Source organism: Falco rusticolus, chromosome 4, assembly GCF_015220075.1.
Source record: "Falco rusticolus isolate bFalRus1 chromosome 4, bFalRus1.pri, whole genome shotgun sequence".
NCBI classification, from domain to species: Eukaryota; Metazoa; Chordata; class Aves; order Falconiformes; family Falconidae; genus Falco; species Falco rusticolus.
The window spans coordinates 42,802,301-43,090,658 of record NC_051190.1 but is presented as its reverse complement, the minus strand read 5'-3'; the positions used below and the strand labels follow the sequence as shown (position 1 = coordinate 43,090,658).

The window sequence follows — 288,358 nt, the reverse complement described above, 5'->3', positions numbered from 1 at the left end:
TAGTGTCTTTCATCCTACTTAAAAGCGTTTTAAAAAAAGATCTCTGTCCCAGTCCATTGGTTAATGTGTACAGAAAAGGTTCTTCAATTTTATTTCTCAGTTTCTTTTTCCTCATACTGAGAAGTCACTAACTACACTTCAAAAAAAGTTTTAATTCTTTTTTTTAGATTTGGAATCCAAGCAATTACAATTATTTTTTTTAAATTATTTTTGCTATTGTCTGAATACTTGCTTTGGAAACAGGCCCCCCCTGGAAGCTCCACAGATGAATGGAAGAAAAGTCATGAAGCATGGAGCTGATGGTAACATCTGAATGGCCCACCAATGTCCATAAAACAAATAGTACAGAAAAACTTGTTCGCGACAGCCCAGCAGCTCAGGGGATTCAAGTGTGATGCAGACAGGACAACAGCAGCTCCCCACCCGCTCTGTTCTGCAACGTGCTGGCGGGTGTTGCCCTGTGTTAGCGTCTCTTGCAAACACCATCTGCCCACAATCACAGAGTAAACTGCAAGGTGATAGGATCGTGTCTCTCATATCCTCCTTCAGTAAAAGGAAGGAGCATACAGAAGGTAGCATGACAGAATCAAGATAAGAAAACAAGGCTTTGTAAAAATGCATTACTCCGTAAATGAGAAGAAGGATCTGAGACAAACTCTTCCTCTTCCTGGTATTGATATGAAACACCACTGAAGGACAGCTTTTAACACAGACAAGAACTACCAAGTTTCACCTTTAAGAGGTCGACCCTAATTTATGCTTGTTTTCTTATACTGCACACACAGAACTATATGAAACAATCACAAGAATATAAAATTCAATTGTTTCCTGGTGTTTGTTTTGTACCATATAAAAGATGCAATTTGGACATGCTGTCATGCTGGATGGAGTCTGGAAAACCATCCTCATCCTTCAGGGATTTTTTTTTTTAGGCTTTTCACCATCACTGAATTTAATTAATGATTTGAAATTAATGGGTCAGTGGGTTGGAATTAATGCGTCAGAAGTCAGTCATATTTGCATCCCTAACCTGAACTTCAGCTGCTTGTAATTTATGCTTTGGGACTTACCAGTCTGGCATACGGATGCTAAATTATGTTTGACCAGCGATTTCAAAAGACCTGGAGCCAGGCAAGTCATCTGCTGAAACAGGAAAACTCTAGAAGCAACCTGTCAAAGCTTTAGTCAGCAGGTAGCTCTCAATAAGTGACCTTTTAGAAGTGACTTGGACAAGGCAGGTTAATGTAAGTGACAAACATCATAACACAGCTAACAACAAGAAGAAAAGCCTGGCCTCTCCCGTAGTGTTGTCCTGCCAAAACTGTATGGGAGTCACTCTTAAGACAAACTAACTTTTGTGGCAAATGCTATCAAGTCAAGCGTTGGCAAGGCACCCGCTCATGCTCTTTTTTTTTTTTTTTTTTTCCTTGAGAACCTAATACAGATGCTATACATGGTGTGTTAGCGTTTGCTTAGTGGAATCAATAAGAGGATTATGGCAAGAGTCTTCCTGCAGCTGCCAGCAGCTGCCAACTGCACGCAGTGTGTGGCAGAGGAAAACCAGCATCTGGCTCAGGCATCTCCTCAGAGAGGGTGGAAGCCTTAGCTCATACAGCCAGCCTTAACATGAGAAATTATTCCATTGCTGGCACCATCCCGCAAACTTAACCAGTTCCAGTCACTCACCACACATCCCTACTGATGGTAGCTTACAGGCTGCGAAAACAGTGTGATGCCCTCCAGCTTAGCTGACTCATTTCATTTACAAAGAATACTTAAGAGGAAATGCTTAGAGAGCTCCAGTCCCATTCTGCAGAAGTGAGTGTCACCTGTTTATTTCTGTCTGTGCTATAAATACGCTATATGTATGTAACTGAAAGAAATCAGCATTCTATGGAATAGGACTATGACATGATGAAAGTGGAAAAAATAAAGGAATTAATCATAGTCTTTACTTTACCAGTAGTGCTTGCTGTGCTGGAAACAGTCTCTAAAGCTGGCTTCCAGATGAGCTTATTCAAACTCCTGAACCGAGAAAAAAACCCAACTCTTTTTAATATGAATGGCATCCAAAGTGTTAGATCTTTGTCCTGTCTGAAGTTAAGCCTGTAGCTAGGAGACCTCAGTCATTCAGCCCTTCTGACTTCATTTCACTACATAAAAGAACTGGATGTTTAGGAGAAGCTTAACAGGACTGGGGAGCCCCTGTAACCGGTGTAGGGGAATACAGACCGTAGTGTGCTCCCTTGACAGTCGCTGGCTTTGCATGAATAAACTCTGATTAGCATTGTCAGCATCCAGTTCATCCAATGGAGTGAAAGCAGAATAATTTTCCTAACGAAAAGTAACAAGAAGTGTGGCACGTTATTTTTGAAAACTCAAAAATCTGAGATGTCAATTATTAGAGATATACATAGAGGTCAGTAAGGCTGAGAAGTTACAGCCATTCCAGAGCATACATTGGCAGGGTCCTGCACCACTCAAGGCCTGTTCAAAGATTCATGAAATAAATTTCTGGTGCTTAGCAGAGAGAGGCTTTTACTAATTTTCAAATTTTCCAGCAAGCAAGATCTTTCTCAGGTCTAATCAAAGAGCTCATCTCTCCCTACAAGCCTTATCTTGTTTAAACCAAAAACATTACAGCTATACCACCAACAATCAAGGTAATTTGAAATTAATAAAACATTAGAACTGGATAAAAAGGACCCAGAGTTTGAATATAATGACTCAGGAATTTTATACCGATCTCACACTTGGCACATACCTACATTCATTCAGGAAAAAACTTTTGGAAGTTTAAAATTAACATCAAGCTACTTGAAGAGGCAGGTTTGAGGCGAGCCTCCAGGAGCTCCCAGGGAGCCAGAGAGGAGGAAGCCCACATTTCTGTTGCTGTGAGAGGGAGTATTTTGTGGAGTCTTCGACAGACACTTGATAGCAGGTTTGGTGGCAGCTGCAGGTCACACAGCCACGCAGACCAGTCGGCTGTTTCTTAGTGACTAAAAACCTGTGTGAAAAGTGAATACTTCTCACTGTTCCATATCCTTTAGCCGAATATCACCTAAGGCACAGATGTGGTGACTGTCCATAACTAAACAAATATTGCTCTTGAGATCAGCGAATCTCCATGGAAAATGGCTGCATTTATTTTCCATGAAGCTGTGACTAAAGCTTTGCCCATGTGACTGCCTGGGGACGCTAGATGAAAGGGATCCTGCACTGGGCACTAGTAGCACTGACAACCTCTTTGGAAACTGCTTGTGGGCAACTGGTCTCCTGACTCACCTGGTGCTGGCTGCAATACTGGGATGAAGAGCAGAAATGGCCTTAAATTGGAAGAATGCTGCTAAGTGCTGAGTGGTACTGGTACTTCAGAAAGCAAAAGCTAAAATCATAGTTGAAGGAACAGGTGGCCTTGTGCTTCTCTGCACCAGGGAAGCAAAGCATGAAATCAGAACTGCTGAACGACTGAAAAAGCAAAAATAATATAAAGAGGAAATCAACAGCAGTGAAACTTGTTTAAAGCCGCTCAATAATAGATAGCACTTTTCTGTTTTTATGTACTTAGATGGACTAAAAAAGCTTGATTTATCAATTACCGACATTATGGGGTGCATTTTGTAAAGCAAGGTTCAAAAATGGAAGTAGTCACAAGCCTGGACTTAAAACGCATGTATTGCCACACCACCTACAAGGAGCAGCTTGCTCCCCCACCTACTAGCATGGATGAATGAATGTTGCCATGTACAACAGCGTTAATTTTGGATGAAAGTCACATTACTGTATGGGCTATACAAGGCCTATTTATCTCTTAATAGGTCTAAGAGAAGATCTAAAATGATAAGTACAATCACAGAATTCTTCCTGAATCAGGACATTCAATGTATAATTGCTTAATTATGTTTTCACATTCTTAGGCTTCTTTAATTGATTAAAAAATCAAGACACAAGATTGCATGAGGCAACCGGGGAGACATCTCGTCAGTTCAGCTTACAAAGAACTCTACAACTCATAAAGAAATGTCACATTTTAAAATTAAAGTGTCACAAACTGCCCCCACCTCTTGATTTAAGTGCTTTTAATCACAGGTTCTAGTTTGTAGTCTGTACAGCGCCTTATATTAAACACTATTGAAAATCTCTAATTAAGACCCAACTCTTGCCCCTAAGCCCAAATATGCAGGGTCAGGTACAGATTTGCTGGAGTGAAGGTCAGAATTCCATTGCTGGCATTCCAAGTCTTGAACAACCGCCACTGACAAGTGATCCACGAGTACCTCATGGTATTCAGTTTCTGTCAAGGTAAATACATCGATTGGTACTAGAAGATTTTCATCAGCTCTTTCCAGTGAGACTCTAGACCTCAAGCTATGAACTAAGCAGGAAAAAAAATGAGCCAGAGGAACATTCAAAGAAGTTGTGGAAAGGACCCACTTTAAGGGAAAATATTAAAATCACTTCTTACGTACAGTTACCTGACCTTTCTACTGAACTAATAGTTGTGACAAAGACCGCGGTGAGACAACTGTACAAACATTTATTTATCTGAATAAATTTAAATAATTATTAATGAATTATATTGAAAACATGTTTGTCTTTTTGTAGCTGGCTAAAATGTAGATAGTTGTGCAACACCATGGTTGTTTCTAAATATAGCTCTATATAGGGCAGCCCTTCAAACTGAACAACAAAATGTGGACTTGAAATTCAAATACAGACAAAAAGTGGCTCTTCAGAGATACAAAAATATTGATGCCAAAAACTTGCAAGCTTTTAGCTTGTCATGAAAAGCAGCAATAAATGATAAATGCAAACCCAGTACTCCTTATTTTCAAAACCTGACGAGCCTACAAAACCAGACTTGCAGTAGTGCACTCTACTGCAAAAGCCAACAGTGCTTGTTTATTCAAAATAGAAACAGTCAATACTTTAAGAGCCAACTACGAGACACCAGTTCAGTGTAGATGGTGTCTAAGGTTCATGCAAATGTCACATCGCATGAAGTGGCTGTGCAGAGTAGGCATGGTAATGTGTGCACATTTTTGCTTGCACCTTTGGAGTTATGACATTCTAAACATCAAGCACTTACATTCAAATAATTTCAAATTTTGTACAGGAGCAGTTGAAGATTTGTAGGTCTGCTACAATTTGAACAGATATAAATGTCAGGCAATAGACACTTTAGAATGGAAAAGGATGGCACATGACCTCAGATTTGCAAGGCAAAGCTCGTTAAGAGTATTCCGGCTCAGTTGCCGGTTACAGCTTCATTTATGAGAAACTGTGCAGGGTGAAAGTGAAAGGAACAAAGCAGTTTCTTTTTCTTGTCTACCTATCTCTGTAGTCTGACTAGACTAGATGTTATCTAGGCTTTTTTAAGATAATACGGTGATTACTACAGTCCTAACAGATGTGGGTTTGGTATTTTCCTTTTCATTCTTTTCGTAGATTTTAAGGCAGGGGGAGAATTTTGAATAGATGAACCTACTGTTCGACAGTGACCACTGACTTATTTGTATTCTGGTACCTCTGGCTCTTTATTTGCTGGGAACTCAGTGGTGTTTCAGTCCACTCCAGACCACAAGAGCCTCCAGCACTCCCCAGTAGAACTAAGGAGGCTGAAGCACAGTCAGTACTGCATGCACACTGTCATTTGACGCAATTCCTTTTGCATTCATTTCTGCCAAATCAAATACTTGGGTGAACATCTGGGTGATGGCAAAAATATTCTCCAGGACCTTTTTTTTTCCTCCACCCAGGCTGGTTAACAATGATTAATTGTATTGATGAAGGAATCAATAGCTTACGGCAGACATTTTTCAAATGCAGCTGTGCTGGCCCAAATCACTCCCCAGTTCCACTAGTCTGCCCTGCCTGGAAAAATTAAGCATTCAGGTAGATCAGTTAGATTCAGCATATGTAATGTGGATAGAGTTCATAAAATACTCTTGCTGGCCCAGTTAAATTAAGTATATGCTATGTACAAAACCAGCACTGCTCAGCATCAGTCTACTGATTCTTCTGACTTGGGCCCTATTCTGAAAGGTACACAGTGCTTTCTGAGACATGCTACATACTTCAAGCCTTCTTCGGTATCAGCCCAAGTAATGGTCATAAGCAACCTGAAAAATCAAGGCTGGGAGGAACAGTCCTTATTAAGACAGTCTCTAAAGTTCACAGTCACAGGAGTGTTCGTTTAAATAGTGCCACATTTTACTCAAAGCTGGCCGTATTCAGTGAACGTCCCTTTTGCTTGTGGCTTCTTTCTCTTCTGTTTCTTATAAATGGCATTGCACTACCCTGGATTCTGACTGGACACATGATTGGCTTGGGAAAACATAAATACCAGCCAAAGGAAACAGAACTGAAAGTAAATAAGAGTCTCCTTTTCATGCGTCCTCTGATCTGTAAAATAGATAGATGTGTTTCCTTCTAAAGGCTGCATTTCCCAGCTGTAAAACAATAGAGCTCCCTCCACCAGCACTTCTGCAATCTTTGTCACACAGCTGTGGAGTGTTGCAAACTGGTAACATTTGTCAAGAGTACTCGTAAACGCATGAGGGAAGCAGTGCCATGAAATTCTTGCTCCTAAACTGTGGGGAAAGTTTAAGTTTCTGTTCTTGAGTTCAAAGTAGTTTGCATGTTTTGCAATGATCTCAAACTATAGTTTCTGGTCTGTAATCTTGCATTAAGCCCTGTTAATTTTCTGGTACACGAGTAGGAAAGGGTGTACTGTTGCTTTGTTGTTTCCTTAGTAAAGCTACAGACAGATGTTTCAGGAGCAATGCATTTATCTTTCCTGGTAGCTTTTTCTTGTGCAGGCATATACTGAAGAACAAGTTTCCATCACGGCTTTCATTTCACTGGTTTTCATTCACACTTCTATGTTACCCATAAATGCCTGAATATACAGCACCCCAACTGAATAGCCCTGAGGTTGTATCTTCGTGTTGCAGCTCTGCACAAATGGGCAGACTGTGCATTTCAGAAGGTAAGAAACTAACAGGCTCTGCGTGAAAAAAACGCGGCAAGTCGTATCCTGGGTCAGCCCTGGTCCTATATCCCAGTCAGGTAGGAAGGAGCTTCTGCCTCCTTTTCCCAGCTTTTACCAAGGGCTACAGCTTGGCTGGCCACAGTTTGGCCTCCGTGGAAGCAGGTTAGCTCTGACCACAGAAGCACAAACTTCCCGTGAGCGTGGAATGAAACATCTAGATACTGAGGTTTATCTGAGCTTGGCCAAATGTCTCAGGAGGAAGGAGCGCTCCCCTGGCTTCGGAGCTGTCTGATCACCCAGTGCTTGGGACTGAAGTACTTCCTGCTTAAACCACACACCCCGCACCCCCCACCCCCCCCCAATAAAACCTCATGCACAAGGAAAGGGAACTCCTTAACTGTGCTGCAATTATAAAGCAACAGATGACTTAAACCTGGGAGGCAACGCAGCTGCATTTCAGCAGACAGGAAATGTTGCATAGTCACAAAATGTTGCATACACAATACTAGAGACTGACTGTATTTAACCCTCTGCCTTGTGAGTGGAGAGGTCGGGTGTGGATTCCACACATGGGCTGTCTTCTAACTTCCCTAGAACTCAGGGCTATTTAGACTTCTTTCTGGTTCACACCTGTTGTTAATTTTAGCATTTATGGACTGCTACAGCTAAGACTGAGTTCTCATTTAACTTCAACAGGATACATGCAGTGCTTACAGTATATTCTAAGAAACTTTAATTAGTTCACATTTTCATGTGAAATAAAATTACATCAAAAAGTATTCTTTTAACATAAAACACCAATTCAGTATGTTTTTCCTTCCCTCAGTTTTGCTACAGTGATTTTTACAGTGCGATTATAACTAGTTTTTCAAACTAAATGAATAATAGAGCTTTGAAATAGTTCTTGTCCCTTCAGACACTTCATTGGAGATAGTTTCTTTATAGGGGTACCATCATCTTTTCAGCCTCAACAGTTCTACCCACTAGTTTACCAGTGAGATCATTTGTGGGACTGCGGGCGTTCATAAATGTGGGGGATTCAGGCTCAAATCCCTTCCTGGCACTGAGGGACTCAAGGACATGCTTGTCAAGCTCATTTTGAAATCAAGACCTCCCCACAGGCCTGTAGAAGGAAACATTCTCTGGTCTTCCCACAAACTTGTTTTAGTTCACAGAAAGGCACCCAGGAGCCGCTGACCTACAGGCAGAATGGGACTTGCTGCAGGTTGGGGCGCTGAACTGGGAGGTGAGCCACTGCACGGGCTCAGCTTCACACACCGCTTATGCAGCTTATCTGATAACCGCTTAACGTACAATATGTAACAGCGCTCCGAGCAGGTGCCAGAATCCAGCTTCCCACTCCTAGGTGAGTGCTCTAGCTGTTAAGCACCAAGTGTCTTAGCTAACAAACATTCCTCCCGCCCCTCCAATGAGAAGAGTACTTAGGACACCTTCCAGAAAAGGGAGGAACCAAAGTCTGACTGCCCCGCTGCTCAGCAGGGACACAAACCTTACTTTGCCACATACTGAAGAGGTCTTCTAAGTACTAATCAGCAGCACCAAGCAACTCTCTCTTGGCTTGCTTCGTTTTTAAAAGACTGCCATTCTTCAAAGATGAATTTTTGAAGAAGCCCAAAAGGGGGAAAAGCTTCAGACGGACAATGGGTCCTTACTGCTGCTTGCATGGCACACCGACTGCTCTGGGTCTCCTTGCAAAGAAACTCAGCTCTCAACGTGCACTACAGAGGACCGTAAACGGGTCCAACACTTTATCTTAGAAACTTCAAAAATTTTTTGGGCAGTGCTCACTGTTGTGGCACACTTATTTTTTGGCTTTTAGCCTAATTAATTAGTGCAAGGTCACCAGGCCGTCTGTTTCAGAGCAGGGCTTAAATCCATGTCCTAATTTATTGCTCAAGCTAATGGACCGTCTTTCCTTGCTGGGCCTGTTTCCCAATCTGTAAGTATGAAGCTGGTCACTGCAAAAGGCTCTGTCGAACACAAATGACAGGCATGGCTGAAACAGCACGTAGTATTAGCTTTTACCTAGCGAACCTCGTCACACTTTCAAGGCAAGCAAAGCAGCTCTTTGCAGTTTGGACTGCCCTGGAAATGTGTGTGTGCACATCTTTGATTCAGATTTTTATTATTTCCTGCACAGACGTATTATGCAAGCACACTAACTGCGTACAATGAGATCACTGACAAAGGATGTAAATAATACATACGAGATATAGCGGGGGGTGAAGAGGGTGGACACTGCTGAAAATAACTTGGATGATAAAATAATCAGATGATGGTATGAATTTTCAACAGACTGACTGAATACTCATTTAGATGGAGGAATGTGAACACATTTGCAGTGATCATCCTGACTCTGCCCTAAAGCGCAACTCATGACAGAGAACAATAGATAATAATAGAAAGGTATCAATGATCTTGTGAACTCTGAGCCTATATTTACTGGAACAGTAATAAGCTGGAATGCTTTGACTGGATGTCTGCAGCATGCAGGGATGAAAACGTGGGTTTTCCGTCCAGCAGAGGGGGCTTGGCAGTAAGTTTGCTAAACGCAAAACCAAATGATTTCTTTCAAAATTGAATTAAACTGACTTTTATAGGAACTTGCAGAGTATTAAAGATAAAACCAGAACTTCCTATGAACGAGATACAAATATAAACAGACACAATTCAAACTGAGTTTTGTTCAGGCTATCTTTGTTTTCCTTACTTCTCAGTGTGGCTTTTCTATTTCAGCAGAAATACCTGACAGGCACAGTGTGCAAGTAAGGAAGTTCTTGCTAATCCCCTTGAAAAGCTGAGTCCAAGTTCCTGTTAAACCTGTCACTGTAAACTACTTCAATACATGTACAAGAAAAAAACAAGGAAGACACTGAGGTAAACTTCTGGTGGAAAGTTCTCCAAGCCACCAGAAAACTGTGTATTTGAAGGCAGGACATGTCATCTGAGTGGTCCAGGAGTTTACAGAATAGTTATCTGATCATTTGAGGCCAGTTTGTAGTTTTAAACAGTAGACATAAATCTGGATAGCCACAAGAGCCACTGGCAGCCTCACAGTATGGGTGAGACCAAACCCACGGATGTAATCCAAGGTGGTGGTGTACAGAGTATATTCTGTAGAACATTTAAAGCTAGTGCTTAGTGTTAAGTTGCATACAGTGTTACGTCAAGACAAAAGAATGACACAGATTTATTATGAATTTAAAACAGGCTGGCCAGTCTTCTGGCAAATTCTCTTTTTCACGGTTAATTGGATTTGTTCCCCACATACTGTTTCCTTGCTCAATTTCCACTTGCACAGAAGAAAAATGCAGGCAGGTGCAGTTGAATACCTGAGAATTATATTCACTTTATTACTTCTGAATAGAGTTTAACTCCATATGCGAGTCCTTGAATGGCACCGTTCAGTGCTGTTCCAAATCTGATTTTTTTCTTTCTAGTGAGAACTAGCTGCCAATTTTAATGACAGATTCTGGTAAGTGTAGTTATGTTCACCTCTGTGGCTCCAGCTTCTGGTGAAGGAAATACTGAAAATAATGATGAACTAGAGTAACTTAAAATTAAATTCATGCCAGATGTAGCAGAAGGTGCAAATGACTCACCATGACCAAGAAGGGTGCAACACTTTCCCTCGCCGCTGTGAGGATGTGTGCAGCAGCAGTCCCCCCGCAGTGATGCTGGTGGGTGCAGCCCCTGCAGCAGCCTGGGCTCTGCCCACTCACCGGCCTCCCCGGTCATTCCGGTGAGCTCTTCTCAGAAGGCAGGACCTCAGCAGCCACTCTGTGTCTGTGGGGTACAAGAACAGACACGCATGTAGCCCAGTAATTTTCCTTAAGTACTAATATACTTCAAAAAAAAGAGTACGTGGGGGAGGAGGAGAATTCTGGTCATCTGGTGAAATAAAATTATCATTTAGTGTAGGTATCAGATTGTCTGTTAAGCCTTGTAAGGTATGGAAGTGCATGTACTATGTACTGACGTACTATATACCACTGTATTTCTGACAGAAGGAAAAGGTGGGCTGTGAGGGTTACAGCAATCCATTGGGAGGAAGGGGAGGAAGGCAGGTCATCGTGTCCTCCGTCCCTAAACCAGGATCCCAGTTAATGGCACCAGTTCTGCTAGATGGTGATCCCCAGGCCCTTCTGCCTTTAAGAACCCTCATCCATACCACATCTGCAACACTTCCACCCATTGCTCTCAGTTCCCCCAGTCTTTGGGCCCAGTGTCCTCCACATCCTTTACCCCACTTCTCCAAACCCATTTCAAAACCTCTCCCTTCTCTACAGACCTGCCTTTCTTCTCATAAAATAAGAACACCCAGCCTTCCACACCTGACCCAGTAACCCTGGGCTACACATCCTTCCTGGACCTTCCCTTTCTGCCTGCCTGGCATCGCCCCAGCGCTGCTTTCTCATAACCCTCAGGCACTGCCAGCACTGCCCCTGCCTTCTGGCCCACTCCCCGGTGCCAGGTCCCCCAGTGCCAGGACCCCTCAGTTCCCTTTGGCCACTGCAATAATCTGAGCTCCTTCCTGGCACCAGCTCCTAGGGTATCCCCTCCTCGGGCGCACTTTGTGAGAACGGTGACTCTGCTTTTCAGATGGGAGGATTTCAAAACATACTGAATTCACAGCTGTAAGAGCAGCCAGAGAGGACTTGGCTGAGGGACAGCAACTGGGTGCCAGTTTTGTAAAGCAATGCACTGCACAGCACTGCTGTGCGTGGTACTGGAGAGGACTGAGGAAGAGAAAAGAGAAGAAAGGTGGCCAGTTATGGGAATTTGCAGGAAAAAAAATAATCTGCTTTGATGTTAATGACCTGAGTCAAAATACAAGGAGGCTGAACTTCCCAGAAAGGAAGTTCAGTAACAAGGAACCACAGATAACCTTCAGATGCTCAACTGAAAACTCTGGAGGAGAAGGTAGACTTAATTCTCAGAAAAAAACCCCATGTACAAAGTATACTTAATATCAAACAGAGAAAGAAAGCAAAAGACAGACAGCGTCTTGAAACTAAAAGATGTATTAAAAAGAAATTACTGGAAGCAATTAGAACACATCGGGCTGGAAAGCTGAAGAAGCAAAGAATGGAGTAAATTTTAAACTCAGGACATTGGAATCTGTTCACACAGAGGAAGGTCAGATGGGGACAAACTTCCAGCAGTATTATGGAAGAAGCCAATAAGAAGTTAGCTGGGATTAGCACATAGGGAGTACAATGTTTTAAACATTAATAAAAGAAAAATTTAAAAAAAAAAAAAAAGGAAAAGGACTGTGAACTGGAGGAGAGGAGACAGGCTAGAAATGAAAAAAAGAAAGAAAGAAACAACAGAATAAATATTGGATGGGATAGAGAGGGGAAAAGCACAGAACAGCCCATTCTAGCTCAGCTCATGGGAACCTGCAAATGACCTAAATCTGCTTTATTAATAGCCAATGTCAAGTTTAAAGTCGTGTGGGTACAGAACTTTTCACACGGAGAGGCAACTATCTGTGCAGGTTCAAAATGGACAGGGAAAGCATTGTCTTAACAACAAAGGATGTACCAAAACTAGGAGCCCAGAAAAGTAAGATGACATCTGACAGCTCCAAGCATGAAATATTCTAGGGCAAGTGAGACTCTAGATGCTGCTGACCTAAAAGTTAATAGACACTGCTGCTGCTGCTGCTATTATTTTAACAAGGGCACAGCTTCTTCCAGCTCAGTTCATCTTTCCAAAGGCACTAATTATTTGAAGGAACAGTAGGTACATCAGAAAATGTATTATAAGCAAATACCTACTTGCCTTCCTTCTGTTCAGCGTATTTACACACATACTTTTTAAAATAAAAAAAAATACAGCCACTCCTGCGCCTTCTTGCACATGAAATGAAAGCAACAAAACCCTGGTTTTTAGGGCATCAAAAGATGCAAATAAGAGCCCAGTTCAAGTATGTTAATATAAGTCCCAAGAACTTTCACGTGAAGGTATTACAGAGATCCAAGCAGACAGACCGCTTTGCAGGCACGCGTCTGAGTGATAATCAGACAGCTTAACAAGAAGTCCAAACAGTCTCACTGGTGTACCGTATGATCATTCTCTTAAGACCACAAAAAATACTGGGTCATATTGTCAATCCGGTTCCTCCAGGGATGAATGGAGCCCCCCTTGATATGGTGCAAAAGAGAAGTAAAAATACCCAACTAGAGAAGGGTGTCTGTGCTGAGTTCCCAGTGACTGCAATGGCTGAGTCACAGCGGGTTCTTGGACATGCAGGGGAGTTTTTGCAGGAAGCCGCCTACCACTTTATTTACGGCTCCACTTGAACTATGCCATTCGACTCAGCTCAGTAGATGATTTTTATCACTCTAGATGTTGTGGATGCATTTGCAGAGAGACACTTTCCAAAAGGCCACGTATGTTTAGTGTCAGTTTTTCATGAGCTTTCTATATATTCACTTCAGATGGAAGAAATACTGCCCTTTCTCCCTCCAGTACAAAAGTACCGTTTCTCCATCTACTCCCATTTGTTTGAGTCATACCTGACCTGCATGCACGCTTCGTGTTGCTGAACTTTATCGGTTTAGAGACTAGCATGCTGTCATTTTAATCCTTATGAGCACAGGCAGCTACAGCAGCACAAAAGCACTTACCTTCAGCATCTGGACAATTCTGGTGTCTCATCATTACACTTAAGTAAGGCAGGAGCTCAAAGATCCAGAAAAGGTGGGGGGAAACAGTTCTGCCAGCCTGTCCTGTCTCAACTCAATGATCTTACGTTCAGCACCTGGAGACAAGAGTCCTGCTCTCCCCCATGCAGCACGTTATCCTTCTAGCAAATAACATAATTAACAGGTTTGCATCAAAAAACCATTCTGGAATGCTAGCAAAGTTTATTTTTATACCTTTCTTCTTTGTAAAGTACAGAATTATCTTTAGAAAACTACGTTAACAAAATTTAATTGTTTGCAAATTCCAGCCCTTAAAATTTAGACAGGGCCTTCCTTGTCTCTTCCTGCAAATTCTGCTCTAGTTTTGTGACAGAGTTAAGATCACACAATTCACCAGCACCCCTATGTCACTCAGTGCACAAATGTGTGAGTGGGCAGATTTCAGCTTGCATGTGCAAATGTAAATCTGATCTTGCCCAATTTTCAGTTCTTGGCTTTGTAAACCACATAACAGTGCAGTGTGCATGTCAGCGTGCAAGACGGGAGGAAGGCTGTGGTATGTGCTGTACTGAAGTGCAAACTGCTAATTAAGAGAAGAGAAGAGGAAATGGGGTAATGATTCTCTGGAACAGCTATGGGGTTTCTGCACAGTCTCATGACTGCAACAAAATCCTATTTTCAGGGAGAAATGGCTGCTGGATCCCCAGCGATGGGGACTTTTCTCCATTCATGGAATGCTCCTTGATGTAGTAAATGCAGCAGAGTACAACGCCATGACACAGACCCTCCCAAACCTGCCTCTTCCTGTGCAAGCAAGCCGTCATACTGCCCCAGCCCTGAAAAGGGAGCTGGGAGGAGATAAAGGAAGAGACATAAAGAGAAGAAAATACCTCAGTGTCTCTCTGCATATACTAGTATATAGAAAAGTTTATGCAAATTAGACTCAGCCCCAGGACTTCTGGGAAGTTGCCAGTGACGCTCTCAGTGTCTCAAAGTTAAGGTACGAGTGAAGTTAAAAGAGAGAAGTCTCTTAAAGCTGCTTCTAAATAGCCAGCAAAACCATCCAGTTCCGTCCAGCAGCAATTACTTTGGCAATCTACGTTGGCAGCTTTGGACACTCAAGGATCACTTTTTCTTCTTTATGCTGCACAGAACTTTGCTTGCAGCTCATTTTTTAAAACCAGATTCAGCTTTAGCCCTGCCTTTCAAGTACACATTTGAGAGATCATCATAAGCAGAGCAGAGAAAGGATGCTGAATGAATCACAAGACATGATGTATTTGCTAAGATTTGCAGGCTGTACCATTCTTGGTATTTTATGCAGTGGGTCTGTCACATGAAGGGGATTCATATGTGATCTGAAACAACTCAATGAATGCAACACCATGAAAACCAGCTCACCTCCCCAGCCTCAAGTCTAGTGTTTCCCTCTCCCCCCCAAATCACACCCTTCCTACCCTTCTACCACCACCACAACCACATGTTGGCACAAAATGCACAGAAAATAACCACATTCAGATCTGCCTGCTACCTGCTAGTGGAAACTGGGAATTCACTGGAATTCAGGGAACTGGAGGCAGGTCACATGTATTACACCCTTTATACCGCAGTTTATCTTCACAGTTGACATTTTAGTTTCATGTATGTTGTTCCGTTTCCATGAAATTAACCTTTTTTAAAAAAAAAAACCAACACCCCCAAAAAAACCAACCCACAGTCTTTCAGGGGGATCAGAAACCAATTTCAGGAAACACTACCAACTTTGATGGTAAATGCAGCCACTGAGAGTAAATGTATTCTTGTGTGTTTGTGTGTATCAGACTAAGTTTTTTATTCAGTTTCATATAGAAACAGAGGAGGAAAAGTGTAGTCTGCTACGCATCTTACTGCTGGAATACCATACTGCTATATATTGCAGACTTACCAGTGGTGAGCTATTTTTAGTATGGCCTGTGACCAAGCAAGAAGTGAGGATGTTTTTTTTTCCCAGTGCTTGAACCAGGTAAGCTGCTTTTTCCAGCCCTGATACCTGGAACACTCCAGTGCAGGTATCTCAGCATCGCTGCCTGGCACACCTTTGCCCTGGACTTCCCCGGTCTGTAGCCAAATGGCCAGTGACTGTGCAGGGGAAAACTGGATACTAAGAAAGTAAGGGTAAAATATGCAAGCAATATAGAGCAAGAATGCACTAGCAGCATTTTGGATGCTGAATTCAAGTTTAATGTGAAGTCATGTTTGTGTCCTTCCATAGCCAAAAGCATATCCATCACATTCCTATTACAGAACCAGCACATACTACAGAACAAAACGTTCACCTTGCTCAAAAAAGAAAAAAAATCCTGAGGAACATCTGAAGGTCACAGGACATTGTACTATTGTTACTGTGTTTATGTACTACTGTAATGGGAAATCTTCTGAAGGGCTCTGATGAAGCTCCTGCCAAGCCTTTGGCAAAGAAATCTGAACTCACAAAAGACCTCCTCCTGACCAAAACATATACTGTAAGTACAGACTTGGGAAGATACTGGAGCATTTTTAATGTGCCCAGAAATTCTGGTTCTCTAGCGGGCCTCTGGAGCTAGGCAAACCTCTCGGGATGTGCAGCACATTGTCTGTAAGTGCGTGCTCCACCTTCGCCACGGGAAGGCATGGCACTGTATAAGCATTAGAAAGGGCCTGACAACTGGAAAATCCATACTGCCTGTCAGTATTTTAACCTTCCCTGACAGACCCTGAGAGGAAGTAAACCTATTTATATGGGAGATCATGAGAGAGGACACAGCATTTAAATTCACAGGTTACTGTATTTCTTGGTAGTATTGTAGTAGGTGCTTGATTGCATCTGTTTGCCTACAAAAGCTGAGGGGGAAAAGCCCCAACACTTGACATTTGAAGTATTCTATCTGCTTTTTCTTGACAAGTTATCACCCAGCTAATCTGAGCTTTTAAATTGGTGATTTGAGAAATCTAATTACAGAAATTCAGCTTAGATATATACTAAACCAGCAATCACCTGAAGGCTGCATTAACCTATGTTGGATGGGGCTGTACTGTTAGGAATATACAGATCATTCTGTTTAGAAGAAAACCCAGGAAGTCATGGACATAGATTTGGTACTGCTGCAGAAACTGAGAGGTTACTCAGGCCATACTCCAAGTCATGGTATAAGACAGAGCCACAACCGGACAGCTGGAGCAAAGAGCTAGAGAGAAGTACAAATTTAAACTGTTTGCATGTAAGAATAGCTCCAGCCACTTTACCAAATGGCTTTCCTGTGAGCAAAGTTGTTAGAATGACCTGTGGTTTGAGTTCATCACACGTCACTACTCATACATTCAATAAGTTTTTGAAGGTCACCTTGGCAAGCTCAATTCAATTTGTGTGACTAAGTCTAATGCTTCCTTCTAGACTCATTATCAGATGTTTTGCCAGTATTTTGACGTTATTATGAACTGAAATAGATCTGCAATTGAAATACAGCCTAGCACTTCTTTCCAGTTTAAGATAACAGAATAGGACTTCTCACAGTGCCAGAAGATGAAACTGCGTTTAAAAAGTGAGTCACCAGACGTCAAACCTCCCAGCAAGAGCAATTCAGTGAGACATCTCCAGAACTCCAGGAGGAAATCCTCCAGGCTGGGCACTCTTCCCACTTTCATAGCCTCAATTACCTAATTCACTGATAGGGGACAGACACCAAGGTCTGCATGCTAAGCTACGCTGATTTTACATAATGTAGTATTTCTTCTTAATTAATCCAAAAGTACATGCAGGGAGGTCTGTATTTAACTAATATAGATCTTTCTAAAATTAGAGAATGCTTCATTAATGTCATGGGATGATGTTTCTAATTTACCACTTTAATGACAGATGCCAAATATTCTGCATTTAAAGGACTTTTATCTTGTGTCAGAAATTGCCAGCTTATCCTTCTGATTCCTAGAAATTCTGCTGGAGTTGGAATATGGTATAATCTATTCTGAACACAGCTTGTTGAGTTCACATGTAAAATTGGCTGAAGTTTGCAATAAATCTGAAGAGGAAGGATGTCAAAAGAAAAAAAATCCAATTCTTTTTCCACAAGAGCAATTATGGTGGGGATTTTTCCTTTCCTTTTCTTGGCAAATGAGGAATTAATATTTGTATTCTGGAGTAGACTGTTGAGCCCCCTATCAGGACCTATCTTTTCTCCAAGTGGATAGGGGAGGAACAGAAAACTGGCTAATTTCTCAATAATTTGGAAACTGAGCAATTAAAATTCCTATTAGCTATTTCTTGCCTCAATTTTGCAGACATATGTTACATAACTAGCCAAGACCATAAGCCAATAATAAAATCTATACAGAATCTAGCCATACAGTAGAATAAAAGATGCAGATTCACTAGTTTCTATTTGATGGGTGTAAGAGTTATTAGATATTGCAGGACCCTAATATATTCCATCATCATAGGAGTTTGGATGGTTTATGATTTTGAGATTAGACTGCAAAAAAGATCTGTTAATTAAGATAGATTACAATCACAGTAGAAATGTAGAGGTCAGCATATCATGCAGTAGGAAAGCCCATAAAAGATGTCTTCTCAAGACTGAGTAGTGATAGTGTTTTATTCAGATCCAGGCTTGATAACTTCAAGTATTAAATATCCAACCAAGTAATCTGAAAGTGTCTCAGTGAATTGTGAAAGAAATACAATTGTCCACCTGGATCTGGACTAGAAGTTGCAAGATACTGCTATGCCATCACCTGATTTCTCAGCTTCCTATGTGCTGCTTGTGTCTCCTATAACAGCACTGTACTGGTCTTTGTTCACTTTAAGAACAAGACCACTTTTTTCCTTTTAATTTGGACTACTGAGTCTCTCTGCATTCAAGGAAATCAAACTAAGATTTGGGTCCATTTGACCGTATTAAGAATTAATTTTAATCAGTTTTGGTTAACTGAAAACCAAAGGTGAGGGAACATTGAGTCATTTGCTCCACCTCACCTCAACCGTAAAAATCCTCACACGTTGATTATGCCCGTGAATGAAATGCATCAGAAACTGATTCCACAACCTTCGAATTATTTCAGCTCAGCATTTGTATGTGGTTTGAATAGATGGAATCACGGCAGCACTAGAAAGGGCATCTACACTGTTCACCTGCAGCAGCAAGCACAAATTTGTAGTCACATAAACCATGCAGGACACAATCTAAACAGGCACCGAAAACAAAGAGAAGTGGTAGAAAATGCCTGTAAGAATATGAAACTGTAGGAGCAGAAGGTACACTGGAGGCCTTTTTAGATTATTAATTGATGTTTTCCTTGGTTTCCTCAAGGTTCCCACTCAAAAATAAATTTTCCCCAAAGCTTATGACCTCTCCTTGCTCTCTTTACAGTGCGCATCCCCTTCCCATACTACATGGAGATAGGTCCAGCTGCCTGAGGACTCTTACTGCAGGTACAAACAGTAACCTCTGCCCCAGAACCCACAGTTCAGTGCCATGGCTGATTTTCCTGTGCCATGTTACCACTCTCATGGGCTTGGGATCTGAAAAATCATGAGAACAGGGAAGTGGAGAAACAGAGAATGTGGCTTCAACAGCAAGGCAGAAAGCTGCTGGGGCAGCAAGGGAGGCAATGGAAAGGGAGCAGAAATCTGACTGGCTTAGCCTGGAAAAGATCTTTTATTATTATTATTATTATTTTTTTTTATTTGTATTGTGGTTGCCAGACTGAAGCAGAACTAGAACTGGCTCTGAAATTCAAGGTCTATGCTCCTCCAGCAAGCACTGAAACTTCTGTAGTCCTGTAAGTGTATCTGGAAGCCAAACTACCTTCATAGGGTTCTGCTTTAAAATATCCAATTCAGTATCTATAGCAGCAGTTCTCCTGTGTGAGCAGCAGCCTGCTACCTCTGCAATTAGCACCAACATTATTTTTAGGGATCCAAAGTTCCTCCGTTAGTTGTGGAGTACACATGTGCATGCACACACACACAAAGCCAAGCAACACCAATCTCTCATTTGTACAAAAAGACCACCAGAAAGCAGGCAGCTCTTCCACAACACTTCTACCAACAATTTGAGGCTTTCCTTTCTTTTTTTGTGTTTTTTTTTTTTTTAATCTCACTCAACTAATTACCAAGAAGGATGTCTGGAGTATTGAAATGTAGAACACCCAAACCACATTTTTGTATGGTTAACTGTTCAGCATTTGAATCCATGAGGCTAATGTGAAACTTGATTTGACTTAGTAATATCAACAAAAGAACTTCCACTGAACCTCAGGCAGGGTCCATTTAGTCTGGGCTCAAGGAAACCAGCATTAACTGTCCCAGAAGAAGGAAGTAATACAATTTAAAGTAAACAATTACGGAATAGCCAGCTTTGAAAGAAACTTCCCTCATCGCCTCAGAAAATGTATTACTTATTTGAAGCATAACAGTTTATATCTCTCACAGAGATATACTTCAGACAATTTGGCCTATTCAGAGGAACTTATGGGAGGGAGAGGCTCAACTCAGTAGCAGTTTTAGTACATCGTTAAGCTTGCTTAACTTCCAAAGAATAAACTTTTCATCCTAGCCAGTAGGCATGTGCACAGCCTTCCTTTTCAGAAGACAAACTCACTAATTTCTGTCATTCATCCTAGCGGGACGGGATCTGACTTGTATGTTATCTGCAGATAATGAACGCAGCACAAACTCCAGTTCAGACAGAAACTATTAATCCTCTACGAACTGGCTAGCCCTTGTCTATAGGTGTGAAGCATATCAAGGCTTGGGAGCAGATCGGTTACATCTCAAAGTCTATTTTGTTCTTGACATAATGACTTGCGTTTGCTGCAAAAATGGTGCCATACAGTCATTGGTCTTCAGTGACATCATGGAATCATAGAATTATTTAGGTTGGAAAAGACTTTTAAGGTCATCAAGTCTTACTGTTAACATTTTTATAGCCATTTTGCCTGGAATTAAATGACTTAAAGGATAAGAGGATGACTTGTATTCATCAGGCCCACTCTATTATCTCTTAACTTAGAAAACAATAGTATGGATAGTATGGAAACGGAGGTGTATAAGGAAATATCTAGTCATAACAGTTACAACTTTTGGGCATGTCCCATTTGAATACGTCAAGCTCTGACCTTAATACCTAGTTAAAATGGGTGACGGAGGTTCACATTTCTCTCAGTGCTGGTAGTTTCAGTGCATCTGAAAGCAGACTCAGAAACAGTGTGGTGTCTAATTTACTTGCAAAATCAAAGAATTCCGATTTCAGGGGTTTCGTTTAAATGAAAATTCAGATTCTGGAGAAGAAAACAAAACCCACTAAAACAGGAAGGATGGTATTGTGGTTAAGTTTCTAGTATGGGGCTCTGAAGACCTGAATTATGTTCCATTCCTAGCCCTTCTGCAGATTATCTCACTCTGTGACTTTAAGCAAATCACTGAATCTCTTGGTGCTTCAGTTCCCCTTTTCTAAAGATGATGTTGTGGATTTGGTCAGTTTAGATAATGAGTGCTTGCATGTAAGAGCTACCATTTACAGTATCAGCACAAGAAAGGCTCTAACCTCAAAACACTAACAGTAAAAGACGTGACCCTATTTGCTTGACCTGTTCTTACAAGAAAAGAGCAATTTATTAGACTTGAAAAAAATATTTTGGTTACTCATTGACAAGTGGCTTCGTAACAGTAACACAATTGAGCTGATATAACATTCCCATGTTAATTCCCACACTAATCACTCACTATACCAAATTCTAAACAGCATGGTATTCCACGGACATATTGGCCTGCTGATTAATACAGCTTCTTAAGAGAATCAGTGTCTGCTTCTATTCTCAAAAATTAGGAACAAAGCTGAAATGGGGAGTGCCTGCTGATTTTCTAAGCCTCTAAAGTTTTCTGATTTTTTTTTTTTTCCCCAGAGGACTGTCCCTGCAGAGAGGATGAATTCAGTGAGGTGTGGAGTGCCCCATAAGGGAATTTATACTGGGGAATACCATACATGGTATCACAACGTCCTCCTTCTTGGTAGTTTCACAGGGCGAGGAAAGGCTTGAAGCATAAATAAAGGAAGATCTGCCTGCATTACACTGCCCCTAGTATGGATAAGAGTGTGGTTTTTGAAAAAGCAAAGAGGCAAATATCTCATGTAACCCCAACAGATACATTACCCTCCTACCTTCAAACCCATCCTCAGAACCACGCTTTCCCTCTTGCAGCCTCCTGGCAGACCTTCCCTGGTGTCTGTGTTCCCAGCACTCTCCAAACAGATTCCCTCTAGCCTTTGCCCTGTTTCTAGCCAGTAAGCTGTGCTCCTGCTGCACAAACGCCTAGCAAATCCTCTGAATTTCCTGTCATTTTCCAAGCCAGTGTTTACAAAATAGGGGTAAGGACTTTTATTTTTAACAAAAGCTGACTCTGTTCTTTATCCTAGCCTTGGGAGATTTACTGATATGACCCTTCAGATCGAAAGTGTTTACTTTCCTGCCCCAAGAAGCAAGAGAAAGGAGGAGATGGCATAACATCTCCGTCATTTTCTTTCTCCCCAGACTTTGCCTTTCTCTTCTGAGACCATCAGCAGGGAAGAAAGGAAACACAATTTCTTTCTCCACATGGAATGGTACTTTGTGAAGAGGAGAAAAAAAGGCATTTCACAGGGAAGGCTTTACTTACCAAACAGACTCTAAATCTAATTCACGTTGCAGTAAGTGCCTGTTAAGCTGAGTGACAGCGCAGATCAGAACCACCTGAAGTGGCAGCAGAGCTTTCCTGAGACCTCCTCCCTGTGTGGGCTCTGCCCAGCAGCTCTGCACCGGCCTCGGATTTGTGCGCTGCCCTCTGCCGGGTGCAGGAACCTCGCTTTACCCAGCCCTGCTGGCATGGAGCTCTTTCCAAGGCCCAGATTATGGGGATTTTAAGTAGAGGGAGAGGAGGTAAGAAAGGGAACAGAAGGATGGGGATGTGGGGGTTGCAAAAGGAAACACGGGTGTGTAAAACTGAATCTATCCCAAGAAAGCTCAGCTTGTAGGACCCGCAAGTCTAAAACCCCAGCTCTTCCTATCAAAAAATCTTCACTTGCTGTACAAGTCTCCTTGACACGTTGTGATTGATCCCCACTTCTCCTGGGAAAGCCGTTTTAGAGACACCTTATGGAGCATCTCAGACCACTCTCGTTATGATTCACGTAGAGATGGTATCAAACTCCATAAGCAGCAGTCTGACACACTTGGCTTTTGGTGTCCGAGCTGGCAGGCATGCTCCATCGCTCTCCTCAGCGACTGTGAGCTCACCTACCCATTCGAGCCCTGCCAAGCTCTGAAGCTCTGCAGCTAAGTATTATTACCACATTCCTGCTCAATGAAGAAGATTTTTTGGACAGACAGTTTGTCAGCTGCGCTACTCAGTACATGGCAGACAGACTGCACGTGCACCTGGAGGATCTTTCTTTCCCTTGTGATCTTACAAAATGAAAAATTACATGGGAGTGGAGCTTTCCTGGCATGCCTGCAACAACCTGCAGCCAACCTCCATCTCATCAGGAAACACTCAAAACACTGCGCCGCATTACAGCCATGCCGTGCTCCACTCCTTAAAGGCACAGTGATGGCAGGAGCCAAGGGTGCTGTAGCAGGGAGGTAGCTGGGCTGGGCGCCTCGGGGTCTAGGTGAGGAGTTAGAGGGTCTGCGCTGTGCTTTTGGCTCTGATTTACCTCTGTGACGCAGTTAAGCACTTCAAATATCTTTTCTTTGGAGCGGTGGCAGGGAGGAAGGGGACTCTGTTTTGCCTAAGTAGGCTTTAAGTTGTTAAGGGCAAGGCCTGGTTGCGCTGCCTGTCTGAACATGAACAGTGCCTTATACAAAAGAGCCGCTGACTCTGCTTGCTGCATGGAGCAGACTACATCAAAGCAAACAGTGACAAAACATTTCTCACTACTGCATGTTCAAATTCTACAGTAAGTTTCAGTTCCACCATTCCTTCATGCTTTCGTTTTACACAGAAAAGCAGCTGAGCTTCCCTCCCCCAGCTGCTTATGCCAAACCTTAGCTTAAGCTTGGTTGCTCAAAACTTGTTTGAAAGAGGATTCTGAGCGCAAAGCGCATCTCTATGCCAGGCTTCAAAATTAAGATCGAGCTCTGTTTCTCCAAATTTATTACAACTGTACATGTACAACAACATGACAGAACATAAGTAGTAAATTTTGGTGGCTAAAGTATCATCAGAAATTTCCAGGTTCATGGGCTGCACGTCACTGTAAGGTGCTGTACTGCCACCAGGTTAATTCAGTCTGTGACCACACTGGAGTTTGAAATGAATTCCGTCTCAAAGCAGAAAATACATTCTCTCAACTTCATCCCAAAGGACAACTCACAAATCCTTGCCAGCCCTTGTCCCCTTAATCTTTTGACAGAAGCATTTCCTTTTCATTGTCACAAAACATTGTGTTGACTACAAGGGCAAAAACATCCTCTGCCTGCTCCTAACATAAAGAAGCATTCTGGCTGCCAAGCCTGCATGTCGCACTGCATGGAAGCAATACATTCAAGTATTGATTTCAGATTCAAGAGTCAGTGGAACTCTTCACAAAGTTTCTGTATTTTTGCACATGCCTACACCAATGAATTACTGCGCAAGGTATGTATTATGCTTCTAAAAAGACAAGGAATAATCAGAAGAAAGACTTCTTGGCCCATGAAGCAGGTGTTGGTTACTACTTTAAGAAAGATCCTCTTTGGAAGAAAGCAGACTTTTCTGGAGCTGCCTGAGGGACCCCATAAGACACTAGTTTGGAACCTGTGGTTTCCTATCTCCCTTCAGGTGAGCAGAAGAGCATCCCAAGCCTACTGCGCTGGCTGCTGGGAAGGTTACAAATAGCACTGGGGATTTGAACAGTTACTTCTAAATCTGATTACTCTGTAGAAAACCCCAGGGAAATTCTGTTCTGAGAACTCAAAACCCAGTGTAGCATCTGCACAGCCTCTCAGTAGAAGGATCATAGATTTCTCTGAATGTTTCTCTCACATTAAAATTATCGGTCTAAATTTGCTTGCCTTCTTGGACATTTAAGTTCTACAATAAGCCCTCTCACCTCTTCTGCCCATGCTGACCTATCAGGTTTGAGGAGAGCAGCTATCTTTGTGTTAAAGCTTCCTACATCGGTTGCTGGCTTGCTTTTCTTGCCTTTATTCCTCGCCACGTTCTGAGCAGGCTGCCGGGTTATCACCTACCTCTAGTGCCCCCCTTCGCCTCCCTCTGCCCTCGGGGCGCTCCTCTGCTCGGCCTCCCCAGGCAGCACCTCCTGCCGGGCCCGCCCCACCTGCTGCCCCGGACACCCGCTTCGCTGGGGCTATCACAGAAACCCCAAACCAAAAACGAAAAGCAAAACAAAAGCAAACAAAATAAAGGGGGGGGTGGGGGGGAGAAGGGAAACTAGATTTGGTGGGACAGATGAGACGGGGTCAGCCGAGGCCGGAGCGCCAGCCCGGGCGGCCGGGCGCGGGAGGGGGAGCGGCGCGCTGGGGGCTGGCCACGGCGCCCCGGCAGCTCCGGCTCCGGGCGCTGCTCCGCGGGCTCGGCGCGGCTCCGGCCGGTTCGCGGCCGCATTCGGAAAGTGAAAGTGAAGCGGCGGCCACGTGTTTTCGGAGAAGGCAGGGGAGGAGCCGCCGGCTGAAAAGCGCCGCCGCCGCGTTAAATAGAAAGCAGCGGCGATGCGCGGGCCCAGAGCGCTGGAGGTGCCGCCCGCCCGCCCCGCGGGAGCCCCGGCTCGCTGCGGCGCCAGGCAGGGCCCCCGCGGAGGATGCCCAGCCGCCCGCCGCGGCCAGCACTAGCCACCGCCAGCCAGCACCAGCCGCCGCGCCGCCGGCCCCGGCGCGCCCCTGTGCGCAGCTCGCGCGTATGCTGCGCGCCCCGGGGACGGCCCCCGCCCGCGGCGCGCCGGGCGAAGGTAAGGGGTCTGCGCGGCGGGAGGGCAGGCTGCGCGGGGGGCTGCCTCGCGTGGGCTTGTTCGTTATGTTTTGGCTCTGGCGCGGCGGCCGTGCCCGGGACGGGGCGGCGGGACAGCCCAGCACGCCACCCGCCGCGGCCGTTACGCGGCGCCGCTCCCCCCGCTGCGCGGCAGCCGCCGGAGCCGCCGGGACCCCCCGGGCTCTGCAGGAGCCGCGCACCGCGTGGCGGCCGCCGGCGGCTCTGGGGCTCGGGGGCTGCCGTGCCCCCTGCGTGCTCGCCGCCCTCCGGCGCGGCGCCGCAGGCTCCCCCCGGCTGTGTTCGGCTTCTGCCCCGTGCCTGTCGGTTCTTGGGCTCGGTGGTTACTTCTCACCGGCGTGCCCTGAAACTTAATTTTTATGAACTTTAAATACCGAGCGATAATCCTGGCCCAGTAATTGGAAAAACTGACATCAGTTTCCTTCTGCTGTGTAAAGAAAGCCCATCGCTACTTTCAGCCTCTTATTTGCCAGCATACGGATTTTACAACCCCCTGTGCTGTTTCAGGCGGCGATGTGACCTAAATGAAACCAAACATCAAGTTGTTAAATTAGCACAGACAGGAATCCAGCTGCGTACTTTCTTTGAAGTCCTCATTAGCATGTTACCCTGAACCGTAAGATGGCCGAGGGATTCATTTCTGAGAATACTTCAAGGTTTCTCAACAAGCTGCTTCTGCAGATCTATATCTGACTATAGGGATAAATCCTAAAATCTATGCTTGCCAGTAAGGTCAAGGCAGCCAGCGGAGATGTATTGAACCACACTGTCAGAGGCAGACATTTCAGGCCAAACTCATTCCTGGTGCAGCACTGCTAATTCCTTTGAAGTAACACGAGGGATGAATTTAGTCCCTCATGCTGAAAGATATATCAATAGGAAGCAATTTAGATTGGGCCACTTAAAGTGCATGTAATACAAAAAAGAGAGAGAGAGAGAGACTGAGGAGTAATGCTTCGAGGGTTCATAGAGGTTGATTTGTGTAAGCTAGTGAGGTTGTAGCATTGCTGTCCCGAGGGAAAGTTGGGGGAATGGGAAATTTGCTTTTATGGCTGAGCCTCAGGTTAACGGGAGAGAGGAAAGTAGTTTTAGGATCGCTGTGTAAATTGGCAGCGATACAGGCTACCCTTCCACCTTAGCTTCGGTCACGCTACGGCACCTATTCACCTCGCCCCCTTCCCGAGTTATCCCAGGACATACCCAGCTGCAGAGTTTACATCTACTTCACCTACTTTCTCACGCGATGCACCAAATGATGATGATGCCTTGAGATCTGGTGTTGCAGCTGGGATTGGGGAAGGGAAGGAGGGAGGTACAGAGAAATCTGTAACTTGGTTGTAAAACCACCTCGCTTTGTTCCCTAAAAACTTGAGAATCTGACGGAGCATACACAAGATAACTTCTCGTTGAGACAGCCCTGTCATTTGACTTGGCTCTAGGCTCTGATATGCTGCTGTGGGCTCACAGCAGGGAAACAGTGTTGTCCTCTGTAGCTGTTAGTGATCGCTGCTAAATATTTTTGGGGCTTTGGACTTTGCTGTAGTGATAGGCTGCTAATCTTGTCAGAAGGCAGCAGTTGTTTGCCCAGTGTAAATTGGCAAATGAATATTTTATTATTTTATAATGGGTGGGAGGCATATGAATGGAAGACTTGGTCATTCAGAGATTGCAGCAGCTTTTCTCTGAGGATTTCACATTGTGTCTCTCTTTGGCATTTCAGAATAGCTGCTGGAAAGCTGCCCTGCCGTAGCCACTGACGCTATGGAAGACCGCATCCGCTGGTCTAGGCTGTAGGATGGTAGCGCACAGCAAGGTGTCAGCAGATAATGCAGTTGCAGCAGACCCGAGACGTCTACTTGACCCTCCAGCACGGGAGCGTTCGCAGGCTCGAGGCCGGCCCAGCGCTGTGCAGGCACAGAGCAACACGCACTTCAGAACCTTTCGCTCGCAAGCGGATTTTAGTAGCATCACTCGAGCAAGCAGCCTGCTGGATGCCTGTGGATTCTACTGGGGACCTCTGACTGTCAGTGCTGCCCACGAGAAGCTGAAGCCTGAGCCCGAGGGCACCTTCCTCATCAGGGACAGCACCCAAAAGAATTGCTTCTTTGCCATCAGTGTTAAGACTGCGTCTGGGCCCACCAGCATCCGGATAAACTTTCAGACTGGGCGTTTCAGCCTGGATGGCAGCAAAGAGACTTTTGACTGTCTCTTTAAGCTGCTGGAACATTACCTAAGCTCACCGAGGAAGGTACTGGTTACCCCCCTGCGCAAAGTCCGCGTGCAGCCCTTGCAGGAGCTCTGCCGGAAAAGCATTGTGAAGACTTTTGGAAGAGAGAACTTAAATCATATCCCTCTCAATCCTGTTCTAAAGGACTATCTGAAATCCTTCCCATTTCAGATATAAGTACAGCATTAACTGTATAGGGACATGTGAGAGATGTGTAAAGAAATCCAGCTTCCTGGGTTTTTCAACATGTTTGACAGTGAGCAAACTTATTTTTGTAGCAATTTACTGTATTTTGGAATGGAACTTGAACACTTGACTTCTTATGTTTACAAAAACTGTTTGCACAAACCTGGGGTTTTAAAACCCTGGCATAATTTTTCTGCCAAGCAGAATATTTTATTATTTTATAATATTTTTAATGACATTAACATAATAAACTTTATTGTGGAAGTTTTTAAAAGAAGTATCTTTTTTTTTTTTTTTTTTTTAGTTTTAAAGGTTTAGGTACCTCTGCTGCTGACAAACTGTTAACTGCTAATTGGGTGCATAAGTGCAGACAGGTCTCCATGTGGTCCTGCTCTTTGCCTTACAAGAACTAGCTTGTTTTAGTGATAGTCCAGCAGACAGTGGATTCCCGCCCCAAAAAGTCTTAACACAGATGCAAATGAATAGAAAATGTACTCAGGATGAATCTGCCCAGGAATGTAGCTCTCCCCTAAATTCACGAGAGCAGGAACGGTGTGTTAAGACTACAGTGGTGCAGTTGTCAATTTGAAGAGTGAATTGAACCCTTGGCTGAGCTCATTGCACCAACTCTGGCTTGCCTTATTTCTGTTAAAAGCTACAAGGCTCTGAGCAAGAAGAGGTTGCTGTCTGACATAACCAAACCAGGTGAACATAGGTGGGCGAAAAACAAAACTGTCCAGAAACACACGCTTCAAAAGTTCACACTGTAGCATTATGATGCATTGGGGGAAGGATAGCTTAGTTCTCCCTTCAAATGGGCATACACAAAATGGCAAAGGTTGCAGACACCTTCAGACTTCAAAAAAGTGTTTGTCTTCAATTCCTGGTGATCTACAGAGCACAGACCTGATGTTTTAAAAGAATCTATGACAGGATCCAGAGAGGATAAGCCTATAGATTTGCAGCTGTAATTTCTAGTGGCTAACCCACATTCAGAGAAAGTTGAAATACATTAGACTGTTTTGTAATACTATTGGTAGGTTATTGGTGAAGGCAGCACTGGGTTTCTATCTGCTCATAAAATGTGAAATCAGTGCCCCATAAAGATGTAACTGTGAATGACCGGAGATGCCCAATTTGGCAAAATATCACCTGCATTATGTTAAAGTGATTCTCCCCTCCCCCAAGCATTTCCTGAAATCCATGAAAAGCTGACTTAGAAAACCAGCTGAACTGAATCACTTCAAAGAAGGCAGAGAGTCTTTCACAGAAATGTACTCTATCAGCACAGATCTATGGTGCTTACAGTAACTGCAAGCAGTAAATGAAGTCATCTGTAGAGTTTGGAAGATAAAAGGTCTCTCCCTCTATTGTAATTCACATTCCTTTTAAAGCTAAAGCCACTTCTAGGAAACACTGAGTACTTGCTTTATAGTGTTCCTTACTGAATAATTTTTTTAATACCATTTGCTTTACAAAATCAGCTCTCACATCATTGATGTTTCTTTGGAATAAATAGGTTTTCTCCTCAAACATGACTAAGGATCACTCACAGCGCATTGGACATTGTGAAAAGGGAAAGAGAATATACAGGCAGTATCATGTAACTGTGCTGCTTCCCTAAAAGTATTTTTGGATTGGTTCTGCCTATCAGTCTCCCATTCCCTTGTCAGCCATCCCTGGCTAAGATTAGCAGACAGCATTTCTGCTTAATTCTAAAGCTGGAGTTAGTTGCTGAATTATGTATTTTCCCACAGCAGCTGCAAGGATATAAATTGAGTAAGTGAATGCTGAGGTGCTATGCAGCAGTAGGAGAGCAGAGCAAAACGACTGCCTGAATGTGAATAGCTTTAAGAAGTTAACTTGGAAGTGGAGCAGGGGGGCAGTCTTTGTAGGGTGAAGGCTGCCAGACTGGTTTGCTGTCAGCAGAGATTGTTATCCCTTTCTTTGCCTTTTTTCCCAGTCCCACACTGTAGTATTTTTTAACCCTTCAGGCCCCAAGCTAATGACTCTTGCCTTGCTATATAAATGAGTGTCCCCATGACAGCATGAGTGTTAGGACAAGCACAATGTAGCTTAGAAGGTTCTATGCTGCCCCTGATAAAACCAAACAGAACTACACCTAGATACACAGTAAGGGGCTTCCCACTGAGAGGCATGGAATGAAAAGCATAAGGATTGAGCCCATTTCATTTTCTTCCTAGCAGACACAAACCTGCTTTCTTTGTCTCTCCCTTTTACTGCTTTAGAGTAAGTTTAGCAGAAATGATCCATATCCTCCAACGCAAAGTGCCCAAGTCCCTTCATTTCGTCTTTAATATGAAATGCAAATGTGGGATAGCTCAGAAAAAAAATCAAAACTATAAATAAGGACAAGAAGGTCAGATTTGTCTCTTGAGGAAAGAGGAGACAAAGCTGGCTTGTATTTTTAAACTACGTATCTTTTCACTTGCCTTGTTCTTCTTCCCCTCTCTCTTTCTCTCCCTTTCCCCAGCATACAATACAGTGGCCAGGCAGATGCTTTTCCTGGCAGGTATGTGCAGGTTGCTCCAAAGCAACTAAGAAATCCTAACAGTGTGTGTGTTCATGTCACTCTGACTTGTGCTCTGTACAAGCTAATGAAGGGCTCTCTGAAATGCCTGCTGAGCTGCGTGGACTGCTTTAAGGACTGTCACATCTAAAGGGCATAGCAAGAGTCTCCTGAAGATTTCTGTAGTAATTCCAGCTGTCAAATCTCTCATCCTCTGTGTAATAAAGTACCAGCAAGGTCAAATAAGGAATTTGCTGTATTCTGCACCTAAAGCAATGGAAACACATAACAGTGCAGTGATTTTAATTCTTCCTACTAAATACATGAAGGGTGGTGTTTCCAGTCCCTCCCCCTCTTGCCCAGATCTTTCCTCTGACCTTTTCACTCCTGGCTGTGGCTGGAAAGTGAAGTAAACAGTCAATCTGGTAAAGGACTGTGGAGAATTTGAGCCATGCTCAAGAGCAGAGCAAAACCACATTTTCTGAAGAGACTGCAGTATTTAGCTGGGGTAGTGGTGGTGGTGCAGCTGGGGCCAACAGCACACAGCATGGCTGTGTCACCCACAGGCCTCGGGTGTCTCTGTCTCACAGAGAGCAGCAGGGTGGGAACTGTGCAGTAAGGTTTTGCTGGGACACGGGCCACCCAGCCCAGCTCCAGTGCAATGATCCTGTGACGGTACAGGCAGCAAAACAGAGGCTTCTTTACTTTGCTTTCAGAGTAGGTTAATTTACATACCATGCTGCAGCTGTAAAACACTTGCTAACAAACAGAGCTAATCAATAGAACCGCAGGTGTTCAGAGAACCTGGTTAATTTAGCCATGAAGAGTTATTGAATGTTCAGTAGGAGCCTCATGAATGACAAGTATAACCTTACCCACTGTGAAGCTGTGGTCACACTAATTCTGTTATGATTGAAATCATTTACAAGAAGTGAGGCTTCAGCTACAGTCAGCACTGATGCTATTTTCAACAGTCAAGAAAAAAGTGTCCCCTAGCGGAACACATTGACCATATCTAGCCATCAATACTCTTCACCCAGCTTGTACTTAATCCTGTATTGACCATTGTATCCACCTCCTGAACCTTCTCCTTCAGATCCAGTGTCAGCCCTCTCTGTTGTGCTGGGATGTCATTAAGTCCCTGGCTCTCCTTGCATCCCTCCATTCATGGTGCTGACAGCTGTGAGCAATACATTTATTCATTAAATCCAGCTTTGAGACAAAGACCATGTAGCAGTGACTTAATTCAGACTCTAGATTGCTTTCTGTGCAAAGTGTAAGCTAACTGCATGTGCAGTAGGTTTCCGGGATGTTTCTCCCTATTGCCAAGAAGTGCCATTCAAGACTTCATTGCTACTGACTTGTCTTGTGCATAGTACTCGGATCCTGTCACTGTATCTGACGTTTTCCTCCTCAGCTGTTTCCCAACATAGCAGCCACATTTGCTACACCTGGGTCAAATCTGCTTGTTGGGTTACCATGGAATAACAGAAACACAGGCCAGCAGAGAGTGTAAAGAAAAGCCCAACTTCTCCCACCCATCCTAACTTGTACCCACTTCTCAGGTACAGCAGAGCAGCAAAGATCAAAGAGTCAGAATATAAACTGACTGACAGGTGAGTTAGCCACGTGCAAAAAGTATTTTTCCCCTGTCTAGACCTCAGTGACATGCTTTGGATGTGGTTACTGGGGGCAAGAATGACAGAAATTATGCTCGTGCATAGCAAAGGAATTACCCTGTAGTCTTAAGCTATTGAGCAGCACAGATATTGTGAGGATAAATAGCATCCAAACAGAATAAAGCAAGTAACTAACTGTGCCATAAGCCACATTTGGTCAGCTTCCCTCATTGTGCTCCTCTTCATAATATTAGCAAGGCAAAGTAGGATCACCTTTCTGTTGTCATTTTACTCTCAGTTATAGGTATATTTTTTTTGTAACTCCCAGCCATGTAGAAGAATGATAAATCCAGCCATCAGTCTTGAAGAGTTCTGTTTCCTCTCTCAATCACTACCGCCTGGCCTGCTTCTGCCCGTGAGCACAAAGGTTCATCTCTGGTAAAAGAGTTTGGGTTTTTTCTTCTGTTATCTGAAATGCTAACTTAAATAAAGCAACTGTGAAGATCTGCTCGTTTTTTTGCTGAATAAGATCCACTGGCCACTGTGCTGTGCTTGTAAGTGTGCATAATCCCTCCAGACACGGCTGTGGAAGTAAAGTTCTGATTGAGTGGTGAAAAAGGGGATCTTCCTTTACATGATTAGTATGTTATTAATCAAAGGCTTCTTACACACTTATCTATTGCCAAACACTTATCACTTCTTCTGTAAAAATATTCATTATATGCTTCTTTCTTCCCAACATAATTAGTTCCTTTTTAGTTCTATTTGTGTTACAGGAAAGGCTTATTTGGTTTAATCTTAACAGTATCCTCGTTTACACATGGTTCTGAATTCTACAGCCTGTAGTTGTCTATACTGAATGTGATGGGCCAAAACATGCTCAGGTTTACATTGAGATATTCCACGGGCAGATCCCAAACGGCACCAGGATGCCTGAGAGGGCACTCTGACCCAGACAGCTGTGCACTTACAGTCCTGCATGGGCTCGGTGTTAGCTTAATGCAACTTGTAGATCAGATCTAGTGATCATCGGTGGGACATTAGTTCCACAAAGCCCCTTATATTTTACAGCATCTTTGCGTGCTGTAAAAAAAAAAAATTTTTTTTTAAAAATTATATATATATAAAGAAGGTGAGAGGATACCAGTACATTCATCTGGTTTGACTTTCTGTATATAAAAAAAGGCCTCAGAAGTTTCACCAGGCATTTTCAGCAGTGCAGAAGTTATTCCTGCAAAGCGCATAGTTATGCCTGCTGCATAAGTGAACATTATCAAAGCCAGTTATGTGCAATTAAACTTAGTGGAGTTTTTAGGCAGACGTCCAAACTGAAGGATGTCAAGCACTAAAGAATTTACTGTGTTCCTCCATGTGCTCTCCCACCATTCAAGACACTGGCTGCATCGCAATGCAACTTACCTTTTTCCATCATCAATGTGTCCTCCAGGTCACAGTTCTCTTTCCTTTTGGGATTACAATAGCAGCATGGCATGACTGCAGGTGGAGAGGAAATAAAGTCCTAAAGTAGATGATGGGACATTTTTTCTCCTTACCTGACAGAACAGGACCGGTACAAGGTTAGCTTCTTTTATGTAAGGTAAGCTAGTCTGGACTAGCTGGAGTTAGGACCTACTGAGCTTGGTAACAAGATTGGAAAGAGGAAAGCCTCGATCATCAGTCTTAGTCGAGCACATTGGGAAAGGAGAGGAATTTGAAGCTGTTAACAAATCAAGTTTCTTCCTATCTCAGGCAGCTGGAATGCAGGTAGTGAAGAAACTGTAACTACCATACTAAAATAAGATGTGCAGGCCACACAGACAAAATACCTGGGAAGATGCACCCAGCTGGACAGGTAAGTAGGATAAGGCTTTTATTTAGATGCCATCAAATTGCTTGGAGTTTCTGTGCTGTTTTAGTTGCTTTTCATAGTATAAATGGACATCTTGGCTCTGTTAAAAAAACAATCAATTTGGCCCTTCCTTATTCCACTGCTAAGTGGCCTTCTGATACTCTTGCAGACTTTAAGTAGCAGAAAAGAGATCAATGACTTCGATAGTCAAGACACCTAATGTACGTAGGTGAACAGGTTAATAATGAGAAAGGAGAAGAATGAACTTAGCAGCAACCAAGAAAAAGTCAGAAAAATAATCGGCAAATTTTCAGAGGAGATAGTAGTAAAGAGTGGCTTTACTGTGGTGAACGCTGGGACATTTAGTGGTGGTGTCAGCAAAAACAGAGAACGGGGGATAGGGAGATAGCTTGAGAAGGAAGGCACAAGTGGGATCAAATCTCAAACTCTGTACATTCTACGTAGCTATAAAGTCATCCTCTAATTTTGTTCCAGTGCTCCCAGGTTAAGTCAAGATAAGAGTGAAAAGTTACCAGGGTACTGGCAGATGAATACATTGTCACTGTAAAGGAAGCCTCTGAATACAGTTACCTTTGTCTTAGATAATTTCACCACTCCCATCTTTCACAAAGTTTAAACTGAAAATAAGGTGCTTTCACTGTAGTGGTCTAACAGGCACTAACAGGAGGTAGCACTAGCACGGGACTGCCATGAAGTCACGGGCGTGCGGAGGAGTTCCCAGCACTGGTACCATTCTATGGATCCTGAACTGTAGGACACTTTGCAAGACACAGTGTGAATGCAAACAGATATGGAAGATGCTGTGGACCCATTATTTATCTTGGTATATCTACTCTAGTCGCAACATTTACAAATGTTGTGGGAAAAATAAAAATATTAATCATATTCAATCACAGGTTTATCATATCAGAACATACAAACATCTGGAGTGGAATCTTAGCTCCAGTGAAATCAATTTCCAAGAAAGATCAACTTTTCTATCGATAATATTATTAAATAACAGTAAGTATCTTTTTAAAATTAAATCTAAGAGCTATGGTTGCTTCACAAAGATTTCTTACTTGATAGAGCCCCAGCTAACTCACATGTTGAGGGTGACGTGAGACTATATCTATGCTGTTCAGTTTTGATACTGAAAGTGTGTATAAGACTGCGTGCAATTTCCTGCGCCCATTCCTTCCAGCTCTGCACACTCTTGCAAGTCTCCCCTGTACCCTTCAAACTGAAACTGATAACCATGTTACATTTTCACCCTAACCAAACTTTCCCCAAATCAACTTCCCTACAGCAGAAGCTACTTATTACTGGAATTTGAGTCAAATTGAACTTTCAGGCTGAGATTTTAGGTATTCTCTCTGGGATCTGAACAACTTCTGGCTTCCAGACAGAGCACTGAAAACAGAAATGAACATAAAATACTCTTCCAAAAACGCTACAACACGGACTTGACTAAGGCTTACAGATTTCGTAACACTTGCTGAAATAGTCTCATTTGGTTATTTCTCGACCTGCCCATATACCATCACTGTTCAAGCAATCTAGAGAAATGTGGAGATGGAATCGGTATCTCCTATAGACTCATGGGATTGAAGTAGGGTAGGTATGACCTGTAACAATATCACTAGGATGAATTTAGGAAATATACATGCTACACAAGGAGTAAGGCTACTAGCTACTTTCTTAGCTCTCCACAGATAAAACCTAGTACATATTCTACATACACAACCTGTTCAGAAATAGTTTTGACAAATGCTTCAGAGATTACTTTAGGGTTTCTGCCCCCCTTACACTCCCCTTTGCTCTCACCAGGTAAGTTGTTCACACCGGCTACTTTAAACAGCTGACTTAGGTGCAAATCAAAAGCTTTCAGAGACAGATGCCTAACTGCCAGGTGGCAATTAGATCTGTAAATTAGGTGCCTAGAAGACACTGTGTGAACCCTTTGCCAGGTTTCTCCCTGGTTCCCATCAAGGCCAGCTACACAAAGTAAAATGAAGTGAGCCATAAAAGCTTTACAAGTATTACATAGCAGCTGCTTTCTGTTGAAGACAAACTGAAACTTCAGTTCAGTACTTCAAGCCTTTTCCAGCCATGAGATAGCAATTTCCCTTTCAAGTAAAGGGGTCATCTTTACCTAATCTAGCAGTTAGTCAATAATTTTGTAATTAATGATAAATCTACCACTGTCCTGTGACTAAATGTACCACGTGTGAGTTTTTGTTTTGGAAAACCAGCAAAAATGGAAAAGCAGGAAGAATTATGGTTTTGTAGGAAGAGGAGAAAACACTTGTCAGGTGTCTTCGTAAAACTGGCAGCCAACAGAAGCTTTTCTCAGACAAGACAGTATAACAGCACAGCAGCTGAGAACACAAGCTACACTCTTGTAGTCCACACCTCTGCAACATATCATGTACCTATCATCTATAGGCATTTGGCATGTACTGTATTTGTGTAATTGTATGCAAAGCAGATGATGCCTTTCTTAAAGGTAATAATTCCAGTTCCAGTGTTCTCAGCCCTGCATATTTGGTAATGTAATTTCCATACAAGAGTTTCTGGCTGCTGTAGGTTTTCTCATTACTGTTGCTGCACAGAAAAAGCTAGTGACTAGCTGAACTGTGTTCAAAAAGCATATGACCAGCCTGCAGTTCAGTGTGAGTTTGCTGTAGTTTTATGCTCTGTGGACATTAATGACAAAGGTCTAGGTGCACAATGGCATTTACAACCAATATTGTTCTTATAATTTTTCAGTTATGCCAAATGATTCCTTTACATTTCCATTCAGTAAATGAAAAAGAAGGCTGCAATGAGAAAAATCTTAGACCTTACAGGGGATTCATTACTGGCCCAGAGGGCAGTGCTGTCTAAAGCATCTCAAGCCTTATGCACAAACTGTTTTACGGCTTTCAGTGTGCTGTTGTACACTGGGTTTGTATACAATTCCAACAACCCATATGTGTACATCTGCTCCTATCATTCATCAACTCACCGTCAAAAGCATGGAGCGAATAGCTGAAGCAGCAGGAGTCTAGAGGGTGGCTCACAGATGATACGAGTATTTACACACAGGGACTGTGATTCTTGGGTTTCTACGTCTTACTCTAAAGCCTGAGAAGCCAGACTCTCTCATGGGGTGGTGCGGATGACCTTCTCAGCTAGCCTGTTTGTCTTTAGGGCCAGACTGACATGATGGGAGTCCAGGTCTGATTGGCAATTAAGGGATGTTATTAAGGGATGTCTTTTTCAACAGGCTGCAGTGTCATTTGTCCTTAGGAATTAAATAAGACTATTTCACCTAATTGGTGTGTTGCAGTTGGAAAGGTCTCAAGCACTGGGGAGACTTCAAATGTCTTCAGCTTTCTGCCAGGGACACACAGTTCTGAGGACTTTAAGCTTAGCACAGAATACACTGGGAGCACTTGATATCTTCTAATACACAAAGTCAAATGAGTGGCCCACTTGCCACTCTGGCCTTAAATTTTATGAATAGAAGCCATGTACATACTGGTCAGAGGGATTTTCTCTGGAGTCTAAATGAAAATAAAGGAGAACAGAGAGTTTTGTTTTAAAAGCAGAGAGTGAGGAGTGTGAAATACCAGGGCCTACTGAAGCTTTAAGGCACAAAGGATGCTCCAGTCAGCCACAGAAGTACTTGGGACAGGAAAAGAAAATAGGAAAGAACAGAAATTCAGCCTTTGGGTGAACTGCTGCTGAAATGAGGCTTAGGACTCTGAACTCCAAACAAGGAAGCCATCTCCTGCCCTATGATTCTGGAACTTTGTGTTATATAGTTTGTACAAAATATCTATTCATAAATAGTTTGAGTGAAGCATTACACCTCAGACTCAGGGACAGAGCCCTTTCCAAGGCATCAGGAACCCTTAGTTTCATTCTGGATTCTGCCAACAAATTATTCTATACATCACACTACTTTACCTTGTAATCTCCCCCTAGCTTTTAATTGCATGGATAATTTAGACTGATTTTTTACAGCACACAACGGGAAGTGTATCATCTTGTTTTGGACCATTAGGCAACACTGCAAGTGTTTCAGTAATGGTACTTAGTAAAGAGATTTTTTAATTTTTTTTTTTTTTTAAATCAATAAATTTAGTTCATTATGGCCTATTCTCTTTCTAGTCCTTTTACAGCTGTCCTGCTGAAACCACAACAAATTCTGCATCTTTCTGATAGTAGGATAAAAGTCTGTTGATACAAACTCTGAGTCCATAAGCCTCCCGATGCCTTCATTCCCTTACCTGTACAACAGGTATCATGCTCTAGTCCTGGAAGATTTATTGGAATACACACGTATTTAGGAAGACCCTTTAACTCTGGGGAGTAAAAGTACAAGACCTAGGTATCAAGAAGTATTTGCTGATTATTTTCTCAAATATCTGAGTATTTTATATGTACTTCTAAAACAAATATGCCTAATGAGGAAGAAGCCGTCCATCTGAACTGCACAACCTGTACCGTGTATCTTTTTATTATGCTTTGGAACTAATAAAACCTATGTAATCTTTCCTCCTGCTATGTGTAATTTATGCACTGCATGTAAAACCATACACAAGCTCATTGCCAAGGTCAATGCAATAACAGCTTCAATCACAGATACTGAAATAGTTAAAAGACACCAGTGAAGAGTACAGGTAAGGCTGTGTCTGTGTACTAAATGTAAAGTGAGGACTACACTGTCCAGGGCTGCCTTTCTCAGCCATCCATATTATTTTTTCCTTGCTCTACTACGTATCTTACTGCCTTTGTAATTTCAATACAGTTGTAAGAAGACGATGATTTTAAAATGCAGCACATTTCACATCAGTACAAAATATTTTTTGGGAGTGGAAGCCCAGATAGATAGGTTTTAGCAGTGACATTTCTACTGGGGAAGAATAATCTCTTCCAACTGTTTGAAATTTAAAATACCATTGTTCATCTGCCAGACCTGAGCTTTTGATCCAGGTGAAAGGCAAAGCTGACTGCTGTATACAGTCTGCTGTAGGTACTCTGTATACAAACTGTTTTCTGTTAATATTGTATACAAGCCCAGCTGAAGCCTAAAGGCAATTGCATATAAATGCCAAACACAACCCATAGGCACACTCCAAGCTGGTATAAAAAGGCTTTGAGTGAATTTATGAGTGCATGTGTAACTCTATTAGCTAGAATGCTGGCCATCGGTGGAACAAAAAAAATCACTGCAGGGCCAGCTTGAAGCAAATGCCAGTTTTAAGTAATGGCCAGTGGTCTTCAGGGTTTCTTACAGGGCCTAAATCAATCTCTGGTGAAGTTAGCAGAACTGAGCTCAAAACTAACCTGGAGAGAAAATGTTTTCTCTCTAATGGAAAATTCTGTGTGACATCTGGGAAGACCATGGCATGTCAGAGGAAAGCATCCTGGAAGACTGTGGAATTTTGGAAGGAGGTAATGCATTCAAAAGAGCCAGAGAAAATACAAGCTGAGTTTTGAAAGAATTGCACAGAGATAATAACAGCTGAAAGGGCATACGGGTGGTTCTCACAAGTTCTCTTGCCAGCTGTAATCTCTGTTACAAAAAAAAGGAGTCCCAAGTGCAGAACAATTATACAAATAGTTTACAGGTTTTTACTCCAAGATTCAGATATTACATAATCCAGCATAGTCCTAAAACTGTTGATTTCACTGACAGTGGTGAAAGCCTGAGCCCTTATTGAGAACTTGGAGAAGCCACTTAATTAATCGCTTTTACAAATTACACTACTGTTGGTCCAAAACTTTAAGGTTTGAACTTATTGCAGGTCAGTTTTAACAGCCCCTAGTACTTGAGCCAAAATGAATGCATTCTCTTTCATTCAAGCTTAATCCACATTAACTGCACAATTAAGATAATGTGCTGATCGTAGAGAAAAAAAGGAGGGGGGGAGTCACACCTATTAAACACCTTCATAAGACTGTCTTTTTAAATAACCATGAGCAAAGTATTTATGAAACTCCTCCAGTCTGAGTCATAAAGTCTTTATGTAGCAGGCAGATTATGAAAGTAGCTTGGCCTCACTAGTTATAAAACATACAGAAGTGGCTGAAATTAAATACTGTCCATTGGGTTAGGTGGCCACTTATACATTTAGATTAGGACAGCTTTGGCCAACTGCAGCTCACAAAGTTTTGTAAAACAGCACCTTGCAAGACTGTTTCAGAATCTAGAGGTTTGACCTGTGGAGACCACCTGTCACCATGCCAAAACAAATTAAGGGAAAAGAAACTAAACTCAAAATAAGAGTAACTACAGTCTGCTTGCTTTTACTTTAATCTCTTGCAGGTCTTCCTTGTGCTTAGTTGCACAATAAGAAGCACAGATTGTACAGTATGTCACTCTAGCTCAACAGGCACTGGCATCCAAACACAAGAAAAACAAACCCCTTCCTTTTAATTCAAGTCCATCCTGCTTCCCATGACATCCTGTCTTCCAGCGCAGTGCAGTTCCTAGGAAAAGTTGCACAATACAAATATACTGTTGCCTGTGCTAACAAAATAATTGACCTGCCATGAAAAAGCTGGCATAAACATTATCTCCTCTTGGTGACTACTAAAGCAGCTAAATTACAACTGGTAATGCTGTTTGCTGTTGATATAATTTTAAAGAGAAATTATGCTGACAAATGTAAACAGAACAGCCAGTGGCCTGTTTTGTTCACGGTGTACAACAAACGACACATTTTACTATAAAACAACGACACCAGAACCACTGCAGTTACAGAATATACCTCACAGTCACAGTCCTCTACATCTGCTGGTCAGATGTGATCCTCCAGGAAATTAAAGGCTGAGAAGGTGAGAAGAGCATCATCAAACAACAATTACTGTTATTGATGATGGAGGAGGGGAACACCATCTATCCACTTAATGGTGGAGGAGGGGAACAATCATCACTGAACTCAGTTTCTGCTTTACAAAACAATTCAGGGTTTCTGCTCTGTATAGTCCAGTATTCAGAAGTTTGAGGAGGATGAGTCAGTCAATATTCCAGATCTGGTCCAGTTTTATTAATTTTACTGTAAGCTTAAATAAAGAAATATCCTCGCATGATCAAGTTGGAGCCTAGACTTGCAAGCAGTAGTCCTGCTTTGGAAATACTCCAGGCTGTGACCTCTGCTTCAGCCACTTTAGGAAATGAAGCTGATCAAGCAGGAGCAAGTCTAGGAAAAGGAATTAAGCACCTGGAGATCTAAGTGTGCATAGGAGAAGGAATAAGGATTTAACAGTGAATAACTAAAATCCAGAAATAATTCTGGAGCAATGACTAAATCAGAGGATTTCTCAGGTGCAGGGAACAATTGAAGCAGCAGGTTGCGGACCTCGCCTACTCTTCTGCTCAGCCCAGAGAGATGTTTGTATAGCCGTCCCACAGACCAAGGTGCCTTTCCCTCCTCCACAAAAGCCTGCGTAGTGCAGGACCTTCGCCTCTGAGGGAGGCAACAAGGACTTAAACCAAATCCTCTCCCAGCACTGAATCTGTTTGAAAGCAAGTGCTCTGGCTACTAGACTATTGGGGTGGGTGGGTGTGGTTTGTTTTTTTTTTTTTCTCTTGGTAAATATAACCACCACCTCAGGACTCTCATGTTTGTTTGTGAAATGCAGTGAAAGGGCAAGACCATCCATATACCTAAGGCAACCATCTTCCATGAGTATGAAAAGTATGAAAAGGAAAACTTTTCAAGAACTGAATACTTCCACGAATCTCTACTGAAGCTGGGAGTTTTGCTATTGATTGTAGCGGCAACAAAAGCAGGACTAGAATGTGCATGTATCAGGCTGGCACAACGGGTATTCTCCCTCCTAGGACTAGTCAAGAGCCTTGATTTCTGTAGAAAGGCTTACTCACTGTATACTGGCTCATCAAATAATGCCATCTGGCCTGTGCTAATCAGATCTGACTGTAACAGAAACAGGATGCTGGTAGCTGACGGGAAGTTCAGGTGTTGAGAGCACAAGGATGTCAGAAGTGCTTCCCTGCCAGCTCTGGGGTTCGCACACAGACAGAAAGTGTATGACCTTATTTAGGAGAATCAGACTGCAGATCAGGATGTTAGCCTTCTATTTGTCACCCCATCCACAACAAACTTGAATTTGGTTGCTCTTGCACTTCAGCAGCTTCCCAGTGCTCAGATGTTTAGAGACTGCTCTGCTTTTGGGCACGTGATATGAGTAACACTGAGGTTTCATTTCAGGATTTTGCTCTTTGTTTTATTTTGAAAATCCCAAAGGACATGGCTACAAGCCATAGTCGTATCTCATTCAGGATTTTCACATCTGATTATTCATTCTCTTGGAAAGCTGATTTGTCTGGGAATAGTGGTGTTTGAATGTGCTTTTGTTAGTGTTACTGAGGGTTTTTTCTTCCCTTCTTCTGTTCCTGTATTTCACAGAAGGTGCTTACTCACATAACTGTAATCCTTTAATTCTTCAGTTCATGTACACCTTCCCTAATGCATAAGGAACTTTGAGCTTAGATACGGTCATTTGGATGGCTGCTTTGCTGTATGACTTAAGACAGACGTATTAAGCCTCCCATTCTGAGGATAAGGCCCCTTCTTTTCAGTTCTCCGTAGTTGGTGTCCCCCCCCCCCCCGAAATACATCATGCATTTACGCTGTTCCATGTAGACTTATTTCTGCTCTGTGGCCTCATACATTGCTCCTGATACTGCACAGCCAAATGACCTGATCTGCTGTGGATCACACAGACATGCTCCCAACACGTCTCTTCAGCTAGCACAGAGCAGCCCTCTGGCAAGGCCCTTCCTCAATGTCAATTTGATGTACGGGGAGGACACCTTATCCCATTAAGGCTATTGTTCTGTCTTGTCAATGGAGGAAGAGGAAATCTGAGAAATTTGTGTGTTATATTCCACTAATGGCCTATAATTCTAATAGGATTTTTGACCAATACCTAGCTACCAGCTCCTATGGAAAGGGCTCAGTTGCTCTACACTAACAAGCAGGGCTTTGCAGAGAACTTTTTACAGAGACAACACAGGGAAATCGTGTCACAAACCATTCCCTCTCCTTCTCCATCCTTCATCTTCTCCCTACCCCAATGACACTTAAGGAGTTCACCTGTACTCACACTCTGTGGCATGGGAAACCCCTTTAAAAAAACCCTCTGCTGGCTTCAGAAGTCTTGTAAAACAGTTGCATTGCAAACAGGCTGCAAGTAAGCAAGACAGAGGAAGGACAGAGTGACAAGTGTGGCCATCCTGGTTCCCTCACCCTCAAAAAGCTGGAAAATGTGGAGGTGAAGGGGGCTATGCTCTCACCTGTAAGTAAGGAGTGGGGGATTTCCTGAGGAGAAATCTACAAGGAAACTATTGTGGCATTTTCCTATCTGTGCATTTCCTCCTGTGGAATTTCCAAAATTGTAGTTACAAAATTGTTTCAGAAGAGGAGAGGGCAAGTACAGACCTGCTAGAGGTACACGACAGAGGTAGGTAGACTTCCTCCCCCTGTCTCTATACTGGCACCTGTAAGAAGTTATGTGGTACAGGAGCAGCTGTCTCTGAGCCAACCTACTCTGGCTCTCAGCAAGCAAGTACTTTTGGCTTGGTAATGGTCTAAATACAGCCACGCAGCTACTGGTTGGCAAGCTTCGATCTACCTGCCACGGACATAACTTCTGCTAGCAGGAGTCCCAGGCACCCGTATCAGCTGAAACACATGCTGCCAGTGACTGGGAGAAAGCCAAAGAGAGGAGGTGGGTGTGGTGTAGGTAGGCACACACAGACGTGTGATGGGCTGATGACTCTTCCCATATCTGGTGAGGCAATGGGAATATACTCAGGTAAATGAGAACCAAAGCAGAGATTGCTGGAGCTGTCTGAAAGTAATGATGGAAACATTTAGCACTGGGAAAGTGGTACCCATTCACCCATTACGATGTTGCTATGTGAAATTTCCATGATTTTCCTTAAAACAGTGATTTGTTATACTGTGAAGTCCTTACGTGGTAGGGCAAATGCATTTTACTCATGGACGGTGAAAAGGGTCTCATTTCATCCAAGGAGCTATAAGATAATTCCTTTAACCATTAATACACTGCAGATTTTGCTCCTCTTTCTACCTGTAGCAGATAATTCTTTCCACTTCCCTCCTAGAGTTATGTAAACACTACAGCACCTTCAGTACATTCCTGTAATGCATATATTGTGCTGAGTGGTTGATCCTCCAAACTGAAACTGATAAGCAGGTAAAAGACACTCTGAAAAGACAAGTTCATCCATACTGTTTACATAGCCCCCACAGGGAAGTGTTAAAGGACTAAGTCCTTCAGGTACCATCTAGCTTGACCCTCAGCAGTGTGGCCAGGATAACCTTTCTTTGAGTTGCTCTAGATCAAAATGTGTCCTCTCATAGCGCATTGGGAAAAAAAATATCCTGTCATGTAATTAAGGAGCTAAAATGGCTAAAAAAAATCCAAGAAATGTCAGAACCAGTGTAAAACAGCAGCAGGACTACGTGGCTGGGACAGATTAGAATTTTTCAGATTTTAGGATTACCAGTTGTTCTGTTATTTGTGTTAACCTTCACACTGTTGTAACTAAGAAACACCCTTATGTATTAGAGAAAAAGGACAGCTTCTAGGATGTACCAGTTCCTGTTTGCTTACCAGGTCTGGCGTATCAGTCATGCAGAACATCAATAAAAGATAAACTTCTCAATCTAGACCAGAGGCACCGAACAGCTATTGCAGGAGTCTGCTGTTGAGTTTGGCAGAATCATAGTGGAAATAAAATGCTGAACTGAAAGCATGTACCCAATAGCTGAGAGAAATCAGACTCTGTTAACAATGTGGCAGGGAGGATTGAAACAAACATGTACCATGACTGACTTTGCTGCTTCTGTCACAAAAAGAGAATAGCCTTACCGATTTGAAAAGCCTGCTGAAGAAAGAGTTGAGTGCAAAACTTTCTCTCCATTAATTCTCTAGGAAGGATAAGTTAAACATTTAAATGCTAAATTTAGATTTCACTGGAAAAAAACCAACCCAAAACCAAACCAAGAGAGTTGTAATTAAGGCTGAATATTTAAGGAGTAAAATAGAAGACTGACCAAGAGAAAAAACATGCCACTAACTAATCCAAAAGCATTTCAGAATTTCAGATTTGCAGTGAACTGCATCAGCAAGCAAGATAGAATCAAGGTCTCTGTTTTCCTCAGATGTTTTTAGCCAAAATTCCTAATTAAGCTGCTGCAGAAAGTCATGACAAAACTGATTTCAAAAGAGATCTCAAAAGGATTTGATTTCTTGATAAAACATAAGAAACCTCTTTTGAACAGAAAAAAAATTGAGTGGTTAGAGAAAATCAGCCTATTTTATTTGCCTCGTTAGATTTGCATCAGGTCAGATTTAATTTGTGAGTTCATGGGTAGGGCCATCAGATGTTAGCTTTCCAGAAAAGTTCTCTTCAGGGGAAAGGCTTCAGCTGAGTAAAAGCTTGAGCACCTGATCCAAAGGCCACTGGCAATGGACAGAAAGTTTCCAATGATCTGTGGCGATTTAGACCTCAGAATAGAAGAAACAGTAGAGTCTTCTGAGTGCATGAAGAACTGAAGCCTTTTGGCCAACAGCAAGTGCATGCAGGGAGTACCACAAGGCTTCACTGGGATGACTTGTACACGGTCACTGGTTCAAAGCAAGCATACAAGACAATAGTGAGTTCTTAGAAAAATGGGAAGGAAGAAGAAAAAAGGAGGGAGGGAAAAAACACTAACTTTTTTTATTTATTGGAATCCAAGACCATCTTCACAGAAAATGCAGTTGGTTACTATAATTTGGAAAACGATTGTTGTAATCTGCCTGTTGGTAACTCCCTGAGAAGAGCAGGCTTTAGGCCAGTATGGTCTTACTTTCTTGCACAGGAGCTGTCAAGTCCTTTTGTCTTGCTGCAGGATACTTTAAAAAAAAAACAAAACCAAAAAACTTCAGCTTTCTCAGCGTTTGGAATGAACCCGAGGTAAGAGAGTAGCACCTGTGAGAGGAACCTCTCGGGGCAGTGGTTAGCATCTGACCCAGGACATTCTTCCCCAGGGAGGGCAGCAGTGGGGAGCTGTGGGCTGAGGCTGGGTGCCCAAATCTGCTGTGCTTCTGTTACTCCAGGTTGGAGAATACAGCATAAATTTGATGAGGGCCAGAGGGGGAACAAAAGGGACTGTAACTGGTTCCTCGTTAGCTCTAATTTAGCAAAGCAACTGCTCTGTCACAGTACGGTCTTGCCTCACCTCAGTGCAACATAACAGCCCTTGTAGGGCTGGGGCAGGGCAAGTGAACTTTTTCACCGTTCTGCTGAGCAGCAATGTATTTCTGTGACACAAAGGTCCCTGCTAGGTTCATAGATGGTCTCTGTGTTTCTGCTTATAGCAGAACTTGGTATATCTGGACTTTCCAAAGGTGCTCCAGATGCAGTGCACACAGCACTAAACAACTCGGCCCTCCCAGGAAACACCGAAGGGGTGTAAGATAAGGATTTATTTGTGCCCATACATTTGCAAAAAATGACAGCTCAGTTTGTACTAGAAGCAAGAAGTCATCTACAAATCTGAAATGAAATAGGATACTATGGTATGGCAGCAAAATGTTCTCAGGCACAGTTCTGGAGAAGTGACTAAACTACTAATAAAAATATTTTCACTGGATTTGCACACCTATTGCCAAATACTCTCAAAAATGTTTGAAGAGAAACATGCGGCGTGGCACATGCACATCGATGTCAGTTCGAGCACTGCACAGTTTAATTGTCTTGACAAAACTGTAACAGCAAAGGCTGCTAAACCAGTTGTTTTTAAAAGAGATACAGGAGGTCAGCTCAACATGAGAGGTGTCTGCAACTTTCAGTAAAGCACCAGTTTAGTGAACTGGGCCTGGGATGCATTGTGCTTTTGTAGTTCAAAGGGAGCGTCTCTCTGTGTGCATTTGGCTTTTAACACCATCCTTCCATGTGATTAAAGAAAGCCACAAGAAAGAGGTTTCTACATTATTATCTCTTCCTGGAAAACAAACCTGACTGTTTCCCCGAAGTTTGCTGGTACAGAATTATGCAGCTTTAAAGGCAGCCAGACATTTTGGCTGCTCATCCACTTGCCTTCTTTGCAGTTGTCATTATCTCTGTTTTACTTTACCTGGAACTTAACAATCCCTCAACTCCCTTTCCTCCTAGGTTTCAGTAACTCTTTAAAATGAAAATCAATAGCTTTCCTTTTACTCCAAGGTACAGCCTTTCAGATAATCACGTCATACTGTGCAGCAGCTGCTTGGAGCCTATGCAGCAGAAATAGCCCTTGGATAAAGAGTTTCCAGTAAAGTACCTGCATTTTTCTGGCATTTCTCTTTACTTGTAACATTGGTTTAGATCAACATGGGGGTTAGATCAACATATCATGTATGGCTAAGAAAACTCAGTAGGTTTTGTTTTTTCTTAAAATTACCTCACCTTAGAAATCTAAATAAACCAAGATCTGACAAGTCAGTGGATTTCATTCCTGTCAAATGGCCACTGAATTAAAACAATAACCTCAAACCCCTCTTTAGCAGAACAGCATGTGTAATTTCAGTTTCTGTTTTGCTATTAACAAGCTTGTAAATGGGTTATAGTAATTCTACTTCTCTTTTACGAAACTTGTCATCATGACAGATACATGAGAGGCCTCAGGAAACCACCCTGCCTCCCCCCCAAGAAGTGTTAGGTTTGTGAGGAAGAGTTGGCATTGCAAAATTCTGGATATAATTTACTAAATTTTCTCAGTAGATAGGGCCAGAACCTCACCCACTGAAGATTCAGGGCAGTCTCTGTGATGCAACCGGAGCTGTGCAGATGGGTGGCCTGATCCTTCCCTGGAAATAGACAGCATGAACTCAAAGAACTGAGCACTGAAAGTGAATGTGCTACAGCTGATAGTTCTCATAATTCAAATTATCTGAAATATCAAATGATCTCAGAGACAAGTCAGGTTTCTGTTAGTATTGCAGAGAAGCTGATTTATGTATAAAACTTCTAAGGAGTTCACAGTATAAGTGACACATGGAAAAGCTGAAAGTGGCATGTTCTTAGAACTACAGTGACAGGGATGGGGGGAGGGGGTTTTGGGCAAAGGACTGCAGCAAAGGCAATTGTTGCATTTGGTTTGTCTTGGGCCTTTTTCTAAAAAAGAAAATTTAGCTCATCTGCTTTTTGAAATGTTACATATATATTTTATGCTACAAATAGGCTGATGGCTTTGCAGTGTATTGTGGTACCACAATATAAATGCAACTAGTTGCCCCTCTGCTCTGTCCACAGGAGACATACATGCACATTACTGCACCCCTGTCCATATGACAAAAGTCACCCCACTAAATATTTTTTTTCACCATTATCAACATATGTGGACTGTTTCCTTAGGTTTCACTTGCCTTATCTGTTATAATCACAAAATGAACTATCAAGAGCAGGAACAGTAGCTGAAGATGGGAGTTTTAATCTGTAGAAGATCCAAAGCTTTCCTTTAAACGACTCACCTCTTTTAGGATGAATAACTGATTTTTAACACTGCCACAACACAGTTTATAATTAAGCTATTTTGGTTAATCTTGAAAGATTTCTAATAGGAAACTGTTGTAACTTTCCCTTTTTTACCCTCAGAGGCTTCTGCTGTTGTGTAGAGGAAATCTGAGTTTATAAGCAGAGAGCTAAAATACAAAGAGCAATACCAGTCAAAATTTACAAGTGTGAAGTTTGGCCAAGAGGCTGCCTTCCATGATGACAGACATCCCCAAATCTTCACTATCATTCCCAAGCTAAAGAATGCTCTTGTTCAAGAACCCCTACTGTAAAGAGTCCTAAAGAAAACTTAGTGTACAAGGAGGGTCCCCCAGTGAAACTTGTCCCTAATTGGGATATTTCAGGACTGCACGGAAGGATTCACTTGTCAACAAACGCACGGCCTGATGAGAGCTTGGCTGCAGACTGTAGACACAGTTGTGTCTCTTGTCACAGCCCCTCAGTCTGTAGGGCTGATAAGTAAGGGAAAAATACATACTGCTCTTGTAAGAGAAGCGGTGCACGGGCTTTCTTTTCCCTATACAGCACAGTCATGTTCTGTGGGAATGGTCCAACTGAGGGTGCATGAAAGCTGTGCTGCAGCTGCTTAGTGATGTCTTTATAACCCTCTTTGTTGCCTACATGAAGGATCAGTGAGCAGCTGTGTCAGCCAGCCTGGATTTTAAGATTTCTTCCTCCACACATCCCCAGCCTGGTCTCCCTCCATTCCAGAGAACTACAGCTGGCTTTGTCCCAACTCCTTGCTGCTCACAGCTCCTTTCTGTGCAAGCAGATACCCTCATCACGTTGGCACTGCTGCTGGGAGATACCAGCTCTCAAAGAGCAGCAGCTATGACCACACTAGCTGGCCTACATTTCCTTCCTTCCTTCCCTCCCCCTCTCCTTCCCTTTGGCAGCCACAAGACCCTGGATCTCAGTTTATCTCCTGTTACGGGGTTGCTGGGCTGCCCAGGTAATATCTGCTCTTTTACTGGGCTTTCAATGTCTTCTATGGGAAAAAATGACAGATCAGAAGCAAGTGTCCTGCAGGCTAAATCTGACTCACAAGTGTCTTTACTACTGTAGCAAGGTTTCTGTAAGTCTAGAGAAACAAGGCTGTATTCCAGGTATATCCAGGGAGAGTATAGCCACTTCAACTCACCTTTGCCAAGGAGGTGGGAGAGGGTTCAGGCAATAGGCTTGAGAACAAGAGTAAAAAAGAGCAAACTTCTTTTTAGCCTATGTGTAGACTGATTGTATGATCTGATATCAGAAATACTCATAAAGCTAGAGATATATGAAGCAGTAAGTCACTTAGTTGGGTGTCTTTTCATTCAAACCAGGATTATTCTACAATGCCCACAATCCATTAGAGACAGCATAGCTTAATTGAAAAAAAATCTAGTGAAAGAATCATTTAGCCCAGAAATACGTGGCTGATGAGCAGGAGTTCCAGGTCCCAAAATAGCTCCATTAAAACTCAGTAAACTAAGCAAGCATCTCTGTGTCATTTTCTCCAAAACACAGGACTCTAAAGTCACCTCAGCTGGCAGCTTTCTAGAACTGTGATGATCATTGCAAGCACTGACTAATAGAAATATTGGTTTTCCTCAAAATCCGTGGGGAGTATGAAGCACATCCAGACACATGGAACTCTCCTTTAAGCAATAATCTCATTGCAAAATACTGATATGATGAGAATTTGTACGCCCTGTTCAGGAGGTAAGCACAACATAGAAAGTAACAGAACGTATCCCAGTATTCTGCAGCCTAGTCTGACTGGGGCAGAGCTGAAATTCTTTTTGATGGAAGCTTCTAAGCTACAGATTCTATGCTGAAGTCTGTAACTAGAACTCAAACCTTGCTTTCTCCAGACTCAGCTATTTTCAGCCCATATCCAAGATTCATACCTCATTGAATGATTCTATCCAGTGTGCTTCAAAGTCCAAGCATTTTGAATAAATGCCACCTTCACTAATTTCAAAAGTAGTTTACATTTGACTTACATTTCACTTCCTTCCTATTAAAATTCCCTGTTCCATTTACCATTTCCAGTTAACCCTTACGTATTTCTGGAGATCTATATGTTCATTAGCTGGAGAGAGGAAAATCTGGACCTAAGCACCAGAACTCATCAGTAATGGAACAAGGGTTTGTTTTCTGACCAAAGAAAGCTAGACTGGAAAAAAACATATCCTCTGTGGTACTGACTCAGTGTGATGAAAAGTGGCAGAAGATAGTATTGTCCTTCTTGCGTCATTCCCTGACAGGCTACTTCAATGCTGCAATAGAAATTACAGGAACTGGCAACAGCTAGAGATACAGTCTGCATTTAGCAACAAATATCAAGGTTCAAAGGTGGATCACGCACTTATATGTTAAGTGTAGGAAGAAGGAAATTTATTCACTGTTACAGGACAGAGCATTTCATTCAAGCTCTATTACCAAGATTATTCATAAATATATTGCTGCAATGCTTTAGTGCTGAGCCCATCACAACTCATGCCACTCACCTATTTTGCAACAGGAAGTAATTTAGATTCCATTATGCCTCATGCACACAGATCCTGTGTCCCATGCAAGGTCTTCAGCCAGGTGGCTACCTGAACAACCCTGCAGCCATTCAGCCAAAACGGCTTGTCAGTGAGACATGGAGGGTATGCTACGTGGTGCTAATTCTGGGTGGCCACTCTTTCAGGTGTGCATTTATAAGTTGTGGGTTGAAACTCCTCTTGACTACAGAGGCCCTTCCTCTCCTGAACAAATCCTGCTGATAATCAGGACGAATGACACACATAAAAGATTAAAGAGCAATAGAAGAGTAATCAAAGAAGAATTCCGCATCATTAAAGAAAAACATAACTCATCAGCACTGAGCTTGATTAGTTTGGGAAAATGTCCCAGAGGAACAACCCTTATCCAGTAGTTAAAATTATTGGAAAAAGCAGCGGGAAACATGCTGTAGAGAAGGGGAAATCCTGCTGCTATGTCATAGATAAGTTAAACATCATTTCTATTTTCACTCTACGTTGTACTCTGTGCCGCTCACTCCTGACAAAGAACACACACACCTTCAGTATCAAGATCATATTCAGAAGAAAACCTTCACAGAGAATAGCTCTAGTAAATCACAAACTGAAATGACTCACACAGTAAATACTCCTATTCACAACTTCCTGAGTATGTTTAATATAGGTGGATATTTATTCTTATATTTGACAGATCTGAATTTCTTATCTTGCTTATACTTCCTTTGGAAAAAGCTATATTTATTACAGCTTTTTATAGAATGCAGTCAATGAAACTAATATACAGTACTTTTAGCTAACTTATATCTAAAAGGACAATACTTTAATATTTTAAGAGCAGGGGAAATGCATATTAGTCCAAAACAGGAAAAAAAAAAAAAAAAGGAATATTTGAAGAGACCAGTAATATGAAAAAGGGAAGATAGGAGTTTGGAGTGTCTGCAGTGAACCCCAGCGCAAACAGCTAGAGAGGACTGAAAGAAAATGTCATCCAGAGATGGTCAAAATGGTGGGGGGTGGGGAGGCAGCGGTGGGGATAAGAAAGAAGGTGCAGAAAGAAAAAATTGAAGTACACAGGTAAGGAAGAAGCAGCTTCCAGGAACATAGCCATTGTAAAGCTATTATCCCTAGTTTGGCATTTTTACTAGATACAGTTCTGTCTGAGATGAGAAGGAATCTGATATTAATTTTTAAATACTCAATAAGATGTCCTATCTATGAACCTATAAGGATTCCCACTCTTCTGCATTTATTTTTGTATAAACATTTTCTTATTATTCTAAAAATGTTCTTTATTTGTTTTGGTATAAAAGAAGAATGTATGCTGCAGAGTCCTGGAAGAAGGTTAAAATTTTTGGTCACTAAGACCCACACCTAAAAGGGCAAGTACTCAAACAGCAGTAAACTTGGGCTGGGTATTAGGTAAGTGACATTTAAAAAATTCTGGTGGAGAAAATACTATTGAATATCAGAGTGCAATTAAATGGATTTCTGGACTGCCATGTTGGGTTGCTCTGAACTATATCGGAAGACAATGCATCTAGCAGAACTTTAAAGCACAATTTCAAACAGTGGCCTGCTGAGGTTAACTCACTGACATCTGCTGAACATGCTCTGCAATGAAAGCAAGAAGTTGCCAAGAGCCATACAGGTAACAAAACATTTTCTTCTCCTTTTAGACATTTTTTTCAAAAACCAGCCTTCAAAATTGGGTGTGAAGAGGGGGCTCTGAACTCCAGCTCTAAGCATAAGAAAGATTTTGGCATAATTCTGGTCATATGCTAGAAAAAACCATGTGGCTCCGAATCCAGTTCCTAGATCGCTGCTAGGGAGTGCGGCATGCTACAGAGCGAGCTTGTGTGCAAGCTGGGAAGGGCTCCCACCGCGGCTGCAGAGCAGCACTCCTGGCTTGACCCTGAATCCACAACCTAGGGTAGTCACCTGGTGCATCTGCATTTGACTGGAACAGATTGGGTACAGACCTATTAGCTGACATCAGACACGGTACCAATTAGCACACACAGAACAGGGACACACAGCTTTGTGTCTCAATAAAGAGAATCACTCTAAGCATGACAGCAGCAGCAGATCTTCACAAGTGATGTACCAAGGATATTGTTTTAGGCTAAAACTAATAATACTAGCAAACAATCCACTGTTTAGAAAGCTTACACTTTTTTTCGATATTATGTGTGGAGAGCAGTCATTAGCCCTCCCACGGTGAGATCAGACCTGTTATGAAAGGCTTCCTCTACCCTAGGATCTTAAGTCTTATCCTCAAGCCAAACTGCTCCTTTAATTACAAGACTCCTAACTAGCAAAGGGCAAGTCAGAGGTTTGGTAAGAGAGAAAGACTTCAGCACAAATTTATAGTTCAGCTGAGACATTCCTTTTTCTTCAGCTTACTGGCCTCGGTCTGGTCTCTTAACAGCTTTGTATCTCGTTGTTTTCCCATAGCTTTACACTGGGCCTAACACAGCAACAAACCAAAACCCACCCTTTGCCTCGAGGTGAAAAATAACAAGCAAACATTTAAATGATTTTAGTTGTCTCAAATATAAGAGTGTATCAAGAGTCTGTCTACATTAAAAACACATAAAGTTCTTCCTGCCTTCCAAGTCTGACTTTCAGCCTTATGAAGCTTACGAGGTAACAATTCAGAAAGACAACCATGCTGGATCTGGGAGGTGAAGCACAGTTTGTTCTGTGAGGTCAGCTGCCACTAATGAATTTCCACACTAACTTTTGGCCTAATCAAGTCTGGTTTCATACTACTACAATTACTTGGTCAAAATAGTTACACCCTTATATGCCCCGATACGGAGTCCACTCTCCACACCAGTTGGAATTAAATGTTCTAACCCAAGGCACCTCCAGCTCAGTACATTTCTAATCATCTGGTACTGCTGGACTCCATTATAACCCTATAATCATGAACAAAGACTTCTGCCTTTAGATGGATACCAGTCTTTGTTATAGAAGATGTAGGAACTAAAAGGGGTAACAGCTTCATACTTCTTATAAATACCTCCACTTATGCAAGTATGCTTCTTCTTGAGAACAGCTTTTTCCTTTTAACTTTTGGTACTAAATTGTTTACATTACAAAGCAAAGGCTTTATACATGCAGAATTAAAGATCAGCTATGATCTTCAGAACCCCCTTCCCCTCCCCATTTATTTTCCCACATCCTGGGCAGCTGCAAGGTCCTTTTCATGTTATTGATGACCTTTTTAGGTACTTTCAGACTCAACCGTTCTAGGAGAATACCTTGTTTTAATTGGTTAGTGTTAGCCTGAACCCCAAAATCTTCTCAGTGCTTCTCACTAATGTGTCCCACTCCTAACTGTGGCAGAGATTGCCATTCAAAGAACATTTCCTTAACTGCCTCAGGGCTGCATATCTGCATCAGCGTGGAATTGATCTTTCTCTTACAGTCTCATGCTACCAATTCAAAGCATCTGTTTACAACAGCATTCCACATGTTCTCTTTCAAGGTGATCCAGAAAATCCTAGAAACCACTGGACAGCCACCAGCTGTCCTAGTGGAATAGATGTTCCAGTGTGTAAGTGCCTTTGTGGCACACACAGCAGAGTATGACCTACAAGAAATACAGATTGTTCCCAAGTTACATAGCTGGTACTAACAAGAACTTCACCCAGAAGAGTACACTCTGTGCAGGCAACAGCAGCTTACTAGATGCTACAGCACTCTTAAGAGATAAGGTTAAAGATATATGTGCTGTGTGCTAAATGATTTAGTCAAATGTTTTGCAGGAAATTGTTGATGTATTTTCTTCCAGGAATGTCTCCTAGGAAAAACAACTAGTGATTCAGAGCAGACCACTTCAAGGCTGCCTCCATATGCCAGCTGCAGCTTTGCTAGTAGCATTGAGAGTAGGAGTTAACTTATATTAATATTTAGAGCGTGTTTCCACATAATTAAAGAACTCTATAGAGGAAAGGCATCTGTAAGTAAGAGCAGAGTAAATTCTACAACCAGGGATAAATATTAAGAGTTAAAACTGAACCCACAAGCTCAAATATAACTGGAGAAAGCACCCTTAACACATACCCTGTCCTGGTGCCCACTCCCAAATGATACAAGGAAAACTCAGTCACTTTGCAACCTCAAATTTAGGCAGTCCTTGCCGGTTTCACACTACGCCCTCTTCTCTCATATGTATTTTTAGTGCATGCAACTGCCCAAAATCTAGAGATAAGGAAAACATATCTTCTACATCAGCTTCTCCTTTAGGGTGCATGCACCGGTAGGAAGAACTGAACTAGTCAGCTGAGCTAGAACTTGCGCTGGTTTAGGCTGGGATAGAGTTAATTTTCTTCATAGTAGCTAGTATGGGGCTTCCCTTTGGATTTGTGTTGGAAAAAGTGTTGATGTTGATAATGCAGAGATGATTTTGTTATCGCTGAGCAGTGCTTACACTGAGTCAAGTCTTTTTCTGCTCCTCTCCTCACCTCACCCCACCAGCAAGGAGGCTGGGTGTGCACAAGAAGCCGGGAGGGGACACAGCCGGGACAGCTGACCCCAGCTGACCAAAGGGATATCCCATACTGTACGATGTCGTGCCTGGCATATAAAGCTGGGGGAAGGAGAAGGGAAAGGGGGGACATTTGGAGTGATGGCATTTGTCCCCAAGTAACTGTCACATGCGATGGAGCCCCGATTTCCTGGAGCTGGCTGAACACCTGCCAGCGGATGGGAAGTGGTGAATGAATTCCTTGCTTTGCTTTGCTTGCGTGCACAGCTTTTGTTCTGCCTATTAAACTGCCTTTACCTCAACCCACATGTTTTTTCACTTTTACTCTTCCAATTCTCTCCCCATCCCACAGTGAGGGGAGCAAGTGAATGGCTATGTGGTGCTTAGTTGCCAGCTGGGGTTAAACCACAACAGAACTATAAGCAGCTTCTCTGCACTACAATTGTTTTTGTGGTCCTTGCTGTTCTGTGTTTGCATTTGCCCAGATGATGGGAAGGAAGTTAAAAGAGAGGAGACTTAACCAAAGAGGTTCGAATTGAGAAGCTGTTTTCTCATGCATTTTTTTTTTTTCCACACCATCACAGCATGAGATTTTTCCAGCAGTGCCATCTGAAAGTTTTAAATCTTGGGCTAACAAGGATCAAAGTTCCTGCAGACCTAACTGACAAGCTTAGAAATGCTATCTCACAGTACACTGCACAACATCAGAACCATCACATTTTACTTAAATGCTGATGCTCTGACACATGCAGGCCATTTCATGCCTGTGGTCTAACACAGGTGAGCTAGGTTACACATTGCTCAAACAGCACAGCACCTGCTAACTGTGGGCATTTCAAACTGTGCAGCTCTCTTGCCTGTCAGGAAGAGGTGAAAGAGCAGAGAGTCCCTGCAAATGCCTCCACAGTGAGGAGATGTAGGAAGCTGTCATCATAAAGATGACTGAGCAGGATCTTTGCCTTGGGTATATCCTGTACCAAAAGCCAGAAGTGTATAAGAAAAGTAATAAGCAGATCTCTCATTATTTCATCTGCCATCCATGTGGTTTGTTTTTTTCAAGGAGATTACTAGCATCTCAACTTACACAGGCTGTAAACCCAACCGATCATTGAAACAGAGGATGAAAAGTCCTTCCCTTTATAAGTCAGGATGTTCCCATGGGTAAATCATACATGGTAGAATCCAGCCTAGAGAGAGCTGCATGACAAAATAAGAATTTGGTAAAGCTCTTTTTTTTTTTTTTTTTTGGGGGGGGGGGGTGTAGAGGCAGGGAGAAAAAGTAAATGTCAGTATGGATGAAAATAGCAGAATGCTTTCAATTGTGCTAATCTGCAGTTCATTAATTGTGCAAAAGCAAGCACAGCTGCATCTGGTGACCTCAGATTTGAGATGCAATTTAAAAAATGGGATAAAGCAAGGAGTGAGAGAGAAAATATCATTGGGTGACCTTAATGTGTCTTAACACTCAACAAAACAGAGGAGGATCAGGAATGCTCAAAATCTATCAATTTCTAGGGTCCAATTCAGAGGCTTGAGTAAAATTGTGAAACTTTACAGTTAACTTTGGATCCTGCTGGCAAACATTTCTTTCAGTCTGGAGTCTCAGACTTAATGGTTTGTATTTGCCAGCTTCTTCTCCTTGACAAAAAACTTGGTTTTGTTTGGGGAATCTGACTGTTTGTGAGAAGAGACTGAGAATCTTATATCACTAAACATTATGAATCCATAATAAAATTGAGAGACCTGGTAACATTGTCAAAGCAACGGCATCAGGCAAGTTTTCTGCTGAGCTTTCTGCTCAGCCCTTGGCCCATGCCTTGTGCTTTGTCTGGTTTGAGTACTTCTGCCCAGCTGCAGTGTCATGGGCACTATGACCTGTTGATGCTTCCAGCTGACTCACCCTCACTTTCCCTCAAGGAGACAAGGGCTGAGGGGCAAACCCTGGCCAGTTTGCTGCCTACCACCTCTCCTACCTGCCACACGTTTCTAGCGTCCTCCTGCAGTGTGGACAGGAAACTGCTGCTAAGCAAAGATGAAAGCACTCTACATCCTCCATTGCTCTCTTCCCCAAAACAGCAGCAGCCCTCTGGGAAGAGTGGGGTTGGCTGCTCTCTGGACAAAGCAAGCTGTGGCCTGTGAAGAGAGGGGTCTTAAACTGCAGCTCTGATCTCTGTGGCTGCAGTTTTTGGATTGGCCCTTGCCAATTAAAGAAATGACACAACTTCCTATTGCAAAAGAGTCTAAAGGTTAAAAAAGAAGGCAAAAGTAACACAGGATAACAGCACTGCAGAAAACAAATCCTGCTGTAGCCAAAGTAAAACTTAACCAAGTTACAGTCTTCCGTAAAATCACATTATTCCAGTTTACAGATTGGTGACTTGCCCATGTCATCCACTAGGTCAGACTAGTAGACTCAGAGTGAGGTATTGATTAAATTCAGTCACAACCCTGACTGATCTGGACACTAAAGAGTCTAGGTGTGTTTCATGTTAACCTAAAGCATAATCTAGAATAGGTTAACACACTTCAGGGCATTTGTACCCTCAAAATGCTTATTCCTCTCCTCTGACTATAAAGAGAGCTTAAGGTACACACATCCATGCTGTAAGTAGCTAATGGCCAGGGAAGGGAATCCCACTTCTGCTCTCCTGCATCCCAGTGTCCAGTGGTCTCTCCTACCCCAGAAGCAGGCACTGTATGGTGGTGTCAGAGCTTTCAGCTGCACTTTTTGAGCTGGAATGGAGAAAGGGTGTAAATTAAAAAAAAAAGGGGGGGGGTGTAGAAAGAGGGAGGCCATTTTCAAGAAGAAAAAGAACTAATTCAACTGAAGGAAAAAGCAAAGAAAAAGTAGCCCGAGGAAAACTTGGCCTCTGAAAAACAATGGACCAAGTTGAAGAAAGAAAACACGGGTAGGAGAGGCATATGGTTTACTTCATTTTTTTGTGTTAGAACATGTGGTTTATAAGAACTTGAATTTCTGATTTCAAGGGAAACTGCTATTCCTAACACCACCCTCTCTTCTGAGAAGTTTTCCGTGCTCATGGCAAAGATGTGCCAGCACCCTGCTCCTTAGGTGGCCCCTCCAGATACCGATGATCCCTTGTTTTCCTTGGGAAGCCATTAACAGTACACACAGAGCTGCCTGCTCTCTGCTGCAGCTGGTAAACACGAACATCCCTTCAGGTGATCTGATCAGCTCCCAGTTTGACATATTCCCTGGTGGATCCTCAGCAGATAGTCTTTGTATTTTGAGGGGGAGGGAAGAATATTTTGTTTCTACAGGGATTAAAACTGAAGTCTGGAATGAGAGATTCAGTTCCCTTTTTTTAAAACCTTAAGGTCTTAGTCACGCGTCAGTTACAACGACACTGGGCACCAAGAGGAGGCCTATAAATAAGCTACTAATGAGCGGGGAGCAGCACAGCCAATATACCAGGACAGCTGTTAATACTTGGCAAGGAAATCTTCCCTGAACACTGCTAGAACACAGCAAGGCATGGCACGAGTGACTTGGGAGCCTCCCGCTACTGGCACTCTGTCAGCAAAGGACACCATTTTGACAATTAGCAGAAAGCAATTTTATTAGCGCCCTGTAGCATACTGCTGTGGGTGTCTGCTTAGTCCCAAGTTACCTTCACTCATCATGTGCACAGGCAGGCTTAAGCAAGACAGAGAGGATGTTGTAAACCTCCTGTTCCTTGATGCCTTTTCAAGCTTGTTTGCTCTGTTGTATCCTGCCCTCGGCTCCACATCCCCAGCACTCCTGCTTTCACCATTATCACTAACTTAGTGTTTGCAGTGTCAGTTATCTCATAATTTCTATTTTTTTTATTTAATTGTAAAAGGAAAAAAGTAAAAAAAAGTGCTGCACAGTCAGCCCATGAAACTGCTGTGCATGAACTCAGTTCACGGAGCTTTGTAACTGTTCCAGCTCAGGTGACTGGGATGCAAAAATTGTACTGCAAATCAACACCCTTATGCATCACACCTCCCTGGTGTGACACCACATGCACACTCAAACCCTGTCTCAGCCTCTGAAGAGAAGGGTAATGCCTTAGCAACCTCCAGCACAGTCATATGACACATGTGAATGATTTTATGAATGTTACTTACAAAAGGCTCATTAGAGTCTCTGTGTCCTTAAACTATGATTTAAGGGTGGGGATGTTATTTCATTAGAAGATAAATCACATGTTATAACTTGACGGCAGTTTTTTTCAAAAACACTACCCTACAGCAGTTGGACCAGCTGATTAGATATTTTCCTCCTGAGCTGACAGGCTGGCCCCCAGAAATGAAGCTGCTGAGCAGAACTGAGCCCATGCCAAGTCATTGTTATGCCAGGACGAACATTAAATTCTTCACCCTGCTCTTGACATAATACCTCCCTGCACAAACATGACTGCTTTGCAAGTCCCTTTCCACCCAAGAGAAAACCCTGAAACAGCTGGGATCTCTATCACCAGGCCATCAAGCCTATTCCATTCATGTGACAGGAGATCTGTGCCTGTGCTGGGGGGGGAAGGGAGTGTTGAAGCCCCCCTTTCTTCTGCAAGAAAGGTTTACTTAGCTGACTGGTAAAGCATACTTAGAAAACTAAGCAAATTTTGGTTTTTTTCAGACAAAGTCATTCATGCTCACACCACCTGAATTTAAGATGATGCTGGTTTCATTCCTGTGGATGAGGTTTGGAGCACATAAATATGCTTGTTAAAAATAAGCAAGAGGCCAGTCTTTTGGGACTGAGCATCACAGAGGACAACTAGTGCATTGTTCCTACTGTTATTTGTGGTCAGTGGGTAAAATAATTCTTGGCCAGAGTTCTTCATTTGCTGAGCTTGGATTCAGAAAAAAAAACAACGGAGCTGGGTTTGTAATTTTAAATAAGAGGAGGGAGGTTTTGGTCTTTTCTGCAACTGCCACAAAGGAACCATTCCCTGCAGATTGGAGCCAACACACAGTGAAACCAGGACCATCCTCAGTGCCCTGCTCCAGACACTACACTTTGGCAGGAGTTGTGACTGCCGTGTGCCTGGCAGTCAAAGCCAGCACTTTCCTTGCTCATAAGGGGTACCAATAGGGGTAAAAGCTTTGAAACAGTGAGAAGAATACAGAGTACATTATTTGTATAATAGATTCTTAAGTACCTAATAGTTACTAAGACAAGAAAAATGAGTCATAGTGTTAAGTGTACGCCCATCAAAATGAAACCTTTACCTTGTGAAGTGTTGAGGAAGAGAAGCCTTGTTAATCATAGCAGCCCTTGATCCACTGTGTGTGGGGAAGGGGACACTATCTGCCTGATAACAGGGAAGAAAGCAGCTCTTTCCCAACCTTCCCTCCTTTTTCCCACACCCACCTGCCCTGCTCCCCCATCCTCAGACCGTTCAGCTCTGCCAGGTATACTGCTGTCACACTTGTCCTTGAATAACTCCAGTAAATTCAAACAGATCAGAGCAGGCAGAAATCTATCTCGCTGGCCTGGAAGACCAATATAGCTCCAACATTAGTGCTTAGATGAGGTTCCCAGATGGGAGCAGCCAAGCTAGGCGCTGGCTTGACACATCTTTCACAAACAATCCCAGCTCCCAGGAGAGGGACTGAGTCATGCAATGGGAGGGGGCCACAGCCTTTGCAACAGCTGGTTTCTTTAGGAGCAAGTTGTCTTTTGCTCTGATCTCCAATTGCAGCTAAATTTTGAGAGAAGCAGCACAAAAATCAAAGGACCCACCGTATAATCATTTTTAACCTGTCACTCATGCTCTGCAGCTTCCGTTAACAAAACTGACAAGGCTGGCTTTTTTCTGCTGAGGGAAGGGTGGTAGGGAGGAGATTAATGCGCTGTTTCTCCCTGCATCTCAAGTTACTATTATGTTTCAAGCCAAAGGCACTCCAGGCCAGTCAGTAATTTGATGAATCACTTTTATTCCTCAAGACCCTTCACTCTACCAATCACAGAGGGAACTCACAATTAAAGCCCCAGATTTGTCCTTGGTTCAGCCTTTTTATTCTTAGCCTCTGTTTACCATTCCCAGGATCTCATCTCTACCACCGTGTTTCTCAATTAAGCTGCCACATATCCCTTGTTTCTGGGGGTGAAAGGCTCAGTCATAGGCTGTCAGTAACTTCTGACACCAACACACATATATCATTCATGGCTCATCCTACACATCACAATAAACCACTGGTCACTGCAGATACATCTAAATGTCTTGGAAAAGTAAATATCAATAAAATCCAAATGAGTATTTTATGTTTTGATCTAATATAGCTCTTTTCAGCATTGGAGCTAAACTCCTTAGCAACTGCTAATGAAATCCTCTAATAATCCCATGAAGTACCACACCTGACCACAGGCAGGGATCTGGCAGCACTTCAGAAAAAACTCTCAGAGGCTCAGCCTTCCTCAGAAACAGAGGGCACCGTCACAGGGCCAGTTTCCCACCCCTTGAAAGGCCTCCCCTGCCTGTGTGCCCAGACTTGCCTGCTTCTGCCCTTCCCCTTCCCAGTATCAACCATGGGCTTAACATAGCATCATCAGACAGCTTGAGAGAAAGTGAGGCAAATGCCCTTCCTCTGACTCTCACCATCCTCCTCACTGCTGGATCTGCTCACTGCCATCATTGTTTCTCCCTCCAGAAGCCAGGAAAGCCCCCACCCGCCCCGCCCCACCCCCCATCCTCCCCTTGCACATATAGACACACTCTTACACAGGCCAAAGCATAATTTTGCTGTCCCATCAGCCCATTGCTTCAGATAACTGTTGGCTTGTGCCTGAAGAGCCCCCTGCGAAGGTCAACACTTCTAGCCACTGAGGTCAGAGAGTAAGAAACAAAGCGATCCTTCCAAAAGCCAGTGTCAGTGGTTAGGGCGGTAACAGAAATCTAAGGGCCCTTATGTTCAGTTGTCTTTAACACTACCCTTCTTCTGTTATTGTTCGCATTTGCCTGGTCCCCTGACTTCTGTTATGATGACCTTCCTCCAGTTATCTTCTGCTGCAGCTTTGAGACCATGCCGCTTTAATTTTCTAGGTGCAAGGCAAGTTCTTTTCAGGTGAAGCCCTTGCACAGAAGCATGGCATTGTAGAGCAGTTTTCATCACATAGTTCTACCACTATGCTGAAAAACTTGCTTCTGAGGTTGCTCTCAAGCAAAATTATTTAGCTTGGGAGAGCACTGTGTCACCATGCCTCATGTTTCTCTGTACATCTCTACACCTTGCTATATAACCTATGTTTAGATGCAGTGAACTTACTAGCTTTGGGAGTAGGATGTTAAAGAAGTTCTCCAGTGAATTCTCATCCTTTCCTTCAGAAAGATAAAATTTATAAAATAAATGTTTCAGGTTACACATTTGAGCTGCTGTAAAGTAAACCATAGCAGGGAGCCTTGTAAAATGCAACTGTTTGTTTTGTGTAGTGCAACTTGACACAATGTGGTGTTCCCACAGCCCTTATGTCCCCTGTGTGGCCATGGCTGCACTGATGCTGCAGCACACCAGTAAACGATTCCACTGAAGGCTTTTCTGCAATTCAGTCTCATTTCCAAGAAGTGATCAGAATTTTCTATGGTTCCTTCAAGCACTTCTTAAAAAAGCAACAATGGTTTTAATAGAAGTGTGGCATTCTTATTAATACTTGTCTGAGGCAGAAGCTCTCTGATGTGATAAGCAAGCAGGGGGAAAAGGGAAGTGGACGATGAAGACACCAGGGTGAAGGAGTGCACTGTGGCCGTGCAGGTGGCACCATGGCAGGCATGGAAGGGCAACAGCGATTGCTAATGCAGAAAAGCTCTCTGCATTAGCAACACCTCTCCTGTTGTGCTAGGAGAAGAAAAATACTGCTTCCTACAGGAAAGCCAGTTAAGAGCTCTCTGGTTCCCATAGGTTTCTAAACCATTTAGTCTTTGTTTCCTCATTTCAAGGGTACAGCCATAAAATCCCTTTTCTCTTTAAAGACCACAATCCTTTTTGGCACCCACGATATCAGTATGGAAAGTTGCAGAAGTCATGGTTTCAGACACTGGCTTATATTTAGGATAGAAAATAGTGGCAAAGGCATGGCATAAACTGGAAGTATAATCTATTTCACTGATGTATATAGTTCATACCTCCCACAGACACCTGAACTATCTCCTTTTGAAAAGCCCAGCCTACCAGAAATGTCTGGTTCCTGCATGGTAATGTCAGTCAGGATCAGACTACAGATTCTCAGGCAGAAAGTGATCTCTGTTCCTGCTCTCCTCCCAACAGTGATATCACAATATATCTTATTAAGTCTTAACACTTGTTCAAGGAACTGCGTTGTGCAAGAATCCCCCCTAAGATCCATCAAGGGGAAGTTACACCTGGCCCACTTGATAATCACCTATGATGAAATGACTGCCTTAGCAGATGAGCTGAGAGCAGCTGATATTGTCTACCCAGACTTTGGCAAGGCTTTTGACACCGTCTCCCTTAAGATCCTCATAGAGAAGCTGTTGATGTACAGCCTGGGTGAGCAGACCCTGAGGTGGATTGAAAACTGGCACGAAGCCTAGCTGGAGGCCAGCAACTGGTGATATACCCCAGGCATCAATACTGGGCCCAGTCCTGTTTAACAACTTCATTAATGATCTGGACCATGGGTCAGTGTACCCTCAGCCAGTGTACAGATGACGCAAACTGGGAAGAGTGGCTGATATGCCAGAGGGTTATGCTGCTAATCAGAGGGACCTCGACAGGTCTGGGCTGACAGGAACCTCATGCAGTTCAACAAGAAGAGAAGCGTGAAGTCCTGCACCTGGGGAGGAACAACTCCATGCACCAGTATGTGCTGGGGCCACCCAGCTGAAAGCAGCTTTGCAAAAAAGGACCTGGGGGTCCTGATGGACATCAAGTTGAACACGAGCCAGCAATGTGCCCTTGTGGCAAAGGTGTCAAACGTTCTCCCAGGCTGCAATACAGGAAGCATTGCCAGATGGTCAAGGGAGGTGATCCTTCTCCTCTGCCCAGCACTGGTGAGGCCACACCTGGAGTACTGTATCCATGTCTGACCTCCCCAGTACAAGAAAGACACGGACATACTGGAGAGAGCCCAACAAAAGGCCACAAAAATGATTAAGGAACTGGAACATCTCTGCTGTGAGGAAAGGCTGAGAGGGCTGAGACTGTTCAGCCCAGAGAAGAGAAGGCTCAGGGGGATCTCATCAGTGTATATAAGTATCTGAAGGGAGGGTGCGAAAATGACACAGCCAGGCTCTTTTCAGTGGTGCCCAGTGACAGAAGCACAGGCAAGGGGCACAAACTGAAATACAGGAGGTTCCCTCTGAACATCAGGAAACACTTTTTTCACCAGAAGGGTGACCAAGCACTGGCACAGGTTTCCCAGAGAGGTTGTGGAGTCTCCATCCTTGGAGATAATCAAAAGCTGCCTGGACATGGTCTTGGGCAACTGGCTCTAAGTGGCCCCCTTTGAGCAGGTGGCTTGGACCAGATGACCTCCAAAGGTCCCTTCCAACCTCAACAGTCTGATTCTTTAGTAACCATACCATCCAGTGAGTAACAGTAGCACAAACATTGCTATGCCTGCTCTGCTTATCAGCAGTTCTAAGCGTAACTAACAGCCACATTTAAGCATATTCTAAGCAAAGAATTCTTTCATTCAAACTCCATCAAGTCTGAACAGATTTCTGTCTTAGCTGGAACCAAGTAGTGGAACGATATTTCCATGAACTTAAAAAGCTAATTTTCATGTACAAGTAGGAGTCCATAAACTAAAGAATAGCAATTTGAGCTCTTTTCAAGTCAATATTTAACCACTTGATCCTGGCAAGGGTGGAATCCAAAAGCACAAAGTAAGAGAAACTGAAACTTATTTCCAATTTATCTGTAAACATCTTATTTATATATGTGTTTACTCTGTCAACCATAACAATAAACTTAGCACAGCATCAAACCATCCTGAAAACAAAGAACAGAAAATCTGCATGTGAATGCCATGGCTGGGACTAGTGGATTTTTTAATTCTCATTGCATCAGACTGTTTTGCAACCACAAACTCCTATGTGGTGTGAATTCCATTAGAAGTGGATGAAGGCAGAATTCAGAAAGGCAACTGATTTAACAAGATGGCAGCATCCCACAGGCACTCAAGAGGCAAAAAAATTAGTGAGTCACAGTGCAACATGTAACAAGAAACACACTTACTGGTTGAAGTCTCTTGGGTTGGTAGAATGTAGCACCTCTGGATCTGCTATACACTACTATATTATGAAGATGTCTGAACTGCAGTGAAATTCCTTCTTCCCAGGGATGAGAACTCCTTTCAGTGATATGACAAACTGTAGAGAAGTAAGAAGGATGTTAAGAATGAAAAAAACTTGCCTGAGACAAAGTTACTTTCAGAAAGTCAGTAAAGGGTGGATACAATGGAAAATACTGAGAGTATTATATACCTCCAGACTTGCTATAGGTAGAGGTCTCTCTCGTCAGAAACAGACAGAAACACTGTGAGGAACCAAATCTGGACTACTTTAATTTCCCAGGTAACTGCTACATAATAAATGTTCTCAGCAATGATAGCGTCCAAATATTTTTCTATGGTACAGTTAATATTTCTTTCAATGACTAGTCAATGAAGTTTTGGACTTGTTTTGGTAACTGTGAATCTTCTGCCACGTACTTTCAATCATCTGATATTGCTGGGTATCCTGTGGGTGGTTCCACACAGTCGGTTTTTTCAGCAACAGCTTATTGTCTGTCTTACAATGATTCTTGGGGTTTTTTTTTCCTTTCTTACTTTTAAACCCCCCAGCTTTCACATGCCTTTTTCTCTCCCTGATCTTGCTTGGTGCAGAATTTTAGCTTTCTATCTTAAGAGCTGCGTCACACCCAACCTGCTTCTCTGTGCTGTTCTATAGTATTCATGGCGGGCTGCCTAGCAGCATGCTGTTGCAGCACAAACAAACTAGCTGGCTGCAACAAGGCTTTTTTTACCATCCCATACCAGGTTAACTTCAATAAGTAGTTAGCACAGCCACCAGTCCCCCACAAGGTTTCTAAAGGTTCTTCTACTGTCCATGCTGTTTCTCCTTCTTCCAGAAGTCAGACCACACCACTCATCCAACACCACCACCCCCCCTCCCCAGGCTATTTAACTGCTTAGCTGAATGAGCTACAGCTGCACATCGTCCATGTCCGTCAACCCACTGCCTTCGTAGCAAGGCCACAGCTGCATGTTATCAATGCTGATCAGCCCTCTGCCTTCACTCCTCTACAGCATACCCTGCTCTGCAATGTACCAGGATAAATATGACAATGCTGCTGATTCCAAGAAAAAGCACCTGTAAATAGCCTGATCTGGGCCATATTTAAACAGGATGGTAATGCCTACACAACACAATCCCAGCAGAGTAGATGTGTGCGTGTTGACATATACCATAATTAGACACACATGAAGTGGTTTATATCCTGATTGTATGTACAGCAGTGCAAACTTTCTATCAAGATTCTCAGAAAACTGTTCTACTCCCAATTAAAAGCTTAGAGGGCCAAAAAATGTAATCACCTTTATAATGAACTTAATTTAAAACACATTTGGTTGTTGCCCAGGCTGAGAAGCCAGAAATATGTAGAGATATTGGAAAGATATCTAGCAACATTTGGATAACAATAGCCATACCAGTTTCCAGGGGAATTTCATCCAGCTGCTAATCTCTTTAACATGGAAACAACTCTACAACAAAAATAGGTCCTTGGGAATGGAGAGATCCCTTACAGCATGCTGTGCAGCAGGAGGAAGACATGAGGCAGAAGCTGGCTAAGGATGCAACATCTACCTGTCTCCTTGGGACACTTTCCGATCAAAGTGCTGCATGATCAGCGCTTTATTAACAAAGGCTTTCTGCAATTGTCTGAACAGTCTCCTGGCTTTGTAATCAATGACTTAATAAAGGACTAAATGCAGAAGGATGACCACAGACTGGTTTTGAGGCAAGTTAATGAACTAGCCATAGTATAAAAGATAGCAGTCAGAGGGTCGTCAAGCTACTGTGTGGCAAAGAGCCTCCTGAGCCTTAGCCTGCACTAATGTACTGTGCAGTGCACTGAATCGAAACATCAGCACAGGCTCTACAGCATTCAGCTGTGTGGTGACACACTACGGTCAGCACAGATAATTTCAAACCACATAAACCTTAGCTTAACACGAACTAGATAGTTTGTACTGATTTCTTAAGAAGATACCATAGCTCCCACTAAGTCAGGAGGAAGTAACTCCTGTTGATTTCACAGGCACTTCCCTCAGATACCATAACAGTGTTTAGCTTAATCAAAATAAATGCTAGATGGGAAATTTTCTGTGGACTTCAACAGAAGCAGCTAGACCTTTGCTGCCAAGCTGAAAGGCTCCTTCCTGATAAACAAGTCAATGCAACAGAGAATATGAAGTTTACAACAAGATACAGTCCTGCAACAAGCTGCCCACTGATTTTGCTTAGTAGTTTATATCGGCCAGTTTCTACTCAAGAGATTATTAGAAGTAGGCTTCCCCCCGCCCCCAGCAAATCTACTAAGGAGAGAAGGTTAAGGAGAGTAAAACTGTCCTAGATGGCAGTCAACTAATTTTTTAACAGTTTTGACTGATAACTTTCTATTCTTTGCTTGCCTGAATCAAAACTATTCAGCTCTTAGGAAACTATATAAAGCTTACATGTTATATGATGGAGAAAAATAAGCTTACATTACTGCACACACATACAAAGAGTTTTGTAAGATCTTCTCTAGGGGATGTTGTCATACCTCTCACACACTCTAGTCTTAGTCATCATTTATCCCCAAAATACCAGTCTGGGGATGTACTTAAAAATTAAATTAATTGTGATAGTATTTGGTTACTGTTTCCTCATTGGTATTTCACTGCACAGCACGGAGCTCAGCTAGACTGTGGTATGTTGGATAAGGCAGGTAAGTCGTCTTTGAGAAGCTACATGAAATCCTCAAAGCCTTTCTCAGTAGCTTTCTGAGCTTCTTGGTTTCCTGATCATTCTGCCCCATCCTACTGCCCTCTGACTTCTTGTTGCTGCCTTCTGTCTTCTTGCAGAAGTTTCCTTCTAGTCAGCTTTTACTAAAATGCTTTGTTGAAAAGAGAGATGTGCACATATACATATCTCATATTTATATAGGCTGAACGGGCTCATGTGCTCTGCTCTCCAGCAGTTCTGGCACAGTTTCTCTCTCTCCTAAAAAGCAATTTGAGAAACATTCTTTGCGCTACTCTCTGTGATTTCTGTTGGCTTACTTCCAATATCCAAGATAAACAGAAAAAAATAGTAGAAAATCAGCCCCTGACTCAGAATTCATCCCCCACTTCTCTCCACCTCCCAATTTCATCTGGAAGTGCAATTACAGCTTGTGAGCATCTGCGTGGCCTTTAAAGGGCAGTGGGAGCCCAGGGAATGCTCACACACACTGGGAGAAAGATTCACTCCCCAACAGACACAGAAGTTTGTCAAGAGCCAGGAGGATCCTGTGGGAGACTGCAACACACAGAGAACACTTTATTTTGTGAAGAACAGGAACCTTTCTCCTCCCCCAGTCGTTATGAGCTCAGCCTCAGAAGTGAACAGGTAAAGTCTGTCTGCCTGCCTCTCCCTGGACAAGGATTGCAGTAGCATTGAAGGGAATGCTCTTATCTTGGCATTGCTTCACACAAAGGAAAATATCTCTGTTATGGGCTTCAGTCTACTGACTTGCTGGGAATTTACAGAAAATATGGCTTATTTTTGATCCTTTCCTTACAATCGACTCTTGGTCCTCACCATTTCCATTTAACAGCCAGGGCTTTGTATTCCTAAAATGTAATTGCATGTCTCAGTATTGTCCTTGCAGCATCATGCACCGTTATAAAACCCTGAGCTGTACTAGCTTTAACAAAGAAATCTATTTCCTTATCATTACAGGAAAAAAATGTCTGAAACTCCGACTATTCCCCTCACCTTGCCATGTTTGCTTATCACAGACGGGGGGTTTGGTTACCAAGCCTTTACACTCATATTTTATTACCTAACAACAATTAAGAAAAACCAATTTCACCTTCTGATGAATCAGTTACTACTTCAATGTTTCTAAATGCTTCAGCTGAGCAAGTAATTATCTACTTATTTCATAGAATGAGATCAATTAGCAGAAACAGAAAGCAAGTAGTCCCTCTTCAGGAAACATTTCCTAGGGAATTTGGGAGATACTAACCAGAAAGGAGGAAGCAGCAACAATAATTTAATTTTGAAATAATTAAATACTTGGTATTCTTACCTTAAAGTCTCTGCTGGATCTATTCCTCACTGTTAAGGCCAATCCACACACATTCATCCACATCAGACATCCATCAACACTGTAAGTCTCCTTCAGTTACACTAATACTAATACTATCAGTGGCAGCCCAAGCCATCCCCTCACAATTGTTTACCTTCTGGATATGAGGCTGAACCTACCTTTCTCCAAACACTTCTCATGTCATTTTTTCCTTCTTCCAGCTCACCTAAGTTCTGATCCTCCTCCCCCCATCCTGATGCAAACCAGAAGGCACCTTGGGAAAATATAGTACAAGAGAGCCTGGGGTACATCTTACTGCTGTGTTCAAGATGTAGACCATCAGCGTATGAATGACTTTGGTACAATCAAAAGATGATATAGATGGGAGAAGAGAGGTGGCAGCTCGTATAGCTCTGGCCAGCCAGGATCATCCTCTAGTCAACTCTAAACATAACCCCTCATATCGGCCCTTTCGTTATATGTGTTATACAGCCTCAAGTAGCAGCTTGTGTGTGTTGATTCCAGTCAGATGTAATCAGAAAACCTCCACAGCACTCAGGTCCTTGACTACGTGGAAGCATCTGCAGCTGGTATAAGGCTGTCTTCATATTGAGGCCAAGATGTAAGGGAGGTGGAATTGGAGACAAGCTTTACAGAACTCATAAAGTATTTGAAGGTAGTAGGCTATAAATCATCAAATGGATATGCTGATTTGATTTTAATGAAAATATTTAATGTTACCTTATATATGCTTTAGCGTTCTGAATTTTAATATGAGGCAGTGAACGAGAAGTTCAAGTTCAAACAAGGATTACTATTTGGCTATGCCCAAATCTGATTATAGCTTAACAATCAACTTAATGTTTAGCGTTTGATTCCAAGTTTGTTTCTTTTTTCAATTCTCTTTTCTTTCCTGGAGCACAGAAACAATTATCTAAGCTTACAATGAGCTCTTGGCTACAACTGAACTACAAAAACAAAGTTATTTTCAGGCTTGGATCCTGTCTAAAATGGAGAGTAGGTTTGTGCTATTTGTTCCCTCCATATTCTGCAAAATAATAATTAAAAAACCCATAACACATCTATAGTAATATCTAATTGAAAATCCAAGGTAAGCTTCTGTGTAATAAAAGAGAGGCCAGAGAAGGTGTCAAACTCATTAACTCATATAAACTATGGCTGTTTGAGTGCTAATACTATTGCATTATGTCTAGGCAGAAAGAAAAAAAAAGGAAAATCCAGCTGACTAAGAAATAATTAACTTTGGTACTTCATCTTTTAACATTTTAAGGTGGAATGAAGCCATTTGCACAAAGTCATTGTGACCATTTCACTCCAATTAGGAGTTTCTGAATTCAAGAATCTTTAAAACCGCTATTGTTATGATCCTAATATCACATTCTAATATGTGATGAAGGAATACTAACCAGATCAGGCCGTTTTAGAAAAATAGCAACTAATAAAACAATGGGACAAGAGATGGGAAAAGCAGTTAGTGTTTTTTTGGTGCCTAGCCGGCCAGAACAAATTATTGTGCGACTTCAATTCCTAGGCACGGGCAATTAAAAACACCTCTGGCAGTAACGTGACCTGCTATATTTTCAGCCATTAAATTGACACTCATTTATATTCTGTGGACTACACACAGGCATACAAGTTTTCTGCTATATTATTTTTGAGCAGAGGCAGTTACAATAGCATGAAAGGCGTATCCTATAGCTACAGGTAAACATCACAAAACTTTTTGGCCTGCTGGGTTTCTCAGCTGCAGCATTGCAGCTGAAGCACAGTCAGGGGAGATGCAGGCTTAGGCTCAAGCAGATGCACGAAGTACTGGGAAGTTTCTACTCCCAGCACATGGAACTCACTGCACAGGCAGAAGCCTAGAACCGCTCTTTGTGCTTCGGCTGCCAGCTTGCTTGGCTCTCATCTATCTGCCATGAAGCACCATCCACAGCCCTACAAAATCTCCAGTGATAAAAAGGATTGGAAAGTGCTTTCAGCTGCAGCATTAAAAACTGTCCATGCCTGCTTATACAGGAAAATAAAACATCCCCTGTTTCTTTCCTTTTAAATGGCAAACACAAGACAGTGAGGTTTTGGGTTTTAGGGTTTTTTTGTTGTTGGTTGGTTGGGTTTTTTAAACTACCATTAGACTTGCTTTTTCTGGGTGAAGCTCAGCACTGACTTAGAGCCAATAGGGCCTTACTGGGTAGCTGCCAGACAATATTTCCTCTCAGAAAAGGTTTCCCTTTCTAGCTATCTCTGTGTTATTTATAGGCCAAAAGCAATGGATACAAAAAAACTCAGGGGAAAAGGGAGGGACAGCATCAAGCAACTTGGGACTTTATTCAATTACTGCCTGACAGAGAAGTACTTGCCAAGGTTTCTTTGAATAGCTTTAAAAAAAAAAAAAAGTCCATTATTCACAGATCTGGCAGCCTGGAGATAAGGAAGAGGCTTTAATTTCTAAACAAAAGGACACTTGGTATTAAAACCACCTGCAATACCCTCAATTCTAGAAAAATGATGGAGAGTTTTTTGCCTTCCCCCCTCCCCCCATTTTTTTGGAAGTGTTAGCTTACTTTAGAAAAAGGATAGAAAAACAGCTGGCAAAGAAATACAGTGTAGGCAGAATCGTAGTTCCATGGGACAGCAGAACTTCTTCCTTGCTTTAAATTAGGCAGCTGCTTACACACATAGCAGAATGTTGCCAAAGTGCATTGGGTTTTTTGTCTTGATTTTCTGAGAAAATGAAGTTCATGTTATTGTGCTGCCTCTTCTACCTCCTATTCCTGACATGAAAGCTTCAATGAGTTGGTCAATTCCAATCCAGTTTGCTACAAATCTTGAAATACTGGCTGCCTCCAGCCCTTTGAAGACCTGCAGCTGTGGAGAGGGGGAAACCATTCTTCCCTACCCACATAATCTCAGAGGAAAAAGTACAAACAGCTCAGCTTAGATTTGTTTGGAGTGGCCCACCTCATATTTGGGAGGCAAGAGCCAGCATCTACTTAGCTCTTAACCAGACACAGGACATGCTGCAACTCCCTGCCCTGTACGCAAGCTAAATAAAGGTGGGTGAAGACAGTGAAGAGTGATGAAGTTGTGTGTTTGGGTGGCCTTTTGGGTGCGTGTATGCACATATGTGCATGACAACAGTAGGACACTATATACTGAGACAGGGAGGGAGCTGAAAATACACCTATGTAGGAGTTCACACAAGACTTGAGGTGGAGCTTAGAAAGGCAGAAAAAATTCATAGGAAGAAGCAGATCTGAAAGGTCTGCTGTTAATAGCCTAGCTACTCTCCCACTGCACTCATGACCCAAGAGTCAGAAAGCCCTGTCTGTTTCTTAATTAGCCCTGGAAAATTACTGATCAATCACTTTAACATGCTGTATTACAACTTCTGTTAATAAACAATAGATTAACCACTAGGGAGCTGCACCAACAGCAACAGACTCACTTCAGAAATCATCAAAAAACCCACCCAAACCCAACAAGCTAGCACTCCAACGAGGTTCAGTGACGAACACCTGAAAGTGCATATCTATTTAAGAAGCCCATGTGTTCCTAGTTTGCCATCACAGGCAATTAACCTCAGAATCAGTAGAAACATTAAACTATCTACACTTGGTGGAAAGCCTAAAATCTACTGACCTTACTTATACCACTAGATTTAAATTCCTGTGCTTTTGCAATGTTGCAAAACAGAAATTAAAAGTAAACATCAGAAACAATGCTATGGAGCAACCACTGAATTTTCTGATAAAGATACTGAAGTCCAAGAGAAGCAAAATTTCAAAACATTTTGCAATTTGAATTTCAAATCTTCATTTAGCCAGGTACCCAGAAAACGATTAAATATATTGTCATTGCATATGGCCTTTTCATAACAACATATGTCATTGCATATGGCCTTTTCAGTTATTGTGCTCTGCAAGTACAGAGGAAAAGTGGCAAGGCAGCTGTAAAATGTGGTAATTAACATTGGGTTTGCAGGTTAAAAGCTCCCAATCCCAGTAAACAATTCCTGCTATCATTTTTAATTTGAACACTAAAGCTCTCAGCCCATTAAACTTCTTTTTGTATTAATTAAACCACTACAACATCAACTCTTGAATTAAACTAGGCAATTCCTGTGTTTATCAAGTCTAGCATTCTTTCAGTTGAAGGCAGAAAACCTACCACTAGAGTCCATTCACCCAGCTCTTGAGCTTGATATCCTAGACTAAGCAAGCAGGAGCAACCTTCTGCCCTCCCCAAATGTCTTAACTGCAGGGACTGACTGTTCAGTCACCCAGAAAGATAAACTGTCCCCTCTCCAGAGGCTGTGATGGACAGTAAGGGTGATTTGGTCCACCCAGATTTTGCCAGCAATCGAACCAAATAAAGCTTTTCCCCAACCAGCTCTTTGGCCAGTCAGACCTAGATCCCTGGTGACATCTTAAGTGTATTGAATTTAGATCTTGCTGAGAATTTTGTATATTATTTATGAGAATGGATTGATTTTTCTTTTCTGTGAGGGAATAATATAGCATGTATTCCTCCCTCCTCCATCTGTACTTCTGGTAAAATAATTCCTACATAAATACAGATGCATCACTGCCAAAAGCATCGTACAGTTTTAAAAGACTCCCCCATTTTGTAGTTCCTTGCTTTACCAGGGATTCACAAGGAATTTATGGAAAGGGAAAAACCTGAATACAAAGGAAATTCACGATTAACCTTTCCTGCTCGCTACCGATGGTGCATTACAGTATAAGGTTAAGCTCTCTAGCTACCTGTATGGTATCCTTCAGTCACAACTACATGTTATACAGGTATTTATTTCATCTCGTTCCAAAGCACATTAAAATTGAGAAGAACTGAAGCATGGAGATGGGTAGTAATAATATCTTTCTTCCTCTCACCTTATATTATGCATGTTTGCTCTTTCCTAGCTTACGCTTGATAAATCAGAAAGACACAACTTATGTTCATGTTTTTCTTTCACAGGATGAGGTTTTCAATTTTCATAACACTTTTTAAAAACACAGCATGTAGGGCAAAAAATACATGTTTATGAAGTGAGATTATGGCAGAATTTGGGTTCCTGAATTCAAGGCTGTGATCATGAACATGCAATTCTGCGGAACAACTGTTGGGTCCTGGAGATTCTCTTAACTCCAGATATCACTTTGGCTTTACTTCTACAGAGTTAAATACTGTGTGTTGAGTTGAGCAGCTCTCCAGACAGCATGCTGGGTTTGGATCGGATACTAAGGGTGGGATTATAACAGAGTTATGAATAATGGTTAATGCTATTAGTGTAGCAGAAGTAGAATGTTTATAGTTAGGTACCAGTGGATTTATTTCTCTGGAACGTGAGTGCTCCTGTGATCCATTCTTCATCAGCCATTTTCTAGAACAAGGTTGTCCCTAAAATAAGCCTTTGCCCCTTGTCCTACTTGATCATTTTTGCTTCCTTATTTATCCCAAAACTTATCTACTCCTTTCTCTTTACAAGAAAGTTGTCTCTGCTTCAGCCCCGTTTTCTCCCCCTGCTTTCTCTCACAACTATGAAGACATTAGTATTCCCACCCACTCCCTGAAGGAGAAGAAATCAGGCTGTACATATAAGCAGCAAGAAGGAAGACAAGGAAATGGGCCTGGCACAAAGCGAGGCTTGCCCAGAAATTTTCTATTGGGAAATAAAAGGCTATAAGAGTTAGCTTAAATTGTGAGCCAACTGCAAAATGTCACAGCAGTAGATCTTTCTAAACATCTTTTTCTTAGAAAAAGAGGTGTGCATGTTGAAATCAGAAGAGGTCCATCTTTTTATTTAATGAAAGTAAGTTTTTATTTAAACTAAATAGAAAGTTAGGATTACTACTTCTGTTTCAAAACTCAAGAAGAAAAGTTGCAATTAAAGGTAGGGCACTTGTTTAAATGTATCAGAGAAATACAGTACATTCCAGAACCTGAAAGCAAAACTTATTCTAGTAAAAAATTAACTGACACCAGTGAGCTGCAGCATCTTAAGAATTGATAAACAGAAACCAGGCATTTACTAGAACACTGTCACACTGGTTTACAACAGCCAAACATATACAAAATAGCTTTAAAACCTCACATGGCTTCCCACCCCCAAAGCTGCTATAAGGCAGCCCAGTGATGGCAGAATGGAACACCTTAACTCAATCAGCAGGTAAGCAAGAAAACACTTCGTGGAAAAAACAACTCTCCTCTCAGTTTCAGAAAAAGCTTCTATATAGAAGCAGCCTCGCTTGGTGCTGAGGGAGAAGGGGAAAAAAGTTTGGATGAACAAGTCTCAACACTGAGAACAGCACAGCTGTACAAAAGTCACAGTCTGGCAAGTATACCATGATACGGTTAATACCCTGACTGCAGAAAAGGAGGTTTACCACTAGAGCTGCAGTGCCACCCCCCTGACATGGCTGTTGGTTATATCAAGGTTAAAGCAGTATAGCTACAAGATTGGCACGGAAAACGAATAAGCCTTGTTTTCTGCTGGCTTAGTCAGACCCAGGCTACAGCACTGGCCAGTACTGAAACTACCCTGCTAAAATAACCTGCAATTCTTTCTTGTCCAATGCTGCCTTCCCATTGAGTGGACAAATGCCAGTCTCCCATAAGTCCTGAAAATAAAACAGAGCTACAAATCACAACTGGCCTTGCTTTGTAGGAAGCTACTCTAACATCTAGGACTGAGCCAAATACTCATCAGGGAGAAGAGCTTCACACCAGTTGTAGAAAAAAAAAAAAAAGCACTAAAGTGCAGTTTATGGGCATAATGGTAAAAGTCTAGCCTGTAACCATAGCGTCTGCATCACTTTGATAGAGTTGTACTCAGACCATGCAGCTACTCCTGCATTTAAAGTTTTGCAAAATATTGCCTGCCAGGCATCTCCAGTGCTCACTCCAGCTTATTTGTTGCTGCTGTGGCAGCATAGCAGAGGGTGCTCTGTACCCTCAGCATGCTTCAAATGCACTGGTCCTAGATTCTGTGGGCAACACACATATGGAGGCACTGTCCAGACTTCAGTGGGAAAAGCCTAAATGTAACTGCACAGTCCAGTCATGTCTGTTGTGTTAGTGCAGAAATGAGCATTTGAGAAATGATAATTTTTGCACTTGGAACTGAGCCCCTGGACCACATACCCTGCATCTGTCAAGCTAATGTCTTCCCTCTCTAGACTGTCCCTCCTGCTCCAAAACACAAACTGAACCAAAACAAAAAGCAGAAGAGGATAAGCTCTGCTGTCTCTGATGCCAGATACAGTGACTCAGAAACAAGGCATTCTGCTCTTCTCCTTTCCCCCCCCCTCCCCTCCCTTTCCCCCCTTCTATGCATTTAGAAGAAATCTGTTTCATATGATCTGACTCCTAGTTTTAAATGGGAAGGATACTGTCATCGTGCCTTCAAGGACTGCTTGTGAGTTTTGATCCCTAGCCAGTGCAAATCCCACAGACGTGCTTGGCACCTTTCACTCAATACTTCAGACTAAGAACAGCAGCAATGCTGTCCCTTTGTATGCAGATATTTGTATGACAGATAAAACCAAAAGGAGGCTAAAGCCCACAGTACTTGTGCACACGTGAAGTCCTGACAGGGACTAAATCATTGCTCTGAAAGTCTTCCTTTAAACTGGAGACTGATGTAGTAGTTGCAAAATGAACGATAGGTATCATTATAGAGATAAGGTGGCAGTGAAAAGCAGCAGCAGCAGCAGTAAAGACTGTAGGCTCAGAGAAAGCACATGCCTGGCACCCGGGGCCTGGGACATGCTGAGAGTGTTGAGTAAGATTTCACAGAAGTGTAAGTGAATCTCAGCCAAGATGCTGTGGTCCTGTGCCTGTCCCTCCCTCCCCATCTCTCTCTTGTGCCAGCAGTAACGTTTATGCACCTCTACAGCAATAAGATCTGGCAAAGTAAGAAGAAATACATTATTTTCGAATTTTTTTCTTCTGGTTAAGAGTTCAGGAAGATTAGCTCCCTCACCACAGTCACAGGGACAATATTATAAATGCAAAGGAGAGGAAAGGCTGTGCTGTACAGCAGATGCCAGGGAAAAGGGGTTACCAGGACCCACAACAGACCAGCTGAAGCTGACATGGAATCATGCTGAAGTCACTTGATTCTTTATTCACAGAGTGGAGGTACCAAACCTCTCTGCTAGTAAACAAGTTCAGAGGCATAAAGTCCTTTCCTCAGTTCTTTGCACCCTTCTAGAAAAAGTATAAAATAAACTAAATCTCAAACACTGACAACCCACTTGGCTCAACAGAGGTAGCATTGCCTTGATGGACTGAACCACTGCAGCACTCTGTCTCCGGAGTCTCCAAGTTGATTGCCAAAAAGCTTTTCATCTGAGCCATGTAGGCTAGCTCTCAGTACCAAATGGACAGTGACATGAGGGGAAAAGAATTTCTGCTATGGGAAGATGACATCTAGCCAGAGAATGTCAAAAACTTGGAAGCCAGTTCTTAGGAAACAGGCTGTCAAACAGCTAAGATGCCAAAGCATGCTTGTAAAATGCATGCCAAGAGAGTGAAAAACAAAAATACGTTGACAAAGTGGCCATGTCTTGATCCATGCCTGAAGGTGGAATGTGGAAAAGGAGATTCCCACTTCATAAATGGTGAGACTGAGTAGAAAACTGCACAGCTACACCTAGAGAGAAAGCATACAAAGCCTCTGTCTGCCTCTCCTCCTGACAATATGACTATGTTCTCAATATCAAACCATTTCAAGATTACAAAAATGTGTTCCCTAAGTGCACCTCTTGTCAAAACACAAAAAGTGTGTGAACAGGACGGGAACAAATGGTACAGGCAAGATGACACAGTAAGGCCTGCAAAATGCAGGCAAGGTAGAGGGAGAAAATACCTGTTTCTTCAGGCACTGGGTATCAAACTCTAGGAGGAGTCTGGATTGCTGCAAGATACTCTGCAGCAAATCTAAACACTACATACCACCTCCTTCAATTTGGTATTCTTCACTTTCCATTTGTTGTCTCCATGGGATTATCAGCTGGAAACGGACACACTTGATGGTTTCTGAGACCTCAGATTCCATTATTCTGCCACAACACTTACTAATTATAAATGCTTTGCCAAATATCTGATGTTTTCACTGGCTGAAAGCCCATGCTTAATGGGCTGATAAAGAACAAGTGCTGTCAGAGAATGGCATGTGATTGGTTACATAGGTCAGCTGAAACTGTGCCCTCAGGAGGTGCCTGCCTGAGCAAACAGCATAAATGAACATTTCCTGGGTAAGAAGCTGAATGAATTCTACTCCCAGAAGAGGATTTCCTATGTTTAACTATTCCCAGTAATACTAAGGTTTTCCCCTTCCATGCTGAAAGTTGAACATCCAATGCACATTACTCTCCCAAGAATGCCATAACCTATCCTTAGTGACCAGAAGATAAGATAACAAACAATCTAAGCTGGGCTCAAAGATGAGTTAGTGTCTGGAAAAAAAACCCCAACCATTTCTCCCTTTTCTGGGGACAGAACATAGAGGAGGATGCTTCCAACACTAATCTGCATGTTCTGGCTGCTGTATCTGAAAAAGACATTGTCTTTAATTTGACTTACCAGCTGAGTAGATGATCATTCAGTAATCTGATGCCAGGCATTTACAGGAAAATTTCCGGAAAAAAACCCCAAATAATAATTTTCCTTTAAATCAAGGTCTAGTTCCTAAAAAAAAAAAATTATATATAAAAATCACTCATTTCTTAAACAATACTTCCACGAAGTCTTTGCTTCTATCGCACCAAATTCAGGAAGTTATCACTATGGAGACAGGGTCAGGCCCAGCCTCTTACTCAAACTTGTCAGAGGCTTTGAAGAACCGAGTGAGGGAACAGCAGGGAAGTACAGGAGAAGCAATTGTACAGGTGTGCTAAACGCTGTGGAAATGAATAAACCCTAGGGTTGGCTTTCTAGACACAGTAAATTCCTTACTTTTGCTGTTACTGATTATGCCCCTTACACCTTTCCAGTTATTTATAATTGGTTTTACTTGCCACATCACTCATTCTTTTGGCAGTGCTATCTTCTTAGAAATATATTCAGTGGTTTATTCAGTTCTGCCAGAGGAGGGGAACAGAAGCCACCACCACTTGGAGACTAATTTATATTATTAATTATTAATTTGTAAGATTACAGAAATGGGTTTTACAGACAACTTTGTAGGGCTACCTCTCTACTAGATGAAAGGTTATCACCTCAGTTCTATGATACTTATGCTTAATTCTAGAACCTGTGTTGAGTGAACATTTTGGTATCACCACATCAGCATGTACTGTCATATAAAGGTAAAAGTAACTCCTGTGAAGGCTGCAAGGCAGGGGAAATTAGGCCATTCAGTAGCATCAGCATAACCCATCCATGGCCACAGCTAGCTAATATAAAAGGTTTTATCTAGTTTGTTGGGAATTCAAACACCGCATCAAAAAGGAATAAATGTATGTTTTGATACATTTTCACAGGTGGTTTAATAGAACTTTGAAATAACATACCTATTTCAGTGGTGGGCATGTGACAGCACAGCCTGCAGACAGGCTTTTCAGCACCTGTGACTCCTCTGTTTTGAGTGATTAGCTGCTGTAGCTGCATCAGAAGAAAGCTAGAGGGGGGATGAGCAGAATAACAATTTGTTGGAACTGAGCCTGCTCTGAGATTGAACTCAGGCAAAACTTCAAATTGCTGCTTATCACCGACTGCTGAAATCCCTAAACTGACAATGATAGCTTCACTTTTTATTCCCCTGGTTCAGCTGTTGTGCCCATCACCAAGGGAGTTGCTGTTTCTGTTTCTCAGCAATGACCTCTTCATCCTTAGGTTTCCTGTGCTCCAATGAGGAATGTTTCCAAACTGAAGGATTCTTAAACACTTCCACAAATATTCCCAGGCCCCTCAAAGCAAGCATTGACCACCCACATCTATTCCTACTTGCAATGGACCAGCAAGTGCACGGCCATTCCTTCACAGCAATTGTTCAGTGCAGTGGTCAGTTTTAAATGTCTTTATACACATTCTGCACTTTGCTGAAACAGCCCAAAACATGTATTTTGTGATGGGAACCAGCAAACTTCCATGACATAAACACTGTGTCCAAAAGTCACTGGCAGGGAATGCATAAGACAGACTTACCCCTCTGCCAGATACTTCAAAATACAAGTTCTGGTATTTTAGTTCTGGACACAGTTCCATTTATTTAAGCTAAAATAGTGCCTGCTATGCCATTTGTTCTCACTGCTGGAGCAAGCATGAAAAAAATACTCCTACCAACAATTTCACATGAATTACTTCCACTTCCCCCCCACCCCCAGTATATTTTATTTTTTTACTTTCAAATTTTTTACATATTTTATTTTGTACTTTCAAATCCAACTCATTTAATCAAAACTGGTTGCAACACACACAACCTAAAACGAGTTGAATCGATATATATAAGGACACAGAAACTTGCAAGGTAAAGGCAGGAGCAAACAACTTCTTAAACTATTTTCTACGAGGAAAAACATACTGAAATGACACAGTCCTGAATGTGATTTTAATTTAAGCTTCTGCATGACTAACCTGACATTAAAAGTCCATCTTTGGAACACAAATAGTTAAATAGTCAACCACAGAATGAACTTGCAGGCATAGTTTGTTTCACTGATGGACAAAAAAGGATGATTAGATACTATTTCCATTCAAAAAATGGTTTGGGGTTTCTTAACGTATTTTGGCAGGACAAGAAGTCTGTAGTGGGTATTACTGTTCTGATGCTTTGAAGAACACTTTTCTTCTTCTCCGTATTCCCACAGAAAATAATTTGCGTTTTTATGTAACAAATGGCTATGGCTTAAACCAGTAAAGAGAGCTTAAAATTAGTGCATTTAATGTGACCACAGAGACATTTCAGACTTAATTACATTTGAAGCAGACTTAACCACCCATTTCTCTCCAGTTTCACACAAACAGTAATTGCCACTGTAGCCGCACTGCGACATTGTAGAATTAACCACATCCTAGAGGAGCTGGAGAAGAAAAAAGGGAAATAAAACAGGCTCCAGAGTATCTGCCCAGGCAGAACAGGCTCACTGATCAGTCTGGCAGGTGTCCCTGCTGCAGTAAGAATCTGAATCATTTCACTGAATTCAGCATTGTTCTGTACTGAGCACTAAAAACAGGTAATGCTCCGCTTCCCCACTTGGCTTCCAATTCAGCTGTTGTTGAATTATGTCTACATGGAGTCAGAGATATAAAGAAAACGCTCCTGAGTCTGTATGTACTTATCATCCTTATTAATCTACTACTTACCACCCCACCCCCCAGTATTTTTACTGTAAGCTGCACTGATTTTACTGCAGACTGTAATCTTGTGCATCAAATGATATCCTACCCCAAGGCAAGAAGAAGTTATTAAAGTTAGTGCACTTATATAAACACAAGTAAATAGACACTATTAATAAAAATGTTAAAATTATAAAGTTCCCACATAAATCTTACACCTCGATCTCATTATTAGTCCAGCAACCATACCATGGAAGCTGAAATATGGTTCTGCAGTTTCAGTATGGCTGGACCAGTCCAAACATGTTCCTCTGTGATAAGCAGAAAATCCTTTGTGAATCAAAAGAGAAAAAAGTACTTTTTTTTTTTTCCTCTCCACACTTAGGTCCTGTGCATGAAAGGCAGTAAAATACTTACACACTTAAGGTCCTGTAATCAGCAGGGCTATACACAAGTCTATCTGTTAGCCACCGAGTTAGGATACTCTGCAGATTCAAAACCCAAGAGGTAGCAGAAAAGTCCAGGAGATTCCTGGCATAGTAAATAGTACAATTCAGGATGTCTCTGCTTTGCTGCAGTGCTGCTCACCACATGCATGGGGTGATAATCCCCTCTCATTTTACCAACATCTTCACTGCATACTGTTCAGAATGTGTAAGCTCCCAACCACCTTCCTGCTACTGCATGGTCCAGACTGACTCCGGAAGCAGCATGGAGCAACAAGCTTTGTTTGCTCCAAGACTGCAAAGTTAATTGAGGGCCGTGTACTTATGTCTTGTACATATAGGTTTTGGTTTTCTTATTTTGGCTCAAGCAGGCTGAATTACAGATTCCCACTTTTTTTTGTTTCTTCACTGCCTACTTTAATATAAAGAACCGGATTTCACATTGCACATTAAGCTGAGGATCCATCCTCCCGAGTCTCCTGGAATGGAGGAGGAAAGCTAATAGAACAAGGTACAGCTGCTCCTTCTTGTCTCCCAGATTAGATTTGCTAGACATCCTCTTGGTTCACAACACAGAAGTGATTATTTGGTCTACCACCCAAAAATAAAACATCTTACAGGAACATGTCACTGTGCAGATAGATTCAGAATTGCTCCAAAATGAACCCTCCACACTGTGAGCCGAACGTACCTGAAAGGTTGGCTCGCTCTTGCAGTCAAAGGAGTGTCTGAGTGAAGAGGTACAAGTCTACTTTTCTGGGTGGACTGTAGCAGGATACGGCTGCAGATCTAAATCCTAGTGCAAGTACACAAGTGTTCTTTACAAAGGCCCAGCTCAGAGCCTGTGGAAGTATGTCCCAGCTTTCTGGTTTCAGGATTATGTTTTTCATTTTTCTTTCTTACACTGAAACAAAAAAACCCAAACCAACCAAACAAAAAAAATTAAATCACAACAGAGAACTAATAACTGACCTAGAACTCAAGACTAAGCTGCATCTCAAACACTGACAAAGGCAGCATATGCTGTTGTTCGTACTGCAGTGTATGAAAATTACTCATTTGCGGAACTAACCATACTTTAATTCTCAGAGCTGAGAAATACTGTGGTTTCCTTTCCTATGGTTTCCCTAATCTAGAAGCAATTCAGAGACATGACAGCTCCATGTGTAAAATGGAGTAATGAGTTAAGACTAACTAGTCCCTAGCCAGGCCTAGATCTGTATGTATGTCTGCCTGCCTTCACCCCAACATGGCTCTCTTAAGAGGAAAAGTGTGTCCTACTGAACTGTGAAAGACACCTTGTGCCTCTGGTCTGGTTGAATGGAAGAGCTAACTTTTTGCAAGATTTCTAGTGGAGTAGTTTTGGCTAAGGAAGGCTTGCATGAAAGTTGCTTAATACACTTGGAATGAAATACCGTCTCATTAAAAAAACTGGAATATACGTTTCTCCATTGAAAAGCTTGAAATCATAGATTTTGTTCATTTAGTGTCCCCCTAAATTTGTTGGTTTAGATACTTTACATATAACCAAACCATGAGTCATGTTTGAAACTTACCTATAGCCCCCTTTAGGCACAGCGCTGTTCCCTGAGCGTAACACACTGCATGGCATTAAATACATAGTCCGCACAGGAAAGAAAACACATAACCAATCATAAATGTACAGACTTCTCCGCTACTATTCCCATGGGGCCTCACAGAAGTGTAGCTGGACTGATTAGGGATCCTCACTTTGTGTCAACATTACTAGTTTTCTGAACTTTTCAGTTTACAGAGGAGATGGGAAACTGCTCTTCATTCAACTCTTGTTGGCAGCTGAAGCAGTATTCCAGATGATCCTCATCCAGACTGGCTGAAAATCATTCCAGGTTTGTCCTATAATTTTTCTTAAAAGATCTATCTACTCATCATAACATGCTATTCTAAGGAATAGCATTACATGGAAAAGTTTCCTCATAAATACTAGAAAAAAAATCTTGACTAAATGATGTATTTTAACATCAGTTATTACATATAATCTCTCTTAACACTGGAAATACAAAGCAGTCATCAGTAAAGGTAGCTGCTTTGGGTTCAGTTCTTGAGTCATCCACAGACTTTATGTATAATTTTGAGTAATCAGCCTGTGATACGCTTTCCTCATCTTTACTACAGAAACAATGCCACTAACTTACACTCAAGTCACACACCCTACCCTACACACAAGTCGTCACTGCAGACTGTAAACTCTGTAAGAGTTTGACTCTTAATTCATGTCTGTACAGCACCTAGTGCAACACTCAGTGTCACCAGGGACATCTGTGCAATACAGCAGTGAAGAATGAGAAGTTCTTGAATCACCTTTTGGTCATCCAGCTCAGAGTCAGTGAGGAATTAGGAAAGAATACAGCATTAAGTATTTCACATTAATAAGATTAGTCATGGGACTATCCAGAAATTTCAGTTTCCAGAATTAATGGTACATTAGCAACCAGGGAGCTGAGGAAATCCTGCCAACAGACACTGATGCATTCTAACACCAGGCTATGGTGACTTCTGCATTTGTTTTCCTGAAAATCAAGACTAGTTTCCCTTGGATACATTCACTTAATTCACTCAGAGTAACATTACAATTATTGTGCTAAAAAATACATATTGAGTGAATCTTGGTTAAGTCTCATTGCTAGTAGTGCCTTAATAGGACTTGGACTGCCGTTCACTTCTGGTTCTTCATTTTGGAATTCTAAGTATACTTAAAAGAAATTATCTATTTCTTTCTGTATACAGACTCTGTTCCCATTCTAGTTCTCAGCTGCTTCCCGAGAAATCTTTTTCTGAAAGACAAGGCTCCACATGAAAAATAGTACAGAAACCAAGCTTTCCATGGTCTTTGACAGACACTCTGTGCGACAGACTGATGAAGTGGGATTGTTCAGTTATTCTGATGAACAGTTACATATCGTATTTGACCTTTGCTGTGGCTTATGTTCATGGATGTCATATTTTCAGTACTGTTACTAATCAAGCTCAAGCAGTTAAAGATTTCTTCATGCTCACCAACATGTAACACACTCCTTTGCCCTGTTAGAGGGAATTTTGTCAGTCCCAACTCAGAGACAGCAAAAGGGAATGTCTGAGAGCTGCTCACCTACACCAACCCTTCCACATTATTTCAAAATACATTTCCCATCAATTTTAGCTGACTTGCCACTGAATCAGATGAAAAGTGTTCACATGTTCTTTTGTAGTGACTGTGGTTTTGTACTTTAATGTCTTAAGTGTGCCATTTTTGCAATTTTTTTTCCAAAATAATTGTGCAACTAAAACCTGAGGCTTTTGCAGAGATGGCCTGTACATCATATTCCTATGGCTGAATTTAAGGCAAATTTTTCACAGTATCTTGCTTTCCTTATGTATTTCTTTTTATTTCTTAAGTTTCATACCTCTTTTAGCCTACATACAAACAGAGTCTTAAATCAGTTTCAACATTCTAAGACTGACTCATGCATTCAGTTTTACTACTTAAAGGATAAATAATTTCCTTACTATCATTAGTAGAATCTTTTCTGTCCGTCCTGCTTCATAGAAATATTGATTAAAAAGAAACCAGGCTTCTTTTCAAACATCAAAACCCTTACCATGAACTAACCAGGCTGGACGATAGTAAACCATTGCAAATTATGACCAAAACTTAAATCAAACAATCCTAGAAGCTAGGAGGAAGATTTTTTTTTTTTTTCCTTAACATTGGCAAGTTGTTCAGATGACTCAAGAGTTACAGTGCAAACAAAAACCCCAAAAGTTTCTTTGCAGTGACTTGAAAAATTACAGGTACCCACCAGAAACTACATTACTTGGTACAAGCAGTAAGACTGGAATGATAATTTAAAAAACATTCCTTTATGGCAAGGAGTTAAAAAGACTGATGCTAAGCATCAATATCAAAATGCTTTACAAACATGAACTAAGCTTCACAAGTGCATTATTAATTTTTTTAATGTAAATATATTTGTTCACTTAATGTGAAACAATCTAAATGCAGCTACAGAAAAGTCAGATCTGATTTCCCATAAACAGGTCTGATTTTCTTTTCAGATTCAAAGAACAGAGGAAGCTTAGCTCCAGGACTGGGGTTCAAAGAGATCTGTGGTTTTAAACAAATTGACAAGTTTCCTTCCCATATTAGACGAAACATCTAATACAAAGATCTATTCAGAAACTCACAAAGAAGCTTGCAAGACCTATTTTAACCAGGATTTAGCAGAGTCAAGCAAGACTTTCCCTCCAAAGCATATTGGCAGCTATGTAAGAATTACAGATTATCTAGCAGACAGTGGTTGCAAACACCACTTTCGCAGGAAAGCCTTGAAACTGATAAACTGCGATAAGCAAATTCAAGTGAACTGCATGATGGAAAAGCAGCAAAGCAAAGCTGCTCACATCTTAATTCCAAAGTTCTTGGGAATAAGTTACACCCTTCTCACAATGGGTTTGCATACAAAAATACGCATTTGATGTAGAAAGAGTATGATTTAAGCGCAAATGTGGCTGCAGTTAAATCTGATATTCTTACAGATTAGGTATGTCCTTTATAGTATCAGTTAAGTAACTGGTATCCTGAATAGAGGTCAAGATTACATATAAAACACTATATACTGATGTTTCTTTTCTCTTGGAATGTTCTGTCAAACAAATTATTTTTATTCTTTGTACAACTTTGAAGTCTTCTCTCTAAAAGCTTCAAAACTTCTAATACCTGAAACAAGATCTAGTTACATAGAAGTTAACAAAGGGTTTCAGTTTTCTTATCAGAGAGAAGCCAAAATGGAGCAGCGAAGTCTGTGACCAGTCAGACAAAGCAAAGAGACTTTATTTTGAGCTTAAGGTATGATTACTGTGAAAAATGCATGCCTATGCATACTGGAGAAAATGTCTCTGGTTTGAGAGATGCAGGCAGTCCTAAGCGTTCAAAAGGTTGTACGCACATATGCAACATTATGTCTGTCTTGTTAAGGTTCTGGAAACTACTCTATTTTTTTTAAGACAGTTGAACTTTTATTTTCCTTTTAAATAGAAACTTTTTGAACTCTCATCCACTAGAAATGTACGTAAAAACCTCCAGAGCTGGTTATGCAGAAAATAAGACATGAAATTTTGCATCGGACTCTTCAGTTTTACCGAAATTATACAACAAGTAGCCAAGATTTTTGGTACAAATTATTGAAATCACTCTGAAACATTTAAATGGATTTTAACATGTGTCATTAATGACAATGAATCAGTGGGCACAGGGCACTGCAAGAACCATTTAGGCCTCAGGTAAAGGATCTCCACTCTGCCATCTTTAGGAAGAATGCAGAAAAGAGATGGTGAGCTACCAGAAGGCAGGAACAGAACAACCACACAGGGTGAACTTTGGAAACTTGCTCCTTTCTGTCCTTGTTTTACAAGCACTGAGAAAGACGTTCTCATTTCTCTGGTTACTATCTCTCCCATCTCACAATTCCCATTTTGCTTGTTGGAACCTTTTCAAAAAAGAGCAATAATGAATAGAAAAAGGCAGAGTTCATTCTACTGTTTGCAACTTCTCATTTACCATACAGCTCCTACAAAAAGAGGAAGAAGCAAGCCAGATGTTCTGCCTTTAGCCAACTCTTCCTTAGGAACGGTTACTGTTTCCAATGCCATTGCTTGCACTAGCTGGGGAAGGATGTGTTAGCTAACAAGCAGCAGGTTAATTGCACATTCAAAGACCACCCTTCTGGAACACACTGATTTTATTTAATTTTAGAGTATCAGACAGAAATCACAAGATAAGCATAGGAAGTATTCCCAAATCATACCATACCCCAAACTGTATTCATATAGATTAACAGATGTATCAAATAGGGTAACAAATACTGGAAATACAAGGTTAGATGATTACTGGCCAGCTAGGATTTTCTTATGGTGCTTTGCTTTCCGTTATTTTTATGTAATTTTTCCCATCTGCATATAGATATCAACTGATAAAAATAAGTTAAAACTAACATCTAATTACTGCCTTACTTGAAAATCTTCCCCTGAATAGGGCATTACATTTCATTTTAATCTATGTATGATTACTTTGATGCTTTGTGAACTTAGAAGGACAAGACAGATCAAGCTGCAGACAGCTTCAGCAGTGACCAGATGCAGCGGGCCTTACTAGACCGCTCAATCACAGCAGACCTGTGCAGTAACCTAGAACTTTTCAAATTCAGTTCAACTTGAGAACTGCTGACAAACACGTTTAGTTTCTTTTTTAGGAGAGTAACTCCACTAGCTTTCTGAAACAATTTATATCTGAAACAAAGTACTTCAAGTCTCTCCAGCACTGTTCTCTCTAAACAGCTGGGCAGGTTAGAGAGAGGATTGCTCCTTCATCTGCTCCTAAGCCTGCCCTTAGGGCTGGAAAGCAGCAGTCTCACTAAATCAGAAACAGTTGGGTAGGAGACCAGCACAATTTTGAATCTACTTTGTAGTCCTTTTATTGATGTTTTTATTCTTACTCATTGGCAACCTCCCCATACCAGATGTTCTACAACAACCACCTATGCAATTTCTCCTGTTCTATCAGATGCAGACCTAAAAGATAATTAACCCACTTCACCAAACAGCATGCCAGTTAAGGCGCACCTGCACAATACAGTTACCTACATTTGTGATGCTGTACTCTCAATCCCCAGAAAGAGGATAGATTTTCAACAGAAAACAGCAACAAAAGAAAAATGCCAAACCATATCACACACCGAATCAACAGTGAGTGACAACACTCCTAGACTCTGAGTAACGGACCAGAGAATGAAGCAACATTGCAAAGAAAAAACCACAACCCTCTATTAGCATATCTTTTATTGGCTGCATTAAATAAATAATCATGGGAACCGGGGATTTTGTGAAAAATCAACTGCATTGGTGATTTGTTAAGGTTTTTTTGGGCTGCCTTTTTTTTTATTATTCTCCAAAAACCCTCTTGTAACTCATAAAAGCAGAGGGTAAACTTACTCATCATCTGATATTTCCAAAAACTGTGGAAGTTTTCACCTTAATCATGACTTCCCAATCAGTACTTGTTAGGAAGGGGCATCTGCTATTTGGAGGGAAGCATCTCTCTTAATGAGGATACATTCCTTCCTGCCTGCAGTTTATGGCAGAACCATTAGGGTATTTGTTCACTTTTAGGCACCCAAAATTTAATTTCTACCTTCAGAATATTATCCTAAAGCAAAACTATGTAAACCCAATCCATTTACTAGGGCCCAGAATTGGTAGGAAAATTCTGCAAAGCTATTCTCAGGTATTTTAAAAAAAACCTCACTACCTCTTGCAGATGAGGTTTTTTGGTTTTTCTTTTTTATCAGATCTTGTCATATTTTCTCCTTTTTAGTACTTTCTCTGTAGTTTAAACAAGCTGAGAAAGGCCTAAAGTTTTCCTCAAAATGAACTCAGAGAATGAAGAGTTTCGGCAGAAAACGAAAAAGCAGCTCTTTGTGAATTGCATGGTTTAGAAAGATTTTAAATATCAGAGGATCAAGATTCTGCTCTACTCAGTTTTATCAGCCTACATGAAAGGATTCCCATCTTCTTGTGATTTCTTCTAAAGCCTTAAAAAACCCACAAAAAACCACCACCAACACACAAAAAAAATAAAACAAGCTTCCTTCCCACTTCCTAAAAATATATAAACAAAAGCAGAGAGGACGAGAGCAATTAGACATTTAAGTAATGCCGTTAAAGAAACTAGGTTAGATAAGAGAGGCTGACAGAGAAACTTCTATTATTTCCACTTTGACCATTCTGAAGAGACTTTCCTTCTGCCTTCTATTTACAAGAACTTTTAGGACAGATGGTTGTTGAAACTGAAACACTGAAGGCTAGCCACCAAAAAACCTCCAGTGAATATATTCACTGTCACATAGTTAAAAAGAAAGCCTTATCTCCATAATTCACCGGTCTTACTTGCTACTCAAAGAGCTTGTCCTAAGCATGTCATCTCCCTGCTGAGGGATCCACCTCTAAATTTGATTGCTTGGTGCACATTACTGAGTAGAATTTCCTGTGCATGCTATTACTCATCTCACCCTGATGTGTGACAGAAATTGCAAGAGGAACTCTGCTTTACCAAGTGCGTAAAATCCATTGCAAAGGAAAAGTAACACACAATTGCATCCTTCCTACACCTAAGACAAGATGCAAAACAGAGTCAAAGGAGCAGTAACAGGCTATGTGGTCCTGCCAACCCATTGTGATTTTATGAGTGTTTTAGTTATTTTAACTAAGGTTCTTAGAATCCTATTATTGGAACATTATTACCCGAGAACCTCATCTCTTACTAAATAGAAACTTTTCTAGCCTCTGTGAGAGGTCAGAAAAACAAGGATCCAGAAATCTATTCCAAAACAAAAACTGAAATCTCTACACAAAAGAACATCAATACAAAGGACTCTACAACCTCTGAGTGAATTCAAGCTGCAGTGAGGGATCTCCTCGCTGATCAAACACTGTAGACCAGGGGTCCTCAAACTTTTTAAACAGGGGGCCGGCGCGCAGATGAAGTGGCAGGAGATCATCTGCGGCTGCTCTGTTTCCCCCCCAACCGGGGGGTGGGGGGGGGGGGGGGGGCAGGGGGTTCTGTAAATACCGGGGGCCGGATTGAGGACCCCAGGGGGCCGTATCTGGCCCGCAGGCCATAGTTTGAGGACCCCTGCTGTAGAATCATCCATGACCTCTTGACATCTCTGTTCAGGCTGAGGGAGGTGGAGAGGCAAGAGGACTGGGGGTGAGCAGCACGGCAGCAAAATGCTGCATCTGGTGGTAAGGCACACTCACCTGCAAACAACTTCTGTCTATCAAAATCTGACTGAAGTACCTATCATCATACACTGAGATTACTTTGGCTTCTTACTTCCCCTCCTCAGCAATATGTAATTTCAAAGACCTTCTCTATTAGCCTTAACAGTATACTAACAATGTTATAGTATTTATTAGTAGTCTATCGGGATGTATCAGAGGAGTAAAGCATGTGGGATAAGTGTGAGTACAGTTACTTCAGTTCACAAGTGACAGTCAGGAGTAAGTCTGTTGTTGCATAGTCTACCGGCTTTGTCACTTTTGTTGGACAGAGGACAGATGCAAGCAATTGTCCCTCAATGTTAGAGACTGGACAGTGTTTTCGCTGTTATTCAGCAAAGGAAAACCGTGTGCACACACAGATTGTCATCACAACCAGGTTCTCTTAGGGGAGAGAAAGAGACCACTTTTATCCTTTGTAGGCCCTGCCTTCTTCTACTGACTTGAAATTCCTTTCTCCAAGACATTATCATGATTCTGCCTCTCTCCACCTTCAGAAACGTCTTTTTCTATTTCTGGTAGCTCTAGCTCTTGAGGGAGAGTAAGCTCTGACGATATCTGTAGTGGTGATATAATCTGACTAGGTGCCTCCCGGACTCACTTATCCAACAACATGCAATTTCAAACAGCAGATGGAAATAAAGAGCAAGTTAGCATAGCTGAATAAACAACTTTTCCATAATCCCCAGTTGGGTAACTACCACCAGATCAACAGGACACTTCCCAGCCCTTTAGTAATAGGACGAAGCCGACACATCATTTGAAATAATATGCAACAACTGTAGCTTTCTGAAAAGATCTTGTGGGGACTCTGATGCTGGTACATACACTGAAATAGCTCAGATTTCAGTTGACTTCTTAGTTTCGTACAGACTTTTGTTCTATTACTTCAACTTCATATAGAAGTCTCAAAGTAAGTAATGTTTATAATCCATTTGAATCTTTGAAAAAGTAATCTTGTTGAAGCAAAGACCAAATGCTTCCCAAGAACAAGGGACCCATTTTGGAAGAGCAGGAGAGGTAGGAAGCCTCAGGAAACACACTATTATTAACAACTGCACTAAAATAAACCTCCTCTCCAAATTTCTAACAATTTTTTTAGTAAGTTTTCTGGCAAGAGGCTAGAATAAATTATCATTCTTTGCTCCTGTGCCAATCACAGTAACTCCTGCAACCAGCTTAGCTCAGACAACTGGGTCACTACATCTGTTCACACTACTCCTTTTAATCTACAGAAGTTTTAAGTGTACTTTGTAGTTTTAGACATTTGTCTAAGATTCTCAGCAACCTAAATAAATGATCCAAAAATGAGGACAAATTTATACAAAGATGTCTTCATCCAATTAAAAGCAAAATTTATTTCTGCAGTAAAACAATAGTTTGTTTTCCCATCTTGTGTCACAATGTTTATTGCATACCAAAGCTGAGAAAAATTATATGTAACTAGGAAACAGAGCTTAAGTATTCATCTGTCCCTACTGGTCATCCAAACAGCGGCGCCCCCCCCCCCCCCAAAAAAAAAAAAAAAAAAAAACAACCCAAAACCAAAACACAACCACCACAAAAAAAAAAAAAAACAACAAACCCAAACCAAAAACTGTGGCCTATGTGAAATATAAACATTTATTTGGGGGCAACACAGTGAGGATGGAATGATGAGATCAGTATTTTCCATTCAACAAGCACATTTCCCAACTTTGTAGAATGAGTCTCTGAGGACAGGCAAAAGCCTTCACTGTATTTCAAAAGGACTTGTAATCTAAGCTTGAATAATAAGGCTCTTGATAATCTAAAAAAATTTCACCTCTCAAAATCCATTTAGAGAACTGGCATCCAAAAGTAATAATAATTTTAAGACCTAGACATGTTTGTAGATAAGCTGTTGGTAGAATCCTTGAGCTAAAACCACACACACAATGGAACACCATCCAACCAGACAGACCGAGTTACTCCCCATCAACTCAACTGCTTTAACTGTGTGTACACTTGCCTGAAACCTTTCTTCAAATTTTGCCAGTGAAGATTTGCAACTCCAGGTGTTGCAGCTCTCACCAACTCTCCTTACTTGAGCGATAAAAGGTATCACCTTAAAATTCAAAGGAATTTTCAGGGAATACACTCACATAAACAGTGAGTTTGCATTCCCAGCTGTACACACCACATATTCAAAAAGATCACCAGAAAGTGTCAATACAGCTTTTGTCTTTGCACAAGGTCTAACATGGCAGCATAAAAATGCACTTAGGGATGCAATTTCTTCCCCCCAATAAACAGAAGAATAAAGATACCAATCTCTAAATGCTGCATCTCTACTTAGAAAAAGAGTTACTTTGATAAAGACATATATATCAACACAGTTTCACTTCATTTATATTACTAGAATGAATTATCTTAATAAATATGTGGATTTACCTATTAAATGATGGTTCAAGTGGCTACACATATATTCACAGGGACTAAGAAAAGAGTGGACTAATACAGCACTGCATTTCTGTCAAGTTCACCTTCATCCGAGTCAGAATGGGAAGAGGGCCTAAGGCTGTGCTTTCATTCCATCTCTGACCATTAGTAATGCAGGGCAAGATGCTTAACCTGACTCAATGTCCAAGTCTAAAAAGATCTTGCACAGAAACAGAGGAAAAGTAAGACGACAAAAGGCTGCAAGTTCTCAGGCATCAGAAGGAGACATGAACCACAAAATAGTTTCAAACAGAAGGGAACTTCCTGGCCACAAATTATAGAATTGGTATCCTTAAAGCAGTATTATTGGCATAATGTTGAAAGCCCAACTGCTAGAGCAGACTCATGCTCATTTTCCCCAATACACCTTTTTTTAATATTCGTACCTTATAGTAAACCACGATGCCGTCTCCTATCTACAATACTTAGCTTGCTTATTTCATAATACAATGTAATTTAATTTCTTCTTTAAGAAAGCTTCTGGAGCATTGCCTAGTTTGAGAAAAAACATTTTGCAAGGAATGTATATTGACTGTAATTAATTCCTATAGATGGAGAAGCTAATTAACAAGAATCCAACTAATAACGTGGTTGGACTTGATCCATATACTGAACTGGCAACATGCACAAGAGAAAGACAAAAGGTGCAAGGATATATTTGGGGAAGAAATCACGTGACAGGCAAAGTGGTTCACAGACATTTTAAATATTGCCCAGCCACTCTTAACCCCTGGCCTCACCTACTTTCCATCACCTCTACAGGCTTCTCTTCTGCTCTCTCTTCTCATGCTATGTATACCCTGCATACTCAATGCAAAAAAACCCTTGGCTATTTCAGTTTTCAGCTTAAAGGCTAAAAGACCTGACATAGGAAGAACGGTGTGCATATGTCAAACAAAGGCAAACTTTTGCAAATTTTGCGTTCCACTGTTATTGAATCTCCTTGTGTATCAAATCCAGCAACACAACATGAAAGGGAAGAAAGCTTTCTTAGTAACACCATTTTTATTGCCAAGTTCCATTTACAAAGAAAGGTCTGTTGTTCATTCTTGTCCAGGTTTTCAATAGCCATGACACATGATCAATGCCAGCAAATACAGACTCAGCTATAGAAATCTGGATTTCAGAAACATACACCAACATTTTCTAATTTCACTCCCTTCCTAGACATCTAATAACATTTTTCTTTAAATTAACATAAGCTAGTCACATTTACTCCAAATGTCTAACATAAATTAAATTAAATAATTAATACTTATTGCCTGTAGAAAGACATTTCAGAATTCAATTCACCCCGTGTTTGGGCTTTTTCCCATGTAAATGCAAATGCATGTTCAGGACTTTCTTTTTCTCCATTCACCCCACCCCCAAGTGAAGTACATTTCAGACACAAGTTTATTGAAATATATTTCACAGGAGGATAGTTCTCCATATTCATTAAATGCTTTATGTAGTGTTTAAATCCCAGGTACATTCACTCTTCTAGAAAAATACATTTCCCCCTCTTCGCACTTAAAACAGCTCAAAAAGGAAGTAAAAAGTTTGCAACAAAAATATTAACACACCTATTCACAAGTGGAGATGCCTAAAGTTATCCCCTGAAGTTCAAAATGCTTCCAGCAGGTTCCCTAGAGTTGTAACAATCTATTATTGAGTGCCACTACTGGACAAAACAAAGCTCCTAGAAATTCTCAGTCTATGAATTCCCACACTTGAATCTACTCTCAGTCCTTTTCAAAATGATCTTCATGTTCATTGTTCATGTTCACAGTTAGTCCTTAAATACACACACACACAAAACCTCAGACCTTCTCATCTCCTCATACATACTTATCAGATTGCAATTACTATGTCTTAAGCTCACTTCACTACGAGTACCCATAACCAAAAGTAACAGGGAACAAAATGTAAAAAATTCTCTTGCATTTTAAGATTACGATCTTAAAAGAATCCTGGGAACACTATATACTAGTCTGAATATTACTTAACTCATAACTTTTATCACCAACAAGTATTCTTAGTCATTACCTGCTTTTAAGCCCTTTTTAGTTATTTAAAATTTATGTACTCCACACATTTATTTATGCTAACAAGACAGTCACGACTCAAGCGTTTCCTTTTCATATTAAGAACCAATGAATTCAAGTTAGCAAAACAAAACAGATACTGCCACAGCACACATTTATTAGATAAGCAAAATTTAGCTTTATATTTATAATACATTAACAATACATATTTTGCAACCCCTTGCAAAAGAAATCAAATCTGAGCAATGAGCAAATCTAAAAATTTTCGGAGATCAAAATAGGGAAAATCCTGTACAAATGTAATATAAAAATATGTTTCCATAAGAAAGAACCTTCTGTTTGAAACTCAGTCCAGAACTGCATCTCCCATGTCTTTGTTGCTGCTCAAAAAATCCCGAGCTGCAGGAAAAAAAACACCCAGCACTTCCCCCATTCCACCCCCCTAAAAAAATCCCACCCTAGCAAGCCCTGCTTGGTTCACCATCTGCTTTTCAGAATCTGATAGGAGACAGTAAGAGTTATTATTAGGAGACAGCAAGAGTTATTACATTTGTTTCTAATTCATGCTGCAAATGTTCAGAAAGGTCAGAGCAACAAAGCAGGCAAGCACAGGAGAAGCACTCCAAAGACTTCTAGGTAACAGAAGTACAGTGCCCAGGTTAGTGTCATCCCAAGGTAGGCCAGTGATGGTTAAACAGTGACATATTGAACTCTTTCAAGAAGACAGACAGTAACAGTTAGGAAGAAAATTTCCAATATGTACCTATTTAGATGCCTAACATTAGGATGCCTGAAAATAAGTAGTAGCCTCATCATCTTTGAGGCAAAATGCCTAGATCTCACCAATGCCCCTATATGATGTCTCTGCAAATCTTTGATTCAACTATAGAACTAAAAGTTTCCTAGATGACAGCTGACTGGTATAATGTTCTTTTAAAAGCAACTCCCTATTTAACTTTAGCTGGTTAGTGAAGACGACATCAGGATGTTTAGCATAGCAGGTTTCCTCCTGAAGAGTACTACATGCAGGTCAGTGAAACTACCCATTAAGCTATTCTGTAGTTATTTACCTATAACATGTGCAGCAAAAAGAGTGCCTGACTACACTAGAGCACTCCCAGCACCATGTCATTAAATTGTTTACTTTTATGGAGTGGCTCCATACTTATACATAGCTTGACCTGCTTTTGCTTAAGTAATCATCCCAGGCCATTTGCAGTAAGCGTGGAAATTGCAGTCACTCATGTCTTACTGCTTCATTAGGAGAAAAAAATCACAGTAATTTCAGTCCTGAAAATAATTTGTTTATAGCAAAATCAGCAGTTTTAACCATCAGTTTTCAAATTCTACACTCAAGAATACCTCAAAGCCACAAAGGAATGTTATTTTCCCCCTGTATTCTGTCTCTATTGGGCAAAGGGCTCATATGAAGCACTGGACGTTGACTTAAAAGGCTAAATACTGATCTAATTCTGATATGGAAGAAGAGTTTTTAAATGTCACATACCTGTCCTTTAGCAACAATACTGAAAAAGAATAAATAAATTCTGGAAGATATTCCCCATTTTTCCTCACTGAGTTACTTCAAGGAAGATTCCAACTGTGTTGTAAATGAAGAACGCTGAGGAGCTTCCTTAACAGGTGTAATTTTGTATCTTTTTTTCCTCTTTTAAGCTCATCTTAATTTAAAGGAAGAGAAGTCAGCATTTTAGTTTATCATGAATTAGCAGTGGAGAATACAAGTGAGCTCAGTCCTTATACTGTGTACAACTTGACACACAATACAGCATTTAGTATTAATATATGTGGCCACATTTCTAATGAATTTGGTTTAATCCACACAGCTTGTAAAATGAAGTGCAGGAATCTTAACCTTTGGTTCCTTTCTATATCAAAGAATTTCTTCAAAACAATTTTTGCACAAAGTTTTACATTGCAAGCATTAATTCCATGGTGAAGCAGATATTAGAATTGGCCACTAATGTTTCCTCCCTCCCCTTCTTTACCAAATTACCAAGTGTATATGCTGCCATTACTCTCTTCACAAATGAAAAAGCTCGAGCCTTGTTTGTTTTTGTACACTTGATGACAGAAACGCAAAGGGGACCAGCAAGAGGGAGTGAGACCTAACAGTGAAGGCAACACATAGTTCTCTAAACAAGTAATATCCTGGTAAAATTTGATAAAATGACACACAGACCATAAAATAGCAAAGTAACATTCAGTATGCTTTGGCTTCTTTGGCTTCTCTTCTCAAAAGGATGGGAATTACAGAACTGTTGTATGTTAACAGAATATGGCTGAAGATAGGCATAACCTCTACAAACAGTAAGAATTTAGCATCTCTCCAACATTTTGCTCTGAAACATTGCTATACTTACTTTAGAGCGATTCTACCTCCCTCTGCAGTGTTACACTCAAATAATGAGCCTTTTGAATGGTCAGTTGTTTAGCTGCTGCTCTCACTTGCAACTTGGTATCTGGATTTGGTTAGAGAGTGATGTTACACTGACTAAAATAAACTTTTTGTTTAGAAAAAAAAATTACATTTGTGACTGATGTGCTAATGCTTTCTTGGTTAAGCTTCCTTTTTACAGTGAAAGGGGGATAAGGAAGCAGCCCTTGAGTTTTTCTGGTAAGGAAGAGATAGATACAAAACTCTTCAAGGAATTGTAGATGAGTAACATCATCCTTGCAGAGATAAAAGATTGCCAATGACAGATTATTTCAGCATCTCCAGAGCTTTTACATACTGAAGTTTCTACTGCAGCATGAAGCACAGTCAAATTGTGAACACATATGCCTTAACATAAGCAGCAAACAACCCAAAAATCAATTGCTTCTGTGGCATAACCATTCAGCGATTTAGCTTGGTTTGTACCCGTTGTAGCATTTATATAACAACACAATGTCGGTAGAGCTGGTGCAGTCACAGCTTTCCTAGCACAATTCCATTGTTGCAGAGAGCTTTTGATAGAACTGCTAACAGATATCCCACTTTACCACCCCTTACACCAGCAAGGCTCTGCCAGCCGTGGATTAGACTGTAGACCTAAATACAATTATAAGGAAAATAGAAGACTATCTCAGCTACTTCCTCTGAAGGTCTCAGTAGACAACTGGTCATGAGATTTAAAAGCTACCCAAAGGCAATGAAAAGCACAAAGTCAGCTTTCTTTCCCTTTGTCCCCTTTCTTGTGCAGTATGGCTCAAGGGTGAAATTATGCATACCCACTAAAAAGACTCCTTGTGCATGGTCATTAATTTGAAATTGGATAAATAAAAATCAAGGTTTTCCTGTCTAAAATTAATTCTATTTAAAGGAACTCAGCCCACACAGTGGCATTTTGTGTCATCTAAGTCAAGACTTAAGGTTAACAACTAACACAAAATGCTTTCAAATTAAGGCATTTTTTATAACGATCTTCAGAATATTACTAGGGCTACAGTGTAATGCTGCAACATATTAGAGGAACTCTAGTCTGCAATCAGTTCAGCTAATAAAAAATTACATGGTCCTTGTGTCCAAATTGCTGCTGATGTTTAGGCTTGTTCAGGTACATGTAACATCAGCTGCAACAGTGACTGCAGTGTAAACTCACCCTAAGCGTATGGGGGGGGGGCGGGAACCAAAACAAAGGAAGGCTTTTACTCCAGCAATGCCAAATTCTCATCCCATATCCGTGGTAGTGCTGAGGACACCTAACTGTCAGAATTAATTTAGAGTTTGGGCCACTCTGGAATGATCAGAATATTGGTTGATTCGATTTGAGACAAAGTAGAGGTTACAGAAAAATAGAAATCAGTAAAACTGCATGCAAAAGCTAATAAAGGAAGAAAAAAAAATGCTGGCATTCAACAGCAGACACTTTGTATATGTGCTTTACAAAGATTAAGTTGTTCTGTGAAAGGAAAGATGGAAAAAGCAAGTTATACTTGTGGAATAGTCAATCTCATATATAAATATAACATTCAAAATTACTTCAAGTATTCTATATAACAGCCAGGAAAAGGTACAATAAGAGACTGGGAAGTAGATAAAAACTTATCAGATTCACCTACTTTATATGAAATCAGTGTTAGTAGAGACAGAATGAAGAAACAGATTGCACAGATGACTGGAATCACAATACCAAGTAAAGTAAATAATAGTAGTCTTCAATCTTTGAGAGCCAGAAAGCACTCAATGTTATGAGCAGACCAGTAACGACTATCTGCCCATTTTACTATTAACACATGTGGAAACTGATGAAAAAATCTTAAGTTCAATTCATGTTAAATTATGTATTAAATCAGCAAAGAACATTCCAAACTTTAATCAACACTCCTCCACTACTTTGTCAACTTGGTATCAAGATGTAGGAAGCAAAGGCAAGCAAACTCAGAATCACTTTTATGTAGCAGTGTTGTTCAACTGTGATACTATCCCAGACAGGAAAAAACCTACACAATACCTTTCCTTTTGACTTTCAGACTTGCAAAGGAATTAAGTTAGATATGGTGACCTTCCTCCTACATGAAGATGAAAAACTTAGAAAACCTCTTTAGAGCAAAACTGCTTCCATCTGTTTCTAGCAGCTGTCATTCAGTAGAAAGGGCATCATCACTCTTCTGAGGTGTAGCAATTTGACTGTCAGAAGCAAACAAACAAGCTATAGCAAGGTCTTAAAATATTTTAAATTCCTCTGTAGCTAGTTAAAGCAAAGGCTAAAACAGTCTCAAAAATCCCTTAGGTTAATTTGAATAAGCAATTGTCATTAAATTTCAGGCTCTTATAATTTAAAAAATTGTCTGATATATATTTTGCTTTGAATCAAACCTTGAAATAAATATTACACATGGAAAACGCATTGCTGAAGTATGGTATCCTAAGACAACAACACTCAAAGCAGCCAAGCCTGCTGGTATCATGCAGGGCTCCAAAAGATGAATGAGATGAGGGTTTTACAAAAATCCAAGCCAAAACACCCCCCCTACCCCAACAAACACACAAACAAAAAAACCCCAACAATCAAAATTAAAAACACACCATGTCTCAAATGGAAATGTTATCTCTGTACTACAATATATAATTTTTTCTGATCAATAGTATTTCTCCAGTTTCAGAGAAGTAATGATACAATATCCCGGTATTATGATACAATGGCCAGGTATTCCAAAATGTCTTCAGTCTGCTGTAATACCGTAGACCTTTTACAATTAACTTAGCTCCTGCAGCTGGAACTCCACAGTAGAAAGAAGGTAAGTGCTCTGAAATACTTTCATGTTCTTGTATAACAGGAATTGGTAGGAAACAGCCAGTCCAGATTCAAAAGTTGGGGTTTTTTTTGGTTTTTTTTTTTTTTCCATTTTAAAAATGCTGAGCATCTGATGTTTGCTCTAAAAGCTGCCCACATTCTTTCATCAGTGGGCCTTCTCTTGTGGACCAGACGGCCCCTCAGGCTTCAAAGGGTATCTGCACTCCCAAAGAAAAAAACAACAAAGAATTTGGTTGCATTTGCTTCACCATTTATCACAGTATGCAGGTTGGCTTTAGTCAGAACATTCTTCCTCTACCTCTTTTACCTTGCAGACTTCAACTTCAGATTGCAAAGATGACTGAGGAATGCAGCTGAATGTTCGAATGCTGTGTGGATCAACTGGCGGCACCAGTGTAAGTGACTCTACGCTCAGTGCATCCGTATTGTCATCTGTTATTAATGATATTGTGGGCTGCTGTGCAGGAATCAGGCTTGGAGACAGGTTTGCTATTTCTATGTCACTGTTTTTTACAGCGTTCTTGCTAGACTTTGAGACAGCTGAAAGGGTTTCGTCAGTCAACATCGTCTGACCAGATATGGTCATCTGAGACTGCTCTGGAGCTGAAGCATCATCTAATAAAAGAAAACACCAATAAACAATCAATATTCAACTCAGCATGTACATTAGGCCTAACAGTATACTATTATTTATGGATATTTAAGAATAACTGGGTAGAAAATGCAGTTCTGTGAAGCACTATGCTTACACATTCACTTTTTAGTGGTTAGAAATAAAACGAAATATTATGAAGGCATAACACGCCAGCAGGCAATGTTCAAATAAGGAAATTTTACACATTTAGTATTAGAATATGCAGCAGTATCAGAAATATTCCTAGAGAGAGGAAGAATAAGAAAGCCTCTCCAGTATTTAGTATAGACTGAAATGGTTAGCCATCCCATACCAGGAAGCTCTTTAGTAATAAAAAAAAGAAAAGAACCCCTGTATAACTAGTTTTCCCAAGAGGTGGCTTGTTTCTTACAATAATTTGGAAGTTGTTCTCTCAAATGTGAATCTGGAGAACGAAATAAGTGACACCTCAACCACAGAAAGCAGAACTATGGAAGAACAGGAATGAAAATAATGCGCTTATTGTAACTGAGAAGTGCTGTGAAACAGGCCTGCTTTTATACAAGCTTGCGTGATTATTTTTTTGTGCTCCTAGGTATGGTGCATGTAGCAAACTTGGGAATAAGCACTATTACCACGGAAAACTGATATGCTACTACACCTTCCCAGACAATGGAAAAAAAACCCCAAACCAAAAGCCATTAACAGCTATTTGTACTGTCATTAAAACCTTAGCTAACTATCAAGTAAACTGCTCATTTGGCTCAGATGGATAGTGAATGGAGGAGATGAGGCAATACAGCCTTACACATGAGCAAGTATGCCCAGAAAAGTGTTGTTTTTTTTTTTTTCTTTTCAGACTAGAGTAATAGATCCCATTAAAGTAACCAGGTATCCAGCTTCAAAACAGACCATTTTTAGAGCTCTTGAAAGAAACAGTATGTGTTCAAGTGTACAGACATCTGCAGAAAAGTCTACAAGGCAATGTAGTGAATACAGAAGCTAAGATTTAGGTTCTGTTTTTAATACAGTGACCTTAAAAATATTTCAGTTGCAATATGATTCCAATTAATCTCGTGAAAGAACAGACAGTATGAACATAAGGCAAAAAAACCAACCAAACAACCAACAAAAAAACCAAAAAGAAAAACAAAGCTGAGAATGGAATGGATATCAGTATGGTATCAGTGGGATAACAGTAAGATTATTGGGGTTTTAAGCTTTCTGGTAAGATAACCCCACTTCCTCACTTCAGAAAACCACTCAATTTTACTTTTTGCTGAATCTGTGGCTAAAGCTTCTTGCTTTAATAAAACCACCATTTATAGACTGTAGAAAAGTCTCTTTTTAATTAAAAAGGACATCACTGGTTATTTTTGAAAAATAATGACAGATTCAAAGTAACTCTTCAGATTGTTTTTAGCTGTCAAGAAGCTTTAGTGAGAATGTAGCAATTGATAACAGAGGAAGTGATGCAAGATCTGCATGGAAAATGAACTTCTAAAACCATTGAAATAAAGCCTCATTTCTCTGAATTTCAAGATAAATGCTAACCTTTAAGTATCCACAAAACAGTGACTCTCTTTGCAGTGATTTTACTTTCTGAGTTTATAAAATCTTAAAAGAATATCAAATGTTCTTTGCCAAGATTATTTTTTACCTTAATTACAGTATGAGTATTCACCAACATTCAGTATTCAGAAACATGAGATATTCTGGTAAATAAAGTATTATCAACCAATGGCATACTACTCCGGAACGTTATATATAGCACATTTCTATTGCAGTGCTACTATTTCACTTCTGATTCTGTAGTTCATTTCTTAAATTTTTCCTTCCCCAACAAATATTTTCTCAATAGTTTCATTTACTGAAATAATTACAGACATACATATTCTTTTGTTATGCTGTATTGTCCCCAAATCCTTCCATGTAGGATCTAAATTAATGCTGAAGTGATTCTCTTCTTAATGCCACAGAGAAAAAAGTATTTGAAAAAAGTCTCCATTAAAAAAGAAAAAAGTATCTGGAGTCAATGAGTCCAACTTTCCTATCCAAAAGTCTGAAAAAACATTCAGAAAAAAGATAAAAATACCAAAAAATGTAAGCAGCACATTATCCCAGTATTTTAGCTGCAGTACTTGTAGGGAATGCAAAATTAGAGCTCTGGTATACTTCCCTTCAGCTTTTATTTACTATTGATAGAAGTCTCTCTCCTTTACTTCCAACATTTCATTAGCTGCTGTCAGAGCTCCACTTCTGTTACTGTATTTAAGGGTAGCAATGACAGATTTCTGTATCCCAGCATGGCTTTACTGCCAAAATGATGAAGTATTCACAAACTGCCACTAGTTCCTGCAGGGGCAGAAAGCTAATACCAGTACACAAAGCGGCAAGGGAGGGAGAATTTTTAACACTGTCTAGAAAAGGTCAAAAGCTCTCACTATTATTTTGCTATATGTTATCCATTCTGGACTAATAATTAACTAGAAATCTTACTCCCCAGTCACAGCTATAAACTACAGCTCTGAGAGTGGTACTTAGATCTTTGTGACAACACTCTCAAATCCATAAGCTACTTGAGGCGTATACTTAGCTTCAAACTGCAACTATAAATTTGTCCTAGGTAATGATCGTCTCCTGTATCTTTTAGATAGAGGAAAACAATCCTAGACTACAGATGAAAAAACCTAATCAGAAAACAGAATACAGAGATCCAGCATCTTGGAATCAAAATTTAGTATATTAGAGACATTACAATTAAAAAAAAAAAAATCAAACCACTCCCTTGATGTAAGAAGTTTTCACATATAACACCTCCTAGTTAAATGAATACATGGCTTCAGGACAATAATTACTAATCAGAAAATCTGTGAGGCTCAAAATTTCAAAGCCTTTTGAAGTCATACTCAGTTCAGAGAAGGATCCAAGTAGATAAATACAAATTTATGTATGATCTGAATTCTTAAAGTCTTTCAAACTGGAATAAACAATTGGCAAAAAGATGGACCCAAGCTGGAAAAAAAAAAAAGCTCAAGAAGGGATTACTACAGGAATGTCTGTCTCTAAAATTCAGATAGGTACCAAGCTCTTGAATCAAGAGTTTCAAGGCACCCAGTATGTTTAGAGATTAAGGTCTCTATCCATTATTGGAACTTCCGTCTATAACGCACATAAAAATCGTAACTGGCTTTCAAAAAATCCAAACTCCTAACATTTGGTTCCAGTTTGACTTTTGGATAGAAAAAAAAAAAGGGTCATTTTTACCTGAATAAAATCACAAGTCACTAAGATCTACTCTTAAATACCAAAAAGTTATGCTTCTACTGTGGGAAATCAGCACTTCAACTTTATCCCTCTTTACCCCTCCCCAACCCCCATGCATTTAAGCAAAAGTGATCTGGCAAAAAATACAAGCAAGATCTGCAACAAAACCAGGGAGAATGAAGTCACTTCTTAAAACAGTTGTGATGTTACCATTTAATTCTAATAAACACCCCCACACCACCCCAAATTTAAGTACCAAATAAGGTTTGAAAAGAGTGTGTAATTTTGCCAGGTTCTGGGTATTATTAGTTCTCTCTGGTTGCAGTGGTTACAGCAACCTTACATGTTTTTCAGCACCTCTATAATGCTACCCGGATTATCATTACTGCAAAAGAATCCAAATCAAATCACTCAGCTTCTGTTATATTAACTCATGCTACAGATGATTATTAGTGTAAGATAGAAAACAACAGGAAAAGGAAAACATGAATATAATCTACAGAGAAGTGTCCTAAGTTGTACACCAACATACTATGAAAGGATAACAAAAACCTAAGTAACAGGACATTAAGTGAAAAGATGAAAAGTAAACCTATAAAGATGAAAATGGGTGTTTTTATAGTATTAACAGAGTAAAATATCTTCATACAATGACAGTAAAAAAAAAGTAATTAGATACAAGTTAAAACAGGTTATATAAATAAGAAGGTACTCTGAAACATATTTACATCTTTTTTGCATGATTACCCTCCTGACCTCCTCAGGCAATTAAACAGTCCACAAAGCCATCTGCCTGAATTTGATGATTATAGAAATATTAAGCTCTAACCATCACAGTCCAAGGACAGTCTTATGCTGAACGCTTGTCCATTTCACCTGAGTTACAGATTTCTTGCTGCTAGCCAAGTACCTGCATTACTGTCCATACAGGAGCCTGTGCTCCCTAAATTCCACTACAGCCATGGCTGCCTCTGTGCAAATGAAGACATAGCTGCTTTGAAGCTGGAGGCTTGATAGCAGTATTTCCATCTTTGGCAAGAGAGCCAAGAAACATGGTAGAAACTGCAGATAAGGCTTTCAGAAACAGCTAATTCTTGCTTTACAACCCAGCCCCCCGCCCACAAAAAAAAAAAATATTATGATGCTTTCTTCATTTTCCTACCTCACTGTCATTGCTGTCAGCATGGAAACCAAATACATTCTATTAACTGTTGTGGGCTTTTGAAATCTTATGGAGGAACCTGCCTGAATTGATATTGCGCGAGTTTCTGTTGCAGCTGCTGCTTGAAGACCTAAACCCAGTGTCCACCGTGACTGTCAGCCTCCGACAGACTAAACACCCGCCGACGTCCTTTCCTGCCAGACCTTACTAGAGGAAAACACAGCGATATATCATACGAAGGCTTTAACAATGAAACAAGGAAGGGAAACTGGAATGAAGACAAAGGATAAATGTTAGAGCAGCAACAAGAATAAGTGACAAGGACACATCCGTAACTGCTGGTATCTTGAATACAAACCGACACCACACCAAGAGTCTTACAAGTCTGGGAAATACTTCTGAAGCTGGAAGTATTCATCCTTTAGAGACAGCAAGTTTAACTGAATCTGATTTTTTGCTTACCTACCTGGAAATGTTCAAAATACAGTTTGGGTCATGTCTGGCAATACCAACAGCACTTACACTGACAAGGGACTGGCAGGCTCTAATTTGAATTACAATCTACTCACATGCTTTAGAAATCTTGAGAGAAGCTGTTTATCACAAATTCTGGTGAGACAGAATTATTCTGATTTCCACTGGCCAAAATTATAAGAGGTGCACTACAGTGCAGGTGATAATTCAGCCCTACTAGTCTGTAACATGAAACTGAAGTGTTAGATTTGGTTCATAATAAAGCCAAACAGTGTTTTAAAAGATAGCAGCAGTTCAGACAATGATGCTTGGTGCATAGAAAGTTTCTAGAAAAGAAACTTTCTAGAAACAAAAGTACTTCCTCACCTAGTTAAAAAATTACTGGCATCATAGAACAGAGGAGATCAAACCACATTTACATTACTGATTATAGAGGGAAGAGATAGGGACGGTCTCAACAAGATAGGCACTGCTCTTACAAGCTCTCCATCCTTGATTAATCATAGCCTCCTTGGAATATATAAATGTTATTTTACAGACTGGAATCCAATATATTCTCTGCAAAAAAAGATAGCTCTTATTTTAGACCTTTTACCAGCAATATCTGACAGAAATGTGAAATACAGCGTTGAGTGGCACAGAAGATCAATGCCTCCTGAAGTCCTCAGTATCCATTGCTCCAATGTAAACATTTTCTTAAGTACTGAAGCCAATCGCATGTTAAAGCTCAAGATAACTTAAAAAGTGATAAAATACAATGTAGATGACATTACACATACATAATTCCGGAACACTGCTAACTTACAGTAAGAGAGCTTCTTTATCTTAATCCTTAGCATATATAAAAATAAGCACTTTAAAGTGCATAGTTCCAACAAATGTAGCCAAGAAGAGACTGTATTTTAAGCTCAAAAGCTTGTTAATTAAAATCTGCCTAGCAAGAGAACATTTTTATTTTATGTACAGCAACACTTCAAACAGACACGTTAATGTAAAAAAATATCATGTAAATACAAAGGAACAAACCAACCTGACAGCAGCATTTGCAGAACCTGACACTGCTTTTTCTGTCTTGCTAGGGATTCTGATTTAAGGGATGACTTCTGCTTTTTCAATATTAAGGAATGGAGATCTTGCAAAGGCCTAAGCTTAATTCCCAAGTACTGCAAACAGGGCAGCTGCTAGGGTTTAAAATATCCGTGCTGTGAAGTACTGTTACAATTATTAGGTAGCATAGCTGATTACATCAGGAATCATAAGACTATTTTACTCATGACAAAGCCGTTAATGCAACTATTGTTCTCTTACAATGACTAAAACACGCACAGTAGTCATACGATTTTATGCAGGTTCAGTTAACCTCCTTCCTCACATTAAGATAGTGTGTGATTGTTTGGTGCAGGTAGGAGTGACAGCAAGTAAGTTATTTTTACAAAACATAAAATTAAAATTGATTTTTAGGACACTATAATCACAAGTTTACAGCATAAACAGCTGTCACAGTTTAAGATGTTGCTCTTAAGGAAGGTAGTTGAGGTACTTTCCATCCAAAGCCCCCCTTTATCTAATCTGGCCTTCTTGACTGAAGCTCCTGAGCAACCTACCATGTTCTTCATGATCAAAAACCTGGGCAGTTGCCAGAACAAACAGAGGAGCAGGGAAGAAGGGACAGACGGAGAGCACATACATGTGCTTACATGAGTGCATTTAAAATGGAATGGGAGGTAAGAAGATTCAAATGTGACAGACAGTGGCATCATTCAAGTGCTGCCTTGGAGCATAAACCAGATCTTGGTAACCGCTTAATGTTCATCAGCAGTAACTTGCTGTTACTTCCCCCTTGAAAGGGTTGCTTCACATTCACAGCAGAGTAAGATAGTTTAGTTTCAATTGTCCTCAACAGGAAAAATCACAGTGTTTTACACTGAAGTGGGTGAATACCAACAATTGTTTCTGTACCTCAGCTGAGTGATCAGTAAGACCTGATGTAACACAGACAGTGGTCAAGACACTACTGCTTATTTCAGCTGCATACTTCTGTTCATGCAGAAGCCTACAGAACAGCTACCTGGACATACCAAACAGATCATCTCTTTCATGGTCATAGTCCTGGCAACAGTTTCCAGTACAGATCACAATTATATACAAACAGTATAAAAGGGAGAACATTCAGGAGAAGATTCATTACAAACTTGCAGTAAACTGGTCAAATCAGTTAATGCAGAAACACTGTTCCCAGGAATACAACAGTATTGATCTGACACTAAAGATTAGCAAGAAGTGTCAACACAGCTCCCTGGGTTGGAGAAAATCCTCCTCACACTCCCACATTCCAAAGACTCAGCTCCAGGTATTTCAGAATCCTCTCTAGTCTGTATTAAGGACCTTGAGACACCATCAGCCACTCAGCTGTAACTACTTAACACATTACTTTTTCATTATTGGCTGCAACTACATTACCAGTTTGGTTCAGACCAACAGAGAAGCTTTGAAGAATTACGCACACTTACTGCTTTAGCCTGATTTTAGGAACAGTTTCTGTGCATTAATGAGATTCTTTGACAAGGAAACTGAATCATAAGAACTGCAACTATGTACCAAATGCAGTTCAAATATTAATAGCAACATACATCTGAGCTAATAATTGGTCCTTCAGACAATCACATACATGGCAGGGATGCTTGGTCCTAAAGGTCAGGGTAAATATGATCCACAGCAAAATCCCTAAGCCACATGCACCTCAGTACTTAATGTTTATTGTCCTATTGCACCAAATTACCTGCTCATGCACATACAGTCACTGCCTTCCTCTTTGTAACTGCTGAGTAGAGTTAGCAGAACAAGATCCAGGAGCTGAGCTCAAAAGTCCTGCAGCAAATTAATGCAAGCTGCTAACCTGGGACTGAAGTAGCTAACACATTCTCATGCTCCTTTCCCTGACTTTGCTTATGGTTACTATGCCCATAGCGGTAGGACATGGAATTGTATCCTCACAACTTGATTTGCTAAAGCATTTATACCAATGCATCTAGATCCTGTGCAAAAGACCATTTTACTGCATGACACAGGCATTCTGAACATACTTTATGATTAAGCCACAATGAAGACCATGCTAAGTATGTGCAGTTCATGCAACCTGACAGGTAAAGTGCAGACTGAAACCAGGCATTTAAAAAACCCCTTTCCTCTGTTTTCTGATTTATTTTTGCATTTCATTGTTGGTTGGCTGTTTTTTTTCCTTTTTCCATTTGTATTAGATGGTGGGTTTGGTGTTTTGTTTAGGTTTTTTTTGGGGGGGGGGGAGTTTGGGGGCTTTTGTGGTTGTCTTTTTTTTTTTGTGTGTGTTTTTCTTTTTTTTTTTTTAAACCCAACAAGCAGCCTCCTGTTATCAGGCTTTTTATACTGTAGGAAGAATAAATAGAATTAGATATTATACAAATGACAACACACTGTGTAAATAGATTTTAATGTTACTTACAGTCTGTGATTATTCTTCAATAAGGCACTATCTTTTTATGCCAGATGAAGAATTATGTGCTCTGGATCTACTCAGTTTTTCATAAAGTCAGATCATATGCACTTGAAAGACTTCAGTTTGAAATCTATAGTATAGTTTTGCTTGACATTTCTGTGAACTAGCATGTTGCTTACAGCAACAATATAGATTTCTTTTTATTTCCTTTACCTTGGTTTTCTCTTAGCCACTATTGCCAAGAACTTGTAGTTGCATTTCACTTCCTGATCACAGAGGATTCAAATACAGCAAAGGACATCGTAGATGAGTCTTTCTACACTGGTAAGGAGAAATGTAGTCAAACAAATGTTTTCTCCTAGTGCCAAACCATACTGAGACTTTTGACAAGTGATACCACTTCTCTGTGTAATCATCACATAAAGGCCATAAAGAGACTAGATAACAGCACTCACCAACAGAGAAAATAAAATTAGGTCCTTCCAAAGTTTTGAAGAGAGTGCATATAGAAAATATTCCACATTTTATTCTGGAATTACACGTATTGCAGGAATATTTTGACTATATGTTAGTCTCACAGTAACAGATGCCTTTTATCTAGAGTCTGGGTGCTAGAATGCTTTACACACCATTCATAAACTTCATAAGCAGCCTTTGCTTACCCTTTCCAGCAATACTACTTGCAGATCAATGTACACTACCTCCTGACACTGTCTCCTGACACTGTGAAATCTACAAAATGCTAAATGCCTAACAAGATTGTACCATTTCCTGTAGGACTGCAAAAAAGTTTAGATCTACATGAGGCTTCCAAATAAAGACAAAATGGTATGTCTTAGGGGGAACCAGAACGACCATTTCCCAGAGTGATCAACATTGGAAGTGGCTGTTAAAGTGAGGGAGCTGTTTGAAAACATCTTGAGAATCAAGCTACCTCTATTGGTTTATAACCAAAATGAAGTAGAGTAGGGTCAGTTCTAGCATGAAAGTATTTCAGTATGTATCCTTTGGGATTTACTTCTTTCTTAGTCTCCAGCTTGAGGCTTTACCTCACACATAACTGAACAAACACCATTCACAAGATTCTCTACAAATATTACACAAAAAGAGAAGGAATGAAGGCATTTTAAGGCAACAAGAAGTCCCAGTATAACTATACCCACTAAAAATACTGACCAACACAAACATATTTGTACCTACACTTGTGAAAGTTATACTGTCAGTCTATTTATATGGCAGCTTCTTCTGCACCAATGAAAGCCTCCTCAAAGATGGTGGTGTTCAGCCAGAGCAGTGTTATTGCAAAAACTTTACAATATCAACATCCTAAATAACTATTTTCAAATTATTTCATATTTGGCCTATTGTTATCAACTAAAATGGGTATCAGGTAAACATACAAAAGCAAATGTCACCCAGTTAAAAAAGATACTTTGTGTGGAGATCAACTTATCCATTATGGCGAAAGGCTAACATTTTATTTTACTAATTTATGTAGAGCAGTACTTCAGTTTGAAAAAACACGACCACCAAACCCCAAAAAACAACATTTTAAACTGTATGTGCTAAAACCCAAGTCAGACAAGCAGGACATTATTTCACCAATACTTCAAATTACTGCTGAAAGATGCCAAGTATTCATTAGATTTCCAGAAAGCTAAAAAGATCATTACAATTTGTACCACAATTTACTTTGTTTTAGCTGAATGGCCAAGTGATCTAAAAACATAAAGCCCTACTGTTTTTAAACCACAACACAGTAACTTAGTTTTACACTCAAGTACTCTACATCCCTTAGTGCTTAGACTGAAAATCATGATTTAATACCTGATGGGCTTTGTGCAGCAGAAGGAGTGGATGTTGAGCTTGCAGTTACTGAATCACAGCGCCCTGTGCTCCCACTGCCACTGGAAGGTGATGGTGATGAGAGTGGTGATGGATTGTGCTGATTTATACACTGGGCTACAGCAAAGCCTGCAAAACAGGATGATGCAGTTTACAAGTTAAATATGAGCTTGAAAGAGTTAACCTATATGAACAAATTGAGAAAGGGTAAGAGCAAATGCTGCAAAGTGGTGCTGTTTTTTGTGTAGTGACCCAGAGGATGCACCCTCTCCCACCTTCATCTCAGAAACCAGAAAATCTGAATGCATCTTACTGAAAACAAGCTATAAATGCTGATAAGCAAACAAGAAAGTAGAGATTAAGGGATTCAAAACATTTTAAAACTTAGAGCTTGCACAAACAGTCAAAACTCTTCAGTTTTTTATATAGCCAACAAATTCATGTGTCACAGACCTTAACATGATAAGGAAAATGGTTAAATCAAACGTGAACAAAAAACCTCTTCGATAGAAGGCCTTCACTACATTTTTTATTGCAGGGATAACTTCAGAAAATTTTAATCAATAAATCTAATGCTGGCACTGGATTTCATCTACCTTCTCACAACTCAAACTTCTTCCACTCTGAAGACTGGGAAGTTCTATACAGTGCCTGACAGCACTTAAAATAAGTCTTCTTCTGGCTTTCAGTCTAGTATTTCCTCAAATTCTGGACATTGTAGCATCCTCCTCTTTCCTAACACAACCTTGCATTCATTCCTTTGTCCTTCCTCTGCAACACCCTGTTTCTTTGACATGCCTTAAAATAACCCCCACAAACTACAAAATCTTCATTTTAGTTCCCTCCCTCCCCACATACAATGACTCATGAACTTTCTCTTTCAAGATGCAATTTCAGAAAGTATTGAGGACCTGCAACAGAGGGAAATTCACTGGAAGTATGTAACTTGGGAAAGAAGCACAAAGAAGGAATTCAAATCCCTAGTTTCTCAAACCAAACATGTCAGAACCGAGTAACCTGAGAATAAGGTACTTTGCAATATTTAAGTTCATTGATTTAGTAAAGATGAGAAGCCATGAGTATATGGAATGTATATCATTCACTGTATATGCATTCACTGCAAAGGACTACACTGAATCAGAAAGTAAACAATAGTTATTCCATGTATGTTGTGCAAGATCTTTTGTGCAGAAGCATGTTACGAGCCAAAAAGACAACTGAAATTTATTCTTCAGGTTACTGGTGAATGTATTGTGTTGCCATTCAGCCATATTCTACTAAAACAAGTCCCCACAAAGCTGTCCCCAGTAAATCAGCATCACTGCAAACACATGCTGAACATTTAGTAGAAGTAAACAAGCAGTAAATTTTTCCTTTACAGGTGAGAATGATTGTAGAGTAACTCTGTACCAAATGGATACTACATTAAAAACTTGACATAACTAGCTTGTATTTATAAACACCCTTATCTTTTATATTGCCTTATGGCAATGTGCCTGGTTCACATGATTCTCATGATTCACTTGTGACAATTTTGAATTAAATTTAACACTAAATTTCAGACATTCACAGATTATAAATGCCAAAGGCATACACTTGATCATTATTTCACCTCAACATAAACAGAAACACATGAGTATCTTTGTAAGAATTAGAACACTTCACAACATCAGTCTTGTAAGAATGTAGTTTGTATTTGAAAAGAGAAGCTGGAATATGGAAGCAACAGAAGCAGAGAAAAACACTTGGTGCTTGAGAAGCATGTTACTTTATTTTTTTTCTTAAAGTAGTCATGTTCTATTGTATCTGATAGCTGCATTTTTGTTTGTTGTTTTAAACATATTGTGTTTTCCAGCGATTGTTAAGACTTTCTTAAAGCTTATGCTTTCACTTAACAACGAAATGTGTTTATCATTGCTGGGACAAAAGCAAGTAAGCATGCTCTGCCTTTTCAGCAGACTTCAGATCAAGAAAGTCAGAGCACTTAACTCTTGCATCAACCCTCTGCTAGATTATCAGAAAAAAGTTGTTCAGCGACACTATAAGAGGTCCAGGCTTGACAATGGGTTTTCTTTTGCACAAACCCCATACTGTGTAATACCAAGACCTGCACTGAAATTACTCCCATTCTGAAAAACTTCAGTATTTTTTTCCCCACATACTCTGTTGATCCCCGTATGTTGAAGAACCCTGCTTTGGGATCATCTGCTAACTTAAAATTAGACTGTTTGAACAAGTCAGGATATCCCCCATGAGATTAAAACCAGTAAGCTGTCCTTTACTGTATCTTTCAATTAGCTGTTGTTTTCCCCCCTTGCTCTGATTTTTCAACTGATTTTTTAACTTATAGGCTGGGTTTTTTAATAGAAGTCAATAATCTGGTCTTGAACTGCATCGGTATTATAAAAAGGCAGAAGGATCAAAACCTTAAAGGTCTAGAGCATTCAACGGGGTAGTATAGTAGCATAATAGCATTCTATGGAATTACATGCTAGAATTTACAGCGTGCTCTGACAGAGAAGTTCACGAACTGCCTTTCCCACACAAGTCCCATGAAGACAACTACCACTGCATTGTTCATACTTAATTGATCCCTTATTCTAGAAGATTACACCCCTTCCACGGTTCTCAGCAGCTTTCCTCACAATGGCATGCCTATAGAAATTCCTCAATTTTATTAGCAAGACTTTCCTTTGGTGGACATTCCTCCTAGTACTTGGAAGCTTAATAGTCATCTCTTCTAGCTTTGATTAAAAGCAGCTTTTCAGAAGCTGAAGCACTTCTTACAGCAAAAAAAATATCTTCAACATGGGTTGCATGTCAGGTGATGTACACAACTCAGCTGCTTCTGCAGCACTCCTCGCTCTCACATGGGAAAGTATGAATGCAAAATTTTACTTTTTACTGGCAGTCCCCGGAATTATTGAAAGTAGCCATAAGCCGCACTATAAAATACTTAACAATACACTACTTGTTGCCTTCACTGAATAATGAACACTGAAAAGGAAAATATCTGATAATCAGGTATGAAAGAAAGCAAATGCACCACACAAATCTATTCTTTTATATGGGGACCCCCCCATGGCATTGGATGGATGATTCACTCACGTAAGAGAATCTTCCACATGGGCCATTTGCTGGTGCCATGCAGTAGGCAGCCAGTCAAAACTTGCTCCAAGAAGCATATGAAAGCTTCAAAACACAGACAAGTCAGGAAAATGCTATTAGCGGCAACACACACTGACGGGTGGTGTCACAAGGCAAAACCCTGGAGTGGATGAAGAAAGGAAGATACAGAAAAAAAAACTATCAAGCATCAGTCCTGTTAATAATCTGACTTAATGTGCAATCCCACCTCTTACCCTCTACCTCTCGTGCTTATACTCAAGAACTAGGCTCAAAACCACTTGCAGAAACACAGTGCTATCTGAATTGCTGTTGTACTTGCATCATAGTTTTAGATGGGCAAGTGCCACTTCTACGAAGCTTTTCTCTTAAGGTACAATTCATTATGTCCAACACAAACACCACTTAAAAGAATTAAATAACCACCATGGCGGGAGACATTATTTCAGTTAAACCCAAAACAGTTTAGTAAGCAACTAATTATTCCATAAATGCAAATAAATCCATATATTTTATTTCAGAAACCAAACTGATTCATCTTCTACAATCATTTAGGTTAAATTAAACTGAGGTTACACACAGTGACGCCTGATAGTCTGCAAAAAGTTAAACACAAACTAAACTACTTCAAATGTGAAAGACTTCTATAGCACTCAGGGCCACTGATACATATAGTTTTTAATATAGCAAATGTGCATTAGGTCTCTCATGCATAGTTCATACTCTGAAATACCAGTTAGGATAGGAAACAATAATCAATGGACTTGTGACCACAGGAGTGAGGCAAAGCCACCTGTTAAAGTGATTGGAACTTGGTTTTGGAACAGTTACTGAAGTCACTGGTATAAAAGTGCTTACACCAATACACTGTTTCCCTTACAGCACTGGAAAAATTTGTACCCACCCAAGACATTCTATACCCACAACAGATTTGCACTTCAAGGGAGTAGAAATCTTCCATCCCCACCAAAATAGCTGACAAAGCCAACAAGGTCTACTGTGGCTATCATAGGAAAAGCTGGCCTGATTCAGCAAGATTGCCTGCCTAAAGGTTCTGCAGAACAGCACTCATGGATTCATGTCCTTACACTGAAGTGTTTGTTTGCAAATGATTTTAATGTATTTTCTCTCCCAATACAGCTGCAGAGGAAGGATATTAAGTGTGCCACAGGAAGGTAGTTTAGACAGGAGGGAAAGGTGAGTCTAAATCATTCAAAATACTGTAAATGGGAAACCACTGACCAAGAATAAGTATTCTAATTGGGAAACTCCTTCAGGAAATAGCTGCAAAGGTGAACAGAATTAATCATGGCAACAGGAAATAACACTCAAAAGGTTCTAGATGTGCCTTTGTTACTACTTTAGGACTCTCAACTTGTGATAGAAGTTCATTACAAATATTTCCTTTCCAGTAGTCATGATTCTGCTTCAACATAACTTTCTACTTAAGACTCAGTAAGTTATTACTGTAAAGATGTACCTTCCCAGTTCCTTGGAGAAGATTTTGTTTCCATAATCACAATGTTTCATAATGCTGTGTTTCTTTCATAAAATATGTATCAACAGTTATACTTTTGCCACGTTTCACGTAACAGCAGCAAAATTTCATGCCAAAACCTGAAACAGCTTCTCAGCTTTTATTTAAAGGAACTTTTTCTTCAGCAATTGATGTAAATAGTTCTCTTAAATTAGAGAAAACTTTCCTGCCCTCTTAGTTTCACGTGAACGACAGCCTGAGCTGTAAGATCTCTTAAGAATAAATCCATTTGCATTATATTACTGGCTATCATAAAATACATTTCAATAATGCAGCATTTGAAATACTTTGTGTTCTGTGCTTGGTTTCTTATACTTGGTATCAGATAAAAGCTTCAAAATACTTTTTCTCTGGATTTGTATGTGCATACTGTAGAATTCTCAATTTCCTGGAATACATAGTTAAGTATGTGGTTGTTTCAATAAACTACCATGGTGCACCAACCCCATTATCTCCCCTGTTATCTCATAAAAAAAATAATAATAATTAGGAGAAGAAGTCACTTGTTATGAACACAAGCACACTCAAGAGAAGATTGATTCTGAAAGAGTAACACTGTCATCTTTTCAACCAAACCTTCTCCATGCAAGTCAAGTCAAATAAGGAAATATATTCCCATCATACAACATACATTTGTCTTTTGAAAAGCTTGACCGTTCAATAATGACAAATTCAATACAAATACATTTATGATTTCTGTTCCCTAGACTCAGGACTTGGGAAGCTGAGCTCTGATTTAGTCCTGAGGCAGAACATCTGCTTTTCAAGCAGGGCATGTGAATCACCGAATCAGATTTGAAAAGAAATGCTGAGTTTTGTAAAATGACTGGCAGCCAGCAGTAACAAGATTGCACCTTTTTGTATAATACAGAAAAATTATGTACTTTCAAGCAGTACAAGATTCAACTTTAAAATGACTCAATCCAAAAGGAGAAAAGTTTACCATCTAGAAAGAAAACTCTGCAGAGAAGCCAATTTGTAAAACAGACAATAAGGAGACAACAAAGCAAAAAGCTCATTGATTTAGAATCGTTCCTTTAACCCCAGTTCCAAGCTAATGTTTTAGGAGTAGCTGTGGCCTTTTTGTGTCTTGCTAACTTTAAGGTAAACAAAGCAGTGCACAGTATTCCAGTTATTGTTACAAACTGGCAAAAAAATTATCACATCCAAATTAAAGGAGGAACTATGCACAACTGACAGGTGTGTTGCAGAAAAACTGAGTACGCGAAAAAGATTTAAGTGAACTCAATTTGTAAAGGAAGGCAAAGTATCAATACACTTTCAGTGTATTTGGGGAAACAGTCACGGATGTATTGCTCACAATGTACCTGGAATACATATCCAGTATTACTTGTTTCTCTAGGGGGAAATTTTTCCCATAAGCTTCACCCTGGAGTTTGCATATTCAGAAACATATCACAGTAATCTTTCAACTGCTTATGCAAGTTACAGTTTGGCTTTTGCAGAAACAAATCACAAAGCAAAAATTGCTTCTTAACAAATGCTAATCTTACCTGGAACTTTGTCAACAGATGCAAAAACAGAGCGCTGCACTGTAGGATCACTACTACCACGTCGTGAATGATCATAAAATCTAAATGGAAGGTGTTGGGCTGTAGCTGCAGAGCTGTGTCCAAAACCCATAACAACTTCAGTTGAAGGCTGAACAGGAAGATCCAGGAGAGCTATGTTTAATCACAATTGATAATTTTTGTTACTCAAAAATACGTAAAAGAGCAAGCAGGTGAAAATAAAATTGATAGTTTGCTCAGGATCTTTAAACTAAACCAGATTGATTTACATAACTGTCCTGCATTTACCTCTTAATTATGGTTACAATTGCATCAGAAAAGAAGATAGAGAACATTTCTGGCAACCTTTTCTACCACTGCTGTCCACCCCACATTCACACTACGGAAGCCTCAGAATACAGTGGAAGAGACAAAAAAAGGATTACAATAAGCTCAAAGTCATTCATTAGTTAACACTGAACACTGCAGAAAGCCATTTAAAAAGATAATCTGCTTTAAACTGGCAAAAAAACCCCCCATCAATAAAAAGGCCTTTGCATTACCATTACCTAAAACTTTAATACTGAAAGGCCTGTATTAACTTCAAACTTGCTTTAACATGAAGCAAGCCATAAAAGAAGAAATACCTATTTTGTAAACTCAAAGCATAAAAGTTTTTACTTGGCTTCTTACAGAACCATAGGACACTAAAATAATCTTAACCCATCTATAATTTTCTGGCCAACTCAATTTTAATACCAGCTATGACACTTTTTCACAAGTCTGACTGGTTCATTATTGTTCTTGGACAATCCAAGTAACTGTGATAGCTGCTGTCCTTTTTCATTTGCCCACCTCTTTTCCTCTCTATATTTCAATTTTCTTTTCCATGCTCCCCAATTCACTCAGTTTACTAGTAAGCTTCAATCTATTCTTCACTCACTTGATTATTTAAGTAATATTTTAATCACTTTTTGATAGTTATTCAAATTAACACTTTCCTTCATCTCTGCACATGCATTTCCTCCAAACACAGAAATATTTCTGCTGATACTCCACTTAACATTTTGGATTGTCCATCATCACCACATCTAAGCATTAAACATCATCATCAACACCATGAGGGTACCATTCAACTCAGGACTTGGGTAAGCTGAGCTCCAATTTAGTCCTGAGGCAGGAGAACAACTGCTTTTTAAGCAGGGCATTTGAATTTTGAATCACTGAATTGCATTTGAAGAGAAATGCTAAGTTTTGTGAAATGACTGGCAGCTAGCGGTAACAAGACACAATTCTTTTTCATCCTTTCTTTGATGTGTCTATCATTAAATATGAAAAAACATATTTGACTCCAACAAAAATCCATTGCTTGGAAACTAGACACTGGTTTACAGTTTTCTGTGGCACACCACTACTTAAGATTTTTCTAACGTATGTTACAGAATGTCTTGCTGTATCATACAAGTCTTGTTAGAATCATGGAAAAAGTAACTTCACCTGCTATTCTCTGCATTTTCATACGCCGAGCTTGGATACGGCCTTTTGCAAGACGTTGTTTTGCAATAATGCAGCGAATGTGATCAGAAAAAATAAATGTAGCTTGAAGGATGGGGAAGGGCTTAGAATGAGGACTTGAGGCAGGCTTGTGAATTATTATGTTCAGAGCTCTACTGTCATCCTCTACTCCCGTCACTTGCATATCCTAAAAAGAAACAGAAGGTAAGTAGCTAATGAAAAAAGTTAGCATTTTCGAACTACAGATTAAACATCAACATTAAAAGAAAACCCTATGAATCCTCCACTACAGCTCCTGAACAACCAGCTTCTGTGTTTTAAAAAAATGCACATTAAACACAATCTTTGATATAGCTCTTCAGAAATTAGTACTCGTAGAGATTAAGTCAGTTTTAAATTCAATTAAGATATTTGAGCATAGTGATTTTTCAGGACATACAAACAGTGCTGACTAAGGCAAGAAGAGAGATATAAAAATGAGACAATCTTCTTAAAGCTTTTAAAATCAATTAGGTAAGCACACATCATTTTTAAGTTACAACATGTTATCTTCCTTACCCATAAGGAAAGTGCTTGGGACTTAATACTAATTGTATATGACTTCAGTGTTCAAATGAACACAGGCCAATATATACTGGGGAAGTTACCTCATTTTCAAGTGTGGCTCTAGTTAGCTATGTTAACTTCAGGAAACCAGAAATAATTTAAACAGCAGGAACTAGAAAAAAAGACTAGTAACAGAAGAAACAAGTAAGCGTGGTACAGAGCTTAAATATATAAGCTAATATTGGTATTACTATTTATCCAGCATAAATGTAGAGTTTTAGCTGAGAAAAAGTAACCACCCAGATTAAAATTTCTCTTACCTGCAAAAGACCTGCAAATTTAACGACACCCCATCCAAGTCTGGCAACATCTGGCTCAACCAAACTCATCTGGTAAATATCCACAGCCAGGAATCTTTGAACTTGACCCCCATCTTTTGTTATGACTGTACAAGCAATTAGATCGCTGTTATCTGAAGGAAGAAAGGAAAAAAGTTACATAGCTACTGAAGTTAAGGATTCTGGATTTTGGTTGTTTCATGTAACAAAATATTAATATATAAAAGTGTAATCATTTTTACAACACTTGTTTAAAGTTATATGTTAAAGAAAACCCCTTGAATATTTTACATTTCCCTATCATTTATAATTACATAGAAAGGGCAGAATAACAACAGTGATTCAGGTATCTTACAAGTTAGGTATAAGATGTGTACTATATGCACCTTGCTTTCTCTTACCACCTTCATTACCTTTTAGTATAAAAAGTCATTTCATTTCAGGGGTGAAATTGCAACAGTGCTGATTTTTCTCACTAAGAGGACATCTCAAAGAGTCTTGTCGAAAGTCCACAGATAAGAGTCCTACACCACTGCAGGTAATTACATCCACCTCATTATAATCTTAGGCTCTATTCTGACACAAGTTACACACAGGTCTAAAACCTGACTATTCTGACTGTTGGAAGCCTTTCCACTTCAAGACTCCATGGACTCGCCAGGTAAACTCTATCAAGTTTTTGCCAATATTTGTTATGTGAGGTGACATTTGTTTCCTTTACCCACCCATTTTATGAATATATGGATAAACATATCCACACTCAACCACTATTCTAGGACCCCTCAAACAAGCCTCAAAGTACAGATCTCAGGTAGTAAATAAAAAAACCCAAAAACATTCCCTGATCTTCCTGTATCTCCTCACAGCACCTGTTCTAGTTCAAACCCATCATTCTTGAAAATTGACTAAGTCACCTTCTTTACACCAGCTGAGGTCTACTGAGCACCCTATAACTGACACCGACACCTCCTAGCAGACCTTTGCTTATCTTACAAATTTATACTTTCATTCACATACTTAATACACACAGGTTTTTCCTCTCTGTCATCTAGTACAATTTGTAGCAAGTAAAAGATTCTGTGACCACACATGCTGTCCTACTGGTTTATCATCTTTGCAATTCTAAATGGTACTCCACAATTTGATGGATTTAGTCAGCTAAGTTGCAGCATTTTAACTATTTCCTGCAAAAGTTTTGATTAGGTTTTGTTTAGTTGTGGTTGTTTTCTTTTTTTTTTTTTTTAGGGTAGAAACCATACTATGTGAAAGCACCGAGTTCTGTATTTTGCTTCTATCATAGCCATTCTCCTTAGCATTGCTAAGGCATTGATAGACAGCATCTGGAGTTACTTGTTCAAACAGCCTTTCCTAAAATGAGGGTTCAATGCTATAGGAATCAATTGCTGTTAATTGCTGCTTTTCCCCTCCTCCTATTCCACATATACATACTACTTTTAAGGATGCTATATTTCCAGACATGTGTCTACATACTGAAATCAGTTTGATAAAAAAACTAAAACTAAAAAAATTAGCTAAATGGACAGGAATGAGGCTCCAGGTTATACACAAAATAGTAAAACTTAAATTTACTTGTCCAAACATCTAAACAAGTAGTTAACACTGTATTTCATGCTAGAAACATATGTGGGATAGATACAAGTTACAAGTGGAAGCATACAGCTCTTTGCAGTGGCAGGTCATACAACCAGGGACAACAGCCACAAATTACGGTTTGGGAGGTGGAAGAAATTCTTTTGTGCACAATACGGCACAGCAGGTTAGCCAAAAAAGTTGTGGAATTTCTATCACCACAGGTTTTCAAGTTTAAAAAACCCCAAAACAAACATTCCTTCCAAAACCAGCCTCCTCTTCCCCCCCCAAAAACCCCACATACCACAACCAAGAGGTCCCTTCCAGCTAACCTGAAAGACCACAACAAAAACTGACACGAAAATTAATTAAAAAAAACAACAAAAAACCAAAACCAAACAGAAAGCTCAGTACTTCCAATAATAGTTTAAAGAATACCTGGGAGGCAGGAAGATTTTAATCCATACATAAATAGTACACCATACTTAAACAGTACAAATGGATAAGAAATTTAATACAGGGCCAGGTCTAATAGACAAAACCTACAAATGGCAGCTGTTCCACGGTGAAAATAGTTGATAAAAATACACAACTGGTAGCTCTTTCCTACTAGGACAAAATTTTTAATCAAGAACTAACATTTTTCTAGAAATACACTTCGGTTCAAACAGAACCGGCTTCAGAGGAAGTCATGTGTAATGCACAGGATACATGCAATGATTTTTTTTCCAAGCCACAGAACCAGAACAAAACAAAACAAAATTCCTATGAATATAGCCATTAACTGAGAAGGAATTAATTCTCAAACAGTTGGTATGACTAAACAAGGATGGGCTTACTATATGGCCAGTCTTTATACTGCATACAATTTTATAGCAGATACCTTTTTTGAAGCAGTTTTAACAACAAGCATATTAGTGTTACCAAGCCCTGAAGGCTTTCAGCAACGCGTTTTGAACAGGACTCTAGAACATGTCTCATTTCTTAACTTGGGACTCTGTATTTATTTATTGCATTTTTCATTCTCTAATCCAATTAGTCCATCCATCAACATATTTGGTTGATATAAATTCCTGGAACAGCCCTATTCTTCTCAAGACCTGAAATAACTGGATTTGGACCTCTCTAAACATACAATGTGTGAGGTTGCTGAATTTTGTAAATAATCTATCATGAGATTCTTAACATATAGGCCACAACAAGGGAGTTGTGAAATTCTCAAATACTTGTTTTTTCCAGTATTTATACAGTTTTTAGTGCAACAACAAGAAGACTTAAATACTTTGAATTACTGCTGTACAAATTCTACTGTCTGACTACAAAAACCCAGTACTCAAAGAACTCAAAGGACAGAAGTTGTTTTCCAGAGCACAAAGGTTTCATTTTAGATCTCAAAAAAAATTAAAGCATTACTGTAGAACTTTATCAAAGAACAGAAAGGAAAATTACTCATTTATTAGGCAACTGTTACAGGAATCTTTTGAGTTTATACAAGTGAATGTACCACCTTTACATGACTGTTTTTAGTTAACAGCTGCTGAAGGGTTGTAGGCTACAGTCATCCTTTATGACAAAAACAGAAGAGAATGCGGTTAAACGTGTTTCCAGTGAACTGATCTGAAAATACTTACAGCCATGCTACGTAACAGATATGCAACCACATAGACGAAAATTTCAAGCCTTGTAAACTCCAGTACTATTGAAATTTGATCTGGGGATTAAAGTGAACCACAGATTGAATGGCTCACCGATGCAACACTGCTAAACAAAATGTTTTTGACAACCTATGTTTTGGCCATGTTGTTGAACAGTTTAAAATTTTTTTTTCTGTTATTCTTCACAATAAACAGCCCTCTTTCAGAGAGGCTCAGAATTACTTTCTCACTATGTTTGCCAGCTCTCTTCTGTCCAGTAGAAAAGTCAGAATTCCAGTGTGCATACTGGTCCCTCCTCTTGGTCAGGACAGGATGCCACCACCCTTCTCGAGCAGGGTAGACTCTTTCCATGAGGAACAGCAGAAAAGAGCAGTAACAGCTGCTAGGAGTAACTTGAAATCTCTGTGCTTGCAAGAAATGCTAACTACTTTCAAAGAAGAAGTCTTCTTTAATGCATTTCTCAACACCCATTTCAGATAAAGAAATGGGTCTCAAAGGCAGTTTTAATACTAAAGACTTTTTATAAAAGAAAAAGACTACGTTAAGATTTACTGCATAAAAAGAAAGATTCAGGAAAAAGGCAGTGAGGTTTAAGATGACTTTGGAAAGAGGGAAAAAATATGAGTTGAGAAGGCAAGACAAATTGAGGAGAAACCCAGGGCACACATTGCAGAATGTAAACCAAAGGACAAGTCATGTTAAACATCATTTGAGTTGCAGGTTTTATTACCTCCCCACAGTGAAAATCTCTTACTAAGCTACAGAAGGAAGCTTTCATTTACCTAGGCTGTTTATGTCCAAATTAAATGCTACTTATGCAAATAAACTGAATTAAGTTTCATTTTCTTGGCTATACTGTACTGTATATGTTCACTGAACAGACCTGCAAAGTAACTGGATAAGGACTCAATTAGGAAGTTATATTCCTTGGAAGATATTTACTAGAAGAAAAATGTATATGCCCTACAATAAAGCCTCTTATTAAGAGGCTTATGAAAACCTGTTTGTAGAGACTAAAGAAGATGAAGCCAGTGGTATCCAATAACAAGACAAGAAGTGCTGAGCACAAATTGAAACACAGGGAACTCCACAAAAACATTGTGGTGGGAGAAACCCAACAAAAACCCACTTTTTTTTTTATTGTGAAAGTGGTCAAACACTGCAACAGGTTGCAAGCAATGCTGCAAAATCTCCACTGCTGACAACATGCAAAACCTGACTGGTGAGAGCCCTAGGCAACTTGCTCTAGCTGACCCTGTTTTGAGCAGAGGGGCTAGACTAGATGACCTCCTGAGGATCCTTCCAATATGCATTCTAAGATAAAATTTCCTCAGATCTTATTAAAAAAAACCAACAACCCACAATGTTGACTATGATGGCCTTTATAAAAGCTGTATATTTGATGGAGACAGAGTGAACAAGGTGACTTAACTATAACATTTCTTTGTTCATAGTGTAATTTTTTTTTTTTTTTACTTTTTTCAGTTTTAGCAAAGAAATAGAAGTTTCAAAGGTATTACTATTTACCTCTTAACCATAACATTTAAAACATTGTCACTAACAGGATCAGCAGCCTGAAACCAAGCACGGAGGCCGTTAATTTGAAGCTGCTATTGAGCTTCACTGAAACAGTGAGCTACTGAACAAGATTAGAAAAGCCACCTACAGAAGAAACCTACAAACTCACATGCAGCCTAAGGCAGGCAGTTATCACATAATACGCAAGTGCTTCAAAACTATTTACAGTAAAAACCAATATTGACAAGTAACAGTATATATCATTCTTGTAGCAGCATACCCAGCAGCATGGAATGAATCTTCTGTGGAACACCTGACTCATTTCTAAACGTACAGTCACATACAGTGCTGACAACCTTGCAACTACACTTAAAGGTTTACCATGAACATCAAAATATTAAAATGCTTCTCTACATGAATATTTAACCTTTCTCATCAAGTTTCCATAGAACACCAGCATTGTATTCAGAAAAAAAGCCATTTTGATAAGGTGAGTTTTGCAGGATTTTTCAAAATCAAAACAGCTGTGGAAATAATTACTGGATCTTGTTAACCTCTACTCCTTCTTGACACTGTACATATATGAATGAGCACAACCACTGGAGGCATCTCAGTGTTCAGAAAAAAAATTAAAAAGCATTGTGATGTGGATAGAGGAAGATCTGTTAAATCAAAAATATCTCCCAAGTGATAACTAAAAAAGGCACACAATTATAATTTTTGGGGGTCACATTTTGCCAACTGCTAAGTCTCCTCCCAAGATATGGTACTTATGCAATAGCGTGTATCCCATATGCTTTATGCCAAAATGCTGATATTCTCTGGTCTCTCTTTGGCAATGAAGAGACATGAACTGGAAACTATGTCCTCATGCTATCATACACACTATGTCACTGTACTACCCCAATTCAGGTAGTTTAAATAACAATAGCAGTAATAAGCAGTATAGAAAGTGTTACTAATCAAAATACATAAACTGATGCACACATCAATGCGGAACTTCACTCAAAGGCCCCCATGAATGCAGAGTATCTGCCAGAAGCCTTAAAAATATTAGAACTAAAAAAAATAATCACAAACCAACTCTGGATGACTCTGAGCAAAGAACACAGTGTTGTAGGTGGGAAGAAGCAATGGAGGAAAAAAGGTAAATGTCCCAAGGAAAAGGTTAAAAAAACCCCACCAAAAACAACAGAACATAACAGGGAAAAAACAGCTAACACCAACCCCATAGTCATGCATACTCAGCAAGCCACTTACTAAAAAGAAACAGTATCAATTTGCTGTGAGGATCAGATCCAAATATCTGTATCTGTGCTACACAGTATTATTTTAGCCATTTACTGACAAGAAAATCTCCTCCCAAAGAAACACCTGAAACATGACCATATTTTGTGGGCACAGATACCAGTGCCATTTCTTCAGAACACTACTAATGCCTGTCAACTTGACATGAAGATAGTATAAGTCTATGCCTTTCTAGCTAACCAGGAAAGAAAAGTCTTTTGAAGCCAACATATGAAACTCCATGTCAGGCACTGATTGTTCAAAACATATTCTGACTCAAAGACAGGAGTCTGACCCAACAGGAGGGCTTTTTACAGCCCTTTTCATTTTATTTCAGTTTTTGGAAACAGGCTAGAAGTCTGTTCAAAATTTTGAGATCCCAGACTGACTGACTCCCTCTTCAGATAAAGGCTGTTTTCACCAATAGCGGGGTAAGCAATAAGGTTAACTGAACTTCTGTAACTCTGCCAGCTGTGGAAAAAAAATGTTTACTAATAAATGCTGGAATATATGGAAAGACCCAAGCTTTGAAAAATCCATGGCTGTAATTACATGTTGTGGTCCCAAAATCAAGACTAAAACCTTCTGTGAAAAGATCAGAAAGCAGTGAATACATTAATGCACAGAACTGCCATCATTATGTGGATACTCTGTATTTAAACTTAAATATGTAACAGCACACATAAGGAATAGTACAACTGTAATACTCTTCAAGAGTGTAACACTTCTTACTACAATGTACTGTTTATAAAGTCTGTTATCTGCACTAGAGGTTTACTAAACAGTATCTCAGGAGGCAACTGGATCTACCAAAGTATCTCTGCAAAAGGTTCAGGTTTAACACTGATGTAACCTGTAACAGCTCCCATCTGTCCCTTAAGAATACAAACACATACACTATCTGTGCATTCAGACATTTTAAAAGTCCTACATCAATCCTTCTGTCTTCTGGCTTATGTCAGAAAAAACTGGTTTGGTAGTTAACCCCTGGTTGGTAAAAAAAGCACTGATCTTAATTCTTAATTAAAAAAAATAAAATCAGCTCAAGTTAACTACTAAATTTCTACAAGACATTTAGAAATGTCTAAAGGGGGTGGTGGGGGGTGGTGGGAATAAATATCTTTTCAAACATTCCAGTAACACACAATGAGCAGCAGGGATGCATGTACTTAATTTTGAGTGACATGTCCCCTTCCAGGAGAAGCACTTTAGAGAGGTTTTTTTCTGTACAGTTAAACTCAGTTGCTGAAGTCTACACTAATGAGAAGTTGGTTTTCTACCCCAAAGAAGGATGGATCTGCTGTCCCAAATTCTGTGTATAATAAATTGTAATTGCTATTTTCAGCAAGTTCTTGGTTTTGTAATCAAAAAGCTACCAGCATATGGTAATATGCTTGATTCAAATTGCATTACAAAAAAATTAAAGTGAGTGTAGCCTGACAGATTCTTACCTACAAGATGGTTTCTAAGCACTATTCCACATTTGAGTCTTTCTGCTTTTCTACTGCAGTTGTAAGCCTTCTTGAATGCTTTTTAACACATCAAGTGATAAACAATGTAGTTAAGAATTTGATATTGTTACTATAATAATTTTGAAAACAACAAAATATTCATTGTAGAACAGTCTGCTGATTTAAAAGACAAGCTAGAAATCACTAGCTAGAAATCCATGAGCTCTTCTAAAAAACAGAGCACTGGGAAAATACAATTTAGCAAAGGTGTTGGGAGGACTATCAAGCAATAAAATAGCTTACTTCATATGAAACTGTCATGCAGGCATCTGTGCTGCCTTCCATTAAGAAAGCAGAAAAGCACAAGTAAGTAGCCTGACTCAAAGAAAAAGCACCTCCAGTCCTTTAAATGAATCAAAGCTAAATAAGGATTCAGTCAATCCTGGTGTTGTTCTTTACTTGAAATACCACCATTTACTTTCTCAAACAGCTTAATGTCGACAAGGAGAATTCTAATCTTCTTATCTAAACCACACGTTTTTTAAACTTAATTTTTATTTTTAACTTGAGTTTATGGTTGTTAAAGAGTGGAAAGGATAAAGCCTTCTGAAAATTAAAGTGAGTTACCAGATAAACTATTAAAAAAATATTCTCATATAAGGGTGCCTAGAGGTCCAGAACACTGGTTCCACAGGTAGGGCAATGGAACGTGTTTTTCTTCCCTAGTTATATTTGCACATGTGCAAACACATATCAATGTATACACATATTAACAAATGGCAGCTTCGTGCACATACATACAAGTACCACGTGACAAGCAGTTCAGTACCATTGTTGCCTTCGTTCACATTGGTCAGTATAAACATGTATTTTAAGTTAATGATGGTACCACTGAGGACTATATATGCCTTAAAGCAGCAAATGAGTTTAAATCTAATAGGGTGATGTTCTAAATCAACAGTACAATTTTAATTTAATACAACTTCTTTAGTAAAACCTCACCTTTTATAGTAGGTATTACATCTTTATATTTTAGAACACTTCATTCAAATTGAAGCAGATAATTTTGATGCTAGTAGGTCTGGGGGGTTTTTTACATCCTTTCTCTATACAGGCTCTTTTAATCGTTTATATCTAGCATCCCACACTGGAAGCAGGAAACAACTTTGGATACCATTACACATAAAGGGCATGAACTACTTCTGTAGCAATTAATCTGGCATCATGGACATGTAATAAAAATCACAAACAATTATACAATACAGAGTGAAGTATTAATAATCTATGGTCTAAACTACATGTTCCAAGAAAAGGATACCTTGTGTTCTGTGTAAAAGCAACTGCCTTCGGAAAGTCATGAATAAAAAGACACCTGCAATGAACTGCACAATACCAGTGACAGAGTCCACTAAATTTTATAATAAGAGTGATCAGCATTTCTCTAGACTAACAGATAAGCAAGGACAAAAGGTGTTCCTTTTCTTCTTTTTGCAGGGTTGGGAGGAGGAATAAATAATACTTAGAAACAGTATTTCAATCAGATCTACCTTTTGTTGGGTATATTCTTAAATTAACTTTATAATCACATTTCCAGTTAAGAAAAACAGGTTTTTTCCACTAGAAGCTGATTCATTATTTCATCTCACCCTCTGAAAAAGAGCCAACATTACAATAAATACCTAAATGATTTGAATAGGAAACTGAGTTAATTCTGTATTACCAATCCTTTAGCAAGTCAACAGTAACTATACATTTTGGACATCTTTTTTTTACCTGACAGTTAATAACTGCATAATGTAATTAACAACAGCTTGTGCTTTCTCTTTGGGAAAGACCAAAAGTGATGAGTTTGCATTAAGCTCATTCCATGTAATTCACCAAACCAAAACAATACCAATAGAACAGGACAGAATACTTCTTAAAATGTGTTCTTCAAGTTGCATTTTCCCTGTATATTTTCTTAAATCTTTTAAATAACACAGAAATTCAACAAATGGGAATTGTGATGACTCAACTGTCAAGTCTTCCACACCATCAAATGTGTAGCTACCAAAAATGCAAACACTGGACTGATATCTTGGCATCTTCTCACCTACTGTAGCCTAAAATTTACATTTACTTAGTAAAATGTTGTGCGTACCCTATAGCTTGTGCAATTTTACAAGTTCAGTTAACAGCAATAGCATTCTCTCCACATTTAAGATGAGTTTATTCTCATTCTAAGCTGCATGGCTTGGGCTTTATGGCAGAGGGAGTATCCTCTGATATTTTCAGTATTTCAAGCAAATATATTTTCAAACAATTAATGATTTTTAGTAATTATAAAATATAAGGTATTTATTTGCTTAAGGTTTAATCTGGATGTTATCCATTAAGCAGCAGCTCTGATATCACAAAACTTCTGCTTAGCTCACTTGATTTCAGTGTTTTCCCCTTCACTCAGATAATTAATATTCTTGATGGACTTGATGCACAAAAAGGTCTCGGATACTGGACATAATCTTCTAACACCTACTAAGGCAACTAGGGTAACCGCTTTAGTTGGAGTAAGATCAACAAGCACTTACTCAGAGAATCAAAGAAAATTAACATCTAAAACATAAAGCATTTTTTCCCCTTCTTTTGTAAGAAAAAGAACCTTCACAAATTAGAGCCCTAGGAAATACACTCTCTATTTTAGCAATCACATGTCCTCTAAAGCTATGAATGGTACCTGCAAGTTCTTAATAAGGTAACTGCCTGAACAAAAGTTAAATACTTATCAGCTGACACCAATATGTCAAATTCTTCTAGGTCTTGATTATAAGAAATGAATTAACAGTATTTATATTATCATGCACCTTCTTTTAAATCCTAGCCTACAAGCACACTTCTGTACATATTTTAAACCTTTAAACAAAACCCTAATGTCTCACACCAGTAAGATTCACTTAAAACATGACAAGTTATTGTTTCATAAAAATGTCAGTGCTGGAGACAGTAAAATTACAGCTTTATGATTTAGGCCAGAGTTAGTCTAAAAGCTGTACTGTTTAGTAACACGAGGTCATCTAGAGATGTATATTTTGCTGTTAAATGAACACAGGTATATTTAATTTGCAGACAAAGAGCATACTTCATGATTCTGTTCCTTCCAACTTTTGTTTCTTCAGTACAGAGAGTGCAGTAGTACTCCATGACACTGCAGAAAGAAGGACTTGGTCTTTACTTCGTAAGAAGTACTACTCAATATCAAAAGGTTATTCTATACATTACAGACTGACTCCCCTTGGGAATAGCTCAGCATCCGCTTCAGCTATAGCAGTAGACCCTTCCACACACCGACTTTAAAATGATGGAAGAGATGTGAAGAACAACTCCTCCAGGGTAGGGCAGGGGGACACGATGACAACCAAATCTCATTATTGGTAAAACAGTGCAGTGATGCTGTTGGAGTAATTATCTCCAGTCTCTTGAAATTCATGACTGCTTTAAGCGCATTTTGAATAGGTGAAAACAGAATCCTAGGATCAGTTAATTTAGAAAATTAACATACCAGGAAATGAAATAAAGGATTCTGAATCCTTTATGTGCTAATCTGTAAACCCTGGTATATTTATTCACAGTTTCTTTTAAAAAGCCACAAAACCCACAAGTTATCCAAATACAATAGAAGACAAACTTCATAAAGTCATCCTTGGTAAAAAAAAAAAACAAACAACACACCAAAAAGCCAGCAATTTGTACATGTCATAGAGTGTTTGGGAAATTGAGGGACTACTTACTCAAGTCAAGAACATCATCTGTCTTTATCAGATCTTCCTCCCTTGTGAGTGGTAACTGAGTTTCTGGCTCATCTCTTAAGTGCAGCGATAGTGAACGGAGCATAAAGAAAACTCTGATTGCCTTGAGAAATTAAAAAAAAATATTGCTGCACTCAGTACTCGATATTTTAACAGAATCTTATAAATGTATATTTGTTTTTACAACCCCTGAGTTTGTTGTCACGCAGTAAATATACTTTTTAAATTGAGAAAGCAGAACTTAATTTTCAAGTAAGTTAAAAAAGAATATTGAAGAAATCGAGACATAACTATTTATTTTCAATGAAGCAGAAGCAGCAGAGCTTTTATCCCACAGGCACACTTACACAGATTGTGACTGACAGGCAAATGATTACAGGAGCTGTTCAAGCAAAACCCCCAATTTTTTCTTTTTAAACATTATTTTAAGACTGACTGTATTTACAGTACCTGTACACTACAGACAACCAATCTTCAGACGCTCTCATCTTTTGAACTTAAAACTGTAATAGCTAGCACACAGGCAGAGACCTTGTACTGGGTTTGCTTGGCAAGACTGTTATCAGGGTGCTACAGCAGTGGCTTCTGTGAGAAGATGCCAGAAGCTTCCCCCATGTCAAATGAAGCCAATGTCAGCCAGCTCCAAGATGAACCCACCGCTGGCCAAGGCTGAGCTAATCAGCAACAGAAAAAAACCCCAACATATCTGTGGCAGTGGGAGAGAGGAATGTGACTACATGAGACCAACAACTCTGCAGGCACCCAGGTCATTGCAGAAGGAGCGGGAGGAGGTGCTCCAGGTGCCGGAGCAGAGATTCCCCTGCAGCCCACGATGAAGACCATGGTGAGGCAGGCTGTCCCCCTCAGACCATGGAGGTCCACGATGGAACCAATCCCCACCTGCAGCCCATGGAGGACCCCACACCGGAGCAGGTGGATGCCCAAAGGAGGCTGTGACCTGTGGGAAGCCTGCACTGGAGCAGGTTTGCTGGCAGGGGTTGTGACCCTGCAGAGGACTCACGCTGGAGCAGTCTGTTCCTGAAGGGAACTGGAGCAGTGTGTCAAGAACTGCAGCCCATGGGAAGGCCTCATGCTAGAGAAGTTCATGGAGAATTCTCTCCTGTGGGAAGGACCCCACGCCAGAGCGGGGGGAAAGTGTGAGGAGGAAGGAGCAGCAGAAACAACTGTGATGAAGCAACTGTAACCCCCATTCCCCGTTTCCCTGCACTGCTCAGGGGGAGGATGCAGAGAAATCGGGAATTAAGCTCAGCCTGGGAAGAACAGAGGGGTGGGGAAGAGGAGGGTTTTTTTTCTGATTTGAATGCTAATAAACAAAGCTAATTTCTCCCCAAGTCGAATCTGGTTTGCCCATGACAGTAGCTCCCGAGTGATCTCCCTGTCCTTATCTCGACCCATGAGCCTTTTGTTATATTTTCTCTCCCCTGTCCAGTTGAGGAGGGGAGCGATAGAGCAGCTTTGGTGGGCACCTGGCATTTAGCCACAGTCAAGCCACTACAGGTGTCTACAAGTTTGAGATAAAACAGTGGGTATTTTTGATTTTAATTTGCTGTGTTCATCAACACTAACCACATGCAATACAGCATTCTTGGAGAACTTAATCTGTATTCTCAGGTCTACATAGGGGCAAAGCATTCTGAAAGCTGCACCAGTTCCGAGGAACTTCCAACAGATGCTTTGTGAAACTAATATTTTTGTTTTGATTTAGAAATTAATGACATATGTTATGCAAAGACTAAATAAAAGTGCCAATGAACAATTGCCATTTTATTAGCCACATTTTGAGAGGCACCATTTATAATCCTCTTCCGCTACAAGAACTGTATTTTTGGTACAGCAAATGAAAAATCATTTTTATATTACCTCCAGTGTTTTGTTTTTTAAAACTCTTTCCTATGGAGTAATTTTGTGGCATACTGTAAATTAACTGCTGCCTTACAGTAAAAGCATCGAGTTCATGGAACAGCTGCAGTGCCCAGGAACTCCCAGATTGCAGGAAGTATTAGGAAAACCAAATCTAAACTGCTTTAAGGAAAAACCCTTCAGCCCTCTATTTTTAAAATCAACAGAACTGTGGCTCCCATGAACCAGAAATGTGAGTGCTTGTCCAGCTATCATACTGGTGATGCTTTCAGAAACTTCTGACAGAACAGGAAAGAAGAGAGGGAAGTGATGTATCTGCCTCTTCCAGGAACTGACACCAGAGCAGATGAATTTCATATGCTGTTGAAATCTAATAGGGCAATACAATTATTTGGAGCAATGAACGTCAAGGGTATCTAACAAAAATACAGTATTAATACTACCTTATGAATAAGAGTAGTCACTTTATAATGGCAGATGATCTCTCCTGTTTAGGCAGACTGCATTCTAATGTATTTGTGGATTTACTGAAATTAAGTAAGATTACTATAAAGTAGTTTTACTACCAGATGCTTCAAGAAGAATTCATGGTATTGAGTTTAAAAGCTTCCAACTTCAATCAGGAAGAGTAACAACCTTGCATTTTTGGTGACCCAAAAGTCAAACACAACAGTTGTGGGTTTTTTTGTTGGTTTTTTGATGGTTGTATGTTTGGTTTTTTTTGTGGGAGGTGGGTGTGGGTGTGGGTGGGGGGGTGTTGGCTTTGGGGGTTTTTTTTGTTAATACAGAGGGAAGCCATCACCCAGCCTGCTTTCACTTACTTTCCCCTCAATCCTCTCTCCCTCCTAGACAGACCATTGATTTTCCTTGCATATGTTCCCTATAAAACTAATGTCACCCATCTCCAACGTGTAATCGCATTTACTGCACAATTATCTACAGGAGTAGGAAAAAAACCTAGAACTTTAGCCTTTGCAAGAAAAAAAAGTAAGAACATCAGATGAAAAAGGAACTACACTGTGCTTCCTATAAGACCGATACCCCTCAGTCTGCTAGCAATAGCAATATAAATCCAAATACATGCAATTTGTGACTTCCTGTAACATTTTATTAGATCTCAATAAAACAGCAGAGCAGTTCAGTGGACTACAATTTTTTCAGCTGACTTCTGTTTTCTTGGTTAAGTAGGAACAAATATGAATTACTATCTACATTAAAGAGCTACACATTATGATGAAGTATACTTTGCACTGACTCCTTCACTGATATATACATACCATACACAAAGAAATAGCAGTTTGCAGGGAAACCTATCAGTATCTGATTACATTTCCATGAAATAGTGTTCTCGCAGGTAGTTCAAAACCTTCTCTCAAATTCTTTGCTTGCTGTGTGCTCAAAGGTGCAGAGTTCAACACCCATATTGTTTGTTACTTCCCAAATAAGCATGTAAATGAATTTGCATTATTCTAGGCAACTGGTAAATAGTATCATCTTTAGGACTACAGAAATCAGAAGAAGAGATGCAACCGAAAAGCAGTAACTGGACTATCAACAATTCAAAAGAGCATCTGATTCTGGGCAGAAGGCTTGATCAAGCAGTAGCAGCTGTTTTCAGAAAGCAACCCAACAACTAGTAGTCATTTTCATGTTTTAAGTCAGAGGGGTTGCCTGTCTGGATTTAGGAGATATGCCTTTGACAACTCAAGATCTGATTTCTGAGAGTTCCTTCTAAAGTTAAGAGGAAAAGAACTGCCACTTCAAGGGACCTTCTATAGCAAAAGAAGAAGTGAGAGCCTAAAAAGCTCTGATGTCTAACAGCTAAGAACTCATGATATAATCAAAGTATGAGACTTCTTCACTTACTAGTGAAATAAAACCCGAGAATGTTTTTAGAATCATACCATGGGATGCTCAGAATTGAATCACTACCCATTTGAAACTGTCAGAAAAAAGAAAAAGCCTCAGCAGGTTAAGTGGTAGCAGCAATGTCACAGCATACACCTGAAGTTCAGCATACTGTTATGGCAATTCAGCCTCAGAGAGGTAGCCTAGTTGGAAGAAAATAGCACTAAAACTTCTAGCACAATGTGATCAGGGGAAGGAGAACCAACAAGGAAACATTCTGGGAGCTCTTCTGATGAGAAAGATCTTTTCATCCCAAAAAATTAACAGAATATTTGTATTGATTTTTTAATTTCAACCAACAGAAGCCAAGTTATTCATTATTTAGCACATGAAAAAAACATGGAGCAGTCAGTTTCCATTAATGTGCATTTTTAAGTATCATTCTGTTAAAGCCTCAGAGAGAATTCTAGGAAGCATTTTTGCTTTTCAAGAACAACACTTTTAAAGTCAAGTCACAATACTTTATCAAACTTAACTTGCTGTGATAACAAAAATTATGTGACTTTTAATAAGTAAGGAATTGAGAAGTTTTCAGAAGATTCCCATAAATACAGGTTTTCTTCAAGAGTACTTGAATATACTTACACATACACATAAATGCAAAGCTACCTGAACAAAAGTAGTTTGCAAACAATAATGTTGTGCAGTAATATATCTTTTAACAGTTACTGACACTGTAATGCTTATAGGACACTGTCAACAGGGGCCAAGAACTGATCATTCCAAGAGTGCTGATACTGATGTGAATAACATCATTATCACCTCTATGAATTGTGGCAGTCATAAAAATAGATATTTTGCTATTTTTCTCCTCACTCTCAAGAACACTATCATGAATTACTTTAGCAAGATGAGCACTGCTGAGCAGAACTGTATTTTTTGCTACGTCTAGAAACACAAGCAGCATTAAGCCAGCCAGCCTTCCAGTGGAGATTCTACTACAGGAATATAATGAAAGAGGGACTGAAATAGCAGATCACGAAAGGAAACTGGTCATGTATTAATGAGTATCATCAAAATGTCTTTTTATGTAGATGTCTCTACAGCCTAAAAAACAGAACTCCGGCACAAAGCCATATTGACTATACACAAGAAACTGTAGACAAAGGTTTTTATACCTGGGACAGGTAAGTATTATATCCTCTACACACAGGCCTGTCTTCATCAAGTCTTCATAACTTTATGCATGATATTTCCTATCAAGAAGCTTCAAGCTTTCAAGGAAAAACATCTGTATTTTTGGAACTGTTCTTAAGCCTTTGGCATCATTCCGTCATAAATGAACCTAAGAAAAATAGTCTTACTCACTCTTCGTGTTCTTTCCACATCTCCACAAGGCAATCTTTTCACAAAATCAATACCAGTTAGTGGTGTCCCCGTTGGAGGCAGCAAGATTGAGGCATCCATCATCAAGTACTCTACATTCATGGGTTTAATCTATAAAAATATTTTAACATTGATTACTGTACAGAACAATATGCATTTGCATCTTCACTTGCAAATACAATTCACGGTTGTGAAGTTGAGGAAGGAATTGTTATAGAGTTCTGAGAATTTTTAACACCATCCATCTTAAATTTTAAGCTCTTTACATGCAATCTCTATTTTGTATTTGCTCCTTGTTCCCCAACACACTGTTGAAGCTTCTATACTGAAAAAAAGAGGAAAGAACTCTGAAAGATTAGAGAAGAAAAGCTATTTCAGGAGTACTAAAAACCAAAGTCTGTCAGGTTTTATTTTCAGTTTTGACTCAAATTTGTAATTACTTCAATCACAAGAAAAAGTCTCCCCTATCTTTTCTCTTCAAGAACTCTCTAGTCTCTCATAACACATTAACTTTCACCAATTCCTTTCAGCTTTGCCACGAACAGAGTCTCTCCCTTACATGGTTGTTTATTTTGATGAATAAATGATGGGTGAAATATCTATCCTTCTGTACCTTTGGGCAATTTCATCCAAGTTCTATTACATATACACACACACACACACACTGGAAAAACGAGCTTTTTTGCTAGAAAGCCAGCTGGAATGGCTAATACATACAAAAACCCTTCCTACAGCTTGTACAATATTCTGCATGGAAGAAAAATGCAGTCACATGGGCATTCCAAAATAGCCAACTGTAACTAGAAGCATTCCTGGCTACTTTGTAACAGTCAGATACTATAGAAGCAACAGGCTGAAACAAGGTCCAGACTTTTCACAGTGCAGTCTTGAACTGCTGCCTTGCACACATACAAACTCAAAAACAGTCTTTAGCCAATTTTTCTGACCTCAGAACAATTAATCTTCAGCATCTACAATTAACAAATTCAATTAATGTTTAGAAAGATACAGAAATTTACATAGACAGCAGGAACAAATGAGAACACAAACCTAAAATTTGTAACAAGTAAATAACTACTTCAGATGCAATTCACATGAATGTATGCTGGTTTAAACAGCATTTTACATCATAAAGGTGAAGAATATTAAAAAAGGAAACTCAATTGCTGAAAGTGAAAATATTAAGGACTACAGTGCTCAATTTACTTGCTCCTCTGAACTTGCTGTCATCTATCATTAATGAAGACAACTTTTTCTTTCATTAGTCATCTGGACAGAGCAGGTATACTTCTGTCTCTGTAGAAGCTCTATATCATACTATTTGCACAAGTCATCCAACAGGACATTTGTGTTAATTAGCACTTAAATCAGCCCTCCCAGTAAATCATTTGCTATCTAACCAAATAACAGCACTCTAAACAAAACAAAGTTCAAGTTCTAGGGTGTAGCTACGCATTTTATGGTAAACAAAAAAAAAAGAGCAGTCTCAGAAATAGATACAACAGAAAAACCTACACGTATACTGAACTTGCAACATAAAAGTGATGCTAGTATTGATGTGACTTCTCAAACCAAAAGCACAGTAACACAACTACTAAAAAATTAAATGCTTCACTGAATACTTCTATTATTTAGGCTGGTACGATACGTGCAAGATGCGTCCCAAATTAAGGCTTATTGCAACGCACCGACTGTAGCTTGAGCTTTTTCAAAAAGAAAACCATTGGCTGCTCATTAAATAAATGTGGAAAAAACCTTAACTGACTACCCAAAGTATTTTTATCTGAATTCTAACCTAAGAATTTAAACAGATAATTAGTTTTAAAATAAGTTTACAGGTTAGATATGAGCTGTCTGAGATTAAGTTTGGTAATCTGTTAAAACTTCCATATCCAGTACTGCAGCACAGGCTGTATCTCTCCTAGATGAGACAAAGGCCCACATATTTACTGCCTAGAACCCTCTTCTCTACTAGTAAGTAAAGTGGCACCACTCAAAACTGAAACTTTGCTGGACTTCAGAAAGATATAGGAAGATTTTCACAGTGCTCCATAACCAGAAAAAAAAAAAATCTGATGTCTCATTTCTCAGGATAAATTAATTTTTACATACTCACTTTCAAAAAGTAATGGGCTTTTATTTAGTAAAGAGCTGTGAAATTTCACATAAATTATTTATTTAGGTGTAGACACAGCTCCTCAGAGACAAAAAAATAGTACTCACATCTTGTTATTCTACTCCCAGAAAGAAATATACCAGTGTTCTCAGTAGTTCTCAATAAGTACTAGCTCTTGCTTTTGTGTTCTATCTGGGTTTGAGGATTTGGCCAAGTAGAAGAGGTGTCACTTACTGTCATACTCCGGTATTCATCTTCAAACATATCCAGAAAAATTTCTTCTCCCTTTCAAAAAAAGGGATATGGACATATCATGAATCCTTATGGCTATGGAGCCACGCTGGTTGTTTTTGTTTAATTACGTACTGGGTGTTGCTGCCCAGGCACTGGTTGCGGGGCTCTGTGAGGGGAGGTGGGTGCCCCTGCAGCCCCCCAGCCAGGCTGCAGCGCCTCTGGGAGAACACATTTTAAAAAGGGAGAGGGATTCCTCTGCAGCCTGAGGAAAGGATCCCAGGTGGAGCAGGGATCGACACTGCTGTGTTGGAGCAGGTGGCTATGCCCTGAAGGAACTGCAGTGTGTGGAGGACCCACACTGAAGCAGATTTTTGTTCCTGGAAAACTGCAGCCCACTGGAAGAGTGGGTCCACACTGGGGCAGGGGAAAAGCGTCAGGAGGAAGCAGCAGAGATGAACTGTTATGCACTCCGCCCAAACCCCCATTGCTGAGCCCCACCCCCACTCTGTAAGGGGAGGAGGAGGAAAAGTCGGGAATGAAGGAGCCAAGTTGAGCGTGGGAAAAGGGAGGATGTGCTGAAGGTGGTATTTTGATTTGTCTTTGTTTCTAACTATCTAAATTTATTTTAATAGGCAATAAATTAATTTTCACCAAGTGAGGTCAGTTTTGCCCACGATGGTAATTGGTGAATGACCTCCCTATCTTTATCTCGAGCAGAAGATCTTTTCATTTTATGTCCTCCCACCATCCTGTTGAGGGGAGAGTGTGAGCAGCTGGGCAGATGCCTGGCAACTAGCCAAGGTCAGCCTGCCACAAATTACTGATTTTTGTAAATCACACATTCTTCAAGAGAATTCTAACAAAAAAAGGAAGAGATCTTACATACTTGAAATCTGTCATAGATTTACCTTTCCTTACATACAAGTTACTGCCTAGGGCTAAAAATTTTATTTCTCTCATTGTTTACAATAAAAAATCTAAAAAGCTGCAGAGGTCTGTAATAAGAAAAAAAGTTAAGTAAAATTTCAGATCATCGCTTCAGGTAAGACAGAAATAAAAAGTAACACCGAAAGGAAATACATTCCATATCAGTGTTGTAGGGGGGTTGCATGGCAAGGTTTTGGTAGCCGGGCGCTACAGGGATTCTGTGAGAAGATGCCAAAAGCTTCCCAGCTCCCAGACAGACCCACCGCTGGCCAAGGTTGAGCTAATCAGCAACAGTAGTAGCACCTCTGGGATAGCACAGTAAGGAGGGGAAAAATATAATCTGTGCCAGTGGGAGAGAGGAGGTGAGACTACATGAGACCAACAACTCTGCAGGCACCCAGTCATTGCAGAAGGAGCGGGAGGAGGTGCTCCAGGTGCCGGAGCAGAGATTCCCCTGCAGCCCACGATGAAGACCATGGTGAGGCAGGCTGTCCCCCTCAGACCATGGAGGTCCACGATGGAACCAATCCCCACCTGCAGCCCATGGAGGACCCCACACCGGAGCAGGTGGATGCCCAAAGGAGGCTGTGACCTGTGGGAAGCCTGCACTGGAGCAGGTTTGCTGGCAGGGGTTGTGACCCTGCAGAGGACTCACGCTGGAGCAGTCTGTTCCTGAAGGGAACTGGAGCAGTGTGTCAAGAACTGCAGCCCATGGGAAGGCCTCATGCTAGAGAAGTTCATGGAGAATTCTCTCCTGTGGGAAGGACCCCACGCCAGAGCGGGGGGAAAGTGTGAGGAGGAAGGAGCAGCAGAAACAACTGTGATGAAGCAACTGTAACCCCCATTCCCCGTTTCCCTGCACTGCTCAGGGGGAGGATGCAGAGAAATCGGGAATTAAGCTCAGCCTGGGAAGAACAGAGGGGTGGGGAAGAGGAGGGTTTTTTTTCTGATTTGAATGCTAATAAACAAAGCTAATTTCTCCCCAAGTCGAATCTGGTTTGCCCATGACAGTAGCTCCCGAGTGATCTCCCTGTCCTTATCTCGACCCATGAGCCTTTTGTTATATTTTCTCTCCCCTGTCCAGTTGAGGAGGGGAGCGATAGAGCAGCTTTGGTGGGCACCTGGCATTTAGCCACAGTCAAGCCACTACAGGTGTCAACGATAAAATCTCAGAAATGTTCTAATAGTGTGGCTCTGTTACATGAAATACTTAGCAGTTGCAACAAAAGCATGACCACTAACTTGGCCCTTCAGAACAAACCCTGTGACACTTCAGCCTTTTTGTGACATATGTCAGCGTGGTACAGGAAGGGCAGGAAAGGAGAGGAATAGTCCACAAAGCACTTCATTTCTCCATCACAACTATGGAGTTCCCATCTATAAAAAAGTGCCGCCTTGGGCACCGTGTAGACAGCGGGCTGCAGACTTGCTTCTAATTCCACATGATGTAAAGTAGTTTCTCCATTCTTTCCTATAGCATTTTGCATATATACCTTATAGAAACGACGAAGGAGGTGAACACTTTCTTCCCTTGCACCCTAGAAAATACAAAAAAACCTGTGTTTCAGGGAGTAAATACACCATGAACTCAAAAGTCACATTTAAAAAAAAGCCACCCAAAACCTCATACAGAAGAGACTATTAATATTGCCATACTCATAGCCTTCAGCCCAGAATTTGATAGAACACAGTTCTTGCACTTACAAAAATACAGGTTATGTGAGCTTGCTAGTTTCAAAATCACTTTTCTTTACACTGTTGAGACTGATGACACACAAATTTCAGAGCGGGAACTATACATAACCTTGCTTGAGAAGTTAAAAGAATTTAAAAAGCAAGATAACAGCAAAGCTGAGAACAGAGCATGGGGTACTGATTCTTTACTTTCACCGCACAGAGCTGCCAATGGAAAAATGCACTGGAAGCTCAAATTTCACACTTTTGCTTATTGCAATCAGGAACAAAATAAATTATTCAATTATACTACAAGACTTGAAGACAAGTAATGCTCTGACTGGTAATTTGAAAGAAAATAGTTACCTCAAGGCAAGCAAGGTGAACATCTTTTATGATGCTGCCATTTTTAGAAAACACAAGCTGCTTCAGCAACAGGCAGCCAAGTTCTAAAGTGGCCAAACGGATTTTTCCATCTGCAAAAAGAAAATTTCAATATACAAAACAGTAGCAGTTGAAGCATTGCTCTTCTCATTACCTGATGATGTTAAATGTTTCTACACTTCTCTGCAATTACAAACTTCGCTCCTCTGTCATACACACCCTATCTGACACAGATGAATGCTGATGCTGGTTTACAATGCCGACGGGTATAAACAAAAAAAAAAAAAAAAAAAAAAGAACGGGAAGAGTAATTTAAAGTGAACCATGCAATAAGAAAGCAATAAAGATTAATAGTATTAGAAAAGAAGCCAGAAATAATGCCTTTATCAGTCTGAAGCACAGGTTGGCTTACACTAAAATTAGAAAAGAATCGCAGACATTTGGCATGGATAAAGTTACAAGATCAAAGGAAATTTTGTATATAGCATACTAATAAGGCATAGCTTTTCCTTCAAAAAACACAGTCCAGAGGATTCAGATACAGCCTGGATGTGAGAATCTAGAGAAGTCAGAGTGAAAGAATGCATAGCAATTTTAAGCTTATAGTTTCAGAAAGCTAAAAAAAAAATATAAATAAATATTAGAAATTTACAGTCTGAGCTCAGTGATCAATACTAAGACATATACCCAAGAGACAGACAGCTTTTGACCCCAACTCCCATCTACTATTTTACAAGTTAACACTATGCTGCCATAAAGTAAAGATACAAAGGTCAGTGCTGCTAAAAAGAAAGGAAAAGGAGATGCTCCACACAGCATTTAGCAAGCTTTATAAAAATCCATTATTTCCACCCCTCCCCAGAAGCACTTTTGTTTAAATAAATACATCTCAACTTGGACCCTTTCCTTCTGCAGTATGTACAAACTCTTTATATATAAACATGCTTTTAATCTGTGACTGGCACATCAGCAGAAGTTAATACTCTGAAGATCAGTCTTGTGAATCAAACAAGCATTAGATTTTATTCTGCAGACAATCAGAATCTGATAGTGTTTCAGTTGCAGGGGAAAATCAGTTCTACTCATTTGAAGTTTTAAGAGCAGAAATGCACGGAGAAGAGCTGTGGCTTGAACAAAATTCATGTTTCTGTGGAATAGGTCACTGAGCCTTATATCCCTCGTTACAAAGAAGCTGAAGTCAGGAAAAAACACATTTCTGCAAAACAGTTCAGAACAGAAAATACAATCTGCTATTAAAAAAAAAAAAAGGAAAATTTGCTATAACCTCTAGAGACAAAGGACTGCTATAAGCAAAGGGTTACATATAGTTTTCAAGACTACTCCACTGGAAGTACTTTTATAAGCAAAGGTGCCACAGATCATTTTTCAGGCTGAAATCACTACATGTATCATTTTTGTTTATTCAAAGACACAAAGTAGGAATTGAGACAACAGATCCCTGTATAAAAACAACTATTCAGCAGAAATCCAGTTACTGGTTTCTCAACAAACACTGAAAACCAACAGTTGGCTTTCACAGGCTGTATCTACTTATTGTTCATTGAAGAGCATGTTAAACAGGTTTTCCTCTCAAACACAAGAGGCTAGGCAGCTTTTTGGGGTTTGTCATCAAAAATTTCAGCTTGGCAAGAAAACAAATATTGGAAAAGCAATACCTGGTTGTGCAGCATAATTCATTATCCTGATGAGCCCTTCTGCAAGAACATGATTATATGAATTTCTCTCTTCAGCATGCTGAGCTGGAAGTTGAATTCTCTCCAGCTTGACTGGGTCAATTCCTTTTGTGAGGGATGAATGAAGAAAGGAGAATTAGAGAACAGGAGTACACCTCGAGGCAAGTATTTAATAGACCGTAGCAGTTTTCTCACAAGACTATAATTAGCAATACAGAATTGGGCAAGTTAGTTTTGCATTTCTATTACAAGGAAAAGGAGGAGCCTTTATGTATTTTTTTGTATCACCAAAAAATCTCAGCCTTAAATGGAGCCTACTGGGTGAAGACAATCCCAAAGTGGTTGGTGACATCCAAACCATTTTGCTGCATCTGGAATTTGCAGACTATTTGTTTGCATCTAAATCAAATCAAAGTCAAGCCATATGTGTGAAAAGCATAAAGGTTACATAAAAGTTAAAAGGGAATAGACAAAAGTCTGATTTCAAATTCTGCTTTGGTAGTAAGTGATTGGTTCATATATATTTTAAAAGAATAGGAATTTTCTTTTGTTAGTAGTAGCTTCTTATTTAGTACCCTCCCCATCATGAATCACAGATTCTCACTGACTACTGGTATAAAGAAAGTAAACTCAACTTTCTTCAGCCTATTCCTAAGAGCAAAGTTATTTCTCAGAATAGACTGGTTACTCTAAGACCTCTTAGAACAAAGCGTAGCTGTGGATTGCTGAGGACCTCCCTGCTCTTGTTCTAAAGAATGGTAATAACCCCATAAACCGAAGTTTTAAAGTTTCTTCCAACCCTGAACTTGTAGTTAACTCTATTAACAACACGATCTGTGATATCTAATTTATTTCTTCACTAAGCATACATATTTTGAACAATTAATAAAAGGTCTGTTAGAAGATTATTGACAGTGATACAAATGTTCTCTGTCATGATGAGTAAAGGTGTAGGAGTGAAGGAGGCATTTAAGGAACCAGGGCAATCAGAGATTGTTGTGAACACTAACAGCTTAGTTAAGAGCTACAGTTTCCTTTCTGGAAAGGAAAGCTGCTTATGAGTAAGATTTCTTAGAAAATACCTATACGCAAATTAAGCTCTCACAGAAGGACATGGTTGTTAACCAGCAAAAAAACATTAAAAAAGACTAAGAGGCAAGACCACACAGATGCTCAACAAAGCAGCCAAATTGAAATCATGGTGAAAGAACTCATACTCTGCATCTTTCATTTGGTTGTCTGTCTGCCAAAGATGCAGAGTTCTGCATTCCTGAGATACAGTACATGATCTAGCAACATATATGAAGGGCTCCTTCTGGGATTAAAGATCTCTCAGATACAATTTGCAACAAATCTATCTAGCTGTGCAGGTGCACCTCTTGGGATTCTTTCTTTTTGTTGACACAAACGATTCTTTCTGGTGGAAAAAAAAAAAAGAAGTGTATTTTCTTTAAACATGTTCAATAGCATAGTGCAAAACGCAGACTCAGTACCCAAACAGAAGGACTCATGATAAAAAAAGCCTCAATAACAGTGTCTACATGTAGTGGCAAGAGAGCAAGATGCGTTCAGAAGACTTAGAATGCAAGGCCTGAAACCAAAGTTCTTGGTTAAGGTAGGGCTATTCAGATTTTTTTGAATTTGTTCTGTTGTAGCCCTCTCCACATGCCAGAATGAGTAGGATGGGGGAGAAAGGTAAAACTCAAACTGACCAGCTACAGAATCAGAAAAGCCAATATACTCAAACAGAAAACCACAACTCATTTTCCTGTGGTGTAGAGAGGACAAGCTTGTATTGCAGTCACAAGAAATCACTGTAAATTTCCAATTCATTACCTGTTTGTTTGAACTGATTCAAGTGCTCACTAGAGCATTTACCATCTGTCAGACAGTAAACAGATAATCAGATCCTAGACACACAACTCCTAGAGATTTATTACTTTCCGAAACTGGGGAAATAACTTGGCCTTTCGATGTCTGCAGAGACCTTCATGCCATTTTGTAAAAGAAAAGGATCATTGACCCATGCTTTGAGAAAGTCTGTAAGCAGACAGACCTCTTCCATTATACTAAATTCAGATACGAACATTGGCTCCTACTCAATCCTGATGCATCTTCCATGACCGATAATGAATTTGCTGTAGAAAGGAGCAGCTGTACAACTCCTGAGCTTTTAAAGAACATTCTGCTCTTGCATTAAACAGGGACACTAAATCAGGAGCTTGTAAAACCCCTCCTCTTCAAGACACAGAGGCACTGGTTCCATGTTCCCCAGGGCTGAAAGCAGCCTCTTACAGGGCACAAGAGGAGTGGGTTGGTGAGAGACAGTGAAGACCAAAAACTGGATGTCACCTGTCTACTAAGATCTAGGGTCAAGGATAGGGGGAGAAAGGAAAATAGCTTCCAAAGAGCCACAGGCCAATGTAAATTGTTGACAAGGAAAGCCAGTGAGTACAGATAGCCTGAAGAATTTTTCATTTAAAGGGCTGATGTGACCACCAAAGAATGAAGTGTAGATTTTGACCCCTTAAGTGCATGCAAGGTATCTCCAGTTTCAGGGCCAGGATACTTTTAGTCTCTTAGAAGGTAGATATTTAATTTCCTGTTGTATTTCTCTTGGTAACCCTGGATATAGGGTGAAAAATAAACATCAGAGATTTCTGAAACTAAGCAGCAAGAGGCTGTATGTGCTGCATTCCTCACTATTTACAGGCTTCTACAGATGTAAGCAAATGATCCTTGAAACAAGAGAGGATATCAGACTTCTTTTGGGGAACAAGATATTGAAGAGCGACCAATTACACTGAAACGAAATACAGTGGGCTGAAGGACTATGGTCTTAAATAGAAGAATTCTTAAGAAATACAACCCTAGAGTGCAGGCTCAGTCATTTACAATGACTTTGAAAGATTCCAGGGACACTCTGAAGCTGCAACAGTTACAGCTAATGCTTTTGGTTATTCACAGCTTCAACGAATGGATTTTAAGAGAAGACAATCCACCCCTGACATCACCGTTTTCTAGCACAATAATGCTCAAAAGTACCTCGGAGAAAGATATTTTCTAGAAGTGGTACGTTGCAGGGGGTGCGTGGGAAATCAAGAGGTGCAAGTCAGAGAGTGCTAGAGCATGGCAAGGCTGTGGTACTATCTTTGGTGATAATAGTTGCATCATTATCTATTGTCATAAGAGACTGTGAAAGCACTGACAATGTCTGCAAATTATAATCTCAGAGAAGCATTCAATTTTTCCTGGAAAAAGATAAAGCTGTCAAGTGGATGGAGGAGAACAGAAGGGGCTCAGCTTAGCTAGTTCGCTCAAGACACTCATTTCCACTCTGCTTGTCCATCAGAGGTACCTTCAAGTCAGAATCGAATCCTTACTTTTAAGCATGCCATCACACCTGATGCTCTTTTGCTCAGTTTACTGTAGCAGTTAGTTCATTTAAATTACTAGTATATTATAGAAACTATCCTCATAAGCAGAAAATAAATTCAGCTCTCAATCCCTGAAACACATGATTATTCACATGAATGAGATGTTTACATGATTGCTCCAAAAAGAATATTTAAAATGCACAAAAAGATAAACAACAAAAAAGCTAACCATAATCATTCCTTCGAAAAGGTTACATATTCTCATGCTGCCTGAATTCTAATGAACTACACATTTAAGATAGTTTTACTAGTTTATAAAATAGTCCAGGCTCCATGGGAGCCTTGCAAGATGTATTATGGCATAGAACACTGACAACTTAAACAAGCCTTCCATCAATTATGGCACAATGGCTGACAAGGTTGATGAGGAACTGCGCAGTGTAAAAAGAATTACTGAAGGACTGTCAAAGCTGGACAGAAAAAGGCAATAGATGACTTCCATAACCACTTCTCAGGTCTTATGTATGATCTAGATGTTTAAAGTATACAAGGATTTAATGTTAACATAGGCGGACAAGTTTTACATTTTATACTTGGCTTACATGTAGCAATCACAGTACATGCAAAGTGGGAAAGAACTGGATCCCACATGTATGTAGATTGAATATAGTGGGCGTCAAATGAAATTAAGAGATTAAAAATGGAACAATAATCCTATTCTAATTCCAAGAAACCTATGGAATACAAGTTACTGACACTCACAAAGCTTTCTACCAAACTGTTCTTAAAAAGGTGATCCTTAGCAACTGTTTTTACTTACAGCATATTTATTTCTGCCTCCTCTATGTGAAGAATTTCTCACTGTTGTATGCATAAGCGTAGAGTACCAACAGATTGTGCCTGTCTAAAACCATGTGTCTCATTCAGTTTTCTCTGGAAAAAGAAAAACTTGTTTACCTTTGTTGTGTGACATTGCATATAAAAGACAGAGCACGAAGAGGGCATAGTAATCATCTTCAGCACAGTCCAGCGCATTATAGACCATATCAAGAAAAGGCCTGTGGAAAGGAGTAATTTTAAAACAGTTTTAAGACAAACACCACGTCTACAGAAAAATTAGTAACTATCTTGTTCTACACATAGCTAACAGAAGAGGCAAATTTACACTAATGCACATTGTCAGGCATTAAACAAAAATTAATATGTTCAGGAATACTCAGATTATAGCCATGCCTTGTATTTACATTCTGACATTAAATCTGATGTTTTAATGGGATTTGTTACACAATACTTCCCCAAGAACTGATTGTTCACACATTTACTGTGTTGTTTGTAGCACATTTAGTATGCATGCAGAGGCATTATACAGCTCCTTTTAAGTGCACACATCAGTAACTTCAAGTAGCTGCTATCACTGTTGCATATATATAAAAAAACCCCTACCTTAAGACTCAAGTACTAAATTCTTACTATTACAAGAAAGCAGTTTTCACTGAAACTTTGGATGAAGGTAGGTTTTCTAAACCAACCAATCAAAAACTTTATCATCGAACAGTTATAGGAAAGACAAATGAACAAGAAGGCAACATTTGGATCAAAAAAAGCAAGCTTTGGACTGCAGATGAGCTTTGTTTTCCTGGGTTTAAGCATGTGTGACCTACAATGCATACACAGGAAGGCTATAAACAGTGCTGACTTCACCCTTCACCCGTACCCTGAACAGATCAGAAAAGTCAATTTAATCCAGAAGCCATCTCGACAGGTCAGATATGGGTGAGAATCAACTGATATTAGCACAACTTGGCTCCTGTCTTAAGCTGGCCTGCATCCAATCAGTTCAGAGCACAAGTAGAAATTAAATTATTTTTTACCACTGGCCCAGACAACAACAACAATAAAAAAAAAAAACCAAGGAAGTGTGACAGTCATCAGAATTTTAGAGCCTTGATTGAAAAGAGGTAATTCCTACCTCTCAAAGTATTTTTTTTTAACAGCAAAAGGAAAAAAATAATGCTTCCATTATGTAAATTACATCCAAATAAAATATATTAAAATAACATCCAAAGTCATAAAAACAAATACATTTCCCTATCTTCAGGCCTAGCAGACAAAAAGCATTCACTGCAAACTCATCATTGTGATTACATAACTTTAAAAATACAACTACAACAGTGAGAGATAATACTCATTCCACATGTTTCTTCACAGCATCTATTTGCATTATCAAACTCTCAGTTGCAATAATCTGAACCAGGAACAACTTCTAGGAATCCCACTCATCAACGGGTCCTCATACAGACTAAATATAGGCTAGACTCAGAAAGACTTCAGCTATAAGAAAGAAGCAACAGAAGGTACAACATAGCATGAAGGTTTCACATTTGGGGAAAAAACTTTGCTGTGTAGCACATCATAAAAGGAAATGAATTTAAAACAAGCCTTTAGGCTTAAACTTTCCAGTAGTGAGGCACATCAACATAAAATTACACCAAAATTGATTAAACTTTCTCTTTTTATGTTCTTCACAGCAGTAAAAGGGCTAAGGGAAATGGAAAACTTCACTTACATTTTACAGCTGCAGTCTTTTAACTGCAAACTGTGCTGTCTTCCATTTATCTGTCAACAACTTTTACACAATTTTTCAAAACCACTTTTAATGTTAAGGGCTATATGGCAACTATTTTCAAATCTATTTCTTAACTCTGTAAGATTCTGTTATTTTACTAGCAACTTGATCGTAGGAACAGTTCAAATGCCATACAAGTATTCTTCAAATTAATTATTCTTGTGAAGTCTGTCCACAACTGAAGACTGCAACACATTCAGAATCGCTTTCATTACAATTGTTGATGATTACTCCAGCTATGGAGGTTTAACTCACTTCAATCATGGAATAAAAGACCACTGCATCTTCCACCACCACCCTTACCCATGTGGCTTATCTCATCCACAAGACGTGGTGACTCCAAGCAGTGTAAGAAAGAAGCTATATGCACTTGAGCAAATTTCTTGAGAGATTTAGTTACTGTTTTAAATACTGTACTTAACATACAGAATAACAAAAAAATCTTAAGTTATAGCAACTTACCTACATTTCCAAAATATGTACAAAACTAAGGCCAAAAAATGCCCTATACAAGGTCTACCCTTATTTTAAAAATATTTGTAGCTCTGCACATTCTTTGATGCTGTTTATTTTTAGAAAAGATGCAGGATGCTGTCAGATCATACATGCAGATCAAAAGACACATCTGCCACATGCATTGGCATCTCACGTGTAAGTACTCTGCATTTAAGACCTGAGCGTCCCAGTTGCTTAGTATTCAGTGCAGACATTGCCAATTTTTTTCTAAAAGCTATTTGGCACATATTTTAGTCAAAATATCAATAATCTAGAACAATATATTTTAAAACCAGTTCAAGACAAGGTTCAATTTCACTTTTACAATTAAATTAAATGTTGTCTTTATTAATGTATATTATCTAAGCTACATCAAAGCTATAATGGAGACAGAACGAAATTCTGGGAATACTATGCAGCATTTCCCAAATTTAAAAATAAATTTGATACCCTATTAAACATAGGCATTTCCCCAAGGGACATATTTGCAATTATTTTTGTGTCAGAGATAGCACAGTTCTTTGCAGTTTCTTTTCTTTAGCATTCTAATAACACCACAACATTCTTACTGATAAAGTGCCTTGTGGGTATTTAATATATTCTGGTTTAAATTTTGAAGTCAGGACAATCTCTGCTCCCAGAAACACTTAAAACTGCATTTCCAAGAGTAGTTTTCATTACCCCTAGGATATATTAATGGACGTTGGAAGCTGTACATAGGTAGCAGCGTTTATTTGTAACTACTAATACTAAAACTCTGCAAAATTCAGCCCTGAAATGAGGGACTTGCCTTGTTTTTTCCCTATAGGCGCATAAAAAAATTGACAGATGTGACCATAAATAGCCTTAAGAAAACTTCTTCTGGCTTAATTTAGAGGTTTAGAAAATTCTACAATGAGAACATTCACATTTGGGTTTTATTATGTTAATATTCTGTAATTTAACTTCACCAACTTAAGGCATCACAATTGCCATAAAGAGCAGCACAAACTTTACAAAGGAACAGGACCATTTCCAAAACTGATCAGTAGAGAGGCCACATCCCATCCTTCTGTTGCCTCACTTAATTGTGATCCACAAAAACACCTGGAATTTTAATTGGAGGCAGACTTGAAACATCCCTTAAGAGAAGTGAAAGAGTTAATGGGAGGGCAAGTAAGGAAGCAATATAGCAAAATATAACAGTTCCTTTATACCTGTTCCAGTTCGTTATCTCAGTCCCAGAGGCAGCTGCACTCTTTTCTTCATCTGTTGTATTCTGCTCCGTCACAGTAGAGATAGACAATTCTGACAGTTTACATCTCTCCATGATTACCATCTCTATTTCTAAAAAAGAACCAAAAAAACCCCACCAAAATTTGTAATTTTTACCAAACTGTTACCACAAGCTCTTTTGTATTCAATAAATAAGTTTGCTTACATTTCTTTAAGGAATTTAACTGCTTTAAGAAAATTATATATATATAAAATACATGTAAATATACAGATTAGATTATTTTGGCAAATAAGCAACAGTAATCCCCCTCCTGTCCAAACCACAGGATGAAAAAACACAGAACCTCTTTCTGGAAAAAAAAGAAGATCTCTGTGAAAATGCTGGTGAGATCGGGGCATGAGCAAACATCAAGTTTCATAGAGGGTGTAAAGTCTCTACAATTACAGCAAACAGCATATCTGGTCCTGAGTGCTTCATACCTATTGGCTTTAAGTAGAAGTATTAGGATCAAATATAGCTTTTGCTTAAGAATTTGGACAAAGAGGACTACTAAATGCACCAGTGTAAGCAGTAAATCATATTTTCTTCAAATCATGGTAGACAATACATCAGTTATTTGACACCATTTAAGGTAAGCCTTCTCAAACAAACTGCTTACCTAAATTGAAATGCAACGATTTGCGGAGAGGGCTGCCAAATCATAAAGGCCTTGTTTTCAATTGCTTGCCTGCAATTCTGCCACGTTTTTCTCAATTATTCTCAATTGAGAAAAATTCACTCTAGATTTTTTCTCAAACTAGCTAAAGACTAGTTTCTGATGTACATCCTTTAACAGTTACTAACTAATAAAATAAACAGTTAGGATGGACCACTCATCCTACAAAAGCAATACTTAAGGTATAGCATTACATAAAAAATCCTGAAAATGTGCAATTCAATAAAAATCTAAAAATTAAAGATGCTTTCTTCAGGTCTGAACTAAATTATTTAATATCATCTTCTACTATGTACTGTCACTTTTAGCTTGCTGCTTGAATTTTATCACTGAAACGTGCATAAAACACCCCTGACCATCTTAAAAAGGTAAAGCGGCTACACCATTTGCCTTGATACAGAAGGGAAAGTTACAAAGTTGTGAAGTCTACTGATAAAATGCCCCATAATCATGTACAACTTGGTGCAAGGCATGCATTTGTGATGAGGGCCAAAGACTACAGGGAGGCATGAAAACACTTCCATAGTTTTTAAATCAGATTAGAAGTACATGTTCTGGCAGAATGATTTAACATGAGAAAAAAATAGTCAAAGACTGAAACAAATTTAATAGTCCCATGTTTACCTCGTGCAACAAGAGAACAAGTCACATAACAGATCACAGTTAGGTCCATACGGTAAATAAAAGTATCCAAATTGTAAGCATAATGTTTATTTGCCGTTATACTCACCTTCATTTTCACTGCTTGTTCTGATGGCCTTTGAACTTGCTTCTGTACCTTTACCCTTATCTAGGTCATCTTGGTTATCTTCAGATCCTCTCTCCTCTTCATCTTCTTCACCAACATTTTTATAGTTGGGTCTTTTCTGCACCCTCTTCTTCCCCTTCTGTTTGTTAATTTCAAGAGACCTCTCAAGTGTTTCTGTTGGTTTTATGAAACATCTGATACTTGACTTTGCCTGCAAATTTGAAAAGTTTACACTAAGGTACAGCAAGACATTTTTAGCTAACTGGTAAAGAAACTTCAGTTCATATGAAAGAGGGGGTTTAGAATTTAAATTAGCGTACCACTTACAAATCTCAAATCCATTTTGAAGTACAAGAAAGTAGACCTCAAGCTGTATCAAATCATCAGTAGAACAATTATCTCCAAAGTAGCATATCCTAAAGATCTATCATTGAAAAGTATGCCATCTTGAGACAAGAACATATAGAATTACCTATTTCATCAATAGAAGTTTATTAATTTTTTTCCCTTCATTGATCTTTTCTTAACAGGCGAGACAACTAGTAGATTCAAAATTAAGACACCTTTTGCAAAAAGGATAAAGGCAGCAAAATCCAAAGCATGTATTGACAGCAATGTTAATTATGAAACACACTCTTTAAATGTCTTTGGCAATAGCAAGGACAAAAAACAATGCTCTAAGCTATGAGATTTTTTTGAAACTTAAGCTTCCCTCAACAGCATACTAGTCCTTGTATCATCTAGGACAAATGGCACTGATGTCAACCCTTTTTTGGCCTCCAGTCACTAACTTACCAAGTCTGGAAAACCAACACCACTTCATTTGTCAGACCTTAATATACTTGTGTTCTACTGAAAGTTATCAGCAGTTTATTTTTCAAGTCAAAACACTGCTTCTGGATAAGGCAGCAAACAGTATTCAATCAATACCTGATTTTCCTGGTTATTAATTTATAGAGCAAGAAAATAAAGTTAGATGACAAATTTCTCCCAGTGGAAGTATTTCCACGGGTCTGTGCCATCCTAACAACAGAGGATGATGTACTCTTACAGAAAGACTCAAGACACTACAAGAAGTCCTGCAACTAGCAGGACTAACAAAACTTTGTTTCCTACAATTTTGCAGATTGCTTCTGAGCTGTGATGCTTTGAGCTCCCTTCTCACTTGTTAGGCGTGGCAGCTGGATTAGCAGAGTACATGCTCTCTCTCACCTAGAGCTACAAACATTGATCAGCCAAACTTCTGTTACTGAGAAGTGAAACCATGGTCTGGGGGTTTCCTGCCAGCACACATTTATGCTGAACAAGACTGCTACAGAAACTTCATTACCTTTCAGACTTCAATACTTTGATCACACTTAGCTGATGCTGGCTAAAGGGTTAAAAATTTGAGGTCAAGCAAGAGAAAAGATAACTAAATACAAAATTGATTCCATTCCTTGCCTTAGGTGACTCAAGTACAGTAAGCATTGAAAATGGGCATATCAGAGAGCGCTCAAAGTTTGGAAAAACCCCTCCCGTCACTTAATAAGGAACACCTATACAGATTAGGAAAAGATCTGGGAAGAAACCTTCTACAAGTCAGAAGGCTGAAGTATTTCTCTAAATCTTCTGACTTTTAAAACAGGTTTTATAGAAATCTTGCGTAAGTCAGCTTACACTTGCCACTGAAATAAACCATACAGTAGGAGGAATCTTTCACAATACTAAAAAAACCCATAATGTGAAATCTATCAGACTTTTGCAACCCAGTAACCTCTCTGATATATTTTGTCTGATCAAACTGCAACATAGGAAGGTTACAAAACCATCAGAGTTACAACCAGATTACTTTTATTGATGGTTTCCGGTCAGAAAAGTCATAAGAGAAGGGAAGAACACATTAAGCCCTATTCTTCAGGGGGAAAAAAGAAAAGTAGCAACCAGCTGCACAATGCATTCTCCCCTTCCTGCATTCACTCACAATAACTTCCTAGAACCCTGTAGCTGCTTCCTTTATGAAGAATGCATGTACTTAACATCCTTGCATTTCTAATATGCTGCTAGCCTTATCAGCAAAATAACAGAAGAGACCAGTAGACAGCAGTGTGCTCATAACCATCATCTGGTCCATCTCAAGAAAGAAGTCAACATATATATACTCTTCTGCTACATACAACAAGGTTATACACTTAAAACATTCTAAAATCAGACAAAATTAATTTATGTAGTATGTGGTTTATCTAAATTGATTATAGAGTTTGAGATACTGCTATTTTATGCTTTTTAAGTGTCTTTCAACCCTATTTTCAATTATGGTTTATCTTATGCAACGTGTGCTGGTAAGTAAGGCAGTACCAGTAACAGCTTTTACGGGAAGGAGAAAGTAGGTTAAACAAGAAACCAAGAGAAACATGAAATAGGTAGAACTGGCCCACATCCGAATTATGCAGGAAAACAGTTCTCACAGGAAGTAAGGTAAACCTTAGTGTGATGGCTGCTAACAAGTTTAAATACATGTTGGCTACACATATTCAACTCATCATCAGAAATTAGCATTTCTTCTGAAGCCACCTAAAAATTGAAATACAGGGAAAACATGGAAAGACAAGTGTATCTTAATTTGCTATACTTCGAGGTGGAGAACCTGTGGACTCGAGGCTGGGCAATAATTACTGCCCTATGATGCTCAGCAGATCTCCATAGACAGGTTATTGCCAATTCATATGCTGTCAGCAGTAAGATCCATTGCTGATTTTTTCCACAAATTGATTTCCAGTAGAAAGTAGCACTTGTTCCTATCGTGACAATTACCATTGCTCTTTTGCCCTAAATAAGTCTGGATATGTTGCTCTTATACACAGCAACCACAACCCTTCTCAGCATTTTTATTAGGTATTCTTTACTCATTTAGTCTCCTATCATGAGGACACACGACCCTGCTTCTGGTAATCTCAGTCCATACTTTCTACGCCTCATTCCACTTCATCTTACTAGGAAAATGAATATAGACATGATGTTCTGCTTACTTCTGGTTTTACAAACTACATGTTGGAAAATGACAGTTACATGTCAATTTAAATGTATCAAGACATCTCAGTTACAAGAGATAAGCAGTGTTAGGTATAGAGTAGGGGTTCAGAGATAACTGCAGCTCACCATAACACACGGAGATATCCACAAAAGCAGCAGTTTAGGAGAGTATCAGAATGATTAACATGGGAAATTGTAACAGAAAGGAAGTAGAGAAAGATAAATCTGGGTCTGACTTAAGAACAAACACAATTCTAAACTCAGCCAAAAAGTATATTACGTTGCTCATCACTTTTCTCTACTGACTTCAAAACAAGCAAGCCTGAAGTAGCTTCTGAAATAGCTTCCATTATTCAACAGAAGTTAGTAATTTCTTTGCAACAGAATACACCACAGTAACAACTTTGCAATGGTCCTGATACACCTTATAGTCCAAAGAACAGCCCCTCAAATGGCTAACAATGCTCATAAATCAACTTGCTGCTCTAAGAAGTCCTACCACAGGGCAATAGGGAACTGTCTCACCTTTACTTAATTTGTCTGTGCCTCTGTATCTATGGCTGACTAGTCTCACTGCATTGAATTGTGTATCAGTAGAAAACCCCATGCAATATATGCAAGTAGTTTTTCATACTCATCAATGGAGAGCAGCTCATTGACAGCTCCCCTCACTGGAAGTAAAGCACGGAGGTCTTTGCTGAAGATTATTCCCCGCTCTTTCTGCAAGTAACCAGTTTCCACCAGTAGGCTTTCTGACAGTACCGGCTTTCCCCTCCAAAGTTTCCTTGAAGAATATAGTTGAATTTATGGAAAAACCAAGGTTTCTCCCATGGAAGTTTTTTCTTCATCCATAAAAACTGCTACCACTCTGCTCTCCCTGTAACAAAGCTCCACCTCTAGCAGTTTCACCCAGCATCTTCCTAGAAAGCTAACACCCCTCCTATTTATTACCTGTTCAGGCACGACAGAACTGGGAGTTTACATGCCACGGGACACATTTAAGACCAGTGAGAAGCAGCAACCTAAATATTATTAGAAACATCAGAGAATAGATGAACCTAAGTTTATAGGAAACCCCTAAAATTCCTAACAAGCACACAAACATATGCTATATTTTGCAACTCTGTACAGTAACGATGACAGGAAAAGAAAAATCCCACCCAACAAGTGGTGCCGCACCCTCTCACCACAAATTTCCTAGTAACAAAGCTGCTTCTGCACAAGTAGCACACACGACACTTGGTACACAGCTAGCAGAATGTCAGACATTTGCTAATACAAGTGATGGCTTTAACTTAAAAGTATTCAGTCAGCTCTAATATTCCACTCTTTTTACCTAAAAAAGCTTAGATTCTGAGCATCAAGGTCAACAGTACAAAATAACAGAACCCAAAAGCTACTGGCTAAGATTAGCCCAAACAGACTCCACTGCACTGTAGGAAAAAATCTGGAAAAGCTGACTTGTATCATAGAAGAGCAGAAGCGTATCTCCCCCTTGAAACTCTCAGAGCTATGGCAACTGCTGGGAAATAAGGTGCACAAGAACCAATCTACCGCTTCTATAAATTAAATATTCAGTCACTCTTTGCTGACCAGTCAGACATTAGGAGACATGTTCAATCTTTAGACAGAAGTACTACAGTCAGAAGCCTCTTCACCACAGTAAAGTCATACCCACTTCTTATAACCAACACCAATTAGGCTTTTAAAAAGTAAAAAGCAAGCATTTCACAAACTGTGAAACCCACAACGAGAGAGGAAAAAAAAAATAATCATATACATGACACTTAGAAAAACACTAACAACAGCATCTACCAACATCTACACAGGATTAAATCTGAAGGTACAAGGGTGAACCACCATCTATTTGTGGCTGGTCTATATTCTCTTATGCACACTGATGCACACTTTCAGAGATGATCAGCTTTACTGCTAGAACATTGGGAATATTCAGATGAAAATCTTTGTTTCCTTCTATATCCAAAGGATTTACCCCAGGTATTTTTTCTAAGTCTCTCATTTCTGCTAGAAATTGCACAAAGGAATAATTTCAAAGCAAAGCTGTGATCACTCATTTCGATTTCACTACCAAAGAGCTGGTAACAAAAACTTAACACAGAAGACTGGATTAAAAAAGTGTCCCATTAAAACAATGGAAGCCTTTGCACTGTCTGACCTCCACAGAAGCAAGTATTCTGATTTGCATCCTACACATTCTTATGCCACTATATGAAATATACATGCATGCAGAAAAATATTGCAACTTTGACAAGAATGTAAGTTGCATGGAGCATTTTTTTTGCTATCGCATCCAGCAATATAAGGTGAAATCGCCTATAGCTGCTCTTCTCTCCTAAACACAATCACCTTTTATCTTACAGTTTCCAGATACTTGAAAAACAAACCCAGGTACTTTCTTTGCCTCTAAAAAAAATATCAAAGATATTTGGCCACTTACTGAGTTTTTCTGTATATCTTGCTCAACTTTAGAAGAAAACACTGACAGGTCACCATTAAGTATAACCTCAGCCAATGAGTTCACCAAAGGGGCATAATGTATAATTAGAAAAACCTATTAAAAGAAAGATGGAAAAAAATATCAGACATATTACAGAACACATACAGTTTCACAATTTCAGTCACTGAACATGCTTTTTTGACCTTGCTAAACTGGTATCTTAAGTTTACATATACAGTAAAGTACAACTGGTAACACTGATAGTTCATGAAATCTACTTCAAACCACAAGAGACTATAATCTTCTCCATAGGTATCTGACCTTTCTCTACATTTTAAGCTACCTAGTTTTAATAATTCTTCATGCTCTTCTCTCCTTCTGAGAAATGTAAATTCTCTTATTTCAAAGCAGATGAGGAAAAAGTTGTGTGATGTTCTAGCAAGGAACCCAAAATAAAACTGCTCCAGAAAATTGCTTTTTTGAGAATCTACACAAACTGATCATGGTACACAACATCCACTGACCTTGACTGGCGGGACTCCATTAAGTTCTGTGTTGTGTGCCCAATTACTTAGCAGTGATTCACAAGTAAATGTCATGCAATAGGCTGAACTGGATCAGAAGCAGCTTTTCTGGCTATGCAATTGCAAAGAATTATGGTCTAGCTACAAAGTGGCTACATAACACAGGAATAGGGGCCACACTGCCTGTAATGTTAAAGCACTTATCCAGAAGCCCTTCAGTGCTTTAGCAGAGTTCACTGTTTACACTAACTACTCTATTTTGAGGCAAGGTTTACAAGGTTGGGCCAGCAAACAGCTGGCTTCTGGACAGAACCAGCTCAGGTCCAGCCACAATAGCCTTATGTCAGCTTATATCCATTATTGTCACAGGAATATCAAAGCTGTATCCCTAAACAGTAGTTCTAGCTGAGAAATCCCTAAATAATTTCTAATTCAGTAAGCCTAATGATTGTTCTGACAATATTTAGCTAAATATGATCTCCACGTTTTCTGATTAAAGTGAGAACCACTTCAAAAGTAAAGTGATTATTAGCATGTGGTGGTGACGTATGTAAAAGTTTGGAAAGTCACAACACGCTTCAAAATTACTTTGAACTACCTCACAAATCACTCAAGCTTCTTCTAATTCATAAAGTGTAGCTCAACTATACACAGGCATATTTTAGTGTATGTGCATTACATGTTCACTTTGCTAGTACAAGCCTCTCAAACACTTGTCTCTAATATATGAGTAATGCCTAAAGTGTATGCCTGCTGTCAGTAACAGAAACATTTAAGAAGGTTACTCAGGATACTCAGTGTACACTTTTTCAGATCCTACTCAACAAAGAAACTGTAGGTTAAAAAGATGCATTTCTGCCAGTGACAGAAAAATTAGTTTGACTTTCCACATCACATACCATTCTGATACACAAATTTGTTTCCAATACTTTATGGTTAGGAAAAAAAGTTCCATTTTCTTTACTAAAAGCAATAAAAAACACAGATGCAAAGCATTTGTGATACCTAGCCAATACTTCTGCTGAAAGAAGATGTGAAAAGAGGTTAACATACACAATCCTATGATGCTGATCCCTTTAGTTGCAAGAAAATATTGCTCCCAAGGTTTTATCTGTGGTAAATAATTTAAACTTAAAAAACTGTGGTGATGTGTTATTGTATTATCCTGAAAAATCACATTTTTCAGAGAAGTTCTTAAAAAAAAAGATGGAATTATGGACCACACCATAATGAAATTAATGTAAAATGGTAAGTTCAAAGAAAAAAAGAAGTATAAATGCTATGAATACAAGTCAAAACTATTTTCTGAGAATGCAATTTAAGAAAATTACTCTCATAGCAATGCACTGAAGACTACAGGGAGAAAATACCACTTTTCTCTACAAATACAAAAAAAATTGACAGCAATTTCTTCATTTTAAAATAAGTTCCAAAAAGAAAAGGAGGTGGGACTAGTAAGAACGTGAAAACAACAAGTACTTTATTACAGATTTCAGGTATAAGCATAATGAAATTCAAATTGTGAGGAAGTTTGAGGTTTGGGTGGATTTTGTTTGTTTAAAAAAAATACATCAAAAAAAACCCATGATAACATTTCTCAGAGAGGGAAAGTGCAGCCTGGAATCTTCCAGAGCTTAGGCAGATTCAAAGTGCAATACAGTATCTGCCTAAATTTCGCCTGCAATTTTACTAAATTCTGTCCTAGTATGTTGCATGGCTCTACTACGTACCACTTTTCAGGTGGCGTACATAACCACTGAATGCTCCAAAGGCTACCCTGTGCTATGGGATCCTCAGAAGAATATTAATTCAACTAAGAAGCTATTTGGCACTGCAAAAGATGTTCAGAAGTAGGACAAAATATTTAAAATACTTACTTGAGAAAGAAGATAGAGAGAAACTTGGAGGCTTATTTTTGGACGCTCTCCACCCTATGGAAAAAATGTTATGAAAAATGCAGATTTATTTATACAATGTTAAAGCACTTATTTTTTATTAAAAACAAAACTCTTAATATTGTATTGTTCCACATTCTACTACAAAATGTTCAGAAAGCAGCACGCTCTAACATTCTTTTGTAAGCTATTTCAAATGACGACTCTCCAAATAAGCAAATCCCTTACTCTATATGCTTAAAAAATAGCTAATGATTATTATCTTTCATAGTCACTTTGGTAACTTAAATTTGAACAGATGAGTATCTGGGAAGTATGTTGGTTTTCACTACGCTACTATTCTTTCAAAAAGTACTTCTCAGTTAACGTTCATTAAAATCAACTCTAAACAGCTATTCAGAAACAATGAAATATCACCCACATAATAAAAGCATGGTCAGTAGACACTTCTCTAATCAGGTACATCACACTGGACAAAAATATTTGAAGTAGCACTGTTGTGCTCAAGTTATAAGTTTATATGCCAGTAGTAATGAAAATGTTTCTAAAAATAAATTGGTGATACTTTAAAAACCATAACCACGTAAATTAATTATCTCAAGAGGTACGAACAGCCTAATTTTATGACTGCAAGTATCTCTGACCTCATGATAATAGACAAATCTGCCTGAAAATAGGAGGACAAGCAGATTTTGGTAATGCATGAATGGAAAGAGTTACAATAGCTGAAATAAAAGTCTGGAAGTCTGCTTCACCCTATTTTAATGGCAAGACAAGATGATGTTTATCATTCAATCAATCCTTAGTGCACATACAATATACTGAATTAATTAACCTGACCTCTGGTTAATGAAAGTATGCTGAAATTCACAAAGCATTGTGTATCTTAAGAACAAACACCATTACAGAAGATCGGAGGGGGGAATGGATAAACAGAAATAAAATATAATTTTTTTTTTTTAAAGACAAGTGAATACAGGAACCCACACAGGCTTTAAAAGAATTTCTGTTTCATTAAAAATAAGCTTTTCACTAAATTTAAAGGCTATGCTTTAAGAAAAAATTCAACTATATGACATTGAGACGCAGCTTATCTGCAAATCGAAGAATCGCGTATCAAAATCAAAAGTTAGTATCTTCTGCGTGGAGTGGATTTTTACACCATGGAAAATTTGCACATATAATGGGAAAAGGTATTATAATCTGCTTTTGCCAGGAAACAGGTTACCATATCAGGAAAAGAAATCACACACCTCAAATTTCCCGGTGCCACAGAAATTTAAACCCTGTTCCAAATTTGCAGCTCTTCTTGTCTCCACTATCATTAGCATTTAACAACCACATCATCCAAACCAGTGTTTGTTTCGTGAATAAAGTTCTATCATCTATTCTGCCCTTAATTTCAGTCTCAGGGTACTTCCCCTACAGTTACCTTAAACCATTTCATGTAAAAGACACAAACATAGGTATCTACACTACTAACCCTACTACAGAATACACCTGCTGAACTAATTATTATGCATAAGGAAAGCAAGTAACACTTTTAAGACTTATTTGTTTACAGGCATTAGCTTACCTTATCTTGATTTACTAATGAATACACATAGAGGGGAAGAAAGAGCCTATTAAGTAGGTGGTCTGTTAGCACATCATTTAAAAATTCACAATTAATGATAAGGATATCATTAAGGTAATGTAAATGATCAAGATGTTCTGCTACCAGGTCACTCAGTTTGCCCCTATTTCTGTGCCTGAAAAAGCAAGCAAAAAAAGTCTCAGATACAATCATTTGTCAAAATCTTAAAAACTTCAGAAGAGAATTAATGCATATCCCTTCCATAGATCCCCTTGTGCAGATCAACTGCCTAAACAAGATGTTTTCATTAAAGTCAACAAATGCAGCTAGCAAACAATCTTCAGGCTTATATGTGTTTGAGGATGCACATATCAGTTTTTCCCCCAAGTTTTCAGATGCAATGTTTTTATAAAACTTCACTTTCCACTGCCAAACTCTTTTCACAAGACATAAAAAAATGTTAAGATTTGTTTCAAAAAAGAAAAGAAAAAATCTATGTTGTATTTAACATCTACATCTTCACTTTAAGAAAGGAAGAAACAGCTGCCCATTCTAAGGTGGGGGTAGGAAGGCAAACCAAGAATAACCCGAAATCAACAAAATGTTTCTGGAGTTGATAGTAGAATATTACACAGGAATTTCAGGTCTGACAGTTCACATACTAAAAAAAGTTCATCTTCCCAATTTAATTTTTTTTCCTACAATCTTTTCAGAAAGCTGTTCTACTGAGATGATACACAGAAAAGGAACATGAAAAAGACCAAGTTGGTAAGTTTGAAAAGCATGGAATACCTTTTGTGTCTTCTGGCTATCTGCTAAATTTAGCAGAATTAAAACAAAGATGGAAAAGCATGCTGCTGAACACTAATTGTATGGATATTAGCACAGATAGGGCACACAGCACTAGTAATTATTAATTCAAAGCTTGAACTGACTACAAGGGAACATATTCAGAAATTAACTTAACTGCACTATTACAGACAAAATAAGGGAAGTCCCAACATATGAGAAAAACATTTCCATTCAATACCCAGCATTTGTAAAAGCTTACTCTTCATCAGTCTGCACACAGTTATCCAGTTCTATCACGTGGCTTCCAATAAACCAAACGAGGTTGGAGAAATAAGGGACAGCAGTTTTATCTCTAATGTAATGCAGCATAGGTTGGTTGTCCACTGAAGAGAAATTATTAAAAAGAAAACTCAGTTGCAATTTTTTTTAAATTAATGTTTAAGAAATACAATAAAGTAACACCTGAGTTTTTATTACATGCTAGCTTTTCATACCAGTATATACCTGACATGATCTTATGCATGAAATGGACATCTACAAAAACATCACATCAACTCTTAATTGGCTCGAACGAGCCTAATATTGATATATTTACATAGATCTGAAGGTAAATCTAGTGGAATGCAGAAAGTTTTTTAGCACAGTCTTTATTAAAAGGAAGAGGAAAAAGCATAAGAATAAAGCGGTAATGCTGAAAGTCAAGCTAGTTAGACTTACATGACACTGCATTAAGGAACACAGGAATCATCAGTGAAGGAAGGGCAAAAGAAACAGACAACAGTTAACAGGATTAGGAACTGGGATAGCGACATCCTCCAAAAGGGTTTAAAAAGCTAAAGCACAAAGCATCTAAACTAAAAGATACAGGGTAGGTGTTAGATCAGAATATATGCAAATGGATAGTCAGAAAATTATGAAACCTGAACATCCGAGCTGTGTTTTCTCAACTCTAACCTTTGTATCACTACAACATTCAATGAAAATCCTATACATTTTTTTGAACCATAAAACCACTTAGTTACGTAAATATATAGCAAATAGGGTATGGAGCCTGCACTTTGCTCTTTTTGTGAGCACACACTTGGGTTTACAGCTCTTTGAAGCAGAAAACTTTGAAGTACCAAGTGTCCATTGCTTAACACAATTTTGCCCCTTGCAGTCAATACTATAAAGAACCTATCTGCTATGCAGGCTATCCAGTTATTTGCAGCACCAATTGTTCATTGTTTTAAAAAAGTTCTCATATTCTTCTACAATAAAGACTCTCATCAAATCACTACTACTCCTGATAGACAGAAAATTTTGTAAATCCAAAATGTAATTTAATTTAAAATGGATTAAAGAATAAGAAGCCCTGCATGAACATATTCCATAATACATACTACCTTACAGCATGCTGATTTCAGAGGTAGAAGTTCTGAATACATGCGAATTTTTCTACAGAGATCACTGATATTTTCAGCCTATTACAGATTTTACACACCCCAACAAAATTTTAGAGGGAAGCAACTTTAGGACATTGCCTAGTCCAAACCCATTCTCAAAGCAGCATTAACTTCAAAGTTCAACCAGGTTGCTAAAGGGCCTTGTAAGTTTTGAAGATCTCAAACAATACAGAATCCTCAGTTTCTCTGGCAAACCTGTTGCAACACTTAACTAGTCTCACAGTGGAGTTTTTGGCTTTTTTTCCTTATGTCCTACTGGAATGTCCAGTACAGGAATTTGCAACTGCAGCCTCCTGGTGTTCACTGGGCACCTCTGGGAATGGTCTAGCTTTTCTTCAGACTGGAGTGACTGCAGCACCTAGAAACTCTACAGTCATATTCTAGTGCACTTCAAATCCAAAAGGAAGTGATGCAGCCAGCAAGGTTACTGCTTCATATATTATAAAGCTCAAGTTCATAAGTAAAAAATACTTGATATTCTTAAAGCACTTTGTTTTGGGGGTTGGGGTTTTTTGTTTGTTTTTTAAATACAGTCACATTCTGATCTCTGCTGGAAAGGAAGCTAAAGGTCCTTGTGTATGCTTGATATTCTTTTGGGTTTTTTAAACCAATTTAATCTGTGTATTTCCAAGTACATACTGTAAGTTTGGGGTTCCATTTCATAAAAACAAAAAGGTGTACCTGAAGCATGTCAATATGCTAAGCTTTTCAATCTCATAAACCAGACAGAAAACCCTCAAATGTAAATAACTGAAAATTAAACTAAATGAAACACACACTTTTCACACATGCCTTTTTTAATATAGAAAAAGCATACCTTTGTAGACATTTAAAGTTATAGTTCTAACAGCAATCCTGACCATGCTTTCTGGGTGGTTAAAAAATTTAATAGCTTCAGTGTACAAAGCAAAGTCATTAGTGTGCTGTAACAAAAGGAGAGAAAGTATTTATGAATTAACGAAAATATGTACAGGGCATTTGTAGGGATTCTGTATGAAAAATGTTTTCCATGTATTATGCTGATATTTTTACCTTCCGATTTGACAATGAACACTCAACTGTATTTGTAGCTCTGCATTAAAATAAATTGCTTTAAGTGTCTGAGCTTTCCGTGTTAACTCTGCTCATATTCAGTGCTTTAATGCCCTCTTCTGGCAAAAAGTGGAATGGAGCACGGAAAAAAGCATTTCGCCTTTGGCCTTTGATTACTCAAGCTTCTTAGACTTTGCCTAAGTATTTTAGAACCAAGTGGTGCAACAGAAAATATCCTGTTTATAAAAGCATTAGAAAACAAAGCATAAACAAGATTGATTCTCACGGAAGTAGACTTCAGAGCTACGGAAACAGTCCAATACTAACTTCCAGATTTTGATTTTAATATAGTTGTACAAGGACAAAGACCTATTCTTTATCATGCTTTCACAGTGCTCCCCACAAATGAATTCTCTATCACAGATATTAAAGTTATAAAAAAAAATTCAGGACATGCTGAGACAAGAGACTGTTTAGAATATGTGCCAAATTACTATCAATTTCTAATTAAAGTCCTCTTAGCATTATACTGCAACTCTTCACTTACCTCATTATAAAAGAAATGTACAGTATGATTGTTGAGCTTCAGGGAAAGGGTTTTCAAAAATGATATGTAATATGCCATGATTTCCTCATCGGAAAAGTCAAATTTGTGGACAATAATAGAATTTACATAATTATTAGAGAGCAGATAGTCTGAAAAATAAAGACATTACACAGGTTAATAGAAAGAAAAAACCCATTATGCTACCTAGCTGTATGTAAAGTACCAGCCAGCAACAAACTACCTGATGTTGAAGATTCCAATTTTTAGCCAAACAATTCAAGCAATGGCTTCACACGGTAATAAGGAAATTTTTCCCTACAAAGGCCTTTCCTCTCAAGAAAAAGGAAACCAAAAATATACTTCACCTTCCGCAATTTATGTAGGCTTTGCAGCTAATAAGACTTAACTCTCTTTTCCTCCCAAAGTCGTAACACTCAAAGGTTTGCGTACGACTTTCGTTCAATATAGTTGTAGAGTACTTTAATAAATTCTCTGTCCTCTTTATATATTTCTAAAAACTTGGAAGTAAACACAAGTGGCTGAATGCCAGCCCCAATGATGTCAGAACAGTTTCAGTATAAATTATACAACAGTTTCATCATATAACCTGCAGCATCAAGGGGAACATTTCAGACCACAGCTGATATGCTGACTTAAATCCCTTGAAATATGCTAAGTAAGCGTTTGTGTAGTATCAAAAAACTACTTTTGTACTACTGAAAATTAAAAGGTATTTTGGAGTCAAACTACACTGCATTTTTAGTAGCGTTCAATTAAAAATATTGTTAGGGATTCATATAGTTCTTCTGTGAAGGAACACTAGGACTAAATTTCATTAAATGAAAGGGAATTCAACCAAATCTTGAAAGTGTGTCCTTACACAGTGACGTTTCATGACTGATGTTCTCAAAAAGGATGTTCAGGGTCTGTAGAAGCTGTACACACACGTAACGACCAGACTTCTGACGCAAGATGTTCAAGAAGAAAACAAACATATTCTTCTCCAAGAAAAAACTGAAAGAAAAAAATAGAGGTGTCATTAATTCACTTGCTGTTTTCAACAGGAACATAATTTTACTAGGATCAGGGATGATTCCAGGCAAGTCTGACAAACTACATTTTACATTTATGAAGAGTTACTTAGCGAAGTTATATCTGTGTAACAGAAGAGTATCTTCCAAAAACCTTAAATACTAATAAAGGGTGCTTAAATATTCAAATTACACAGAAATAGGATATCAAGAAGTCAGGGCCTTTTTTATTTTTAGTATATTTGATTTATCAGGCAGCTTCCCTACCTTGCAATCATAATTTTGAAGGCAAGAGCCTCTAAATGAGGGTTATGTTTTGTTCACTTGCCCCTTTTAAGCTAACACTTTTTATCTTCAACACTGTAGACCTTATTTTAGACCCACTTTATTTTTTTTCTCCACAGCAGAAGCAAGCATTTAATGGTTTATTGTACAAATCAAACATAAGTGAATGCTTGCCGTGTTTTTAAACCAGAAATGCATGCAATTTAAAGAAAACAGTGTGGACTCTTTCCTACCAGGACAGGACATCATAAATACAAAGCTATGGACATTTTTTTTTTTTCCATTAACTGCAGAAAAGACTCCTCATTCCTAAAACAGCCCCAAGCAGAGAAGACAGTGAGAAATTTGATGGAGTTACAGTATAGACAAGAACAATCAGAGCAAGTTAATCTTCTTAGTCCACATCACAACCTAATCATGTTGAAATAGTGTTTTAAAATAAAACCAACCACTCACTAAATAAGTAATTAAAAACACCAAACACCTTTGTTTTACTTATCTCAAACATAAATGGCATGTATAAAAGAACAAGTGTCAAAGCAAACAGCCAAGGAATGAGCTTTAACACTGTCAGATTTGCAACTGTGAATATTGGTTTTGAAGTTAGTTTTTCTATCACGCTATTTTATGAGGATTAAAATAACATCTGAACAAAAACTCTAAATATCATAGCTGGAATAAGATACTACTTGTAGTATCTTATATAAATTGAAGTTAACAAATTAAAGTCATATGGTATTAATAGATGTACTGAGTAAATCTGGGCCCTAAAATAGGTTAGATTTTGTATTTGTGTCAAAGATTTAAGAGTCAAACAAAAGCAGTACATGGAAGAGTGAAAGCGGGGGCTCTGGACTTGGAACACTTAAAAGCAACAATATCTGGGTTTTTTGTATGGCAAGAATATATGGTCCTGCTTACCCGTTTACTACAGGACATAGTTTCACACCTATATTCATGAAATTCAGTCTTGGAACAGTTATCCTTCTGCACTAGTTCTCATGCAACTCTAACCATTCTTCAAAAACAAAACCAGAGTCAAAATTTCTTAGAAGTACTTACTCAAATACTGAGCTGTCATTCTGATCCCCCCATATAAGGATCTCTGTTATAGAACGAATAGTCTCTACCAGCAGGTTGCGGTTGTGATCTGTTACTGTTGTATTTTTAGTCAAAACATGATACATGTACCTAAAAGAAAAAAATAATTACAAGTAGTATGCTATCCTGCCACTTTCACATCTGCCACTTTAGTGGCACATTTGACTTTAGTCACTGTAACTTAAAGTAGATGCACACACTATGTCTAATCATTGTACAATTTAAAAACCCTAATATTTCCTTTTAATATTGATGCAGAAAGAAAAGTAATTGTTAAACAGAATGTGACAAATGAAAAATCCATAACTAGCCAGGTGAGTTACGAATGCTTATGCATATATTAGCACAGGACTAGAAACTATGTAACACTTGTCCCATGGTGCTTCTTATGGCAACCCACTGAATTTCTTTGCAAGTATGTTAAAGTCAAAGGAGTGATGAGCAAGAAAAAGGAGAAATACAAGCAGCAGTTAAGCATGCAGTAGCTGACACGGGACAGTAATTCTGGAAAAAGGCATATACAGATTTAACTAGAAAAGTTAGATCCCTTCTCTTGTCTGCAGAGACCCTTTACAGACTCATGTTAATTAGCCGGTTAACAATCAGGACTATCAAACACTATTCAAATTGGCAAAGCTTAATCATCAGGTTTCCTGGCCCTTCCAGCATAGAAATACTGATTGGAACTGTGGCAAATGCCAGCTTTACCATCTCAAAGGGCAAACGTTTAAGGCTGTAGTGAAGTTTAAAAAAATGCATGTCTTTATTAGACTGGTGCCAGGTAGACAGGAAGCTAGATAAAATTTGAAAGGCTTGGATTATAAGTCTCAGAATTTTACTCAGTCAAGGAAGCATTTTTTTTTTCTTTCCCAAAATAAGATGTTACATCAAAGATTACTTCCCTTTGTCCTAGTTAAAAAAAAAAAAGGGGGGGGGGGGGGGGGGAAATGTGTGGCAAATTCTAATACACGCACAAGAATCACGAGGTTTTCTCCCTCTAGTTTGTTGGGGTTTTTTTGGTTGTTGTTTGTTGGTTTTTTTTTATTTTATATAGTAATAAAGAAAAAGGATGGATGTAAGAAAGTTGCATAATTATGCAAGTAGTTGAATAAAAAATATAATCAGAAATTTCCTGACATTTTAAAACTGCAAGAGTTCAGATGACTGAACATAGATCACATATTGCTATACCGCAATCTATTGAAAACCCTGAGTAACACCTGAGCATTCAGGAATATCTGGGCAACATACTAACAAGTGTTTGGGATGGAACACACATTTTTCTGTACTATTTACCTTGCCATGAAAAGTGGAGTTAATCAAAACTCACATGACCTATTTTTGGGAAAACAGCCTGCATGTCCCAACTCTGGGGCAGCCTATCGTTATTGTTATGGATTCCAGGAAAGTCTGTGCAGTGATTCAGGTTGAAATTTTAGGAATCTTATTAGTACAGTATGATGCAGGAGTTTAGAAGTTCAAGAAACAACAGACCCAAAGACCTCAAGCAGTTATCATGTAAAAGATAAAAATAACAATTTTGCCAAGCTACTGTAGGATTCCAGGAAACACTGTGCATTCTAAAACATAATTTTGGAGCATCAGGTTTAAGGCAAGTTTCAGAAGTTTAGGTCAAAACCAAACTTGAAATCACATTTCAAAAAACAGTATTCCCATCAGTTTTATCTACACTAAGAAAATGAATCACTGCGCAGGGCAAACACTATGCTGGAGACTAAAATGCCATGTAACTGAACACAATATCAGGCTGTACCAAGTAGTTATCAGATGTAACAAGACAAAAGAAGATATCACCTACTTTCAGAATCTTTTTCATGCTTGAATTAAAAAAAAAAAGTTTGATTATCTTTGCAGCTTACTTAAAGTTTGCAAAATCTGGTTTAGGGAAATCTTCTTCAACCACGGAACTGCCACTCTGTTGGCCAGAGCTTCACAAGACTTGTTGCAAGACACAGTCCATCCTCATAAGCCACGCATGAAGCATAAGCTATTTCAGAGAAGTTTATTATGCCATTATGGGAAAATGCTATATCCTTGTTGATCTTGATATTGCTTAATGATCAGGTACCGATTTGTCTATGTGGAGTAGTGCACAAGAACACTGAGAGGTAAACAACCCTCAGAAGTTCACAGTTTTAACAGACTTAACATACCACATGCTCTCTTCCCTCCATCCCCACCCAAAACCAGCAATGTGATAAAGCCTACATCATATTAAGGTTAACCTACCAGACAGCAGAGGAAAGAGGAAGAAAAAAGGGAAGACATGGCTAGGAGGGGGAAAAACATTGGCTTTTCATACTCTTCAGTAAAAAATACTCTCCCTCTTCACACTGTTTTTTCCCTTCATAAACCAACACTAATTTTGCAAATCCAGCAAAGAAACTGCTCAGATTGAAACCACTCTAGAAAAGTTGATTCATAGCTATCTCCTACAGTCATAACTGCCTGGTCATGTGCCATACCATAACAGAATTCCTTTAAATAGCAAGTAAACAAGCACCTGCAAATCCTCTTCAACTAATCTGAGGATCACGGTTCAAAATTCCTTCTATGGAAACTGACAGTGTGATGGCTCACAGTGAAGGTCTTAGAGTTTAAGTCTGACCACCTACGAGAATTCCCAGGGCTTTCTAAAACAGCACATGGCACTCAAGCCCTGCAAAATCTCCCCATTATGGCACCATTTGTATTATCAGGACAGTGAGTCAAAAGACAGAGCAAAAACCAAGTCGCTGCTCTGAGCATGCATCAGTTAATGGAACAGTGAACACCTGAAGACAGAAGGCAATTAAATCGGAACAGTTCATTCCACAGCAATCTGTATAGTAAGTATTTTTCCCGAGAGAGTTAAGAATAATTAATATTACACTACTTCAGATATTTTAGCCTATTTATTTGAAGTCACATATAAATTACTGCATCTGTGAACATATATTTCTCATTAATAAATTACATTATACAAACCTGGGAATAAAGTTTACTCCAATTGCAGAACTCTGGGAATGGGAAGCAGTGGGAAGTGCTATTACCTCCTTTGGGAGCCTATAGAACATTTTTGCTTTTGCACCTGTAGCGCTCCTAACATTTAATAGTCAACAATACATGAACTCTAAATTAATTCATTTAATATCAACATTACTGCAAAGTTCTTTGATTTGCTAACACACTGATGCACTTGGAGAAAATCGGGCCTTCACTTCCAAGATAGTCCTTCATCTAATTATTTGAAAATTAATGAGAAAGCATACATGTACTTGTTTCTTTTACCAGACATGCAATGTAATGTATCATGAGAATATAAGGTATCACACAAAACCAGTATTTTTATATTCACATAAATCCTTAAAGCTTGTCTCTATTTGCTGATTACAAAGAGGTCTAGTTCATGCTCCGAAATGCTAAATCCTCAAAGAAGAAGGTTTTGTCATCTCTGTCTCTCTATATCTGAAGACAGGGTTCAAACAAGCAAAAACCTAACAAAAATCCACAATGCAGGAAGCATCAAAGCACCCAATACCATCAAAATCAGTGGAAGATTTTACCAGCAACTTAACAAAACAAAATTCTGAACATTTTCCTTGTAAGAAATCATGCTTAAAGGGATAACATAATAACTCATTAATACAGAAAGTATGTATTAATGACTTTCCTACTTACTATTTTAAAAAAATACACTAAACCAGGTAAGAGTTGAGGAAGACAAGCACTCAAATTTTAACACCCCAGACTTAATAATAATGAACCTGCTTCTTCATGCTGCCTGTAACTATGTAATCACATGTTGCTCTTGTAGAGGAAGCTCGATGTATAGCATGGACAGTACTTCAGGAAATGAATCAGCTGTGAAACAAGCCTTCAGCCATACGTGTTTATGGACACTGCATCTAACGAAGTCACGAGAAATGTTCAGCACTCAACTCCAATGATATAAAACCTTTTTGTGCAATCAGTTTGCAATTAAAATACCAAGTGTAGAAGCAACAAGGGGAAATAGACTTGAGGGTAATGACAGGGCTATGTAAAATACCCCTTAGAAAAGCAGGAAAAAATTTGCATCTAGAAACAAAGATACTAAGCTTAAGTTCCAAAGCCTTTCACTTCAGCAGGAACACCAGAGACACTACCAGATGAACTCTTCAGAAATGGTTATCACCACTTAAATACTGGGAGAAATTACATAATTCCTCTTCATTCCAATGCAAAGTCAAAACTTGTAGACAGACAGGGAAAGAAGATACAGTTATGCTCTCAAGGAGACATGACCACATATCTGCCAAGGTTACACTATCCTCAGCTGGGCAATATGAAAAGCTTTTTGGTACTTCAACCATAGGCCACAGCTCCTAAGGTGAAGAGCTGCAGAAGCAGAGTACAGTGACTATCAGTCAGTGGCTGGGAAGAACTGTAAGAAACCCTGACCCACACAAGAACACCTGGCATGACATGCAAAGGTAGACCACAAGAGAAAGAAAACACCACGCAGCTTCTGAAGTACCACCAACTCCAAGTCTGTGTAGTGAGACAGACTGTTGCCTAAAAGAGCACCTTGATGTATTTGCTTCTAGAACTAGAAGCATATAATAAACAGAAGAGAGGACCACATAAAGGAAAGGGAAAAAAAGTTCTCATTTTAAACTGCTCGGTTCCACCTTTAAGAAGTGGATTGTGCTCATTTCAGACACAACCCCATGTAAAGATGAACACACCATTTCAGCCTGTTTTCACAAGCAATCACTAACAATTTTCCCGTTTCCAGAATATTTAGGCTTTCTCCACTTAGGAAGTTATTGACATTCCCTCGATTACTAACCAAAGGGCACAAAAATACCAAGTTATCGGAAAAATTATGGTCAGAAGCACTCGGGTAACGCATAGTACTGTTTCATAGCCTCTCTAGACTGTAATTCAGCAAGGCGTGGGAAAGCTGGATTAAATTGTAACTGTTTTCACTAGACCAAGAGACTGTATCAAAACACTTAATACAAACAGCCTCACAATCTTCCTTTAGCCAATCCATTCTATGGCATGTTTGCACAAAGACCGAATAGTAAAATTTCAAAAGCCAGCCTCAAGCAAACTGCATTAGAGCTGATGGGAAAGGGAGTTCCAGATCCAACATTTACTGACAAAAAGCAGTAACTTTCTCAGTACTACTAAACAGGTATATTGCTTAAAATTTAGACTAAACTCTACATTATGCATGTTAAAAATATTTCCATAAGGATAGCCCAGGCTATCTCTTGTAACATAATATATTATACCTTTTATAGGCTAAGCTAACCTTTAATAGCAAGACTGGTGTGTTCTACTCAGCGCATTCACATGGAACACAATATGGGGTTTTGAGGAGTTGAAAATGAGAATGCAGACAGCTCACAAGATGGTGAGCTTAGCAAGACTGACTTTCATGACCCTGAAACGGAGGTTCTTTGCCGGTTTTCCTTCTGTTGCTTTACCCACTTGAACTGCTACCTTAGAAAAGCCCTAAATTTCAATGTAGCTACCTTTGTTGTTGACATCTAGCTACGAACTGATATTTATACCGCCTAGCTTAACAAACACTTAAAATATACATAACCTAAACAGATCAAAGGTCTTGGCTGTCCTTTACATGCTTCTATTTTAGATTTTACGACTAAAGAAATAACACTGCAAAAAAAGCAAAAAAAACAAAGCCAGTACTTTAGTAGAGAACTATATTCTTCAATCCTCAGGTAAGAGGTCAAGCGCAAGCCACAACACTTACAGCCTAATTCCTTTTGCAAATCAAACAGGGTATCACTTTTTCTTCCCTCTACAGCCCTGAGAGAACACACAATCACATTTCTCTTGCCTGAAAAATTCTAACATCCTAAAGTCTCCCTTTTGCTAGCCTATTTTTTCTACACTTAAACTCAATTTCTTCAAATTTCATCATGCATCAGCATTCTTATCTTATCTTCAAGGGTAATATCAAAACCAGATAGATGTAAAGCTCCACTAGTGCTGAGTAGTGGTACCCAATGACTACCCCTTGTACATTAAATAGAACATTCCTAAGTTTATATCTGAGCGTGACTTTCCCCCCTTTCCCTGCAATGCTGGGTCATGTTGATGTACTAGTCTGCCCTACCATGCTTTCAAAATTACTTTCTGAAGTGCTACTGCCTTGTCAGTTTTGTATTTGCAGACTTGATTTCCCTGTCTTTGCTCAGAAGTAATGCATTTCAATTATCTTGCTGGTTTTGAACATTTTTCCAGTTTAGAAACAAAGACCAGAATCCACAAGTCATCTTGATAAAGTAACTGCAAGGTCCAAATCTTCTACAGCACACCCTACTCATTACTGTCAGACTCCATTCATGTCCTCCTTGTAATGGGACTAATCACTGAAAATGACCAGCCACTTACTTCTCAATAAGCTATGTATTCATAGCTATTTCATTTAGAAAATGCTTCCCCTCTTAATGACCTCCTTTTCTTGTTCAGCAGAAAGAGTGGATCTCATTTTTCCTCACAGCAGCACAATGTTTAAAATGGAACAGTGAATTTAAAATTGTTTAATCTCTTGCCAATCTTCCAACTCCCTAGTGGCAGAGCTAGAAAAAACTATTCCACCTTCCTCAGTCAGCAGTAGCACAAGGATATCAGACTCTGGAGACTAACATTATAATCCTCAAGCTCAATGGCTTTACTTTAGCACCAGCTGCTGAGCCCTTTAAGCAGGGAACATCTCCTGGACCTGCAAAACCACCATGCTGACTACCATGAATCACTGGTGACTACTAAGATCCACCCTCCTGCCACACACACCCACCCTCAAAAGGTCTATGTTGTTACAGGCTGGGACCAGGCTCCGCGCTTCCCCATCTCATCCGCTACCAGGAAACCGAGTTCTCCCTCAAAAGGAATGTGGTATTTCTTGTATTTATCACCTCATACGCTCTAATCCACCGAATGAGTCTGTGACATTGTTAAAAATCAAACAAACGCGTCGCAGCCGTGTGACACACCATAGCGAAACTGCGTCTGCCCTGAAGACGTGCTGGGACGAAGGGGCAGGTTTCCATGAGGAGGAGCAGAGCGCGCCGCGCCGCCGGTGCTGCTCCGGCCGGAGAGTCAGCGGCTGGCAGCGCCGTCCGCCGCTCCTCGCCCCCGGGACGCCTGCGAGCCGCCCGGCTCCGCTCCGCAGCCCTCGCCCGGGGAAACGCTGCCCCGAGCAGCTCCGCAGACGCCTACCGACTACCGGAGTCCGCCCCCGGCCCGCCGCGCCGGCCCCGAGCCCCCTCACAGCCCGGGAGAGCGGGCCGCGGCACGGCTCCCCCCACCTCTCTCCTCACAGCCGCCCCGAGCGCGCGGCCGGCCCCGCGCTTACTTGAGGTGATCCAAGGAGTGGATGCTGCGGGCGGCCTTCCCGTGACCGCCGCCCACCCAGCTGCGGGAGCGGCCGAACATACTGACGGCGGACGGTTGCTGCGGCCCGCGGGGCTCTAGGGCTTCATAGCCCCACGGGGAAGGGCGGGCGAGCGGCGCCCGGGCGGACGGACAGCGGGCACTAGCCCCAGTGGCGGCGGGGACCGCCGCACATAGGCGACGACGCGCAGGCGCGGGCGGGGCACGCTGGGAAGCGAGGCCACGCGCCCCGCCCCGCGGACTGCAGCTCCCAGTGGGCACCGGGGGGGCGGGGCCTCCGGCGCGAGCCCGTCAGGTTCCCGCCTTGGCGCGCGACCGCCGCGCTTTCTGCGGCAGTCCGGGCTGAGAGGGCACCGGCAGCGCCGCGGCCCGCCACCCGCCTGCCACTTGCGAGAAAGCGGGAGAGTCCCCGGAGTTCGCTCCTTTCTTGTCCTGATTTCCACAGGACAGGAGAAGCGCGTTGGGCGGCGCGTCGGCAGTTTTTCCTCAGAGCAAACGAGGCGGCCCCGTCGGGCGAGCTCGTCCCTCCGCCAGTGCCACGGCCCCTCCTCGGGCCGCAGGGCTCGGCTCAAGCCTGTGTTGAATTTGCTCCAGCCTTGTCTTTGGCAATCACGAGTTAGGCCTGGTCAGGTCATAAGAGAACTGTTCGGTTAGAAGAATATGAAAGACTTAAATTTAGACTAAACAAAAACCAGCCTTTCCATGTGTACGTATACCTCCCCGATACACGCTAGCTTGAGGTAACACTTGGCCCCTGACGTTCCTTGCTCACTGGCAACTCAAACTGGAGCAGCTGTGGCGGGTTGGTGCAGGGCGGCGAACACGGCGCTGCAAGTGCAGTGACCCTTGCCAAGCATTTTTTCCAAAAAGGATTGCACATTCACTTTTGAATCGGCTTAAAAAACTAACTTAGGGCAGAACAGCGAGAACCAGACCATTCATGACTTGTCCTCACCTAGTGTTACTTTTTTTTTTTTTTGCTTTAACTGGATTAAAAAAAAAAAAAAGTTGAAGAGTTTGCTAGTGTCGCCTCCTTCCCACCCACCACACCCCCGTTTATAATCAAGCTTTTGATTATTTTTTGACACAGGTGGAACCTCGGCCAGCAAAGACGCCCCCACCGACGCCGGCACAGCCGCTTCAGGGGCCCTTGTCCAGCACCGGGAACAGCAACGACTCCCGGGGCCCGCCCCGAGCCCCCGGGCCGCTGCGGGGCCGGCGGGGGGCGGGCACGGCAGGGCGCCCCGGTGCCCTCCCGCCCGGCGCGGCGGCCCCTCGGGCGGGCGGGGGGTGCCGGCTGCCGTAACCGGCGCGGCGGCGGCAGGGGTGGGGAGCGAGGCGAGCGAGAGGCAGGCAGGAGGGTGATATTGAATGAATTCACTTTAGGATAGAATAAGCCTTGTAGTTAAAGTATAATGAATATAATAAATATATTCTAATGAAATTAAGTTGCACAACAAAAGCTGCTATGAAATCCTCTGTACAACCCTGTACCAAGGCTAAGAACTTATATTTACTCAAAAATGTAGGTATAGTAATTAGGTCATGTAACCATAGTCTGAAAGAAATAATTAATGAAATAACTGATCAACGAAGGAGTCTGTTTCTCTTTCTTTAACTTTCTCTAACAAGGGGCCTGCTTATAAGTTATCTAGAGGGAGCAATTAAAAGAAACAAGCGGAAGAAACAGATGGTCGACAAGGACATAAATTAGCTCAGACCGATAAGAACACTGCAAACTGGCAAGATCATCACATACCAGACAAAAGGTGAAAAGTACACCATGAGGAAGACCTACGGCCTTCCTCCCGAAGACCCCTGCCCACAATTCTTAGAGGAATATGCGCAAGCGCAAAGGACTGATAAACTAATTAACATACGAAGCGAGAGTAGGCGGGATTAGGTGATGAATATGTATAGGTATTAATTGAATATTCATTGTTTTATTGTATAAATATAAGATAATTAGTTACTTTAAACATGCACGTTAGGATCCCCCGTGCACCCAGCGCTGCCAATAAAGGATACTTAGTCACTAAGAAATTTTGACTACGTTCTTTAAATCAAGGGGTCCTGCCGCGCCGGCTGGCGGCGGCGGTGCTCGGCGCCCAGCGGCACAGCGCGCCTGCGGGCTCCTTCCGCAAAGTTTGCGGGGGGGCAGGCGGGGAGCGGCGGCGGGACTGCAGCAGCCGGGCGGGAGATGCCCTGAGGAGCCTCCTGCCAACGGCGGGGCTGCGGCAGCGCCGCTGAGGCCCGCGCTGGCCGCCCGCCCGCCTGGCGCGGCGCCTCCGCCTCCGGGGCAGGAAGGGACCGCGGGGCCGCGCTGCGGCTGTGCCCCCCCCCCCCCACCCCCCCGCGGGACTCGCCTCCTCCCAGCGCCCGGCCCCGGCTCTGGGGCTCGGCCCTCTCCTGCCGTCGGGGCTGCGGAGCGCGGGTCCTGAGCGCCCCGCTCCCGGCTCCGCGCCGGCCGGGCGGGTCGGTGCCCGCCGCCCCCGCCGCCCGAGCCCGCCGCAGCCCCGCACGGCTGCATGCCCGCCGCGGTCTCGGCGCGGCTGGATTCGCTGGAGTCCTGGGCCTTCCATGCGCTGTTGGTGCTGCCCTATATGTTTTACGTGGGCTTGTTCTTCGTCAACGTGCTGATCCTGTACTATGCCTTCCTGATGGAGTACATCGTTCTCAATGTAGGCATCGTCTTCCTGCCCGAGGATATGGACCAGGCTCTGGTGGATCTGGGGGTGCTCTCCGACCCCGGCTCCGTGCTCTACGAGACGGACAGCGAGCTGGATGTCTTTGACGGGTACTTGGAGTAACGCCCCGCGGCGCTCCGAAGCGACTGCGGGGTGACGGCGGCCGGCGCGGGGCTGGGGCCGGTGTCCCGGCGCGGCCGTGACTCGGGGGCCGCCGCGGACCCAGGATGCCCGCGCTGCGGCTCGGCTCCTCCTGCGCAGCGTCCTCCCTTCCACAGGCCCCCCTTCTCCCGGTGCCGGGGCGGGGGACCGGGACCCGCCGCCGCCGGGCAGGGCTGCGGACACGTAGAGGGCTCGCCAGGGAAGTAAGTCCTTTATTTCCTCGGGCTCGCCCCGGCGCGGCGCTGCCCGGGGGGTCCCGGCGCGGCATCCCGGGGGGTCCCGCCCCCGCGCGCTGCCGCTCGCTCCGGGGCCGCTGCAGCGGCTCGCAGCTGGCCCCCGGCTTTGCTAATCCGGGCTGGAAAGCAGCATGAGCCGAAGTGAGTATCCAGGCTAATACTAAAATTCAGAGACCGTACTGCAGCCAGAAATCCGCCTTAGTCAGATGCCCTTTAAAACCTGTATCTCGGATAATAAGAAACCGACCAGCTCACCGTTCTTCCCATGCTAACCGTAGCACCAGGGTTTGCTTGATCGATTTATTGCTGTAGTTTCGAGTGATACTAAAACTCTGGAAATGTTGTAAGGGTTTAGCATTTTAAAATGCTGAAATGCAATTGGGAAGAAAACCGCTATTTCTAGCTAGGACTTTCTGTGCCAAATGTATGTTAATGAAAACATTCACAGTTTAAAATAAAATGTGTTAGCAAATCTGCCAGTAGAAATTTTAGCAAAATACTGTCTGTAAATTTGAAAATCAGTTTAACATACCTTTGTATTTTCCATTTGAAATTACAGAAATAGAAACTGCTATTCTAAGGTTACAAACATAACCTTGGTGAACATACTATAGAAATACCATTTAACATCAAGCTATTTTAATCAGTCTTCTAATTAAAAAACAAAACAAAAAAAAAACCCAAACCAAATAAACCTGTCCTGTGGTGCTGTCTTTCACACAGGTTTAAGCTATCTCCTAAATATTTCTGTTCAGGTTCCATATAAAGCAATAGTGGCCGATTTCGGTCAATAGTTCAGAAGGAAAAAATGGAAATTTTTGGTGTTGGAGTAACATTGCACAAACACAGCTGAACAAAGCTTGATCAAAGGCATATGGCAGCATAACAAGTGTGTGTTGGGGCTGGACACGGATCTTTGTTGCTACTGAAGAAATCCCTCTGCCTACAGTTACTGCAAATGAAGGTGTCCATCCCAACATTTGGTGCTCCATCCCAAGCAGCTGGATTAGAATCACTTCTGCTGGAATAGAAGGTCTGGAGCAGAACTAAACTTCCTACAAAACACACTTGGCTACTTTTGGGGCTGTCTCCTCCTCTCCAGCTGGGCTAGTAACACACATGCTTTGTATTCCAGGAAAGCATTTCATATAAACTAATGGAAATTTAAACAAAATCTTTGGTGAGAAAAGCCCTAGCCATTTTCTCCAACAAAATATTTTTCCCCAAACCCCAAATCTTATCACTCCAACACCATCTAATACAGGGATTAAAAATACTTTTTTTTTTAATTGCTTTTTTGCTGACCAGGATTTGTCATGGTGAGTTGCAGCTAGTTTTCAGGAAGACCTAAGGAGAACAGACGTAATTTTCCTCGGTGGATTTTTCCTACTACATGAATACATAGTTTGACAGAGTGTAGGGTCTGAGCACAATTCTGCTTAGTGTAGATAAATGGGCTTCTTGAAGTTTTCCTTCATATTAATAGGATGAGCAGCTCTTCCAATTTCTTGATACTCTAACTATAAAACCATGTCACCTCCATATGTAGAAATCAAAATGCAGAGGTCTTCACAAAGCTCTGAAGTAAGTCTCAATCTATATCCACCTTGAGAAAAGAGAACCCTGCACAGGTACCATCCAGCCTTGATCTTTTCATGTGGACGTTGTCATGTTAGGTGGCGGTTTCCACTGGGAATCAAATCCTGCAAGTTAGATCAACTATTAGAGAGCAAAAAGTGTACTATTACTCTGCTTCATATATATATATATATATATATATATATGTATGCAGCAACCAAACCACAAATTGCATAATTGTTTAGCTACCAGGCAAAGACTTGCCATGCCACTGTGAGCAGGAGCTTGTGTTAAAAGCCTGGTTACAGCTCTGTGCCATTCCTCCTCACCAATTCCTTAGCAAGGCAGGCAGAAGAGGGCCCTAATTTGGAGTTGTGTTCTCTGCTTAGGGAACAGAAGGCACTGAAAGGGAAGATTTGAATCCCCTTGGTGCCTAGCCTGCAGTGACCCGAGTTCTGTACGAGTGTAACCCGTGCTCTGCATAGGCCTGGGAAGGCTGCCCACCTGCCCTGTGCGCTTGGACCCAGAAGTGCTGAGGATTCACAAGGCACTGCAGGAAAAATTTTTACCAGCAGAGATGAAAAATACATAGGCATACTCTGCATTAAATGTAAGAGGAGTGTTCTTCATGTGACTCACCAGTGATTACTGCTAAAAAGCTATGATTAGCCTTGGCTGAAACCTTGCGGTGTGCTCCATGCATTTAGCGAGCATGGAGTGAGTGGCATGCATGACAGGAAGACACAGGGGGGAAATCCCAAGAGGCAGTTCTGCAAAATGTGGAAAGGCTAATTTAGATGTAAAAATAAAAGGGCATGTGGATCAGAAGAGCTCTTTTCTCTCTTGCAGCAAACCCCTCACTTGAATAAACTAACAGGAGCAAAATTATGTCCAGGTTTCTGAGCGTAATTGGTGGCAGAGACTGAAGGCAGACAACTAAGCAGCTGAAAGAAGCTTCCTGTCCTATTCAAATAGAGAAATCAATCTGTGCAAACGGAGCAGAATTGAGCTTGCTCATGTCAGGTACTGTTTTAGCGTGAGCGTGCCGGGTTCCGTATTGTATTTGAAGTCCTCTGGAATAAGGTGATATGACTGTTCTCCTTGTACCTTCTTAAAATCAGATATGACTCATCATGAAGCAATCTAATCAGAAAGAAAATGAGGCAAAAGTAATCAATAATTAAAAGTGCGCAGGAAACACTGGATTTATTTAATCTTACAGTACAAGCATTACCTATATTTTTCCATCACAGTGAGTTATGATGAATATCTTCAGTGAGCAAAATCAAGCACTCAAAAACTTTTGACTCAGCACTTCTGCTGAATGCCAGCATCGAAATCCTGAATCCAAGCAATAGCTTTACTCACCAGCTCATCAATATAGTTAGTGCCAATTAGAAATGCAGGCTCAGTGTCTGTGAGAGACAGCGTGGCCCAGTGGAGTGGGAAATAAACATGTTGGACTCCTTCCTGCATCTGCCAATGATGTCTTCTCTGAGCTTAACTCATGCCTCCATTCCATCTCTCTAAACCAGAGATGCCATGTAAAGGAACAGATCAGAAGAATGTTATCACTAGCAGTGTCAGGATACACACAAACGCATCAGAAGCCACCTCCTGACTTCTTCCTTTTCAGACTTGGAATCATAAAAATAGTGAACACAGTGATCTGTTACTTGTTTTACCTTGTCATTTTTCACTGTGCTCTCCCCTTATTAGTAGAAATTTCCATGCTAAAAAAAAAAGTGGCTTGTTAACTCCATAGTACAGTTCAGTCAGCTATTTTATACGAGTTACAGTAACAGGATTAAGAACAATAGCTGTGATTTTTAGAACTGTGTTTTGAATTCTTAGATGTTTCTAGAATTAATAGAAGTTGAGTGCTCAAACTCACCTGATAGCTCTGCTTCTGTACTCTGTCTCTTCTTAGCAGGAACTCCATCCTAGATGGAAGGAAGACAAAATCATGTTTAACTGAAGAACTGGCCTTACAGACTCATTAACCACAGCCAGAGACAGTCCTAAGTGATTTTCTACCAAATGCATTCATTTATATAATGCAAAGAGAGGAGGCAGATTTTTAAGTTTTCCAAAAGCTGCTGTTAATAACATGAATTAAAATGAGGCATAGAAAATAGAGACATCAAATTTAGAATAGAAATAGTTCCATCCTGTTTCATGGGTTAGAAGTCCCAGCCACAAGTGATTTTAAAGAATCATTAAAAAACCCCCAAATTATGTGGTTTTTCCTTGCAAAAATGAAATTTACTGTAATCAACTTGCTTTGATATGTGGCAATAGTCAATTACAATTTTTAAGTTGTCAATGGAATTAAGAAACAAATGCAATTTAATGCCTCGTGTTTGTTTCCTCTGGTGGAGGGGCAAAATGACACTACAGTTTAGCTAGCAACTAGCAATCCTAAAATAGGAGAAAAGAATAATTTGTTTAGAGAGATTTAGTTTTTATATTTGGCCAGTCCAACTCTTTGCATTTGTCCCCTCATAATGATTCTAGTTTATATGGAGTACAGCTGTCCCAAAGAATTCAATACTACACAGAAGTGGCTACGTCTTTCCCTTTCTTCAGCAAAACTGTCAAGCTCTCTTTCTTTTCCCAGCTGAGTTTTAGTATTTTGGCCACAAACTGGGGAAAAAAACCCTAGAAAAATAGCTGAATAGTTTGGATGATGCTCTCCGAGGACACAAAGATGTTTCTAATACATGTGATTAAAAGGGCAAAGACGAATAGCAGCCATGTATGGAAAATAACGGTATAATGGAAAATGGTGACATGTACTGAATGATTCATTGCTGGGTACAGGTTTAGTTCAGTTAATAGTCTTAAGGTTATGTATTGAAGGACCAGAAAAAAAGACCCGAGGCTTGCTCAGACAGCAGAGCCCAAACAGGCCATGAGATGCGACGCACACCCTTGCAGAATGTCGGGAAACAAAGCAGACAGTGCCCGACTGCAAAACACAGTCACCGTGTTTCCTTTGGTCCAGCCTGAATTGTGAAGAACAGTAACTTCACAGACAGAATGGACAAAAATATCGTGACCAAGTTCCTTCTTCTAATGCTAGCAACACAGTGCTTACGGGCATCTTTTAGGCTATTGGAAGGCTGTAGTTCTGAGATTTTACAGCATTTACTAACTTTTCAGTTTACGTTGTTTTTTGAAATTTTCTGTTAAAAACCAGGTTCAGATGAAGTTTAAAGGACAGACTTTTAATCAGCTGAACAAAAAGGCAAAAGTTAATATCCTGGTCAGTTGTGTTATTCACCTCCATTTAGTGTTTGTCACTACAAATTCCAGTCTTGGACTAGCAACCCTGTAGCAATATTTGAAACGTCCATTAGACAGCTTTATACTTTGCTTTGGAGGCCCAACACTTTTTTTTTTGCTGTGCTATTTTTAAGTCAGCCTAGAATTTGATCTACAATGCAGAATACTAGCAGTCTCCCTGAACTGTCTGCTGTAGATCAGAGGTTTCAGTTCAACTTGGCAAGCACAGTCGGATAAACATTAAATGAGTGTCCTGTCAGAGCTGCTGTTTCTCCTTTTCTTGTTCTTTGTTCAGGAGACAGGATTTTGAGCATCTGCTCACTGTTAGCAGGGTACAGTAGCTGATCGATGTGTGATAGACATACCTCACTGGACACAAAAGCGCTTCTTGTTCCTGATCTAGCAACTACAGCAAGTGACACACAAGAACACGGAAGGTCACGATGAGCCAGACTGCGACCACCCAGCCCTCCGCTGCCTCCGACGGACCAGGGCTGCTCGCTGGGGGCACAGGACTGACCCAAATCTGCTGTCTGTTCTCTTTGCCCTTCCCAGAATCCACAGTGGTAGAATAAGGGATATTAGAAGGCACATGGCTGCCCAACCCTTTAATAATGTTTTCCAAACCCGCCACCTTTTGCCCACTCAGTGCTAGGAAATCCTTCTGGAGTTCCTTGCTCTCAGTACAGCATCTGAATATCTGAAAGGACTTACTTTCTGCAGTCTTGAGGATTTCTCTGTTTGCTCTCATCTCTGGGTCACTAACAGTGATGTGGAATAAAAATTGGTCCCTGGTATACTCTACTGCTGACTGCTACTGACTTCTGTCCTACCAAGCCTTATTGTTTGCTTCCAGTCTTTTAACCTGCTTTCAATCCGTAGCAGAACCTTTCCACTAGCGCTCTCAGCCTGTTTGCTTTTGGGTTCCTGGAACGCCTTTGTTAAGGATGCCCCAGCCTGTCCATGCTCATGCAGAACGTCGGACCATCGCATTTCATTCTGACTCCTCGCAGACTGTTATGCCTCGTGCCCCTGCAGTGGCAGCAGCCCTCCTGCCTCGGGACCCCTCGTGCCAGACAACCCGACATCGACCTGCCGAGGCTTCGCTCCAAGCACAGAAAGGGGGGAGCAGGAGATGGCTGTGCTTCGCCCTGCAGCCCAGGGAGAGCCTTCTGGCAGAGCTCCATGCTTAAAGCAGCTCTGTTAGCAGCTCTGTTACGGCTTTGTACCACAAACTCCCTTCCCATTATACGACCAGATTAGCACCTTTACTGTGTAGGGTAACATATATGTCTTTACATATGTATATGCCTTTCCACACTGCGCAGGAGGCCTGTAATACCTACAAAGGGGAAGGAGGGAAGAGCTTTTCTTCCAGAGACTTGCTCCAAACAGCGCAGATGATCTCCTGAGCTGCAAAGCAGCCAGGGGACCTGCTTTTGGTCTTCTGTACCTCAGCTCTTCTTCAACACAGATTCGTCCCCAGACAATCATCCCGCTTCAGAGCTGCACCGTTCTACACTACACTAATTAGCCCTCTGTAAGACCACAAGACCAAATGGATGCTAGTGCCCAGCACCTTCATAACCCACAGCTCTGGCTCTACTTCAGGCGGCTGCTCAGGCCTTGTGTTTACCTCTGATGATAGTAAAAAGTCACCTCTTGATAGCTGTCAGATACTTTGACCCAGTCAAGGCAAAAGAGATAAACTGGGATCAAGCAATATAACCGCTTTGTTCTTGTCAGTAACCCCAAGAAGTTACCTCAACATATTTCACTGTGTAACTACTTAGCAGGGGATCCAAAATGCTTTGCACAAAGTGACTCTAAAGAAGAAAAAGAGAAAGCAACCAAAATCAGAGGCTACATCAAATGTAGGCAATACATAACTATACAAAAAGCAACAGTCCAATGAACAGTATCTGGTTAAGAAAATGTACCCAGGTCAAAAATTAGTTCTAATAGGTAGGTCTACTGATATCAAGCCTAGCATAAAATAGGATTTCCCACTGTATGTCACAGCTAGTTGTACTCACTTCAGAACAACCCTTACTAATTGACATGATGGACTGTGGCTGACAGCTTCTTCTCATCCCCCTCACACTAATATCTTCACACCTTTATTAAAATTACACCAAGGACTAGTGTGCTCTGGCATTAACAGAAACTGTTACATTGATTTCTTGGAAAGTTTGTTCAGGCCTTTACTTGTCAAAGAATTATTACCCATAGTCACAAAAGGTGTGATTTTTTATTTTATTTTTTAAAAAAACAAGTCAATGGCATGGTGCTATATGTATATAAAATGTACAGGCTGACTTCTTTGTTCATTTTGGGTATAGAGGGTTACTCTGTATTTATGTGTTTTCTTTTAAACAGATTCATTGAACACCTGAAATGGATTATGACCAGGTTAATGGATCAAGTCATGGAAAGAAACTATATACTCTGAAACGTAGAGATGAAAAGAAGGACAAGGAGACAACAAGAAGAACTGTGATCAGACCTTGTCAGTTGTGACTTTTCTCCATGATCATTGCCTCCTGAGTGTGCACTAACTGAAGTGATTCATGCACTGCACCAGGCTTCCATAGGCAATTCTGGGATGGACTGTATGAACAAGTAATATAAGCTATGTTCTATTATAACAGAAAATCAAGATGTTACTCAGACTTGATAAACTTTTGAATAAATACCGTCACTCGAAAGGACACGCTCTACATAACTGCTTAAGCAAGTTTTACAATCACACATTGAAAATGCTGCCAGTCAGTAGTTCAAAGACAGTGCTCTCAGGGGAAAATATGCAGGAGTGACTGCAAGGAGGTTCTGTTCAGGGTAGTATTACGGCAAGAACTGTGCTAGTGAAATATTTTATTTAAATTGTGAGTTTTGAAATAGATCAGAGAGTGAATTTTATATAAATCAGATGAATTCATTATCTAACGCAGGATACTTCGCAGATTGTTTAAGCTCATGTTCCTATGTATAGATGTGAAAGCAATACAATAAAGACCGACCTTTTCCATGAAAAAGTTAAGCAGTTGTGTGTTGGAGTTTTTCTTTTCACTTTGAACAGAAAATAATTGAAACAGGCTTTCCAGGAAATTCCAGTTTTCCTACAGGTACCTGGAAGTAGTTCCAGATTGTTGAGATGGCCAGCACGTAGGAAATCCTTCTCATGAGCAACTACTGAAAGAAGTCAGACCTGAACTGAAACAACAGGAAGCGCGCACTGGGGCAGGGAGGAAGCCCACATTAAGGGCAGGCATTAGGCTGTGTTTGTTTTACTGTATTTTTTAGAAACATCTGATTTTTGTAACTGTGTAGTTAAGCCAAGTTGATATATCAAGAACATTTCAGATAAAGCAGAATTGAAAACATTTCTCCTGAACTCTCTCTATGCCTTCCGTCTGTCCTCTGCAGTCTGTGTCCCTACCATCTGCTCCCAACTCGGGCGTTTGGATCCAGACAGACAGATGGTGTCACACGTCTCTTGACAGCTAGTATGGGGGAACAAGAGGCTCATGGTGTAGATCCCCCTGGAAACAATGGCAGAAACTTAGGTATCAAAATCTTACCTTCCGATGCTCTTGGTGTGTTGCAGTTAAACGACATTTTTTAGACTCCTAGTGCAGTAGAAATTAGCTCCCAATCCCCAAAATTCTGTGCCCCAAATGCAATTTTCAGCTGCTCCTGCAAGAGGTGAAGCCCTGTCATTGAACTAAGGAGCTTTTCTCCAAGATAGGTTCCATCAGATACAGTTTGGGGCCTTAAAACACTGATTAGGGAACTAAATCCCCATTTAGGCACCTGTATAAAGAATAGCCAAGTTTAGAATCTTGTTAAGCTTGTGTTCACATACCCATTTGGTACTAACACAAGAAAGGCTGAATTTTGGTCCTGAAGGTGGCATTCCTGCTGCCTATATAATTAGAAATTCCTGCTGTTCACAGAGACAGATTACACTAATTTTTCAGGGTCACATGTACACCATTTTAAGAACAGGGTTCAGTCTGTTATTATAGGTGCTTACAACACTATCTACTTGTTTGTAATCATTTCCCTGAAGTGGGTTAATGCCACACGGTGCACAGATCCAGCAATACAAATTCCACCAAGTAATTAACTTTGGAGATTCTGAATCTTAGATCAAGATTTTCGGTTCCTTAGAAGAACTCAGCTTCATACATTTAAAGGATAAGGAGAGTACTCAGATTACAGGATTTGACTACCATCATAACACAAGCCTTGGCATTCTTTGACCAAAAAAAGAGCATGGACATAAAGAGAGTAGTATTTTTTCTCATCCTAAAAGATTTTTAGAACACGGATTTGATCAGAACAGCATTTTTAGGCTAGCCAGTGAATTCAGTCCTCTATATACAAGGCACTCATTTGGCAAAAGCATTCTGGGTGAGCTTTGTGCCACAAGAACATCCAGACTTGAAACTTTATTGATTTTAGAACTTTAAATGGCAAAAAGCTGAAAGGATGAAAAAAAACTTTTTGCTGTTATTAGCAGGTGGCTTCAGCCAGCACTTTTATATCTTCTAATTTTGGACTCACAGCCTGTCAGTTGGCGTGGCAAAATCACATTGCCTGTTGAGAAGGATTTCTCCATTTCCAGACCCACTGAACTGATAAGTGCCAGCAGCACCAACATGTCTCCCTTGCACCCAGAACTTTCCATTAACTGACAATACAAAGCTCTGAGCACCTCATCATGTTCAGAAGCCAGCGGTGATTTCTTAATGCTTCCAAGAGAAAAAAGAACATGATTTTCAATAGGTACTACAAGCTACTGTAAAAAGGAATACTCACTTTCATTAATACTTTAAAAAAAAATGATGTGTAAAGACAACCAAAACACTGTATTGTTGCTGGCAAAGCAGATGCGTGACTTGGTGTGCAGTAAGTCAGTTTTCACACACTCGGGAAGACATTGCTTATTTATTTCAGGTCTGTGCAAAGCTGGAGGCTAGGTAGTATTCCACAAAGCAAGCCCACCAAACGGGACATTCCATTACAGATTTATACACAAAACCTGCAGAGTTAGTAAGTTTCCAAATCGATCCTCTTTACACTGACTGGTTAGAGATTTCAATATAATTCTAATGTGGTCACACAACCATTTCTACTGTCATGCATGCTGAGGGGAGGGGTCTTCATCTGGGCAAGAGTCTTTTTGACCTAGGGGTGTGATTTTTGGTATTATAATGAGGGTAGTTCAGGTAAGGATACATGGACCTTGAGTCTTCTTGGTAAGTTGGCAATGCACACAAAACATCCTCAAAGTATCCTTAACAGTTTCTTCAAGGCCTGATTGTCCCAGAATATCCTTGCTCTAAGAATGCTGTGTACTCTTTTGATTACAGCCTGAACTTGTCAACTTAGCATATACAAAATATATCTTGCACCAAACAGTCAGACCATTCTAAATTTCTGAGTTAGCCTTCAACAGTATCACAATTTACAATCTGTACGTTATAAACATACATCTCCCACTAACCCACAGAAAGAGAACAGCAGTATACCCAACATGATTTTATGAGTCCATCCAGTGTCCAGTAATACTCAGCTGCCTGTGTAATATTTAGCAGATTCAGGTTCAGTGAAGTGTAGCTGCAGAATATATACCTAAAGGGGCATTTGTCATCCACCTCTTAGTTAAGGGAAGCCAAGACAAGGGCTCACCACAGACCCGCGCAGCTGGAGGGCTGCAGGCTGAGGGGAACATCACACAAGATTTGGCTCAAACTACCTCCCATTCAAGCAGCTGAAAGAGCGGAGTGTAAATGAGGCATTTCCCAAGACTCTGGCTACAGAGAAGAACCATGCAGATAGTTAAGAAAAATACCACGTTCCAGGCTGAATCATACTGTCCATAGTCTTTCCACCTTGGTCTCTTGCACTATTGCCTTCATGTACTACCATGTCTGGTTCCCTGCTCTCCTCTGATCAACAGAAACAACAAACCAGACCTTCCTTCCTTCCTTCTGTAGTTTGCCCGCCCTCTTCCATCCCTGCTGTCAAGATTCTGCAGGCACAGAGTATAATTTGCTGGAAAAAACATAAAGATCGGGGACTTCTTTAAAACCAAGGAACAGATCATTTGAGAGGCAAGTAGAGAGACTCTAGTTTGCATAGATCCTTGGGTCAGTATCATCAGTGCTTCCTAGCAGAAGAGAATTCAAAGAGGTTGTTGAGCTAACCCTGAGCTAACTGTGAAGTAGTGACCTTCCTTCCCAATTTGTGGCATATCGAGTATTCCTTGGTTTTTTCTGTCCCTTTTTGTTTCTCTGTCCCCAGGCTGTATCTGGATGGGGAGCCAGAATGCGAGTTCTAGCAATTGTCTCTGTATGTTTATAAGTTCTTTGAATATTCACAGAGCTGAAATAAGAGAAAACAGGAGATGGTTGGTTTGCTTTCACAGTGAGCAGGACCAGTATTTGGCCCACATGTGACTGAGACCAGCACCACAGACACATGATAATGCTTTGAAATATATTATTGTCTGTCATTGCCTAGTTACTCATAACCGTAAGAGAAGAAGGCTACATAAACAACACACGGTAGTGATTTCACTGCAAGTATAAAATTGATGCTTGTACATCTACACTGCCACCTGCAAGTGAGAAACTAAATCCCAATCCAGGTATATGAATTTAAAATTCTCATTTGAGACAGAGTAAAAAACTTTGAAGATTGTCACTTTGAGGATTTCTGTGCAATAAACTGAAGCTATTTGTATGCATTTGGATTTCTGTGATAATGTCAGAAAAATCCTTACTAGTTGTCCAGTTTTAATTCCTTTCTTCTCTTTACACCTTTTTCCCCAATCTTTTTGAAAGATTCTATAACAAGAAAGTGATAGAAAATACCTTTCTATCACTTAATATAGCATTGGTGATTACCATCAAGAAAAGAGCCACTTCTAGATTCTTGTGAACACAATACCAGACAGTTTTCTAAGACCGATTATTCTTTATGCTGCTGACCCTAATGCTTCAAATCAGTCCAGACAATCAGATGAAATCTGTAACATAAGCTTTGCAAGTTGAAAAATCATCAAACGGAATCTGATCGCAGTTACCACTGGCACCAAGAAACAATTAGATTTAATATGTCACTACTTCAGATGTTGCAGGTCCAGCAGCTTGCAGTCTACTCTTTGATAAATCAATAATGGAATTTTATACTATCAATATCCTGGTGATTCCTAGTCACCTTTAATGGTGATCACAAAATCCAGATGCTCTTTTCATCTTTGAAACTTGATGTTGCTTAACTCTTCAGCACTTCTGTAGAAATACAACTGGATGTTTGAATAGCATTTTAAATGACCTTTAAAATTTTTGAACTCCATTCACCCACTTCAAGTGTCACTCAGACTTAAATGCGACTTTTCCATTTTGCCACTGTCATGAAATCAGCCACCAATTCATAAAGCAGCAAGAAGGTAGGAAAACACAGAGGACACCTTCCTGTTCTTTATGTTACCTGTGAAATGATGAAGACAGATTATGACATGTACGCCCATAAGCTTAATCACCATTAACATCACCAAAACCATATATTTAAGGTGCTCTGAAAACAGACAACAGTGACTGGTACCTGCTGGATGTTTCAAGTTTGGCAGGTTTGGGAGACAGGATCCACACTTCCTGTTGCTACTTATCCTCAGTGCTAATGAAGAAGACTGTTTCCTCACATACTCAAATACTACACTAACGTGGCAATTGGTGCCAAAGGCATGTGCTGCAAACAGGCAGAATGGCAGGGGAGGGAGATGCGAGGGGTTGTTTACGTGGAGCTGCGTTAAACACATCTTTTGCTTGGTGTGAAAGCTGACTGGTGTCCAAGAACCACCAGCTTTCACAGAGCGGAGCTCTCTACCACTGACTGCCATTTCTCTGTGTCCAGAGGAAAACCAAAGTCATTTGGGAGCTGACCTACATGTTCAGAGACTCTTAATGACAGGTTACAGGAGGTTAGAGAAAGCTTGGCTTTTATAAGGTTTCCTGGCAGAATTCATATCCCTCATGTACTCTTTCCCAACTAGGTATGGTTATCCAACAAGACGGAGACTTAATTGTACTGTAGGCTATTAAGGATCACTACAATTTTTCACTTTTGCTGTATAAAGTAGTCTGTGAAGCTGGTATGGCACCTCGGTCTTCCACAACCTGTCGCCTGATCAGTGCCGTATATACAGCCCAGTCCACCACCGGTGATTAATGCACTGAGAGCAAAGTCACGCAAACGCCTGGCTCACTGCATGGTTTAGGGAGCCAGTGGCAACTGCAGCCATTGCCAGGGCCATTGAAACCACAGCTCAAGCAGCTGGCCATCACTCTGCAATGTGTTTTTTGTCATCTGAAAGCAAACTGGAGGGTATCTGGTACCTGGTTTGACTCTGGCTTCTTATTCTTCACTGGGTTCGTTTCACTGATGCATCCTGCGCAATTTATTTATTTATTTATTTATTTATTTAAGAGTAAGAGGAAGCACACAGAAGAAAACCAGGAGCAGAAGTCCTACACAAAACCCTAACCTCCCATACCTGCTGCAGCTCCTTCAGGCAGATCCTGATGATCATCAGCAAACCATTAGCAAATTGCTAACGCAATTATTTCAAGGATTCTTGAAACTGTGCAGGCAGAATCAATGAAGTAGAAGTGGCTGCCAGTGGCTAAACCACGGGAAAGAGACTGACAACAAGGACTGTAGGAAGCAACGGCTTGCTCCGAGTACAGTATAGGCACAGCTTCACAAACAGCCATTGAGGATTTGTATTCAACAACGGAGAAGTGAAAGGACTCACTAAAAATCAACACAAAACAACCTCTAATGAGTACAGAACTCTTCTATTAACTAAGAGAAATAAAAAAATGCTATTTAGTTTCCCACAACAGAAGAGAGAAGGTAAGCAGGCCAGCTGCCAGTCACTGAACTGGGCCGATCTAGGAGTTCAGAAGTCCATTCTTGTTGATGCAGCTCTTGCAGTCTGCTAGTGCTGGTGCCAGGGAGGTGGGGGATGCAAGGTGAGTCGGGGGAAAGGGGGCCTGATGTGATATCAACCTGTGCCACTCTAGGGCAGCATCTCTTTACTCAGCCACGTATGCATTGATGCTGTCACTGTGCCTGCTGCCAGTGAGACCAGAATCAACAGCTGCCACAGAAACAAATCTTGTTGCCTCAGGGAGCCAGAATTTATGCTACCTTTATGGGATCTTCTGAACCTACACGCTGATCCTAGAGTCCAGCTGCTGAAGGTGTTCGAGAACTCCATAGGGAATGGTGGGATTCCACATCCTGTAAGGGCAAATTCAGAAAGGAAAGAGATTTTGAGAACTGTAATTTGCTTCACAGTTGTTTTGATGTGTTTGGGATGTTTTTGTTTGTGTTTTTTTTAAAAGCTGCCTTTTCCTTTTGAATATCATACTATAAAAGTATTTAAAGCTATGGAACAAATGAAAATATATTTTCATTTAGAAGCAGTTTCCCGCACAACCTGCCTGACTGGTTATAGGACACACTACAGTCCTGTCTCCATAACTGTTCTTTAGATCAGTCTCTCTTCCCCTGAATGTGTACTGGCAGCTTCAGTATATTTAACCTCTAACGGTGGCTGCTCATTGTTTAGCCTTCAGATACTCATCCTGCAGCCTAGAGTAGGTCAGGTACTCTGGGAGGGTAGAAGATTAACAAAGAGAGGCTCAATATAAACTATGCTTTAAGCAGGACAAGCTTGCTTGCCTGGGACAATTGGGAATTAATGCAGCTAAAACCAGAGGCAATGTTTTTAACAATTCTGTAACTGCTTTTGTATTTTGGTGATGTCTTTTTTGTTTGCTTCTTATAAACTTGAGAAATACAGAACACAGCTTGAGTTCTAACCCAATTTACAGAACAAAGATACAGCAAACAGCATATCAAGTGACTTACACCAAGTTTTTTATATGGGGACATTTTCGTAGGCTGTCAGTCAGCTGCTGGGCTCCAACACCAGTTATTTTGTTATACTGAACACTAAGAAAAAAAAAGAAGACTTTGTTAATCCACATCATTATATTATGAAGTGGTGTAATCAAATATTTCATTCAAAAATCAAACATACTATATGGGCTGATCTGCACATGGGGGAAGAAAGAAAAAAAACAAAATAGAGCCTTGATGCAAAAAACCAGCAATAAAATACTCAAAAGGTCAAACGGGAACTTCATTAAGTTAGCTCATCTGAGGAATTCCTTTTTCTATGTACCTGAGGTCCTTCTCCAACTCCCCATGACCCTAATCTCCCATGTTAAAATAAATGTTTAGGTTTTTATGGTAAACTGGTTCCTTAATCCTTTCTAACCACTGGCTACCTGGCCTCTGCATAAGCAGATTTTCCCTGTGAAACTTCCCTGAAATTTTATTCCTCCATTTCTGTCTCCTCTATCTCTGAGCACATAAGATTTGGATTTTCAGTATCCAAGCAAGTGAGCTTTCCCAGGCCATCTGAACAGATTTCATACTCACTCTAGCACTCTTAAAGATGCCATCGCAGGAAGAACTTTTGCAAGATTTTCTGCTCCAAAATCACAAATGCTGTTATTGTATAAGCTGCAGAAAACCAGAGCGGTATACTTCAGTAATTTTTGACAGAGATAGAAAGGTATGTTGTATAAAACAACCGAACAGGATACAACTACTTACCTTAGTGTCTTTAATGAAGACAAAGAAGGCAAAGCGGTAGCTAGTTTCTCTGCACCCACATCTGTTATCTTATTCTGTGATAAGCTACAGTAAGTGAGATAGTTTGGTTAGCTGAGCGCATTTATTGTAACATATTACAATGTGAATAAAATAAATTTTGATGTCTTTTTTATGTAATTTGGACAGTCTGTTTAGGACAAATACAGAGGAAAAGATTACAGCCCTTGAAGGGAAATGAGGAATTACTGTAGGATTAACCTATTTCTTTAATGAATGTACAGATTAAGTGTGTCCATAGGCTCATTGGTCTTCCATGCCCATGGGTCAGTTGTGCTCATAATTGTTAACACACAGCCCCTTAAGGCTCTAGGTTTAATTTCTTTCTTTTCAAAATTTCCCAGAACTGTTAACCTTGCACTTACTTTAATGTTTCCAGTGATGTCAGGGTTGGAAAGACTTCAGATAGGCTCTTTGCTCCTTCATCTCCTATGCCATTTTCACTCAGAGCATCAAGACTGGGTGACAACAAGGAGAAAATCAGCTTCCCTTTTAATCTAAATTTTTGTGGCTTATTCACCTCAGAGACCACTCTATCTTGAGAAGCTCCTTCTCTGCGGGAGCCTCAGCCAGCAAGAAGCATCACGCAAATTACGGCTCCTCTAATAAGCAGCTCTCTACTTCTCAAATTCACAGCCTAAGATTTTTTTTTAACTAGTTGAATGGCATGACCCATTTCTTTTAATATGCAACATTATTAAAGTGGTTATGAAATAACTGTTCCAGCAATGCTGAAGTGAGATTTCCTGTGCATACAGAAATACAGAACTGAAAATCCAGCAGACACTGTAAATCCCTGCCTAAACAGCTCCTTCTCCAGACAGGGAGTATTAGAAATTAAGTTTTTCTTCATTCAGGTATCCAGACAGAAAGAGTTTTAGATAATCACAATTTTAGATACTGGATCCCCTTCTAATCTGACAGATAATGCTGGGATACATCGTACTCATTTCAATTTTAGACCTTCTTGTTTTCCAAAAATATCATGAAAATGCCAGATACAATACAGACAAAGGGCCAATGGGCTGAGCCAGTAAGGCCGAAGGCCCTCTCAAACCCCTGGTAATCTTCCCACAGAGATGAAGGCAGAATATTGACTATTGTTGCCACAATTGTTTCTAGCCTAAAGAAGCTTAAAGTTCAGTGACAGCTGGTTTGTCATGGATAAAGAGAACAAATAGTAACTGGAGTTCTTAAAACTCTATTTCTAATACTGCTCCTGGCAAAGGAAGGGACAAAGACTGCCTGAAAATACTTGGCAGAACAAAACCAGGTACTAGCCGAGTATGGCTATTTTGTGTCTTTTATACGAATCAAATCCACAAAGCTCAATCTCTTACAAGTTCTACCAGAAGTTCAGGATGCTCATTGACACTGGAAGGTGCACTGGACCAGCACAAATACTGAAGTTAACCTCCAAATTTAACCCTGCTTCTGGTTCAGCAGGGAGCCTGTTCTTTCCTGGGGAAGACAGGACCATGAGTCTCTCAAACTCACAACGAGGGAGCCTGGGACTCTGGCGTGCTGTGGACCTTGAATGAAGAAATAAGTAATCTGCGGGCAGTGTTGGTCAGTGTCAGGGTGGGAAAGGGGAGCCCCAGCGGGGCTCTGTGCTAAACCTTTCCCACAAGCTTTTAACCGCTGAAGAACACACAGGGAAGTGACTGAATGGGTATTGAACGAACCACTAAGAAGCGTCTTAAGGAAGGATGAAGACTGCTAGCTTTTAGTCTGCTGCTATACTCTCTGAATGTTTTTGTTCAGTTTGTTCAGAGGAAGTAGTCTTGCTGGCAAATGTTTCTGTCCATGTGAGCTCTGCCATCATCAAGGGCTGCTGATGAGCAACATTAGCAAAGTTAAACTTTAGCATTACTCACTCTAAATGCTGAAGCAATGGAAATGCTGCAAGAATTTTCACAAGTTTTAGGAATCCCTGAAGGCCACATACTGGACCCAGCCTGAAAGAAAATAAATATAGACATGCAGCAGTTTTTTCACATGCTCAGAAAGAGCAAAAGTTACAAATTTTTAAGTTCTTCCCCTGCAACCCCAAAATGCAAGCTAGTTTACATTCCTCAGAAGCCGCCATTCCCTACCATCTGCAGCAAGGATTTCTGCTTTGGAGCCTCCAGATAAGGACCCCACAAGGCTAAGGTCAGACAGAGCAGAGCTGCTTGCACACAGGCAGTGGTACATGTGTCTGCCACTTTTTTGTTACTCTCTGCAAGATTCACCTCACTTGGTTTAGATTCCTGTATTTCTGTTCTTTTTCTATTTTTTCTTCAGGATTTTAAGTATTATAATCCTGCTAACCGAGATGAAAAAAATACTATTTTTCCTCCAACTACTGGCAATTTAGAATAACAACTTAAGATCAATATTTTATTGCAGCTTAAAGCATAAATTGAACTTTAATATTTCAGCTCCAAGCATTTTTCCTTCAGATGCTAACCTCATATTTTGAGTTTCCTTGGTATCAGAACAAGTTCAGCCTAGTTAAAAGGATTGGAATTTTAACCAAAATTTTAAAATAAAGGGAAAGTAGAAGAGGAAATGAGAAAAGGAAGCAGCATAAAATCAAGAGTAAGGCCAAGCACAGCAATTCTAGACTGGATCAGATGTGAAGAGCAGGAAACACGTGAAGACCTAATCAGAGTTCTCCATTGCACTGCTGTAATTTCTGCCCAAACTAATTCACATTCTATGGCAGGATGTTTAAAACAACAGAATAGACTTGGAGGCTGTTTACAATTTGGGGGGAAAAAGAAACATCAGTAAACCTAATTTTTAAAGAGTTTCCAAACCAGTCTTCCTTCTTCCTAGAAAATGGTGGCAAATATTTTATTTGGGAAGCACTCTCTGACCTTATTCTCTCATGGTCTAAGCTCTGATAGGACAGAAAATTGCATCAGAAGACTCAGAAAAGTTGAGCATTTCTGGGGAAAAAATATTTCCCAAGCAGTTGGATCACAATTGACACACTTTATACCCTGTGGCACAAGACCTACATCTGGTGATAAGGAACTAACTTGTAGTAAAATCAAACAACACCGATAGAACCATGTTGATCTATATCACTGCAAGAGCCAGAAACAATGTTTTTTGAGTTTGGGCCATAACTTAATAAATCTGGTTGAGAAAAGCAAAATAGCAATAAATGGGGTTTACTTAATGCTTTACCAAAAACTAACGAGATATCAGTTCAATGACTGTAGCCAATAATTGAACCACAGACTGGTTTGGGTTGGAAGGGTCCTCAAAGATCACCCAGTTACAACCCCCCTGCCACGGGCAGGGACACCTCCCGCTAAAGCAGCCTGCTCCCAGCCCCATCCAGCCTGGCCATGACTCTTCTCAGTTTTAAATGTAATGTTATATCAATCAACAGAGAGTTATATATCACTTACGCAAATTCTATTTTTTTGAGGTTTTTGATGGCAGGAATTCCACAGCTGCTGCAACCAGATGCATCTTGCACACTAAATAAATCACAGTAGAACCAGAGTACAATCATTATTTTAGCAAACAAAACAGTGCTTTAAAAATAGTTTCTTAGTAAACTTTTACAAGAAATAAAACCAAAACTTCTGCATTAACTGAGGAACCAGGAAATTTCAGAATAACTTCTGCTCCAACCTTTCTTGATTCAATTCATTTCAATCTGCTTATAGTCTTTCATAGTGCAGTCATTTTCTCTTTTGCCAATAAAACTTAAAAATACTTTCTTCTAAATCAAGTATTTACCATCAAACACAAAACTTACTTGTGTATATTTGTAATCAAAATATTCTGCTTGTGTTAAAATGGAACTCACCATTTTTATTTAAAAAAAACCCAACCAAAATACTTTATGTGTGCTTTTAATTGCAACCAACCCCCTGGCCACACCATAATCATGGATGAAACACAGGGTTTATAGAGCACATAACACAGGCTTTTACTTCCTGAGCTAAAGGGCTGACTCAGGTCATTTGTGACCAGTGCAAAACAAGCCTTCATTTATGGCCCAGGTGCTGCAGGGGGGGAAAAAACAGTTAGCCCAAGTTATGTAACTGAAAACAACTAGAAGAAAGCATACTCAGAGATTATAAAGAAGTCTGAAGAAAAAAAGGACAGCTGGCTTTTTTATTGGCAGTTTTGATAAATATTCTGCACGGTGCTATCTTTGCTCCTCCCTGCCATGACAACCACCACACATCAGGGTAGGAGAACACTTTGAGATGATACAAGAGCTCGCACAGCCATAATTACTTCTTTGGACAAGCAGAACATTCTATTCTCCAGCAGTGTCAGTGTACCCCCATTTTCTTAAATAGCTAGTATATTAAGAGGACCTTTGATCATAAATGAGCCTACCAATTGATCATCTTCTCCTGCATCTTTACAAGGTCTGAAAGATCACTGATGTCCTTCATCGTCTTTGCCTTAAAGGGATCAAGAATGAATTTCTCTGTTGATGCTCTCAGCAGTTCGTAGTCTTTTGCCTGTTCTAAAGATTTCCAGAGCCTGACTGTATCACTGAGGGAGGCCCTGTGAAGTGACAAAACATGTGAAATCAACAGATACAACTGCTGCTGTTGCGTGAAAGTGTCATCTACACACACTCCTATGAATGACACTACTATCTACAAAGAATGACCAACCTGAAAGATGCCACATTCTTTAGGCCAACCAAGTCTTTTAGCCCTTGCATGTCAATGCTGCTGTTTTGCAAATCCAAGAAAAACTCTTTTCTTGACCTTTTTAAAATAGAGTGCAGTACATGGACATCGGGTGGTGCAAGAACTACACCCAGAAAAGACAGGTCTGGCTTGAGCCTTAAGGCCACATGCTGCAAAAGATAATTGCTTTGTGTTTCATAAATACAATGCAAAAGTTCGAGTAACCTCTCTGGGCAGAGCTCATTTATCTGCAGCCTTCTAATATATTTCAACAGTGGTTTTTGCTTCTTGGTTGATAGTTTTACATCCTTATTTGAACGGGAGCAGAAGTAGGAGTCATCCTGGAGGAACAACAATCCAGCCAAAAATCGAGGCACTAAATCTAACCAGTTATAAGGTTTTTTCTTCTTGGATGCAAGAGACAGGTACTTTGTTAGACTTTTATCCTTGATGTCTTCTGCTAACATAAGGTGAAGTGCACCCAAGAAATTCTGAATGACAAAGTCAGAGAATGTGCTCCCAAATTCCTGTTCTCCACTATCTGAATGTCTGGGGAATGCAAAAGGCAGGAAAAATCCATACTTCAGAGCAAACTCTTTCACTTCCTTAGAAGGATGATCACTTTTCATGGCACTTTGGTGCTTTTCTCCAAGATACCAGGCTATACGGGCTAGTGTAGCAAGACTCTCTTGATTCTGTATGGCTGTAACATCTGTTTGCATAGGTATTATCTTTTGCTGAACAAATTTCAGGAAGACTGCAGTAAGAGTTGAAGGAAGGCTTTCGTTTCCCATTTCAAGTACTGTCTCACAGATAAAACAAACAAATCTACACATAACAGGGCTGTAACAATAACTGAACAGGTACTCACACTCTTTGATTAATTTCAGGGCATTATCACAGTAGGGTAATCCTTCAAAGTATTTGGATATGTACAACTCTCTCTGCTGAGGGGAAAATCCTACTATTTCAATAGCCTTATCCACTTTTGACACATACTGGTACACCTTGTCTTTTGGTCTTGCTGTAAGTAGTAAAGTGCAACCATTGAGTGTCTTCTTTTGTATGAGTCCTGAAAGCAGCTCCTTTATAGTGCACAAGTGTTTTTCAGGCTGACTGGCCAAGCAACGAGGAGAATTTTCATGATCATGCAAGCCTTCAAAACCATCAAAAATCAGAAGGACTTTAGCAGGATTTTGCAATATATACTCAAAGATCTCTTCATTTCCCTCCTGAGGTTTTACAAAAAATTCAAGAAGCAGATCCTTCAGGCTATATCGTTTCTCAGGAAAGCTTATTTGTTTGCAGTCAAACCAAAATACAAATTCAAACTGAGAAAACTCTCCATTGGACCAGTCCTGGCAGATCTTCTGAACAAGAATGCTTTTGCCCATTCCTGCTTTTCCCAGCACCACAATCACTTTAGTCTCTAAGTCTTTACCTCTGGGGATTTGAAATATTTGGCTTCTTTTAAGGACTGCCTTCTCCTTCCCTTGCAGACTGCAAGTTACCAGCTCCTTTTCCATGGCTTTTTCACTATTCTTCCCAGTCTTGGTTTCAGTTTGGCTTTGAACAAGTGTCCCATCAATAAACAGGTGATCAAGAGTTACTTCACGCTCCATGGCCACAGATTTGCACACATCTCGGAAATAATCCATAAGTGATGTACAGAAAGCTTCCACTGGCTCTAGAGAAATAAATAGCACATGCAAACTGAAGAAAATACTCCACAGATTACAACATCACTTCATGGTGGTTTAAGTACGTAATCATACTCAATATACATTCAAAATACATCAGTTCCCATAAGGCATGTAGGTCTGGATTTATCCCATGCAACTGCATGTACTCAAATTAGGAGTGCAGGCACAACAGACTTTCAGACATAGGAAATGAATAATTTTGGAGACCTATGCATATGATAAAATCAGCTAAATACACTGACCTTCTAAGTAGGTACTACAGCTAGATATCTAAAGGTAGACAAGTTTAACAATTTAAAAACAGGAATTGTGCTTCGACGCTCAGAACAGCTTCAAAAATTGCTGAATGACAATTCCTACACATAGTTTTTCTATTTGCAAAGAAACACAGAAAAATTAGCCAAAAAATACTGGAAGTTTTAAGTTCAAGAGATCTAAACTCACTTGGTCTTTTGAAAGGTTCTTCAGAAGGAATTATGGGAATCTGGACTTCTTTGAACATTTGTAAACCTGGAGAAACAGAACAATATACTTGAGGAAGATACCTAGGTACTAGTCTATTCAGTTTCATTAATTTTAACAATAAGACTAATGCAAATTTTGAAGTTCACTGCAACATATATTATGTATCATCCAGAGAAAGATATTTTGTTTATTTTACAAGGGAAGGGGGAAAAAAGTATCCTCACACAAATACAATTCAGCTGACAAACTGTTGCAGGCAGTATGACACCATACAAGATGACAGCTGTTCCGGCAGTTGTATGAAGCAGAAGACCTGTCATAACAAGTTGACATCCACTGTTCTTTTCAAATGTCAGTGTTCTGCATAAATTCACATTCACACATAGGACTTCTTTATGTCATCAAAACCAATAGATTCCTTTTGTTTTTCTGCACCTTGTAACCAAGCATTAAGGATGAAAGTCACAGAGAAGTGACTGTCAGCAACAGAATTTACCCATTACTCTTCCCGAGAAAGGACTGCCGTTATCCAATTTTCTTTCTTTTTGCTTGTTTGTTTTCAAACCTACTGCAGACTTTTGCACTTGGTCAGATGAGCAGTGTCTGCCACACACAAAGAAATGGGGGGAATTTTTCAGAGAAAGCATATTTTCTACCGACTAGTAATGACAAAGTATCAGTTTTAGAAAAACTTTTGTTAAGAAAAGCTTTGCAGATGCAGGACAGAATTTAAATTGACAGAGACTGTAACAAACCCAAGCCCATCAACAGTCTTGTGGTAACCACACTCAACAGAGATGCAGAAAAAAACCATCAAAACAAAACAGGTTAATCTCCCTCGATTTGTACGAATGTATTTATTGCCACAATATTTGGTTTATCTTGATGTAGGATGTGGTTTAAAAAAAAAAAATACAGATCTTACATTTTCAGAGATCTGGAAATCAATTCCAACCCTGCATGCCAGTGAAAGTTGGAATGGTTAGAGCAGGGAAGCACCCACAGACTTCTAATAAGCAGGTCTTTTCTCCAGTGAAAGAATACATTTGATATAGAGACAGTTCTTGTAGAAGAAAAATCAACTTAAGATATTAATTCAAGAGGGGGCATGCCCGTCTTCAGGCAAGTGTCTGGGTTTGGTTTACTATTTATTTTATTAAATAAAAACAACAGAATGGAAACCGAAGAAAAGCTGTAATGAGACATTTAGATAGGAAGCAGCATTGGTCAAATCAGATACTAATAATTCTTAAAAAAGGAAAAGAGACTCACTTGGTAGCTTATGTGCTAATTTTTCTGCTGCATTTGGAATTCTGAGGTTTGTGACATACCCATGTTATGCTGCTGTAAACCAGCTGGAATTATTAGTATCGTGTATTCAGGTAAACAGCATACATAATTTACAAATACTTTCCCAAACCAAGGGGTGTTTGCCTAGTAATCCCCACTTTAAAGCCTTGCTCTTTCGGGTGTTAGCCACCGGAGGGGAGCAAGCCACCCGCGCTGGGCGGCTAGCGACTGCGCACACCGGGGAACTGGGCCATCACCCTCCCTGAGCACTGAACCCAAACTCCCTGTTTCACAGCTCTGAGGGCTGGGAGAGAAGTGGCTGGGGAAAGTTTGCTACCACAGGTGGGACTGTTGTATGTTGGTCAAGGCTCTGATTTCTTTATAAATCTTTCTGTATTTTGGGCTTCTGTATTGTTTAGTTAAGTTGTCACCATTGTGGTTTTGGGGCTCCCATGTGAGCTGACTGCAGTCAGCATTTAAGATACTCAGGCCATGCCAGTACCAGCACAGCTTCCACTTCTGATGATGCTCCAGCACACTGGGTTTTTGTATTGTTTCAACTAGACAAGATGACTTCTTCCAGAATCTGGACTTCATAGCAAACGATGGATTGGCTGCTAAGATATGGCTGAACCTGTAGCTCTACAACCCCTTATCTGTTCTTCATTTTGGACTAGACTAAGCAGCCAGTAATCAACACAAAGAAGGAAATGCTATTTATTTTTATTTTCCTCAGTAAGGTCAATATGGGCAGAGCCTGGAGGGGAGAATTGGCTTTGGGTAGAAGCAACGTGCTCCCTCTCCCAATCCAAAGTACTATATATATAAAAGTTCATTTTCTACTTACCACATAAACTGACTGGAAAACTTGGGGGTATCAACGTTTCTGTGTAAGAAGTCAGCACTGGCAAGAAACAAATGATAGTGTTCAGCCTATCATAGCTACCAGTAAACTGAAATGAGGGAACTTAGTACTTTGTTGACAGCATAGATTTTCCAGTACTTGCTGCCTATTTATGTGGATAAAAGTGCCTATTTATGTGGATATTGCTCTTACCTGGATATAATATAACATCTGATGTGCCATTTCCAAGAAGAAAGTTAAGTATCTGCTGAGGAGGATCTGCAAAGCCTCTATTCTCTTGGCTCCCCTTCACGCCGACGGGTAGACAATCCGGAATCAAAGGTGCTGAAGATCCTGAAATAAGTGCAGGATAATTACCCTTCTGCTTTTAAAGGCTCCTGGTTTCTAAAAGTTTCTAAGAAAGAAAAAGCTTTCTAGAAGCGACTTATCCTTTCCAGCAGCTTCTGGGCAAATATTCCCAGTGGAGAGTTTATAAACCAGAATTTACAGGATCACAGCAGGTCCATTGAATCCATTAAACAAAAACACTCAAAAGGTATGATGGATGTGAAGTGCAAGGGATTACCCAGTTTGCAGTGGCCACCAGTTTTTGATAGTCTAAATAGAAATCCTATTAACATAAGGAAAGTGCTTGAGGCACAGTCTGTAAATGTATCAACCAGAGATCCAGAAGAGAGAAAATATGTTAATATTATGTAACTGAATTAATTGTACCATCTTTCGCCCTACGTCTTTCCCACATAATCACACCTCATGCAGCTTATACAAGCAGCTAGCAAGCATCCTCCCTCTGAACCCACACTGGGGAATATTTTTGATGATGCAGTGCTTGCAATTTAATCAGCCATAGCTCTGATTTTCTGTAGGTGTGACAGAATGTCTTCTGCTACTTTGTGCTGTTTCAGCTAGCATCAGATACTTCAAGATTTCTAATTTAACCACTCCTTCTTGGTTCCTTTCCAGCATAGTTTAGTAGTGAATGGTGTTGAATTGTGTCTTTGTCATTAGCCCTTGCCAGTGTAGCACGTCTGCTATGCAACGTGATCAAGGCAAGGTGGCTACACAGCCCATCACTTGGATTAATTGGATTAGCACTTAGTTTTTGTGAACAAAATTCCAGCCTAGATTTTGCTCTACTATTTCAAATGCAATTATTCCACAATCCTTTACAAAACTCTGGATGAAAAAGAAATTGGAACTAAACCAAATTTATTAATGAAAATTCTGTGATTTCCTAGTCTTTAAACAAGTAATTAATTATTAAGATTAATGTATAATAAAGAACTCTGTTCTCTTATTTATTAACCTGCACTTCACCAATTAAAGACTCATTCTATTTCTTTAGGGGCAATGAACTTTTAATTTCCCTTGAATATTTTTCATTCTTTCAGTGAGTGCCACACTTTTAACTCTTTGATTGAAACAGCTGCCATACTTGGTTTTCCTGCCATTGTTCATGGTCAATGTCCAGATTTATAAGAGAGTTTTCCACTTGTATAGATCAGCCTGTGTGTAGATACACACTCACAGCTGTACTGTACATACCAGGAATGTCAGAACTTCTTTCCAACACATTGGTAGCAGGAACAGAAAAGGATGTGTGCTGGTTAGTGAGTGAGGTGGAGCTAGCTGGATGGCTGTTGAGAGGCATAGGTAAGAAACTGCCATTCCCTGCAGACACTGCAGGGACTTCCACTTGAAAAAAGCAAAATAGGAGAAAGTTATTTCATTGTTAGAAGTTAAGAGGGCCAAAGAAGAGGTCTCAATAGATATCATAAATCACTTGATTCTGATCAGTTGCGTTTTGATTTTCCAAAAGCAAGAACAGTTCACAATAGCTTTATGAAATTTGCTCAGGTCTCAAAACTGAAAATGTATTATGATATTCTGTAGTAGATGGCTTTTTTTCCAGTAGTTCACTCTCTTCATTTTCTTTTTCTTCATCTTTCCTGGCCTTTCTACAAACTTTCAGATGTGTTTAGATGCAAGTGACCTTACACATGGCTGACAGACAGATAAGACATAACAAGGTCTTACATTGGCTGTACTAAGTTTCCCAAGCACAGTTTATTGCGTTAATACTGCACAAGATGAGAGAGGCCTAAGTGCAATAAATTGAGTACCATGACTCTACTTAGACACTACAGTGCTTGTAAGGATAACAAGTATTTTTTAAGAGGCTTTCCTGAAGAACAGTCACAAACACCTGACTTTTAAAAGATGCAACTTACCTGCAGCACTTGTTTTTTTTCCAAGAAGAGGACAAATGGGGAGAGAGACTCCTGCGCATTGTATAATTTCATTTGCTTATCGAAAGTTTCTTACAAAACAAGGAAAATGCACTTGCTTATTTTGAACTAGTTGGCTAGTTTCCTCGATTTTGCCCCACTCTCATTCTCAGAGTTGCTTTTGCTTTTATTTCTCCCTCCTGTCTAGCAACAACAATTAAGTCTCTATTTTGTCACTTTCTGTGGTCTAATGTTTTATCAGGAGCTGCAAACCTGTGTGTTTTGTGCCACTATAGTGTACACTGTCATCTGGAAGGAAAGCCTTTTAGAGTGGGATGTGTTTACATTGTTTATGAGGAACTGATGCATTAGTTTGTTATAGGAACCTTTCATTCTTACTGTATAAAAACAGACTTTACAAAGTGTTTTTCAGCTTTTGTGTAAACCAACATGTGAAATTCCCATGTAATTTCCTATCCAAAGATTGTTGCATTGCTACAGTCAGATAAACCAGGTATGTCATAGCTAGCCACAAACAGTTTGTCAAATCTAAAGTTTCATTTCATTCAATTCCTTTGAAAGAATCTCATCTTTGGCTTACCACTCTGAACTTTAGTACACATTATCCTCTTTACTGTAGGTAGTCTTCACTTCTGAAGAATTGATGCATTTATCTTTGCAGGATCATACTGTGACACTCTTTTTATAACAGGTTAAATAAATTCCTGATTTTTTCACGTAGCTCATCTTTCTGTCAATTAGATTTTTTGTACCCAGTACTTATACTGCCTTATGTATATATTCCTTCCCTCAGCACCTTCACTAGGTCAAGTAAGGTAGAGAGATTGATAATATTCTGAGAATTTTCCAGAAAAGGATTTCTGAGCACTTTCCAGACTCAGGCAGAACTACACCTGGGTCACATTATCCATCATAAACAAAAGGTATACACAATAAAAATTACAAAATTTAGCACTGACCCAATTTTCCACTCTTTTGCTTTCTTCTCTCAGATGGATTTAGAAGAGTTCAACTGTGCCTCTTGCTGATGCTAAGGAAGTAATTTTTCTATCAGCCAGCAGGAACGTGCTTTTCAAGCATGAGGATCCAGCTGTTCCTAGGCTACCACGTAGCTGGTCCTAAGATGCACAGATTAATAGCTACTGATAAGAGGGCATGGATTTGTTGCATCATGAATTAGAGGTGTATAAGGAGGCAATTTTACAATGATTTCTACTCCACTAGAAGTAGAAACATGAAAGTGCATGACAACACTAGATCATCAAATCTATGACAGCAAACTTTCCCTACAAGGCAGAGTTTGCAACATGAGGCAATGTGTACTCAATGATCTTTTCCTATTCAGCCAATAACTTACCCATTTTCTTGTATTTGGGTTGTGAAGCATCAGAGCAACTCTCTGAAGAGCTTAAGAATGCTGAAAGAAAGATGATAGTAAGTGACAAATATTGAATTAGTTTGGTAATTTTAAGTTTCCACCACGGAAATTTATTTTAACTTTTTAAAGTACAAGGGGGCGTTATCAGTTTCAGTTCAGCTATTTCAGAACTGTACAGGTCCAGTGTATAAAACATGAATGTGAAAAGCCTCACGTTATTTCACTCTGACTGTGAAGTTTCAATTAGGCAGCAGATTTTTATGCCAGTAATCAAAGATTTTTGCTGCTGTTCTTGCTATTAAAGTGGGAATTGTTCAGCTAATGCTTGTTGAGGTATAGATATGCTGAAAACAAAGTTAATGCTGTCACATGGATGGATTAATAAAAGGAAGAAACACACCATGCTTAATGACATATTATAGGATAACAAGTTCTGCAGATTGTAAGGAATGTGTCTGGGGGAGCTGTTTTCACTTCCAGCCCACAACAGGATGAGCAAAGTCAGAGGAAAAACATCTGGTTGTCTAAGTGAAGAACTACATGAGAGATGCATTGAAGCTGTGGTAAACCCAAAGTACTATAATGCAAATTTAGAATTCAGACACCACAGCCTTTCAGACCCTCACTGTTTTTCACTTACAACGTTTGTGACATTTCTGCATCTTTGTGTCAGGAAACCTCTCAGTGTTTTCAGCAGCCATTTCATCCAAAATAAGGTTCCCTGCTAGAAATATGAAATATTGCCAAATGTCAACCTTTTTTATCCTAGAAAAATTATTGAAAAAGATAAAAGCAAGAGAAACATGCCAACAGGCAGGAAAAAATGAAATATGCTCCAAATAAAAGATAAAAAACAAATCATGCAATAAAACACATATCCAGATCGATGTGATTTAGAAAGCTCACAGAGCTCTGAATGCAGATTCTGTCACCCTGTGTTAGTTTCTGAACTGCTAAATATTAATATACTGCCATAAATTCAGTGGCTAATAAAACATAAATACTTCTCAGTTCTCTAATGATGAGCGAAGGATAAAACATCACAGTCTGTATCACAGCGTGATCTCAGTACTAGTAAAGTTACTTACTCATTATATGTACAAAAAGCATTAGATCTTTTAAGAGACACAGTAAAGGGTTCTAAACAGATTTTACGTTTTGTGTTGGAAGAACTGTGAAGCTATCATCCATACCATTCTTCTACTGGCAAATACTTAAGTAGTAATACTGTGTCTCATTTCCTCTAAAACCAATATAAATGTTGCCATTAGGTAAACACACAGACACACAGATTCTAAACACACTAGGGAGCAGCAAAAAGCATTTAAAAAGTCATGTGAGCTTTCTGTAGCCAGGTTTGTCCTAGGGAAGGACTGACCTTAGGTAAGTTATTCCAAATTACTTTGCTCAAATATAAAAATGGATTTACAGATATACTGTGAATCTTTCCAATTCTACAGATTTCCCAACAGCCACACTATATATATAATCTGAAATAGTAATCAGCTGCATTTGGGCCACTACCAAAACAATGATTTTGTACCAAAAGCCAAGCAATTATCTCTGGTCAAGCACTGAATGAAGAAAACATTTACTACATGTATATTACGCCATTGCTGCATTGATCAGGGAGAGAAGTAAAATCTGACATGCTTCCTTATGCACTCTGTGCATCCTGGACAGAAATATGTCTTCATGAACTGCAGTTATACACGTGTTAAGTCCTCTGGGTGGGTCAGGTTTAATGAACATACATATATCATCTGTTTTTTGCTCAGAATAAGTCTGATGCTAATTGAGGGCATATACTGCACTAGACAGTTAAGCTGTGCATATATTATGGCCATAGTGACATGATCAGCAACTTGCTCAGAGATAAAACTGCCATCTTTGAGAAAGGCCCGTAAAAATACAGAAACCCCTCAAATTTTGCCAAGAAAATCCTGGAAGACACTTCCCAGGGGGAAAGAAGATGATACCAGATGTATAGAAACCTTACTAGTGTTCAGATTGTGGGGATTAAGTGCAATGTAGATGTTAGCCAGGACAACGTCATGGAGAAAATTAATCTTTGCCACATAAATCTTACCAAAAGTGTCTTCCACCTGCTTCTCCTGCTGATCTTTGAGCACATATTCTGCTAATTCAGCTAGCAAGAAGGAAAAAAAGAAGGAACACAGTAATGACAGTAAATTTCACAGTAAAACTCTTGTAAGCTTACCCTCATCAACAGAATTCTGCAGTATAACTGAAGAGCTAAAATAAGTTTTTATTCTCAATTGTTGTTCAGGAAATAAAGAATATGAGAAAGGAGAAGTTGAGACAGGAAGTATTAAGCAGAAGGAGCCATTAATAGAGAGATTTTTCCCCAACAACCACAAGCTACTGTTCATCTGTCACCCCACAATGCACAGGTTCAGCTACCTTGGCTAGATCCACCACTGCATGAGGGACAGGCCACTTAACTATATGCCGCTCCTTTAGACTGAAAGTAGGATTTGTAAGAAATAATTATAGCAAATGTTTTGAAAATAATGATTAAAAAAACCCAAACAAACTGCTTTCATACCTATTCTAGCATAAGCTTCTATGGTGTTGGAACAGATATACAGTTCATCCCCATTTTCACCATTTTCCATCGTATAAAGGAAATCCATATTATTGAACTGATCACAGTTGCTGGCATCAGCTTCAGGATCTAGAATTAAAGAGAAGTACACATTGGCTCAATGAATACCGTAACCAAGGAGTAAAGAAAAACAGGTAGCAGGAGATACAGAAAAGGCAGATTTGTTACTTCAACATTAGGCTTTAGCTCTTCATTGTATGTTGGCTAAGTAGGAAAAGAATTGAACTCTGAGTAATTTATCACTCAGAAATCAACACTTTTCTTTTTCTGAACTCTGAGACTAAACCCTGAGACTAGTAAATAAAACAGTTCCAGAATCTGTTTTATGACACCAAGGCCTACACGCACAGCCCAGACTCATCCATACTATCAAACCTTCTTATTCTTCAGGATATGGCAGTACCATCCACATTCCCTGTTCAGAATGATGTTAGGTCCATGGTAACCTCTGAACTGCAGCTACAAATTGCCTGTGAAGCTGCTAGCTGGGCAAGGCCAAAAACATGTCAAAGACCATGCTAACGTCTTAACAGAAGAGATGTCCACCTTCCAATAACTGGCACCATGTCCTGATAATGTTCAGTTTATCTACATCATCTTAGACTTTGCTAAGGCTCAAGCATATTCAGATCACTGAAACTTCCCTGATGTAACAAGAGTCAGTCCTTGATCCCTAAATTCATCTTACTTTCAGTCACTAGGCAAGTGAGGCCATGGATGTGAAGAAACACTCCTGCAGGTGTTATTAACAGGCAGAAGTTGAGAGCACAAAGCTCAATCTGGGAAATAGTTAGTCACAAAGATGAATCCAGATTCTGGTGCTCAGTTCTTCACTGATTTGCCCATGTACCTGCTGACACTGGTCACTCATGGAAGCAACAAGGATTGTGTTGGTGCTTTAGGATCTCAGAAGGAAGGCTAGTTTGTTTGCAGACTGGCTTCATCACAAACTCATCTAACAGTTTCTCTTTTGCAAAGCTTTTGGCTTCAAACTACAAAAGTATTGACAGTTACATGTAACCAGCTTACAACAGGAACATTTGCAAATAAACTACTTACAGGAATGATGAACCAAAGACATTATTCTCACATCTTGATGAGTCGCAAGTATAGTATGTTTTGTTAGACTTACTGAGCAGGAAGCTGTAAATATGTACAGTTTTCAAAACACGATAGTTTCTGGAAGCAGTCATTATTTTATATACAGATACAAAGTCATCATATTGTAAGACCAAGTGTCTCTTGAATTTAGCCCAGCCACCATGATAAACTGACTGTAATTGAGAGGAGATAGTAATAACTTATAGCATGATGATTAAAATAATCAAGCATTTTTTAGTGTTTTACTAACCTGCAGAGAAGTCACCTTCTTCATTTCCAGATGACTTAGGATCAAAGAGAGTATACAGATGCAATGGGTCGATATCACTGTGCAGTAAATCAAGATAGCTGTTTTCAGGCAGAAATGCTGAATCCATGATTTGTCTCTTGCTGTCTGAAATCAAATTATGAAATAGTTAGCTATGACAAAACCCCAGTTTTGTCAGCCAAAACTACAAGTCCTGGCCTGTGGCTTTCTGTTGAAAAGACATTGAGGTACCATGGTACATGGAACTGCTGTGGCTTACCAAGTCTTGCGTTATTACCCTGAGTTACGGAAACTTACAGATTCAGATACAGCTTCCAGTGAGACTTACCTACTTTTTACTCCAGTCAGGGGAGTGGGATACTGCAGTCTGACCACCTGGACCAAGAGTGTCAAGTACTGAATAAGTCACAACTCCTGTATCTTTATCAGGATATAAATGATGCAAGCACAGATCCAGCAGGTATTGGGGAAATGAGAAAACTGCAGTGAAAAGGATGGAAGAAGAACCTCATTCTTTACGATAAGGACAATTTCTCTTCAGGGGAAGCAGCTTCTGGCTGGGATGCTACACGCAGTTCCTAAGCCCTAGAGGTGGCACTAGCAGACATCACCTCAGCACAGCAAGGAAGAGTGAAAGGTAGGACAAGTATTTTATATAATGATTTCCCAAACTGTATGGTTGATTGTGACAAAATGGCATGGTCACATTGAGATTTAGTTTCTGGTAACAGACATTCATTGACATTTTGGAATCTATCACAAATATTTTTTAATCATTTTTCTTTCCCGCTCAGAACTCATGCATGCACCTACTCATGAGTTGTGAGTTGCTACAGCCTTTCAGGGTGCCATACAGTACGAATCTGACTGACCTAAGGTTCTCCCTGCTCTAGTCCCCCATGTTTATTTGAGAACTGCTTAGACTGCTGCAGCTACATTTCTTGAAAAAGTTTATCTCTTCCTCCACCTTATGTTAAATCCCTTCTATTTCCTTCTAGTGAAGCAGACACCAACATAAGCTCAAATATTCCTCCTGGATATTCCATAGGTAGTGGAATAACACTACTTGTTTGTTATTCATCATCTTTATTAAACTATTTCAAAACCAGATATTGGATCCTCAGTGTTTACAGGTTGCTGATATGGATGCCACCTGGGCTGGTGATCCAAGTAATTTACTCCACCATAATACTGAGATGCCAGCATGATATGAACAAACAGCAACACTTCCAGACCATATCCTGTCAGAATAGGTGTCCACACACCACAACCGTGAAAAAAAATTCTGCTTGGCTGAATTCCATATTTTGGAATGAAGGACAGCTGTAATACAGCTCTCATATGTTCTGCCTTTAGCAGAATGCCATTGATGTCCCTGGTTGCACATGTCTACTTTCCTGAGGCGTGCAAATGTGGAGCAGCCTGCTGCACCACGAGGTCTACCTGCAACATGAAAACAGAAATACAGCTAACACTGCAGCTCTGATGAAAGAAGGCAGAGCAGACCTAGTCACACACTAACACATGCTGCTTTGTTATTAACTAATCTTCATTCCTCTTACCCCTCTACAGAGCTGTCCCTCTGAACAGCTTGGAAATGGACCTCTCTGCATTCTGCTGCAGAAGACACCAGAATCTAAAACCAGACCTTAGAAGAGCGAGTGGACACAGTGAGGTCCCATGAGTAGGAAAAACCTACATCCAGTCAGGTAGTTCTTTTTCATGTTGTGTGGCCTCATAACGTTGTCTAGGTAGCAAAAACATCTATATCATTGCCCGCCATGCTATAAATGGAAGGCAGAAGTTGACAAACCTGCGTAAGAAGCATGAATGAAGTTATAAATTTAACAGATCAATTTTTTGGTTTGTTGCAACATTTTTCTTTGCCCCTTGCTTTGTTGAATTTTTGTAAATTCTTTTTGTAAATTGTCCTTTTGTAAAACCTAAACACATTTGGGCCTTTCAGAATGTCAGGTTGCTGGACTTTGTAACACTGCTGAAGCATTACCGCTGAGTCAATACAAATTTGGGGTTAGAGACAGAGAAGTAATTGGGCAGAAGCCATAAAGGCAATGCAAGACAGACAAATGTATCACTCCAAGTTCAGTGATTAGCAAACTGCTTGATTACAGCAGAAAAAAAAAGGTCAAGTCCTAGGGAAAGAGACTGAGCAGGCTTACTTAATCTTCATGAAAATAACAGGCTTTAATTAAGTCACAGTCATAAGAGCTTTTGTTATTTTAAACCTCTCATTCAATACCATTTCCCTGTGGATAAATACACAAGTAATGTAAAATGTTTACATGGCTACAATGGTGAGGAAGTTAGGAAGCAATCAAGAGAAAGTCTTGCCAGTGTCAGGGCCAGCTAGAGAGCTGAAAATTAAAGTGTAAAAGGTGTTTTAACCCAGGAGCACAGGAGCGAGAGACACATAGTTGTCTACCCTGGGAAGAAAGAAGACTGCCGCTCTTTCAAGAATGAAAAGCTTGATTACTTGTCCTTTTTCTTTCACTGGTCTGAATGTCCCTCAGCCTATCCACATTTTTCTTCGTTACTTTGGTTTTGACACAAATCTATACATAGCTGGCTTTCTATTGACTACATTGGATTTAGGATGCTGTGGTTTCTTTCTGCAGCTGAACCAACATATTCTTAATAGCAGGCGTGCTTTGCTGCATTAAAATCACAGTGCCACCATGGAAAGCATTCTGTCCAAAGGTGCGGGAAAAAAGAAATGAGTTTTGGAAAGGGGAAAATTTCTACACTAAGAGCCAAAGGCAAGGAGACTTAGACCTCAGGGCCAGCAAGTGTTTTGCTGTGAAGCACACAAAATGAGACCAGACGTTACTAAGCTTGTTTACAACAGCAATTCCTTTCCCAGGGCTTCTGCTTCCTTCTCACAGCATTCCAGCAGGTCCCTGTCTGAGACCAAGGATGCATAAGCTCTATATTGGTCAGCTTTTTCTCCATTTCACACATGATTTTGACTTAGTTTACTGATAACACATTCCCTTTGGTGTCCCATACAGTGCTGCCAAAATGGGTGACACATTTTCACATCAGAGCACTAAAAAATTTTCTAATAATGTCTGCGTTAGTGCTGTGAACACTAGAGCCAGCTCTCAGCAGGAGGAAGGCAGACACCCCACAGACCTGCAAGACTAAGGGCTGTAGTCCCCAGGGATGCCTGTGCTCTCTTTGCAGCAGGCCTCCATGCACGAAGTGCATGTGCCGGGCAGGGGGAAAGGCAGGACATACTTCCGAATGTATTTCCATGCCATTCAAAAAGTCCAATCCTTTGTTGTTGATGATGGTTTAGACAGTTTTTTTCTTTAAATCTTTAAATAACACTTTCTTTCTCTCTCAGCCTATACACTCTGGCTGCATCACTATATTCAGCAGACCTGTGTTCCCTTTGTATTACCTCTGCGATGATTCAGTGCGCATCTGCTACAGCAAGGCTTCTACTTGGGATGCATTTGTTTTAGTGCTGTATTCTGCATATATAGCACAACAATATGATTCATTTCTACAACTCTTGAAGTTTTTTTTCAGTGCTTTTTTTAGAGTCCAAGTGATACCATATGAATTAAAAGTGCCAGAAAAGTAGTAAAAGAAATAACGAACATCACCATACCAGGACAAAGAGTCCGGTTAAAGGAGTAGGTGTTCACTTAAATCACATACAAGTCTTAAGAGTTAGATGGGGTATCTTAAGATTTCTAAAGATAAGAGAGGTGGTTCAATTTATCATTTTATCCCAATAATTTTATATAACCATGTCTTATATTTTAAAGGATCAACATATTAAACACTCCAGGCAATGGGGTCTGCTACTAGTTAAATCAAATGGTATCTAAGAGAATGGAGAAGGTTTATACAGACAATAATGTAACACCTACTCCCAAAAGAAGGTGGATGCTTCTGAGAAGACTGGTTACAGGGTTTCCTTCCCAAAAAACTGTTGACATCTGAACTGACAAGTAGTAAAAGAATCTCCCACATGAGTATAGAGGTTAACAAAATGAAAATATGTAAAGTCATTTCAGGAACAGAGGAAACCCCCCTGCAATTTAATTTTTGTTCCAGTTTAGGAAGCTGAGGATAATTCATAGAAAAGAGTAGTAGTGCCATGCAAATCACACATTTCTCAACAGAGGATGATATAACATTACAGCTGAAAGTCTTAAATTACAGAAAAATAAGGGAGGAAGACTGCTGTGAAGACAGAACACAAAATTAAAGACAAAATTTGCTGAAGAAATTTTATTTTCTTGCAACACCCCAGACTCATTAAGTGTTACACAAGAATCCAAGTGAAGCAAGCTGACAAAAACCAGGTTATATCAAACTCTAAATAAGGAGTCCAGTGAAACACTGGTGCTTTGGGCTAAAAGCTCAGTATCATCAGCCACAATTTTAAAGGTGTTTTTTTTTTAAAATAACTTTAGAAAGCCTTCTCTCTTCTTCTGCACCCCCCAAAGATTATGTCATTGTGCACAATACACACACCAGAACCAGGGATGCATTTCCCAGCTTTTGCCACAGGCAATGCTTTAGGGCAATGTTCTCTGGGAGGTAGGCACCCCAGCAGCAAGGAGGGATGAAGTCCCCTCCATGCTACAGCCGCCTGTCTCCCTTTCCTCAAATCCATCACCAACAGTTCCTCTGTTCCACAGGTACCTAAAAGATTTTCCCATCAGCAATGGCCTTATTATCTGTAAACTGCAAGTAATGGTGCTCAACTTATATTTAGCTTTGAAGTTTTTAGTTTCTATTTCAGATCTATGAAAGGCTTACACATCTGAAAGCCAGTTTAAAATTTTCTTATTGTTTTACCCAATGTAATAAAAGATACTACATTTACTGACAGTCTTTATCTTGCTGGTGGAGTGGTGTGTTACTTTCCATAGGCTTTTTTTTCAGTGTCCAAAAAGTAAGAACAGCAGAGATGACACTGAAAAAAAAGCTGCTCCATATCCTGCCACATTCTCTTTTGTCTGCCTTAGCAAGGAGTTTAAAGAAGTTAGAAAAGTATAAATATCAGATAAGAGGAGCTTCTACCTTTCAATTAACTTAACTGTTCTGACCAACACAACAGATAAGAGAAATGTTACTAGCCTTGTGCTGGAGACAGTCGAGTTCTGGCAGACTAATAACGTACTGTCCTGCAGGTGTACCAGTTGTGATTTGCAAGCAGAATTTGCTTTTCATATCCAGTATCACCTCATGTGTCACAGCTCCCATCCCAGCAGTAAGATTAAAAAAACCAGCACAGCAGACACCTTGCCTATAAGCTTTTTTAGCAGGAAAAAGTACATTTGCACTCAGAGACTTTGTTCAAGACAGAATCTCAGCCCTATGAAATAGGAAAGTAAAGCTCGAAGATCTCTTGCCAGATCTGTGAAAAAAATGGAAATAAGACAGTTTCTGCTGATGATCCTCAGTTTCACTTTCCATAGGAGTAACTTTTATACAAAAAACAAGTATTCTAACAGAGTCTAAAACAAACTACAGCAACCTTTTTGAGCAAGTAACACAGCTACCCACAACACAAAATCACTAAAAAGTCTCCAAAATTTCACCCACATTGGCTTCATCCTAATATTTCAAGTAATACAAGTCCAAATACTGACACACCACAGTTACCAGTATCTACAAAAGGTAAGAGAAGATGAATTTGGCATGACATACCACTGCATTCAGGAGCTGAGGAAAAACTGACCTTAGGAAACAGGACAGTTCCTGTTCTTTCACTCTAGATTCAGTACCAAAACCGAAGAGAGCTGCTGTCATTGCCCAGGGCTTATAGAAAGTGCACCAGAAACAAGGAAATGAGCCAGACTAGTCACTGCAGCAAACTTAAAGGCTCAGGGGGAATTCCAAAATGGAAAGTTAAGAGGAACACCCCTTCTAGCAATCCTGGTATATTAAGCACCGTTACCTTTACCAGCCACTTGTCACCACGAAGAGGAGCTTGAACTTGTCACTAGTTAGGAATAGATTGAAATCATTCAGTTGGAAACCAAAATTGGGTGAGAGCCAGCAGTAACAACTTCTGGTGCTCCCCAGAATTATTCCTCTCTTTTCTTATTCCAGCTCAAACCTGTCTCAAAGTCATGCTGTTAAACAGTCTATCAGTAAGAACAAAGCAAACAGTGTGCAGACACTCTTACCTTGCAGCTCCATTTGGTGAAACAGAAGTGAAAGTATTTCTTTCACATGTTGACAGACTATACCAATAACAAAATTAGCCTGCTGCCTTATGCAAACGCTGGTTGCCATTGGCCCAAAATGACAAGTAGGATGTTCTACAAAGCAGGAGTTCATAAATCCTAAAATCTGTAAGTTTCAGGATTCAGGGTTTGCTTGTAGCAGTATCTGACAGAATGTTTATTCATCTAATCATTGCTTGCCCTGCCAGTGCCTACCTGACATAAGACAACCTTTTGCAAACCAAGTTCATTCACGTGTTCCTATCATGATGTCGATAGCTGATCCTATGTGGCTCTGCAAGCTTATTTGCCTATTTTTCTATTTTTTATCATGAATAGACCTACATAAATTAGAAATTAATTATGGAGGAGAATATATTCCCAAGTGAGCTAATATTTTTTTGTAGTACTATTCCATTGGCTATAGTTTATAACAAAAGTTCCACCAGAGTCTGAAGGGGAAAGAAAGGATGTGGTATTGGATGAAATCAATGACATCCGGGACTTTCTGTCTCAGTAAGGCAAGTTTCTAATCAGCTGCTTGGTAACAAACACCTTCTGTACAAGGCAGCACCTCCTACAAGCAAAGTAGCTGCTGATCTGTGTAAGCCTTTTCCGTTTGTAGAGATGATCCACTTAGAGCATAGAATCATTTAGGCTGGCAAAGACCTTCGAGATCAGGTCCAACCATTTAACTTCCACCAGGTCCCAAGGGAACACTCTCACTGAGAAGAGATAAAGCTGCTTCCTTGCTGGGAGCAACCAATCTGTTGCCCAGCCTGCAATGCAGAGCACCAGCCTCTTTGGGCTCTCCAACCAGCCAGGCACCTGTGTTCTTGGTATTCCTCTACACACATTAGAAGAAAAGCAACATCTTGGTATAACAGCATTCAGAGCAGAAAACACAGTGAAAAGCTGCACAAATACAGATTCTGTATTTTAGTGCTCTGTTTTGATAGGAGACAATAATACAGTCACTGCATAAGAAATCCCTACAAAACTTAAGAGGGTTATTTGTTAGCCCTATTCTAATGCGCAGCACAACCCAACAAGTTATAAGCTCCTTTACTGGTCCTGGAGGCAGATTTCTTCATCAGTTCCTGAGGCTGTAGTCCCAGGAGGCGATCTACACATACTTCAAGAATGACAGTCTGGAGATCAAAAGAGTTCAGCTGTTTACTGTGATTCCAGTTCGCAACTGCAGCAAAGACTGTCAGCTTTTTGCACAACACCCACAGCTGCTTAGAAACAGCAGAAAGAACCGCTGGATCAGATCAGAGTACTGGTTCATCTAGTGGACTAGTCTATAAAGATGGTCTTAGAGACAAAGGGAAAAGCAAACTGGAAAACAAGAGGCTGTGAGACAGCTGAGAACTGCCTGAGCTTCTCAGGTGACCATCAGCTTCTTTCATTTTGTTTGCTGCCATGCTGCTCTACTGCAAAAGGAGGGAACAGAGCATATCGATTAGCATTGGAAACACTGCAAAACAGATGTCAATAGCACACTTTGCAAGAAAGGGAAAGCTGGGACTTCTTTGTCCAAAATTGTAAAGCTCTATTTTGTGGTAGAAGAAATAGTTGCAAAACTATTAAGTAGTTAGCAAGAAACCTGCTGATACCAATCTGTTCCTGACACAAGTTTTCTTTGCAAGTCTTCTTCAGAGTGAAATGATGATTGAACATAAGGCTGAAAAATTTAAAAATTTCAAAAAGAAAGTCAGAAAAGAATTTGCTTCAAAGGAAGCTGAAGTATCAAATACAATTGGATTAAATTCCTGGTGAATTAATATCTTTTAAATCACTGGGGTTTAAGCCTATCTCTACTACAAAACCTAGAGAAAAGTGACAATGGTTGAACATGTGATAGATGAAGGCTAATGCTTCTTCTGATGCACTTCAGCTTCCTTCTGTCATGTCTCAAACACAGGCTTCGTGACAGAGATACAGTCAGGCATGAAAGGATCAAGATCTCCAAATGGAGATTTTAGGTGCTACCATCACAAAACCAAGAAGGAGCAGATATCTTTTCAAGCACTTCAGAGATTTAATTAAAAGTAGAAACCAGACTATATATACTCCCAGCATAAGTGACACTAGGCCATTTGCTATATTATTCTACATTTAAAATATGAATTCTTGGCATTGATTTGAATGTGTGTAATAATACAGCTAAAATCTTCCAGGTCAGTATTTTGTTCCCCCATAAATTGTCTTAATTCTCCCTGCCCACCCCCCCACCCCACCCCCCCCCACCCCCCGGCACCGCCAGCATTTCCTCTTGTACTTTCATCAATGCCTTAAGAAGTTATGTCCAATACTGTTTTTTAGGAAAGGGAAAAATTTAGACCCCTCACTACGTTGCAGCCCAAGGTCCTTCCATCAGTTTTACAGGACTACCTCAATATTCTATTGAGTATTCTTTTACTATCCTTTAACAGTTGCTTTGTTTTGTAAAAGTAATTCTGAATGCTATAGTTTAAGCTGGGGTTCTGTCATTTTATATAGGATGGACAATATTAGGATTGTCCCAGAGCTACCCCTGTTCTCCAACATATACATTAATCCTCTGGTGGGTCAGATTAAAGAGTTTACTGCCTAAGAACTATAAAGTGTCTGGATTTTTCTCTCTCCTGCTGCCCAATAAAAATGGCATCCAGCTTCATAAGTCATTAAGTACTCCCCCTCCTTAAATCTGCAGCAGTCTCCTGTAGACAGTGCAGTTTTGCTGCCTTTAGACATCTGGAATTTGAAGTGGACAGCACTCCTCCATATAAGATTGAAAAAAAGATTTCCCAACATGAGTTGTCAGCATGTGCCATGAATAAATGAAACTCAGATTATTAATGGTTGGCATGTTACTTGAGAAGTAAGTGACCTTGCCATGGTCTCTTTAATCTACTTTGCATTTCTGGTTCTGCAAATGGTGGCAAAGAAGTTTTGTTATGGGTTGGCTATGAAAATGGGTATCCAGTAGCTACCCCAAATGGGTGGATCTCTTTTTAGCTGCTCTTGCATTACATTCTGCTCCCTTCTCCTCCCCACCCACTCTCCACTGGTGTCCTCTGCCCTATGCCACAGTGCAATCTCAAAATGCAATAAACAACAAAAAAAGAACTTTAACAAAGCAAAAAAGAAACAAAGCTCATTTACCTGAGATGTACTTGCTTCCTGCTGGCTCATTATCTATCATGTTTAGAGGCTTACTGCTGCAGAGGTTTAAACAACAGAGGGGAACTGAAGTGCTCAAGTACAGGTCCCATTTTTCTACAAATGTCAGAGATATCTTCCTTGCAAGGTCCTCTCTGTCTTTTTCATGGAGCAAGGCTTGATGGTACTCCTTGGATATCACATTTTTCAGCATGAGGTTAAGCAATGCGTGGTCATCAGAAGCTGTATCAGTTGAAAGGATCTTTCTTACTCTAGGCAGGATCTCCTTAAATAGATTTATACCTGCATCTGAAGATGTTTGAAGGAGGTCTGAGCAGAATCTGAACTGTTTCAATAAAATAAATTTTAAAAAAACCCACTCAACTTCAAAAAGATGAAGTGAAAAAAGCCCACGTCTTTGGCCTGCAATAGCAGAGGTATTTCCTCATTTGGTTAAGCCTTTAAATAACATTTCCAACAACAAATAACTTCTTGATGAAATGAACAGCACAATTCTTCCAAGCATTGATAAAACACAATTTTCCAATCAACAACATGATCACCTGAAAAAAATATTAAAAAATTGTTTATGCCCTTAAAGAAACATTGCTATAGGTGTATCTTTGTCTCCTGGCTGAGGTGGAGCATGGACCCAGCAAGGTCATTGCTGAATCAGAACAGTACTAAAAGCTTCAGCACAAAATGCACCCTCTGCAAGAGGAATAGGTTTACAACTCGAAGACTCCAATGTAAGATTAGAGATTAGGTTGTGAAAAAACTCTGCTTTAATGAAAGTCAAATGGATTAGAACCAGGATAAAAACTCTGGGGTAAAAAATTATCCCAAATCTGTCTCCAGTTTCTGCCATATCTGAAGTTAATAGGAAGAAAAATAACCAAGAAACAAATTGGGTGTGCCTTCCATATATTGTTATCCAATGTTAACATACTTACATTCCAAGGGGCAGACACTTTAAGTTAAATTCCTTAAACAGAAGAGTTTTCAAGTCCCCAGTTTAAATAATGAGCAAGTCTTCCACACCACCAAACACAATGTTAAAATACAGTTCCAAACCTATTTCAACCTCAGCCCTCAATTCAGCTCAAAATGATTAAGAAGTCTTTTTTAATATTGCCACCTTGAGTAATTCCTTGCCCTTCTGTTGTAGAGCTCAAGACCAGGCAATGCCTAATCAGGACACTTCAGAGACTTCTAAATGCAATCAATAGTGTCTTACCTTTGTCATAAGAATATTTTCTATTAGGGATCAAAATTAGGGATCAAAATAAAGAATGGGTGCCTTCAGACTGGATAGCTTTAAAAATAAAAACCTCCAAGTTTTGAGTAAGAGCAGAGTAAAAGGAACACAGCAAATTATCTTGATCAGATCAGTAAAACGTACATGTAGAACATTTTTTGCTTAAGAATGCAAAGATTTTCAAGCAGTCTTATGTATCGTGACTGCCTGCACAACACAGAATAATTCTATGAAGACAACATCAAAAGGGAGAATATCTTTACTTGAAAATTGATGTGTTTAACATAAGAACCTCTGAAATGAATATGAACATCAGTCAGGTTGTAAGCAAAAATAGGCTAATTTATGAGCTGTGTTAACTAGCCTATTAACAACATGGTTCTTATTTATAGTAGCTACATCTGCAAACAACAATTTGTTAAAAATGCAAAGTAAACCACCAATTTTGCTGAGACAAAAGATACTGTAAATGAAACTGATTTTCTCATCTATACAACATTTTAAAGGCAGAAAGGTTTACATTTCCAGATCTTTGATCATGAAAATGCAGTTTAAGAGGCTCACATACATAAGAATTAATATCTAAAATGAAACATATTCTATCCAGTACTCCCTAACGCTATTTTCCTTGAGCCTATTTAAAACTTTCTACTTAATGATCTGTGCAATGTTTTGCAGTGGCCTGCGTTTTGGCACTGTATTTTTTCAGCGTTCTAGAATAGAAGTAAGAGTATTACAAAGATGACAGTGGCTAAATAAAGAGTTGCCAACTACTAACAATTTGGTTTACCCTATAGTTGTTTTCTACTTTGTTTTTAGATACCTGATTGTTATAGCAGAACCTACAGCCTTGAAATAAATACTGGGGCAAAATTTCTAGGGCTCTCTGGGGACTTACAGCTTTAATTTCTAGTCTGCTACATGGCTGCCTAAACAAGCCTGTAGGCTGAGTATGGGATAACTATTCAAATATAATATAAATCTTTATTTGCTATTAGGTTTTCCTACCTTGAATATTGCTATGGTTTGAAAGTGGAGCAATAATTCAACCTAGTAATAAAGAATACACTGAAAGGAACTTGCTAAACATTTATAAAACTTTTAAGTACATTACTGCAAATTCTGGTTAAGATCCAAAATGCCTCTGTGGAATAACAAGAATTTGCTGCTGCTTCTGAACATTCATATTTATGTTCAATTATCAGGAAGTACATGCAAAACACTGGAAAAACAAGCTAACTTGTTATCCAATAGTACAATTTTGACTTGCAGTGCAGCTAGGTAACAAGTTTTACTCTAACTACATAAATGGCAACTGATAAAAGCAGATAAATTTATTTTCCTTACGGAAAGGTAAATCACTTGGTTTACTTTCATGTGTATTATCTCACTCAGAATTTGTCTTTTAAATGTATTTTCCTTTGAAGTCGCTGCCTACATTGATTCAAAACAGGATATAACATGGGTTTTGTTGAAGTATGAGTAGGAATAAGCTCCAATTCATTCAGTGTAGCATTGCTCCTAGGGTATTATGTGAAAACAGATGTTTCATTTAGTTTTATCAACTAAAAATTGCACCAAATAAGATGGACTTGTACTGTACCATCTTGTGAAGCAGAACACATGCTGAAGACTGCTAAGTTGCAGAAAGTTGGGAACTGCTTGCTATCATGGCAAATCTGAATGAGTATACCACAGTTTGGGGAAGAGACAGTCTCAATCTCCGTTTCTCCTGCAATCAGTGTGCTCTTGAATGGGTTCAAATGGGTTTTTTAAAAAAGTATTTTCTCCATTATTTGGCCAGAAAGGGTTTCAGAAACGTATCTCAGCGTCAGCAGACACACTCAAGCAGTTCTCCTAAGAACTCCCTTCTTGATGGGAAGTGGAGAGTTTAAGCCACATGAGAAGGTGTGTATTAAAAGAAGAAACTATTTAAACTCTATTCCTCAGCTAGTCTCTGCAACTCTTTGACCTGCTGAACCTTGGCTCTGCAAAAGCCAGATACATAAAGCCTTGCTTGGTGCTCTAGGGCATAAGTGCATTTGACTGAGGTCAATAATGACGTGGGAATGGTAGACTTCTTTTTGTGGGCAAAGAACTTGCCTCCATAGGACAGTTCCCTCCAGAAGCAGACAAGCAAATGTGCAAATATCTTGTGAAACATTATCATGATTGCCACTTAAGAATGAGTGTGGTGGTTTAACCCTGGCTGAATGCCAGGTGCCCACCAAAGCTGCTCTATCACTCCCCTGTCCAGTTGAGAAAATATAACAAAAGGCTCGTGGGTTGAGATAAGGACAAGGAGATCACTCACCAATTACCATCACGGGCAAAACAGATGTGACTTGGATAAATTAGTTTAATTTATTACCATTCAAATCAGAAAAAAACCCACCTTTTCCCCACCCCTTCCTTCTCATCAGGCTTACCTTTATTCCTGATTTCTCTGCCTCCTCCCCTGAGGAGGAGGAACAGGGAATGGGAGTTACAGTCAGTTCATCACACATTGTCTCTCTGCTGCTCCTTCCTCCTCACACTTTTCCCCTGCTCCAGCGTGAGGTCCTTCTTGCAGAAGACAATTCTCCATGAACTTCCCCAGTGTGAGGCCTTCCCGTGGGCTGCAGTTCTTCATACACTGCTCCAGCGTCGGTCTCTTCCACAGGGTGCAGCCCCTCAGGAACAGACCGCTTTAGCATCGGTCACCCGTGAGGTCACAAGCTCTGCCAGGAGCTGCTCCAGCATGGGCTTCCCATCACTTACAGCCTCCTTCAGGCATCCACCTGGTTTGGTGTGGGGTTCTCTATGGGCTGCAGGTGGGGGTTGGTTCCATCATGGACCTCCATGGTCTGAGGGGGACAGCCTGCCTCACCGTGGTCTTCATCATGGGCTGCAGGGGAATCTCTGCTCTGGCACCTGGAGCACCTCCTACCGCTCCTTCTGCAATGACTGGGTGCCTGCAGAGTTGTTGGTCTCATGTAGTCTCACCTCCTCTCTCCTGGCACAGATTATATTTTTCCCTTACTATGCTATCCCAGAGGTGCTACCACTGTTGCTGATTAGCTCGACCTTGGCCAGCGGTGGGTCTGTCTCTGAGCCGGCTGGCATCAGCTCCATCAGACATGGTGGGGGACCTTCTGGCATCTTCTCAGAGAAGCCAGCCTGTAGCCCCATGCTACCAAAACATTGCCATGCAATTCCACTACAATGAGCAAACCAGATTTTCTGCGTTTCACATGTTAAGCCATTTCTGCTTGTAAATGCGCCCAGGCAAAGTTCACTGTGAACAGTTCATAGGCTTTTCAACCCAAATACAATATTGTTTCTTCTGTTATGTCTAGGTTTGAGACAGATCAAAAGTGAAATTGCCTTTGCATAGGTGTTAAGATATGAAGATTTCAATTGATTCCTGGTTTACTCTTCCCATGTTTTAAGGACTCCTGAGAAGTTTTCCAAAAAGACCTGCAAGATCATCATCTGGGAGGAGGTGTGGTTTCTATAAAGCTGTCCATGGCTTTCACTAGACTACAGGCAAACACAGCAAGCAATAATGTGCCAGAAGTACTCTGCCTTTGACCCCAAAACTGGTTATCTTGTAGCTAAGACCAAAATAAGGGAAAGGGGACAACAGTGGCTTAAGCTTTGAAAACTTGATTCAAGTTCTAGTGCTCCTACAGACTTAATCTGCAACTCTGAGAAAAGATTTACATGTGACTTCTCTTTCTTCTTTTTTTTTTTTTATTTGTAGAAATAATAATAATAAAACTATCTTGACACTAGATAAAAATCTACTAAGGCTCGTGACATACCCAGATGCCAAGCACTGAAGGACATAACCTGGCCAGATGCTTCACTGTCCCTAGGAAAAAAACAGTGAAATGAATTGCTAAGATTTTACTAAATTATTTGGATTTCAAAATCAGCTGTAGACTTTGGGCAACATCATATTTACTTAGAAGTGATACTTCCCCTCAATACAGAGAAATCAAAAGCACGAGTTCTCCTTTTTAACTAACTTTCCTCTTTACAATGTATCATGGCACAAACAATGCGTGTGAAAAGGAGAACTAAGGCAGCCAGTACATTTTTAGCATTTGTTGCTTCTTATGTTGCTACTTTTTAGCACTTTCTATAGCTAAGACACGTCTTTTGCTTTGGACTTTTAGAGGAAGACTACCATGATGAGCCTTAAAAAGAGACACAGCTGCTAAGAGACATCAGTCTCATGCACATAAGCTGTGATTCAGTTAAAGAGAATCCTTAGAACAGCAAGGGAAGCTGTGCAGTTGAGTACATGCATTCATCTGTGAAGCTAAGTAGTGAAATGCTGATGCCTATGTATTATACAGGTTTGAGTCATTACAATTGGGAAGTAGAGAAATTTGTTGAATAGACTTTCCAGTCTGAAAAACTGCTCAACCAGTAGTATGTCAAAGTTATTCAGCCTGGACAGAAGGAATCCCAAACAAAATTTCTGATATTGAATCCAATTTATGGCCAGAGAGGCCAAAGACACTAGCTGACTGGAAAACGAGAGCTCAGAGACAGAGCCAACAGCTCAGACAAGGCGAAAGGAATTTTCAAGGAAGTACAGTTAATTCATAATACAGTATCTACTGAAATCAATAGGGACTTTGCAGCGATGTCCCTGGGCATTAGAGTGCTGCCCTCGGTGAATATCTACTTACCAGCCTGTCCCCTAACTGTTACATTTTACAAAGCTGAACTGCAGTAACTTATTTTGGGTAAATCTTAGAATGGCGACTTTAGTCACCAGTGTTGTGTCTTTGTGGTGCATATGCGCACAGGGTTTCCCAAGTAATTCTGCTAAGGTTTACAGCTCTTAATAGAACATCTTTTATGTCTATCATGAAAATTACTTACTGTAGGAAAGAAAAAGTATGATACTATGGAAGATGTTCTGACCATGAAAGGTCTTTTAGATTTCAGAGCTGTTCTTTTTTCCCCAGAGCTCATTCTTCATGCTGTCTGATCAAATCTTTTCCCTGCCTCCTCACCTCAGAAACTAGCTGTGCTTCCACTGATGTGTAGAAGTTCTTCAGTACCATTCCACGCCTCCACTTCTAGTATCACCTACCATATTGCTTCCCAAACACTATGATGAGCCTCAGCAGTGCAGCATGAACACTGCAGGTGAAACATGGCAAGAACCCAAGGTAATGCACTACGGTGCTGCTGGTCATACTGGCAGCTTCCCCAGAATATCATTTTCTCAAGCAAGGTTAGGAGCTCAAAAGGTTGGGAATTTCCAGTCTAGTGGGTGCAAATAAAGATTACGGCCTCATATATTTGTGGCCATTCAGAACTTCACAGAACTTTGGACAAGCATTCTCAGAAGGCTGACAGAACAAGGTAGGCCAAACGAAAGACCCGTTTAGATGACCGCTTTGCAAAATCCTGATAGACTAACTTCAAAAGGCATTCCTGCAGAAATCACCTTGGTTTCTACTTTTATTAGGCTGGGACTGTCACTACCAGTCTGCCATAAACATTTAAAAACTCATAGCCCTCTCATTTTCAGCTTATAACATAAATAATGGTAACAACATAAAAACATCAACTTGCTAGCCTAGCTTGTGCAGTCCAGATTCATTGTTGTGCCAAGAGGACACAGCTACCACAAAGCTCTCAGTGGAGAAATAGACAGATACATGAAGACAAAGTCATGAAGCTGTTTTCAGTGGCAAGGTATCAAGCATTTTCTAAACTATCACTGTGTTGACAGGTCCACATTTAAACTATGAATTCCACCACTTTCTTCCTCACCTGAATACCAGTGATACGTTACTTTCACTGGCACTAGAATGATGGTGCTATGGTACATGCTGCAACTTCCCAGTGAAAAAATAAACTGAAACACTGCTGATTTATAAGCATGCTGCCTCTATTACACTATTTTTACTAGCACAAGGCGTTTCATCAGGAAGCCAAGGATGGAATGTGTTTTCACTAGTAATTGGCTGCAGCTGCATGCTCTGCAAGCACATCATGAGCACCAGGACCTGCAGCATTATCCAGCTGTTGCCTGGCCTACAGACAGAGGAAAAGGCACTGAGAAAAGCTCTTATTCCTTCCCCTAGTTTTCAAGAAGCCTATGAGCATCACAAACTCGGTAGTAGTTTTGGGAGAGAGAGTGCACAACAGTATTCATCTTGTTAACAGAAGGACTTGTCAGTCATTTATCTACAGCTGGGAGCAATTAGGAAAAAAAATGTGTATGTTTTTTGTTACGACCATTGGACTAGTTTTAACTAGTCCAGTACAGTGGTACATTGGAGCATGTAACAAAAAAAAAACCACCCGTAACACCTTACACTGAAATAAAACAGAGCAAGAACAGGAAACAGAATACAAATGCAAACCCAAACCAAGAAGGAAAATGATGGTGCAAAACCACAGCCTATGTCAACTTTCAGAATGATGGAGGCAAGGAAACTGGCAAAAGTATTACACTGACAGTTGAAGAAACCATGTATTTTAGGGGCTTCCCTAGACCATTTCTGATTTTTGTCAACTGAAACATACACCAGACACAAGAGATGAAAATCCAGATCAGACATAGTAGCTCTATCTTTAGTCATTTGGATAAACAAGCACTCACCATGATTCCAGTAGCTGTGCTATTCTTGTAACTGCAGACAGTGAGCGTGGTATAGACAGAGTCACACTGCCTTCTTTTTTGGAGCTTCAGGTACATGTTTCTGCAGTCCTGCAGCAGGGTCTCTGGGCTGCCCTGCCGCAGAGAAGGGGAACTCACAAACCCTTCTGCTGAAACTGCTCTACCCTGCATGAAGGATGAAAGCCAGACAGTTAGTGCATTCTCTGAGAAACAAACAGGTTTGGATCCCCACCCTTCTTCTAAGGTTTATGTCAGTATTTTTAATTGGTGATTATTCATAGATTTTAAATATGTGTGGATCATGAATTCAGGCCCATTCACAGGAGAAACAAATGGTGTGCCCTCCAGTTGGGGAGTCAGGCAGAACAGCTTTCATGGGAACAGCTGTGGAGGCCTCCAGTACAGCCCAGAGCTTCCTTCTAAGCTGGGAGGTTAAGGCTTGTCACCTTTCAGGCAGCAGAGGAAGTCATGGTGTCTTCCAGAGCACAGACTCCATTGTGAAAGGGGCTCACAGGCCACAGACAGGAACCTTGGTTTTGGTTTTGCCAAAAGAAGCTGGGTCACTACCTCCAGGAGGGGTTCAGTGCTGTGTGCTTTATTTCCAGTAACACCTGAATGTGAAGAACATGCAGTCAATGTGCCAGATCCCATTCCAAGGCACTTAATGTTCCTGTGGCTTATATGAGGGATCCAGCAACCTAAAGACCAGTCCTGAGCACCTCTACCTCTTTGATTCAGACCTACAGAAACAGTATAGATTTTGTGAATTTTAATTGCTTGGACACCCCTTCAAGTTCTCTGTGACTCAGTACAAGGAATTTCAGAGAGCTGAAGCAATTCAGTGAATTAGAAAAAAAATGTACTATCAAATTAAGGAAAGATAATATTAAACAATAATGCTGTAGAAGTAGGGACCATAGTCTGCAGGTTAAAATAATTAAGAACTGTATGTACAGGTTTCTCACTTCATTGCACCACCACATTAGCAGCCCTTTCTCACTTCTCTTTTTTTTTTGTGTTTTGTCTATATTCTACTTTTTTTCTGAGAAAGTTATTGTTTTTACCACTCCCCTGACACCAATTTGGAATAAATAAGAACAATAAATGCAATCAAATATAGCAAAAGCTGTTTAACCACAGCCTCCACAGCAAAAGAGGAAGTAGGCATTGCCAGTAGAAGTAGTAGTTGAAGAATTGTCCAGCGAGCACCTCAGGAATCTGAACAAGACTATGCAGATATTAGTAGCAGCAAGAAACACAAAAAAACCCAACACACACACTCCACCACCACCCCACCTCCCTCAAACAATGAAAAAACAGGTTACAGCTTTTAGAAGCAACTTCAACTTCTATTTTTGCAGAAAAAACAGTAGAAGCAACAATACTCAATTTTTCATACTGACTCCCTGTTGTACCAAGTTTCTCAACTGTTTGATAACCCTTAGTGTCTTTTATTTAATAGATTTAGATTACTTTTATATTATTCTTTTTTCTCAGCAAGCCTATAGAGGGCTGGCTTAAGTCAGGAAAGGTATTGGATACTTGTGTGATTGTGTACAGGCCTTTTACATTCATGCAGCAAAAAGGAGGGAAGGGACCCCAAGCACCTCTTCTGTTGAGATCAGAAGACTGCCATGCTGGGAAACAGATCCTATCCCTACGTACTGCAGTGGATCTATGAAGTCACTTAAACTTTTGACAGGTGTCCAAACAGCCCAAGTTCCTTATTTTTGGAGTTACAAAATTGAGAAATAAGAGATGATTTGCAGAAGTAACAAGTACCAAGAGCTGCAGCTAAGAATGATTGAAGCTTTGAACATATCAAGAGATATATAAAGCTAAACACATTAGGAAGTCTGCATTCAAATGCTGGGAAGCAATGCACCCCAAGCTGAAAGAGAGCAGAAGACTGCTTTGGTCTGCCTTTGTTTTGCACAGTCTCAACAGAAAAAGATACTGAAATAAACTCATTAATAATTGCAAAGCATTTTGTCTCCCAGGTAACAGCACTAGAGATTCCTACAGCATAAGTTAAATAAGTCTTAAAGCCACACAGTCAATAAAGAGGGTAAAATAAGCTATTAAATAAAAATTTGTAATGTTTTCTTGATTTTTTCCTAGCTGAAAGGAATACAGATACTACTGCATTTTTAATAATGAAGACCAGTTACTGTGCAATAATGGATATTTATACTGCTCTCAAGATACTAAAAAATAACTTTTCATCTCGTTAGACATAACCGAATGAAGGATCAATACAGCCTTTTTTTAATAAAAAACAAACCACCCTCCATTTATATTTAGAGCCTAAAACTCTTCAGCTTTCACATATATTTCAGTCACCCATTTCTTACTGATGGCAGAACTCGATCCCTACTGAGAGTGTATTGCTGCACAACACCCAACTAAAAGATGCTATCCTGATCTTCCAAGTAAATGCTGTGGCTTCCGCCCTATTAATACAGGGCTGCCAATTACAACAATTCAGGTATATACGGCCAAAAAATTCCACAGAAATTTGTTCTGGGCCAAAGTGGGAAATCATCTTTTACAAATTAATTAGAAGGTGATGCTATTAGAAAGTTATCTATTTAATACCTTCTCTAATTTGGCCTATCTCCTCAAAATTTAAACATTTTATTGAACCTCCAACAAACCCTTTAAAGCACATCTAATGGGAGTGAGGTAAGAGTTATTCTTGGATGAAAAGTTTTTTCCAAGATTCAGAGGAATAGAATACCTAACTGTAAACACCACAGAGATACTTAAACCAGAGCAACCACCGTCAAGTTATTCTAAATATTCTTGTGCTGTTTACAAGGGAAGTCTCTCACAGCACCCCAGAGCAAGATTCTAGGCAATGCTCCAAAGAAAAAGAGAAATAAGCTGACTTCATGTCAACGCCATGAAAACACTGCATTGTCTTGGAGGAGGTTGTATTTATTGCTGAAGCAGAAAGTGAGAGACATTTCTCAGTTATTCATACCAAGGCTTTGGCATTGATAGTGCCACAACAGAAAGGTCATTATTTCTTCTGGGGAGAGGATTGCCTGTAAGGTAATGGCAAGTGCACAGCAGCAAAGGATAAGTTTTGGACTATTTTATGCTATATGTTTCAGTAGAATTAAATAAAATCTTAATATATTTCATAAATGGTCAAGGTTTTCCTGTGTACAAACCTCGAAAAAACCCCCACAATTCATAAATTCAGCATAATTATCTTAAACCTTTGTGTTGTTGAAGCAGTGTTTGAGGATTTACATCACCTTTAGGGTGTTGCTAAATTTTCTAACGTTCAAATAATTTGTAGTTAAATCAGAACACTGAAAAATGTTGAAAATAGGGTAGTTTTTCTGCAAAGTCCTAGAAAACACTGAAAACTTCTAATGAGGTTTTGCTTGGATGTGTTTATTTTAAAACAAAGAAGAATGCTTTTCTAATGCCAAAATTAAGAAATTCTTGGTTTGACTAATGATTCCTCCAGGGACCAGGGATTCTTTCTAGCTTTCAATTTGCTATAAAAGAAAACAATAACCCATAAAATACCCTGAATAAATACACAACACAATTTGACATAGCTTTTTAGACAATGTTACTAAAACAATTTGCATGGTATAGTAACAGTCTTCTGTGGGATTATATAGAGTTTGTTAGGAAAACAGATAATCCCTACATTGAATAAGTGGAGACAAGCCCTGAAAGGAGGGAAAATTGAGGAAACATTTATCTGTTTTAAAATAACAGATAAAATAATCAAAACACAGGTTCGGGGGGGGGGGGGGTTTGTTTGTTTGGGTTTGTTGTTGGGGTTTTTTTTTGTTTGGGTTTTTTTGTTTGTTTGTTTTTTGGGTTTTTTTTGGTTTTTGTTTTTTTTTTGTATCATTGCATCTCTAATGAAATCAGTTAGGAGCACCAGAGTAGTACATCAGGTACCTAATGTGACAGGCTAATTGTCACCTGTCCCACAGAAGCGAGCAGTTTTATCTGATAAGGAATATAGTACACTGTTATTTTCTGGTTCCTTAGAACAAAAAATCCAACAGTTCAGACAATACAGCAACATAACAGAATAACTATATTCTAACCATCAGACTTGCTGGCAGCAGTGTGCTGAGAGGTGAAAGAAGAACTGATATAGTAGCTGGATGAATCTGGCAGTCCAGAAAATGTGAGAGCTCCCTCCACTGCTTAATGCTTCTGTCAGTGCAGTTCCAGGAACTGCTTCTGATTCTGAAGCTGGTTCCGATTTATCATTAATATATTGCTCATAAGTAGAAGTGCATATTGATACAGTAAATGAAGTACAGGTCAGCTTCAGGTATGACAAATATTTAATCATTGTATCTCATGGTAGCTCTCAGAGTTTATATCTTCTTTGGGAGTGAAAGCTTACTTAAATATTTTAATATTGTAGGCTATCATGAAACATCCCACCAAATTACAGACTGGCTATCCAGTTTTTTAGTGCAACTCTATTGTACTTACTGACACCACAAAATTGTTTTAACGCTACCAAGGCCAAAATCTGACTACCACAATATTAACATTATTAGTCATAAAATACACCTTTCCTTCCCTACAATTACAAATCCTACTAAGAACAGCTCTGCCAGTTGTCCTGATGCATTAGGCATTGTCTTGCTCTAATAACAGGTCTTGCACAAAGCTACTTTTGGTTTTGGTTTTGAAATGCTCACCTCAGTAACTTTTGTACTTACTCAACAGGTATCTTCTGGTTTAGTTAGACGTTTTAGAAGAGACTAGGAAGTTATTATTCTTGCAGGCTTATTTAATGCTAGTGGCTAGTCCGATCTATGAATGTCATTTACAGCTCTTCCTTGAGCCTCCGCTTCAAATGCCGCTGACTGGACTATCCTTACCCATATCCTGAAGATCGGTCGCCTGGTTTCACTTTCCTACAGCTTTAACTCTGCTGCGTAATCCACCTGCAATTTCAATGAAAGCAGGAGAAATCTTTAACTAAAGGGCTGAGCTACCTACGCTACACTAGTAGTACACAGTACTCCAGTCACAATGGACTGTCCCTCAAAAGCTGTATCGTGACAGGAGGAACAAACTGCCAAGCTGGGGAGAGCCGGACTCGGCCCTGACAAAAGCTGTATCGTGACAGGGGAACAAGGCCCACCACTGCCAGGCCGGGGGGAGCCGGGCTCGGCCCTGACAAAAGCTGTATCGCGACAGGGGGCCGAGGCCCACCACTGCCAGGCCGGGGGGAGCCGCGCTCGGCCCAGCAGCGGCAGGGAGGCGGCTGCGCCCATCGGCTGGGCCTCGAGGCGGACGCGCAGGTGCCCATCGTATCTGTACGGGTACATTCACCTTCGCCGTTACTTTTCCCTGCGGGGACCCCGTTCAGCACAAGGCCCCCGCAGTCCGGCCCCGGCCCGGGGAGCAGGCAGAGGCCCCGGCAGCACCGACCCCTCAGCCGGCTGAGGGCGGCCCCGGCCGGAGCCCGCGGCAGTGCACAGCCCGGCCAGGCGGGGCAGGGGCGCCGACAGCTGCGCTGCGACTGGGCTCGCCAGCCCCGGCGAGGGGAGCCCCGCGCCCTGGCCGGGCCGGGCAGGGCAGCGCCGGCGGCAGCCCGGACCCTTTTCCCTGAAACACCTCCCGGGCCCTGGCAGCGGCCGCGCCTGGCAACCGCGCTCGGGACCGGAGGATGAAGCAGGTACCGGCAGCGGGCGGGGTGCGGGGCGGCGGGGCTCCGCGGTCCCTCCCCGCTGACAGGCTCCCCGCCGCAGGCGCTGGTGGACGACACCGAGGATGTGTCCCTCGACTTCGGGAGCGAGGAGGAGCTGGCGCTGCGGAAAGCCAGGATCAGGTAAGGGCGCGGGGAGCGGAGCGGCCTCAGCCTGAGGTAACCGGGCCTCGGCAGCCCCTGCTGCACCGACGCGCTGAATACAGGGAACTCCATTTAGATACTGAATTACCGTTGTTTACAGGGAGGGTGGTCAAGCGCTGGGGCAGGCGGCCCGGGAAGGCCAGGGACCCTCCTCCCGCTCGGGCTGGAGCAGGTGAGGCCGTGGCCTGGCCGGCTGCACCGCTGCTGTGACCCGGCTGTGCGGGCTGGCAGCGGCCTGCTGATGGAAATGGGCATATTGCACACCCACAGCCACGGCTGCCGCTGGAGACTGGCATACCGCACACCCAGAGCCAATGTACCACACACACTCTCTCACCTTCAGCAAAAGTTGAGCAGCAGAGTGCTCCGGCACAGTGTTGCATATGTGGCTGGAGGGATACAGTAAGCTACTTGCAGCACAACTGTCATGCCTTCCTACCATGGGATGTGCTGTCATGCAGAATATAGTATTCCTTATCCTTTTACGTTCCCAGAGGTGTCGCTCTGCATCTCTGCCTGCACAGAGGGCCTAGGGGACAGAGTTGTCATTCCATCAGTGCCTTCTGAAGGCAGTCAGAGGCTGTCAAAAGAAAAGTTTTATGTCAAAAGGAATTATACATAAGCATGCACTCATCAATAATATATATAATCAGCTTTGATTTATATTGCTTTCTGCCCTTCCACCTTGCCCTAGTTTACTCTGGTCCATTAGGATGTTAATTTTTCCTGTAGGTGTAAACAAAGAAAAATTACATGTTAAACCTAATACAAATGTTACCCGAGATGCACAAGCAAGAAATAGTGTAGCTTTACAATACAATTACTCTGTTTTACAAGCATCTGGTGAAGCATTTCTGCCCTTCTAGTGCATCAGAATTTGCAACTACATGATGAGTCAGCCTTGACACAAGATTAACATTCCTGGAGTTGCTGTGTTTCTGTGCTTTAGCAGCAGCACACATTTTAAATGAAGGCTTATATTTTGGTGCAGTCTTGGAGAATATAGCCTAAAGGATTAAACTAAACAGAGAAATACAGCTTAGGAGTGTGTCTTGAGCACATGAACCACAGATTCATTCTGTGGGACCAGACTGGAATTAGCATGAAGTGAAACCACTCTGAAATGTTTGTAGGAGTCTCACACCACCAGTTACTTTACTCTGGAGATCTGTTCCTACTGGTTCACACTACCCAATAATATAGACAGGTAAATGATACTATTAATTAGTCCACTGTAGATACTTACTTCATTAGAGACTGCTCTTCTTTCTTGCCCTCATTGTGACAATACTAAAAGATAATTTCATACTGAAAAGTCTTCTGCTATAGAATACAGAAATGAAACTCCTTACATAGCTCACACAGAAGTTTGGTTTTGTATTTGTGAATAATCTTGTACAAACATGCCTGGAACACACCCACATGCTGCAAATTTTTGTCGTCTTATTAGAGGCTATGACAATACCTTTCAATCATCCTTAATTTTTATCTCAATTTCACCTATCTTGAACTTGGTTAGAATTTGCATAAGCTATGATAAGTTGTGCATTTGCAATTCTCCAAGATACATGCAAGTGCTCCTTAAGAACAAAAGGTATGTGGATAGTGATTTAGTTAGTGGCTATTTTCATAAGATTAGGAAAAAGATAACTTGCACCATCTTTATAGTTCATTGTGGTACCAGAACATTTGATCTGGAACAGTTAGGAGCACACAATCATTTCTTTTTCAAATCAGCAAGTAACACAAAATGATTAAGCCAGAGAGCCTGTTTGTTCAAAATTTGCCTAGAAGTATTTGAAGTACCAGACAGAGGTATAAAAAGCAGCATGTAGAGTGCCGCCGTGGTGCTTCTGAGCAGGTACTGGGAATGATTCTCCTGTGGTTCAGTGGAATACCTTAGGGTTCACCCAATTTGATTCCTTAACACGGGTAACAGCTTATTCCTATCCTAGCAGGCATCATGCTTGCAAAATGAATGGAGGTTATTGTAACAACACAAACAGTAATCATTTAGCCCCACAGCTCCAGTGCTACACTGTATAGATGTTTAGATGCAACAGAATAACTAAAAGTCCAAGCGAGTGGCTTGCTACACTTTCAGCAGCAAATGTATGCCAAGGAGAACCAGTGCAGAGTTTTAGTCACCCTTATCCTTTACGGGACTTGAATGCACGGAAAAAAGTTACCATGTTTTAAAGTCTATAGCAAGGGTCCTCAAACTTCTTAAACAGGGGGCCGGCGCGCAGATGAAGTGGCAGGAGGTCATCTGCGGCTGCTCGGTTTCCCCCCCAACCCCCGGGGGGGGGGGGGTGGCGCGGGGCAGGGGGGTTCTGTAAATACCGGGGGCCGGATTGAGGACCCTGGGAGGCCGTATCTGGCCTGCAGGCCATAGTTTGAGGACCCCTGGTCTATAGTCTTCCATTAGTACAAAAGATGTTAGTTTATATACAGATTTCTTAATGCCATCATATTTCTGGAAATTGGCTTTTAAAAAATTTTATAAACTACAATGGAATTAAATATAAATGCATTCACTTAAAAAAAAAGATGTAAAGGGTTTTGTTTCAAGACGGATGCAGACTGTTTAGCTTCAGGTTGCAGAAGACAATTTTATCTATCTGGGATTATGTCCTTATTTAAAATTCTGTTTGTATATGATAGGAACTTTAAGTTTCATCTGATGACAGAACAAAAGTGTTTTCTTAATTCACAGCCAAGTGAGGAATTGAACAATTTATTTACTGGATTCTGTTTTGGCTTTTGTTTTTAAAGCATAAATAGGTGGACATTTTCTGAGATGCAGAGAGTTGTCCAGAGAAATAGGTGCAGATTTTGATATATCTCCATATGCTTCCCCTAGGACAAGAACCTGCAAGCCTGTGTTTTTGGCCTGGCTAGCCTCCTTGTGAGAGGGCTGATATTCTGTAGCATCAATAAAGTCTTTAGCACTGTAATAAATGTGAGCCTTTTGCTAATGTATTGTTTTTTAGCAAACACCCTTCAAAACTGAATGTTGGAACAGATTCAGCATCTAAACAGTAATTCATCATCTGACTTCCAAAATGAAACACTGCTTCTCCAAAGTTGCTTTCACATTTGAAGCACTGATACAATTATAAAAGCTCAGTCCACCGTGATATGCTTTAGGGCTGTGATCTATGAATAGCTTGTATTGACACAAGATACCACTTACGCAATGAACTCTGACATCTTCTTGAACAAGATTGAGACTTGAAGTAGCAAGACACTCTGCTCCACCTGCCCACCCACCCATCTGCTTATGGCAGAAAAAGCTCCTTCTGCTTAAAATGTCACATGTTTAGTTTTAAGTCAGAAGAAGTTTTTGGAAAGTTTGAGGTTAGCATGGGCATGATCAAGAGTAAATATAAACTGCAGCTGTGCGTCATTCTTGCTTCTGCAGTTACATGTGTGTAGTACCACAAGGACAACATCACCATTATAGAATAGATAATTACTAGAACAGTTACACAGCTGTAGAATACAATTAAAAAAATGAACATTATTGTGTTTTAAATCTAACAATAATTTGTTTATAATAAGCAATTATACTTGTGTATATGTTATCAGTATCATTTTATTATACACAATAGTAGAATAACAAATTTAATAGTTGAATAGTTAATTATGACCTAGGCCATACTACTGCTAATTGTTGGCAGAGGTAGAAAAGCTTAATGAGACAATCACCAATTTAAAATAAAAATCCTATTCAGAAAACAAGGTATATTCATTCAGTCTCAAGGGAAGAAGTTACTTAAAAGCAATAGCCTCTAGTTAATTGTCACTTTAAACCAGGGGTCCTCAAACTTTTTAAACAGGGGGCCGGCGTGTGGATGAAGTGGCAGGAGGCCATCTGCGGCTGCTCGGTTTCCCCCCCCAACCCCCGGCGGGGCGGTCTGTAAATACCAGGGGCCAGATTGAGGAACCTGGGGGGGCCGTATCCGGCCCACGGGCCATAGTTTGAGGACCCCTGCTTTAAACTAATTGACACAAACACAACTGTACAGAATAAGTTTTTGTACTTGGCATATTACCCTGAAAATTGTACTGTGCTCATTACAGCATTCTCCAAACTGCCTGTCTTACTGTACTGGCTAATATTCTGTGCCATATAGTTATTTCTTCCACTGAAATTCCCCTTTCTTTTGTTACAAACAAAATTTTGTTTGGTGAGCATAGCAGAAATATCTAGTGAAAGAACTGTTCAGTCCCCAAATTGTAGTCCCTCTGTTTCACACATTACATATGAAAGTTAATTTTGTCTTGTACCAAACTGTTATATTTCTATTTTTTTTAGTTTCAGAATTCCTGTTCTTGTTTTCAAAACAGGTCTGAAAGGCATAAGATCTGTCTCTATTCTTTTGTACTTTGCAGTGCTGATTTATTTCATGAAATGAGGATTTCAGGGTAGTGTTGAACACAACCACTAAATTATTTCATGCAGTACCAAACAAACTGGTGGAGGACTAGATTTTGTTCTGTTTTTGAGGAAGTTTTGCTATGAACAGAACATTCCATCTTTTAACTTTAGATCAAATCACAGAATGGTCTGGGTTGGAAGGGATCTTAAAGATCATCTAGTTCCACCACCCCACCCCACCTCCCGTCATGAGCAGGGATGCCTGAAGGTTGGTTATTGGAAATACTGTTTTGATAAGGAAGATAATACATCAACGTATGAAATAATAGCAACGACAAACCAAAATAATATTACAAACTAGAAAGAGTTGTGTTATACTACTTTGTTAACAAATACTGTAACATCTCTTCGTGTCCCACAACTTTCTAAGTGCTCTGTGTTTTTCTTTCTAGGCACCCACTGGCCACCTTTTTCCACTTGTTTTTCCGAGTGAGTGCTATTATTACCTACTTGTTCTGTGACTGGTTCAGCAACAGCTTTGTTGCCTGTTTTGTCACTATTCTCCTCCTTCTATCCTTTGACTTTTGGTCAGTTAAGGTAAGATGACCCTGAATAGTAATTACCTTTGAAAGTATTTTGTGTGCCATTAAATAAAAAAAGCGAATACATATACTGACAAAAGTGACAAAGACATTGTGATCTGTTGATTTATTAAACGTCTAGCCCATTTTAACTAAGGTATGTAAATACCTTAGTTACTGCTTATCACCATGTTCTCTATGGCTGATGTGAGCTACTAATACAGTGAGAAAATTGCCTTGCCATAGGTAGGACTGATTTGTATGCCTCCCCTCTTATAAAAAAAAAAAAAAATTAATCCCAGCTTTCAGCAATGGACGCCAAAGGATGTCCAAGCTGCAGCACTGTGCCCAGACCCAGCAGGCAGGAGCTGCAGAAGGGAGCCCAGCTATGGCACTGGTACCCTAATCACACACGGGCAGGTGGGTCAGGCCAGCCCAGAATCCCAGGGGCTTCACATGTGGAACAAGGCTTTTGATTTGTAGAAGTGAAGCACTGATGCATCTCCAATATACTGAAAGCTTCTAGTATTCATCCAGGTGCAGAGATATTTTCTTAATTTGTTTGATTCCACACAGCTTGCTTGCTTACAATTAATCCTCCATTTTGTCAGTGTGCTTTTGTTCACAGTTCTCCTCCGTTACTGAGAAAATTTGTTTATTGGGGGCTTCTTCAACCAACTGACTTAGAAGAGATACATCCTATAATTTCTTACCTAAGTCAATGTTATTGTGTTAATTATGGTCTTAGAAGAGAATAGGCCTCTCAATTTGTGGTAACTCATTCATCCTTAATGACTATTGTGCTCAAGCTGGCACAGATTTTAGAACTAATTTTAGTATTTGATACAAAATATGATTTTCAGGCATGCTTGTCTTTTTTTAAAAATGTTAATCTGACAAGTGAATTATGCTGCTGATTACTGCAAATTGTTTTTGTCACTAGAATGTGACAGGAAGGCTCTTGGTTGGTTTGCGTTGGTGGAACCAGATAGATGAAGATGGGAAAAGCCACTGGGTGTTTGAAGCAAAAAGGGTAAGTATGTTAAAAAAGCATGGAATCCAGAGGAAATCTTATAAAGCTGATACTAAGTCAAGTAAAGTAACAAACAGAGCACCTTTGTAACAGTTACTTTTTATCCAGCTTCTGTGGAAGATAAGGTATTATTCCTTTGCAAGTGCACTGGATTGTCACCTGCTGGAAGCATTCAGGACAATAGTGGTCTTGCAACATTGTCATCATGTACATCGGCCGCATAAATATTCATAGCACTGTACTACCGGTATTAAACATTTCTGGTAGTTCTATCTTATTTTGTAGTGAGAACGTCTTGTTGTAAACACACCTTCCCATAGTTAAGCCCAACACAGAACCCTCTTCAGGAAAGACCTATGTTGAAAGCAATGCTGAATAGTTAAAATTCAGTATTTTGAAAATAATGTTTTATTCATGCTCATGGAATCTGGTGGGGAATGGAACCCAGATCACAGAGTATTCTGACACTGCTAGAGCTCCACCAAACACCCTGAGCAACAAAGCTATAAACCAGCACTTGGCATCTCTACCAGGGTTAAGACCTCAGGTTTTTGCTTTCACATGCTGACATTCTCTGCACAGCCCCAATCAGGCAAGAGCCTGGCAGAAAAGCACTTCAAGGTCTACTGCTAGGACACTCCTTTCAAGCCCGTCCAGGGTGCTGTGCCCAGTAAAATACTGCACGTGCAGGCCTGGAGTGCCTCTAGCAGCGCTGCAGCTGCTTGCCTGGGGGAAGCAGCCAAGCAGGAACGCGGCCAGCTGCATGGGGCTGCACACCATGGAGAGGGTGTCAGACATTAATGTTCTTCCTGTAACTTAAGTGAAACCTAAAAAGAGAATATATGCTATCCTGCATGAAAGCAAATAAACTAGACAACCTTCAGGGTTTCTTAGTTCGGTCAAGTCAAGACAGCAAGACCTTTCTTAGCACTTAAAAGCAATGGCACTCAGAAAGCAACCTTCTGACCCCCAAATTATTCTGGGATAAGCAAGCCTAGGTCACCTATTACAGTTTGTTAATTCTAGCCTGGAAGTACAAAGTCAACTTATCTGTATGGGCTAAAACCTTCCAAAATATCTGGCAAACAATAGCTTGATTAGTGTGACAATAATAATACCGCAGGAAGAAACATATAACTAGAGTGGATTGTATTTTTTGTCACGGCTTAGCCACAAGAACTGCTTTGTCATGACAAGGTCCTAGAACACATGCAATTCTCTTACTCTCCAGAGTCAGGCATTCCTCACCTCCTTTGCTAGTCCTCTGGCAACTTTTTAAGATTTCTTACTTTACAGGTAAATCTCTTAGAAATATTCCAAGTCATTCACCAAAAATAAGTAGCTGCTTCCTGGCATGCTGCTGATGCAACAGAGGTTTACCCCTGAAACCCTGTCTTCATCGATGGCTTGCTGGATGAAAAGTAATTCTTACATTTACTTTCCAAACATCACAACCCCCTTCTACTCTCCTTGAGCCAACTGCAGCCTTTTGTAATCTTGCTTATCAAGTTAACTAGGCCTTTTAGGTGCAGAGTTCTCAGGTGTTCTCAGTTGTTGCTAATGCAATGTCACTGTTGGGTAATTTGCCAGTAATTCAGTATTCAGGTGATTAAACCCTTTTATTGACTCAGAACAGCTCTTATTCTGTAACTATGAAGGCCCAAAACATTTTGTGGACCTCTGCAACATTACTGGTTTAGAGGGTACATAAAAAAATTGAAGACTTTTCATAATTATTGTATCTTTTGGGGTTTTCTTAGGCAAGATAGGCTAACAACTGTATTTACAAGGTGGATGCCATTGTCTGCCTTATGATGGAGGGATGAATATTATCTTTATATTGGAGAATTCAAGATACTGAAGATAAACTAAAAGGCTTTTCAGTTTTCAGAGTGGAAGAGCCCACATGGTTTTCTTTCCTAGTTGTGAGGGTTGTATTTCAGAAGTTAGCACTAGTGGTATCTGAGTGGTCTGAAGTTTGGAGTGAGATTTGGAATTCTGATCTTTCCTGGGAGACCAGAACCTTCTGAATAATTATCTTCCTTTAGTTTCTTTTAAGTGTTAGGAGTTAACAATGACCCTTTCAGTGGAGATAAAGACACATGAGTTGTGCTGACCCGAAGAAATCTGCAACCAGGGCTGTTGCAGCCTGCTTCCAGGCTTGTTTCCCTTCCCTGAAGAACACGCAACACTGCGCGCCTCTACAGAGAGCTGCCAGCAGTCACTGCCGTGTCCAACACTAGCATTACAGAAGAGGCATTTTCAAAGCCACAGTTCTGAATTTGTGGAATATCAGTGGACTTTGTTGAAGTATTTTTTTACATAATAAAAACTAAGCTTTGCACAAGATTTAAGTTGAGCCAGGATACTGTGTGCTTTTAGGAAAATGTATGGAATTGGGCACTGTTACGAGAATTCCATTGTCTGAACTAACTAATAAATCCTATGGAGGACATCTCAAGTTTGCTTGTTAGCATTTCCACCAGCTCATTGCAATTTCCACATTAGATGCTGTAGCTTTTCTGATACTGGACTTACTTTATTCACCCAAGCTTTTGATGTGTGAACGGGGCACATGTGACAAAGCTACACTATAGGCAGTGAAGTACTCACACTGTAGTTCTGCTTGTAACACTCTCTCTTGTTTCATGCTTCTCTGAAGCCTTGGTAAAATTTGGATCTAATGTCAAAGTTAACTTGGTATTTCTGAAATTTTCAGTGTAATGGAACTTTGACTTTAAAATACTACTACATTTGTAGTGTTAGTGGGAGCTATCATTGACAGAAGAAGTAATTATCGCATTTAAATGAGACCAGAGACCAGAACATTTTGAAAAGAAAGTGTTGTCATGTATGGTAGGGCAGCAGGCAGAAAACTTGGCATCAGCTACTTCTCTTCTTATTCAGTCTTCCTTCTATGCATGTAATAAGTGAAATTTAGGTAAAGAATTAACTTTATCCATTCTTCCTCCTCTGCTGATTTGTTATATATTGTGGATTTTGTTGTTGTGACTAACAGTTTCAATAATTTTCCTTCTAGGCACCTACAACAGCTGCCTCAACTGAAGCTGAAGCTCGAATATTTTGGCTTGGTCTCATCATCTGTCCAGTTATCTGGACAGTGTTTTTCTTTAGCACTTTGTTCTCCTTGAAGCTGAAATGGCTGGTAAGTCAGGGGGTACTGAAAGACCTACGGCTGACAGACACTGCTGGTAGCGGGGAAACCCAGATATGTTAGTTTTGCAACAGTCTCTGAACCAAATCTTCCATCTACAAAAATTCCACTAACAGCTTCAAGAAATCACAAGGAGTTTTCTGCTCTGCATTCAGGAACAGATGAGTAATTTTTAGCCCCACTTCTACTAGATTATTGGATGTCAACTCCTGCATCTGACTTGAGAACCGTAAGTGTTTGGCAAAATTACAGGCTTCTTTTTAACTGTAGCGACTTACTTTTCCCCGACTTACTTCAATCAAAGGAAACCGATAGGAGAGGACAAAAAAACGAAGCAGTGGTGCTAGTTTTCAGGTTTTCACATCTCCTTAGAACTTGAATGTTACTTGCTCTTAAAAGTAAGGATTCTAGATACCTTTTGAAAGAACCAGTATCATAAAGCTTAAAACCTTGATAAATTGAGCTCTAAGTATGTATAATTACTGTATTTATAAGCCACCTACTCTAAGCCACCTACTCTACCAAAAAAAAAAAAAAAACCCAGAAAAAATTACAAATGTTTCTAAATATAAGAGGAAACTTACCTATATATTGCATTATGTTAAGATATTTTTGTCTATGAAATCTTCATGTTCTCCCCTGTAAACATTAAGTGCTTGGATAATCACCACAGAATTCATTTTGTCAAGTTCTTAGCCATGCTAAGTACAATGTCTTAATTCACTTTGAAAAGATAAGAAGTGTCTTGAACACGCGTAGCTACATAACCAGTAAGTCAAGATTACATTTCACTATTAAATGAAACAGAAAATTAATTCATGGGTATGATTCAATTGGCCACTAGAAAGCAGTTCATGATTTGCAAAATAGCATAGCTTAACAAGCAGTATTTAAATTTAAACCAGCTGTCTTTCTCCACAGCTCCACCTTTATTTTTGAAAACCAGAGATCATGTGCTAAGCTAAGAGCTGGTTAGAGAAGGACCCTAACTAGCACTGGAGGCAGGTTGCTCAGATGCTTGTAAAAGTCAATACAGTAGCTTCCAGGAAACTGTATCTGAGGCGCAGAGAAACGTTTTTTAGAAGTTATTTCATTAGTCAATCAGGTGGGTTCTGCCTGCTGCTAAGCCTATAGTACTATGAAAGAAGCTAGTTGTTGTCACTGCCTGTTAATGCTAGATATGATTTATATCCATTGATGCGCTTTGTAAATCCCTAAGTTTCTCAAGGATCTTATGTGTATATAATAAGGCATCTGTCAGCTAAACAAGCCTGCAGGTTTGGTATTTATCTGGATGATGTGCAACTTTTAGATACAAATTGGGCTTAAAAAAAAAAGTGAAAAGATTATAGAATCAGTTGAACGGGACCCTTTTTGGGTAAGTGCTTTTAGGAGAGCAATGAAGTTTTTCAAGATACACAATGACAAAAAAAGTTTGTACTGGTGTTTTGATAGAGAGGCATTTCCTAGAAAGGAATGATTGTGTTTAAGTTTGACATGATTGGATCTCTGTGAAGGTCATTTATTTGTGGAAGGAACAGCCTCCTCTTAATAGCATGTATTTATATCTAAATAGTGTGTATACACATATACATGCATTTGCATATATATATATATTCTACATGTACAGTCTTCATATAGCAGCACATTTGTCCCAGCTGAACGTTTGTTTGTTCATAGGCTCTGGTGATAGCTGGGATCTCCCTTCAGACTGCTAATTTATATGGCTACATCCACTGCAAATTAGGGGGACAGAAAAGCACGAGCAGAGGAACCTCAAGGCTTTTTGTCACAGCAGATGTTCCCAAGAGTAAGTACCGAGTTGGTCTGTCAGCTGTAGCCCATGATGCTACCGTGTACTGACCTGCCTCACGCTGTTGGTGTCGGTGTGTTCCGGCTCGCAGGTCCCTAGGGGACTCCTGGCAGGGCCACCCTGACTTTCCAGCATGCCTCCTGCAGAACTCACTGGGGGCCGTGCCCCGTGTCACACTGCTCTGGGTTCGGACAACCGAGCTTTCCCGCCCCGTGAAGGATGTCCCCCAGAGAGCTCCTCGGGGGCTGCCTGCCGAGGTACCGCAGCGCCTCTGTGCCGGCACAGCTGGGCGAGCCACCCCCACCCCCAGGTGCTGCTGGGCTCCCGCCAAGCTCTCCTCCACCTTTCATACCGGATTCCTGTGGACGAGGTTGTGCCAACACCCACACGTCCTGTATTTGTTCTACAGGACAGACGAGAATTTCAGAAGACTGCACTGAAGAATACGGGAAAACAGGCACTAGATAATCAAATCACTAAGAACTAAAAGGATGAGCAGTAAAAATACTCATTTGTGAAAGCTGAAGGTATTTAAGCTGTTCTAGAAACACACATGAAATAATAAGCATTTTATGTCATTTGAGTCTTTAGATTCTGAAAGGTTTCGAGCCTTTGTTACCTAAAAGTTTAACCAACAAGCAGTTTGTGTAGGCACAAAAACAATGCTTACGGTTCATACAGAGCACACTTCTTTAAGAAAAAAAAAGTATCTGTCAGCTAACCTGAAACCGTTGGATTATCTTAACCAAGAATTAGAAAAGATGCCGCTCGTTTGTCTAACTCTGGAACTACAATAAAAATCAAACTGCCTTTCCTTCTTGTACACAATACTGATTTCTCAAAGCTTTGATTCCTCAATAAAAAGAGGAATTACAGTTACAAAGGACCTCTTAGTTATCAGAGACACTGAATATTTACTTTTTAGTGTTCAGGATTAGGGTCAAGTAGAAGAGCAGAAGTCACGTAGAAAGTTCACACAGTACCTGTGTGAAGCAGACAGTTATGTATAAACAGTTATAATATGTAAATCTTATTCCGATACCAGTAATAAATATTGTACTTGTACTACAATTAACTTGCCTAAAATCCTGTAGGTTTTTATTTTAAAACTGATGCCAATTTATAAAAATAGGAGACAGTACTACACTGAACTTCACTCTAAATATAATCTTTTCCACTGAAAGGAAAGATACTTAAATGATGTTATTCAGTGAGAGAGAGCGGGCATTACAATTCATCCTAGCGCAGAAGGCAGGGTAAAGCCCACTATGCGTGCATAGCAGAAACACCAGATAGCAAGCCCTGATGTCAGCAAAATGTATTTTATATTCAACTTCCTAAATAAAACCTTGTATACGCACGTCTTCAAACACTAAGTTCGTATTCAGGTTACTGGTACCACCACGACACCAGATGCAGACTGCGCCTCTACTACAGCTGAAGACTCAGTTTTACAGCTTTCTAGCAAGCCTTGAGACTACCCGTGAACTACAAGAATCTTAAACTATGGAAAAAAACCAAGGCGAGAACATTTATATTAAGGATTTATTTGCAATATACAAAAAAAATACATTCCTTCCATTAAATCAAGACATAAGTTACTTTTCTGTAATTAAACATGAACTACATTTTTATTCCGTTCATATATTATCTTCTCTTCTTGAAAATTGCGTTGATCACAGTATTCCTGAATTCCTACAAAAGACAGGGAAAAGTTAATGTCAGTATTTTAGGTGCATGCCAGGAGTTACTTATTGCTGCACCACTCTGCTCCTTATCGGCACAAGTACCACAAGCTGGGCCTCTATCACAGTGAAACGGCTTTAGGAATTTCCCAGCTGCTGGTATTTTCAAACTGCACATCACCAGCTCCTTAGGTAGGTCTGTACGTTTTTTTGTGCAGTGACCATTAGAACTGGAGGAAATACCAGCCAAGTGCACCACACTCCGCTATGGCGAGCCCCCTCAACAGGCTGACTTCCGAACCTCAGATCCTTCTGTGACAGCAAGTACAGACACACCTTTTCTGAGAAGGAATGACAGAAGCCAAACATTGAAGCTCGTTACTGAAGAGGTTCGTTACTGCTTTAAAGCCTGTCATAACTGATGCCCAGAAGCGAACATAGTATCTGCACCTGTTACTTTCATAATGGCTGTGCACATCTACTGTTTTTATTATTCATGACAGAATTATCCTGTTTAGCACTTTTATATGCTGCAGGGGAGCTCAGAACTGAGAGGATCCATTTGCACAGTGATTTTCAGACTTACTTTGAATGATATTCCTGTAAGAGGATGTAGCTGGAGAGTCAGGTGCTTCAGACAAGAAAGACTGGCCTTTGTCACAACTTTTCCCTTGAAAGACAGGGAAAAAACAGGAAAGCAAAGCAATGGGAAAAGATGAACTATTCTTTGTTTTACCCTTTATCCTGCTACCAATTACACCCTTCCAAGGAGCCACTTGCACCTACTCCTTTTAAGAAGTCCCTATGTCATTAATATAACTACAACTGCAGCTCACAAGGAATACTATTAACAGAAATCTTCAGTCATCATTTTGGAAATACTGACCTGTTCCTTGATGTCATTAAATCAAGTGTTAATTGGTAATAGCTAATGGACAAGGAACCAAGCCTTCTCACTAGCCGCAACAGGATTTGGGTAGTGCTAGTAACAGAGACATTAAAGCACTACTGTCATGCTGAGCCATCTACAAGATACTACTGTTCATTGTAGTTATGATTTTATTATTGTATATCATATATATTACGTGATTTTATTCACACCAAAGAGAAAGACATGTACTTAACTATGATTATACATCTGAAAAGATGCAGTCTAATCTTAATCAAGATTAAGTTTCAGGCTAAGGCAAATATCCTGGCACTTTCCTCTTTTCATACCATGCTATGTCGCAGTTACAGTAACTTTTGAATCAAAAAAATGTTCTAAAAGTGGAGGTTTACCTAAGAGACAAAATGTTTAATATTCTAATTTATCCATGTCCAAGTCAGGGTTTCCCAGTAACAACATAAATATAGGAGGAAAAACTTGTTTTAAACATAGTGAAATATAGTTTAAGTACTTTACCTATTTGAGGATCTAGAGGCACTTTACCCAGGAGGGAAACATTTAAGTTCTGGCACATCTTCTCTGCACCTCCCGTAGTTGGGGGAAAGATCTGAGATTCATTCTGGGACAAAGTCAAAATTAGAGTTAATATACTGCAGTTCTGAGAGCAAGGCATTTTTGAAGCAGTATTTTATATACAGGCAGTTTCAAGACAAAACGTGCTGTAATGTACAGACAGCCTTACCTTACACTTTGGACATATAAAGCCACTCATATTTTCCACAACACCTATGATTGGCAGTTTCACTTTATGGCAGAAGTTGATCTCCTTCCGGACATCCTGAAGTGACACTTCCTTCAAATATTAGGAAACACTGCTGTTTTGACTGTAATGATTTGATGCTGAACATATCAAGTTACATCCTTAGAGCTCTTTTAAATAAAGTTCATAATAAATCTTCACCGCTTTCTTCTTACTTTCAGGAACATAAACCTGTGTCATGTGTTCTAGCAACAACGCTATGAGTAACAACGGAACAGTACAACAGCGCTGGCCTACTGAATGTGGTTCTGTTTTGAAATCTGACCTGACTAGTATAAAAATTCAGCCACATTTATGTTTTATCTCCTGTATCAATCTCATATCTTTAGTTCTTTAAATGTAACTTTTTCACATTTCAGTTTACAGAAAAGACCCTCGGTGTTCTTTGTAGAGCAGGCACGGACAAGAACCACCAGGATTACGCTTGTTACCTCTTCACAAATTACATTTGAGATAGTTTATCGTCCCCTCAGGCTTTTCACATCTGTGCCTGTCCTCATTCAGTTCTCCTGTTCCCTTCTCCTTCCCTCACCACCTGTCTGGTATTGCCCTCACCGCTTCATGACCTTTACAATTTATTCTTGCACCTGTTTGGAACTACTACGTGTCTTTGGCTAGCTTGATCTCCTGTTCCTTTCCAAACCAGGCATTAAGACCTATGTTTGAATTTGACATATTTTGAGTTTCAGCTTTCCAGGGGCTGATTTTTCTTCTAAAAATGCAGATAATAAAGTTGCCAATTAGAGGTAACAGGCTACTTCATGTGGTGTCAAACGGCGCACATTTTCTCACCTAAAAGCTGAACTTCTTACTGACTTCTGAACATTAAGCTGCTGGTGAGTAAATTACAGATTTGCAATGACATGAACTCTAATCTCAAAGACAGAAGTGAAATCCTGCATTTCCTGTCACCACACAGATCATGTCAGCTTTTCATTGTGAACTGCTCAGAGGTTTAGTGACTCACTTGGATCCCCTACTCCACTGAGACACCGATCGAACTCAACAAGCAGCCAGCCGTACGCACAGAACAGAAAAGTCAACTCCCTTAGATTCTGTACCATCATTTCTCTGAAGTAAATAGAGGCTAAACCTAAAGAGGATTGGCTTCAACTGCCATGATGCTACAAGCAAAGCAAATTAAGTTCCCATACCTGAGGGGTAGTGACTATAACAGCGCCGGCTACATGCGCTGCACCGAGATACTGCACAATAGACAAGTGTTCGTCCGATGTCCCTGGCGGCGTGTCTATTATCAGGTAGTCGACTTCACCCCAGTCCACATCACGAAGAAATTGTTTGATCAGTCCTACAAGAGAGGATAAGAATGTGGAAGAAAAAAAAATAATCTCACTATATTTCAAATTTTAGGGTGTACTTCAACTTTTATAGTCTATGTATGCAGATTCTTCTGACTTGTCAAGTAGAGAGAAGCTTATTTTGCCGAGACTTCAAAAAAACACCAAAACCAAACAGAACGTGACCTCCTAACTTCATCAAACGAGTATGTTCAACTAAAGAAAACAACTAATCACTCATTTTTTCCTGTATCTTATGAATTCATTAAACAAGCTCACGACACTAAGTCTTTCAAGTACATAAATTATGTTGAAAACACTTGATACATACCATTTTTTTTGGGTCCTCTCCAGATGACAGCATCATCGGGACTACTAAGCAAGAAGCCCACTGACATAACACCCAAGTTTTCTTCAACATACTGGAAGAGAAGTAGAGAAACTCAGCAGAGCATACAGAACAGTAAAGAAAAGAGCAAGAAACCAAATCTAAAACTAGATTTTATAGAAAAAGCAGTTGGGGGACAGGGAAGACATTAAGAACATAAAGGCAAGAAACCTTATGCAGCTCTTTTATCAAAAGACATTAAAAACTATAATTTTTGTTCAACGCTCACCAACTACATTCACAGACTGAAAAAAAATCCAGTTGTACTAACATTTACAGTGGATTATGAAACCACTGGAGACCATGTAAGGATAAACGCAGCTTTCCCTCGCAGCATTGAGCTGTCTTTTTAACCTTCTCTGCATTTTCTAAAGGTCAGTGAGGTTTTTCTTGGGGTAAGATACTTTTTGTCTGTCATTGAAAAGGTGACATACTATACAGATGCACGATAAACGAAAAAGTAATCACAGCATGTAACATCTATTTATTGCCCGCAGTGGGGAAGTACAAGGAAAACAAGAGATACTTAAGATAATAATACTGTTTTAGAGATGTAGTAGTATTATGTTTAACAAAAGAAATCTAACACTTTGATCTATATAGGCTATTTACATCGTTAGAAAAAGAATTAATAGACGTACCATCTGCTCCTTCCTCACTTGTTTTTCATTGCAGAAGACAGTGCCCAACCCAAACAAACCCCACAAACTTTCTGGAACAGTTGCACCAACTTACCACTGGAGACCAGCCAGATCCACTTTGATGAACCTAAAAATTGAAGTTACAGCAGAAATCAATACATGTTACGTAAAACATGACAATAGGTAAAAAATGGGTAAATAGATATCCTGCTCACAGGTACAGTACTGCTTTATTGGAGCAGCAGAGCTAAAAATGGCAGAAGGGCCAGATCTGCATTAATATGTGAATAATACCTGTTCAACTCTTTTGCAGGAAGTTTACTGTGACTTTATATAAAACATTCCAGGGCTGATAAAGGGTGTCACGCTGATATTACTGAAGTGTTACACAGCCGTAAGTGGCCAATATGCAGCAAACGTTGGTCTGCAGCACTGGCCAGCCGGAAAGCAGCCAGCCCTTTTACGAACCAAATTATGCTGGCCTCCCCCACCTCGCCGCCTTTACCTCCCTTCCCACCGCCACACACGCTTCCCAATATGCAGTTGCTCCTTTTAGAAGCTTCATATCTACATCACTCTAAAACGTTAACAAAAACCGAGCAGCAATCCTTCAGACGCCACGACAGAGCATCCGCTCACCTGCTCTCCGTCCAGGCCCATCATTCTGGGGATCGACGGCCCACAGATATCGATGTCCAGCAGCGCGACCTAGGAACGGACACACGATCACCCGCTGGGGCCGAGGCCGGGCAGCGCTGCCGCGGGCAGCCGGAGCACCCCGGGCACCCGAACCCCCCGGCACCGGCTCGGCGCGGCCCCGCCCCTCGGGGCTGGAGCCCGGCCCCCGGCAGCAGCTGCCCCCGCGGGGCGCACTCACCTGCTTGGCCTGGTCCGCCGCCAGCCCGAGCGCCAGCAGCGCGCTGAACGTGCTCTTCCCCACGCCGCCCTTGCCCGACAGCACCAGCACCGCGTGCCGCACCGCCCGCAGCCGCGCCCGCAGCGCCGCCGCCTCCGCTGCGGGAACCGGGAACGGCCGTCAGCCGCCGCCCGGCCGGGGCCCTCGCCCCGGGGTGCCGGTCCCTCCCGCCCCTCGCCCCGGGGTGCGCGTGTCCCTCCCTCACCCGGGTCCGGAGCGGCGGCGCCGGCCGCGCAGATCCCCTGGTTGGGGCATCCTTGGCAGGCGGCGGCCCTGCCCGCTTGCGCGCTGCTGCTCCCTGGGCACTCTGCAAAGACAGCGAGAGCTGGAGCACCGGCAGCACCGGCACCACCCCGCCCGCCCTGCCCGGCCGCGCTCCCCACCCTGCAGCAGCTGCCCGTCCGCTAACTCGGCCATGGCGCCCGCTGCGCGTCACTTCCGGCGGGCGGACAGAGGCGGGGCTCCGGGCGGGACTGCGTGTGTCTGCGCCGGCCACGCCCGCTACCGTCAAGGGGCGGGGCCTCTGCGGGGCGGGGCCTCTGCGGGGCGGGGCCTCTGCGGGGCGGGGCCTCTGCGGGGCGGGGCCTCTGCGGGGCGGGGCCTCTGCGGGGCGGGGCCTCTGCGGGGCGGGGCGGACGCGCGTTACCGGCAGCCGCCCGAGGCGCCGTTCCCGGTCCTGGGGTTGCGGGGCCCGCCCGGCGGGAGGTTCCTGCGCCGTTGTGCTCAGAGGCCTCGCCCCCGGCCGCCGCTGTCGGATGGGGCCGGGCTGGGCACCTGTCGGGACGTTGCTATGGAGGGTTGTTCTGCCTTAACTTGGCCCATCAACCTCTGAGCAACCAGGCGGCCGCTGTCAGTCATACATAAGAATTAATGAAATAATAAATTAATCTTCCAAACCAAGGAAGTATGGACCGGCTTGTGACACTGACCTGGCCCTTACTGGCCACCGGGGCCCGCTGGCTGCCCCCCCCCCCCCCTTGCCTGAGGGAGGCCTGGGCCCCTCGGTCGGTGAGCACGGGGAGCTCAGCCGGCGGGCACGGGGAGCGCAGGGGAGCGCAGCTGGCAGGCACGGGTGGCTGCTCCCCGCGACCCCCCAGCACAAGCCGACAGGCAGCACCCGGCTCGCGACCGCACCTGCAAAACGCAACTGCAGACCTGGATGGCCTGAAGAGGCCCCCTGAGGGTCCCCAGCTGGGACACTTACCGACACTCAGCAGGAACTCGGGGAACCGTACTTAGTCTTACGAGGAGGAAAATGTTTTGTCAAGACTTTTTACCATCTTTTCACCTTCCCTTCGTTTTCCCATTGCCTGTACGCGAAGCTCACCCCACTGCGACGATCAGAACAGCACAGCCACCACCCGCAGCAGGAGCCGCCTGAGCAGCTGCTCCACGAGTAAAGCTCCGGCATTCAGAATAACCCCTTAAGTAGCGAGACCACCTTGCTTCGGAAAAATGCACATGATGCATTCATGTCCTTTGAAGAAGTTGTCAGTTTTGCTCCGGGAGATGCATGTAACGTGTGTGACCCCAAGACAACAGTCCCTCGGTCATGGCTCCTTCCCGCAGGATGGTGGCTCACGCCCCAGGCAGGGCCCACCAGCTCCAGCGGGACGGTGACTCACAGCCACCGGTTCCAGTTTCAAAGCCCCCGATGGTAACTCGGGCTGGAGGGACGGGCAGGCCGGGGTGGCGGCGGCAGAGCTGGGGGGGGACCGGCACTTCTGCTCACAAAGCCCCTATTGCTTTGGCTGACAGTGCTGTAAGAAGGGTATTTTTCTGACTTGAGCACAGTCAGGAGTCTCAAGTATTCCCATTTCTAACTGATTAGTCCCAATACTTGATTATTTTAACATTCAAGTGTTTAAGTTGCTATTTTAAGGCAATCTGACTTCGAAAACACAATATATAGAGAAGAGTATCTGGTAATATTTGGAAAGGTACCAGCACATCCTGGTGTTAAATCTTCTTCTTGAGAGAAAAACACGGCAAAGTTATCTTTTAATGAACACTCTCCACTTCAGCAACAACAAGCTTATTAGGAAAAGCACTTGTGTGGGGGGAGACACCACAAAAACTTCTGACTAACTGCCCACCTATGAAAAAAACCCTACAAAACAGATTCTTAAAATGCATTTAGTTATTTGAGGAATTCAGCCTCTGTTTTTCAGTCATTAATAAATAGACTATTGCTCATTTTCCTTTCCAGGTACTTTTACCTCAGGTAAATGCTCATCACCACTTCATACTTGTACAACTTCTGTACTTACTGCTCTGTAATTATCTTCTATGGGAAACCAATGAAAAAGAAATGTTGTGTGGAAGTGGATCCAAATGTTTAAGCAAATTCCAAAGTCTGGGGTGGGTGGAACTGGCCAGTAAGACATGTATGAGAAATGGACACTGTACCTTTGGTATGACAAATTTGGCTCTGCTTTAGCCCTTCAGGTCTGTGCTTCTTTTCAAACATATGGATTAGATTCACTGATGTCAGCAGGGCTTTCCACGTTTTAAATCGAGGTATGTGTTCAAATATTTTCTTTTGGGGCCAACAGATCATTTCCTGTGCCTGATACAGAACAATCCCCACAAAAAGTGCCAAAAAAAAAGGAAAAGTAAATCTCTTCCTCAGCACCCCTCTTCCTCTGAGCCAGCAAGGGCTCTTCGTGCAGGGTATGTGGGCAAAAAATAGGCTTTATAGTGCCTGTGCCAGGCTGAACTCAGCAGCGAGCTCTGCCAGCACCCTTGCGATCCCTCATGCTCGAGCATAACTTTACCCTCCTGGGCAGCTGCTGAGAATTAGTTCCATCGGTTATTGTGAGGGGGAAGCTCCTTGTGTGCAGTGCGGGAGCGTCCACGCCGCCACTCTCACCCTGGCTGTGCACGCCAGCCCCGCGCCTGCCCACCACGTGTGGCCCCTCAGCACCCCACCGCCCCATAGCCAGCACCTCACCGCCCCGCGGGCAGCACGCACACCTCTATGGCAAACGTCACAAGAAGATAAACGGAACTTACAACGACCATTTATTTAAAATAACCTCTACTTTTCTTAGGTGGTGTGTAACGTCATGCTAGCTTCCTGAGATGTACGTATCACATACATTCCTGTAATGTGATGCATATATATACATGTATATTTATTTCCTCAGGTTGATAAAAGGTTAACGAGCTTTTTTCATAGTTATGTATCTGGAGAAGAAGAAACGATTGAAATTGTCTTGCGTTCAACCTAGAGGAAATCTGTGCTGATTTAAGGACTCTTAGGATAGTGAAATATAGTGCCTAATTAAAGATAATTATTTATGTTCACAATTCTTGGCACAGAAGACAGGTCACAATGCAATTTTACAGCACTGGATTTCAGAAACATTTTTTTGCCAGGCAGGCCAGAAGGCTTGAAGGGAGAAGTTAGAAAAGTTATCTGAGAAGTTAGTCAACATTTTAAAGTGAAGGAAAATCGTCATCAGAGGAAGGTCTCCCCATCTTTTCTACTTTCTATGTAAAATGAATACAGCCGAGGGGAGGGGCAAAGCCCGAGATAGTTACACCTTTTTTTTTTTATTATTTTTTTTTTTCCGGTCAATTTGGATCACTAGACAATTGTAAGAGATGACTCCCAGAGTCTGCGTTTCAGTTCAGGCTTGTCTCCGCTGCTGCATTTCCCTGCAGCCACCAACTGATACACGTGAACCACTCTAAAGTAAAACTTTTATTTTGTTTTGCTCAGGGTAAGCTCACTGAAGGCAAACCTACAGACCATCCAGGCTAAGCCTTTGACAAATTCCTCCGTACCACAACCAAATAGTCTCACTCACACCATGCCTAGACCTCAGGGTCCCAACACGCACGGCACCGCTCTGGGGGGGAAAGCACTGCTTCTCTGTGGGAAAAACAACGTGCCGCAGGACAGGACAGCTGGGGCTCAGGTGGGTCTCAGCCTGCAGGCAAGCTGGAACAGTCCTCAGAGCTCTGCAACATCTCTGCCGTGCCACAAGGCGCTGTGCAGCCCCGATGGCAGTGGAGGCCCTGGGGTGCTCAGAGCAGCTGGGGATGCTGGACAGCCTGGGCAGCTGCCCGAGCACAGCGCAGGAGGCATTTCTGGGGACGGCGCAGCTAGCCAGGTACTGTGACATGAAGAAGCGCTGCCCATTCCTGGGTCTGGCTCCCACCAGCACCAGCAAGGACACCTATTGGTCCCACTGCCTGCCAGGCTACTGCTGCCTCAGCTCCCGGAGGCCCAGTCTTCTTCACAAAGTGGTTTCGGTCCCTCCCAGCTCTGACAAGCAATTTAATCCCACTGGGCGGCTGCCTGCCATTGTGCCGGCGTTACGCTTTTCCCTGCACGCCCGCGACAGCACCCGTGACTGGCACCAGGAGAACACGCTGCAGTTAAAGGGCTCTGAAGCCTCCCGGTACCGTGCTGCTAGGCTGAATGCTGATGCAATGAGACTGGTGCAAGATAAGGATCAACTGACTTACCAGATGCAAGAAGACAGTAGAAGAAACCTGAGGGAGAGGAACTTCAACATTGATTTCTGGAGATCTAAGCTCATCTATGGGCTAAAGTGTCTGCTGAAAGAGACCTAACATTGGAAACAGAAAAGAACCAGCCTGAACGTGCTGCACGTGAAATGCAAGGACCACTGGAGGTAGGTTTGACATAGTTATCTCATGGCTGTACTGTGGATGGGTAAAGGAAATGGCTTTTTCTCTGCGGAATACTGGTATGGCTTTTATCAAGACAGGTCTTGGTGAATCGTGACCCTCAGTAAGAAGTAAACCTGGCCACCATGGGCTTTATATATCAAAGTCAACAAAGGAACCTATCAAGACATTTCTATGCCGTCTTTTTCTTCCTTTCTGCTTGAGGCTGGAGGAGGCCAAGCCTCCCTCAGGCACTGGCTGGTCAGCTCAGCACACCACAGGAGAGCAGAAGGTGGCCCTGTAAGCTGCAGTATCCCAACATGCTTACCTAGCCCTGAATTTTCTGCTATTGCTTGATGAAAATAATATTTTCATTCGGGATAACACATCATTTGTGTTACATTTTGAAGTTCTCTGAAATCTTAAAGGCAAACTATTTGCAACAGAAAGAGCCACAGTAACGTAAGAGTCAGTGAATGATGCTAGTAAAAACTCAAAACATGAAAAAACCAGAGTGTAAATTCTCTGATGAACGTCTGGAATACTGCTGATGGAAGCTTTGTCTACCATGTTTCTAGGCACGTATGAATAAAAACCCCAAAATTCTGTATTCAATAAGGACCTTTTTAGTTGTCTATATCTGTACTGATTCAGAGTGGCAGGCTGAGGACGCTTTCTGTTCAGAGAACATTTTCTGCTGAAAGGCTGCGTGCCGGCTAATGCTGGTTCCTTCATTAGTTTGGTTCAAACAAGTGGATGAGATGTGGAGAGTAAAGTTCGCCTGCTGGGGCAGGTTAACTGAATTCCCTGCGCAGTGACTGTAGTTATAGTATTCTATTGCATAGGTACGAAACCGCCAAACTTTGGCATTGGCTGAGGGAGGATGAAGGGAGATGAGATTAAAGGATTTTGCTGTGGATCAGTGTAGAACAACACAGGTCTTTTAAACTACACAATTTACTGCAAAGCTTGGGCATGTTCCATGTTCAGGTGTAGGCCTTGCTGCACATTAGTAAGCAGGTAATCAAATGGCAGCTATGGTGGCAGCTAGTCCTTCAAAATCTGTATTAACAGGAAGGAGGAATGAGCCTCTAAGATGTATCAGCTGAGCGCAATGAAACCACCTCCTGCTCTGTTCCACCCTCAACAGATGGCCATGGACGTGTCAGCTCAGTGGCACCTTCAGCAAGGTTTGTGGTTACACTCCACAACGCAGTACGGAGCTTCTTGCAAATGTTTGTTTGCTTGCAGGTAACCCTAGAATGCTTGCACCACCGTGAGAAGTGGAAGGGTATAGACTTAGTTCATGACAATGTGGAAAAGAACCTCATAAAGGTAAGATCAGACTTACTAGTTAATTTTTCAAAATGTGGAAATAACTAATATCCAACTAAATATTTGTCAGGGTAAAAATATTGCAATAATTTATTCCTTTTATTCATCTGGAAGACTGAGGGGGAGAAAAGAGGAAGAAATTTGGTAAAAAATATATATGTAGGGGATGGTTAATGTTCTATTAATTCTTCCTGGAGCAAAAAGGAATAGCCTAGCATCTTTGTGAGGTCTTTTTCAGTTCTATCTTCCCAGATCCTATAAAAAACAAGGTAGAAACATTTCTCAAAATTGGTCTCTGGGCCATAGTCTATAAAATCTCAGAAATTCTCAGGGCCTACAATATAAAATGCTGATTTACTGTCTTGCTATACATATAGTGCTACTGAACAAACAAAATGAGATGGATAGTAGTGATTGCTAAATCTTTTAAACAAAAAATATTAATCAAATAGCATTTTACTAACATATTTGAAAAAAATTATATTGGATGTGTATGAGAACAAAAATACTATGAAAGAACGTTACGGGACAATGGCATTGCTTCGCGCACTTTTCTGGATACAGAAGGATGTGCAGACCACTTGGATAAACCAAGATGCTTGCTCAGAGCCTACAGCCCGCAATTTGATGTTTTAGAGTTTTAGCGAAGAATCATGGAGCTAATATAAATTAGCTTAAGTATTTCAGCACTGAATTCGGAATCAAATTCATAGTAGAATGAAATGCTGCTAAATGTTCCATATGGACAGATGAAAAAACTATTTTTTCAAAACGAAAAGTAAAGGCTACTTTGACTGATCTCACCAAGCAATGCTCTGACTATGGAGCAAGCTAGGTAGTGACAATAAAGGACACCAAAGGCTCATTTTGCAGTAACGAGAAAGTCAGTTCTGAAAGCTGCTATCGCTCCTAAAAATACTGTACAAGTAAAGAGACAGCACCTTTATTTTCAAATTTGGGGTGTCTTAATGACTTCCAAATAATTTAAAACACTTTATTCCCTGTTTCAAAACTCAGAAAACTGTACACAGTTAGGTAAGACGGTACGTTGGGCTAAACCAGAGTTTTTAAAAAGGAAAGGGGCTGGGACACCATAACATTCTTTGAGGAACCATAATTACAGTGTTTGCATAGTTTTCAGTGTGGTTGGTTTAAGTAGTTTTTATTTATTTTAAGCTGAGTGGAACCTGGCTTTGAATTTCTTTGACTAATATGTACAGTTTTGAAGAATACTACAATATACTTCCTTAGGGAGCCTGTTTCTGAAATCAGATATAGTTTCTACCTATTCCCCTACAAGTAAAATATTTGTATTGTTCTAGAAAAATATAAAGTAGTTAGAGAGGCTAGTTTAATGGATTAAGGTTCATGTTTCAAGTATCTTCACACTTAAGCCAAGCACAATTTGACTTTATGTTTATTAGAATGACTCCATTCAATAAAATCTACTAACATGTTTGATATAAGGAGCCATAAAAAACCAAGTCAAAAGATACAACTTTGTATCACTGAGGAAGAGGGGGACCAACACACACCCTTTCTTGACCTGCATTGCATTTAACATACACAGGACGGTTGCAACACCTAGAATGCAAAATAAAAAAGGTAAATTCACTAAAACAAATGATGTCTGATGATCACTGAAAATGTCCTCCCTTTCTTTCTGAGGCTTTCCTTCATGCCACACAACAACTAGCAGTTGTCTTTCATCCTTGTGGTTGTCTGTCATCAAAATGACAAACATTATTAAAGCCGTGAGTTAAAGGCAGGTCTCTGGGGAATGCTTGCTAGAGGCTGGAAGGAACGGCTGGTACAGCAGCTCCCTCCAGCCACCTTACAGCACTAAGGCTTTCAAGCCACTGCAAATGCCAGCAAACTGTGAACCGAAGCACTGTAGAAAGCTAATGAAAGCAATTAGCTGTTCATTTAGCACAACAGCATTAAAAGTGGTTCAGATTAAGGTAAGGCTTTCACCTTCACAGCATCAACAGAGATGTACATCATGCCCTGGAGCAGGATCTTTCTGACAAAAACTCAGCCCATTTTATTGATGAGAAGTGCTTTAACCTGAGGAACATATTGGACAGAATCAACTTCTACCATGGAGTAGAAAAAGCAGATGGGACGTGAGTGGCTATTGCAGCCTTCTCTTTCTGTGCTCCCTGCTGTAAGTGGGAGCCTGATTGTAGCGCAACCCCTAGCCATATTTTGGAGAAGTGATGTAGAAAAAGAAGTGGCTTCTCTCTCCCTATGGCCCTGCTTTCCTTGGCAGGAAAGCCTCCATCATCCTGACTTATTCTTGCCTCCTACCAGCTGCCGCTGTTGGAGGTCAGGCAGGAGCTGCCGGCTGCAGCACTGATGCGCAGTGAGCTGCGGTTCTCAGCGAGGATGGCCACTTTCAGCCGTGTTGCAGCTGCCTCCTTGCCCTCAAGCTCCTTTGTGCAGATGTCTCCCTCTGGTTTTGATTTACACTATTCTGTGGGCTTCAGGTTCCAAAACCGCATCCAATCAAATCAAAATTCAGCTAAGGTGTGCAGTTAAGCACCACGTGGTAATGGCACGCAAGTGTACACCAAGAACTATATGTATTTCCTGTAAAAATAGCTTGGGTTATTTTTAAATTAGACCATCAAGCTATACAGAGGTATGCATTAAGCAGCATAGTCAAAAAGGTTTGGTGCAGCTTTAGCGTTACAGACCAAAGTAAAATTACTGAACTAAACCGTCCCAACCGTACACAGTTTTAAAACTGTTTCTTAGTGGTGGCCTCATCAAGACCTGCATCCAACCCAAAAGCAGTAGCAGAAGGCAGCTTGCAACAGAGGGCAGTGTTTTTGTGCTAATGACTTGTTGGTTCCCTTATCGCTCTGTAGCGTAGCAGTATTTGAACAGGGAACGTACTTCAGAATCTCAAATGGTAACTGCTTTGTCTTGTTGGAAGCAGAAAAAGTGTCAGTATTATTTGTTTACTTATGTTCTGCTTTTCATTAAAAGATCACCTCATTCACTACTGAAATGAGAGCATATCGGAAGGAAACTTGGCAGGCGTTCTGCTGACTCTAGTAACACTACATACTTTTAGGATTAGCAATGAATAAAATTATTCTTGTCACCTCTAGTAAAAAGCAGGTTCATGTGGGTAAGTTTTACAGCCCTTTTGCTTTCTCACCAACCATTATCGAGAGAAATGCCATTTCTCATTAACATTTTCCTGAAACGATTTGGCAGACTGAGACATACCTGCAGCACTTGGGAGCAGAGCAGGTGTTTTCTGCCTCAATAGAGCCAGCAGGATAAATTACAGTCTGAAAAAGCAATGTTAAAGAACAGATGAAGTACTAAGTATTTCAGATAGTCAAGATGGAAATTTCCTAATGGGAAATTTAATTTTCTGATGAGAAAATGAATATAATCCATCAGACCATAGAGGGAAAAAAACCAACCCCAAAACCCAAATACTCTGCAGAAAGTACACTGAGATTGTCTGGATCAGTAGCTGTAAGCCATGTCAGCTTGGGTTTAGTACACTGATTTATGCACTTTACTATGGTATCAGGTTGGTTACCTGAAACTTTTCAGGGCAACTGCCTAAATAAATGTGTAGCACTAAAGAATTCCAAATAATTTGGGAAGAATAGTATATTAGTTTTTTCTTTTTGCATCGCTTAATATTTATGCTCAGTGTTCACTTAAAATCTAGAGTAAATGTGAAACTCAAAAAATAGTGACCTATCCCTGCAGAGTTTAACATACAGGCATAATTCTTAAAAAAAAAGTTTGTTTCAGCTTTTCAATTTGATGAGTAAAATATCTGTGCCTTTTTGTAAAATATGCTAAATATTTCCGGGTGAAGAGGGACGTGATCTAGTAGGCTAAGCAACGCGTTACAGAAAGCGGTGAATTGAACTCCAAAGAGTAGCTTATGCTGCATCAGCAGTTTTCAAGCCAGGGGTTCAGGCTGCAAGTTCAGAGCCTTGCAGGCTCCTTCTTTGGAAAGATCTGAGTCTGGGATTTATGTTCATCTAATTATGATGATGATGACCATTTTTGATGTTTGGACATGCAACCAAGCATCCTAAAGTTTGTTTACATACAGGGCATGGCAGCAGGAACATTCATGGGTGGCATTTTGCAGTGCAGGAGCCCTATATTTAGTCTTTTTCTGTATATTCATAGGCTGTGCCATGGCAGAGCCATTTCTGTTTGTCTCATAGATATTACTAAATTTAACTGTAATAGCCCTGCAAGTTAAAGCAGATGTGTTAATTTTAACACACGGAGAAGTAAGAGGATGGAGATACTTATCTGAAGGACACAGCAGGACAGTGTTGGGGCAGGGAGAAAATTCCAGTTCTCCTTACTCCTGAGTCAGTGCCTTATCCATTTTCCTGCTATCATTCCTTCTGATGAAGAAGGCTGCTAGGGGGTCAGAGCCACATGCTTTATTATGTAAGTTATACATATCTCATGAGGTAGGGCTGCTCCGACAGCAGACCAGAGCTGTCTGAAGAACTGTGTAACAATCCTTGTCCTTCGTTTTCTTACTCATTTTCCCCATACTAGGTTCTCTCATGTTCTCAAGTGGTTGGAGACACAAAGATCTGTTTCCCCAGGATAAACGATATTTTCCCTTTTTTGGGGGGATTTGGAATCCCAAATCACAAAAGTAGATGGTATTTAAATCTAATCTGATGGTGTGCAATGTACAGGAGATCATACTAAATAATGTAATAACCCATCAAAGCCGTAAGCACTCTGAAACCTGGCACAGAGAAATGAGTCACATCTCAGCTGAGATACAGCGGGTGTGAACTCAGACCATCACCTAGCCTGTTAACGGCAGGAAGGAGCTGTGTTGTTGACATTCATACCTGATCCTGAAAAACTATTTTTAAGTCTCTGTAAACAAAAACTATTTAAGAAAAGGCAATTCTTTATACAGCAAAACATAAAACTAGTTACCTTGGAGTTGACACGTGGGCCTCTAAGACCTTCAGTCAGCAGCTACAACGTTCATTTACACTTAACGATGATAATCCCTTGCCATGTCCTGATACAGAAACAGTACGGGAACTATTTTTTTTTTTCAAACACTGAACTAACTTTGGGAAGTGTGTAAATAAAAAGGCCCACAAACAGCAGCACATTTATCTGTTTAGAGAGAAGAAGTTTTTGCACTTTCATTTTTCAGCAGCAAGAGCAGAGCCCTAAATTAACTGAAATTTACAAGTATTTACACAGAAAACGTCATTAGTACAGCTTTCACACCTAAGTTCCAAGTTTTCCTTTCCTTTTGATAAATACACTTGCATGTCTTCAGCCTTAATTTTGGCCTGGTTGTGGTCAGAAACAGCCTGATATTTTGGAGTGGGTCAGACTGAACTTTTCAAACGTTTATTCTGCCTTTACATTATACAAAGCAGAAATGGCACTGGAGGAGACAGACCTGTGTTAATCTCTATCTGTATTACCTTTTCAGTAAGCTTTCACTGAAGTAAGTGATGTGTTGGAACTGTGTTAGTTGAATTGTGGAACATACAGTCTGAAACTCCCAAGAGGTGCTGCCCATGTACTGACAGGAAACATCTCAGGCTAGCAAGGCTCACTGTCATACTTCCCTGTGACTTCAGTCAGAGTTCAGTAAGTGCTTCCATTAAGATTCTTTCTCTTTTAGAGGAGCCTTATGTTCACTCGTTTATTCTTTTTCAATGCACACTTGGAAACAATAGAGTTTTCCTGACATTCTGTTTGTCATAAGTAATACAGGACATTTTCAGTTTATTTTTAGGGACTCTTAGGAAAGTGCAAACTAACTAGCTAATTATGTGTTAAGTCACAGTACATAAATTAATGTCTGGGTTTTTTTTCCCTGCCTGTAGAGCATCAAAAATGTTGAATGTAGTTTTTTGTGTGTTTTGGACTGTGCATGATCTAGCATACTACAGCACTTTATCCCTGAAATGGCTATCCATCTAAGTTTCTCATGGATTTAGATCCACGAGAACATTTTCTTCACATCCTCTATTAACCTTTTCTAATGCTTTCAAAGGTAGCACAAGCTGCACATATGGAATCACAAAGTGCCTTGTAAGATAACAACGTACAAGCAGGACTTTGTCATGGAGTCCAGATGAGACTATGACATAACTCTTGACAACTGGTACATAATGGAAAACCCGGTATTTATGTCCATATACCGTTACACCGTAAAATAGCAATAATTTTCTGGAATGTCTGGAAAATAATGTCTGGAAAAACTCAAGTAATCATATTTGTTGAAGGAATAATTAGTTTGATGGTACGCATGGCCTGAAAAAAGTATCAAATAAGATTGCACTCTGAATTAATGATGCTGTTACTGCTAAGTTACTAGTTAGCACATGCATAGCAGAGATTCTTTACTCATCACAAACTCCATAGTAATGTAGTTATACCAGAATGACAAAACACTAGAGAAGAAGAAAACTATATATGCTGGTGAGGAGTAATTCAGGCTGGTCAGTGCTGTTGAAAAAAAATACAATAGGTTTACTGAGCAAAAACATTTCTGGTTAAAATGTGGATGAACTTATATGGTAGAAATCCTGTTAATTCTCTTGCTCATGCCCATACCTCGAAAGGACAAGAGGAAGGAGAAGGCAAGCGAGGGCAGAAGTGAGGAGTGAGGGTTCGTTTAACAGTTATCTATAGGTAAGCATAAGAGTGCTGTTTCTTCTTTGTCTAGGCTTGCAGTATAGTCTGTAATAATCAGGGAAAAAATATTGCTAGGATATGCTTTACTAAGACAGCTAATGGCTGTCTCTTAAATTCTACCACACTTCTGTTCTTCCATTGGGATGTGATTATAGTCAAATGCAGCTACTACAGCTCCTGTTCCCTTCACATCCAATAGTGATTAGACAGTCGGTGCCACAATTGCTTTTTTTGTGTTTTAAAAAAATCAATCTTTCAAAGACTGTTTTTGCACTGACTTCTCAAGCAATAAATGCCACTCTGAGACATCCTTCCTTCTGCCTAATTATTTTCCTAGCTAAGCAGGCTAGCTCCATAAAACAAGGAATATGAGCCTAGAAAAGATTTTCTATCTTGGAACCAGGAAAAGCTATTAATTTAACAAGGTCTGGAGCCATTTTGTAATGAAAAATACATTTCTGATTTGTGAAACAGCAAAGTCTTCTCCAGACGAAAAATGAAACAACCTACAGGGAACCTCTGAAACCGTTTGTTTCTAAAATCAGTACCCCGAAAAAGGAAAGAATCAAAAAATACGTAACAGAATAAATAGTGTGAATATGGTGATGATCTAAGAGTGATCCTATGTTGAAATGGCAGATTTATATCACTTGCACATGAAAGATCAGCTAGTTAAAAAATACAAACGAAATGCCTATTGCCTCAGCTCTTCAGAAACATAGAGGGCCAGCTGGAACAGTTTGTCTTACATTGTAGACTTCATCTATTGGCCCTGGAAAAATTTAGTTTTCCTTTGGAACGAAGCTTTTTGTAAAAACTCATCTAATTAGATTTAAACCTCTGGGATCAGTACACTATACTAGTGTCTGTCAGTGATATTGTGGTGGTGATTATGCTGTGTGGTATGGTTAGCACTTGTCACCTACATACTCAAAATGTTTCTATTGACCTGAATATTTATGTATTTAGTTTATATTGCCTATATGTATAATGGCTTTATGGCCACATGTTTACAGTCCTGAATTTCTGTGCAAGAATGTCATTGCTTCAAACCTGTTAAAGGAAGTCCACTACCAAAAGGAATATGGCCATTGCTCTGGTAATCATCTATTAGAATATTGTTGTGTTGCTGTACTGAAATGGTAAAGGCCCTTTCTTTTTCTGCCTTTCTTCCCTCTGCTTTATGACAGTATTATATCACTTGTGAGATTGCGAGTAGAGTGCTATTCATTTATCATTTGGAAAACAATAAACAGGAATAAAAAGACAAGAATTAACAAGATTTAGCTAGTTCTGAATTTACTCAGGCAAGCTAAAATTCCATTTCCAGTTTGCTATACTAGTTACTTCTAAAGAGCTAAGATTTTCCCCTTAGTAGGCATTTGTGCATATTGCATCTAATACCTCCTTTCTTGGGTGCTGTTGTCTGCAGGAGCCCTTCACAGGACTGCTGTTCGAGAGGATGTTGCTGAGTAGATATTCTAGTTCAACAGTAGTTGATAACAGTTATGTTATCAAAGGCTCTGTCTGAACAATCTAAAGCAGTCCTTCCAGCACTTCCTTCTCCTCCTAAGTACCACCAAATTTGTATTCCCATTAAAAAAAAAAAAAAAAAAAAGTAAAGAAAGCCAGTGATCCATTATTATTCTGTTTAGTTTCATTTCAGGATATTGTCTTCCTTGATGTCTAGAAAAGTGTGTTCTATATACCAAAAGATACACGGAATGCGAAGAAGTAAAACCACGGTACCTTCTACGGGGCATTACGGCAGTTTTGCCAAGTCCTTCTCCATCAATGACATCATGTCTCCATTCAGGCTACGAACCGTACAGGTCTGAGCAGTAACTGCACATCAGTCTTTTTATAAGCATTTTGTCTGCCTCTGGTACTGCTGGTGGACTTGTACCTCAGTTTCTAGCATATTCCTGCACCATTTACCTTGAGTTACTGAAATACAACTGAATAACAGACTCCAATAATTTTCCTGTTGTAACTGATTGAGGATCTGTCACAGAATTTAACCTAGATTCACACATCATATTTAGAAGCCCATGAACAAAATACAGTCTTCAGAAAAAAACATCAGCTATACACACTTTCCAAGCCAGGTAAACCAAGAGATACACCTAAGGGCTTTTTCTGGTAGGCATTTGAAAAAGTAAAACAGTCCAAGCAAGACCAAATGCTTTTAATTTCTAGTCATCAGACAACACACATGATGAAAACATGCATACAGTATCATTTTTTTGTTACCTGTCCTATCACATTTTTTACTATAAACCTAAACAATTTGCATTTAGTTAGAGGAATGGTTTAGCAACTTACAGATGTCTTGTCTTGGGGCAGATCAGATGTATTTTTTACTCTTTATTCTATTCGGTGTTTGGTCTGAATCCCAATACTGAACAGGCTTCAAATTCAGATCAAGTAACCAAGTCAGCAGAACAGAAGTCTCCAAAGAGCACTAGTTGTCAGTGATTCTCACTTGCTTTTCTGCACTCTCAGTCCAGCTGCTGTCTGCTCTCAGTGTTACTTCATTGATGCATTCAGGAAAATGTCTTGAGTTCCCTTTACTTCAGATTTTCATTGTCTGCCGTTTGGCTTTTCCTGCCTGCCACTTCTTTTGGGGAAGCTGGCTGGTGAGGCTGCCAACCCTAAGTCTATCAGAAGTCAGGGAAGTGATTTGCATAGGGGAACAGTAAAAAAGGATTAAATTGCTTTTGTATAATTTGAACAGGAAACTATCAAATGCAGAAGGGAAACACTGTTCTTAAAAACCTCTTTTATACGTGTCCTTGTCCAGTTCACTGTACAACTTCTATGTAAAATTATTCCTGGCTCACTTCTGCTTGATTTTCTTCTAGACAAGTAAGACAATTTGCCACCTTTACAGTGGCAATCAGACTGAGTATGTGGGAGCAAGAGTGTGGTATAGAGCATTTCCTCCTGCAAGTCCAAAGCCCCAAAGCCATCACAGCTGCAAGAATGATTAAAGGACTAGAAAGCAAGTAATTGATAAAGTTCCTCAACTTTCTCCTTAGCAGGCAGAAAAAGGTGATGTTAGCAGCACTAGATGACACTGCTTTGTTTAGCTTATTCAAATAACAGTTGGGGTAGGGGCAGAGAACTTGCTAAATCTGCAAGTATCTATACAGAAGAAAGAAGAATCATAATAAAAGACTTTTTGCTTAAGCAGACAAAACCAAAAGAAGAATCAGTGGCCACTTATTTTTCAGAGCAGAGGAATTCATCACTGCAACAGCTTACCACAGAGAGATGGCTTCATTAGCACCAGGGACTCAAAATCAAGGTCATGGTCCTCCCTGAAAGCTCTGATCTCTCTGCAGGCACTGGCTTATAAAGAGGAATTTCTACATGATAGACCAGTGACCTGCAGGCTGTGCAGACTTAATGCATAACTATGACTTCTTTCTGACCGTAAGATTGAAAATGTCCCATTTCTATTTCTGTCCCAACTGCAGAAGTCTAGGATTAATTTACCTTACTTGATTCTGGGATTAATCTTGGTCATAACAATGTAAGACTGATCCAGAATTTGGATAGCAGAACCCTGGAAACATGAGATGCTAGAGGCAGAAGCCCAGAAAGCCTAGCTAGGTATTTGGCAAAGGTTAGATCACAAACCAAAGAAGGTATTACAGCTCCTCTATGTTTCATCATCGCTGGTGCTTGCAGAGCATGTGGTTGGTTGGGGAAGCAAATATTCTGCAAGAGTCTAATGACAGAAAATGTAGTGTACGCAATTCGGTGTAGAAAAGGATGGTATGTTGTCTTCAGCATGCCTCAAGAAACACTTAGTTTGGTAAATGTATTTTCCATCTGGTGTAAAAGTACACAAATCTTTAGGAAAAGAAAGAAAACCTTTTAATCATGCTGCCAGACCCTCACTAATATGTTTGCATCTCTTTTCCATAAAGTTTAATATTAACATAAATAGTTACCTTGGCTTCAGTCTCCTGGAAATGACCAATAGGGCAGGATGTTTACGCACATTACCTCTGGGAATTGGTCAGAGCAGACAGCAAGTGACATGTTTACATAGTCCAGTATTTACACCATACCTAAATAGCAGATTATTCCTGCTGGCTCCAACACCTGTACTGTGTTCAGAAGCATTTCTATGTCCAGAGGCAGAGTAGCCAACACCACCCTTCCTCCAAGCTTACTATTCCACTACCCAGGAGCACAGGGATCAGAAAGATGCTAGGAAAACAGGTACAGGTTAAGTAAACCCATGAAAAAGTAACCGCCTACTCGAATAAATGAGTAGCCATGATTCTGAGTATTTTCACTCAGTTCACTGAGAATGCATGCTTTTAGAAACAGCTCTGTTTGTTGTTTTTTCAAGGGTTGTTTTTTTTTTTGTTTGTTTGTTTGCTTTTTTTACCACAGGGGTATGAAAAGTCAGTGTGTTACACCATTATATGACAGAAATTAACTCTCACTTTCCTTCTCGCCTGGTATATTTTTATTCTATACCTGAAAAGCCTACAGTATTTTGTTTTAGTAAGTTACTCCATCTCTTAAATAAGTTACCCCCTCAGAGTCTCCATCCTTTCCACATTATTTTTATTACATTTAAATTTGCTTATAAATTTAAGAAAAAAACTTTCCTGTCTTAGCAACTATCGAGCATGTTTATTTGGTGGTAGAATTGAATAGATTTTATTTTTGCATAACTTTCTCCTAATTCAAGGTGATGAACCTACTTATTTTTAACAAGCGTAAAAAATAGAGCAAAAGACAGGAAAACCTCAGTGGCAATGAAACCACAAAATGCCTACCAGCCTCTGAAATAGTTTTCAAATTTCTTGTCCCAGAAGTTCTGCAAGGAGCCCTCCTATGGCTGTTGAAAAGGACACAACCTGTTCCTCTGAACAGAAACACAAAGAAATACTAAAATGTGATGGGAAGCACCCTGCAAGAAGCACGTAGGAGAGGTGTAGCAGTGTTGTGAGCTGCAGGAAGGAGACGAGTATAGCAGAGGCAGAACTTTCCTTGTGGCACTTGCCACACAAAAGCTTTCATCTCAGACCCCAATGTACCCTCAGCATAACCTTTAAATGTATTTTTGTTGATCGCTTTTTCCCCTTCCTCTTTTTACGCCTTAAAATCTCAGTTATTTACAGTTTTTCATACCTACTCATGGTGGCTGGGTATACAGCTAATCTTATCATTTAATATTGGAATCTGAGAGTAAAGTTTTCAGATGAAGGGTGACTCAGAAGTGGTTGGGAAGGTGTGTGCTGGTGGTGTAGGCAGCTCAAACTTGCCTGGAAAAACCTGTTTGAAGGAGGAAATAGTTTTTTAAGCGAGGAATAGACTGTTGCCTACAAACCAAGAGAAATTACAGATGAAAGTTAAGGCACTCACTTGAAGACAAAGCCAGATTTCTCTCTCCTAAAATTGTTGCTTAATCTCACAAAATCATAAAGACTTGCCTAGCCTACATCAGAGCACAAACTATGGGCGAGTGGAGAAACCACGTAGGAGAAGCCTGCCTCCTCAGCACGTGCCATGCAGCAATGCTCCACTTCATGGATTAGCCTCAGGGGAACATGAAATGGGGAGGGCTAGAGTTCCCCTAATTGAGTGACAGCCATTGCACATCAGGATGTATTCAGGCTGTCGTGAATTCAACTGTCTTTATTTGCAAAGTAACAGAAATCTCTCCTCACACTGAGGGACACATAGCTGCTAAATAAAGACAGCCTGGATTGAATGGATGTGAGACTTTGCTGGAATCAATACAGAAGATGACTTCCTTCTGCCACAACATTTATATGTGAGGAACTGAGGTGGTTGCTACCATTACTGCTCCCTCCCCTGCACTCAGGCAATTCATATAGGCTTGGCAGAGCAAACAGGGTTTGGTTCAAAGCAGCAGTGCTCAAATGTATTTATAAAAAACTGTTCCGTATTCTCAGAAAGGGCTGCCTTGAAGGAAATGGAGATGGACACATGTAGAAGCTTTTTTAGAAAAGAAGCATTTTCAGGCTGCAAAGAGTCACGAGACAAACGTATTGCATTGACTCTAAAGTCAGGGCAAATTTAGCTTGCCATGACTGGCTTGAGATTTCATTAGTAACTGGAAAGAATCTCATTCCTGACAAGAATCATTGTTATAGAACAGCTGCATGAGACATAGCTGTTTCTCGCTGGCACTGCCTCCTTCCAGAGACATCTCTCTATTAAAGGGATTTATACCCTTCTCTCGAGGTACCTTTAGACAAAACAGAGCATGCACAAGGCTTAAACTGCCTGTTTTACTGTTACTTTGACCAGGTTTAGCAAGAACACATTAATAACTTAGCATTTTATTTTGTTCTCCTAAATGATGATGCACTCTAAGATTGCTGGTTCTGCAGCATCTGAAAGCATGATACAGTGTAAAATGGATGAGAAATATGACAGAACTCTGAGACTTATTCTCATTCTTAATAGTTAAAAGTGTAGCAAAGAGTTAAGCATTTTCCTGTGTATAGCTATGGCTTCCTCTTATTTTGGAAATATTTTAGAAAATCCAGGCCAAGTTAAATGATCCCATGGTTTTCTTCCCCTTTAATTTTAATAAAGCTGTTTTAAAATAAACATATTGTATATTTCTAGGACCAGTGGAAGAGATAAATAGAAACTGATTGCATATAAATGTGAAATTGATTGGATTATTTTCAGAAATTAAAGTAAAAAAATGCATATTGGAATTCAGTAGAAGGAGGATTTTTAAGGTTGTAAATCGTTACACTGACCAAATGAAAGGCCCAGGGTCCCTGGGTCCTTCGTTTTGATCTATGCTGAATAGGCCAGTCTGTGTAAGGACACAGATTAAATGTCCAGATGTATATTTAAAGCCTTCGTTGTTTTAGAAGTATGGTATTTACATTCTGATAGTTTCCTTTTTTCTGTGAAAATGTCATGTTTACGACAATTACAAAGAGAATATCGGGGATTGTACAGATATCCTTTAGCACACATAGAGCATATAATATACTTTAGCTTCCAGATCTGCTGACTGTATTTATGCCAGCCCTATTGTCATTGTTATGAAGCTTTATAAGTAAAAGCTTGCAATATTCCCAAATCCAGACAATCTCCCCACTCCTGATACGCTTGATGAATGCATTGGTTTGAAGATATTTTCTCTAGGCACAAACTAAACTGGTCCTTCGCACTATGAAACTGTCATCCCGTATGAGTGTACACAACAAATGCACAGAAGTTACTGCTCAGAATGATTCTAACTCTTCTTCAATACAGTTAAACTAGCTGAATGCATTACCTGCTGATATCACATTCTGTTGAGGAATGTGGTCTTTTTTCTTTTAAATGTGCTATTCTTCTTAAGAGATTCCTTGGCTGTTCCACACCACCACCTGATTAAAAACAAAACAAAAGTTGGTACATCATAAAGCAGTGACCTGCAATTAAGCTTCAAAAAACCCAAACAAACCCTAAAAACAAGAGCAAGGGGCATGGTAATCTCTATCAAGAATTTGTCTACAACATGACAGTAAAAACCGTCAGGTCGAAATTAATTTCAGATTCTAGATCTAGGTTATACTTGTAAATCCAAAGACTGCAAGATATCATAGTTTAACTTTGAAATAATGTGGTCATATACCCTAAAAATAATTGTGAAATCAGTCACAATTACACTATTCAACTAAGTATGAGAACCTCAACAAATGTAACTTTTACAAAATAATTTGGATGAAATATGGAAACATGGATGAAAAAAGTTTAAAAACCTGACAGGCAAAATATAGAAGAATTTTACAAAATGAGGAGGCACAAGAGTGTTCCTCCCACCATATCACCTGGCTGCTGCTTTTTGCATTTGGATACTAAACACTAAGAAAACCTTGGAAACAATAAAGAAACAAGGATAGCTGTCAGACTGTAACATTTTGAAAATGCTTATGTTGTACATAAGGCTACCCTGATTACATGATGAAACATGTGACTTCAGCAGCTTTTTCTCTGTCTAACTGTATTCAGCCTATAAAAATCACAGCCTTGGTGAAGTGAGAGAACAGCAGGACCGCAGTTTTCTACAAGCTCTCAAGAACGCTGCAGCACAAAACTTCACTCATGTCCTGGAAGGGAAAGTTTCCGCATGGGCAGCTGCCTGAGCCAATGCCTCACCACGCACTCTTAGGAATATGTTGCTCAGCATTTGTTGTTTTTGCTTCCTGCCTTTGGAGGTCATCCAGAAATGACGCAGACTGGTGCAACACTATCTGGTGATCCTCCCCACCAATCCGTTTATGTATAGCAGATTATCTAAATCATTTTATCCAATGCGTGGCCAGAATGAGTAATTGAAAACTGTTTGTGCAAAGCTTCTGCGATGTATTGGAGGTGGTTCCCCTGAGGCCATTTTTCTTTGTATGTCTTAAATGACAGTGCTTAAAAAAAGATAAAAAAAGTAAGAAATAATTTGAGAACACACAATGAACCTAAGCCACATCCACTTACATGCAGCCAAGCAAGGCTTAAAGATGGACACATAGTTTTATGTTTGAATTTTGAGTTCACAGGCAGGTTTAAACAATATTTTTCTTCAGCAAATGAATGAGGGGTTTGCTCAGTAGCACTAATCAGTTGCCTTGGTTGTGCATAATGTGCTTGCAGATCACTGCTACCTTTATAAGCAGGACACCAGAGCACCTAGTGAAATCACGTGGCACGAGAGTGTAGCTACTACTGCACATTGTGCTGACACAAAGTGTTATAAGGGTCGGACACACAACTCAGTTTTCAGTGACTTTCAGATGAAAGCTCTCTTTTAAAGCTAACAAACCACTATATTCTCAACAAAGAGAAACAATTTCTATTCAGACTTCAGAGCTTGCCCTTTTCAAACATTAACATTGTGTGAATTTGTGGGCTGTGCAAGCTCTAAATACTTGAGTCGCTTCCAGATATAAGACTACTATTGCCCTATGACAGTTATATGCCATTCTGTATGGAAATGACTTTGTATTCTGAAAAGAGAGAACAATATAGTCTCTCACTTCTGTGTCACTAAAGGAAGACCTGTGTTTGCTATGTGTACAGTGGGCAATGAGGCCCAGCCAGGTGCTGTCTGATAACACAGCATAGTAAGTGCTGTGAAGGAACGGAAACAAACCTTAGGCTTGATGATTACCAACATTCATGTACTTGAAATGTTACTACTGAATTTGAAATACATGGGTTTGTGGTCTGGTGATTGTACTTGCACCATGGCCACATGTAAATGTGTCAGAAGAGGATTTGAGAAAAGCATGGGTTCAGAAAACCACTCTTCTGCTGAGCTCAATGAAAATGGCCTTCCCAAGAGACTGAGAACAGTTTACACACGGACAACCTGCTCAGTACTGTCTGTACTAGAATCAGCTTTTTTCTTCTGCATCTTAAAAATACATCTGATATATAATTTATTTTTTCATGCAAGCTGAATGGAAGAGTAAAAGGCACCCAACCATTACAGAAGCATTGTCATATAGTAATGGAACGGCCACAGTTAGCCATAGGCAACCCTTATATGATAAAGATTTGTGGCAGAGGAGTGGCACTTATCTGAAATACTGAAGACTACTGAATTTCTTTCCCTGGTTCTTTTACAGATTTGTGTCATGCTTCTAGAGTCTGCTGCAGTATGTTTCTGTGCACATGCTGTGTCCTCTTTGATGGCTTCCTGCTTTTCTTCCAAGTGTGGAATAAACACAAGATACCTACACCACTTACAAAGAAAGAGGGCAAGAAAAAATTTCTCGCAGAAAATATTAATTTCTTCTTCTTCTCTAACCTGATTAGAACAAACAACACTAGTAAGTATAAGAGAGCTTGTAACCTAACTCCACTCACTGAATAAATTAGATTGTTTTCATCCATATTTTCACAGGACAGAAAGCGTCAGCACAGTGGCTACATCACATACACATTACATACATACATAACCATAACATAAGTGCATTTGTGAACTGCAGCATTGCTCTGGGGAGCTGGTTTCATAGTCATGGTTCACTTCTAACTACGTGCTCTGGGCTGCTTTAATTGCACTGTTTCATTGATAGATTTGCTCCACAAAGGTGAATCACCATTTTCGACTGCTGGAGAAAGTGTTACTACCAATAAAGCTTAAAGTCTGAATCACAAAGGTCCTACTGAGAATCTGAACTGAGAGTGGAAGTCCTCTATTCCAGTATAAATAGAAAACAAATACGCCCCTCAATCTTTTTTGAAATGGAGACATAACTTTGCCCTGTTCTTACTGGGCTGAGACACATGCTGCTTTGTTTCATTGTTTTTACTTTGAAGTACACTTTTCATTAAAAAGAAATAAATCTGCTTACAACTTGCTCCACGTTGTAAGTAGAATTAATGCAAGAGGCCATCATCCTCACACTACCCCACTGAACTGTACCACAGTGCATTTGCTCACTCGCACGCAGAAAGGCGTAGCATGGGAAACACCACTGTAGTGACAGAAGCTGTAACATAAACACAGGAAAGGAGGACCCTGCTAAGCAGCGGGTGACCTCTAAAAGCACTGTGTACTCTTTGCCTCACAGCCTTGGTATGTCCCCACAGGTTGACGTTTTTAGTTAGCAATAAAGGTGAACAGTGGGAGCGAAGGATAGGACTGACAGGCTTGTAAAACTCCCTGACATACATCCCTTAATCACCAGTGGCCTGCCTAGGATCGGACCTCACCTTTGTCATGTACAGATGAACACACGCTGGATTCTCTTAGGGAGGTTATAAATAACAAAGTTTTGACAACAGCACAAACTACTCAAATTCTGCTTCTGAGCAGAAGACCCGAATCTTTGGTGCATTCAGGGGAAAGGAAGGATGTGGGCTTGATGCATAATGAAGACATTTAACTTCATTAAATCTCTTTCCCTTGGTTTTTCTCTACAGAAAGAAGTATGCGTAACTAGTAAAATTGTAGACAAGATGTAAAAGAGTGTATCTAACAAAGCACTTTTATCATAGATAGTTCCTCTACAAAACAAATAGCTACCAAAGTGCACTGGATTGCCTGCATAAATACTTCCTCTAAAACACAGCTAGCTTACAGTAATTACCTAATTAAGAAGGAACTACTGCAGAATAAAATTATAGTGAGAAATTTACTACTCTTAGCTTCACTTTCTTGCATACTGTTTTCCCTTCAGTAACAAACCAGATTTTTCCCCCCTGCAATCTGTAAGCAATAAAGGCTTCTTTTTGCATGAAGATGCCCTCAAGCTAGCTCTGGGAGAACCAGCCTCGGACCCAAAGGGCTCAGTACAGTGTGGAGACCTGGCTTCAAATCAGTACGGTCATGTTCATATGCTACTTCTTCAGGGTCCAAGATGATTCATCTATTGCAAAGTTGCATTGCTGTAAGGGTTAAACTGGCTGGGACAGTGCTAGCCAGGAGATCTTTCACATTGCTCTACTATACAGTGTCAACAAACCCTTAAAGATTTAGGACTGGGGTGCAGGTTCCTGGTATCCTTAACTCTTCGGGTTTTGTCTACAAATAACCTTTCAGCAGTGGGAACTAATTTAATTTCCAAACCACACACATCATTAGCAAACCTGCTACAACTTAGTGTGTAGGCAAGATCTAAATAGCAGCATAATTTAAATCACATTATGCCATTTTTAGTCATCGTTGAAATTCAAGTTGCATTGATTTCAGTAGACTGGCTGAGAAACTACATTATTTCAATTTGTTCTCTTCCATTTTAAAGCTGTCTACAGGAAAAGCTTGAACAGGTTCACCACGTTGGCTGCAATGCTAAAGCAAAGGAACATAATAATCAATTGTCTGGGAAATGTTACCTGAATATAAACACTTCCTCTCTTCTTTCTTTTTTTAAGGCTGAGAAGAACTTTTCCTTTGCATTTTCTCTCATTTTTTCATAAAGATTAAAACATACAGGAAGTGCTTACAGGATTCTCAGAAATACTATGATTACACGATAAATGCCCTGCAACTAAAAACTGTGCTATACTAATTCCCTAGGCTACTCCTTTTTGGTGACGTTTCACTTCATATCTTCCACATTTAGAGAAAATAAGTCATTAAAAGAAGTTGGTCTTCCCTCTACAGCTCCCAGTGGAGTTTTCTAAACGTTGGGAATTTAGTTTCAGTATGAAAATGACTTGTGTTCATATGTTCTTGCAGCAAATGTCCCCACAATACTTGGAGTATGAAACAATTTCAGGGGACATTTGATTGCTTTTGAATTTTTATGAGGCAAAAGGAAATAAGAATTGAATGAAGGTTTAAATGAAAGTGACAGTCTTAAGCATTTTTCCTTTGCAAAAGTGTTCATAGATCAAGCAGCAGATTTTTTTTTATTTAGAAGAAAAATTAGATAATGAAGCAAAATGGAAATAAGTCCCTGTAGAGCTACAAACACTGCCTCTATGAAAATGGCTTTATCACAAAAACACTGTTAGCATTTTCCCCATCACAATATTTCAGTGCTGTTCTTCTGTTTCCAATAAATTTGTATGCCAATTTGCCTACAAATTTCTCAGTTTTATAACAGGAAAGAGATGGTGCATTTCTCAGCCGAAGTTGGTTGCCTGCTTTCCAGGAACAACTTCATTAAATGCTTTCATGTGATTTACAAGTGTACAGGCCCCTCCTTCTGGCTCCCCTAGGAGATTTGACTGCCGTATGTCCTTTTACAGAAATGGCAAGATCAAGCCAACACTATACAAAACCATCCCATTACTATAACCTCACATCAATCTCCTCCCCCAAATTAAACAAAATGACATGCCAGAATGGAAGCAGTTCCAATAGCAGTGTTTAAAAGCAGGGGTGAGTTCTGACTTTTTGTGCACCATGAGGCTTACAAAAATGTTCTGCTTCATTCAGATACTTCAGGAACTCTTCCAGACAGAAAATACAATTGTGGTACTGGAGAGATCCATAAAGGCAAAGGAGTACCCACTGAATGTAGCTCAGACACACCTGGAGGGAAGAACTAAATGACCCAATGTAGAACTCTGCTGGGATGCACCTCAGCTTCAGTAAGTAAAGGCCAGACTACTCCTTCCCTTCCTTCAATGACTACTCAAGAACAGGAAATTTAACGACAGTGAATCAGTTTGATGAGATGAGAATTACATTCATTACATTGTGATACAAATTGTGGGAGGAAGAAGTAAAATCCAAGTAGCTACCTTGAAATAATGGGCCAAAACATTTAACGTTCAGTGTGTGTGGTTGCCTGTAGAATCCCTCCCCCAGGACAGTTGAGAGCTCAATTGCTTGTTGGTGACTGATACCTGTTGGGATTAAGTCTCATGTCCAAGTTGGTATTTAGGAATTGATTTTAATTCCATTCTGTATGAAACACAAGATTTCACTTTAGGAAATACCTAATTTTAGAAACATGTTATCCCAGAAAAAAGCCTGGTGTGAAAAGCTATTTAATGGTCAAGCTCCTTAAAAAGTCAATTGCAGATAAAAATGAGGCAGCACCTCTTACTGCCTCAACTAATTTTCAAATATGTAGTGACTGCAGTATCACCTTGGTATAGATTAGCTCATTTGGCATACATTTTGATTATACAGCTGTGGGAGTTTCCCAGCACATGCTGGCATCAGCTTGGTGATCCATGTGCTGTGATCCACTGTACAGTTTATATCGTGTCTTTCTGGATATACATGTCTAAGATACCAGCTTTCCTTCCCTAATAACTGAAGAAGGGTCTTTTGGATTTTAATCCCATTTATCTCCTTCCAATCCAGTTTGAACACATCAGTGATCCAAAAGAACCCTATTGAGTATGTCTTATTTAAAATACTGTCTTCAAAATGCTTTGTGGGGTTTTCTCCAGAAACACTGCACCAGGATTTCTCCCATAGCTGGAGTTTCACAGTCCAGTAAAAGGATTTTTCATATATTTATGAAAAGTAGAAAAACATTACCTTTTTTATTTTTGTCTCTACCAAAATCCCATTGTATTCAACAGCTTCACATACAATGACATTAATGAAATACATAATGCTTAATCTGAGTATTTATATTATTTTCCCTAAACAATGTTTTATCAGCTCAAAAAGCTTCCAGTCAAACAAAGGAGTGGCAATAAATCATAGGGTTTTTGTACTGGTATCTCTTAACTTTTTCTAACTCCTTAGACCATTAATTGTACAATGCAATATACATTTTTTTCCAGCATCATATCTCCTTAATCGGATTTCCTTGACATTTCCTTTGGCATATCCATGTATTAGATTTCTTCAACTTCATGCTCTGCTCTCCACCATCTATTCAGTCACAAAATACTGTTTTGTATCTGAATTCTTTTATATCCATTTGGATAATTTCATTCACATGGCTCTTCATATCACACAAATCATTCCTGTTCTGGATGCAGAAGTTCAGCTGTAAGAAACCAGAAAAACTTCTGACTAGACTGTAGCATTCACTCAGCAGTTATATTTACTATGGGAGCAGATCATTTGCCACTCAGTTACCACCGCACCATCAATTAGGTATGCAAATAAGCTAGTATCAACATTTTATTTGAAAAACCCACAAAACAAGGTTGCCTTAAATATTAACATACAACTCCAGTTCTATACTCAAGAGTGAGTTTTGTTCTCTCTCCACTTCCTCCCATCTCTTCCACAAAAATGTCCACAGCATTATGATTATGGCAATCTGGTCAGCAGGACTGCACATATCCAAGGTGTAAAGCTTGTTGGATTTAGGATCCAAAATGCAGGGTGTCACATTATTCCTTCTTCCCACAACTGCCAGTGATACTGTTGATGTTCCAAAGGGTCCCGTCTAAAAACATTTGGAAGCTTCATCTAAAGTCACTGGAATGTCAGAACGTCCTTGAATATTTTCTTCAATTAGAGTGAAGGGACATTAACATGACATACCTAAAACCAAGAAATGCATAGGGGTTCTGAATCAATCTTTGCTCCTACTAGCTTCTAGGGTATATAAGGGCTTCACAAGCTGTGGCACAGCTATTCGGAAGTGTTTTAGGCTTAACATACACACAAGTTTTCTGTCAGTCTAATGTGATTTCTAATAGTTTAACCAAAATGTTTATACAATTACACTGTTTACTAGATGTAGTTGTACTGACACATAATTAGCATATCCTGTTCTCCCTTCCTCCAATACATATGAATTTTTCTCTACCACGGCTCCCTAAACCAGACCAGGTTTCATTGGATGCTTTAGCCCAAATCATTGAATGTTATGTTCATCATAACTGCAATTAGAGATAGAAGTTCTGATGAGGTATTTGAAATCTTGACACTTTTTTCTACCACAGTTTTTGGTAGAGCTCATGTCTCAAAATGGATTTTCTTGTAGACAAAATCCTAGCTGAGAAAGTAAAAGCATTTGCTAATTCACTTTTTAAGGATTTTTTGCTTTTAAGTAATTTAAGTGTATTTCTCTCTTGTGGCTTAAAGCAAGAAGGAATTCAGCCCAATAGCTCAACTGTAATAGGGGAAAAAAATATTAAATGAACCACTTCTTCATAACATGTAAATGTTATCTGAGTTTGCTGTTTGTTTAAAAGGAAGTACTGATGTTGGCACTTGATCTCAGTGTGTGCTGCCAACTTTGTAGTTGAAGGGATTAGACAGAAAACAAATTAATAAAGTCTAGTTTTTCTGTGCTGAAGCAACTGGGACTATCCCAAAACAAGTTAGTGGATTCTGGAAATATAGTCTATAGTGCACCAAGCAATTAATAGATCATTAGACAAAACAAAGTTGACAGATTTAGAGTTTACCAGCTCAGTGACTACACAGGAAGATTTGCCACATCTTCATTGATAAGCCACTGAAGAAATGCAGCTAATATCAGCTCACACAAATTCTTGATTTCAGAGCTTTCAGTGGTTATTCTGGCAAGTGATTCTTGTTCCAATTAACATCCCTCTGTGCCAAATCTAGACTGCTTAGCACATTCTGCTGCACAAGTTTAAGCTATCACAAACTACAGCAACACTCTCCAGTAACATCCATCCCAAACTTATTCTACAGGACCATACACAGGTACACAACACAGCCACGGAGCCCTAGAGAGGCTACACAAATGAGAGACTGCAAATGAAGAAGGTAGCAATTATAAAGGTATATCAGAGTGGGTTTATCCGCTGCTGAAGGTCAACACATGTAAGAAATCACCACTTCTTATGGATGCTACACAAGCTAGTTTGGCAAATGGGTTCCACATCAATTCAGTCCAACATCTGTTCAAATCCTGCCTGAACGCGTGACCTGTCCACTGTTAAAAAAGGAACATGGTGAGGGACTGCTGAGGTTATGTGAGTGGCCCGTCCCCTTCTCTTTTTTCAGGCTTTTCACTGAAGTTTACACTATAGATGACACCTTACAGACCTTAATGTGACATCTGCAAGAAGCCCATGATACTCTGCAAATGCTGATCCTGAACAAATCAAAGCTGGAACATGAAATCTCTGTGAAGACAAACTCCTTCATTGACAAGAAGTGTATGGGCATGTGCAGTCTTCCCCAGCACCCCACGGCTCATTGGCTACACTTGAATAGTAACCTTTGATACCTTAGCACATGATATAAAACTTGCAGAGGTTGTAAATAATTTCCAAAGGAAGTCATTATTATTCTGTTTTCTCAAATAATGAAGTCCCATAGAAATAAACTAATGAAAATTAATATCATACCTCTTTCCTTCGAGCAACCTTATATTCTCAGCTGTAGCTGCTACTAATTCAAACAGGATTAGTAGACTTATTCTAACAGAATCAGACTGCACTGAAATAACCAGGCAAATATTGCAAAACAGGAATTACTAGCAAGAGAAAAACGTTATACCAAAACACCAAACTTCTCAACATAATCAGTACAATACAGGATTTAAGTGTTCGGGATAATGTGCCATCTCTGATTGTCCTTGTCTGGAAGAGTCTAGCTTAAATGCTTACCCCATCCTTACATTCTCCTCCTGTCTAGCAATGCTAAATTTGGTGTTTGGAATTAGAGGAGGCTGAACAAAACTTGATTCACAGAAGCTGAAGGGCAATTTCAGTGCAACTACTTCAGGTACACACATAGCCTGTATTCACTGAGAAAATTCGGTTTTTCATATAAATAAGTATGAAGAAAGTTTGCCTATTTATATGAACTATTTGTGACTTGTGATATTTGCCTAAGTCTGAAAGGTCTTACCTGTTTAGAAACATGTCCTATCTATCATTAGATCGCAAAGGACTTCACGAGCAAGGACAGTACCGTTGCTCTGTTGCGACTAATGAGAAAGTTAAGACAAAATAGGAATGGAACCAATGTACAGGAACATGATGCGCTTGAAGTGTGCTGAAATTATCCTTCAGTCTGTAAGTCAAGATTGTTGTAGCAGTGGAGTACTGCTCTGTGGTGGAGGGGAGAAGGATGGAACAGGATTTGAGATCTGACTCTTCTGGATGACAGCTGAAACATATTAACAGCGCAGTAATGCTAGTAAAGGATTTGAGGAAGAACTAGTTTTAATTAATGGTAAAGCAGCATGTTTGGGACAAAATGGAGTAATAATGTTTCACTGTTTGCGTTTCTTCCTGGATTTACTCACACTCATTTACAGAGTAACTGGCAAACTACTCTGCAAAAAACTCTAATAACTGAGCTGTTTCCTGCTGCCTCAGAGTCCTCTCTACAGGGCGGCTTTAGGAACACACAAACCTCATTTTACGCTGGACCCATGCCAAACGCGAAACAATGCTAGGTTTGAAAGTCTCCTGAGCAAACTGGCTCTGTTCCTTATCCTTTGTTTTGTGTGGGTGGTGGCTTAATCTAGCTACCAACAAAAGTAACATTGCTGAGGCACGCCAGGCTGAGAGGTGCCGATACTTCGTGTGAGTTAACTTCAGCTCTCACCGAATGTGGCTATGGCTGAGCCGTCTTACACTCAGGTTCTCTCCTTCAGTTAGAAAAGCCATATCTCCTGGCTATTGTGTCCGACCATTTACACAGTGATATGTTTCTAAAGTTCTGAAATCATGGGAAACCATTTTGGTACACAGGATTGGGAAGTGACATCCAGGTCTACTTCTGATACTCGTTAAACCCCTCTCTCACTGACTACACTGCATCTTGACTTTCTAAAGGAGGGTAACTCCATAGTCGTGTTGCACGTGACTATGGGGAGGGCAGGCTGCTCCATCCAGTCAGCTAAAGCCAAATGATGGCTTTTGGGGAGGAATTTCTCTGAGTATAGGGAAAGTTCTAGAAATAATGGTTTTGTATTGCAATGTATGACTGCAGAGCAGTTCAAGGGGTCCTGGTGATGTGCTGCTGGAGATCTCTGTTACTGAAGACTTCACCTGTAATCTGGTTTGAATGAATAGTCATACCTTGCTGTTTCTTACACAGAAACACTTCACAACAAACTTCTATCACAGAACCCCCTTGAGACATGACTTTAGGTGGGAGGAACGAGGAATCTCACCATTTTTTTTCCCAGCAAGGAAGACACACTGGTAAGATTTTCCTCCCTCTCTATGCCTTTGTATGGAGGCAAGGGAGATTTTATTACTTGCTTCTCTTACTACCAAACTATAGTATAAAGCACTTGTATTTGTATTTCATATACTATTTTTACAATTTATGAAGAATAATATTTGTGTCGAGCTGTTAAATATTGACAGTAGTCCCACCCTATTTATCAAATACTGACAGCTGACCAAGCAAAGGAGAAAAAATTATTTGGAAATTTGGATCTTCTTAAAGCCTTTAAATATATTTCTAGAAGTTGGAGGCTTTCCCAGTTCACACAGCTACTCTAATAGCTAGAAACAGTTGCTCCCTTCCTTATGCCAAGAACTCAATTAAGAAATACACAGCAGAAGGGAGGCACCTCTGAGAGCACTGAATTCCTTTACTAGTTCTTGACAGAAAGAGAAAAAAAATAATCTTTGTCTGAAAACAATCAACATCAGTGAAAAGTCCACCTGAATCACAGCCCTGAATTTGAAAATTTGGGAGCTTTGGGCTGGAGATGGTGGGGCTGAACAATAGTTCTGAACATCACAAATTCCATCTCCTTCCTGACTGTGCTTTGTTCAGCAATGTTCTCTCTGAGATCTCAGCCCTCGTTTTGGGTGGAGTACTCACTTGGTACATTGTCAGTGCAAACAACACTGAACTTGTTTGAACACAGTGTGAACTCCTGAGTGACTGCCTAAACCCATAGATCTATGACAGTTAGTACTGTTCTTTAAGAGCATCATTTTGCCTGAGAGCACTAATTCCCTGAGATTCAGCTACTATCAGCAAGAACAAATTTTTACTGAGTACTTCAAAAATAACAACACTGTACAAAAATCATCATCTTCCCTAACTATAACTGATGAGAAGACACTAAGTATATTATCCTAGTGGGAAAAAAAAACACCTCAGTGAAGAAAATGCTCTTGTCTTTCATTAGTGGTGTCCACACATGCAGCACACTTCATGTTTGCTGATAGTGTACATCCTCTTTTTAGAAGTAAACAGTTTTCTTTAGGCTACTGAAAAGGAGGAGACTTCCATGGACCTACGCTATAAACCTCTATAAATCCAAAAAGGCCAGAAATAAGTCACCATTTGCTTCTTAGAAGTCAAGGTAGATTGATAATGCAGAAAATGTGGATTGTAGTCTTGTTCTGCTGCTGATTTACCACATAAATGAATCTACACTCAGCATCCGGAATGAAGGTAATCCCAGTTGTGGGATTGTGGGAATACGTCAAAGGAAACACATTTCTAACAATCATAAGGATACTCACCCAGATAAACCTGAGAATCTCTTAAAAAGACCCCAACAGAATATAAATTCTTTCAGCTTTTTTTCCATAGATCTCTCTTCTTACGAACTAGGTTATTAATTATTGTACTCACATGCAGCCACAGACATCAAGAAGCCAGATCTACTGTATTTCCATGTATAAACTCAGAAATTTAATGAAAGATAAGATCTGTTTTATAGCAAATAGACTAATGCAGAAAAGACCAAAACCTGTCCCTGCCTGTTTCAAACAATGAGATAATTTTAGTTCCAGACAAGCTATTTCCTAACATTATCTAAACTATAGCTCATAAAGGTTTATGGACTCAACCTCCAGAGTAAGAAAACAATGGATCTAAGTATCTTCACTAACGATAATCCCAGTTCAGTGCCACAAGGTTCCTGATTATAGTGAAGGTAGCTTATTTTACCCAAATCTACTAGGGGTTCACTCCTACCTCCCTCATTTTTTTAAATTTTAAAATCACAGCAAGGAAGCAGAATTTTTCCTGTACAGATTAAATGCCTTGCCACACAGAATTTACAGACTGTGTCCCCAGTCAATATATGTGATGGTGCTCATGGCAAATCTTTTTGGTCTAGCTATTCACCTAGGTAAGGCCTGGCATGTGCTTTCAGCACAGGATATTAAGGTGTGAATTACAGGAGACAAGGAATATTAACTATGGAGACAAAAGAGTAATGAGATTGGAAATTTGCATTTAAATACCATTACTGTTTGGTAATACAGTTGCACAATTGCACTTTTTCATAACATAACCGTGTTTTAGTTTTATTAAGGGGGATAGCATAGGAGGCACCTCTCAACACCTGCATCCCCCTGCCCTCCCCCTTCCTAGTGGTGCATTTTGGCATTTTCATTTTTACCAAAAGTCAAGGAATGTTCAGTTCTGTATTTACTTACAGCACCTGCAGGCCCACTAGGTAATAAGAAATCCCAAATGAAATGAAGAATACATGCCAACAGTTTGTTAAGTAACTACTGTCTTGGGTAAGGTTAGGCACTGACTTTGACCTCTGCAATATTCAATCTGAAGATACGAAGTTGGGAGTCAAGCCTTCAGGTCATCACTCTGCAGCTGCTTCAGCAACACTCATTTCAGAGAATCACAGAACAGCTGATGTTGGAAGGGACCTCTGGAGGTCACCTAGTCCAACCACCCCCTTACTCAGAGCACAGTCAACCAAAGCACATTGCTCAGTGCCGTGTCCAGTCAGGTTTTGACTGTTACAAAGGATGGAGACTCTAAAACCCCTCCAAGCAGCCTGTTCCAGTGTTTGATAACCCCCACAGTAAAAAAGTTTTGTCTTGAGTTTAAATAGAATTTCCTGTATTTTCACCTGATCCTCCTCTACCAAGCATAACTCTTCCTTGCTCCAGACTTTCCCACTTGTCCTAAGGACCTGAGATTTCTGAGGACATATCTTATCAATAAAGACCAAGGGTGAAGAAATCATTGAATATCCCAGCTTTTTCTATATTGCTGTCCCTGTGACCCCCGCCCCATTCACCCAGTAGTCCCACATTTTCCTTAGCCTTCCTTTTGTCGCTGATACACTTGTAGATGCCTTTCTTGTAGCTCTTCCATCCCCTCAGGCTTGGACCTCTGTACACCTCCTGGATGACCTGACACTGCTTTCACCTCTTGTATGCATCTCTGTCAAGCCTGAGCTTTATCAGCAGCTCCTTGTTAATCTGTGCAGGTCTCCTGCCACCTTTGGTTTATTTCCTGCCCATGTTAATGGGCCATCCTTGAAAAAACAGTAAGACCTTGGTGATCCCTCTTCTCTCTAGGACCATATCCCATGGTGCCTCTGAACAGGCCAAAGTCTGCTCTCCTGAAGTCCAGGGCTGTGATCCAACTATTTGTCTTGTTTCCTTTCAGAGCCTGATCTTCAGAATTAGGTTCCTTGAAAGAAGGAAATAAAAAAGATCCACAACCTGGATACGTCATGTGAAACCTCTGACATTAAACATAAGGAGAAGTTAACTCTCTCCTGATGGTAGTGCTACAGAAAAATCCCTGATGTTATTTAAGTCTGTTCCTTACAAACTAATTCTGTCCTTTTCCCCATGAGAACGGTGGTGGGTATCATTAAGTTAGAAGAACTTAGGAAACTCTTCCCTCTCACACTCTCCTTTTAAAATCAGTTTTTCTTTTTTATTGGTGGAGACTGTGCCTGGAGCTTGTTCTTCAGCATGCTTCTCCATGCTCTTCTTCAGAGCAGATGCTGTACCTTCTTTGAGACAGATCCAGCAATTCAGTATAACTGACCTCCAAGCCTGTTTTATTTCACTCACTTTTTTCAAAACTACACATCTATTACTCATCATTGCTAGGAGGTAGAAAGGAAAACTGTAGGTTGATACTAAAGTGGTGCACCCACCCTTCTCTCTAGGGAAACCATCTTCTTATGTCTTCCTCATCCCATATGTCATCTTGAAAGTTTTTAATCAGAAGACATTGCTCATTCCCTAGTACAGAGGAACTAAGTATTAGCTACTTGGAAAAATAATAACCTCTCAGAAGATCCCTTTCTGAAACCATATTAAGTCCAATCATTTCAAACCAATGTATTTAGGACTTTTACATTTGAATTTGAATCGAGACAGTCTGAACTGTTACTCACCCCCAATCCATGCTACTGTTTTTGCCTCAGAACATGATCAAAACTTATTTTTGTACAGCAGTAACACATAGGAGACCCAAGAGATCTGTACTTTTCACTCTGCATAGGCATAATGTCATTGTCATTAATCAAAACATATTATAATGATACACTCTTACACAAAAAAGTGATCAGAATCAGTGAGTCCCCTGACACTGTTTATGACTGCAGACAGTGTGAGCCCCAGGGTAGGCTGGTCAGTACAAGAGATCTACAGATAAAAAAGGATTTTCTGGGATTTCCTCCCTCTCCAGAAATTACAGGCATGAATGTAACACATTATGATCATGCATTTCCCTAATACAACACAATACCTGACAGCTTTTGGAAATAATGGCAAAGTACATGCATCTAAACTATGTTTAGTAAAGGTGAGATTTCAAATTTCTGTCTCCTTGAATCCCAATAAAATAATTTTTTGTTAGATGATTGGGTTTAACTGACAAGCAGCTACAATACGTGCTTGTCACTATACACAATGGCTTTGGCTCATTTTCTTTCATCATCGTGAAAGAAAGTGTATGGGGCAACACATTTTATAGAAGCAGCTCATGAGAACAGGAGAACTGCAACACAGAAGTAGATATACCAGTGACAGATGCAAAAGCAGATTGCTCCAGACCTGGATTCTGACACCAAAGTGGTAGTTTACAAACTACCATGAAATTTTCAGTTGATTTCTGCATGTCCTCCAAATTCTTTTAAGAAGGAAACCCACTCC

General features: G+C 40.3%; 7 protein-coding genes across 21 annotated transcripts; 4 read left to right on the top strand and 3 right to left on the bottom strand.

Moving 5' to 3' along the window:
• The first annotated feature begins 25,342 nt into the window (after window positions 1-25,342).
• On the top strand, window positions 25,343-28,326 carry SOCS1 (suppressor of cytokine signaling 1). The gene is made up of 2 exons (XM_037387132.1): window positions 25,343-25,604; window positions 27,363-28,326. The coding sequence occupies exon 2, from the start codon at window positions 27,438-27,440 to the stop codon at window positions 28,044-28,046; it is 609 nt and encodes a 202-aa protein (XP_037243029.1). The 5' UTR covers window positions 25,343-25,604; window positions 27,363-27,437; the 3' UTR covers window positions 28,047-28,326.
• Window positions 28,327-94,988: 66,662 nt separating this feature from the next.
• On the bottom strand, window positions 94,989-176,598 carry CLEC16A (C-type lectin domain containing 16A). 6 transcript variants are annotated; one of them, XM_037383776.1, is made up of 25 exons: window positions 176,374-176,598; window positions 168,957-169,085; window positions 167,459-167,592; window positions 166,579-166,727; window positions 165,817-165,922; window positions 164,272-164,277; window positions 163,814-163,937; window positions 162,763-162,937; window positions 161,169-161,222; window positions 158,768-158,881; window positions 153,280-153,508; window positions 151,815-151,944; window positions 148,455-148,555; window positions 144,103-144,225; window positions 142,409-142,518; window positions 141,862-141,906; window positions 139,442-139,492; window positions 137,074-137,202; window positions 131,959-132,079; window positions 120,676-120,827; window positions 119,792-119,996; window positions 118,298-118,468; window positions 112,103-112,249; window positions 106,413-106,532; window positions 94,989-101,902 (listed from the first exon to the last, which is right to left on the bottom strand). In XM_037383776.1, exons 1-25 carry the CDS (start codon window positions 176,451-176,453, stop codon window positions 101,562-101,564), a joined length of 3,246 nt encoding a protein of 1,081 aa, XP_037239673.1. In that variant the 5' UTR covers window positions 176,454-176,598; the 3' UTR covers window positions 94,989-101,561. The 6 variants fall into 6 exon arrangements, with proteins under 6 accessions (XP_037239673.1, XP_037239675.1, XP_037239674.1 ...); XM_037383780.1 differs by having other exon boundaries at window positions 101,715-101,902; window positions 106,413-106,536; XM_037383779.1 differs by having other exon boundaries at window positions 101,790-101,902; window positions 106,330-106,532.
• A 1,836-nt stretch (window positions 176,599-178,434) lies between these two features.
• DEXI (Dexi homolog) lies at window positions 178,435-187,402 on the top strand. Of its 4 annotated transcripts, none has more exons than XR_005103961.1 (3): window positions 178,441-179,463; window positions 181,970-182,097; window positions 186,742-187,402. XR_005103961.1 is itself a non-coding variant. In XM_037385830.1 (2 exons), the coding sequence occupies exons 1-2, from the start codon at window positions 178,940-178,942 to the stop codon at window positions 186,812-186,814; spliced, it is 342 nt and encodes a 113-aa protein (XP_037241727.1). In that variant the 5' UTR covers window positions 178,435-178,939; the 3' UTR covers window positions 186,815-187,402. The 4 variants fall into 4 exon arrangements, 1 of the variants encoding a protein (XP_037241727.1); XR_005103960.1 differs by having other exon boundaries at window positions 181,924-182,097; XM_037385830.1 differs by lacking the exon at window positions 181,970-182,097 and having other exon boundaries at window positions 178,435-179,208.
• A 108-nt stretch (window positions 187,403-187,510) lies between these two features.
• Window positions 187,511-221,392, bottom strand: CIITA (class II major histocompatibility complex transactivator). Of its 2 annotated transcripts, XM_037385828.1 has the most exons (20): window positions 221,098-221,392; window positions 211,715-211,858; window positions 210,304-210,432; window positions 209,824-209,883; window positions 208,375-208,458; window positions 207,714-207,773; window positions 205,653-205,802; window positions 204,300-204,440; window positions 204,090-204,146; window positions 201,932-201,997; window positions 199,767-201,471; window positions 199,480-199,653; window positions 198,531-198,602; window positions 197,001-197,081; window positions 195,489-195,581; window positions 195,067-195,150; window positions 194,890-194,973; window positions 194,314-194,397; window positions 193,588-193,680; window positions 187,511-191,865 (listed from the first exon to the last, which is right to left on the bottom strand). In XM_037385828.1, exons 1-19 carry the CDS (start codon window positions 221,306-221,308, stop codon window positions 193,608-193,610), a joined length of 3,552 nt encoding a protein of 1,183 aa, XP_037241725.1. In that variant the 5' UTR covers window positions 221,309-221,392; the 3' UTR covers window positions 187,511-191,865; window positions 193,588-193,607. The 2 variants fall into 2 exon arrangements, with proteins under 2 accessions (XP_037241725.1, XP_037241726.1); XM_037385829.1 differs by lacking the exons at window positions 187,511-191,865; window positions 221,098-221,392 and adding an exon at window positions 217,458-217,740 and having other exon boundaries at window positions 192,458-193,680.
• A 13,050-nt stretch (window positions 221,393-234,442) lies between these two features.
• TVP23A (trans-golgi network vesicle protein 23 homolog A) lies at window positions 234,443-250,373 on the top strand. Of its 5 annotated transcripts, none has more exons than XR_005103895.1 (8): window positions 234,456-234,672; window positions 234,746-234,825; window positions 239,683-239,827; window positions 240,755-240,844; window positions 243,885-244,010; window positions 245,700-245,829; window positions 246,242-246,359; window positions 249,586-250,373. XR_005103895.1 is itself a non-coding variant. In XM_037385322.1 (7 exons), the coding sequence occupies exons 1-7, from the start codon at window positions 234,664-234,666 to the stop codon at window positions 245,929-245,931; spliced, it is 588 nt and encodes a 195-aa protein (XP_037241219.1). In that variant the 5' UTR covers window positions 234,443-234,663; the 3' UTR covers window positions 245,932-246,235. The 5 variants fall into 5 exon arrangements, 3 of the variants coding, with proteins under 3 accessions (XP_037241219.1, XP_037241218.1, XP_037241220.1); XR_005103894.1 differs by lacking the exon at window positions 249,586-250,373 and adding an exon at window positions 247,221-247,469; XM_037385322.1 differs by lacking the exons at window positions 246,242-246,359; window positions 249,586-250,373 and adding an exon at window positions 245,924-246,235 and having other exon boundaries at window positions 234,443-234,672.
• On the bottom strand, window positions 247,360-252,936 carry NUBP1 (nucleotide binding protein 1). 2 transcript variants are annotated; one of them, XM_037385318.1, is made up of 11 exons: window positions 252,853-252,936; window positions 252,675-252,776; window positions 252,431-252,567; window positions 252,193-252,261; window positions 251,648-251,680; window positions 250,856-250,946; window positions 250,381-250,535; window positions 249,149-249,259; window positions 248,923-249,025; window positions 248,104-248,187; window positions 247,360-247,527 (listed from the first exon to the last, which is right to left on the bottom strand). In XM_037385318.1, exons 1-11 carry the CDS (start codon window positions 252,884-252,886, stop codon window positions 247,445-247,447), a joined length of 1,002 nt encoding a protein of 333 aa, XP_037241215.1. In that variant the 5' UTR covers window positions 252,887-252,936; the 3' UTR covers window positions 247,360-247,444. The 2 variants fall into 2 exon arrangements, with proteins under 2 accessions (XP_037241215.1, XP_037241216.1); XM_037385319.1 differs by lacking the exon at window positions 249,149-249,259.
• A 3,544-nt stretch (window positions 252,937-256,480) lies between these two features.
• Window positions 256,481-281,710, top strand: TEKT5 (tektin 5). Its single transcript, XM_037382501.1, is given in 8 exon segments — window positions 256,481-257,051; window positions 257,054-257,118; window positions 258,365-258,513; window positions 260,404-260,574; window positions 276,331-276,442; window positions 278,037-278,191; window positions 281,502-281,666; window positions 281,668-281,710. Coding segments are annotated over 8 exon segments (1,431 nt in total).
• The last annotated feature ends 6,648 nt before the right edge of the window (window positions 281,711-288,358 follow it).

Bases quoted from the DNA above. Each gene is read 5' to 3' on its own strand.
- NUBP1 (XM_037385318.1), bottom strand. From the start codon at position 252,886: ATGGCCGAGTTAGCGGACGGGCAGCTGCTGCAGG. The intron at 251,681-252,192 runs GTGAGCGGATGC...TTCAATTTTTAG, and splicing joins TGGGCCTGGACGGAGAGCAG to GTTCATCAAAGTGGATCTGG. The intron at 248,188-248,922 runs GTAAAGTACTTA...CTGTCTTTCAAG, and splicing joins GCCTCTAGATCCTCAAATAG to GGAAAAGTTGTGACAAAGGC.
- CLEC16A (XM_037383776.1), bottom strand. From the start codon at position 176,453: ATGTTCGGCCGCTCCCGCAGCTGGGTGGGCGGCGGTCACGGGAAGGCC. The intron at 161,223-162,762 runs GTAAGCTAATGC...TTTTTTCCATAG, and splicing joins CATTAGTAAATCAAGATAAG to GGTGGAGAGCGTCCAAAAAT. The intron at 132,080-137,073 runs GTGAGTAAGACT...TAATTTCTCAAG, and splicing joins ATGTGGAAAGAACACGAAGA to GCAATCAGAGTTTTCTTTAT.
- CIITA (XM_037385828.1), bottom strand. From the start codon at position 221,308: ATGCTGAAAAATGTGATATCCAAGGAGTACCATCAAGCCTTGCTCCAT. The intron at 201,998-204,089 runs GTAAGTAGAAAA...CTGTTTCTCCAG, and splicing joins TTTTCCAGTCAGTTTATGTG to GTTTACAAATGTTCAAAGAA. The intron at 195,151-195,488 runs GTAAGTGCAAGG...CACTTACTGTAG, and splicing joins ACATCACTGGAAACATTAAA to CTTATCACAGAATAAGATAA.
- DEXI (XM_037385830.1), top strand. From the start codon at position 178,940: ATGCCCGCCGCGGTCTCGGCGCGGCTGGATTCGCTGGAGTCCTGGGCC. The intron at 179,209-186,741 runs GTACTTGGAGTA...TCTTTTAAACAG, and splicing joins GAGCTGGATGTCTTTGACGG to ATTCATTGAACACCTGAAAT.
- SOCS1 (XM_037387132.1), top strand. From the start codon at position 27,438: ATGGTAGCGCACAGCAAGGTGTCAGCAGATAATGCAGTTGCAGCAGAC.
- TVP23A (XM_037385321.1), top strand. The intron at 244,011-245,699 runs GTAAGTCAGGGG...GTTTGTTCATAG, and splicing joins CCTTGAAGCTGAAATGGCTG to GCTCTGGTGATAGCTGGGAT. The intron at 245,830-246,241 runs GTAAGTACCGAG...TTTGTTCTACAG, and splicing joins CACAGCAGATGTTCCCAAGA to GACAGACGAGAATTTCAGAA.